A 288,358-nucleotide genomic window follows, 5' to 3' on the forward strand; every position below is an offset into this window, starting at 1 on the left:
TTTGTCTAGTTAATAAAGAGAGGCATTTTATTTTTCCCTGGTGACCACTTGTACTTTGTTCAGTAATTAAGGAAGTAAGTCAGTGCTCCTAGATTTTCACCTATTCCATAACCTCTGCAGATTTGTCCAGGATGCCAGAGGCAATTGTGTTATGTTGTTGGGTAGTTATGAAAAAGCCTGGGATGAAACCAGGGAGGGTTCTAATACTAACACCTTAAACTAGTATCAATAATTTTCTCAGTATCAAATATATCAAATATATTCTGCCTGAGAGTAATCTGCAGGTTTCTTTTCAGCACTTATGTTTTAGATTTTTCAGAAACATCTCTTCAGCCTCAATGAAATAAGTTAAAAAATGCATGTCATCCCTGTATATTTTCATGTATACATTTGCTTATAGGGGAAGCTGCACCTTTGCTGTTAAATGATGGTTTGAATCCTAGCTCTACTAGTAATTAGCTGCATGACCTTAAGCAAGTTACTTAACCTTTTTAAGCCCTTGTTTTCTCTTCTATAAATTGATACTAATGACATTACTTACCTCATGGTATTGGGGTGAGGGTTAAATGAGGCAATGCACATAAGATACTTTCTATGGTGCTTAACACACAGTAAGGGTTTAATAAGCATTTTAATTATTACCATTGTTAAAAGTGTATTTATATATAGACATACGGACTCTGCATTGCACTCTGAATTAATGATGCTGATTTTTGCGCAAAGTTCATAAATTCATTCTACTTACATTCTTCTCACTCTATCAAAACAAAACAGTTACTAGCAATCGTCGTGAAGTGTCCTTTTTTGCCTCATTTTTGCTTATGTTTGAAGTCTCCACGCTGGTGTCCTCCCTTCCTGGAAGCTTCTCCTTACTCCACTCCCTCCAGCTGGTACCCTTTATTCTGCACAGCACAGAACTCTGAACCCACCTTGGTGAAGGCTCTGTCATTATAAGGACATCGCTGGTTTCCCTGTCTTTCTCTCCAGACGGTGAACATCATGTCTCGTTAATCTCAGCATTCCTGCTGCTTTGTGCAAATGTGGTTATAGTAAGAGACCAATAAAGGTTTCTTGAACAAATGAGTGTAAAATACCACTATTTATGTTATGCAAAGACTGATCTTCTTTCAGTGTTGTTGTCCTCTTTTATATTACTTTTAGCTGTAGTTTTGTTTTTTATTCAAATAATCTTCAGAACTTGTGGCACATCCTTTAAAAATTTTATGTCAAAGTGAAAGGCTTTTACACTGAAAATGACAAAATGTTGCTGAAATTTGAAATGAAAGAAGACACAATTAAATTGGAAGACATCTTGTGTTCATGGACTGGGAGACTTAATACTGTTAAGATGTTCATACTACCCAAAGCAATCTACAGATTCAAAGCAATCCTGATCAATACCGCAATGACATTTTTGCAGAAATAGTAAAAGTCATCGTAAAATTTCTATGGAATTTCAATGTACCCTGAATAGCCAAAACAATCTTGAAAAAAAGATGAAATTGAAGGTCTCATACTTTGTGAATTCAAAACATTGCAAAGCCACAATAGTAAAGAAAGTGTGGTAGTGGCATAAAGACAAATAATCCAATGGAACGGAGTAGAGAGCCCAGAAATAAACCCTCATGTATAAGATTAAAATAATCTTCAATGAGGGTGCTGAGAGCACTCAGTGGGGAAAGCACAGTCTCTTCAACAAGTAATGTTGGAAAAACTGGATACCTACATGCCGTACATGCGAAAGAATGATGTTGAATCCTTATCTTATGCCATTTACAAAATTTCAATAAAGAATGGATTAAAAACCCAAATGTAAGCTCTAAAACTATGAAACTCCTAGAAGAAAATGTAGGAGTAATTTCACAATATTGGACTTGCGAGTAATTTCTTGACTATGACAACAAAGGCACAGGAAACAAAAGCAAAAATAAACAAATGGAATTACATTGAACTTAAAACTTTTGTGCATCAAAGGATACAATAACAGAGTAAAGAGGCAACCTACAAAATGGGGGAAATATTTGCAAATCATATATGTAATAAGGGGTTAATGTCCAGCATATATAAGAACTTCTACAACTCAATAACAACAACAACAAAACATACAATCTGATTTAAAAATGTACAAAGGACTTGAGTGGACATTTCTCCAAAGATAATATACAAATGGCCAATAAGCACATGAAAAGATGCTCGACATCACTAATCATCAGAGAAATGCAAATCAAAACTAGGCAACATAGTGAGACCCTGTCTCTACAAAAAAATTAAAGAAATTAGCTAGGTGTGGTGGTGCATGCCTGTGGTTCCAGCTACTCGGATGGCTGAGATAGGAGGATGACTTGATCCCAGGAGGTCAAGGCTGCAGTGAGCCGTGATCACACCACTGCACTCCACCCTGGGTGACAGAGCAAGACCTGTCTGTAAAACACACACACACACACACACACACACACACACACACACACACACACACATCACAAAAAACAAGCCACACCCCAGTAAGATATCACCTCACATCCACTAATTGACTACTGTAAAAAAACAGAAAATATAAAGTGTTAATGAAGATGTGGAGACATTGGAACCATTGTAGACTGTTGGTAGGATTGCAAAATAGTGCAAACATTAGGGAAAATAGTATGAAGTTTCCTCAAAAAATTAAATTACCTTATGATCCAGCAATCCCACTTCTGTGTATCTCTCTAAAGGATATAAAATCAGTATGTTAAGAGATATCTGCATTCCCGTGTTCATTGTAGCATTATTTAAAATAGCCAAGAAGTGGAAGCAACTCTTTTTTTTTCAGTTCTGTCATATATATGTATTTTTTCTTTCCAATTTTTGTTTCAGGTTTGAGGAGTACATATGCAGGTTTGTTATGAGTAAACTGCATGTCACAGGGGTTTGGGGTACAGATTATTTTGTCACTCAGGTAATAAGCATAGTACCTGATAGGTACAATCCTCACTCTCCTCCTACTCTCCACCATCAAGTAGGCTCCAGTGTCTATTGTTTCCTTCTTTGTGTCCCTGTTTAGCTCCCACTTATAAGTGAGAATATGCATTATTCTGTTTTCTGTTCGTGTGTTAATTCACTTAGGATAATGGCCTCCAGCTGCATCCATGTTGCTGCAAAGGACGTAATTTTGTGCTTTTTAATGGCTGTTTAGTATTTCATGGTGTATATGTACCACATTTTCTATATCTAGTCCATTGTTAATGGGCATTTAGGTTGGTTCCATGTTTTTGTTATTGTGCTGCAATGAACATACAAGTGCGTATGTCTTTATGGTAGAAAGATTTACATTCCTTTGGGTATGTACCCAGTAATAACATTGTTGGGTCAAATGGCAGTTTGTTTTAAGTTCTTCGAGAAATTTACAAACTGCTTTCCACAGTGACTGAACTAATTTACATTCCAACCAACAGTGTGTAAGCATTCCCTTTTATCTGCATTCTCACTAGCATCTATTATTTTTGACTTTTTAATAGTAACCATTCTGACTTGTGTGATTTGCATTTTTCTAATGACTAGTGATGTTGAGCATTTTTTCATATGCTTGCTGGCTGCATGTATGTCTTTTTTTGAGAAGTATCTGCTTGTGTTCTTTGCCCACTTTTAAATGAAGTTGTTTCTTGCTTATTAATGTATTTAAGTTTCTTATAGTTTCTGGATATTGGACCATTGTCAGATGCATGGTTTGCAAAAATTTTCTCCCATTCTGTAGGTTGTCTGTTTATTCTGTTGATAATTTCTTTTGCTGTGCAGGAGCTCTTCGATTTAATTAGATCCCATTTGTCAATGTTTGTTTTTGTTGCGATTGCTTTTGGAGTCGTCATGAAATTTTTGCTAAGACCTATGTCCAAAATGGTATTTCCTAGCTTTTTCTAGGTTTTTTTTTTTTTTATAGTTTTAGGTTTTACATTGAAGAGTTTAATGCATCTTAAATTGATTTTTGTATATGATGTAAGGAAGGGGTCCAGTTTCAATCTTTTTCATGTGACTAGCCAGTAATCCCATCATCATTTATTAAATAGGGAGTCCTTTCCTGGTTGCTTCTTTTTGTTAGCTTTGTTGAAGATCAAATGGTTGTAAATGTTCAGACTTATTTCTGGGTTCTCTATTCTGTTCCATTGATCTATGTGTCTGTTTTCGTACCAGTATCATGCTGTTTTGGTTACTGTAGCCTTTGAGTGTACTTTGAAATAGGGTAGTGTGTTGCCTCTGGCTTTGTTCTTTTTGCTTAGGATTGCTTTGGCTATTCAGGCTTTTTCTTGTTTTTGGTTCCACATGAATTTTAAAATCGTGTTTTTCTAATTCTGTGAAAAAGTCATTGGTAGTTTGATAGGAATAGCACTGAATCTGTAAATTGCTTTGGGCAGTATAGCCATTTTAACAATATTGATTCTTCCTATCCATGAGAGTGGACTGTTTTTTATTTGTTTGTGTCATCTCTCATTTTCTTCAGCAGTGTTTTGTAATTCTTGTTGTAGAGATCTTTCAACTCCCTGGTTAGCTGTATTCCTAGGTATTTTTTTGTGTAGCTATGATGAATGGGATTGTGTTCTTGATTTGGCTCTAAGCTTGGATGTTGTTGGTGTATAGAATTGCTACTAATTTTTGTACATTGATTTTGTATCCTCAAACCTTGCTTAAGTTGTTTATCAGATCCAGGAGCTTTTTGGCAGAGACTATGGGGTTATCTAGGTATAAAATCGTATTGTATACAAAGCAAGGTAATTTGCCTTCCTCTTTCTTTTAGATGTCTTTTATTTATTTCTTTTGCCTGATTGCTCTTACTAGGACTTTCAGTACTCTTTTGAATAGAAGTGGTGAAAGTGGGCATGCTTGTCTGGTTCCAGTTCTCAAGGGGGAATTCTAGCTTTTGCCCATTCAGTATGATGTTGGCTGTGAGTTTGTTATAGATGGCTCTTATTATTTTGAGGTATTTTCTTTCAATGTTTAGTTTGTTGAGGTTTTTAACATGAAAGGATGTTGAATTTTATTGAAAGCGTTTTCTGCATTTATTGATATGATCATAAATAAAAAAGATATGGTTTTTGTTTTTAGTTCTTTTTGTGTGATGAATCACATTTATTGATTCATGTATTTTGAACCAACCTTGCAACCCAGAAATAAAGTGTACTTGATCTTGGTGGATTAACTTTTTGATGTGCTGCTGGATTTGGTTTGCTAGTATTTTGTTGACGATTTTTGCATCTATGTTCTTCAGGCATATTGGCCTGATGTTTCCTATTTTTTGTCTTTGCCAAGTTTCAGTATCAGAATGACGCTGGCTTCCTACGATGAGTTAGAGAGACATGTCTCTCCTCAGTTTTTTGGAATAGTTTCAGTAGGCTTGGTACCTGCTCCTCTTTATACAACTGGTAGAATTTGGCTATGAATCCATGTGGTCCAGTGCTTTTTCTGATTGGTAGCTTTTCTTTGTTATTACTGATTCAATGTTGACACTTATTATTGGTTTTTCAGGTTTCAATTTCTTCCTGATTTAATATTGGGAGGTTGTGTGTTTCCAGGAATTTATCCATTTCTTCTAGGTTTTCTAGTTTGTGTGCATGGAAGTGTTCATAATAGTCTCTGAGGCTTTTTGTTTCTCTGTGGGGTCATTATTAAATTTCACTTTGTCATTTCTGATTGTGTCTATGTGTGTCTTTTTTTCTTTATTAGTCTAGCTAGTGGCCTATGGATCTTATATATTCTTTCAATGAACCAACTTTTGGTTTTATTGATCTTTTGTATGGTTTTTCACATCTCAATTTCATTCAGTTCAGGTCTCATTTTGGTTATTATCTTTTCTTCTGCTAGTGTTGGCGTTGGTTTGCTCTTGTTTTTCAAGTTCCTCTAGGTGTGATATTAAGTTGTTAATCTGAGATCTTTCTAACTTTGATGCGGGCTTTTAGCACTATAAACTTTCAACACTGCTTTAGCTGTGTTGTAGAATTCTGTTATGTGTTATCTTTGCTTTCACTAGTTTCAAATAATTTCTTGATTTCTGTCATAATTTCATTGTTTACCAAGTCATTCAGGAGCAGTTTGTTTAATTTCCATGTAATTGTATGGTTTTGAGAAATTTCTTAGTATTGATTTTTATTTTTATTGTGCTGTAGTCTGAGAGTGTGATTGGTATGATTTGGCTTTTTTTTTTTTGAATTTGTTGAGAATTGTTTTATGGCTGAGGGTGTGGTCTATTTTAGAGTATGTGTCATGTGCAGATGAGAAGAATGTCTATTATGTTGCTGTTGAGTGGAGTGTTCTGTAGATGTCTGTTAGTTCCTTTTGGTAAGTGTCAAGTTTAGGTCCCGAATACCTTTGTTGGTTTTCTGCCTTGATCTGTCTAATACTGTCAGTAGAGTGTTGAAGTCTCCCACTATTATTATGTGGTTATCTAAGTTTCTTCATAGGTCTCTAAGAACTTGTTTGATGAATCTGGATGCTCTTGTGTTGGGTGTATATATATTCAGGATGGCCAAGTCTTCTTGTTGAATTGAACCCTTTATCATTATGTACTCCTCTTTTTGTCTTTTTCAATCAGTTTGTTTAAAGTCTGTTTTGTCTGAAATTGGAATAGCAATTCCTGCTTTTTTGTGTTTTCCATTTGCTGGTAGGTTTTTCTCCATCCCTTTACTCTGAGCCTATGAATGTCATTGCTTGTGAGATGGGTCTTTTAAAGACAGCATACAGTAGAGTCTTGCTTCTTTATCCAACTTTCTACTCCATGCTTTTTAATGGGGTCTTTAGCCCATTTATGTTCAAGGTCAATATTGATATTTGTGAGTTTGATCCTGTCATCATGTTGTTAGCTGATTGTTATGCAGATTTGATTGTATTCTTGTTTCATAGTGTCAATTATCTACGTACTGAAGTGTGTTTTTGTCATGGCCAATAATGGTCTTTCCTTTCCATATTTAGCACTCTGTGAAGGACCTTTTGTAAGGCGGACCTGGTGTTAATGAATTCACTTAGCATTTGCTTGTCTGAAAAGAATTTTATTTCTCCATTGTTCATGAAGCTTAGTTTGGCTGTACATGAAATTCTTGGTTGGAATTTTTCTTTAAGAATGCTGAATATAGGCCCCCAGTCTCTCTTCTGGCTCGTAGGGTTTCTGCTGAAAGGTCTGCTATTAGCCTGATGAGGTTCCCTTTGTAGATGACCTGCCCCTTCTATCTAGCTGCCTTTAATTTTTTTTCTTTCACATTGACCTTGCAGAATCTGATGAGTATGCATCTTGGGAATGGTCATCTTGTATAGTATCTCACAGGGGTCCTATCAATTTCCTGAATTTGAATGTCAATCTCTCTAGCAAGGTTGGGGAAAATTTCCATGGACAATATCCTCAAATATATTTTCCAAGTTGCTTGGTCTCTCACTCTCTTTCAGGTACGCCAATGACTGGTAGATTTGATCTCTTATATGTAATCCCATATTTCTTGAAGGTTTTGTTCATTCTTCTTTGTTCTTTTTCTTATTTTTGTCTGACAGAGTTGACTTGAGAAACCAATCTTCAAGCTCTGAGATTCTTTCCTCAGCTTGATCTACTCTGCTGTTAATGCTTCAGATTTTATTATGAAATCCTTGTAGTGAGTTTTTCAGCCCTATCATATCAGTTTGCTTCTTTCTTAAAATGGCTCTTTCACCTTTAACCTTTTGAATCATTTTATTGGATTTCTTAGATTCTTTGGATTGGGTTTTAACTTTCTTCCAAATCTTGAAGATCTTCATTGCTTTCCAGATTCTCAATTCTATGTATACTATTTCAGCCTGGTTAAAAGCCATTGTTGGGGGGCTAGGGTAGTCATCTGGAAGTAAGAAAACACTCTGGCTTTTTGAGTTGCCAGAGTTCTTGTGTTAGCTCTTTCTCATCTGTGTGGGCGCAGATCTTGGAGTTGCTCTCCTTTGGATGTGTTTTTTTTGCTTTTATATCCTTTGGTGCCCTTTAAGTTTGATTGTCATATAAGCTGGGTTTAGTCTACTGGCTTCATTTCTGGATGATTTCTGGGGGCCAAGGCTTAGCTCTGCACCCCTGGGCTGCATGCCCTTGGAGGGCTGTTATTAGGACCACAACTTTATTCTCTGACCCCTTGAGGTTATGCACCTGCTGTGCTGGAGGAGCCAAGGTGTTCCTGGTGGGCTGGCAACAACACTTAAATGGGGGTTGCTGGCAAAAGTGCTTTGTTGGTGCATGTGCCACACATGTGGCAGTGAGTTCCACATGTGTGTGCATGCTCCAGTAGCAGAGGTGTGGCAGGGTCTGCACATATGTATGAGTGCCAGGGATGGTGGGGCTGCAGGGTCTGTGTGCACGTGCTGGCAATGATGATGTGGTGGTGTCTGTGTGTGTACATGTGCTGGCAATGACAGTGATTCAGTGGAGTGTGTGCGTGCTGGCAGTGGCACAATGGTGGGTGTGCATGCTGTTAGGGAGAAATGGTGGCATTCACACTTGAGCTGGTGGTAGCAATATGGCTGTGTCCATGCATGTGTATGCACCAGTAGCAGTGGTGGCACAGCAAGGTGTGAGTGTGTATGTTGGTGGTGGGGGTTGGTGATGGTGAGGTTCGTGCCTGTGTGCACTGGTGGCAATAGGGTGGTGAGGTTGTGCACACACACTAAAGCAGTGGGAGGCGGCTGTGGGTGGGTGCATGTCAGTGGGGGCCTGTCTGCTTAAGTTCTCCGATGGTTAGGCAGGGTCTGCCAGCAAAGGAGTTATGGTAGTGGCCATCAGGAAGCACCCCAGTTGGACATCTCAGGATGCATTGCAAATAGGAGTGGGCAGGCAGGGACCTTGGAAGAGGCCAGCAGATAGCGGGTGCTCAGAACAGACTGGCCCCATCTCATGGGCAAGACTTCCCTTCTCTGTTCAGGTCCAACAGTCAACAAAGGCCAAAGTCACCTAGAGGAGTGTGTTGAGACTTGGGGGTTGGGTATCCCTGGCTGTGCTCCAGTGCAGCTGTTGCTGTGTCAAACCCTGTAGACTATGCACAGGCTGGAGTATTATCCAAGAAGCAACTCTTAATGTATGAACAGATAAACAGAATGTGGTGTATATACATGCATAGAATATTATGCAGTCTTAAAATGAAGAAAATCCAATCACAGAGTAAAACTTGAGGGATATTGTGCTAAGTGAAACAAGCTAGTCACGAAAGACAAATACTGTATGATTCTACTTATATGAGATATCTAAAGTAGTTGAATTTTTAGAAACAGAAAGTAGAATGGTGGTTTCCAGGGGCAGAAGGGAGGGGAAAAAGGAAATTATTGTTTAGTGGATATAGAGTTTCAGATTCACAAAATGAAAAAGTTCTAGAGATCTGTTTCACAACAATGTAAATACACTTAACACTACTGAACTGTACATTAAAAAATGGTAAAGATGGCAAATTTTATGTTATGGTTTTTATTACCACAATAGAAAATGTATATCATATAGAATTTAGGAGAATTACATGTCATTTCATTTTCTCCCTTAAGATCCCGTGAAGTAGATATTTATCTGGGTGGGGAAGCAAACGTTTCTGAAATCGTCACATATCCAACTGTTTTAGTTAGTAAGTTGACATGCCAATTGTTAAGACTAAGATGAGCAGAGACTAGAGGAAGTGGAGTAAAAGTGAAATTGTCATTCAGGGATGGCATTGTTTACAGAATTTGAGTTGCTACTTACCAATAGCACAGATGCCAGATCTCCAAATAGGACCCATGAACAGATTTTTTTATCCCAAGGCGAGAAACTGGCTACATGCCTTCCTCAGGCAAGGTTTCATTAGTTTACACATGAACATCTAAGGCTCAGAAGGATCGTGTACTTGCTGAGGGTTGCACAAACAGCACAGAATGTGTGGTGATTCAAGCCAAGGTTTATCTGGCTCTAGTCAGGCTCTAAGCTTTCTCTGTATAACAGCTTCAGGGTTGAAGTGAAGTCATCATTTCATTTGCCAGTGGGGTCAGCGTAGCCACTCCCCCAAGGTGCCTGCTTGGCCACTGTCTGAAGAGCCCCATGCATTGCTGCAGCATCAGCAAACCTGAGCTGAAGAACACAGCCCTGGAGAGCCTCTTCTGTCTCAGGCTGGGAGATCAGCAGGAGGGCAGGAGCAAGGCTGGGTGGAGGAGCAGCAAGTGGGGAGTTTCCAGGGTTGCTGATCAAAAAAGAGGCACACATATCTGAAATAAATCAGCAAAATACAGTATTTTCTCTCTTGCCAAAATAGACAGTACACCTGGTCTTCCAGTGTGTACATATGTGTGTATTTGTGTATGTGTGTGTGTGTGTTTGTACTGTGATCTGTCTTCTTGGATGCATGTACAATAGCAGTGATTTAAAGTCTACAGACCCAGCAAAAATTCTGTAACCGAAATGCAAGAGTCTGTGTTATATGTTATTACCAAAATTTCAAGCCCTTAAATATGTGTCCTTAGACTTTTAAAAATATTCTCCTTCCAAACAACTTATAAAAGAAAACTGGAGAGAGAACAAGTATTACACAAAAGTGGGGAAATGTTTTATCTGTGCTCCCTCTGCCCAATTTTTTTTCTGGCTATAACTGAATTTGGCTGTGTCAATAAATTAGTAAATCGATTTATTTTTTATAATTTTATTATGTTATATAAATATAATTATATTTTAATATAATTTTATTAATTTTTTTCCTGCTTCTACCAAATAACTGTTGGATGAATATTTAAAGAATATTGGTTTTGAGGGGTCCCAAATGATTAGCTAGCTCTGGGAACCAAATTGTGTGACTGCTGGGGTATTGTCACAGCCAGGAAGGAAGCTTTGCCCCTGTTGTGGTTTTGGGCATTTGGGTTCTTTAAAAGTTTCTTTCCTTCTTCTTAAAGAACTCCTCTACCTAGCATAGTGGCCCCAGCCCCAAACTTGAACATAAACTTTGATTGTTTCCTCTCTGCTCACCAGCTATACCAGGTAATCCATCAACAAATCCTTTCAGATATACATCTACTTTTAAAACTTGTCTGAGTTTTATCCATATCCCTTTTCTGCTTTCCCCCTTCCATCTTTTTGCTACCTACTAATGCTTGAATTGAGTTGTGTCCCCCAACCCAATTCATATGTTGAAGCTTAACCCCCTATATAACTGTATTAAAGATAGAGCCTTTAAGGTTAAATGAGGTCATGAGGGTAGAGCCCTAATCCCATAGAACTAGTGCCCTTTTAAGAAGAAGAAGAGATGATGGAGATCTCTCTCCTTGTGAGAACACAGCAAGAAGGCAGACGTCTGCAAGCCAGGAAGAGAGCCTTCACTAGAACTCAGTCTTGCTGGCACCCTGATCTTGGACTTCCAGCCTCCAGAACTTTGGGAAAATAAATACTATAGATTGTTAAGCCACCCAATCTATAGTATTTTGTTATGGCAGCCTAAGCTGATTAATAGAACTACCTTAGCTCAAGACCTCACCTGGATTACTATATAAATTTCTTACCTTGTCTTTCTGTTTCTAATATTGTCCTGAGCTTATTCTCAATAACTAGTCAATGCATGACATACTAATTCTTCTTTTAAATATTTACTCAACAAGAAATGAAAATATATGTATATAAAAAAGGCTTGTATAAGAATGTTTACAGCAGTTTCATTCATAATAGTTCAAAACTTGAAACAATCCAAGTGTATATCAATAGGTGAATAAACAAATTATCGTATTACTATAATGAGAAATTTTAGGGTAAGTAAAAGAAAACAATTATTGATACAGCCACATTGATTAATCTCAAAAATATGCTGAGTGGATGATGCCAACCACAAAAGAGTATTTTCTATATAGTTCAATTTGTATGAAGTTATAGACCAGGCAAAACTAAGCTATAGTGTTAGAAATGAGAGTGGCAGTGTAGGAGGAGTTGTTATGAATTAGAAAGGGGCATGAGGGAAATTTTTGAAAGTGATGGGAGTGTTCTATATCTTAATTAGAGTGGTGATTACATATATGTACATTTGTTAAAACTCACAGAACTGTACACATAAAATTTATGCATGTTACTGTATTGAAATTATATGTCAATTAAAAAACTAGATACACGCAAGAGCTGCTAATGAACTAAGCATACCTTCTCTGGGTCATGGAAATTGTCACAAACTGTAGTCTTTGTACAATTTGGTTCCAAATAGAAGTATGACCAGCGAAGGTAATATTTCAGTATAATATTTCAAATGTTGGCATAATATTTGTAAAATGTAATCGATCCTATTACTACCACTTGTTTCTGCGTTCCCAGCATCCAGACCCTCTTAATATAGTTTGCAAGATCCCACTTTTTCTTTTCTTTTCTTTTTTTTTTTTTCTCAGAGATGGGGTTTCTCTCTGTTGTCCAGGCTGGAGTGCAGTGATGTGAACACTGCAGCCTCTAACTCTTGAGCTCAAGCAATCCTCCTGCCTCAGCCTCCTGAGTATCTGAGAGTATAGGTGTGTGCCACCACATCAGGCTCCACTTTTTGTTTTGGAAGATTCCCCTCAGCACTGTAAGTGATCTTCTTCATTAAGTTGTCCTGACCACTTCCAATAAAATATTGGGCAGATGACCCAAGGAAATCGGTCAATGAGTTATTATTCTCTCCTGGAAACCAGAGTCCCTGAGAAGAGTGACACACAGTTGGAGCCCAGTTATTCTGTTGGCAGTGCCCTAAAATATTTCTCGCTGAAATCCTCAGGACTCCCTGGCTCCTGCCTTTCCTGAGGCTTGGAGTATTAATGTGTCCTTTGTGTCTATGAGTTTCCTTGCATTTTTCCAAAAAATTGTTTGACTTTCTGGTTTATATAGGTGGAGTTACTTTCTGTTGTTTGTAGCCAAAACCCTAAACACTTGTCAGTGGCTTCCCATTGTCCTCACAATAAAGCCCACATCCTTTCACATAGCATTTTCAGTTGGGTTCCCTGAGAAGGAGAACCTGAGCAGGGATTAAGTGTGAGTAGTTCTTTTGGGAAGTGATCTCAGGAAGAACTGGCAGAGGAGTGGGGATGTAAGATGGGGAAGGGAAAGAAACTAATAAAGGGCTCAGAATCACTTCTGTTGACCTGTGGGTGACTGAGATTCAGTTTGGCAGGGAGTTCTGGGAGACAGTGTAAGAGACAGTAAGACCGATTTCACCTGCAAGGTAGGAAAGCTGGAGGTATTTGTTTATCCTCCAGCTCCCATTCATCACTAGTCAAGGGATGCTCCTGCTGCCTGAACTCCCTAGAGCTCTGAGCCTGCTTCTCTTAGGACTGAGAGAAAACTCTCAGGTACAGAGCCACAGATGTGGGTATTAGAATGTGATCAGCATGGACTGGAACAGTGGTGCCAAGATGATCTGGTTGGGCAATGAGGACATCTGCCAGAATAACTTATGTGGCTCCTGACCCATGTAACCTTGACTCCTCCCCTTGTAGCCTATGCTCTCACTGTATAGAATTTCTTTTTGTTGCATGAGTGCACCACACTATCTCAGCCCTCTAATCCTCATGCCTTTGAATAGGTAGAACGTCCTTCAGTCTGGGACACTCTGCCTTTTAATTATAAATCTCTATACAATGAAAATTATAAATATAATTTATACATCTCTGTACAATGGTTAGTTATTATGGAAGAGGACATATTGACGTTGTCTAATCCAAGGACTACAGATAAAAAATCATTGCATAACACCAACTAAAAACTGTGAATATTTATTTATTCTGGAGCAAATAGTTCTCTGTATCTTAGTTTGTTCTCCTCATTCTTTTGTCTTATAATGGGGTGGGAGACACCTCTTTGAGCCTCAATTTTCTTACCTGTAGTAGGCAGAGGGACACGGTAATCACCAATTCCACCATTGGGATAAGTGATAAGATTCAGAGAAAAAGGAGCAACATGCTTGGTGGTAAGGGACAGTTTCCCTGAGGATGTGACATTTAGCTAAGTTGTAAAGGAAGAAAAAGATATTAACTGGCTGTGGGGGTGGGACATGGGAGAGCAGGAAGCATCCTAGTGCCCCGCCAGTCTGAGAGAACCCACGTGTGCCTGCAGAGAGACAATGCTATGGAGAGAAAGGAGATGAGAAAGGTTGCAGGGGCTTATAGACCATGTCAAGAACTTGGGATTTTATCCCAAATCCATGGGAGATCCTGCACACACTGCCAGAGGAGCCTTCCTGAAACATAGCAAATCCTGCCATTTCTCTGCATAGGCACCTCTAGCGATTATACCCCTCAGACCAAAGTTTGAATTTCTTAACTGTGTTGTTGTATTTCTTCATGATTGGGAACTAACCTAGGTGTTTGGATGTTTCTCCCATTTCTCCCCTATGTAGCTCTTACTCCCACCAACTCGTGTATTTCCTATGCCTCAACACTACCCCATAAACGTCCTTTTTCACAGCTTTGGTTACATGATTTCCTCTTCCTGAAATGTCTTCCCATTTCTTTCTGTCCTTCTACCCCTGGTAAAGTCCTACTCATATATATATATATTTTTAATGTGAATTTTTTTATTATTATACTTTAAGTTCTGGGGTAAATGTACACAACGTGCAGGTTTGTTACATAGGTTTACATGTGCCATGTTGGTTTGTTGCACCCATCAACTTGTAATTTACATTAGGTATTTCTCTTAATGCTATCCCTCCCCCTGGCCCCACCCCCAACAGACCCTGGTGTGTGATGTTCTCCTCCCTGTGTCCATGTGTTTTTATTGTTCCACTCCCACTTATGAGTGAGGACATGAGGTGTTTGGTTTTCTGTCCTTGTGATAGTTTGCTGAGATTGATGGTTTCCAGCTTCATCCATGTCCCTGCAAAGGACATGAACTCATCCTTTATTATGGCTGCATAGTATTCCATGGTGCATATGTGCTACATTTTCTTTATCCAGTCTATTATTGATGGAATTTGGGTTGGTTCCAAGTCTTTGCTATTGTGAATAGTGCCACAATAAACATACATGTACATGTGTCTTTATAGTAGCATGATTTATAATCCTTTGGGCATATACCCAGTAATGGGATTGCTGGGTCAAATGGTATTTCTAGTTCTAGATCCTTGAGGAATCACCACACTGTCTTCCACAATGGCTGAACTAATTTCCACTCCCACCAACAGTGTAAAAACATTCCTATTTCTCCACATACTCTCTAGCATCTGTCGTTTCCTGACTTTTTAATGATCGCCATTCTAACTGGCATGAGATGGTATCTCATTGTGGTTTTGATTTGCATTTCTTTAATGACCAGTGATGATGAGCATTTTTTCATATGTCTGTTGGCTGCATAAATGTCTTCTTTTGAGAAGTGTCTGTTCATATCCTTTGCCCACTTTTTGATGGGGTTGTTTTTTTTTTTGTTTTTTTTGTAAATTTGTTTACATTCTTTGTAGATTCTGGATATTAGCCCTTTGTCAGATGGATAGATTGCAAAAACTTTCTCCCACTCTGTAGGTTGCCTGTTCACTCTAATGGTAGTTTCTTTTGCTGTGCAGATGCTCTTCAGTTTAATTAGATCCCATCTGTCTGTTTTGGCTTTTGTTGCCATTGCTTTTGGTGTTTTAGTGATGAAGTCCTTGCCCATGCCTATGTCCTGAATGGTATTACCTAGGTTTTCTTCTAGGGTTTTTTTGGTTTTAGGTCTTACATGTAAGTCTTCAAACCATCTTAATTTTTGTATAAAGTGTAAGGAAGGGATCCAGTTTCAGCTTTCTACATATGGCTAGCCAGTTTTCCCAGCACCATTTATTGAATAGGGAATCCCTTCCCCATTGCTTGTTTTTGTCAGGTTTGTCAAAGATCATATGGTTGTAGATGTGTGGTGTTATTTCTGAGGCCTCTGTTCTGTTCCATTGGTCTATATATCTGTTTTGGTACCAGTACCATGCTGTTTTGGTTACTGTAGCCTTGTAGTATAGTTTGAAGTCAGGTAGCGTGATGCCTCCAGCTTTGTTCTTTTTGCTTAGGATTGTCTTGGCTGTGTGGGCTCTTTTTTGGTTCCATATGAAATTTAAAGTAGTTTTTTCCAATTCTGTGAAGAAAAACAGTGGTAGCTTGATGGGGATGGCATTGAATTTATAAATTCCTTTGGGCAGTATGGCCATTTTCATGATATTGATTCTTCCTATCCATGAGCATGGAATGTTCTTCCACTTGTTTGTGTCCTCTTTTATTTCATTGAGCACTGGTTTGTAGTTCTCCTTGAAGAGGTCCTTCACATCCCTTGTAAGGTGGATTCCTAGGTACTTTATTCTCTTTGTAGCAATTGTGAATGGGAGTTCACTCATGATTTGGCTCTCTGTTATTGGTGTATAGGAATGCTTGTGATTTTTGCACATTGATTTTGTATCCTGAGACATTGCTGAAGTTACTTATTAGCTTAAGGAGATTCTGGGCTGCGATGATGGGGTTTTCTAAATATACAGTCATGTCATCTGCAAAGAGAGACAATTTGACTTCCTCTTTTCCTAATTGAATACCCTTTATCTCTTTCTCTTGTCTGATTGCCTTGGCCAGAACTTCCAATATTATGTTGAATAGGAGTGGTGAGAGAGGCCATCCCTGTCTTATGCTGGTTTTCAAAGGGAATGCTTCTAGTTTTTGCCCCTTCAGTATGATATTGGCTGTGGGTTTGTCATAAATAGCTTTTATTATTTTAAGATATGTTCCATCAGTACCTAGTGTATTGAGAGTTTTTAGCATGAAGGGCTGTTGAATTTTGTTGAAGGCCTTTTCTGCATCTATTGAGATAGTCATGTGGTTTTTGTTGTTGGTTCTGTTTATGTGATGAATTACATTTATTGATTTGCATATGTTGAACCAGTCTTGCATCCCAGGGATGAAGGTGACTTGATTGTGGTGGATAAGCTTTTTGATGTGCTGCTGGATTTGGTTTGCCAGTATTTTATTGAGGATTTTCGCATCGATGTTCATCAGGGATACTGGGCTAAAATTCTCTTTTTTTGTGTGTGTCTCTACCAGACTTTGGTATCAGGATGATGCTGGCCTCATAAAGTGAGTTAGGGAGGATTCCTTCTTTTTCTATTAATTGGAATAGTTTCAGAAGGAATGGTACCAGCTCCTCTCTGTGCCTCTGGTAGAATTCAGCTCTGAATCCATCTGGTCCGGGACTTTTTTTGGTTGGTAGGCTCTTAATTAATGCCTCAATTTCAGAACCAGTTATTGACCTATTCAGAGACTCAACTTCTTCCTGGCTTAGTCTTGGGAGGGTGTATGTGTCTAGGAATTTATCCATTTTTTTCTAGATTTTCTTGTTTATTTGTATACAGGTGTTCATAGTATCCTCTGATGGTAGTTTGTATTTCTGTGGGATCGGTGGTGGTATCCCCTTTACCATTTTTTATTGCGTCTATTTGATTCTTCTCTCTTTTCTTGTTTATTAGTCTTGCTAGCAGTCTATCTATTTTGTTGGTCTTTTCAAAAAACCAGCTCCTGGATTCATTGATTTTTTGAAGGGTTTTTTGTGTCTATATCTCCTTCAGTTCTGCTCTGATCTTAGTTATTTCTTGTCTTCTGCTGGCTTTTGAATTTGTTTGCTCTTGCTTCTCTTGTTCTTTTAATTGTGATGGTAGGGTGTCAATTTTAGATCTTCCCTGCTTTCTCTTTTGGGCATTTAGTGCATAAATTTCCCTTTATGCATTGTTTTAAACGTGTCCCAGAGATTCTGGTATGTTGTGTCTTTGTTCTCATTGGTTTCAAAGAACATCTTTATTTTTGCCTTCATTTCGTTATTTACCTAGTAGTCATTCAGGAGCAGGTCGTTCGGTTTCCATGTAGTTGTGCGGTTTTGAGTGAGTTTCTTAATCCTGAGTTCTAATTTGATTGCACTGTGGTCTGAGAGACAGTTAGTTGTGATTTCTGTTCTTTTACATTTGCTGAGGAGTGCTTTACTTCCAATCATGTGGTCAATTTTAGAATAAGTGCCATGTGGTGCTGAGAAGAACTTACATTCTGTTGATTTGGGGTGGAGAGTTCTGTAGATGTCTATTAGGTCTGCTTGGTCCAGAGCTGAGTTCAAGTCCCAGATATCCTTGTTAAGTTTCTGTCTTGATCTGTCTGCTATTGACAATGGGATGTTAAAGTCTCCAATTATTATCGTATGGGAGTCTAAGTCTCTTTGTAGGTCTCTAAGAACTTGCTTTATGAATCTGGGTGCTGCTGTATTGGATGCATATATAGTTAGGATAGTTAGCTCTTCTTGTTAAATTGATCCCTTTACCATTATGTAATGCCCTTCTTCATCTCTTTTGATTTTTGTCGGTTATAAGTCTATTTTATCAGAGACTAGGGTTGCAACCCCTGCTTTTTTTTTTTTTTTTGCGTTCCATTTGCTTGGTCGATCCCCCTCCATCCCTTTATTTTGAGCCTGTGTGTGTCTTTGCATGTGAGATGGGTCTCCTGAATACAGCACACTGATGGGTCTTGACTCTTTATCCAATTTGCCGGTCTGTGTCTTTTAATCGGGGCATTTAGCCCATTTACATTTAAGGTTAATATCGTTATGTGTGAATTTTATCCTGTCATTATGATGCTAGCTGGTTATTTTTCCTGTTAGTTGATGCAGTTTCTTCATAGTGTTGATGGTCTTTACAATTTGGCATGCTTTTGCAGTGGCTGATACTGGTTGCCCCTTTCCACGTTTAGGTCTTCCTTCAGGAGTTCTTGTAAGGCAGGCCTGGTGGTGACAAAATCTCTCAGCATTTGCTTGTCTGTAAAGGATTTTATTCCTCCTTCACTTATGAAGCTGAGTTTGGCTGGATATGAAATTCTAGGTTGAAAATTCTTTTCTTTAAGATTGTTGAATATTGGACCCCACTCTCTTCTGGCTTGTACGGTTTCTGCAGAGAGATCTGCTGTTAGTCTGATGGGCTTCCCTTTTTGGGTAACCTGACCTTTCTGGCTGCCCTTAACATTTTTTCCTTCATTTCAACCTTGGTGAGTCTGATGATTATGGGTCTTGGGGTTGCTATTCTTGAGGAATATCTTTGTGGTATTCTCTGTTATTTCCCAAATTTGAATGTTGGCCTGCCTTGCTAGGTTGGGGAAGTTCTCCTGGATAATATCCTGAAGAGTGTTTTCTAACTTGGTTCGATTCTCCCTGTCACTTTCTGGTACACCAATCAGACGTAGATTTGGTCTTTTCATATAGTCCCATATTTCTTGGAGGCTTTGTTCATTTCTTTTCACACTTTTTTCTCAACTCTTGTCGCTTTATTTCATTAATTTGATCTTCAATCACTGATATCCTTTCTTCCGCTTGATCAAATTGGCTATTGAAGCCTGTGTATGCTTCACAAAGTTCTCGTGCTGTTTTTCAGCTCCATCAGGTCATTTATGTTCTTCTCTATACTTGTTATTCTAGTTAGCCATTCGTCTAACTTTTTTTCAAGGTTTTTAGCTTCCTTGCAATGGGTTAGAACATGCTCCTTTAGCTCAGAGAAGTTTGTTATTACTCACCTTCTGAAGCCTACTTCTGTCAACTCATCAAACTCATTCTCCATCCAGTTTTGTTCCCTTGCTGGCGAGGAATTGTGATCCTTTGGAGGAGAAGAGGCGTTCTGGTTTTTGGAATTTTCAGCCTTTCTACTCTGGTTTCTCCCTGTCTTTGTGGTTTTATCTACCTTTGATCTTTAATATTGGTGACCTACCGATGGGGTTTTGATGTGGATGTCCTTTTTGTTGATGTTAATGCTATTCCTTTCTGTTTGTTAGTTTTCCTTCTAATACTCAGGCCCCTCAGCTGCAGGTCTGTTGGACTTTGCTGGAGGTCCACTCCAGGCCCTGTTTGCCTGGGTATCACCATCAGAGTCTGCACAACAGCAAGTATTGCTGCCTGATCATTCCTCTGGAAGCTTCGTTCCAGAGGGGCACCTGCCAGATGCCACCCATAGCTCTCCTGTATGAGGTGTCTTTCTCCCATGCTGGGAGAACCACTGCTGTCTTCAGAGCTGACAGGCAGGGATGTTTATGTCTGGAGAAGTTGTGCCCAGAGCTGCCCCTTCCCCTAAGTGCTCTGTCCCAGGGAGACGAGGGTTTCTCTATAAGTCCTTGACTTGGGCTGCTGCCTTTTTTTCAGATATGCCCTGCCCACAGATGTGGAATCTAGAGAGGCAGTTGGCCTTGCTGAGGTGCGGTGGGCTCTGCCCATTTCAAGTTTCCCAGCAGCTTTGTTTACACTGTGAGCATAAAACCACCTACTCAAGCCTCAGCAATGGTGGACACCCCTCCCCCCTCCAAGCTCCAGTGTCCCAGGTCAATCTCAGACTGCTGCACTAGCAGCAAGAATTTCAAGCCAATGGATCTTAGCTTGCTCAGCTCTGTGGGTGTGGGATGCACTGAACCAGGCACAGGAGAGAATCTCCTGGTCTGCAGGTTGTAAAGAATGTGGGAAAAATGCAGTATTGGGGCAGGAGTGTATCCTTCTTCCTGGTACAGTCTCTCATGGCTTCCCTTGGCTAGGAAAGGGAAATCCCCCAGCTCCTTGTGCTTCCCAGGTGAGGCGATGCCCCACCCTGCTTTGGCTTGCCCTCCATGGGCCGCACCAACTGTCCAACCAGTCCCATTGAGATGAACCAGGTACCTCAGTTGGAAATGCAGAAATCACCCATCTTCTGCGTCAGTCTTGCTGGGAGCTGCAGACTGGACCTGTTCCTATTTGGCCATCTTGGAAGAGTGCTTCCAAGTCCTACTCATATTTTGTGACCTAGTTTCAAGGCCACCATCTCCAAGAAGACTTCGTATATGCTCCCAAACATAAAGGGTCTGTCAGGGCTCTGAACTTGCTTACAACCTGATGCCTTTCCTAATGTGGCTGATCATGTTCTGTCTCGTTATTTCTCTTCTCTCCTGTACTTGATTTGAAAGCTCTTTGAGCACATGGGCTATGCCTCAGTTGTCTTTGTGTTTCAAAGACAAAGACAAACAAAGGCCCCAAAAATTAACCTCATCATTAGCCTCTGTTTATTCAAAGATAAACAAAAGCCAAATAAATTAAACTCATTGCTCAGCCCAAAGTATTGCATTTTAATTCTTTTGTGTGTTTTGTTTTGTTTTGTTTGAGACAGAGTCTTGCTCTGTCACCTAGGATGGAGTGCAGTGGCACAATCTCAGCTCACTGCAACCTCTGCCTCCTTGGTTCAAGCGATTCTTGTGCCTCAGCCTCCTGAATAGCTGGGATTACAGGCATATGCCACCATGCCCAGCTAATTTTTGCATTTTTAATAGAGATGGGATTTTACCATGTTGCCCAGGCTGATCTCGAACTCCTGGCCTCAAGCAATCTGCCCACCTCGGCCTCCCAAAGTGCTTGGATTAACCATGCCTGGCTGCATTTTTAGTTGCTAATATGATAGTCACTGATGTTATCCTATAAAAGTAAAATAACATCCGACAGACTATCATTTTTATTTGCAGTTAATTTATAAAATATCATTTACATAATAAAATTTTCACATATTTTTGCTGTCACACAAAATGTCACCTACAATATGTTAGAGAGCTAGCAAGTCCTTCCACAAACTAAGAAATATATTTTCTCTATGAGAAAGAGAGGGTGTTTTCAACAGTTCTTGGTGAGTTATTTAAAGAAAGCTAAAATACAAATAATCAAAGCTACATAAATTACATAAAATCTACCCTTAAGCATTTGTTTTTCTCTCTGCAGTTTATATAGTATCTAATCAGTTACCATTAGTTGGTTTTGAACTTTCATACAGGTTAATCTTTCAAATCTACTGTGCACATTCATTAGAGACTCACCTATGGTTAAAAAAATAATAATTCTCTTTTCTTGGTTTCATACATTTTTAGGAAGAGAGAGACATCAAGTAATTGCCTAGTTTGGACCACATTCTATAAGCAAGACTCTAGGTTTTCCCAGAGACTTGAGCATCCATGACATGCTGAAATATATACTGGGAAAAAGACCCTGCAGCCCCTTCATGAAGGCAAAACATTCCACATCCAATAACATTTAAGCAGCATTTAAGATTTTATTTTTAAAATTTAAAAAACTAGCTTTAAAATTCAGGCCAGAAAAATATATATTTATAATATTAAGTAGAGAAGTATGTGCAGAATTTGGTAAAATACAATACAAAAAAGTCCAAGTTTATAAAGAGACATTATCCTGAGACAGGGTATTGCAGTGTCTTTGAAGTGAGAAACAACTGTGCCCTCAATGGACAATAGTAGAGTTGCTCATAAGAAATTAAGGATCAAGAAAGAGGGCAGTTTATAGTAGAGCATGGGGAAGTGATAGAGTGGGCAGAAAAAAAACAGTATGCCCATAGTATTGGCAGCGAAGTTACCAACCTGATCCTGAAGCCTTAGGTCTCACCTATCCATCCACAATTGATACCGCCAACAGCAAACATGTGCCAAGAAGCCAGGCACAGTGCACCATTATGTTAATACTCTTATGTCCACCAACATGGACCCTCTTATTTCATTCCTACTCTGTCCCTGCCCTGTGCTCATTTATCTGTTTCTTCCATACACTGATTCATTTGGACATTAAGTGCTTAACTGCCAGACTCTGTTCTTGAATGTGGGAATACCTAGTCAATATGATGAGGTTTTGGCCCTCATAGCACTAAGAATATAGTAAGAAATGCAGAGAAACAAACATTTAGTATAGAAGCATTCAGTCCTGGGATACATAAAAGATGGGCTACAATGGAAGCCCAGATAAGGAGGACCTACTCCTGCTCTATGGTTGGTTCAGGAAAGGGTCACTGGAGCAAGAGGTCTCTAAGCTGAGAGCTAAGGTTAGAGTTAGTTAGGAAAGGACAGAAGGAAAAGAACAAACTAAGATTTTAGTTTGTCCCTTTTGACATTGAGTCCTAGTCTTTTGATTGAGTTGTTTTTCCTCTTAAGTAGAATATCATGAAAAGAAATTAATACAAGTGCAAAAAATGCTGTGTAGTGTGTAGCACAAATATTCAATATTCAATTAACGTATGGAGAAATGGTAGAAGAACAGATAGCCTGACTAAAAGAATGAAATGAAGTCAGATTAGGACATTGATGCACTTCCAGCTTCTTAGAGAGCAAGATTTCTTAAAGTCAATTAGAAAAATTGGCTAGGAAAAAAGTATTTAAATCCTGCCTAAATGACCTCAATTTCTATTCCAATAAATTACTGGTCTCTTTTGCAATTAGTCATCCAGCTTGTCAGCCATATGAACAGAGGATTTATTTTCTGTTTCAGGCATTGAGCAGATGGGCAGCCTGCCACACTAGAACCTGGCTGTGCTTCCAGGTAATATGGGGGAGGGGGCATGGGGGAAAGGAGGTAGGAACTGTGATTATCACCTCGAGAAATTTCCTTGTTGTTCAGTCAGCTCTGAGTTGATATTCCAGCTTTGTTCTGAAATTCAGTTTTAGATCTGTTGTTTGAAAATTGAGAGACTTTTTCATATTGTTATGTCTGGCTGGAGGCCAGTGGGCAGAGGGAAAACCAGAATGTGTGCAGTCTTAGTCCTAGAAAGTGGTGAGGGAGAAACATTTAGCTCATCACCTGACAGGCAGGGTCTTGAGAGGCAGCCAGGTTTAAGGACTTGGAGGTCACTGGAAGATGCTGTGGTCTGAAGCAGGAGAGGAGCTAGGGATCAGAGGTTGGGAAAAACAGAGAAACAGGAGACTGAAATGTGGCCAGAAATGGTCACAGAGCTGTGACTGATCCTGCCAGAGGATGTTGCTCTTGCCCAGGGTGATGCTCACTGGGTTGTTGCATGGATGGCCATTCTTGCCCATTAAGTCCTCTTGGTGCTTTCACTCCAGATAGTTTCTAAGTTGCCACAAACACCTCAGGTCAAGTTCCCCACCCCAAGTCCTCCAAAGGCACTGTGCTTAGAGTTCCACCAAACCAGACACTATGTGCAGTAAAGTTTCTATGGGCAATTGTATTAGTCCATTCTCATGCTGCTATAAAGAACTGCCTGAGACTGGGTAATTTATAAAGAAAAAGAAGTTTAATTGACTCACAGTTCCACATGGTTGGGGAGGCCTCACGAAAATGACAATCATGGCAAAAGGGGAAGCAAACATGTCCTTCTTCACATGGCAGCAGGAGAGAAAAGTGCAGAGCAAAGGGGGAAAAACTCCTTTTAAAATCATCAGATCTCATGAGAACTCACCCACTATCACGAGAACAGCATGGGGGAATCGCCCCCATAATCTAATCACCTCCCATGAGGTTTCTCCCACAACATGTGGGGATTATGGGAACAATTCAAGATAAGATTTGGGTAGGGGCACAGCCAAAACATATCACTCCGCCCCTGGCCCCTCCCAAATCTCACGTCCTTATATTTCAAAACATAATCAGCCCCCTAAAGTCTTAACTCATTCCAGCAAAAGTCCAAGTCCAAAGTCCCGTCTGAGATAAGGCAAGTCCCTTCTGCCTGTGAGCCTGTAAAATCAAAAGCAAGTTAGTTACTTACTAGATACAATGTGGGTACAGGCATGGGGTAAATACACTCATTCTAAATGGAATAAATTGGCCAAAACAAAAGGGCTACAGGCCCCCATGCAAGTCAAAAATCCATGGGGCAGTCATTAAACTTTAAAGTTCCAAAATGATCTCCTTTGGCTCTATGTCTTACATCCAGGTCACACTGATGCAAGAGGTGAACTCTTATGTCTTTAAACAGCTCCACTCCTGTGGCTTTGCAGATTATAGTCCCACTGCTGGCTGTTTTCACAGGTTGGCATTGAGTGTCTGTGGCTTTTCCAGGCACAGAGCGCAGGCTGTTTGTGGATCTACCATTCTGGGTTCTGGAAGACGGTGGCCCTCTTCTCACAGATCCACTAGGCATTGCCCCAGTGGGGACTCTGTGTGGGGGCTCCAACCCCACATTTCCCTTTCACTGCTGCTGTAGCAGAGGTTCTCCATAAGGCACCCCTGCAGCAAACTTCTGTCTGGACATCTAGGCGTTTCCATATATCCTCTGAAATCTAGGAGGAGGATCCCCAACCTCATTCTTGACTTCTGTTTACCCACAGGCCCAACACCACATGGAAGCTGCCATATTCTTTACTTAATACATTTATTTATTGTCTGCTTCTCTCTAATGTAAAGTTCCATTGGGGCAGGGATTTTTGTTTGCTTTTTATTTTAGTTTTTAAAATGTATTTTCAGTACCTGGTACTATGCCAGGCATTGAAAGGCATGCAATACATATTTTGATTTTAAATACATAATCTTACCTTGGGCAGGGTTCTCTGCTTTTTTTTTTTTTTTTTTGACAGAGTTTTGCTCTTGTCCATTGTACCATGTGCCTGGAAAAGCCACAGACACTCAATGCCAACCTGTGAAAGCAGCCAGGAGTGGGACTATAATCTGCAAAGCTACAGGGGTGGAGCTGTTTAAAGACATGAGAGTCCACCTCTTGCATCAGCGTGACCTGGATGTGAGACATAGAGCTAAAGGAGATCATGCAATGGCATGATTTTGGCTCACTGCAACCTCCGCCTCCTAGGTTCAAGTGATTCTCCTGCCTCAGACACCCAAGTAGCTGGGATTACCAGTGCCCACCACCACCCCTGGCTAATTTTTGTATTTTTAGTAGAGACGGGGTTTCACCATGTTGGCCAGGCTGGTCTCGAACTCCTGACCTCAGGTGATCCACCTGCCTTAGCCTCCCAAAGTGCTGGGATTACAGGTGTGAGCCACTGCACCTGGCCTGCTCTTTTTGTTTATTTATTCATTCATTTCTCCATCCATTCATTTAAATCAACAATTCATGACCTAGTCTCTCATGACTTCCTCTCATACTGCTTTCTTTCTTTATTATTCTCCAACTTTATTGGCTTCCTCTTTGTTTCCTTATAAATCCAAATTGGTTCCCTCCTGAAAGGCTTTGCACATATTTTCCCATTGCCTGGGGAGCTCTTTCTCTAGGTCATCTCATGGTGAGTCCATCATACCACTCAGATCTCAGTTCAAATGTTCTTTTTAGAGAGGTCTTCCCTGACCACCCTACATAAATTCTCCTCTGGCCCCCACCTCAATCACTCCAGTCACCCTCACATTATCCTATTTTAGTATCATTATTTTGATAACATATTATGATCTGAAATGATCATGCTCATTTATTTGTTTGTTTGTTTAATGCCTCTGTCTATCTCCTCCTGTCTTGCCCCCTGGTAGAATATAAGTTTCAGTAAAACAGAGAGACCCCAGTGATTTTGTTTCCCATTGTATACCCAATCTCTAGACCAAAACTTGGAGCATGTTTGATGCTTAACAAATATTCGTAATTGTATTATTTGTAGTTAATAACAAATATATGATGAGGATTATGCTTCTTACACTGCCTATATTGAAACCCAGTTCTGCCATTGACTATCCCTGTCACTTGAGAACAATGCTTGACTTCTCTATGCCCAAGTTACTTACCAATATACGAGAACTATAATAGTAAATGTGCCCTGTGATTGTTGTGGGGATTAGTGATAGCAATAATAACAATAGTAATAACTACCACTGAGCAGTTTCAATATGCCAAGAACTGTTTTAATCCCTTTACCTGCATTTGATTGTTTAATTCTCATCACAACCCTATGAAATGGGTGTTATTTTAATTCCCATTTTTTGGTGACTCAGTTAAGATTTGGAAAAGCAAATAACATATAGTTACTAAGAGGTGGAAAAGGGATTGAAACCCAGGCAGTTTGGCTCCAGAGCCTGTACTTTTTCACATGTGCTAGGAACATAGTAATCACTCAATAAATGTCAGCCATTATCATTATTAGCTATGCAACATTACAAGTGAATATACTATAAATCTTTTTTTTCTCAAAGATGTCAACTGTGAAACAGGCAGCTTAATATTAGATTCTACAAAAAGCAACAGGAAATTCATACTGATGTAAAAAATAATTTGAAAATACAATCTTTTCATTACATGGGGAGCTATTAAAATACATATAAATAATATATTTCATATAAAATAAATATATTTTATTGAACATTACATCTTATTGAAGATATGGCATGTGCTGCATTATACTGGCAACTGATATCTGTTAAAAACAAGCTTCCAGAACGCCAGTTTGGCTTAGGTAATTCTGTGAAAGAGGTTCTGGATTATTCCCCAACAAAAATATCTTGGCAAATTATGACATACAAGCTTTCAGACTTGCTTGTGAATAGTTAAAACTGAACTGCAAATCCTTAAATGTCAAGGGAATACTATGTTTTTTTCCTTGTACTTTGAAACTTGTATTATGGACATTTGTATACTTATCAATATTTACTATATTGCACTATTTTTAAAAAGCAGGTAATAAATATTTTCTTCATTATTTTTCTCATCATATTTATGTGAGTCTTGCATTTAGTAGGGAGTATATATATATTTTTGCCACTCATTGTTAAATTGTGCATACTTGGGTTTTCTTTTTTATATTCAGGAAAATCATTTTCCTAAAATTAAATCATGACATTGAGTGATTACAGGTGTACATGTGTCAACTATGACTTACAGCAAGTAACCCAACTCTGTTCAAAAAGATTTATTTAGATTCTCTATTTAGGCAGTGGGTTTACCGAATGAAGGAATTTAGAAAATGACAGGATTTTAGAGTTGGAAAGGACATTGGAACACTATAATCCAGGTTCTCTCTTTTATAGGTGGGTAAATGGAAAATCAGAGAATTTAAGTGACTTGTCTAAAATCTCACAGCTAGTTGGTACCAGAACTGGGACTGGGAGCCAGGTCTCCTGGCTCCTGTTCTGATGCTTTGTTGGAGGGCAGAGATTATATGCTCCAAGAATTTTGCTTTTCTGTTATAGACAGTAGAACTTAGAAAATCTAGATGAATGGATAATGTGCCCATTAAACCATCTGTTTCAAGGAATAAATGTGTTAAGCAAAATTTTCATGAGTCTTTTGATTGAATTTGCTATTAAAAATCTGTGAGTAGAGATATATATTATAGTTTTACTAGAAATAATAAATTTTCCCAATTAAAGTAATTCACATTCATTATAGAAATTAGTAGCATATAGAAAACCATGAAGGTAAAATAACAGGACCCATCATTTCAGCACTCTTAGACAACCATTGTTAACTTATGGCTATTTGGCTTCTATATTTCATGTTATATTTGTGTGTATAAATATGTGTATAAAATAATTATAAATAGTATGGATTATATTTAAACATATATATTAGTATCTATCAATACTAGGTTATATTAATATATGTAAAACATATTATGAAATGATATATAATTAACATTTGTTTAATTGGGATCATATAATATAATACATTATTTAAAAATTTACAAATGTGTTTGGGAATATTCTTTTTTTTCTTATCCTTTGAGTTTATTTAACTTTGGAATTATTTCACAGTTTGGTAGAACATAATTTGGGCATAATGATTTTTGAGGGGTAGATGTTTTAAATATGAACTCACTGACTCTTTTAAAAGTAGGGATTTATTCTATATTTCTACCTTTTCCTGAGTCACTTTTGCTGTGTAATAATTTTCAGTATATTGGCATACATTTATTCGTACTATTCTACTTTTGAAATTTTTTCCCTTAGTTTTGTCCTATTTTTTTTTTCTAATATTTTTGACCTTTTTTTTGGTCTCATTTAGCTTGTTTACTTTTGGGTCAGACATGTCAGATGAGAGTCAGTTTTATTACACGTTTCAAAGAACCAACTCTGCTGGACATAGACTTGCACTGCCCAGAGTTTTCTTTCAGGAAGACTTTGTTGCCCCAGCTGCTGAATGTACCACCTTTGGCATCTTCAGCTGTCAACCTGTTTAGGTCCCCCCTCAGCTATAGAGAACCACCTTGGCTAAGGCCACACCCTTTCTTAGGGCATATCCAATGACTGATTGAGATGGAGGTATATAGGCCAGCCATTTTAGTTTAATGTGGGAAAATTTTGATGGGTCAGTTCCTTTTCAGAACTCCGCATAGGGTCAGCTGAAGTTCTTTGGCTTATATTGCAAATCAATTTCTCTATTTGCACAGTTCTTCTTTCCCTTTCTCCCTTCCACAGGTGTTAATCACAATAGTACTTTCTAACAAATATCCTAAACATTAAACTCTGTGTCAGAATCAGCTTCTTGAATAACTCAAACTTTGGCAGGTCAAGAAAGCTGGTATTAAGATGGGATTTTGGAGTTGTATTATTTACAGCCCAGATGGCAATGAGGATCCCATCACAGGTGGTAGGAGGAGCACAGATAGCCCCTGGATAAAGGTGGTGGTCCAGTTGTCAAAACTTCCATTGGTGATGATTGGGGATATTTTGTTAGAAAGGAATGCACTAGCTGGTGTGAAGTATTAGACATTTGTCAAACATGTTGGAAATAGTAAGTAAAAGACAATGGGATTGGATAGCTATTTTTATGCTCTACTGAAGCTCTAAAAAAAGATACTGAGAGACTGAGAATGAATAAAAGGCTATTTTGAAAGCCAAATGTGAAAGCCAGAGGCCTCTTTTGCAGCCTGTAAAAAGGATCACATCTCTTGCAATGAGAGAGGAGAGAAAACTGAGCAATATGCCTATGACTTAATCAGAGTAGTTGAGCTCCAAAGAATAAACTTACAACCAAAGCAAGTCTACTATACCAATGGCAGGCCCTCAGGTGGGAATGAGCGAGACCCTGACACTTGAAATGGGAGCCTCTAGATTCATCCTCCCTTTCCCAGACCTTCATCTAGGAATCATCTGAGTGTGCCTAAGGAGGCTATTGTATGAATTAAGAGCCAGCACCTTGTCCCCTTGCCTGAGGCCAATGCAGTAGACCCTTTTCCCAGGATAACATGTGTCTCTTCAGAATCTTCCCTCACTTCTCCTGGTCACTAGGCTTATAACTAGGGTTAAGTTGCTGAATAACCCAACTGGGAATATACTAGGCCTGATAAGGGAAGAAAAAGACCATACCCTTAAGGAGCCACAAGACCTAGCCAATATGTACTAGCAGAAGCCAGGAAGGAATATATGAGACTGTGTTCTGAGGGTGCATGATGGAGGTCAGAACATAAAATTGAATAAGGAAGAGTTTATTGATTTTAGAACGCTCTCCTGAAATACAAAATTTGGGACCTTGGCAAGGACTCCTGGAGATAGTGTGAACTTGCTACTAGAATGGCTTCTGTGCATGCTCAGTGACTCAGAGTATTAGAAATCCATGGTAGACAGCAGAAAAAGGTATTAAAAGACCCAGGGAAATAATTAGATTGGAAAACTATGTTAAGACTGGATAACTTGCAAGATGATTATGTTCCAAGGCGAAGCATGGCATATGGTCCATTTACCAAGACCATCATGTATGCATTGGTGAAACGGACACCAGTAGCATTACAAATTTCACTGGTACTCTGCTCTATAGGCCAGGGGTGTTGGAATGAGAGGCTACTACAGAACAAGACTCACTGGTAGCAGTAAGAATATAGACCCCAAAACAATAGAAGTAAGATGACACTACCTTACCATCAGAAGCCAAGTGGATACGACTGTTGTAATGAGTGACTAAGTCAGAGTGGCACCCAAGGGGGACTGAGTTGCAGAGAGTTACAGAGATGTTTAATAACATTGATGTCCCTAGATGGGTATCCAATAGGGTTCAAAACCATCAGAAGAAATCAATAACAGATGGTCAGGAAGCTGAGGGCAACCACCACAATGAAATTACTATCCTTTGCCCAGTTTTCAGATCTGAGCCAAATTTCCAGAGCTGGAATCTACTGACTGAAGGAGAGGCTGGTGATAAAAAATATAATTACTCATATGACTGAGAAATAAATAGAAAACACGAACAGTTCTGTAAGTATTAAAAATTGAGTTGGTAGTTAAAAGTCTTCCAACAAATAAAATAATCTTAGAAAAATCTATAGGTGAGCACTATGAAACAATCAAGAGACAGAATCCCCTGGGAAAGGCAAGGAAGCAGATTTTCCCCTAGAGCCTCCAGAAAGAACATAGCCTTACTGATTCTCTGATTTTAGGACATCTAACTTCTAGAACTGTAAGAAGGTAAGTTTGTGTTTGTATAAGCCACTAAGTTTGTGGTAATTTGTTACAGCAACAATAGAAAACTAATACATAAGCTATTTCCAAATACATATAACAAAGGTGTCTGAAAACTTTATGAAAGGAATTAGTAAAAATGATTAAAGAATTTAAATGGAGATATGTAAGTGGAAAGCTATACCATGTTCATAGATAGAAATACTCAGTATCATAAAAATGTAACTATAAATTAGAGGCAGTTTTACTAATTGAATTATATTCCCTCAAAAGGACATGTTGAAGTTTTAACCCCCAGTATCTCAGAATGTGACCTTATTAAGAAAAAAATAGGGTCTTTACAAAGGTAATCAAATTAAAAATGAGGTTCCTTGGGATGAAACATAATTCAGTATGACTGATAAACTTATAAAAAGGGATTATTTGGACACAGAAATGAGCACGCATAAAGGGAAAATAAGGTAAGGATGGAGGCAGAGATTGGAATTATGTTGCTATAGCGAATGAATGTCTGGGACTACCAGAAGCTGGAAGAGGCAGGGAAGGATCACAATCCTACAGGTTTCAGGGGGAACGTGGATAAATTTGCTACCTTGATACAGGCTTCTAGCCTACAGAATTGTAAGGAAATAAATTTCTGTTGTTCTGAGTGTTATTTTGCTACAGAGGTCCTAGAAAGCAGACACAGAGGCAGTATCAACAAAAGGTTATGAATAGAGTTACTGGAGTGAGACCACCTGTATTTAAATTTTGGCCCTATTACTTATTAGCTATGTAATCTTAGTATTATTTCATATATAATCTGTGTAACCTCTCTCTGGGCCTTGGTTTAATTATGTAAGATTGTACATAAATATACTTAAAAGAGGGCCTGACACATAGTAAATACTATGTAAGGGCTTGCTTTTAATGCTATTCTTTCGATATTAATCTAAAATTCAGTGGAATATCAATAAAAATTCCCAGGAAAGTCTTTTACTGACATAAAATCAACAAGCTTCTAGTAACATTTTTAGAAATAGCTAGGACAATCCTGAAGAAGAACAATGGTTTCGAAGATGCAATGGGTGCTTGCCCTACTTGGTCTGAAGAATTATTGCAAAGCTTGAATATATAAGATGGTAGTATACTGGTATAAATTTAGAGCAATAGCACAGTGAAAGATAATAACATGTTTTGAAATAGACCCATACATATGGGGCACTTGATATATGACAGAGGTAGCATTGAAATCTACTGGGGAAAGATAGATTACTCCATCAATACTCGTGGGACAAATGATTTTTTAGGGGAAAAACCTGATGTCTTCTTTACATCATAAAAGTCAGTTCCGGCTGGTGCGGTCGCTCACGTCTGTAATCCCAGCATTTTGGGAGGCTAAGATGAGCGGATCACAAGGTCAGGAATTCAAGACCAGCCTGGCCAACATACAAAAATTAGCTGGGTGTGGTGGTGTGCGTCTGTAATCTCAGCTACTCAGGAGACTGAGGCAGGAAAATCGCTTGAACCCGGGAGGCGGAGGTTGCAGTGAGCTGAGATCGTGCCACTGCACTCCAGCCTGGGCGACAGAGCAAGACTCCGTCTCAAAATAAAAACCAAAACCAAAACCAAAACAAAAAAGTCAGTTCCAAGTGGATTCAAGATTTACATTTATAGAAAAAAATTTTAGAACTTTTTAGAAGCTATAGGATAATCTCTTAATAGCTCTAGCATAAGTAAAGTTATCCTGCACAACACACAAAACACAAAAAACATTCAGTAAAAGACTGATAAGTTCAAATATAAAAATTAAGATTTAAGGAATCTTATGAAAACAAGAAGGAAGTGAAACTAGAAGCTACAAATTGAGATACAAAATTTCAACACATAAAATAGTCAGGATATTAGAATCTAGATTAACAACAACAACAACAAAACTTTCCTAAAAATCAATAAATAAACACAAATAATACAATAGAAAAAAGAGCAAGAGACCTGAAGTTTAATTTCATGAGTAGGAAACAAGAATAACTCTTAAACCTATGGAAAAACATTAAACCTCACTAGTAATCAGAAAAATATTAGTGAAAACTACAACTAGAAGACATACTTGATGCCTATAAGTTAGCAATAAACAAAATATGTTGCAATAAAAATCGCCGATGAGGCTTTTAGTTACTGTGGGTGGAATATAAATTGAAAAATCTACTTGGCAAAACCCTTTGAGATGATATTGTATGGTTTAAGCTGAAAGTGGTAGGTAGACTCTAAGGCAGCTCCTAATGCATCCCTCCTCCTGGTATTTATGCCCTTGTGTGAGTTTCCATCCCTGGAGTGTGGATAGGACCTGTGACATGCTTCTAACCAATAGAATATGGCAAACGTGATGGGTCGTCACTTCTGTGAATAGATTACATAAAATCTGCCTTCCAAGTTGTTCACAGATGCTCTTTCTTGCTGGCTTTGATGATGCAAGCTGCCATGCTCATGCTGTGAGTTGCCCTATGCTAAAGACCATATGACAAGGAACTCAGAACAGACAGTCTACAAGAAAATGAGGCCTTCAGTCCAACAACCCACAAGAAATTGAATCCCATCAAAAACCACATGAGTTTGGAAGCAGATTCTTCCTCAGTGGAACAGTCCAGTGAGACACCCACTCTGGCCAATGCCTTGTCTGCAGCCTTATGAAAGACCCTGGAGGTGAGGATCCCACTTGTATACAGATTCCTGACCCAAGAAACAGTGAGATAATAAATGTGTGTTGTTTTATGTTGCTAAGTTGGTGGTAACATTGTTACATAGAAATGGATAACCAATACAACAAATTTCCTATAATTCAGCAATTCCATTCAACTAGAAACCCTCAAGAAAGTCTTACACTTCTCCAGGAGAAATATACAAAAATATACATTACAGTATTATTTGTAAAAGTACAGCTGTAAACATTTGAGTCTAAACATAGGATAATGGATACATAAATTTTGATATATGCATATTATCAAATACTAAAAAGTGTCAAAATAAATGAACTACAGTCACACACATGAACCTGGATGAAGTTCACAAATACAGTGTTGAGCAAGACAAGAAAGACACTGAAGAATACAAACAATGATTTCATATGGAGTTCAAACAGTGCAAAACTAAACAATATGTTGTTTGGGGGTGCACACTTTTGTGAAAGGCAATTGTAAACATAGAATTGAAATAATTGTTATTTTGGGGTGGGTTATTATAGGAATTAGTATTTCTGTAGAAATTTGATTGAAGAGGGGCACATAGTAGCCTTAAGAGCTATAGATAGCGTTCTATTTCTTAAACAGGATTAGTGGGTACCCTGATTTTTAAGAAAACTATTCTTTATGTCTTAACATATATTTTATATATGTTCTTTTATCTGTATAAAATATTGCACAATACAAATAGATTCAAGACTGTTCCTATTGTTAAAAAATTTATAGAGAACTATATTAGGAGGGGTCTTTTCTTTGACTTAACTACAACATAGCTCTAAATACTCAAAAAATTTATAGATTCTTGGCTGTCCTATCAGGTACTTATGGGTAGTGATTACCTTTATCTTCTAGTCTAGAGACAGGGCTTAGGAACTTAGTATCTGCTAGACTTTTAGGGGCTTTTCCAGGTTACTTTTAGTTTTTTTTTTTTTTTTTCCTGAAACAATTACTAAAAAGGAGAAATGAGAGCATACAATATATATCTAATAGGAACTTGAGGTAGAGACAACTGGAAAGAGGTCATACAGGACAGATACAGACTTGAATGGCACGAACACTAAGGTTCAGGAAAAAAAAAAACTTAATCAGGTTAAATAAGACCCAATCATTTATAATACAATTGTAGAACACCAGAGGAAAAAGAGATCTGAAAAGTAACCAGAGAGAAAAATCAGATTACTTACAAATAACTCTTGTTAGAATAAGGGCTGTTTCATGGTAGCAACAATAGAAGTTAGAAGGCAACAGAATACCTTCTCAAAGAACAGTCTCCAGATTCCTGGAGAATGAAACACTACATATTATTATGTTTAATTATAAGCCCAAGTCAAGAAGCTTCTGGTAGAAAACGCTGGAGAGAGTAAGATTCAGAGAGCACTTGATTGACATTTATGACCCGCTATTTAAGATCATAAAAGCAGCATGTTTGTTTCTTATTGCTATTAAAAAATTATCACAAATTTGTGGCTTAAAACAACAAAAATGTATTATCTAACAGCTTTGGAGGTCAGAAATCTAAAATAGGCTTTACTGGGCTAAATTCAAAGTATTGGCCCGTATTCCTTCTGGAAGCTCTACAAGACAATCTGTTTGCTTGCCCTTTTGTGCTTCTAGGGGTTGCCTGTATTCCATGAGTCGCAGCCCCTTCCTCTGTCTTCAAAGTCAGCAATGCCTGGTTGAAATTTCCTGGTGTCCTATCATTCTGATACTCCTCCAATGTGATAAAATCTCACTGTGCCTTCCTCTTATAAGAACATTTGTGATTATACTGGGCCTACCTGGATAATCCAGGATAATCTCCCATCTCAAAATCCTTAAATTAATCCCATCTGCAAAGCCCCTTTTACTATGTAAGACAACATGTTCACAGATTCTAGGGATTCAGACATTGAAATCTTTGGGGGCCATGATTCAGTCTAACACAAGCAGACAGAAACCTTTAAGATCAGTATGTCTAACCCAGCTATATTACAATGTGAGGAATGATAGATTGTCAGGGAATCAGGGTGCATTAGTTTCTTCCCTGTCACTGAAAACTATAGAAGTATAGTGACCTTGGGGAGGTCCCTTCACTTCTCTGAACCTCTGATCTTTCCTCCTTTCCTTCCTATATTAATTCAGTAAATATTTCTTGAGTCAGTCCTCTATGCTAGGTACTATTGTAGGCTTTGTAAAATGGTACTTTTTCTTATTCTAAATGAATGAGAAATAATATGTATGCTTAAAGCATTCAGTAAGGTGTCTGGCATATAGTGAAAACTTAATAAATGAAAACTGTAATTATGATTCTGAATTGAAATAGAGAATTAAGATATTTAAATTGCAACTATGTCTTTAGAAGTTGAGTCCAAGAGGGTAAACATTTGCATGGCATGCATTTTTGCATAGCACCTACTGTGTGCATTGTGCTAGGCATTGGCAATACAAAGATGAGAAAGCCCTGGTCCCTGCTTTTAAAGAGGATGCATGCACACAAGTAACTCTATACAAGGTAGAGAGTCATAATTTTGTGGTAGAAGTACAGAGGAACTGTCATAGGAGCACAGAGATGAAATCGCATAAACAGAACCCCAGACTGAGCCTGATCTGACTCCAAGAGGTAGAATTCTTCATTTTGTTTTTTATTTTGTTATAATTTCAACTTTTATTTTAGATTCGGGGTACACGTGCAGGATTGTTCCATGGGTATATTGCATGATGCTGAGATTTGCAGTACAAATTATCCTGTCATCCAAATAGGTAGCATAGTACCCAATAGGTAGTTTTTCAACCCTTGCCAGCTTTCTTCTCTCTACCCTCTAGTAGGCCCTAGTGTCTATTGTTCCCATCTTTATGCCCATGTGAACCCAATATTTAGCTCCCGCTTACAAGTGAGAACATGTGGTATTTGGCTTTCTGTTCCTGCATTAATTTACTTAGGATAGTGACCTCAAGCCACATCCATATTGTTGCAAAGGACATGATTTCATTTTTCTTATGGTTGTGTAGTATTTCATGGTGTATACATACCACATTTTCTTTATCCAGTCCACCACTGATGGGCACTTAGGGTGATTCCATGTCTTTGCTATTGTGAATAGTGCTGCAATGAACATACAAATGTATGAGTTTTTTTTGGTAGAACTGTTTATCTTCCTTTGAGTATATACTCAGTAATGGGACTGCTGGGTCAAACAATAGGTCTGTTTCAAATTCTTTGAGAAATCTCCAAACTGCCTCCCACAGTGACTAAACTAATTTGCATTCCACAAAAGGTGAAATTTTTCTCCTTATAAATGAATCCCAGTTACAGGAAAGGCCAGTCAAGCTGAGGGCTCCACATACCCTTTGTCTTTTATGCTCTTGCCACTCCCAAGCCTCACTGGGGTTGGCTTTCCCATTACCACAATGTTCGCATGTGTGGAATTACCCTCGTTTTGTGCTTTGCTTGTGCTATTCCTCTTTCTGTATATTTTTAGATACTTACATCAGGGGAGTTCCCTCTGCCGTTTGAAATTTAGATCCAGGTGACTGAAGTCCTATTTTTATATTCACTGGGAAGTTCAGTTCTCTTCCACAGGTCTTTACTCTATGGTGACTTCTGGCTCTGAACACCTTCCTCAGCTGAACTCCATATATATATATATTTTTGTTTTGAGACAGGGTCTTGCCATGTTGGCCAGAGTGGTCTTGAACTCCTGGGCTCAAGCAATCCTTTTGCTTCAGTCTCTTGAGTAGCTGGGATTACAGGCTTAAGCCACCATGGCCAGCTTCTATATTATTTTTCTCTCACTTTCCATGGTAGTTTCTCTCTCTTTTCCATGACACACCACATATGGAATTGTTTTTGTTCTTTTTCCATGGATTTTTCTCTAAACTACTAGGCGTTCGTGCTTGAAATAGATGATTATTTGCTTTCATTCATATTTTTTTCCCCACTTAACTTGTGAGTAACTCTGGGGAGGGACTAAATTTTACTTTGTATAAAACCAATGTGTTATTTATGCCTGGTCCAAAGTGACTATGAATTGACGATTGTTGAATGAATGCATTCTTGCAGTATCGATGCAGTACCTTAAAACAATTAGAAGGCATGCAGAGTTGAATGGACTTCTTTTCTCAAAACTCAGGGTTTCTCACATTTAAGCCTGCCCCAAGAAGGAAGTCTTGCCTGTTTTCTTTGTCCTTTAGGCCCATTTGTATTTATTTAATAAAATATTTGTCAGGAACTTTATATGTGTTACCTCCCACCATCCTTAAAACAACCTGATCATGTGAATATTAGTATCCCCATTTCAAAGATGTCAAAACTGAGGCTAAATAACTTGTTCAAAATCATATAGTTAGAGGATGGTAGAACAAGGATTCAAACCCAGACCTGTCTGACTTTAAAGAGCAGCCTATTCATTGCATTCCATTCTTCACTTGCCTGAGTTGTGCAGCCGAGATGTGATCACTTGGCTTTCTTTGGGGAGTAGCCTGGGGGATGACGAGGGTCAGTTATGACACTGCCAGAGGGCTGGTGCCATCACATTCAAGAGTTCATGATGACTGCTGCTGTCAAGATAATCTGTGACCACTTTGAGCAGAGGCCTGGCTGCTGACTGCCTCCTGGGTTAGCAGAATGTATTTTTTTTCCTAAAATAATCCAGTAAGCCTGGTTGCTTGAAGTAGTGCTTTGGTCTGTCTTTATAGCCTTCCTTCTGTCTGCCTTGCTTACAGCTGCCTACTCTCACTTGCCATTCAGTGATATTTTAGACATCCCACAGTGACTACCTGGAGGATATTGACAGCCTTTTCACTGGCAAATGCTCCTGACATATTGACTGTTCTGGAGGCGATCTTAACTAATGTTTCATGATACTAATGAAATTGTTCCTGCTTGAATGATTGGAATTGCATTATTGGAAGATTAATCTGGCAGGCTTGGGAAGGATAGATGGGAGTGGGGAGAGATAGCAAGTAGACAAACCAATTAGGAAAGCATTGCAACTGTCTGGGAGAGAATAGATCAGAGCCTGAACTAGAGTAGCAGCAGACACAAAATAAAAGGCAAATGCAAAGGACTCTGGGGACGTAACTGAGGTGATAGTTGGAACTGTTCCATATCTCTCAAGCATACAGAAGTCAGGGCATTGCTACTGCCTTATCTCTTTACTTTGGTGTTGAATTCGATGAGGCATAAATTCAACTTAATTTAACAACTATTTGTTGAGCACAAGCTATGTGCCAGGCAGGCTCTTAGAGGCTGTGAGACCTTCTCTCAAACATCTTAGAATGTAGTAAGTGATAAAAATAAGATGGTAAAAGATACTTCACCTGAACTGGGAGAACTGAGGGAAAACCTTATGAAGTTGTTGGTAATAGAGATGGGTTTGACAAGTGGAAATGACTTTTAACAGGCAATAATAAAGGAGGAGAGAGAAGGTATTTGGGTGGAAAGAGACTGTGTGAGGGCAAAAATGGTGTTAAATTTGCAGTACAGGTATCCACAGGAGATAAAACTGGAATCCAGGCTTTAGCCATATTTTTAAGGTGAGGAATTTTATTTCACTTAGCAAGAGGGAGTCATTGAAGAGTTTTATGCTAAGGGACAATAATATGTGCTGTATTTTAGGAAGATTAGAATCTGGCAAGCATGAGACAGCATGCTGTTAGGAAAAAACTACCAGATGGGAAGCTGTGTACTTGGGTCCTTGGTCCAGCTATTTTATTCATTAGTTGAGCAACCTTAGATAAATTATTTAGTATCTCTGAATTAGGATTTCCTCATGAACAAGAACAGATAATAATTTCTGAGTTCCACAAAGATTATTATGAACTGATATCAAATAAGAAGTGGGTGAAAGATTTAATAAGCAAGTAAGATAAATAAAATTATTTTTAAAGATGAGAGTGAACCTAGAAAAAAATGGGAGACCAGTTTAGAGCATATGGTTGCTGTTTGAGGTAATAAAGAATGGATAGGATCAACTGAATTGGCAATGAAGGAAATAGACAGAAATAATTTAAACTAATAGTAGCTAATACTTTCATAGTACTTAGTAAAAGATGTTCTTTCAAGCACTTTGCCTATATTAATTTAACAACCCTATGAGGTAGGAACTATTACTATCTCTACACTTTACAGAAAGTTTAAAAGTCTTTCCCAAGCTCATTCCACTGGAGAGGCTGTGATTTGAACCCAGGTAGGTGGCTCCAGATCTTCTACTTTTACTACTATGGTACTGACTTTCAATGTTGGATGATTTGATTAGCATGGAGCATCTGTCTTCAGTTTTGCTCTTAACACTTGTGTAGAAAAGAAAATATTGTATAATGGTTAGTCTCATGAATCTGGAATCAGGCAGTTTGGATTTATATTCAAGCTCAGCTAGTTTTCTCAGGTCTCTGACCTTTGCTTTTTTCCACCTGTAAAATGGGGATTTCTTTAGTACATGACTCCTAAGTTTGTTGCAGAGATGATTTAAGATTATCTGGTGAAGCGCTTGGTACAAAATTGCCCAGTCAATTTTAGCCACGCTTATTTTTGTTTTCTGAGCTTATTTTTCAAAGCATCACTCAATTTAAGGTTACACTCCTCTGGTTGATTTTTTTCTGTTGCCTTTGTGTGTACCAATTCTTCAGTATCCTTTGTATTTGGATTTCAATGAGAGCTGCATTGCTCAGTACAAGCACTCCACTACTTGTGAAGCACTGTTGTCTTTCATTGTGTGACTTCCGGTAGTGCACTTAACCTTTGTGGGTTTCAGGTAGCTCCTTCAGGAAATGTTGCATACTGCTCTGCAAAAAACTCATTTTGCTGGTATGGAGTCAGGGTGGCTTAATCCTGGATGAGAAAGAGTTTCAGAAGGGTTATGAAAGTGGTCAGAGACTTTGATTCCAAGAAAGAGGAAGTGACAGATGGATTGGTTTCTCTCATTTATGGTTTTAGGCCTACAGAGAAAAAGATATTGGTCTGAAGGAAAAGCCACCTCTGGATAGTGGAAAAAGACTGGAAGCACATAAACCTGAGTTTCAATCCTGCCTTTTCACTTATTGTTTGACCTTGTGACTTGACATCTCTGATCCTCAGTTCTCCCTCTTTAAAATAATAAGAATAATGATAACCTCATGAGGTTACCATGAGGATTAAATGAGCTAAAATTTAATGGGTCTGAAATGGAGTAGATACTAATGCTATGATCGATTACCATATTTAGGCTACTGAATGAGAAAGGAAAGTATGTGATGATCATTGCATTTTCTCATATTTTTCAGAATGACTCTAAATGCCACAATATTGCCCACTTAAATGAGAAACAATTTGAAAAATTTTAGAGAACCATTTCTTTTCAAATTTATTTGGGATTACTGAGGCCATTGATCTTAATTTCAATTAAAATAAAGTTACCTTGCAGAGATATAGCATACCAAGTGACCAACCTTAGCACCACTAATAGTGGGGCACTCTGACATGATGGGTCACCTTGTGTCTGGAGTTGGTTCCTGCTGGTGGGTTCATGACTCTCTCTGACTTCAAGAATGGAGCCGTGGACCTTCGCGGTAACTGTTACAGCTCTTAAAGATGGCACAGACCCATGTAGCAAGGTGTATTGTGAAGAGCAAAAAGACAAAGCTTCCACAGCAAGGAAGGGGACCCGAGTGGGTTGCCGCTGCTGGCTTGGGTGGCCAGCTTTTATTCCCTTATTGTCCCCTCCCATGTTCCATTTTTGTCCTATCAGAGTGCCCTTCTTTCAATCCACCCCGCGACTGGCTACTTTTAGAATCCTGCTGATTGGTGCCTTTTACAGAGCGCTGAGCTGTGCATTTTACAATCCTCTTGTAAGACAGGAAAGTTCCCCAAGTCCCCACTCGACCCAGGAAGTCTAGCTGGCCTCACCTCTCAACCTGATGCCATAGGAGTTCTTAGCATCACCTAGAAAGCATTCTCAATAAAAATATTTAACTTGAATTTAATCAAGCTTATATAACTCACCTCTAGTTTACAAGAAACTCAAAGGACAGAGAATTGAGAAAAATGACATGATTAGGAAACAATGTAGAATATAGAATATTCTTTAAAACAGCTGGTATGGACTTTAAAAAGTCAATGTCATGAGAAAAGAAAAGGCAGAGAAATTGTTCTAGATGTAGAGAAATCACAGAGACATGACAATTAAATATAAGGTGTGATTTTCAATTGGAAAATAAAACAAAAGAGGTATAAAATACATTTTGAAACTTGTATTAGTCCATTTTCATGCTGCTGATAAAGACATACCCGAGACTGGGCAATTTACAGAAAGAAAGAGGTTTATTAGACTTACAGTTCCACGTGGCCGGGGAGACCTCACAATCATGGCAGAAGGTGAAAGGCATGTCTCACATGGCAGTGGCAAGAAAGAGAATGAGAGCCAAGTGAAACAGGTTTTCCCTTATCAAACCATCAGATCTCGTGAGACTTATTCACTACCACGAGAACAGTATGGGGGCAACTGGCCCCATGATTCAGTTACCTCCCACTGGGTCCCTCCTGCAACACTTGGGAATTATGGGAGTGAAATTCAAGATGAGATTTGGATGGGGACACAGAGCCATACCATATCAAAGCTATTGATGAAACTTGAATATTTAAAAATTAGATGTTGGAAAAAAATACTTGACATCCCACCCCCCATCCCATCCTGCCACCAATCTCTACCTTTACCCATATATTTTGATTAGTTATTCAATTACTCTGTGATGGGGCCAGGGCATCAGTAGCTAGTAAAGATTCCACAGGTGATTTTAATGAGCACAACAGCCCTAAAAATAACTCTTGCACCTGTGCACCAGGAAACACCTAAGAAATAGCTCATAGCAGCAGTGCTTGTAATATCACAAAACAGAAACCACCCACATGTTCATCAACAATAGAATGGATCAAGTGTGCTATATTTATAAAGAAGGAAAGTGATTGCTTTAATGCCTAGGAATACTTGATGGTTAACTTTTTGTCTCCTCCCACTTGAATTCCCAGTTTTCATTTGATCCGGACTTCAGCATTAATTGTATATAATAATAAGGACATTTCTAGACATTTCTTTTGGAGATGGCCTTTACCCTTAATTTCTGCAGATTTCACCCACTGGTTATCAACTTCTTTAGAGTGAATTTTGTCCTTCTGCTCAAATAGATAATTCCCATCTTCCAGTTTGTGGTTTTTGGAGAACAGGAAACGGCTTGCTTCTTTAAAAGCCATTTGCAGTAGTCCGCCTGGAATTTAAAATTTTATGGCTTATTCCATCAGTCCATGTGATATTACCCTATCTGAATTTAGCTAACTGAGCTAATGTATAATTAGCATTTCTCTCCACTCATCCCTTTGCTCCCTAATGAGTTGGGAATTATGTTTTCACAGTGTGTACTGGGAAGGCAGACATGTCTGGGCTGACATTCTGAGCTGCTATTTCCCCTGTTTACCCTGTAAACTCCCACTTTGCTATTTTGGTTATCATTTTTTAAAAGTTTTATTATAGCTGATGGAAATATTATTGTTTAATAGACTTCTCAGGTTTGTGGTTCCTCATAAGCCCAGGTTCCAGCATTCTGACCCTCACTACCAACTTAATTAACTGTGTCTCTCCTAGTGAAAGCAACAGTGTTGTTTTATTTCTTACTGTTGAGATGTGTTAATGACTCATCAGCAGGGTATTAATGTTCATTTTCACCCAACAAGGACCAAAGATACACCTGTCACAGTTTATTAATTTTAAGGTTCCCTGGATCAGAATCATCTATGAGGGTTAGAAGCCACTTAAAAATTGTAATGCACTTACCTGGTTCATGATAATTGGATCCCATATTTATTTTGACAAAGAGAAGTATATTAGTCCATGAAGAGATGATAGTGTGTGATCAAGGTAAACACCTTTGTGAGCTTTCGAGATAATACCAGATGTCACTAATTAAAAATCTATGATTCAGGTGCATTTACCTCTATTACAGAGGGATCTGTGATAACATTTGGATTTCATTTTTAAAATATTATAGGAGATAATATTGTGGACCAAAAAAGCATCATCTATAAAAGCCAAAAGGTCTTTATTTTCCTAAAGTTTTTTTCAGAGCACAGGGCTAAAACTCTTCTGTTATTAGTAGTAAGTGTATCAGTTAGTTTTCGCTTCTAATAATAAACCACCCTAAGGTTTAGTGGTTAAAATGAAAATTCTTTTTTTAGTTCACAATTCTGTGGGCTGGCAACTTGGGCCAGGCTCAGCTGGATAATTCTTTTGCTGGTCTGAGCTGGAGCTCACTTGTGTGTCTCTGGTCAGTTAGCAGGTTGGCTGGAGGCTGGTTGGTCTAGAAGAGACCTATCATGGGATGGCTGGTCTTTGCTTCATGTGCTTTCACATGGAACAAGCACATGAAGAGGTGCTTCTTTCACATGAAGAAGTTTAGCTTTGGCTTCCTCAAGTGGAGATGGTAGCAGGAGCCCCAAGAACATCAAGACAGGGCAAGCCTTTTCAAGTCTTTGCTTGCATTGTGTTTAGTGTTGTCCTAGTGGGCAATGCAAGTTCCATGGTAAAGTTCAGAGTTGGTGTGTTTGGGGTGGGGTCGGGGGATGAGGTAGAGGGAGGGTTGGCTACCAAGGGCAGGGATACAGTGAAGTGTGAACAAACTGGAGCTACTATTGCAAATAATCCACCAGAGTGAGATAGGACAAATATTATTTGTCTAAACTGGTATAGACCAATATTTTACCAAGTGGATTCTAAGGAATTCTGATTCAGGGAATATATCTATATGTTACCAAAAGGGGAGTTCTAGAGTTAAATAATTTTGAGCAATGCTAGATTTAGCAAAGTGAAAGAGATTTATTTATTGCAGGACATCTCATAGCCATTAATATGCTCAGAGTCATGATCAATCTTCAAAAGTAGATGCATAATTTCCCAAACTTAGACTACAGAATTCTCTGTTCCCCACCTCCACTTTCCATGGGTAATCTTCAGAGATAGATGCACTTTAAAACATATTTAAAATGCTGCTGTACAACAAACAATGAGCTCCTTGACTAGCCTTTTATTTCTCAATCTTTGCTTTGACAAAGGACAAAGATTGAAAAATAACTATATTACGTTCATGTAATCACCACATTTTTTGTGCCTATTTCTCCAGGATTAAAATAGGAGACAATAAATTGTACTATCAATTTTCTTAGGAAACAGAACAAAACAAAACAATGTGGGCCTCCAATGAACAGTGTGCTTTTGTGGCTGGGCTGGTTGCATTCTCTATCATTGTCTCAGGAACCCATTTGCATGCAATTTTACTATGATTAGATTTTGAATATGGAGACTTTTCTATAATTTGAGCCTTTATTAGAATACTTTTCTCCTGATAGCAACTGCAATAAGCCAAGATTCAGGAGTAAGCGATCTCTATATTTAGCATTTGGGAAGAATTTGCAGTATGTTTTCCATCAATTGATTTGGCATGTAGATAGTTTATTCCAGTAGAGATGAAGCAGGATGAAAGATATGAACTTTGGGGTCTCCAAGTAAATCTTGGGCTAGTCACTCTTCAGCCCTATGACTTTGAACACATTTCTCAACTGCTCTAAGGTAGATAGAACAGTATCTATCTTTCAGAGTTCTGAGATTCAATAACATAATGTGAGTACATTTTTTAAAATCTTGGTTCTTCGAATATAGAGGATGCTTAATAAAGGGTAGCCTTTGCTCTTGAGGAAAGAATCCTGCTTTTGAAGGTGTGATGGCAAAAATTTGGGGCCTTATGATGGATTGGAGTTCAGCCTGAAGCTCTGATTTTGCAGGGTTATGACAGAGATACTTTCCAGCTCTCACACATGCCAAAGCTTGCTTTGACCCCAGGGCCTTTGCACTTTTAGCTTTCTGCCTGAAATAATGTTCTTCCCAAGGTTTGTGCATGGCTTCATGTCATTTAGGTCTCACTTCAAAATTGGCTCCTAGACACCCTCTAGCCACATTCACTGATGTAGCCATTCCTTTTACTAATTGCCCCTCCCCAATCTGTATCCCATTACCCAACTGCTTTACTATCCTTATAACAGCACTTTATGATATGACCTTATGCATGTATTTGTTATGTGTTTGTTTGCTCCTGTCCAACTAGAAATTAACCTCTGTGAAACCTTATGAGCACCAGGCCTAGAATGTGGTCTGCCCCATAGTAGCAGGTCTCAGTAAATATCTGTGGTTGGGTGTAGAATAAGAAATGACTGAACAGAAAGCTCATCTTGTGGATTTGGCAGTGAAGTTGTCTCAAGAAGCAGTCCCTGAGCCCCACCCTCCTTCCTGTGGCTGTGGATTTTAGTACTAGGAGCATGCACATTTCTCTGTCAGCTTAGAACCTGGAGCAGGCAGAGACATCCATGTAGAGAGGCCAGAGAGGCTGTAAGTGGACATATCTGTGAAGATTCAGGGACAGCAGAGATGAGGAGGTAAAGTGTGGCCTGATGCAGAATATCCTACACTTCCCCAAACAAGTCAAAATGTTTCATGGCTCACTGCTTTTGCTCAGGAAGCAAACCTCCTTGTCTGTGGAGCAAACACCTACTAACCTTTCATGACCCAGTTCAAGCATGACAAGCCTTTTCTGATTTCCCCTCCCATAGATAGATTTAGCTCCTCTCCTCCATGTCCTCCCTGTATTCTATGCACACTCCTGTAACCTGTAACTCTTTACCGCTCGCACTTCTCCTTTGTTTGGGATGAGCACTTTGATTTTTTTTTTTTTTTTTTTTTTTTTTTTTTGGTTCATGCTCTCAGTTCATACAGTTTAAGTGAAGCAAACCACTCTCCCTGCCTGGGGTGGCAGGCAAGATAACTGGTCCATTGGCAATACCATGTCCTTGAGCAGTGATTGGTTCAGAAAAGGATGCATACAACAAGCCTGATGAGTCAAGCCTCGTACGTTTGCTGAAACTATTAGAAAAGGGATGTTCCCTTTCCACTGGTGTTGCCAGGCTGGTGGCATATAAGTATGGAGTGGTTGGAGGTGATTTTGCCACCAAAAAACATAAAAACAAAAACCAACATGGAAAAAAGCATAATTTATGATGGAGAGAGACAGAATTCAGTTGGATATTTGAATATCTGAATCCAGAAATGCCCAAAGCAACTGAACTTTTCAATGGCATGATGGTTTCTCTTTTTTGTTCGTGTCAGCTTGGGTTGAAATTGTGCCATTTTGTAATCAGTGTCCTGAGAAGTGCAATGCTTTTTTTTTTATAGCACAGTGGGAGCACCTTGACAGCGGAGACTGTCTCTGCTCTTGTCTTTTGTCTTGACATTGCACTATGTGCTCAATATCTGTCTTCTAACCTGATTGGAGTGATTGAATGAATTCGTGAATTAAATTAGTAGGTAACTGGACACATCTTTAATGACAAATTCAGGATCTGGGGTTTTTGTCTTTCCTGGTTTTCTCACATAATTAATTCACAGTATCCTGGCTCCATGTCAGCAACTGAAAGTATTTTATTTTTTTCTTGCTTCTTTAAAATGACCATTAGCTTGTTTCACTGTCATCTGATTCTTTCTCTTTGTGCTGAGGTGCAAGGAAAACAAATTCTCTTTAATTGAGGGTTGCTGTTATGAGGATTTGCATTATTGCTTAGTTTTAACAAACAGGATATTATAGCAACTGATGATTAATGTGATGGGAAAGAGCGAACATGCTACATGAGTCATTACATTAGACTCAACATGTTTAATGATCTGTTATGCTGAGCAGGGAGCAGCAAAGAGCCTGCTGGGGAAAAGAAAAGGCAAAAAGCTTAGACACTTTTTTTCAAGCTGTCTATCTTACAAACAGAGAGCTGTCATCATTCTCCTAACTGCAAATTAGGCAACACATCTGAGAAATTATTTTTTTTCCTTTGACCAGTGAATATAGAATGTAAGTTGACCAATGCTGTACTGAAATATTATAAAGTGATACAAGGATGGTCGTGATAGTCAACTCTTGTGATGAGATAAACTCATTAATTCATTAACTTCTGCTTTCCTGCCTGGAAAATGGAAAAGTAATAGAGAACCAGTTTATAAATTCATCAAACTTGCATAATGAAAACTGGGTTTGCTAAAAGGTTCATTTTTAGGAGAAAGGCAATGTAAATCAAAGTACAAAAGTATTGAAGTCTTGGTTTAGTTTTGGCTCAGCTTCTATTTGCATGAACCACTTTTGGTAAGATAGTTAACATTTTGATCTTTAGTCATCTCACTTGCCTGAGAGGGTTTGTACTCTCTTTATCACAGAGTGGCATGAGTATTGAGAAAGAATTTGTGAAATGTAAGCAATAAAATATGTAAAGAAATTTGATTATCATGTAATAGTATTATTGATAATACTGCAGTTCACACGAGATGTCTAGAATTATGAAAGTATGTTCTCTGACATTTTCCAGAAATGTAAATGAAATTTCCCTCCACTCCCACCCTTGGCATCTCCAGTCCATTCTTTACACTGAAGCCAGAGTGATCTTCTAAAAATATATAAATCTGATTATAACACTCCCAATGCATGATGGACTCCAATGGCTTCTCATTGCTGTTATGTTTGGAACCAAGGTTCTCAACATGGAAACAAGCCTGTATACCATCTGGCACATTTTTATGTCTCTCTTTTCATCTCATAACTTTTTTTTTTCTGTCTGGGTTCTACCCACATTGTCTTCTTTCAGGATCTGAGTGCACTGTGCTTCTTATCTCAGACTTTGCATGCACTGTTCTTTCAGCCTAGAATGCTCTACCCACTCTGCTTCCCAACGTTCACCTTGAGTAGACTGAATAATGATCCTCTGTCCCCAAAGAAGCCCATGTTCTAAGCTCCAGAAGCTGTGGCTATGTGATATTACATGGTAAAAGGGGCTTTACAGAAGTGATTAAGGATCTTGACATGGAGAGGTTATCTGGATTATCCAGGAGAGCCCCACTGTAATCACAGGCACCCTTATAAGAGTAAAGAAGAAGAATCAGAATTAGTAGTAGATGTGATGATGGAAGCAAGACAATGGCGTGAATGTAGGAAAGCAGTTACCATAATATGTGGCAGGCCTGCTGGTGGAGCACGGGGGGAAGGGCACCTAAACCATTTTTGAGAGTGCAGTGAATGAAGGCTTCTTACAGAAAAAGACACAAGCAGAGCCCTGATGTTTGAGCAGGAGGAGGGGGCTGCTTGAAGAGGTGAGGACAGAGAATGTTCAAAGTAATATAGACAGCATGGGCATATATTCTTGAGGCAGGAAAACTGCAAAGAGTGGAGAATACTGGTGTGCACAAATGGTGATGGTTGAGGTTGGAGAAGAAATCAAAGGCCAAATTATTAAGAGCCTTATGAGCCAGTTTAAGGACTTAGGTAATTACAGGCCAGAGGAAGGGTTTTAAGCAGAAGGGATAAATGATAAAAATTGAGTTACAGGGATCAAAGTGGAGAAGGGGAGATAAAGTGGCTGTTTTAGTATTTGGCAAAGAGATGGCTTTGGTCTGAAAAAGTTACGGGCGATGGGGATGAAGTCAAATGGACTGATCCTAGAGATATTTAGGAGGAAGATTCAATAGGACTTAGGCTGATAGAATGGAGGAGTGATGAGAAATGAGGAGCGAAAGATTCCTCCCTGATTAATAATTTGGAAAACTGAATAAATAGGTGGTGATGCCATTCGTTGAGATAAGGGAAAGAGGAATATACTAAAGAGAAAAGTCATGTACTGAAAATGTCTGCAGCAAACAATTACTTGTTAAAAGACTATGAATTCGGTATTAATGTAGACAAGTTAACCTGGATGACAGTTGGTAGAAGGGATTATTGCTTGTGGGTATGGCCTGGAGAGGATAGATTTGAAGGATGGGACACATCTAGAAGATAATTGGGTCATACATTTAAGTTCCATAATTTATCTTCACAGTTTAGGATCAAGGAGATATAATTTCCTAGCACATATAAAATGTTTTGTATTTTAAATTAGTTTTTATTTTTTTATTTTTCCATTAGTTATTGGGGTACAGGTGGTATTTGGTTACATGAGTAAGTTCTTTAGTGGTGTTTTGTGAGATTTTGGTGCACCCATCACCCGAGCAGTATACACTGCTCCATATTTGTAGTCTTTTATCCCTCACCCCCTCCCATTCTTCCCCCTAAGTCCTCAAAGTCCATTATATCATTCTTATGCCTTTGCACCCTCACAGCTTAGCTCCCACATCACAGTGAGAACATATGATGTTTGGTTTTCCATTCCTGAGTTACTTCAGTTAGAATAATAGTTTCCAGTCTCATCCAGGTCACTGCAAACGCTGTTAATTCATTCCTCTTTATGGCTGAGTAGTATTCCATGGTGTGTATATGTTTATATGTGTATATGTGTGTATATATATACCACAGTTTTTAACCACTCGTTGATTGATGGACATTTGGGTTGGTTCCACGATTTTGCAATTGTGAATTGTGCTGCTATAAACATACATGTGCAAGTATCTTTTTTGAATAATGACTTCTTTTCCTTTGGGTAGATACCCAATAGTGGGATTGCTGGAACAAATGGTAGTTCTACCTTTAGTTCTTTAAGGACTCTCTGCACTGTTTTCCATAGTGGCTGTACTAGTTTACATTCCCACCAGCAGCGTAGAAGTTTTCCCTGTTCACCACATTCATGCCAACATGTACTGTTTTTTTATTTTTTGATTATGGAAATTCTTGCAGGAGTAAGGTGGTATTGCATTGTGGTTTTGATTTGCATTTCCCTGATCATTAGTGATGTTGAGCATTTTTTCATGTGTTTGTTGGCCATTTGTATATCTTCTTTTGAGAATTGTCTATTCATGTCCTTAGCCCACTTTTTAATGGGATTTTTTTTTTCTTACCGATTTGTTTGAGTTCATTGTAGATTCTGGATATTAGTTCTTCGTTAGATATATAGATGGTGAAGATTTTTGCACACTCTGTGCATTGTCTGTTTACTCTGCTGACTGTTCCTTTTGCTGTGCAAAAGCTCTTTAGTTTAATTAAGTCCCAGCTATTTATCTTTGTTTTTATTGCATTTGCTTTTGGGTTCTTGGTCATGAAATCCTTGCCTAAGCCAATGTCTAGAAGGGTTTTTCCAATGTTATCTTCTAGAATTTTTATGGTTTCGGGTCTTAGATTTAAGTCCTTAATCCATCTTGAGTTGATTTTTGTATCAGGTGAGAGATGAGGTCCAGTGTCATTTTCCTACATGTGGCTAGCCAATTACCCCAGCACCATTTGTTGAAAAGGGTGTCCTTTCCCCACTTTATGTTTTTGTTTGCTTTGTCAAAGATCAGTTGGCTGTAAGTATTTGGGTTTATTTCTGGGTTCTCTACTCTGCTCCATTGGTCTATGTGCCTATTTTTATATCAGTACTAGGCTGTTTTGGTGACTATGGCCTTATAGTATAGTTTGAAATCAGGTAGTGTGATGCCTCCAGATTCGTTCTTTTGGCTTAGTCTTGCTTTGGCTATGAAGGCTCTTTTTTGGTTCCAAATGAATTTTAGAATTGTTTTGTCTAACTCTGTGAAGAATGGTGGTGGTATTTTGATGGGGATTGCATTGAATTTGTAGACTGCTTTTGGCAGTATGATCATTTTCACAATACTGATTCTATTCATCCATGAGCATGGGATGTGTTTCCATTTGTTTGTGTTATCTATGACTTCTTTCACCAGTGTTTTGTAGTTTTCCTTGTCGAGGTCTTTCGACTCCTTTGTTATGTATATTCCTATGTATTTTATTTTATTTTATTTTATTTTATTTTTGCGGCCATTATGAAAGGGATTGAGTTCTTGATTTGATTCTCTGCTTGGTCACTGTTGGTGTATAGAAGAGCTACTAATTTGTGTACATTAATCTTGTATCTGGAAACTTCGCTGAATTATTTTATCAGTTCTAGGAGCTTTCTGGAGGACTTCTTAGGGTTTTCAAGGCAAATGATCATATTGTCAGCAAACAGGGACATTTTGCTCTTTACCAATTTGGAGGCCCTTTATTTCTTTCTCTTGTCTGATTGCTGTGGCTAGGACTTCTAATACTATGTTGAAGAGGAGTGGAGAGATTCTTGTCTTGTTCCTGTTCTCAGAGGGAATGCTTTCAACTTTTCACCATTCAGTATTATGTTGGCTGTGGGTTTGTCATAGGTGGCTTTTATTATGTTAAGGTATGTCCCTTGTATGACGATTTTGCTGAGGGTTTTAATCGTAAAGTGATGCTGGATTTTGTTGAATGTTTTTTCTGCATCTATTGAGATAATCATGTGATTTTTATTTTTAATTTTGTTTATGTGGTGTATCACATTTATTGACTTGTGTATGTTAAACCATCCCTGAATCCCTGGTATGAAATCCATCTGATCACGCTGGATTATCTTTTTGACATGTTGTTGGATTTGGTTAGCTAATATTTTGTTAAGAATTTAAGCATCTATATTCATCAAGGGTATCAGTCTGTAGTTTTCTTTTTTGGTTGTGTCCTTTCCTGGTTTTGGTGTTAGGGTGATGCTGGCTTCATAGAATGAATCAGGGAGGGTTCCTTCTTTCCCTATCTTGTGGATTAGTGTCAAAGGATTGGTACCAATTCTTCTTTGAATGTCTGGTAGAATTCTGCTGTGAATACATCTGGTCCTGGAATTTTTGTTGGTAATTTTTAAATTACCATTTCAATCTCACTGCTTGTTATTGCTCTGTTCATGGTATCTAATTCTTCCTGATTTAAGCTAGGAGGGTTGTATTTTTCCAGGAATTTATCCGTCTCTTCTAGGTTTTCTAGCTTGTGTGCATAAAGGTGTTCATAGTAGCCTTCAATGATCTTTTGCTTTCAGTGGTGTCAGTTGTAATATCTCCTATTTTGTTTCTTAGTGAGGTTATTTGGATCTTTCTTTTCTTCTTGGTTAATCTTGCTAATAGTCTATTAACTTTATTTATCTTTTGAAAGAACCAGCTTTTTGTTTCATTTACTTTTTTTTTCAATTTCATTTAGTTCTGCTCTTGCATTGGTTATTTCCTTTCTTCTGCTGGGTTTGGGTTTGGTTTGTTCTTGTTTCTCTAGTTCCTTGAGGACCTTAGATTGTCTGTTTGTGCTCTTTCAGACTTTTCGATGTAGTCATTTAGGGCTATGAACTTTCCTCTTAGCACCGCCTTAGCTGTATCCCAGATGTTTTCATAGGTTGTGTCATTATTGTCATTCAGTTAGAAGAATTTTTAATTTCCATCTTGATTTTATTTTTGATCCAATGCTCATTCAAGATCAGGTTATTTAATTTCCATGTATTTGCATGTTTTGAAGGTTCCTTTTGGAGTTGATTTCCAGTTTTATTACACTGTGGTCTGAGAGAGTGCTTGATTTAATTTCAATTTTCTTAAATTTATTGAGTCTCGTTTTATGGCCTATCATATGGTCTATCTCAGAGAAAGTTCCATGTGCTGTTGAATAGAATGCGTATTATGTGGCTGTTGGATGAAATGTTCTGTGTATATCTGTTAAGTCCATTTGCTCCAAGGTATAGTTTAAATCCATTGTTTTTGTTGTTGTTGTTGACTTTCTGTCTTGATGACCTGTCTAGTGCTGTCAGTGGAGTATTGAAGTCCTCTACTATTATTGTGTTGCTGTCTATCTAATTTCTTAGGTCTAGTGGTAATTGTTTTATAAATTTGGGAGCTCCAGTGTTAGGTGCATATGTGTTTATGATTGTGATATTTTCCTGTTGGACAAGGCCTTTTACCATTATATAATGTCCCTCTTTGTCTTTTTTAACCACTGTGGCTTTAAAGTTTGTTTTGTCTGATATAAGAATAGCTACCCCTGCTTGCTTTTGGTGTCCATTTGCATGAAATGCCTTTTTCCACCCCTTTACTTTATGTGAGTCCTTCTGTGTTAGATGAGTCTCCTGAAGGCAGCAGATATTCGGTTGATGAGTTCTTACCCATTCTTCAGTTCTGTATCTTTTAAGTGGAGCATTTTGGCCATTTGCATTCAATGTAAGTATTAAAATGTGAAGTACCCTTGCATTCATCATGCTCTTTGTTGCCTGTGTACCCTTTTTTTTGTTTTTGTTTTTGCTTTTTAACTTGTATTTTTGTTTTATAGGTCCTGTGTGATTTATGCTTTAAAGAAGTTCTGTTTTGATGTGTTTCCAGAATGGCAAATTCTCTCAGCATTTGTTTGTCTGAAAATGACTCTATCTTTCCTTCATATATGATGCTTAGTTTCACTGGATACAAAATTCTTGGCTGATTCTTGTTTTGTTTGAGGAGGCCAAAGATAGGGCCCCAATCTCTTCTAGCTTGCAGGGCTTCTGCTGAGAAATCTTCTGTTAATCCGATAGGTTTTCCTTTATAGGTTACCTGGTGCTTCTGTCTCATAGCTCTTTAGATTCTTTCCTTTGTCTTTACTTTGGACAACCTGATGACAGTGTGCCTAGGCAAAGATCTTTTTTGTGATGAATTTCCCAAATGGTCTTTGTGCTTCTTGTATTTGCATGTCTAGGTCTCTAGCAAGGCCAGGTAAGTTTTCCTCAGTTATTCTCCCAAGTATGTTTTCCAGGCTTTTAGAATTGTCTTCTTCCTCAGGAACACCAATTATTCTTAGGTTTGGTCATTTAACATAATCCCAGACTTCTTGGAGGCTTTGTTCATATTTTCTTATTCTTTTTTCTTTGTCTTTGTTGGATTGGGTTAATTTGAAGATGTTGTCTTCAAGCTCTGAAAGCTTCTTTCTTCTACTTGTTCATATCTATTACCGAGACTTTCTATAGCATTTCACATTTCTAAAAGTGTGTCCTAAGTTTTCTGAATTTTTGATGTTTTTTAATTTAAGGTATCTACTTTCTTGAATAATTCTCCTTTCACTTCCTGTATCATATTTTGGATTTCCTTGCATTGGGCTTTGCCTTTTTCTGGTCCCTCCCTGATTAGCTTAATAACTAACCTCCTGAATTCTTTTTCTTCTTGGTTTGGATCCATTGCTGGTGAACTAGTGTGATCTTTTGGGGGTGTTGAAGAACCTTGTCTTGTCATATTACCAGGGTTGGTTTTCTGGTTCCTTCTTATTTGGGTAGCCTCTGTCAGAGGGACGGTCTAGGGCTGATGGCTGTTGTTCAGATTTTTTTGTCTCACGGGTGTTTCCTTGATGTAGTACTCTCCCCCTTTTCCTATGGATGTGGCTTCCTGTGAGCTGAACTGCAGTGATTGTGGTCTCTCTTCTGGGTCTAGCCACCCAGTGAGTCTACCTGGCTCCGGGCTGATACTGGGGCTTGTCTGCAGAGAGTCCTGTGATGTGAACCATCTATGAGTATCTCAGCGATGGATACCAGCGCCTGTTCTAGTGGAGGTGGCAGAGGGTGCAATGGACTCCATGAGGGTCCTTAGCTTTGGTGGTTTAATGCTCTATTTTTGTGCTGGTTGGCCTCCTGCCAGGAGGTGGCACTTTCCAGAAAGCATCAGCTGTAGTAGTGTGGAGAGGGACTGGTGGTGGGTGGGACCCTAGAACTCCCAAGATTAAATGTCCTTTATCTTCCGCTACCAGGGTGGATAGGGAAGGACTATCAGGTGGGGGTGGGGCTAGGCATGTCTGAGCTCAGACTCTCCTTGGGCAGGTCTTGCTACAGCTGCTGTGGGGAATGGCGGTGAGATTCCCAGGTCACTGGAGTTGTGTACCTAGGAGGATTATGGCTGCCTCTGCTGAGTCATGCAGGTTGTCCAGGAAGTGGGGGAAAGCCGGCAATCACAGGCCTCACCCAGCTCCCACAGAAACAGAAGAGCCGGCCTCACTCCCACTGCCCTCCTCCAACATCCCCAAGTCTGTTTTCAGGTGGAGGGTCAGATGGGCTTGAAAACTTGCCTGAGGCTTTCTGCCTCCCAACTGCAAGAGAAAAGGGCTTTAGTTCTTCCCCCGCCTGTGATGTCTGCACCCCATATTTGCACGCTCCCCCGAGTTCTGGCCAGGAGGCTTCTTGACCCATTCAGATTGTTACAAAGTTCAGCTAGAAACCTTCTTCTCCCTGTGGAGTTTTAACCCTAGCTCCTCTGGCCACCCTCCCAAGAGATCCCTGTGGTGTCAGGCAGGAATGGGCTTCTTGGTGACCCAGTGAGCACTCAGGGCCTTTCTGCTGCTTTCTCTACCACTGTATTTCACTTGGCTCAGCTCTCTAACTTGACTCAGCTCCAGGTAAAGTCAGAAACTTCTCCTGCAAACGGACCTTCATCTTCTCCAGTGGGGGTGTGTGTTTGAGAGAGGAGGGTCTCCCTTTCCCAATTCCACAGTTGGGGCACTCACAGTATTTGGGGTATCTCCTGGGTCCTGTAGGAGCAGTCTGCTTCCTTCAGAAGGTCTATGGGTCCTCTCAGGATTGCTGGTTTGTTCTTGCAGTTGATCTGGAGCTAAAATTTTCAATGCCAGCCTCTGCATGTTGTTCTGTCTGGAGCCATAATCTAGTCCTGCATGTATTTTATTTTATTGTTATTATTTTTTGGAGACAGAGTCTTTCTCTATCACCCAGGCTGGAGGGCAATAGCCATCTTGGCTCAGTGCAACCTCTGCCTCCTGGGTTCAAGTGATTCTCCTGCCTTAGCCTATGGAATAGCTGGGATTACAGGCACATGCCACCATGCCCAGCTAATTTTTGTAGTTTTAGTAGAGATGGGGTTTCACTATGTTGGCCACGTTGGTCTCAAGCTCCCGACCTCAAGTGATCTGCCCACCTCAGCCTGTGAAGGTGCTGGGATAACAGGCAAGAGCCACTGTGTCCAGCCAGTTTTTTAACTGACAAATAAATATTGTATGTATTTATTGTTGTACAACATATTGTTTTGAAACATGTACACATTGTGGAATGGCTAAAATGAGCTAATTAACATATGCCTCACCTCACATACTTATCATTTTTTTGTGTGTGGTGAAAACACGTAAAATCTACTCTGTTGGCAATTTTCAAGAATACAAGACATCATTATTCTCACAAACTCTATAATATTATGTAGTTTCTACAAAACAAACATTATCTTTGGTAGTCATATTGGAAGCATAAAATTTAAAATAAACAAGGAGATGTTTCTATTCTACCCTGGGCTGCTTAGTCCATTTCTGGAGTATTATATTCAGTTTTGAATACCAAAGATTAATAATAACATGGAAAATCTTGAGGATATTTACAGGAGAGTATCAAGGACAGTGAAGCAATTTGAAGCCATTGATATGGAGGATTTTTTCAGGAAATTGACAGTGTTTGCTAAGAAGAGAGACTTTGTGTATATTTGTGGGGTATTGGGAAAGATGTGTAATATACAAAAGCTGTAATGTGAAACAATGATTAATCTTATTCTGTACTATTTCAAGGGATATAAATGGAATCAATGGAAGTAGTTAAGGAGGTCAAGAGATTGACAAGCTTCATGTGCAATACATGGGGAACAGTTTTGCAGTAAGTATTGAATAGGGTTACAGCATTCCATTCTATGGAAAGGGAGACCATTGGAATAATTGTTTTTTCCAAAGGTGGAATTAGCTGCCTCAATTTAATAGTTATGGAGGTTCATAAGGGGCGGTTCATGTTCAGTTCCCGAAGGATCATTGGGATAAATGACTTACTGTCCCTTTTGTCCCTGAAGACTACTGGTTGTGTTGAGGATGAGGGTCTGAGTAAGCAATATGCTCAGCTAGGGGTTCTAAGGATGAGGGGCAGGGAGGAGGAAATAGTCATGGCTCCCAACTCCAAGCATTCATAACTGTTGTATTGGCTTATCTTTACTAGAAACCAAAGGAGTTTGGGGTTCGGGGACTGTACTGTCCTTGAGTGTCTCTGTTTACCATCTGTAGTTTGGCTGAGTGAGCCATGATTATGCACTGAATAGGTTTGGGAAGAAGGAAAACAGAGGCTGTGTGACCTGCACTAGACTGGTCCCAGGGCCAGTCTTGATTGATCTGTTTCATCATTTTTTAAAATGCAACATCCTGGAATCTCAGTGATTCAAAGGACTGTAGAGGTCAGCTTCCCAGGCAAGTTCTGATTCAGAATCTGCTCAGAAAGACGGTGGCTTCTTAGAGACTGGAGTTCCTGAAATAACTCAGGATGACTGAAGAGTCTTGGATGAAAAAAAATAGTATTAAGTTTTGGATAAAATGGAAACATGTATATGAGTATTTTAAAGTCAGTTAGAAATTGCCCTACTACTCCTTTATGGAATATATAACACATGTATAGATACAGTCTGTATCTGCCTACTAATATAAAACATTTGCATTTTAAATGCATTTGGTTATCTGTATGAATTTTCTTTAGTTTCTGACAGCCCCCCACATAAAATTTTACCAGAAGCTAGGGATGGGATGTAGGAGATTTTCTCCTCTTCGGGCTCTGGAAACCACACATTATTGCACAAAAGACAGAATTGAGTTCATTGTCTGCTGCTGAAGGGATCAGCTATTTCCCTGTAAGAGCTGTCACGGAGACATATTTCCTCTCATACTGGAAAGTAGGGCATTTGCTTGTAAGACAGGTTGAAAACAATTTATTTGGCATTTCGATAAAGGTGGAAAATGAACCAACATTTCTCCTTCTCTCCCTCCCTCCCTTTCCTTCCTTTTTTGACAGTTTGCATGTAGGTAAAGAATATTACAACTGTAGAAAGGCTAATTAAAACCAATTATAGCTTCACTGACCTGTCACCACAATCAAATTACCAAAAGAACAACAAAGCATATTTGGAAAACAGTTTCTTCTAGAGCACATATGCCTGATTTGGTCACATTTTATTTTAGGGATCTCAGTACAATGATTACTTGGCCACAAACACCATTTTTCCATGATCTCTTATGTATTTATTTTTCTACAGTAGGTCCTACTTTTAGAAAATCTAAAAGAAAGTGAGGAAGGCATGAGGAACAAATGGGAAAGTAAGATAAGGAAGTCAAGGTTGCTTTAGATTAATTGGGATAGAAGAGATATTTTTTAGACTTTACCTTTAATTTAATTATTTTTATCCTGTGGTTTGTAGAGTCTTCAAACTCATTAGTGTGCCATAGGGAGCCCTCGTGTTCTGACTGGAACACTTTTCTCCAGCCTCATTTCTTTCTCCAGAACACAATTCATGCCAGACACACCAATATGATCTCAACACTATTTCATAAAAATTTCCAAATCAACTAAAATAGCTGTATTTCATTCCTCTTGATTGTTACATAATATTCCATAATGAGAATGTACCATAATCTATTCAACCATTCCCTTGTCAATGGATGTTTACATTGCTTTCAGTTTTTACCACCACAAACAAAATTGCAGGAAGCAACCTTTTACACATATCATCACACATTTGTGGCTCTAAGACAATTCCAGGAGTGGGGTTTCTGGGCAAAAATATGTAGATTACTAATTTTAATACATATTGTTCAGCTTATTTTCAAAAGAACTGTGACATTTCATATTTACACCAGCAATTTAATAAAGTATAATTTCCCCATATTATCATAAAATAGGTGTATTAGTCCGTTTTCACGCTGCTATAAAGATCTACCTGAGAATGAGTAATTTATAAAGGAAAGAGATTTAATTGACTCATAGTTCCACAGGGCTAAGGAGGCCTCAGGAAACTTACAATCATAGTGGAAGACAAAGGAGAAGCACCTTCTTCACAAGGTGGCTGGAGACACAGAGAGTGAAGGGGGAAGTGCCACTTTTAAACCATCAGATCTCATATAAACCCACTCACCATCATGAGAACAACATGGGGGGAACTGCCTCCATAATGCAATCACCTCCCACTAGATCCCTCCCTTGAGACATGGGGATTACAATTCAAGATGAGATTTGTGTGGGGACACAGAGCCAAACCATATCATTCTGCCCCTGGCCCTCCCAAATCTCATGTCCTTTTCACATTTCAAAACCAATCATGACTTTCTAACAGTCCCCCCAGGTTTTAACTCATTCCAGCATTAACTCAAAAGTCCAAATCCGAAGTCTCATCTAAGACAAGGCAAGTCCCTTCTACTTTTGAGCCTGTAAAATCAAAAACAAATTAGTTACCTCCAAGACACAATGGGGGTACAGGCATTGGGTAAATATTCCTGTTCCAAGTGGGAGAAATTGTCCAAAACAAAGGGGCCACAGGCCCCATTCAAGGTTTCATTTAATGAGTGCAGGGCCCTCATTAAATCTTAAAACTCCAAAATGAACCTTCTTTGACTCCATGTCTCACATCCAGGGCCTGCTGATGCAAGGGGTGGGCTCCCATGACCTTAGGCTGGTCCACTCCTGTGATTCTGCAGGGTACAGCCCCTGTGACTGCTTTTATAGACTGTTGAGTGCCTGTGGCTTTTCCAGGTGCATGGTGCAAGCTGTCAGTGGCTCTACTATTCTAAGGTCTGGAGGGTGGTGGGCCTCTTCTCACAGCTCCATTAGACAGTGTCACAGTAGGGACTTTGTGTGGGTGCTCCAACTCCACATTTCCCCTCTGCATTGCCCTACTAGAGGTTCTCCATGAGGGTTTCACCCTTGCAGTAGACTTCTGCCTGGACATCCAGGTATACCATACATTTTCTGAAATCCAGATAGAGGTTCCCAAAATCTCAACTCTTATCTCCTGTGCACCCATAGGCCCAACACCAGGTGGAAACTGCCAAAAGTTGGGGCTTACACCCTCTTAAGCCATGGCCCGAACTGTACGTTGGCCCGCTTTAGCCATGGCTGGAGCTGGAGTGGCTGAGTTGCAGAGCACCAGCTACTGAGGCTGCACACAGTAGCAGAGCCCTGGGCCTGGCCCCTGAAACCATTTTCCTCTCCTAGGCCTTCGGGCCTGTGATGGGAGGGGCTGCCTTGAAGATCTCTAAAATGCTCTGGAGACATTTTCCCCATTGTCTTGGTGATTAACATTTGGCTCCTCATTACTTATGCAAATTTCTGCAGCTGGCTTGAATTCCTCCCCCAAAAATGGGTTTTTCTTTTCTACCTCATGGTTTGGCTGCAAATTTTCTGAACTTTTATGCACTGCTTCCTTTTTAAACATAAGTTCCAATTTCCAATCATCTCTTTATGAATGCATATGACTGTATGCTTTCAGAAATATCCAGGCATGCATGTAATCTCAGCACTTTGAAAGGCAGAGGTGGGCAGACACTTGAGGTCAGGAGTTTGAGACCAGCCTGGCCAACATGGTGAAACTGTGTCTCTACTAAAAATACAAAAATTAGCTGGGCATGGTGGCAGATGTCTATAATCCCAGTTACTCAGGAGAATGAGGCAGGAGAGTCACTTGAACTTACGAGGCGGAAGTTGCAGTGAGCTAAGATTGCACCAATGCACTCCAGCCTAGTCAACAGAGTGAGACTCCATCTTAAAAAAAGAAAAAGAAAAAAAATCCAGGTCACACTTTGAATATTTTATTGGTTAGAAATTTCTTCTTCCAGATACCCTAAATCATCTCTCTCAAGTTCAAAGTTCTACAGAGCTCTAGGACAGGGGCAAAATGCCACCAGTGTCTTTGCTAAAGCATAGCAAGAGCGACCTTTGCTCCAATTCCCAATAAGTTCTTCATCTCCATATGCAACCACTTCAGCCTAGACTTCTTTGCCAATATCACTATCAGCATTTTGGTCAAAACAATTAACAAGTCTCTAGGAAGTTCCAAACTCTCCCACATCTTCTTCTGAGCCCTCCAAACTGTTCCAGCCTCTGCCCATTACTCAATTTCAAAGTTGCTTTCACATTTTCAAGTATCTTTATAGCAGTGCCTCAAACTCCTGGTTCCAATTTTCTGTATTAGTCCATTTTCACACTGCTATAAAGAATTACCCAAAACTGGGTAGCTTACAAAGAAAAGAATTTTAGTTGACTCACAGTTCCACATCGCTTAGGGGGCCTCAGGAAACTTACAATCATGGTGCAAGGCAAAGGAAAAGCAAACACCTTCAGAAGGTGGCATGAAAGAGAAGTAAAGCTCTCCTCAGCAAATGTAAAAGAACAGAAATTATAACAAACTCTCTCTCAGACCACAGTGCAATCAAACTAGAACTCAGGATTAAGAAACTCACTCAAAACCACTCAACTACATGGAAACTGAACAACCTGCTCCTGAATGACTACTGGGTACATAACGAAATGAAGGCAGAAATAAAGATGTTCTTTGAAACCAACGAGAACAAAGACACAACATACCAGAATCTCTGGGAAACATTCAAAGCCGTGTAGAGGGAAATGTATAGCACTAAATGCCCACAAGAGAAAGCAGGAAAGATCCAAACTTGACACCCTAACATCACAATTAAAAGAACTGGAAAAGCAAGAGCAAACACATTCAAAAGCTAGCAGAAGTCAAGAAATAACTAAAATCAGAGCAGAACTGAAGGAAATAGAGACACAAAAAACCCTTCAAAAAATTAATGAATCCAGGAGCTGGTTTTTTGAAAGGATCAACAAAATTGATAGACTGCTAGCAAGACTAATAAAGAAGAAAAGAGAGAAGAATCAAACAGACGCAATAAAAAATGATAAAGGGGATATCACCACCGATCCCACAGAAATACAAACTACCATCAGAGAATACTACAAACACCTCTACGCAAATAAACTAGAAAACCTAGAAGAAATGGATAAATTCATCAACACATACACCCTCCCAAGACTAAACCAGGAAGTTGAATCTCTGAATAGACCAATAACAGGCTCCGAAATTGTCGCAATAATCAATAGCTTACCAACCAAAAAGAGTCCAGGACCAGATGGATTCACAGCCAAATTCTACCAGAGGTACAAGGAGGAACTGGTACCATTCCTTCTGAAACTATTCCAATCAATAGAAAAAGAGGGAATCCTCCCTAACTCATTTTATGAGGTCAGCATCATCCTGATACCAAAGCCGGGCAGAGACACAACCAAAAAAGAGAATTTTAGACCAATATCCTTGATGAACATTGATGCAAGAATCCTCAATAAAATACTGGCAAACCGAATCCAGCAGCACATCAAAAAGCTTACCCACCATGATCAAGTGGGCTTCATCCCTGGGATGCAAGGCTGGTTCAACATATGAAAATCAATAAATGTAATCCAGCATATAAACAGAACCAAAGACAAAAACCACATGATTATCTCAATAGATGCAGAAAAGGCCTTTGACAAAATTCAACAACCCTTCATGCTAAAACCTCTCAATAAATTAGATATTGATGGGACGTATCTCAAAATAATAAGAGGTATCTATGACAAACCCACAGCCAATATCATACTGAATGGGAAAAAACTGGAAGCATTCCCTTTGAAAACTGGCACAAGACAGGGATGCCCTCTCTCACCACTCCTATTCAACATAGTGTTGGAAGTTCTGGCCAGGGCAATGAGGCAGGAGAAGGAATTCAAGGGTATTCAATTAGGAAAAGAGGAAGTCAAATTGTCCCTGTTTGCAGACGACATGATTGTATATCTAGAAAACCCCATTGTCTCAGCCCAAAATCTCCTTAAGCTGATAAGCAACTTCAGCAAAGTCTCAGGATACAAAATCAATGTGCAAAAATCACAAGCATTCTTATACACCAATAACAGACAAACAGAGAGCCAAATCATGAGTAAACTCCCATTCACAATTGCTTCAAAGAGAATAAAATACCTAGGAATCCAACTTACAAGGGACGTGAAGGACCTCTTCAAGGAGAACTACAAACCACTGCTCAATGAAATAAAAGAGGATACAAAGAAATGGAAGAACATTCCATGCTCACGGATAGGAAGAATCAATATCCTGAAAATGGCCATACTCCCCAAGGTAATTTATAGATTCAATGCCATCCCCATCAAGCTACCAATGCCTTTCTTCACAGAATTGGAAAAAACTACTTTAAAGTTCATATGGAACCAAAAAAGAGCCTGCATCACCAAGTCAATCCTAAGCCAAAAGAACAAAGCTGGAGGCATCATACTACCTGACTTCAAACTATACTACAAGGCTACAGTAACCAAAACAGCATGGTACTGGTACCAAAACAGAGATATAGATCAATGGAACAGAACAGAGCCCTCAGAAATAATGCCGCATATCTACAACTATCTGATCTTTGACAAACCTGAGAAAAACAAGCAATGGGGAAGGGATTCCCTATTTAATAAATGGTGCTGGGAAAACTGGCTAGCCATATGGAGAAAGCTGAAACTGGATCCCTTCCTTACACCTTATACAAAATTAATTCAAGATGGATTAAAGACTTAATCATTAGACCTAAAACCATAAAAACCCTAGAAGAAAACCTAGGCAGTACCATTCAGGACATAGGCATGGGGAAGGACTTCATGTCTAAAACACCAAAAGCAATGGCAACAAAAGCCAAAACTGACAAATGGGATCTAATTAAACTAAAGAGCTTCTGCACAGCAAAAGAAACTACCATCAGAGTGAACAGGCAACCTACAAAATGGGAGAAAATTTTCACAACCTACTCATCTGACAAAGGGCTAATATCCAGAATCTACAATGAACTCAAACAAATTTACAAGAAAAAATCAAACAACCCCATCAAAAAGTGGGCAAAGGGCATGAACAGACACTTCTCAAAAGAAGACATTTATGCAGCCAAAAAACACATGAAAAAATGCTCACCATCACTGGCCATCAGAGAAATGCAAATCAAAACCACAATGAGATACCATCTCACACCAGTTAGAATGGCAATCATTAAAAAGTCAGGAAACCACAGGTGCTGGAGAGGATGTGGAGAAATAGGAACACTTTTACACTGTTGGTGGGACTGTAAACTAGTTCAACCATTGTGGAAGTCAGTGTGGCGATTCCTCAGGGATCTAGAACTAGAAATACCATTTGATCCAGCCATCCCATTACTGGGTATATACCCAAAGGACTATAAATCATGCTGCTATAAAGACACATGCACACGTATGTTTACTGCGGCACTATTCACAATAGCAAAGACTTAGAACCAAGCCAAATGTCCAACAATGATAGACTGGATTAAGAAAATGTGGCACTATACACCATGGAATACTATGCAGCCATAAAAAATGATGAGTTCATGTCCTTTGTAGGGACATGGATGAAATTGGAAATCATCATTCTCACTAAACTATCGCAAGAACAAAAAACCAAACACCGCATGTTCTCACTCATAGGTGGGAATTGAACAATGAGAACACATGGACACAGGAAGGGGAACATCACACTCTGGGGACTGTTGTGGGGTGGGGGTAGTGGGGAGGGATAGCATTAGGAGATATACCTAATGGTAAATGACGAGTTAATGGGTGCAGCACACCAGCATGGCACATGTATACATATGTAACTATCCTGCACATTGTGCACATGTACCCTAAAACTTAAAGTATAATAATAAAAAAAACTAGCATTTTTTAAAAATTAAGTTTCTTTCTGACTAGTGTCTTCCCAAAAAAAGTAACTTGTGGATAAAAATAAAGTAACTGAGATAAAGTAAAAAAAAAAAAAAAGCGAAGGGAGAAGTGCCAGTTTTAAACCATATCTCATGAGAACTCACTCACTATTACAAGAACAACATGGGGAAAACCACCCCCGTGATCCAGTCACCTCCCGCCAGTTCCCTCCATCAACATGTGGGGATTAAAATTTGAGATGAGATTTGGGTGGAGACACAGAGCCAAACCATATCAATAGATATTATAGTTCTTTTCAATTTTTGTCCATTTGATGAATGTATAAGGTGAATTTAATCTCCATTTTCCTGGCTACTAGCAAATTTAAGTGTTTAAAAAAATTTGGGGGAGACATATAAATTTGCTTTTAAGTAAAATATCTGTTCAGGTCCTTTGCCTGAGTTTATGCTAAATTTTCTTTGTCAGTTTATAAGAGCTCTTTGTATACAATAGATATTATATTTGAATTACAAAATTTTTCAAACAATCATTTGTCAACTGGCTGTGATTTTATCTTTTGTCACATTTGAATTTAAAACATCTTTATATGACAAATGTTGTCTTTTTTTACTTCTTAAATATCTTCTGGCTTTCCAATCTTGGTTAAAGCTTCCCCTTGCTCCTAATTTGATTATGTAGTTTCCTGAATATATATTCTTGCAATATTTTTGTCTGTCTTCTTAGCCAGCTTTGCTAGTTTAATTTATTAAACAGGATGTATTATTTCCTGAATGAAACTACTGTGTTTGTCATATATTAAATGTTCTTATATCCTGGGATTATTCTCTATTGCTATGCCAATGTCATCCTCATTTGATTAAAGTGGCTTTATGATATGTTCTGATATCTGGTTGGGTCAATCTTCTCTCAAGGTTGATTGCATTATATTTATCTATTAATTTTAAGATACTTGTGGTTTTATATTAACTATTTTCACACAGGAGGGATGGTGTGTCTTTAAATATATTCAGATCTTGTTTTAAGTACTTCAATAATATTTCATTATTTATATGGATCCTGTGTCTTTCTTGTTAAATATGTTCCTATGAATTTTACAGTAAATGGAATATATTTAGTTTTTATTGTCACTTATTGGTGCTTACTGATTAAATAAAACTATTAAATTTATTGTTTTAAAAAGACTATTAAATATACATATATCCACTTATAACATTTAAAAAAATTAATTATAGCAGTTTTTTTTTTTTTACAAAAACTACAGTCTCTTAATTTTGCCCTTACCCTTGACTGATAGTTTGACCTCTTATAGAATTCTAGACTGAAATTATTTTCCTTCATAACCTTGAAGGCATTAGTTCTTTGTCTTCTATGTTGCTGATAAACTTGATACTGGTTGGATTCTCATTTCTTCATAGGTATGTTTTATTTTTTCTCAGAGAAAACTTATAGGGTATTTCTTTTTATCTGCAGTGTTCTGAAATTTTACATTTCTGATTTGAAGTATTTCATTTTGCCATTTACTTTGCTGGAAACTCAGTGGAACATTTCAATTTAGAAATTTTGCTTTTTTCAGCTCTATATATTTTCTTCTTTAAAGATGTATTTTGTCATTTCCTCACATTTTTTTCATGAAAGTTCTTACTTTCTCAAATTCTTTTTAGTCTAACATTGAGTGTCCTGAATTCATTTCTTTTGTCTCTATTTTTTTTTATCTTCTACTTTCTAGAAACAGGAATCTGCGCTTAGCTTCCCTGATCCAAACCCTTCATGACCACCTGCATCCCTCATGTAACATATGTAAGAATATGTTTGTTGTAACCCACTGAGACTTCGAGTTGTTTGTTACAGAGCAAAAAGTGACTAAGACGATGTGTCTATTTCTTTGTCTTTTTGCAATATATACCGATAGGTTGCCTTTTAAATTATTTGATATATATCTTTCTATTTTTCTAATTGCCCCTTTTTCATAATGATTTGTATTTTTATTTCTTTGCATTTGTATTTCTTTAATTTCTCTGAGGACAGTATTTAAGTATATCGTCTGTTTTTTTTTGAACTGTATTTCTTTGTGATCATCAATTTATAAGTACTCAAGTAGAGTTTAAAGTAAAAGGATTGAAAAAAATAGATCATGAACCACTGTAAGTGTAAGAAAGTGAGTATAGCAATATCAATAGAAGACTAAGTAGATTTCAACACAGAGCATTGCCAGAGATAAAGGGGAGATTTCTTCATGATAAGAGACTGCTTGAAGCTATGATAGAGAAAGACAGATTTTTTTTTCACTGTTGTGGGAGTAGATGAATACTGTATTTTTAAAATCTGGACTTTCACTGAGGATAGAGCCCCATTACAGGTCCTGCTTCATGCAAAGACCTAGGGTTTATTTTCAAGGGGTCATGGTCTCTTCTCTGTGTGACCACCTGTTGTGGTTTTCCTAGGTTCTGTCATTATCACTCATCAGCAGAGAAGTCTTAGCATCTGCATTTACTTACCACTCACTTACAGCATAGGGCTATTTTTTGGTTCTGGTGGATTTATCTTGCTTTCTCTTGTACTCAGAAATGCCTTCTAAGCCATATTTATCATAATTCATATAGTATCTACATAATTTTATCTAGTATCTACATAATCTAGTATCTACATACATCTAATATCTACATAATCTAGTATCTACATAATTCATCTAGTATCTACATAATTTTCAGTGGCAGGGCTTTTTAGAATATCTAGTCCAGGCTACTGCTCAAAGAGGAAGCCGTATCTTGCCTTTCAAACTCTAGCTGCATCATTTACAAGTGACCTTGGGCAAATTAATCTCTATGATCTCCAACTTCTTCACCTATAAAAGAAGACAGTAATATCTAATTCATACTTTTGTGTTGTATGCTACTATAGTATAACTGGTAGCTACTTATTTTTTCTGTGGTTTACATTATTAGTAAAAATTAGGGGTTTTTAAATGTATGTATCTTGAATAAAGTAGAATCATGAAACATTCTGCTACAGGGGTTGGCAAATGACTGCATGTAGGCTGGTCACCTGTGTTTAGAAATACTGGAACACAGTCATGCTTGTTTGTATTTATATTGTCTATCACTGTGGCTTTACAATGGCAGAGTTGAACAATTACAACAGAGACTGACACAAGTTTAAAGTGCGTAATATATGACCTTTGAGGAAAAAGATTGCCTATCCCTGTTGTGGTATATAGAAGCAATGAATTTTCAAGGCTGAGCTCAATGCTACACCACCTGAAGACTTGTAAATATTTACATTAGAACTTCAATTATACTGTGTGGCATTTAGCTTTTTGAGTAATCCACTTAGTTACTTCCCTTCCATTCCTTCATCAGCCATCAAGCTTTCCACTGTCCTAAACTCAATTTGTCCCACCAACTCCTCAAATAGAAAACTTCTCAAGCATCCTTTTTATCTATTCCTCAGATTAACCTCATCTTAGCTCATTTTCTGTTGCTATAATAGAATACCACAGACTGGACAGTTTATGAAGAAAAGAGATTTGACTCATGGTTCTAGAGACTGCAAAGTCCAAGAGCATGGCACTGGCATCTGGTGAGGGTTATCTCATGGTGGAAGTGGAAAGTGGAAGTGAGCATGGAAACAGAGAAATGGAGGCTACATTTATATTTTTATCAGGAGCCCACTCCTACAATAACTAACCCACTCCTACAATAACTAACAATAATGGTATTAATTCATTCACGAGGGTGGAGCCTTCATGACCTAACCACCTCCTAAAGGTCCTACCTCTTAATACTGTAACAATGGCAATTAAATTTCAACATAAGTTTGGGAGAAAACATTCAAACCATGACAAACCCCTCTTACTATATCCCTTATTTTTGATGTTCTCATGATTTTCAAATATTTTATTTCTTTTTCTTTATTTTACATTTTGTTTCAAACAAAAACAAAAGCACCAAAGTAAAATAGCACATTTGTGTCCAATCAGTTTCCCAGTTGTGACAATTCTTTTCTCAGCCTGCTGTCATTCTCGAATCTGTTGACTTTCTTTTCATTTTAACTGCTACTGCTCTAGTTTACACCTTGTTTCCTCATGTCTGGATGTTTTCCCTGTTCTGGCCTTATCTTCCATTCCATCGTCTTATCCCACTGTAATCTTATACACCTTAAACTCTATCTTCTTGGGGCTATTCACTGTTCTTCAAGCACCTCCTTTCCTTCCACATCTTCTTGCCTTTGTTTCTGTGATTATATCAGGAGATTTATCAGCCTCTTCATTTCTCCACCCATCAGTATTTTCCTGCTCATCATTCAAGGCTTAACTCAAACTCTCTCTCTTTCTAGAATTCTTTCACTGTCTCCCCTGGAAGAATTTCCTTCCTTTCAATAACTAGTCCTCCCCCAGTACATTAGAGTGCGGAGTCTATTCTTAGTGAATTGTATTGGTATTATTTGTTTAAATCTCTCTCTCTCTGCCACTAGATTATAATTCACCTTAGGGTAAGTGTGCAGTCTCATTCATCTTTATGCTTATTGTGGTGCCTGGTACAGGAGCCTGTTCAATAAAGGTTTGCTAAATAAAAAGGCAAGTTTAAATAGCCTCTAAAGAATTTTAATCAAATTGTGAATAATTGCTCAGAAATACTCTTTTGGGGTTGATGACACAGAAAGACAACCACAGCTTCCCACACAAACACTCAGGACTCTTGGACAAAGCTATTACCAACCCTGGATGGCAAATTTTTACATCCATAAATAATCCTGAGCAAGCTGCTCTGTGAAAATTCCCTTTTCCTTTCGGGAGTGAGTAAGCCAAAGATGTTAATTGTGAAAATTCAGAGAAAAGTTGTAATCTGTAGGATGATGGTTTGAACATCTCAAACTTTAGCTAAAAATTAGTAGTTTATTCAGACACTTTTCCTCTACTCATCTTGAACAGTATAAAAGCCTCATGATAAAGATTCAGTTAATAATTTCCCCTGAAGAGTAAATAGCATTTGGATACATACTACTTACCATTTTTATAAGAAAGGTGTCTATAAATACCATTTTACAGAAGGATAATCCAATGCCCATAAACACTGAAAAAATTAGATATTTTAGAAAGTCTGTAGGAATTAAGGTTAGACAAAACTTATTTTCTGTATTACTTATTCTGGCTGTAAAATAACCTCATGGGCTCTTGCAGGAGAGCTGGAAAACAAATGGTGGAGGCTATGGAAGTAGAAGGTCTGAGAAAACAATAATAGAATATTTATACTCCTGGCTACCAGACTCCTAGGAGCCTCAGCCACGACTCCATGCCTAGGGTAGGTTGTGGTTTTGAGTAAGCTTCCTCGGGAAGGTGAGCCTAGTCTAGGGTGGATGGTAGAACCCACCATTAAGCCTTGGGGTCTCAAAACCCAAGGATAACCTGCTGGCTGCTAGTTTGGTTTGAGCCCAGTGGAACTGATCTGAATAAAGAGTGGACTGCACCTACTAATAACTACAATAAAGTATGATTAAGTATAAAAGTAGAAACATTTATACAATGCAACAAGAAATGCAACTCCATTTTTCTCAGATGAGGAAATCAAAGCTGAGTATCTTTTCAAGGTCACCCAGTCAACAAATGGCAGAGCTAGAATTTGAACACTGTTCTGTTTTACTTATAGGTCTGTGTTTTTTTTTGTTTTTTGTTTTTTTTTTTAGACGGAATCTCGCTGTCACCCAGGCTGGAGTGCAGTGGTGCGATCTCGGCTCACTGCACGCTCTGCCCCCCAGGGTTCATGCCATTCTCCTGCCTCAGCCTCCCGCGTAGCTGGGACTACAGGTACTCGCCACCTCGACCGGCTAATTTTTTGTATTTTTAGTAGAGATGGGGTAGGTCTGTGTTTTAAGTTAGTATGTGACTCCACATTTCTGATAATATATGTATATGTATACATCTTTACACACACACACACACACACACATTATTTGCAGTATGTGGTAAAAATTTAAGTGGCTCACTACACCTGGGGGACTCCGGAATCTTTAATCTCCATCTGTGTTTAAGGAATCTGTACTATTTGGCTATTGCTATGTAACAAATTATTCTAAAACTTTGTAAAAGCAATTATTGGTTGTGCTACATTTTCTGTGGGTCAGGAATCTGGGAATGGCTTATCTGGTTGCTTCTAGCTCAAGATTTCTCGTGGGCTGTAATCAAGCCATCGACCAAGATTGTGGTCTCTGAAGGAGTATAGAATGAGAGGGGGTTCTACTTCCAACACACTCATGTGGTTATTGGCAAGCCTCAATATTTCACCACATGGCCCTCTTCACAGAGTTGCTCCATAACATGGCATGAGCTTCCCATAGGGTAAGCAATCCAAGAGCAAGCAAGAACACTCCAAGATAGAAGCCAGTCTTTCATAATCTAATCTCTGAAAGTGACATATCATTGCTTCTGCCATATTCTCTTCATTAGAAGTGAGTCACTAAGTCCAGCCCTCACTCACTTGGGGATAATTACTCGAGGACATGAATACCAGAAAGTGCACACCACTGGGGCCATCTTGGCAGTCTACCACAGGAGATGTTTCTAGTCTTTTTATCATCAGCCTTTTCTAAGACCAGTTTCCTGGGCTCATCAGTACTTGTATTTAGAGTATTGTAGAATCACTATTGCAGGCTTCAGACAGAAGTCAATGCAATGTGGCATCACATCTTATCATCCTGGGCAATCCTCACAGCTAGTGTTTCTTTCTGGTGACAGATCTGTAGGTAGTAAAGCATTCTGCTAGGATCAAGAAATCAGGTCGTTGTTATTATTATCACAATTGTCTTTGAGAAAAGCAGAGGCATAATAATATTTATCTGTTTTCACACTAAATGAGATGTTAAAAATTTTGTATCCATGTGTTCCATTGTATTGCTAAGAGCAAAATTTACATGAAGAAAATTGGTGCTGTGGCATGGCATAGGAGACTTGGGTCTCAGTCCGGATCCTAGCTGTGTGAACATAATACTTAATCTCTCTGGTTCTCAGTTTCCTTATCTGTAAAATGAGGTGGTTAAACAGGAGCAGAGTTCAACCAAAAGCCTACACAGAGCTTTAGGAAGCAAAGAGAGAGTAAAGAGATCAGCTGTAGCACAAAAGGGAGTAATGGAACTATGAGAATTGGAGCATGCACACGCTATCTCAAGAAGACTACTAAAAGTACAAAAATTAGCTGGGTGTGGTGGCATGCACCTGTAGTCCCAGCTACTAGGGAGGCTGGGGTAGGAGAATCACTTGAACCCAGGAGGCGGAGGTTGCAGTGAGCCGAGATCACATCACTGCACTCCAGCCTGGGCCACAGAGCGAGACTCCATCTCAAAAAAAAAAAAAAAAAAAAAAAAAAGACATCAGCCCATTATTGTCACAGGGAGACATGGGCACAGTGTTGCTGGTTCTTTTGACTTTTCAAAAGAAGTTGAAAATTCAGGCCTTTTGTACCTTTTTTTTATTTTAAGCTTTGTATAGGTCAAACAATATTCAGCTTGTGAGTGGTCAGTTTGAAATCCCTAGAACATATTTTTCATTTAAAGATATAAACTTAGGAATGAATGCTATAATATATAACATATTCATTGCATACATTGGGAAAACATCTTTTTAAGGTGAGGCTGTCATAGGTACATGTAATATTCTTTGTCTTCCTTTAGGTGGTTTGTTTTTCCAACATTCCAATTGGTTTAGAAAAATCTACATTTCTGCTCCAAGGAAATCAATAAAGAACCATTAATGTGAAAGACACTTCTCATTTCATTTATATTTGACCCTTAGTGCTGCTAGAAAAATAGAATAGGAACCACAAAATGAGAAATTTAAATGAATCTTGATGCTATCTGATAGGAATCTTTACCACTTTGGGTCATGGACTTAGTGAGAACATCTATCTAATACTTGTTAAAATTAAGTCATAAATTATGTTCATAAAGATTTTTATAAATAACCTCACACAGGGTCAATGTCAACAGAAGAAATTAGAAAAGCAATTGAGGAGTCCTGACGAATGAGCTCGTGGGCCCTGGAATTGACGGCGTGATTGTCAGGACCCAATTTTTATCTAATAAACACGCAAATGCCATCGTTAATATTGACACAGGGAAGTTAAATGGAGATACTCTCTATGATAAAATGTCATTTTGGAAGAATTAATATGAATATCTTGAGTTTAAATACACAGAAGAGACATAAAATGGAAAATTCAGGGCCCTGTGAGCTGTGAAAGTGATAATTGGGAGGTAGCTATTTCTACAAGGTTCTATGCATTTTCTTTCTTTCTTTTTTTCTTTTAAGTTGGTTAGATGGAAAGGATTGCTATTGCACTAATTTTAGGGAAACTATTGTCTTCATCACCAGTTTCAGGTTTCAGAGCAAGCACATCTAACCCCAAAGAAATACATTGCCATTTCTGCCTTTACATCAGCTGCAGGCCCCCTACTTCTGTGTTGCGGTTTGCCACAGTTACTACTTGAGAACTTCACTACGACAGTTACTACTGTTACTACTTAAAACCATCAATACGAGACTGAACGAAGGGGGACGAATGTAGAAATGAAAACCTAAGACAAAAGAAACTATTTTAAAGGAAGGGAACTGGGGAAGAAGAGGAGAGCTCCCTGATTCTAGTGAGCAAAGGCAGCCCCTGAGCTTCCAGAGCCCTTCTTATTTATTGGGTAGCAAGAGCAGGGAGGAGGAGGTAACGATTGGTCAGCTGCTTAATTGATCACAGGTTCTCGTTATTACTAACAGGCTTCAATTATTACGCCTAATCATAAGAAACACTTGCAACTGGGTCGTGACTGTCCTCAGCAGTCCTTCCGGGCGGCAGACGCAGTTTGTCAGTTTGCCAACATTCTGCACCCAAAAGAAACAGTTTGCTGCCCACTCATATAGCCTCCAGTGGTATACCGAGTTGATCACGACCCTCAATCCTTCCGCCTCCAACACTTCTGGTCCTGTAGGGAGGGCAGTGCACAATATAGATCCAGTGACTTATGTTTCAGGACCAAAGTTGCCTGGAATCCTGTCCAGATCACCTACTTATTGGCTCTGTGGCCTTGGGTAAGTGGCTTAACATCTTTCTGCCTTTGTTTCCTCATCTGTCAATTAGGGATAATCCTCACACATGAGATTGAAGATTAAATTAGTTGATGCATATAAAGTGCTTGTAAGACACAGCATAACTAACAAATGGTAAGTGTTCAATTAACTTTAGCTATTACCATTACTATTGCTTTTTCCTAATGCATTTGCTCACCTCAGAAGACTTCCCTTTCTTGCTGCATTTGCTGTATCTACCATGGTGCTTCCGTTTGGCTGGCTCGTGTTTTCTGGCTAGTTATCTTTCATTACTATGTGTTCTTTTTTGTGGTGTGTGTGTGTACACTTAGAATTGAATCTGCAGCAAGCAATTCCTGGTGCCAAACTTACTTGAAAGGGGTTTTCAATGGCGAAAATTTCTTACAGATAACAGGTACCTGTCATACTTAATAGATAGAAGGGCTCCTGGATGTGTTTCCAGGGAGCTGGCTTACCACAGAGCTCTGTATGTAGGCCCCAAGATTCTGATAAGAGGCCACCACCACTGATTTGGATCTTAGTATTGAAAAATTTCCAGCTTTCTCTCTGCAAGAAGGGAGTTACACTCACTTCTCTTTCTAGATTTTGCTCCTGTTTTACTGTCTTTAAAAAATGTTTCCAGAGTCGTCATCTTTCAAGTAGAATTGACCACTTTCTCTTTGGTGCTGTCACTTCATCCTACACCAACTTTAGGGACTAAAATGACATGGGACGCATGCCATTTTAGTGTAAGGTTTTGTGCCCATGTCTGATCTCCTCTACATATAATTCCCTGGAAGGCAGATATCTCCAGTGCTAAAATCAGGCCTGGCATAGAATAGGCCCTTGGAAAACACTTCATGAGTGACGATGAGGAGCAGGTAGGCTGCCAGGAAAATGGCTCTGTTGGTGAGGAAACTTGATGGAGGAACATTCATTTGTTCATCCGAACTGGATCAGATTCTGTTCAGACATCATTTTTTAAGGAAGATTTCTGTGTGACTACCAAGGAAGTAATTCCCAGGAAGGATACTGTCACCTGGACTTGGCACGGCTACCTTTAACAACATTTGAGTAGGGTTATCTATCTCAAGCATAAAATCACACACGCATACACACAATAATGCACAGATATATAGAAGAGTATTGGGATCTGGTTTTAAAGACCAAACTCATACCAACATATTCCATGGTATGCTGGACTCCTTGGCCAGGAGGTTAGTATTTCTTCTGGCCTTACTAAGGTTCTTCTTGTCTTTGGATCCCTGGGTTTTGAGTCTTAACCCATTTGGTCCCCTCTGAGTCTCATGCTGGTCCTCTGGTCTGGAAGCCTCCTTATGTCTGAACTAATATTTTCCATGTAGACAGGTCTCATCCACTTGGTCTATAGGCAATGATGTAAATTCTTCTAGGTTTTCTAATTTGATTATGCTGAGTATAGCAACTGCATTTCAATGGTCATTGCTATTTTTATAACCAATTGTTATTACATAGTTAAGTTTTAAAAGTTAAGAGATGGCCTAGAATGCCTTCTCATATCTTCTTCATGCCTTCTGAAGTGGTTGTGATTTCAGTTGAGTATAAAGAATACCTTTCAGGTTGACTGATGGCTGCAAGATTGTTTGCTATTCAGATGTCCTCTTTCCTCTCTGTTTTCTGTCTATCACCACAAATGTCTCCGGATAGCACTAGCTGAGGTCAAATCTGTCTGCTCAGGAGTCTGTTACAATATCTCAGTGAATATAACATATTTGGGCCCTTGTGAATTAACTGTTTCATTCCAGTCACATATGGTAACGTAGTTTTGGTACAGACTTGATATCTAACCAAGCAACTGTCCAGTGAAGCCTTTTACTATTTGGATAGAGGGAGAAGATTAAGAGAAGAAGGTGGAAAGGCAGTGTGATCCAATAGAAAGAGTGTGAATTAGGGTTATACGGACCTGACTTTGAATTCTAGGCCCATTTCCAAGCCATGTGATATCAGGCAAGTTATTTAACCTCTGTGAACCTTAGGTTTCTCATCAGAGATGTGGGAATAATACATAGTGCCTATTTCATATGAGTATTGTGAGTATTAAATGAGATTATACAAATTCTATGGAAGTCAATGTTAGCCTAAAAAATAAAACCCATCAATCATTGAGGCATTTGTCTGAATTAGATGATCAGATTCTTTCTACTCTGAGAGCAAGCTTGAATTTAAATAAGGAGAAAGTGCAAGTGGGAGAGAGGTCTAGAGACTGCAGTAAGATTGAAGAGCAGATGGGACTTTAGGACAGGGAGTACCACAAAGGAAAGAAAAATAATGGAGCATTGCCACTTTGTCATAGACCTGGAGCTAGGCTGTTTAACTCATATTATCTCTTCCATTTTTGAAACCTTTTGAGTTACACATTCAGACAATTGTACAAATGAGAAAATTAGAGGGTCCCACAGAGAGGGGGAAGGATTTGGGCATTATGTCAAAGGGAAATGATAAAGCTTAAATGACTGAATAGAGATTGACTCTGAAGTTCACAGGCTGAGTTGTAAACCTTTTCCAGAGAGGAAGCTGAGGGGAGTGCTGTGGTGGGATTAAGGGGTCGACCAAAACCAGCTTAATTCTCATTGTTTCAGAGACAGCAGTTCATATGGAATGACATGATAGCATTTTTTCCCCCAGGAAAAAGAGTCCATAGAAAAATTTCCACGTTTCCAAGTGTTTTAAGAGACAGATGATTTCTTGGATGATTTAAGAGACAAGGTTTTGTTGGTTTTTAGTTTTGTACTTTCCTTTTCAAACTCGACCAAAAGGAAAATGTAAGGCCAAGATGCACTCAGACACTTGGTCCTTTTAAAATATTGCTTGAGACTAGCTCCACCACCCACCAAAATGTCATTGGAATTAATGAGTCCATACTGCATGCCAGGACTGTGCTAGGCCCTGGAAACACACAGTTGAGCAAGGCAGCGTTGCCTTAGCCCCATGGAACTTTCACTCAAGATGAGAAGACAGGCCCTGAATAATTATGCAGGTAACTCTAATTACAATAATGAGAAGAGCTATGGAAGAAGAGTGAAGATTATTAAGATAATAATATCAGGAAGAATAACCTACATGGCAGTGGGGAGGGATTGTCCAAAAAGCTGCTACAAGGCTGTGACATTTTAGTAGAGCCCTGAAAGGGGAGTAGAATTTATGCAGCAGAAAGGAAGAAGCTCTCCAGGCAGGATACATACTTGTCTGGCATCTGGCATATCGATTTCTAACCTTCTTTTTAAATTTTTTTTAATACTTGCTCATGCTTTGATTTTGGTACCAATCTTACTTTACTCTGAGCATCTTCCATTTCAGATAGAAGGTAATTGTTTCAGGCTTCAATCGGTGACTATCCTTGGCCTCTCTCCCTGGCTTTGGAACTAATTCACAACTCCTTTTATATTGCCTTCTATATGCCTCTTGATTTTTGCTTTCCTCTCTCTGCCTTGTGTTTGCACATTAAAATGAAAAGAGATTTTAGAAAAATACATTTTTCATTTTAGAAAATGCTAGTTGTATTGGAGAGTGGTTCTCTGAGATGCAAATCAAATTTAAATTGCATCTCCTATTTGATGCAACTGCTTGTGAACATAAGAAAATAGCATCCATTTATTAAGGAAGCCATGTGCAAATGCAGAGCATGTTTGCAAAGGCTTATTATAGCACAACAGGCAATTGCTGCCTTGTTTATTTGGTTTGTGGCTAAGTCATTACAATGCTCCTCTTCCAGAAAATAAATATATGTAGACTGAGATGTCTTTGGCAGAATAACTACTTCCATTTTATTTAAAGATAATCCAAATTTAAAAAACCATTGTTGCAGTGGACATTGCTTATTCTGAGCTGTCCCGCATCCATGTTACCTACCCTTAGAAACATCACCCTAACATTATTTGTATGATTGTATTAAAGTAATGCTGACCGCTACAATGAATAAATGGTCAAACTAAGGCTAATAAAAAGTATTTCTTATATGATAGTCTAATATGCATGATCCCAGCAGGGTGGATTCTACTTACTCATTCAGAGAGCCCTGTTCCTTCCATCTTTCTTGGCTCTGCCCTCTTCCAAATTTTCAGAGTCCTTTAATTTTAGCTGGCAGATGGAAAAAATACAGAAAGGATCCCATGTGGGAGGTTGTCATAGGGAAGGCTTTCATGCCATTGGCCGGAACTCAGTCACATTACAACACTTAGCTGCAAGAGAAGCCTGGAAATGCATTCTAGTTATCTGTATGTGAGAAAAAGGAACTACTAGTCTGTGCTTTAGATATCTAACTCTTCCCTATGTTTCAGAAGATACTAACTCCATCCAAAATATATGAAGCATGTGACTCAATCCTTACCTAATCTGGTCAGAGACTGGCACGTGACCTAAACTAGTCCAATCAAACTACAACTCCAGACTTCTGTTTGGCAGTTGGGTGGCATGCTCATTCCTGTTGGAGATAAACAAGAAAACACACAGTTCTATGGCAGCCATCTTGATATGTGAGATGGATGACAGTAGGTGCCTCAGAGATTGAAGCCAACACCTACAAGTGGTTGGGTCCCAAAATGGAAACAGAGAAACCAAGTTCTGATTGTTTAGCTGTTTGGTCACACATTTCCTAAAGCCATATCTAGTGTTCCAGTCACATGAACCAATTAATTCCTGTTTTTTTCTCTCATTTAATTCAGTTTGAATTAAAGTTCCTCTTCTTGAAAACTTGTAGTCTTGCAGATGGTGTCATAAGTGTACAATTTCTCAAAGACATTGGAAATTTGTACTATTTATGTGACTTTATTTGGGACATGGTTTAGTTGGAGAAATGGGCTGTTTCTTAATTTAAGGCATCATAGTTATATCTGATTACGCACTCACTAGTTCAACAAAGACTTTATATGCTGTGTCTATTGTGCCTTTTTAACCCCATCTGGGGCAGTTTATATTATAAACACTGAGTTCCTCACTGTCCACTTCATTGAATTCCTCCTTATTTGCAATATTGGTCATTTCACTCTTTAAACTCATATCTCTAAATACATTGTGTTTTAAATAAAAGCTAGGTTGGAGCAAGGATCAAACTTCTCTCATGGTTGCACACATGTGGGCAAGAGCATTCAGTGCTTTTATTCAGCACTTCCCGAGGGTTACAAGTTAGTGTGATTGTACATTCAAATCTGTTTATAAATGCCCTGGTAAAACACAAAAGTTTCCTTCAGTCCCTAGGAAATTCTGAAAGTCTTCTTTGTTACCATGACATCATACATTTCAAACTTTTTTGTTTGAAGAGTGAACAACTATCCAGAGGAGGCATAGCTTATTTTATTAAGTAGGATATATATGTTTTAACAAAACAGATTTTATTATTATTATTATTATTATTATTATTTGTAGAGATGAGGTTTCTCCATGTTGCCAGGCTGGTCTCAAACTCCTGGCCTCAAGAGATCCACCTGCTTTGGTCTCCCATAGTGCTGGGATTACTGGTGTAGCCACTGTGCCTGGCAATAAAATGGATTTTAGTTTAAGCAAAGGAGAAGTTTATTTCTCATTTACAGAGATATTTGAGCTGGCATTGTGGCTCTGAAAATTCTTCAGGGAACCAAGCTCCTTCTATTTTGTTGCCTTGTAGCCACCAGGATGTCACTGTTGTTCACAGGTCCCAAGACAGCTCACCATCAAGTCTGAGTTCCAGCCAGGTGATGATGAAGATAAGAGGAGGGAGGATTAGTTGGAATAGGCTAGATTGTGCTACAGTACTAATCATCTTCAAAATACTGATGACATGTGTTGCTCATGTTCCGTGTTTGTCATGAGTCACTGGAGGTTCTGCTTCATGTTACTCTCACTGAGGGACACCAGCTGAGGAACCTTCACCATCTGGAGGCTTTCTGGGACCTGTAGTGGGAGAGGGAAAGCTGGGCAGTGTTGCCTTAGTGGTGAAATGATTTTGCCTTCTACTTGTTGGCCAGAATGGATCATATGGCCACACGTAACTTCAAAAACTCAGAAAGTACAGTCCTGCAGCAGAATGCACATGAGCAGCTCCAATGACTACCACAGAAGGCATGTCCCTTCAAAGCATGACCTGGAAATTGAACACTTAAATTATCCTCACATGCTGTGGTCAGAACCCAGCTGCATGGTTACACTTAGCCAAAAAGGAAGCTGGTAAATGTAGTCTTCATTAGTGTTACAGTGATCATGGTTTCCAGCATTTCCTTTGAATTATTTCTTAGAGTTTCCCTCTCTCGGAGCACATTACCCACCTGTTCTTGCATTTTGTCTGCTTTTTCCTTTACGGCTCTTAGCATATTCATCGTAGTTATTTTAAGTGTTCTGATAATTCCAGAATCTCTGCCCTATCTGGGTCTGGTTGTTGCTTGCTTTGTATCTTTATACTGCATATTTTTCTTACCTTTTAGTATAGCTTGTATTTATTTTGGTTGAAAACCGGACATGATGTATTGCGTAATAGGAACCGAGGTAAATCAGATTTTAGTGTGAGGTTTTATGTTTATCTGGCTGATAATTTCGCTCTGTTTATTGTTTGCTCTAGCTGTAGGTGCTTGAGGCTTCAATTTCCTTTTTGTCTCCCTGGTTGTCTTTGGGTTTCCCTAGGTACACCTTCTTAAGTAGTGTGTTAGTCTCACAATTCTAGCTGTAATCTTCTGTTACTATACTGGGAACTTGCTGGTGCAGTGCTGAAGCATGAGAAGAGGAAAGTGTTCTGTACCTCTATGATTTGCTCTCAGTCTTTTAGTGGCATGTGCCCTTGGCTGTGACCTTTAGGAGTGCTTCTTTTTTTTTTTTCTTTTGGTTTTCTTATGTAGGTGAGATCGAAAGGTTAGAGAGGGGCTGGAGCTGGATATTTTTCTTCTCCCACATAAGTTAGGCTCTGATAAAGTAGTTTTCCTTAATGGCAGGTAAAGAAGAGAAAACTCTGGGTGTATTTCAAAATAGTTACTTTTCCCTTGGGCATACTTTGACATAGTTACGTTCCCCTTCCACCTGCTAGAAGCTCAAAAAGAATTTGCTCTGATCTTCACCGTGAGAACTTGGTGAGGTTCCTGTAGATGCAACTCATAAGATCCTTCCTAAGGTCAGGACCCCAGGAGATGTTAACTCTCAGTTTAGTCCACGCTTGGCTTCCAGCAGTTTGTCAATTGCAGTTTAAATTTTCTTACCCATTTCTGGCTCCATTAGCTTTTTCTCCTGGTAAGCTGTGATTCTCTGTATTTGTCTGTCTCTCCAGTTTTTGTGTCATTGGTTTGCTTGTCACCCCAATTCTCTGATTGATCTAAGAGAAGTTGTTGATTTCAGTTCAACTTTTGTGTATGTGTGTGTGAGGACAGGAATGATGACTTCTGAGTTATTTACATGTCAAAGTGGAAATCCACTGTTAATGGTGTGTTTATCACTAAAGTAATGTCAACTGGTAAATATGGTCTCGTTCCTGGAAAAACAATATTTTAGCTAACAATCTGAGTACCATTACTATATAAGAAGATGGTGAGAATGGATACTGAGGGGCGTGGCAGTCTCTGACACACCCACACTAAGGGACTCACGGTGAGAATACTGCAGAGCTTCGGTATCTGTGAAGGACCCACGAAACACCCATGAGAGGACAAATCAGCATTTGGAGTCTACTACACACAGAGAGTCCCAATGCTGGTTTACAGCTGTGCCAGTAAAGTTAGAACTTTCTTTCTCTTCCTCGTACAGCTGCAACTCTGGAGAGCCATTGACAGTCTGAGTGGACAAGAGGAGCAGAGATGAGGCAATACAAAAGCTAACTTTGTCCTATTCTCCAGTGGGCATGTGAGAGAGGCTTTAACTCAATGATATTTGTAGTTTTAATATTATAATAGACAAAGCCTTTTATTACTGGCCTGTGACCAGAGGACAATTGAGGTACTAGAAGAGCCGTGGAAGCTGTGGCAAAGATTGCCAGGTGAATATTGACTCTCTCTTTCCTACTTTGTGACAGACTTGGATTTTCATCTAAGCACATTGTAACCTACCTAAAAAACAAAAACAAAACAAAAAACCCCCCAAAACCCAAAACCTTATTCTGCCTTCTTTGAAGCTAGATATGGCTGAGCCTCACATAGCTAAATTTCTGGACAATAAAGCTATAGGCAGATGTGTTGCGTCGTACTTCTGGTAAGTCTCTTTAAATATTCCTTTCCTTTCTTTTTTCTCCATCCTACTCCTTGAATGTGGATGTTGTAAGCTGGATCTCCTGCAGCCATTTTGGGGCGTGATGGGGTCACACTTTAGGTAGGAGAAGCAGTGGGCAGTCCTTTAGGAACATAACGTTGCAATACCAGCCTTGGACATTTCACCCAAAGGGTGGTTTTATATAAGATAGAAATAAGCTTTCATCTCATTTAGCCATTCAATTTTAGGGTTTCTGTTTATCCTAATAAAAAATTCTAACTTATATAAAACCCATTCAAGATTATATGCAGGGGAGAGAAAAATAACTCAGTGGGGGTACCACGGGGAGAGAAAAATGGTTCCATGGGGGAAGGTTTGCAGGTCTGCAGTGTTACAGAAAGAATAAACTTGATTTTTTTAGAGCTTAGCTCATTCTATAAACCAGTTACAAAATAAGAAACTCACCCCTGAACAAGGTCTTTTACACAAACCAGGAAAGAGGAGGTAAGCTGTGTTAGCTCAGGTCCTTTGAGAAACAGATATCAACACAGGATATTATATGCAAAGATTTTATTAGGAGAAACACCTGTATGAGGGAAAATAATGTGGGAACCGAATAAGGCTGGGACAATAATCAGACTGCTATGCAAGTATGACTTCATGTAGAGAGAAGGGGAGAATGTTGGATGGAAGCATCCCAGATTGTCATGAGTTGAAGAAAGCCTGGGCAAAGCCGCCAAGGAATCCTGGAGCCAAAGCCGACCCTTGGAAGAATCTTGTGTCTCCTAGAAACAAGTCTGTCTTAATATCCCAGCCACACTCAGCTACTGACTGGGGAGCAGCCTGTGGATGGCATACCTAGGCACAAATTCTGCTGAGACTTTAAGAGCTCAGCAGCTAGAACCCTTGTCAATTATACTCCCTAAACTGGGTGATCTGTGAAGTGCATTCTCATGGCCACCACAGAAAATAAGAGTAGGCATCTCCAAATGGTAGGTGCCTAGATGTACACAGTGGGCCACTATGCAAGGGGAACAGACTCATCATGGTGGGGTGGCTGGGCCAGCCTACATGTAACAGGATCAGGTTCAGCCACCAAGGTTTCCTGCAGAAGGGTGAAGAAGCATATGAGTAATGTCAACTCAAGGACCACTTCGAGCAGATGCAAAAAATGCAAAAAAAAAAAGATGTGGATGGAAACACAGACCGCAAGGACCTATGCAGAAATCAGATGCACTCAACATCAGCTGCAGTAAAATAAGGCTGGCTGCATTTTCTGTGTCACATAAGCCACTCAAACCATCACTGGATTTACCAAGATTTTAAATGTACAGTCAAGGATTCTATAATGGTAAAGGTAAGATGACGTATAAAAGTCATCGTAGAGATTTCTCAAAGAGTTGTATGTATAACAGTGATAACATGATATTAAGGGATTCAGAGATAAAATTATTTTAATAGTTATAAATTTATTTTTAGGACTTCATGGTTATCTATTTTGTTACATGGTGATTTAAAGTTTTTAATTTAAATTTAAAATTGTGTTAAAATTTCAATTAAATTTTAAAATTGTGTTAACATTTCAATTAAATTTTAAATGTAGACTTTATTTAGGATTGCACAATAATTTAGAACTTTAACCTATTACAGAGTGCATGCTACCTGATGGGTCTTGTTCTGTTAAGGAATCTAGAGAATGTGGTGTTCATGGCTTGCATACTGTTCTTACGCTTTGGTTTTGCTGGGTCAAAAGGTTTGATATTCAGACTTGTTTTCAGACAGGCTATTGGGCAGATGATCTACAGATAGCACTGATTCTCAGATTCCACCCCCACCTCCACATCCCCCATGCCCACTCCCATATCTCTTTCAATCAGGAGATGTGTATCTTCTCCAAGAATTCTGGTAGCTATGTTATTTCAACTCTGTAATTGAAAAAATGGTCGATATTACCATAAAACACTGATTCCTCTTTATTATAGCTACACACGATATTTGGCTTATTATAGATATTTATAAGTGTCTGTTAATTAAATGAATAAGTGTATGTTTCTTACTCTAATTGATATAGATTGACTTTTATGTGTATTTTCAACAATGATTATTATTCAATATCCCCCTATGGTTTGTCAGTTTCTCTGAAGGCAAGTGTATTAGTTTGTTCTTGTGTTATTATAAAGAAATACCTGGCCAGGCGCAGTGGCTCATGCTTGTAATCCCAGCAATTTGAGAGGCCAAGGTGGGCAGATCACCTGAGGTCAGGAGTTCGAGACCAGCCTGACTAATATGGTGAAATGCCGTCTCTACTAAACATACAAAAATTAGCCAGGTGTGGTGGTGCACACCTGTAATCTCTGCTACTCAGAAGGATGAGGCAGGAGAATCGCTTGAACTCAGGAGACGGAGGTTACAGTCAGCCGAGGTATTGCCACTGTACTCCAGCCTGGGTGACAGAATGAGACTCTGTGTCAAAAAAAAAGAAAAGAAAAGAAAAGAAATACCCGAATGCATAATTTATAGGAAAAGATGTTTAATTGACTCATGGTTCTGCAGTCTGTACAGGAAACACTAATGACATCTGCTTCTGGGGAGGCCTCAGGAAGCTTTTACTCATGGCAGAAAGTGAAGCAGAAGAAGGCACTTCACAGGGCAAAAGCAGGAATGAGAGAGTGGGAGGAGAGGTGCCACACACTTAAATGATTAGAACGATTGTGACAATTCACTTACTATTGGGAACACGGCATCAAGCCATGAGGGACACACCCCCATGAGCCAACTACCTCCTGCTAGGTTCCACCTCCAACACTGGGGATTACAATTCAACATGAGATTTGGTCAGGACATGCTAACTATGTCAGGAAGGGCAAGGTACAGTGTAATAAGCTCAAAGAAGTAATGCACTGCAAGGGTTAAGGAAGAAACACTAGACAAAACATCATAAATCTTGAGTTCTTCTGTTGGCTCTATCAAGAATATTTATTCTAATTAACATTTGTTGCATGCTTACAATATGCTAGGCACATTACATGCAGTATCTTATTTAGCTCTTATGGTAAAGCTATGTAGAAGGTACAACAGGAATGCCTAATAATGCTTAATATTCCACCAGGATTTAGTGTGATGTTTTCTCTTTCTTTGGCACACTGCTAGACACCATCTCTCAGCCCCCTTGTTTGAGGGAGTGGGTGTGCAACTATTCCCCTTCATGGATGAGGAACACAAGTAATGTGAGTCACCTCCAGTCAACGTGAATAAGTACTCTTGGGCCTTCTCCATACATTCTTTTCTCTGTCCCCTGACTGAAAGCAGAGATGGGGCCCTACAAAATGATGATAAAGGCCGGGCACGGTGGCTCATGCTTGTAATCCCAGCACTTTGGGAGGCTGAGGTGGGTGGATCATGAGGTCAGGAGTTGGAGACCAGCCTGGCCAACATGGTGAAACCCCGTCTCTACTAAAATACAAAAAAAATTTACCTGGGCATGGTGGTGCGTGCCTGTAATCCCAGCTACCCAGGAAGCTGAGGCAGGAGAATCGCTTGAACCTGGGAGGTAGAGGTTGCAGTGAGCTGAGATTGCACCATTGCACTCCAGTCTGGGCAATACTGTGAAACTCTGTCTCAAAAAAAAAAAAAAAAAAAAAGAGAAAAGAAAACGATGATGAAAGTTATCATTATTAGCTCCATTTTTTGGATGAGGAAAGCTTAGACTAGAAAGATCAAGTAACTTTTATAGAACAAGCAAGTGTCAAAGCCAGGATTTGATTATGTAGTTTAACTCAGCACATCTTCATAGCCACTAAGTGTACAGGCCAGCAGTGCAAACTGGAGTCACTGTGGCTTTCTAAGTCTCAATCTTTTCAGCCAAAAATGAAGATATTAAGACTGTCTTATAGGTATGTATGGGGATTAATGAGTTAACACATCAAAAAAATCTAGAAAGAACACTGCAAAATAACGCAAAATAATAAAGATGTGTTTGTGTGCATGTGCACACACGCCTGTATGCACAAGTGAGCTAGCGTGCGTTTGGAAATTTGTCACATCAAGGCTGATTTTAATAAATGGACCATGGTTGAGGCCTCAGAATCTCTTCATCACTCAGGGATTTCTGTTCAGTGACATTTGTTGGATAGGATTTGACCTGTTGTATGAATTATGCCTTCCATGTAAGGAGACTGTTTGGATACTAATTTGCTCGCTTGCTTCTCAGCAACCATGAATACAGAAAGGGTCAGACAACTCCTCAAGCAGTTTTATGGCAGCATTTGTTCCTGGGTCCTAGAGGGAGCTGTGTTCAGTCCTTCTGAGAAGAAGGAAAAGCAGCCAGGCTTAGAATGGCAGAGTGGGAGTGGGGGAGCAAATGCACAGCAGGGCAGGACCCTCCTGCGCTTCAGGTCAATGTCGTCAAGATCATCATCCAAAGCAAAATTGATTCAGATTTCTATATGGAATAAAAACATTTCAAGGTAACGTGGTATAGAGGACCAAGAGTCAGAATTGTGGGGTTTTAGCCTTCAGTTGAACTAGTCTGTGGACTCCCGTGTACTTAATTTCTCTAAGCCTCAGTTTTCTTATCTATAAAATGGAGATAACACTGACTCCAACTATCTACCTAGAATTGTTCTGAGGATAGAATGTGGCTATGCCTATGAAGACAATCTGTAAGTGCCAAAGAATTTTATGAGTGTGAATCCTTGTTGCAGCTATGACATGTTCATGACACCTAAGTGGATATGAATACAGTGATGTGGTAGGTGCAATGATAGAACTAAATTCAGAGTACTCTGGAGGAAAAGAGGAGAGGTATTTAATATATCCCAAGGGTTGGATGTGAAGGTCAGGGAAGACTTCCTGCAAGGGGTAACTTCTTGAGTTCTGAAGGGTGAGCAGGTGATACTCAGGTAAAATGACCTGGGGAAGATGGGGAAAGAAAGGCATTCTGGGTAGAGGAGTTACCATGATCAAAGTTGAGATAAGAAATAGCACCGTGTAGCGTGAAACCATAAGCAGTTTGGTATTCTTGGGGTATGACAATTTGTGTGTGTGTGTGTGTGTGTGTGTGTGTGTGTGTGTGTGTGTAGGGGTGGGTGGAAAGATAAGGAGAACATGTTAAGAAAATTTGATCCTGAATGGAAATAGAAATATTGAAGGTTTTTTTGTTGTTTTTTTGTTTTTTTTGGACAAGAGTCGCCTCACTCTGTTGCCCACGCTGGAGTGCAGTGGTGCAATAATTTTGGATTACTGCAAACTCCGCCCCACAAGCAAATCTCATGCCTCAGCCTTCCAAGTAGCTGGGATTACAGACATGCACCATCACACCGACTTAATTTTTGTTGTATTTTTAGCAGAGATGTTTTGCATTTTAGCAACATGTTTCACCATGTTGGCCAGGCTGGTTGCAAACTCCTGGCCTCAAGTTGATCTTCTCGCCCCATCCCAAACTGCTGGGATTATAGGTTTGAGCCATGAAGGGTTTTAAGTGGATGGGGGTTGGGTATGTTGTTGGGATTGTTGGAAGCTATATTAGGAGAATTACTACTGTAGTAACTTTTGTGAGAGATGCTGAGAATCTGAACTGTGGCTGTGGTAGTTGGGATTAATTTTTTTTTTAAAGAAAATCAAAAGGTATCTTGAATGGAAGATCAGTGTCCCTGGAAGAGGGAAGAGTTATTATTGGATTCTAGTTTCCAGTTTGGACAATGGGGCTGATGGTTTTGTTATCAAATGAGAGGGAAAACTCAGGAAACAATTCAGATTCACAGGAAGACAGTAAATTCAGTATTGTGTTTATTGAGTGTGAAATCAGATTGTGTGTCACCCGGGTGGGATGGCAGCAGGCATTTGGAAACCAGTTGGAGGGAACTTGTGGCTCTGTCCCATGCACCGCCAGATCTTCCTGGGCATGTGTGGGTGGACTGGATCCAGTCAGGGACAGGTTAGTAACTAAGGGAGAAATTTTCATTCTTTAGAGCAGACACTTCTCCTTGCTCTCTGTGGCAGCTGTAATCTAGATATGGTATTCTCTCAAACTTTACACACTTAATTCGAGATAGCATCCTTGTGAATAAAAAGTAAAAAATGAAATGTGAGGTTCTGTATCCCATAGCAGCAAAGAACTCTGGGCAGGGAGTTGGGAGTCTTGGGTTTAAGTTCCTACTGTAGTTCTGATGAAGTAAGTCAGTTCACCAGTTGGGTCTCTTCTTTTCTATCTTTTCAAGGATGAATTTGGAATTACTGACTTCATGTTTTCCTTTTTTTTTTTTTTTTTTGAGACAGAGTCTTGCTCTTTCGCCCAGGCTGGAGTGCAGTAGTGTGATCTCGGCTCACTGCAAGCTCCGCCTCCCGGGTTCATGCCATTCACCTGCCTCAGCCTCCCGAGTAGATGGGACTACAGGCGCCTGCCATCGTGCCCGGCTAATTTTTTGTATTTTTAGTAGAGATGGGGTTTCACCGTGTTAGCCAGGATGGTCTTGATCTCCTGACCTCGTGATCCGCCTGCCTCAGCCTCCCAAAGTGCTGGGATTACAGGTGTGAGCCACCGCGCCCGGCCATGTTTTCTTGAATACTTGACGAGAGCTTCAGGTTCTCTTCAATAATTTCAAGTCTTGAGGTTTTGTGAAAGATCTACACTGTGTTTCTGTTTCATGTACTGACTTTTAACTCTCTGAAATTAGTAAAATATTAAGCAATAATATGTCTTAAATAACAAAAAAGCAAAGGTGCAAAATCTTCTAAATTACTGTGTTCCTGGAAACTTGTCATAAATCTGTACACAGCACCCCTCTGCTACCCCGATTTCCATTAACCCAGAGCTCTCTTAACCAGCCCTGCACACACCACATAACCTTAGAGTTGGGATCTAAGTTTATGCCCTCGGTATGTTGATTGATATTCAGCAAGGTTGCCTTGAGGCAATGTGAAAATCCAAAGTCATCAAAGACGGAGGAAATTACGTCCAGCCTAGTTTCAAAGGTGGACGGTATTGCTTTCACATGATTTGAAAATCATTAATCTATGTGTGGTGTATACCAGGGCTCCCTGACCTTTTAGTGAAGAGAATTTTTTAATTTCCGTGAGACAGACTTTTTGATTAACCAGAACTTCCTTTTCACCCCATCCAAATATATTAGATAACAGGGTTTCATATTTACTTATGAGATCCATGGCTATCTTCAGCTTAATTTTATGCCCATCTGATGTTAAACATAGGGGAAGATGAATCCGATCTTTGAGGAACAGTGGGAAGGCCTCTGGATGAAAAGTCAGGAGACCCAAGGTTAAGTCATAGCTCTGTCACTAATGAACTGTGTGGCCTTGGACACACACCACTTTACTTTCCGGGCTTTAGTTTCACTCTCTGCAAAATTAGATGGTTGTGATAGATAATCTTAAGTTTCTTGCAGTTCTAAATTGGCATAAGTATCTGTTTTTCTAATGCTTCAGTTAAATGTAATTGTATTACACAATTTTGCATACAGGCTTATATCTAATCAGCATAATATTAGCTCCATTTTATAACAAAGAAAACTGAGACCTGGAAAGAATAAACATCTTGTTAATGGCAATGCCAGAGTCTGAATTCCAGTGTTTGGTTTTTCAAGTCCTTGTGTTCTTTCCTGCACACGTTCTGTGGCTCCCATGAGCACAGAGCTGGGTGGCAGACTGGGGCTTTGAGAACAAGAGGATTTGGCTGCCACTGTCTCTTGAGAGGGTGATCTATATTTCAGTGTCTTTCTCAGTTTAAGAAATGCTCTGCACTGCTTTGTTGTGGCTTTTGATTGTTGCTTTCAATCTTTCTTGGATCAAATCATGTCTCCTGGCAGTTGCGATGGTGTAATATGAAGATCAGATCTGCCTGCCTGTCTCAATAGCTGGCAATTTATCTCGGTATTTTTAGGTGCCTCAGATAAAGGTAATATAAATATAATGAAAGAATGAATTTCTTTCTGACACTTTGTGCCATTTGTATGAGAGAATGAAAATCTCCTTTAAGAATATTGTTTTTAAAGCAGCATTTCTCCAAATGTGTTCTCTGGATGTAACTTGATGTTACAAAACCATAAAAGCATTGTACTGACCAAAGAATTTAGGAAATCTTAATGTTAATTCTCAGAACCTTTAAAACAGTAATGTTCGATTTGAATTTAAAAGAGGAGAAAGCGTATGTTTTTTCCCCAACCATAGTTAACTATAGAGTCTTCCCCTAGGCTGTCTTCCTCTCCCAACACAAGAATACTATAGGGCTCCCTTTCTAATGAACTGACTGTAAGTAGTGCTTGAAAGTACTGTGTGCCAAAAGGCAGGGTAACTACCATTTATCAGCCACCAACTATGCACCGAGTATTTTTACAAATGTTATTTTATGTATCTTCTTCATTTATGAGGTGGTCTTTTGATCTATATTTGTATGTTGAAGAACTCGAGGTTCAGGTAGGTTAAGAAACAGTTTGTAGGGATATAGCCTGGAGTCAGACCTATATCTGTCAAGTCCTACTTGTTCCCTGCACTTCACTGTGTGTATTGAGGTGATGTAGCAATAGTCTAAGGACTTGAGCTAAGGGGACAATATTCTCTGGATCACTCTGACCGCACTGAGACCTGTACACAGCCAGCTCAAGACAACATGGTGGCTCATCGCTAGTGATCTTTCCGACCCATTGCTCTTTTTTTCCACCCCATTTCTTAGGATTTCTGTAATGGTTTCCTTGATCTTCTGGGAAAATACTTCTTTCTGAGGCTGTGCCTTGATTTGTAACAGTAACAGTGCATTTTCCAACATTTGATTCCTTTGGAATGGAAAATTTCCCAACAGACAGGAGAAAACCTAAGTGTGTGTCAAGTGTAATAAGTTGCTGTTGATGTCCACATCTTGGATGCATTTCCATGACATCTGAGTTATGCGGAGTGTTTTGTTTATGCTGTTCATTTTGTGACAGTCAGTGGGGGCTGTCTGGAAAGAATGAGGGCATTGGAGTCCAGCAGTGTACCATGTGAATTCTAGCTCCAGCACTTATTTACTTTGAGGCCTTGGACATGTTATTTATGTCCCTGACTCTAAGTTTTCTCACCTTCCTTGCAAGGTAGCAGGGGGATTAGATTAGATGATACATGCGTGATTGCTGGCACATGGTAGGAGTTCAATAAATGGTAATAATTATTGCTGTTACTATTGGGTCTATACATACCTGGGCCCTTCCTTTATATATCAGAATAGCTATTCTTTGCTGTCCTTGGTGAAATGGAAATCAAAGGAATCTTCTTGATTATTCACGGTGGGGAGTCAGCTGGTGGTCTGTAATCTTCTCAGGATCTCCTCTTTTGACAATGAAAAGGCAAGTTCTTAACCGGGTGATATAGAGCAGGAGGCACTCCTGACACTTTTCTTCCATGGGCTGAGCATAATTGAAGTCTTACGTAGGTTAAAGCTAAAGCTCTTTTTCTACTAAAAGATGAAAATGGGTAACCTACAATCAATTTCAAAGCCCAGGACTATGACGTTACCTAGCAAATCTCTTTCCTGTACCTTAGACATGATTTAGGATATCCCATGGAGATGTATTACATCCCTTTAACCGTTCATCTTCCTACTGCCCCCTTCTCTGTCCTCAAAGTAGTGTTTTTCTCATTCCTGCTGTCTCCAACACTGGCCTTGGAATCTTCCACTTTTCAGTATAAATAGATTATCAGCTCTGTCTATTTTTCTGTGTTTTGCAAATGCTGCCTCTGTGGGTTGCAGCTAATTATTAAAGGGATTTTCCTTTGTTCAGTCATAAGTGCAGTATAAGTGCTAAACAAGTCTTAAAAGAGAAGGTACATACTGATTTAAAAGTCAAAAAATGATCTAGAGCTAAGAGCAATAAATTATCTCAGCAAAGCTAAGATCCTGGGGTGGAGAAAGAGGGAGAAATATTCTCATCTTATTAGGGTGGAGCAAGGAGACGGAATAGAATGTTGTGGTGAAGGAAACTGTATTGTGTTTTCTCATAAGAATAGAGAATTTTTGTGATTATGAGAACAGGAAAAGAGAAGGTGGTCTCTATGAAATGCAATATAATAGAACTTCCAAAGAAATAAGGGGAAATAAAATTAATGGCAATTTGATCAAATCAGCAAACAAAAAAAGAAAATGCAGAAAAACAATGTAAAATATCAATCTAAATCTGGAGAACATGGGCAACTTCCTATGGGAAAAAATTCTGCAAAGGAAGCTTATTTTCACCATTCTCATGTTGCTAAAGAAACTTTAGTGAGGAATAATACACGTGAAAAAATTGCATCCATTTTAAGTGCACAGATTGGTGAGTTTTGACAAATGTGTACATCTGTGTAACATACAATAAAGACATATAATATTTTCATCACCCCGAATACTTCTGTGTTCCTTTCCAGCCAATGTCTACTTTACAAAAAGAATAAATCATTATGAAAAGAATAAATCAAATCATCCCACAAAATATAAGCAGAGCAGTTTGAGTCTTTCCTTCTAAAAGACAAAGATTTTTCAAATTGAGTTAATACACAAAAATGAGCTGTATGCCTATATATGTTTTAAAAGGGAGAAAGTAGCATATAAAATTAAGGTGGGTCAAAGAGATACAAAAGCAAAAGAGAAAATGCAAACAGAAAGCAGGAGAGACAGCGTCTGACATGGGGGAATCCAAGGTTACACACATTGAATAAAATAACAAGACATTATGTAAACACAACAATTTATGAGGGTTATATATATATGTATATAATATATAAATGAATTTGTTCAGCAAGCATTTATAAAACTTAATCATTTACTGAACCATAAATTAAATCTTAAAATATTAAAAAAGTAGTGCTTTTATGAGGCATATTCTCTGATGAGAATTCAATAAAATAGAAAGTAAATAATAAAAAGTCGACAAATAATCTTTTCTTTCTGGGAAATCTGAAATATTCTACTGGATAGAACCATGGAGCAAAAAGGAATTTTAGGAGAGAAATTATAAGCTACAAAAACAATGGAATAAAAAACACTGAGTACCAAATTCCGTGAGACATAGAGACGTACACAGAGAAAATTTTAGGGTCTTAAATACCTCTCTTATGTCTTCATCATTAATGAAGAAAAATTATTACTCATTTTCAGAAATCAATAAAATGACAAATCAAACAAAAAGAAACCAAGGAGAAGAAATCAATCAAGGCAAAACTCACTTACAAAAATAAAACAAATAGTAAAACAATTCAAGAGTTGATTGCTTAGAAGTCTGCTAAAAATAGATAAACCCACTGTGAGAGTGGTTAAGGAAAAAGGGAGATCAACCATTAGTAAAGAGAAAGAAAAAGATGAAAGAGAGATGAAAGAACTTGAGGAGACTATGACACACACCTCTAGTGAGAGCCATGTTGTGCTACCCAGACCCCCTTTAGGACTGGGACACTTGTTTCCTCCTTGTGGGAAGTATTGGTGGCTGATGGCTTACAACTGTGTCTCTCTCCAGGAATTGCTTTTGGTCAAGGGGATTGTCTTGTCTAAGCTACCATCCAATGTATAATATATTGTCCAATGTGTACTGGGGACAACTCATATCTCAAAATGGGTTGACAGAGAAATATAAAATTCTTATCCTCTTGTCTCATTTTGGGATGGCTCAGAAGGACCACAGCTTCCAATGGAATAGCCAAGGCCTCAGTTGCTTCACAGTTCAATTGCTTCCTCTGCTCAATCACAACTGCCATACTTTCTTACAGGCACTATTCCTGCAGGTACTCCCCAGTAGACCTCCTTCATACCAATCTCCACCTCTGAATCTGTCCCGGGGAGCCTGATGGAAGATACAGCTCAGTGACAACAACCACACGAAAGTCCAGAGAACATGGACAACTTCCTAGGGGAAAAAAATACTGGAAAGGAATGCTTATTTTCACCTTTCTCATGTTTCTAAAGAAACTTTATTGAGGAACAATACACATGAAAAAATTGCACCCATTTTAGTGCACAGATTAATGCGTTTTGACACACATGTATATCTGTGTAACATACAATCAAGATGTAGAATATTTCTATCACCCCCAAATATTTCTGTGTTCCTTTCCCACCAACCCCTACTTTCTCACCTCTGGCCTCAAGTAACCACTGATCTGCTGTTCATTTTGTGACAGTCAGTGGGGGCTGTCTGGAAAGAATGAGGGCATTGGAGTCCAGCAGTGTACCATGTGAATTCCAGCTCCAGCACTTATTTATTGTGAAACCTCAGACATGTTATTTATGTCCCTGACTCTCAGTTTTCTCACCTTCCTTGCAAGGTAGCTGGAGGATTAGATTAGATGATACATGAGTATCATCCAGATTCAGTTCTGGAGTATGTGCCAGCCACATGTGCTCTGTAGTGTCAGACTTGACTCACATAGCACAATGCTTTTGAGATTTGTCTCAATTCATCAGAGGGCTTTCTTTATCTATTTCACTTCTCTCAAGGATCTTCATCCTGCAATGCTTATTGTCTGTTTACTAGATGCAGTTGTTTCAGGTATTTTGTCTAATTATACCTCTTAAAAGCATGATGGTGAATCTGGTATCTTTTACTATTTATTTTTATGGCTGGAAATGAGAGCCCTCATCATCCTTATTGAATATTGTCTTAAAAGTTGTAGAGAATATTCTATAAAAATAAAATGAAATAAATAGTTATTGGTAATTAAATATAGGTAAAAAGAAGACAACGCTGTCCCTGTTGATGTTTAGTTTGTTTATTAAAAAAAAAATCTAGGCCTAGTGGTTCACACCTGTAATCCCAGAACTTTGGGAGGTCAACGTGGGAGGATCACTTAAGGCCAGGAGTTCTAGGCCCAGCCTGGGCAACATAGTGAGACCCCTATCCAATGTGATGGCACATGCTGATACTTCAGTTACTCAGGAGGATGAGGTTGGAGGATTGCTTGAGTCCAGGAGTTCAAGGCTGTAGTGAGCTATGATCATGCCACTACACTTCAGCCAAGGTGACAGAGTGAGACTTTGTCTCAAAACAAAAACAAAAGCAACCCCCCACAACTAAAAAAAAAATAAACCCTCTAGGGAACCTCTAGGAAGCCTCCTAACAATATTTTATATAGTAAGATAATTTAGTAATTTGCATGAATATAAGATAAAAGTATAACATTAATTGGTTTTCATTGGTCCAGTAATAAACAACTAGACATGGATATGGGAAGATATACTGCTTTTAGTAGCACCAAAATCTATAAAATATTTAAGAATAAATTTGATAAGGAAGGCCAGGACTTATGGGAAGAAAACTGAAAATCTTTTTGGTAGACTAAAAAAATGGCTAAGCACTTACTTTGTTTTAGTCACTATTCTATGAGATTTACATGTATTAACTCATTTAACCTTCCTAGAAACCCTGAAAGGATGTTATTATTATTTCCATTTCATAGATGAGAAAATTGAGATATAGAGAGGTTAAGTAGCATGCAGTCCATCCAGTGTGCAAGCCACAGAGCCAGTATTTGAAATCAGGGCTGAACAAATGGAAAGATATCCTATTTTTCAGTGAGGTTTCCTAATGGAAAAATATTTTCTAAAATGCAAATATGATCATGTCACTTTTGTACTTTAATCTCTTTGTTCACGGTCTGCTGCTTTTAGGATAAAGTCAGACCCTTAAGGGTGTCTAAAACTCTAAAATATTTCTCAAATCCATCCCTTCTGTATCACTACTATTGCTGTGCTAGCTCAGGTTCTCTTCACCTGCTTATCTACCCATTTATTCATTAAACAAATAGATCATCTTGGTAGTATTGTAGTGGGCATGTTTGAGGGGGCTAGGAGAGACAGGAGTGAGCTCAGTTGAAGAGGCTGTCATAGAACAAGCTGAACACGAGAGAGTCCTAGGAATAGACGGGAGGAGTCGTATTTGAAATATATTTGAGAGTTGTATTTGAAATATAGTTGAAATATGTGGCAGCACTTAAAGTCTAATTGGGTGTGAATGTCGAAGGACTTGTTTCACTCCCATATAACTCCCAAGATTCTAACTTAGGTGACTGGTAAATACCTTCAAGTCCTCACCTTGTTGGAGAGGATAGGTTCAATGATGGAGGCATACTCTAGAGTTCTTTAGCCAGACTAATATTAATCTATTGATAAATATTCTTTGTTTTAACATCAAAATTGCTTTTATTCCATCAAAAAGTATATTGCTTCTTTATCAGATTCAGTTCTGATACCTTCAAGATCTAAGCAGTAGAGGAGTAGAACAGTTGAGAAATTTACAGATGCAAGAAATTCATTTGATACAATGGTTAGAACCGGAAATAGAATTGCCTAGGGCTTAGTTCGTATCCCAGCTTACCACTTACCAACTCTAGTTAGCCTCTCTGTAATTTAGCCTCCCCATCAGTAAAGGGGGGATAAAGTGGATAAATCTATGGAGCGTTGTAAAGACTTTAAAGAGGTGATTTATGTAAAATACTTAGCAAAACACCTGGCACCTGGTTTAAAACTCCCCAAATGCTATCTATTATTTATAACTGATAAAAGTCTGTATTTTTTTACATTTTCCAAAATAAAGCAATAAAGCCAGGCCACAATATAAAGAGACTGTCAATGCAATTGTATATATGTTAAGTCGTTAAACATAGTGTGCAATGGATTACTATGAGTTATTTCTTACCTGTCAGAGAATTTTTATGCGTGATAAAATATACATAATATAAAATACATTATTTTACCATTTTAAGTGCACAATTTAATGGCATTAAATGTATTTACATTGTTATGCAGTCATCACCACTCTTCACCTCTGGAAGTTTTTCATCATCCCCAACTGTCAAATAATTTTAACCATTATCCTTTTCCAGAGATACTTATAAATGCATTTTGTCTTTTTGGAGATACTCTAAATATTAAAAGTTAACAAGCTCTAATTTTGATCTGCCACCCAAATGTGTTTGATGCCTTTCTTATTTTAGGATTCAAAGATATTGGCTTCTACTTCCCAGTTCCCTCCATGGTCCTGGAGACATAAAGTAATTGTGGATGTTTTATATGCTTTGGTTTGAGATTTGATCTGTAAATCAAACCTTATTTGATTTATATATTATTTCTCAGAAATATCTGGGAAGGTATTCTCCCACCTCTTCCCCAATACCTAGGTCATTTAGCCCTCAGTCTATCCATGAACACATTTTCCCAAAGCAAATGCAGTCAGCCCACCAGAAAAGAGAGGGAGCTCCAGATCCCAGGATTGTTTCCCTTTAGTTCTTTTGGAAAGATTTATTGTAAAATTTCTATGCTATTCTGTCATTTTCTATGCTATTTCTGTAACTTTCACTGTCTACTCTTTACATTCCCTACCTCAAATCTTCTTTTTCTAATTATCTCCAACATAATATTATTTCTCAAATAGTGCTTGTATTCTTCCATCACATCTACTCTTCCTCCAGTGTTTCCATGTCCCCGTAAATGGTAAAATCATTTATCTACTGCCCTGCCTGTGCCAGATGCCTGAATTTAATGGCCAAATGTTGATTCCAACTTTCTTGGCAATGATTGGTCTAGAAATTAGCAAATGACCCAATCTGGCTAACATGAAGTAGAGACTTAATTGGGCTTTTAGGGAAGTCGTTACTTCTACAAACCCTTTTGAAAGTAATCCCTTTCTTCTCCTGAGTATTGTTGCACATAAGAGCCCATCTTGTCCTCAACCATCTTGTCCTGTAACCATCTTGTCCTCAGCCTGAAGGTTAGGCCGACCCATGGATTTAGGGTCCTCTTCAGCCAACTTTCAGTCAAGCCAATGCATTTCCTTCGTGTCCGAGCTAGTCTGAGTTGTTTTCTTTGATTTGCTGTGGACGTTGTTCTAACTGATACTTCACAGCACGGGTTACATTTCTAAAAGTACTGTCAATCAATGGAGTAAATTTTAAGTATCTTGGAAATTCACTTGTGCCAATCTACATGCTATTTTTCTATGATCTTTTTTTTTCTCACAGGAGTTTGAGTTACCCTAAATCAAGATGGGTGCTATGGTGACAGTCCTGTCTGCATTAATTGGAGGAAACTATGTTTCCCATTTGATTCAGTTCTTGGACAGTTATTCTCATGGGTGCAAAAGAATGCATTATTTAACCTCTTGTTTAGAGCATTCTCATATGAGCTATTGCTTGTGCTCCTCCCTTGGCACCAGAGGACAGATTTTCTGAGTCTTGAGGCCTGCTTTCCAGGGGAATTTAATTATGCTGCATATGGCTTAGCCTTGTGAATTTTCTTCCCATATTTTTCTTCAATAATGATGTCTCTGTCCTTTCCACATTCTAACTGCCCATCAACCTGGGGAAAACGAGATGCTGGGATCATGTTTTTTACTTCTGGACTATTTCTTAATAGATAAAGTCGACTTGAACCTTAGGGACCAGATCAGAAAAATTCTGAGTCATTATCTCTTCAAATATCTTTTTTACTCCCATTCTTTCCATCCTGTTCTTCTGGAACTCCAATTAGGTATTTTTCAACTTTGTCACTTTATTCTCAATATCTTTCTATTTGTCTTCAGATTTTCAGCTCCTCTCTCTATGCTACATTCTGGTAACTCCTTCTGATCTTTCAGTTCACTATTTCTGTCTTCTGTTGTGTCTAAACTGCAGTTTAACATGCCCACTGAATTTCTATTTAAAATGACCATATTTTTCAATTCTGGCAGTTCTACTTTTCTGTCTTCTTCAAATCAGCCTGATCTCTTTAAATAATCTTTTGATCTTTTTTCATACTTTTGATAGCCTATTTTATTACTTAAAACACTTATTTCATATTCTGGTCCCATAATTCAAGTGTCTTTGTTTTTGCAGGTCTGATTCTGCCATCTGTTGCTTCTGCTGATTGTTCACACTCACAATGACTGTTTCCTCATGGTTTTCTGGTTCTAATGTCAGTTCATATTCGTTGGAACTTTGTCAATAGAAATCATCTGAATCTAGGGTTTAAGATGTGTTTGCCAGAGAAGATTTGGGTCTGTTTCTGCCTGACTTTTAGTGAGACAAAAATCCAGGTAGAATATTTTGGTTTGGAATTTTTTTTTCAAGTCACACAGGAGTGTGAGTTCTGGCCCTAAATGCCTATAAGTTTGTGGTTAGGAGTTTTCCTTTATTACCTTTCTACCTGAAGCTGTGGTTGTTCTAGGAGGTATCCTCACTCTCTGCTTATACACACGAAAAAACTGAATATGAGTTTTCTATTTCAGGGTCCAAGCCTTATGTGGAGTCTCTCTTCCAACTGCTCATGTTCTGGGTCTTCTAGTACCTTTTCCCTGTGTCTCTCATGTGGTTGTTGAATGCTCAGATTTGAGGACATCAAATGTTCCATATGGAAAAATACTTCCTATCTCAATGATTTTGCATTTTCTTGACCTTTATAGCCTTAGGAATTTTTTTGTTTTGTCTTATGATGATTCAGCTATGCATTATCAAAAGACATTTTCCATATTTATCCAGGATTTTGAGTCTCTGGTCTTGGGAGGCATTTTCTGGACATCTAGTCCTCTGTGTTTCCTAACCTAGCAGTGCTCATTTTCATATGGCATAATCTTCCTCCAGATTAATCCCATTTAAAATGTCTGTCTAGCTACAGTTTCCTGGGGCTTCTATTCAGGAGTAATCCACAGCAAGGGCCTCAGGTTCATACTGGCCAAATTGCTTAATCACTGCATTGCTGCCTGTGTGACTGGTGATCCCTCAGAGATTACTGCTGTGCTTGGTGACCATTCCTGGGACAAAACACTGCTCTTCCCTTAGCTACTCTTTTTAGGGCATGGCACAGATCTTATCCATTTCTCCACTTCTGACTGAAGGCTTGGAGATCTGGAAATAGAATACAAGTTATGTTGCCACTAGAGGTGGCACCCACAGGCCTAAACCTAACCTTAGAATTCTTTACCACGTGGGTGCTCTACCTGGACATAGTCACATGCTGGAAGCCCTTCTACCTCATCTGGTGTAGTCACGTGCTGGAGGCCCTTTCATCCTCTATCACTGAGTGTACACACCATCTTCATTCTCCAGAATTCAATCTAAAGGGAGTGACAGCAGCACCCCCTTTACAATCCCTTACTCCCACATTTCACATCTACCTATTGCCCCATTACCTGTTCCAGGATTTCTCCCTTAGAAGGATAATTGATATGGAAATAGCTATTCTGATCAGGTGACTCCCCTTCTCCTCTCTTAAGAATGTAATCTGGCCACATGGGCCCCCAAGACAATAAACGAGTCACTGCATTTTCTAAAGTCAGGTTTTGCATGTTAAGAGCTCCCCCAACTCCTGTTGTGTAAGGCACAAAACAGTATGGTCCAGGCTATGCTAGGCCAAGCAGAGCCCAGCTCCTTTCTTCAGGCTCTCTGATATGGCTTGGCTGTGTCCCCACTCAAATGTCATCTTGAATTGTAGTTCTCATAATCCCCACTTGTCATGGAAGAGACCTGGTAGGAGGTCATTGAATCATGAGGGTAGTTAACCCTTTGTTGTTCTTGTGACAGTGAGTAAGTTCTCACAAGATCTGATGATATACCATTTACCACATCATATATTATTTATATCATTATAAATGATATCATATACCATTTATATCTGATGGTATATCATTTATAAATATATGATATTTATAAGGGGCTTTTCCCTCACTTCGCTCTGCACTTCTCCTTGCTGTTGCCATGTGAAGAAGGACATGTTTGCGTCCCCTTCTGCCATGATTGTTAAGTTTCCTGAGACCTCCCCAGCCATGCTGAACTGTGAGTCAATTAAACCTCTTTCCTTTATAAATTACCCAGTCTCAGGTATGTCTTTATTAGCAGCATGAGAACAGACTAATGCACACTCCTTCAGCACAAGGTAAGAAAAGGCTGGCCCTTTATGTCCATCTGCCAGGGCCTCACTTTTGCCTCTTAGATATGGACAAGGACATGTGCATTTTCCTAAGAAAAATTAGTATAATTCTGAGAGCTAGGACTGTCTGCATCTGTGTTTAGAAGGAAAAAAAGCATTCTCTTACTATACAGGGTACCAGTGTTTAAAGTAACTGTTATGCATTTGTTATGGTTAGTTTTTTGTGTCCACTGGCTGGGCCATGGTGCATGGATATGCAGTCAAACATTATGCTGGATGTTTCTGTAAGACTGCTTTTGCATTTATATTTATATTTAATATTTATATTTTGATTTAAATTTGTATTTAAATTGGTGGACTTTGAGTAAAGCAGATTGTCTTCCGTGAGGTGGGTGGGCTTCATCCAATCAGCTGAAGGCCTGAATAGAACAAAAGACTGAGCTCCCCTGCGTAAGAGAGAAATCTGCAGCAGATGGTCTTCAGAATGAACTGCAGCATTGGCTCTTCCTGGGTTTTCAGTCAGCTGGTCTACCCTGCAGATTTTGGCCTTGCCAGTCTCTATAAGTACATCAGCCAGTTCTTTAAAATATATATCTTTCTCCTTATATATATACATCCTGTGGGTTCTGGTTCTCTGGACAACCCTAATATAGCACTTGGAAGATTTCATTTAAGGCTGGAAGCATCTGCATTCTCTCTCTCTGGGATTCCACAATTCTCTTTCTTGGCTTTTCTTTCTACCACGCTAGCCCTCTCTGCTGTCCCCATTTCCTCTATCTGCTCTCTTGATGTTGCGTCTCTTTGAAAGGAACTGTCCTGTTCTGGTTGTCTCCATCTACTCTCTCTCTCCTAAGAGATTTCAGTTAACCTATGGCTCTATGTTTAAGATGCTTCAATCTATATTTCAAACTTTAATCCATTCTCTGAGTTCCAGATGTATGTAGCCAAGTCCCTACTAGACAACTCCATCTGGATATTTCACAACTCCATCTGGATATCTCACAGACTTCTTAAACTTAGCTTTGTCAAAACAGAATTTCCCCCCTCCCAGACCAATTAAGTGGTGGTTCATTAACCACCACTTGGGCAAGTTATGTAGCCTTTCTGACCCTCAGGGTCCTGGTCCATAAAATGAAGATAATAGTAGTATGAGGATTAAAATAGCAAATACATGTAAAAACACTTAACACAGTGCTTAGTATGTATCATATGCTACACGCTATTGCTCTGTTGTATTTCATTTTTTTCCTTCAATATCCTACAGCTAGATTATAAACTCCATGAGGTCAAGGATCTTTTCTGCAGAGTCCAGAACAGTACCTTGCATATGAAAGGTGCTCATTAAATATTGGCTAAATGAATATAAAAGAGGAAATATACCCAGGTACTAAAACCTAGGATTTATCTTTGATTTTTTTCCTTTTTTTTCATGCCCTACTGAACCAATTTATCAGTGAGAACTGTTAACTCTACTTCCAAAATACATCTTAAATCTGTTTCACAAGTACTCCCTAGTCCAGAAAACCATCATCAGTTTGTTAGACTACTATGATAGTCTAACTTTTTTGTTTTGTTGTTTCCTGTTTATTATACAATCTGTAATTTGAAACATATTAGGGAAAATGGCATGGGAGAATATAGGTAGGAGGTTGAAACCGAACACTTCTTCTCACCTAAAAGGAGAAAATGATGCCCAGAGGAGTCCACATCTGGGTATTTCTCAATCTAGGCTCTAGCTGGTACCCTGCTGGCTGGGACCAGGTCATGGCCAGCACCTCTATGACATGTTCAGAGCTGAAGTTATGCTTGGTTGTGTTTCTGAGAAAAGATCTGTCTAGGGAGTGGCTTAGCTGCTCCAGGAGCTGCATCGTGATTTGCTTCTGGTCCTTACCAAGTCCTTCCCAGGTAAGCCCTGGTTGTCTGCCCAGTGGGGCCAGAGCTGAGAGTACACTCTTTTGTATGGTGAATGGGATTGTGAAGAAATCCCTCAGTGCAGGACAGCCAGCAGAGCATGTCCTGGGGGCCACAGGCAGCCAAGAGGTCTGGGGTCTGGTGCTGGGGTGGGTGCTGAGAGCTGCCTTAGATATTCTGTGGTTTTCTATCTTCACCTCTGGGCCTTTCCCTATCATCTGTTTAGAGTCAGAAGCATCTCTCAAACAGAAGATGCCACCAGCTCTGTAGAACATGTTCCTACAATTTACCTCCTCGAATGCAGCTTTAGGATAGGGAGAGAGAATACGAGAGAAGAGATGCTTTTGGATAGTCTTTCTATTCCTCCTGAAAACTTTATCCCCTTGTCTTGAAATACCTGCTGAGGAGAAAAGGGAGAGGAGAAAGTCTGCCATTTGGCACTAAATAACTTGTTGGACTGAAATGGAATGAGGATAGTGGAGTACGTTCTTCTTGGGAGAACATGACTTTAAACATTCTGCTTTAATATCTGATATCATGAAATTGTGTAGCCAGCTTGCAAATGAATGCTTTACCCAAGAGTGTGTGTGGGCAACAGTGAGTCTCAAGGGATGATGGGTTCCATCTGACAATTAGGTGTCTTTGCCACTGTGGAAGGTCGTGGAATCAGCTGCACTTGAATCAAATAAAATTAGTATTTGCTTCAAACCCATTATATGCTCACTATGGTAACAAATATCAAGAGGATGTAAGGATGCATTTTCCATTGTTACTAGAGAGACAAGAGGTATAGGCTGGGAACAACCTGAATTATGCAAAAATAATATCGTTGCATAGTCTATTAAGGTATCAAACTGTGTCTTTCTTTCTCATATCCTAAACCCATCAGAGTTGTTTTTTTTTCATACCCTAAAGGCTTTATCCTTATATGAGTCATGAGGAACAAAAGTTGAGATAAGTCTACAATTGGGTGGCTTGGTTAGGTGACCTACTGTTATAAGAAAATTTCAATGTATGTTTCAGGAGCCAGGTTTTCCTCTTTGCGAGCTAGATTAACTGTGTCACAGGCTGGGAAAGAGATGACTGGAAGGTATCCTAAAGGCTTGAGAGCTACAAGAGAAAAGCTGTGAAGCCACCAGAGTTAGGGTGCTGCGTGGAACCTGAGCCGGGCAAAAGTTGTTCTCTGGCTGCTTCCTGGTGAGGACCAGCTATCAACCATAGGGCTCAGCCTATTGTTGTTAAAGAGTCATCTGTATCCCAAGGCTCTGTCTTAGTCTTGTCCAATCCATTGAGTGGGTATGCCTTCTCTTAGATTTAGATTCTTGGTAACCCCTCCTGGATGGGCAGATGAGATGCTGGGACCCCTACAAGGTATTAGTAGTCTGAAGGTATAGCTTTGCCCCTAGTCAAGGGGGGACTTACAGAACTTTTAAAATATCTCCCCCTGAGCCAGGAAAGTGGTAGAACAGAACACAAGTGTACCTAAGTTCTCAAGGGGTGAATATTATTAGGTGGACATAAGATATAATATCCAACTTGGGTCTGTAATGGTGACGCTGACTATCCCTTGTGCAGACGCAGCCTGAGTCCCCACAGGTTGGGTAAAACAGATCTGAACAACCATCCAAGAGTCAGAAGAGAGGTTTGAGCCATGGGTCTGACAATTATAAGATCTCTGGCAATTCACTTAAATTTCTGGAATTAATTTCCTTCTATATTAAATGTGGATAGCAATTTAAAAATTAACTTATATATGGAATCTAAAACAGTTGAATTTGCAGAAGTAGAGAGTAGAATGATGCTTACTGGGGGCTGTGGGGGTGAGTGGGTGGGAGGGAATAAGGAGTTGGTAGGAGGGTACAATTTCAGAAAGAAAAGAGGGACAGGTTTTGAGATCTGTCACACAGCAATGTGACTATGGTTAATAATAATTTTTCAAAATAAGTAAATTTCAAATTTCATCACAAAAATAAGCAAGGTGATAGATGTGTTAATTAGCTTGGTTTAATCATTCTGCATAGTTTACATATATGGAAACATCACATTATACCCCATAAATGTATACAATTATGATTTATTAACTAAAAATATTAATAAAACAATTAAAAAATTAAATTGTATCTGTGAAATCACTTTGGGAACTGTACGGCACCTATAAACATAAGTTTTATTAACCATTTCTTCATGTATAAAATGAGGATCTGAATAATATCTAAACTTAAGGAGTGTAGCAAAAGTTAAATAAGGCAACAAAAATATTTTTGAAAGTACTTTGTACCTGAAAGAGCTTTTGTTATTTTTTTTAGTGCATTTGTGGATTTAGTTGATTTCTTGCTTTAGAGAACAAGGTAGCTTTGGCCTAACTTCCTCTTTCCTACTTTCTTATCACTCCACTACCTTCATACTTCTCATACCAAAATATAATAATATTTTTCCTGCTGCATACAGATAATAAGAGAGACTCTGTTTTGCTTGTAAATATAGTTAAAGGAGCTAAATCCTATCTCCTGGTGACTGAGTCTTACCTAAGCAGGAATGAGCACATCTGCACGGACATTTCCCCTTCTGCCATTATTCTATCTATAAACAAAAGCTGTCCCCTGAGTGGTGATTTGTTTAACCATCATCACCATAACCCATTTATTTCAATGAAACGCACATTGAATGCTTCAAATGCAACTTTCTACTCAAATTGTGGCAAAATTGTATCAAGCATCTCTTTAGATCAAAATATCCCACTACTTCATTTATTTTAAGTGGCAGAGGCTTCTGGCATTTGCCTTAGCCCTTTTGATGGAGATACTCCCTGGGGGAAATAGTCACACCCACTAAAACACAATGAATAAATAATGATCAAATCACTGAGGCACATCTTAAAGACTCACTATTTTTAATATCTTATAAGCATTTTGTTAAAACAAATGTAAAGCTGGGCGAGGTGGCTCATGCCTCTAATCCCAGCACTTTGGGAGGCTGAGGTAGGTGGTTCAGTTGAGATAAGGAGTTTGAGACCAGCTTGGCCAACATGGTGAAACCTTGTCTCTACTAAGAATACAAAAATTAGCTAGGCATGGTGGCGTGCACCTGGAATCCTAGCTACTCGGGAGGCTGAGGCAGGAGAATTGCTTGAATTCAGGAGGCCGAGGCTTGAATCCAGGCGCCAAGATCATGCCACTGCACTCCAGCCTGGGTGACAGACAGACTCTGTCAAAAAAAAAGAAAAAAAAGAAAAAAAAAAAAACTATAATGCATAACACAAAGTGTTACATTTTACTTTTTTAAAAAGTCTCACATATAGTTGTATTAGTCTATTTTCATTCCTGAGAGTGAGTAATTAATAAAGAAAAAGAGGTTTAATGAACTCCCAGTTCCAAATGGTTGGGGAGGCCTCACAATCATGGTGGAAAATGAACGAGGAGCAAAGGCGTGTCTTACCTGGTGGCAGGCAAGAGCGTGTGTATGGGGGAACTGGCCTTTATAAAACCATCAGATCTCATGAGACTTATTCACTAGCACAAGAATAGCATGGGAAATCCCATCCCTATGATTCAATTATCTCTCACTGGGTCCCTCCCAGGACACTTGGGGATTATGGGAGCTACAATTCAAGATAAGATTTGGGTGGGGACACAGCCAAACCATATCTTTCCCCTATGGCCCCTCCAAAATCCTATGTCCTCATATTTCAAAACACAATCATGCCCTTCCAACAGTTCCCCAAAGTCTTAACTCATTTTAGCATTAACTCAAAAGTCCATAGTTCAAAGTCTGATCTGAGACAAGGCAAGTCCCTTCCACTTACGAACCTATAAAATCAAAAGCAAGTTAGTTACTTTCTAGACAATCGAGGTACAGTCATTGGGTAAATACAGTGATTCCAAATGGGAGATATTGGTCAAAACAAAGGGGCTACAGGCCCCGTGCAAATCCAGCGAGGCAGTTAAATCTTAAAGCTCCAAAATGATCTCCTTTGACCCCATGTCTCACTTTCAGGCCACACTGATGCAAGAGTTGGGTTCCCATGGTCTTAGGCAGCTCTGCCCCTATGGCTTTGCAAGGTACAGACCCCCTCCTGGCTGCTTTCATGGGCTGGCATTGAGTGTCTTTGGCTTTTCCAGGTGCACAGTGCAAACTGTCAATGGATCTACTATTCTGGGGTCTGGAGGATGATGGCCCTCTTCTCACAGCTCCACTAGGCAGTGTCCCAGTAGGGACTCTGTGTGAGGGTTTCCACCCCATATTTCCCTTCTGCACTGCCCTAGCAGAAGTTCTCCATAAAGGCTCTGCCCCTGCAGCACACCTCTGCCTGCACATCCAGGCATTTCCATACATCCTCTGAAATCTAGGCAGAGGTTCCCAAACCTTAATTCTTGACTTCTCTGCATCTTCAGGCCTAACACCATGTGGAAACCACCAAGGTTTGGGGCTTACATCCTCTGAAGCAACAGCCTGAGCTGTACATTGGACCCTCTTAGCCACCTCTGAGACGCAGAGCACCAAGTCCTGGTACCGATTTACTGTATTAGTCTTAGTCCATTTCCATACTGCTATAAAGCCAAGACTGGGTAATTTATAAAGAAAAAGAAGTTTAATGGACTCACAGTTCCACATGGCTGGGGAGGCTGCATAATCATGGCAGAAGGCAAAGGAGGAGCAAAGGCACATCTTACATGGCAGCAGTCAAGAAAGCGTGTGCAGCAGACCTGCCCTTTATAAAACCATCAGATCTTGAGAGATTTATTCACTAACACGAGAACAGCATGGGAAAACCTGCCCGCATGATTCAATTACCCCCCACCAGGTAATTTGCATGTCCCTCCCAGGACACATGGGGATTATGGAAGCTACAATTCGAGAAGAGATTTGGGTGGGAACACAGCCAAACCATATCAATAGTTAAAATCTTAGATGTAGACTTAATATTTTTGAAGACAAAAAATATAAAATAAAAAAGTAGTTAAATATTTTTCTAGGATCTCTATCAACGCGTTTTACTTTTACATAGTGATTATCAATGTACACAATCCTTAAAGCTCTATTTTCATTCAGGGGTATATTTTCATAAAGCAAGGCTTACTTTTTTTGTTAGATGTTTCATTTCATAATTTGCATGATCGCTGGCTCTATTGAAACAGTTCATCTGGCTATAAAAGAGTCATTTTCTCCTTATTCATTGCTAATCTCCCCATATCCAAATTGTTTAAATAACTGGTTCTCCCCATTACGTGAACATCTGAATCACCCTTGGAGATTATGAAAACAAAGAGGTTATTTTGTCTTATACCAGACTTACTGAATCAGAATCCATGGAGGGTCCCTGCTTGTGATTTTGAAAAAGCTCTTCAGGAGATTTTGATGATGAAAATGATTATATTGATCGAATGATATATACTGTGCAGATACAGCTAAGATCAGCTTCAGAACAAACCATTATCTTCTTTAGCTGATGTTTAAGTGCACACACACACACACACACACACACAGAGTTTAATTGTCATGTAATTCTAACTGTGATAGACATAGTCAGCTCTAGCATACCATGTCCTGTTTTGCATATTCTCTGCTAGCCTTACAGGTTTATGCACCTCATATCTGTTGAACTAGATCATAAACTAAACAATTGGAAACTACCTTTTTGTTTCCTGTATATCGCCAGAGTACTCAAGTACTCAGCACAGGGCTAAGCACACAGTGGGGTCTACATTCATTCTTTTTCTTTTTCTTTTTTTTTCTTTGAGACAGTCTCATTCTGTCACCAGGCTGGTGCAGTGGTGCTATCATGGCTCACTGCAGCCTCAACCTCCAGGGCTCAAGGGATTCTCCCACCTCAGCCTCCTGAGTAGCTGGAATCATAGGCATGCACCACTATGCCTGGCTAATTTTTGTACTTTTTGCAGAGAGGGGTTTTCACCATAGTGCACAGGGTGGTCCTGAACTCCTGGGCTTAAGCATCTCTCCTCACCTTGGCCTCCCAAATAGCTGGGATTACAGACAGGAGCCACCGTGCCCCACCCATGTTTGTGTTTTCTTGCTCTTCAACCACCTTTTTCATGGAACCACTCTGTTGTCTTTTCCACTCCTGGCCCTCTAAATGGAGCCAACCTACCCATTCCTACTGGGAAGTAGGTGGTGAAACAGCTGCAGTCTCAGGTGTTTACTCAGGCTCAACTTAGCTTGCCCATGCAACCCTTCCTCTTTTGAGCTAATCTCCCATGATTCCTTCTCTTGGTTTCACAGTTCTTAGAGATTCATTCATTTATTAACTCATTCAGACCTTTAGACACAATTCCTTACATGTCTATGCCAGACACTGAAGATAGAATGGCAAATACCCTATCCTATCCGCCAGTGAGGATCTTGCTATCTGGTGATCATTCTGGGTAAGAGTTCTTTCTTCAGAGAAGGAAGTCAGGCAGCCAGTCCTGGATGCTGCATTAGGGTAGAAGTATCTACTTTCCAAGTTACCAAGCCCTAGCTCACATTTTGTTTCTAAAATACTTGAAATTTTTGCCATAAAATGTAACTACGTTTTTGTGCAACACGCATTGATTTATGCATTAATCTTGTTTCCCCAGCTAGGCTGTAAGCTCCTTGATGGGTCAAAAACAATGTTATTTGTATTCTCTGTAACAAACAAAGTAACATATAATGTGTGGATTTATTGATTTCTGTAAATAAGAGATGAAGTGGCTCTGAGACTTGGCTCATATTCCTGAAAGATTTGACTTGCCTTATACTGCTCTACATATCCCACCTCCCTCTCTACTTCACTACATTCCAGGAGTCATCAATTTGATCCCTGTCTGTTAGCACCTGCTACTCTTTTGACTCCTTGACTTGCTGTGCAGGCATTCAACAAATCATCAGCTTTTTCTGCTCTTATATTCTGGCAGCAGAGCCCTTTGGAGAAAAGCCACATCATGATACAGATGGGGACTCCAACACACTCCTGGTCTCCATCTTCAGCCGGGAACTCGGCTTTGCTTGGCACACACTGCATGTTTTTTTTTTTTTAATCTCTCATCAGTGTTTGCTCCTGTTCCCAGGGCAGCTCTTTCAGCTTGACACTTCTTTCCTGAGGTCCTCTTCTTACACACCTTCTCCCTCTCTCTCTGATAATAAATATCACAGAGAGAATGGAGCTTTATGAATGTACACCTCATCTTCCTAGAAAACCTCACCCTCAATCTCTCCCTTTTGTGAGGAAGGAAGTCACATCTCACCTCTTCCATTTTCTCCTGCTGAAGGCCAGTCCCTTCACCTGTACCCTTGGTCCTCTCCTCTCTTGGCTTTTACAGGCTCATGCTCCATCCATTAATAAACTTCTGGCCTGACTCATCAACCCCTCCTCTCTATTGGCTATTTCCCTTCAGCATAAATAAGATGCACTATTTTCCACCCTCAAAAATCAACATTGGTTCTCAGTATCACTTCTATATTTCTCTTTCTGCAGGATGATAGATTAGAAGTTTTAACTGAGGCAAGCAGACAGATTTGAAATGTCAGCATGAACTGTGAGACAGACCTAGAATGAGTTATGTGACTGCAACCAAGGTACAAAGATGGTACCAGTGGAAATGGGGAGGACTTCCACCAGATTTCTTCACGAATTCAATATGTGCTTTCTGTAGTTGACCTGGTGTGGGGTGGTGGTGGGGTCAATTTTAAGCATCAAAAAGAATGTAAAATATCTCATATTAATTTTTATATTGGTTACACATTTAAATGATAAATTTTAGATATCTTGGGCTAAAAAATGCATCATTAAAATTAATTTTGCTTGTTTGTTTTTTACTTTTTTAATGTGGGTACTAGAAAATGTAAAACTAACCATGTAGCTCACATTTGTGGCTTGCATTTGTTGCTTGTATTTGTGGCTTGCATTCTGTTTCTATTGAACATTACGGATCTAGAGGGTAAGAAAGGCTGAGAGAAGGGGATCTCTTGTTGTACTCATATCAGTTTCTATTTCCAGAGTTTTTAAGCATACCTATACATAAGTGTTTCAGACATAGAGCCATACAGGAGAATGATCCTGGAGCTCCTTTGACTGCTACCTAAGAGGACCACCTGGCCAGGCCAAGATAGGATTCCGAAAGGCAGAGTCAGAGTGGAGTGGACTCCTGTAAACCAGGGGTTTGTGGGGCAGCAGCCACAGGAGGAAGGAAGGAATTACCTACTTCATAGGAGTGGCCATAAGGGGGGCCCAGCAGAGGAACCACAAACACTCTAAGAGGAAGACTCCGCTTGAAAAATCTCCCAGACCCTACTAGTTTGAAGCTTGGTTACTGAAGTACCAGTCAAGAACTTTCTGGCCCCCTGAATAGCATCTAGTGAGTGGCCAAGGAGGTCAATGTGAACTGGCTGAGCATATTTCGATCTTCGCAGTTTGATTAAGGATTGTAAGGTTAAGGAAGTAGATCTGATCTCAGAGCAGTGGCTGTCTATGATTTTGCTGGCCCTGATCCCTGGTCAATTTGGCTTTGTTATGTAACAAACCACACCCAAAACACAGTAGCTTCAACTTCTGAATACCTCCACAAGACTGATTTGCTTTTCCAGCTTCCATAAATATTTAGTGAATAAGGTTGTTCCCATATCATTAGATACATAAAGCTCTTGGCACTGTATCTTTATTATTGATTGAGTTATTATCTAGCAACTATTTGCTCTTCAATCCCCTTCTCTAAGGCACAGCAGCAGTTCTCAAATATTTTGGCCTTAGGGTATCTTTTACTCTTTAAAAATTTTATATATATATATATAATATATATGTGTGTATTAATGTATTAAATACAAATCTAAATGTAATAGAAATTAAAACTGAAAAAATTTAAAAGTATGCATTCACTGAGATTCATTGAGAAATAATAATTACATGTTAACATAAATTTTTTTAGAAAAATAAAAATATTTTTCAAAATAAAAAATAATGAGAAGAATAACACTGTTTTATATTTTCAAATCTCCTTAGTGTTTAGCTTAACAGAAATCAACTGAATTCTAAGATCTCTCTCTACATTCAGTCTGTTGTGATATATTATTTTCTGCTTAAGTTTATGAAGAAAACCTGATCTCACACTGATAAGTATTTGGAAAAAAAAAAGAGAGTATTTTAAATCCTTCTTTGATACTACACCAAAATGCCACTGTATACTCATGGGAGACTGAGGGTAAGAAAATATACACTTTAATACAATTATGAGAAAAATTTTGGCCACAGGGCCCACACTTTGGAAACCATGGGAGTAGAGGATACTTTCTTGTCTCACTGATTTGGTCAGCCACACATTAGTGAATGTGTGTGAAAACAGGCCTTAAATGTATCTGCTCAATTTGGCTTGGCTCTTACACTCTTGTGAGCTCCCATGAGCAAAGGAGGTGTTGGGCACTGGCTTGATGCGAGGAGAATGTGGAAATGTGGAGAAAATCTGAATCCAACCCTCAGACTGAAGCCTGGGTCCCAGAGTTCAGCTGAGCCCAGCTGTGTTGCAGTGGACAGAAGACCTGTGAACAAGAAATAAAGGTTAATAATTTGGAGGTGGTTTGTCATGCAGCATTAGTGCAGCAATACAATCTGGTACTTAAAAAAATAAAACCAACCAACCAACCAACAAACAAACATAAAAATCACAGGGTGGAGAATAGATTGGCTTCTCTTCTTTCCATGCCCAGATGATCATGTATTTGTAAACTTTCTGGTTGCAAAGGGAAGAAATTAATCTACCACAATAATGACTGTGTTAATTCATCGAAGTCCTTTCCTTCTAGTTTGTTTTGACTTCCTTCTTCCTTTCTCCCCCTCCTCTTATCTTTCCTTTTTTCATTCTTTATGTCTTTTATCTTCTTTGACTACTGAACCTTTCAAATTTGTTGGGCACCAGGAATACAAAACAAATAGGATCAGCCTTCTGATTTGGAGGGGGAAATAGACTATAGACAAATAATGGAGCCCCATGTAAGGGGTCCTGCAGTAAGTTGCTTATAGAAGGTAGTTGTATACAGAAGGTAGAAAAAAGGGAAAGGTCGCCTCTGGCTATTCCTCCTCAGAGTCACTGAACACTGAACACAGGGCCTGCCCTGTGCTAGGAGCTGAGGTGAACAAGGAGAGTTCCAGCCCTTGCTCTCTTCCTTCCAACTTTTTGGAGCATGGTAGTTCCCTTCTGTGAATCCACCACACTCTTATTTTATTTTATTTTTTGGAGACAGAGTCTTGCTTTGTTGCCCAGGCTGGAGTGCAGTGGCAGGGTCATAGCTCACGGCAGCCTTGAAGTCCTGGGCTAAAGTGATCCTCCCACCCCAGCCTCCCAAGTAGCTGGGACTACAGGTAGTGCCACCACTCCCGACTAATTTTAAAAATATTTTTGTAGAGATGGGGTCTGGCTGTGTTGCCCAGGGTAGTCTCTAACTGCTGGTTTTAAACAGTCTTCCCACCTCGGCCTCCCAAATATTGGGATGACAGGCGTGAGCCACTGTGCCAGGCCAATCACACTCTTATCGCAGGGTTCTTCACACACTTTATTCCCTCTTCTGGAAATCTCTCTCTTCCTCTTCACATAGCTACCAACTTTGGGTCCCTTCCCTAGGAAGGACTTCTCTACATCTGGGAGTAAGTTAAATTCCTCTTCTAGTTTTATTCATAGCATTTGATCTATCTTTCACTGTAATGTTTATCATACTTGCATTACTAATTAAATGTCAATTTTTCCTGCTGGACAACTAGTCCAAACCAGCTTTCTCTGGGTTAATGCCCTGTCCCCAGCAACTAGGAACTAGCTCAGCACAGAACACATAGAAGGGACTCTCAGTAAATATTAAGTGAATTGAACTGAAGTGGCTCAGGCCTGTTATGTGTGTGAGATAATAGGCATGTGGGGAGGAGGCAGGGAAGAGAATGTACAGAAATTACATCAACAATCAGTTCACTTCCTAAGTCCTTGAAGAAAATGCCTAAACTACTACCCAAGTTGATCCCTAAAGTTGGGAGAAAAAAAGAGAAATCCGATTTGGGTCTCCAAAGAGTTGAGCAGCACTGGGCACTGCCGAGAACTCCAACAGCTGGAAAATTCCACTCCGGAGCAGCTGGCCTTACGGATGGCTCATGACGCAGGCAGTGTTTGGCGATAACATTTCCTGGAATTGATCTGCAGCGTGTGCGGCTCAGCAAGCTTGCCTTATTCACAGGAATACAAAAGCCCGTGCAGCGCAGCGCTGCTTTTGTATCGAGCTCATCCTGGAAGGCGAGGCGGGAGGCTGCGCCCAGGGAGTTCTGCGCGCTCCGTTGGCAGCTCACGCAGGTGCTGGGGGAGCGGGAGCGGGGCCCTGCCTGCCCCAGCACCTTGTCTCGATTGTTATCGCGAGGGGTCGCTGCTCTTGCCCTGTCCCCGCTATGCTGAAATCCTTCAATTCCTTCTCTTATTTGTTGGACTCAAACAATAACAATACTAAAAACTTTACGTCCTGGCAACCACTAGACTTCCTGCAGCATCTATCCGAAAAATTGGAAAGATTGTTCAGAATGAAAAGGAGTATTTTGCACATGCAACGAATCTTCCTATTTTCAATGAGTTTCCAGTCATCATGGCCACGTGGCCTTGTAGACTTCTATAGAATGTGGCATCACGCGATTGAATAGCTGCAGCCTTGCTAAGACAACAGGGCGGACAAACCTCTGTCTGTTTTTGTGTGGCAAGAACAGTTATTACACTTAAATGGCTGCAGAAAAATATCAAAAGAAAAATGGTATTTCTTCAGGAGTGAAAGTTAGTTGAAATCAAATTTCAATGCCTATTCATAAAGTTTTGTGGGAACACAATCATGCCCATTTGTTGGGGGTATTGCTTATGGTCGCTTTCATGCAGGGTTGAATATTTGGAACAGAGACAGTATGGCTGGCAAATCCTATGCTATTGATTGTCTTGCCCTTTACAGAAAAAAGTTTGCTGACCTCTGCACTAGAGGGATATGGATTTTTTAACTGGCTCAGCCTAAATTTACCAGAGACTTGTTCAAGGGCCCATCTTGTGTTTCCAATAGATTGAATTTATATTCACCCTCTGAGGAAAGATGTGTGGCTGTAGACGTCTCTGCTTGCTCCTGGGCTTTCCTTCTCCACCCTACTTTATATTATGGGGGTGTGTGTGTGATAATCACAGCCCAAAGGAAATGACTGACTGGCTGGGACCACATCACGATCCAGCAGAGAAGGTAGGGCCATGTGCAAATCAGCTGCCTATGAGTGTAGTGGGGCCATCTTTAATGGGGGCCCTTAGATATTCAAGAAAACCCAAGTTCTTTTCTCCTTCCTTAAAGGGACTCTGCTTCCTTAAAGGGACTCACACCTCTCAGAAGAATATTAAGCAAAGACCTTTGTCTACATTATCTGAGTGCACCTTCAATAGGTCTTGTTGTTGTACACTGTTCTTTATCAGCCTGTCCTTCCCTTTGCCATTGCACACCCACACACAGAATTATGACTCTTTACTTCTCTATATCTTCTAGACAGTGACTTCCTTGAGGGCAGGTTTTTTATATCTCTGTATTATCAGTACCTGGCAAAGGCAAGGCGCATGGTAGACGCACACAAAATGTCCAAAGAACCAACAAAGTCTACCATGCTTCTCACACAGAGTTACAAATTTTGGGGGGTCCAGGGTGATGTGTGATAAGAAGAACCTACATTATTAATTCACAGATTAAGCATGATGTGGCTTTCTGGGTATTGATTGTACAGGTTGAGCATCCCAAATCCAAAATGTTCGAAAACTTGAAATATTTTGAGTGCCAACATGGCGATCAAAGGAAATGCTGTTTAGGGCATTTCGAACTTGGAATATTCAGATTTGGGATGCTTAACTGGGTAAGTATAAATTGAAAATTCTGAAATCTGGGGAAAAATTGAAATCTAAAACATTTCTAGTTATAAGCATTTCGGATAAAGGATACTCAAGCTATGCTTGAAGATCTATAATAAAAATCATAATTTTTATATCTGAACAGCATGACTGGATCATAGAGTAAAAACTCAGAATGCTTAAAAATGTAGCACAGACTTCAAAGAACTTGATGTGCTTCAAAGATCATGACCATTTTGAGCTCTGCCTCAGATCCCTGGAGTGGAGAGAAGGGGGTAGGTTCAAATTCATTCTCTCCTGCAGTTGGAGGTCTTCAGGTGAAATTGTTGGAAAAGGACTAAAGTACTACATTTCTGCAAGTCCTGAACATAGCACTATTACCAGTGGGGTTTTGGCAGTTAGGTCAAGCCTCTTGGTCTATGCAGGAAGCAAGAAAGTGGAAGAGAAAGATCCTTGAAAGGACAAGGCCAACTCTAGTCTATACTCACAGATGCACCATGTGCTTTGTCAGAGAGCCTCCAAGGAGTCCTTTGAGAATCTGCTAAAAGTTATAGACTCTTCAAGAAGTTGCACTGTCTACCATGGTGTAGAAGGATGCAACTTTAACTTAATGTTTGTTATAATCTTCTTTACTGCTGAGCGGGGGAACTTAATTTCAACCAGTTTTAGGTTATTCTCTGACAGTGCGACTAAAGTCTTAGTAACATGGAGAAAGGTGAAAAGTGAGTTCATGCTTAATGAGGCATATGGTCTGAGTTGTTATCTTTGTTGGCATTGTCTTCCACTCCATGTGGTTGTCAGTGTTTTTTTCAGCAAGTCACTCCTAAGCAGTTCCTTACTCATGTCTATTCTTCTCTCTTTCTGCTAATATCCTTGTTCCTTTTTAGTTGTCTTTGTTCCTCAACTCATGCACTGGGCTACTAGAATCTGGATGGAGCAAGCTATAGTTGTTCCCCACTTCTCTGTTAGTCTTGCGGCCCATTGGGGGTCATGCAACATACATCAAACTTTTGCATACTGTTCTCCTGTGCCCATGGAATTCTCAGGTTATTAACCTCTGTCCAAGTCAAAATCTAAAAAAGGGGGTCTACTATTTTCAGAGTGAGTGGAGGTGAGGAAGAAAGGATAAAATGAACCAGGAGGTTTTCTCCTGTTTGAGCTGCCAGTGAAGGGGAGGGGAGAGGAGCAAGTGGGTGCCAGGTTATAGAACATAACTAGCAGCAGGCAACAGCCATCACCCAATCACAGCCACGTGCCTGCTGCACTGTGTAATTCTATAGCTCTTTTGGCTGTGCTTGCAGGCACGCTCTCTCTGAGTGCTATTGATTTCTTGGGGAAAGGAGATCAAAAACAAGCGTTATACTTGGTGTCGTGTGTTTTCTAGGGGAAGTAAATAGATTAGCCAAAATGGACAGACAACATCAGGGCAAAAAGAGAGGAGGCTCCCTGGAAGTGCCTGCCCTGAAATGGGATCTCTTGAAATGATCCACAGGGGAAAAAAATGATTAGGCAGGGCAAGAATTTGTCTTGTACACAGATCAAATGTCACATTTAATTCCATCTCAGCTTTGTGTCCTGGGACTCAACTCTCTCTCTATTGGGTTTCTGTTTGATAGTAGCAGCTCTGCTTTCCTGAATCTCAACCATTCTCAGCTCCCAAGCTGCTGGGACCAATCGTCACTTTGTGCTTCTGCATGTTGCTCTATGGTAGCACTGTTCAATAAAACTTTTTGTGATGATGAAAATGTGTTATGTCTCTGTTGTTGAATACAGTAGCCACTGGCCTCATGTGGCTTTTGAGCTTATGAATTGGAGCTGGTATAACTGAGGAACTGGATTTTTCATTTTATTCAATTTTAGTGAATTTAAATTTAAACAGCTACATGTGGCTGTTTGCTATCATTCTAGACAGTGCAGTTTTAGACTCTTGCAATACAGAAGTGTGAATCAGTAGCATCTGTACCACCTGGGTTTGGGAAGTTGTTAAAAATATAGTGTCTTGTGTCTCACCCCATACCTTCTTAACTAGAGTCTACATTTTAACAAGAATTCTAAGTATAAGGGTGTGCATTAAAGTTTGAGCAACAGTGCTTGAAATGACGAGGTCTCAGGAGAACACATGACATCTGTTGGGGTTACCTAGGTTATACCATGGTAACAGACAAGTCCAAAATCCTGGTGACTTAAAATAAACAAGTTTTATTTTTCACAAATGCTTCTTGTCTATCATGGCTCAGAAGGAGATCTATTCTACATCATTCTCACTCTGGGTCCCAGACTAATGGACCAATACTCTCTAGATCATTCTTTGTTGCCATGGCAGAAGGGAAAACAGGCAGTGTGGTGAAACCTGTCATTCCTACTGACATTTCATTAGCCAAATGAAGTAACATGACCACACCTAAATCTAAGGAGGCAAGGAGGTGCAATCCTACCCTATGCCCAAGAGAGGAAGAAACAGAATATTTGGAGAATTTATTTGGTGAAGAGCACTAATGACTGCCACACACAGCAAGCCTAATTAGAACTTTTTTTAAAAAAATAGCTAATTCTCAGAGCATCATCACCTCAAGTTTTAACGTACAATAGTCTTCTGATTGGTGCCTCTGCCGTCCTTTATTCCTTCACATTGCTACCATATTAATCCTCCTAAGGCATAGCTCAGAGGATGCCATTTTTCTGTTCAAACCCTCCCATGATACCTCACTGCCCACCAAGTTAAGTAACCTCCTTTTAGCATGATGTAGTAGAAAGAATGCTACTAATTTATCTGTGCAACCTAGGACTATGTTGCTTAAATTATCTGAATCTCAGTTTTCTTATTATTTAAGTTGGAGATAAAAATATCTTCCTTCAAGGGCTGGTCTGAGTCTTAAATGAAATAATGTCCATTAGAGTCCCTAGGGTAGCAGACATTTAGTAACTGAGAGCAGTACCATTCTCTTGAGCTCCTAGAGCATACTGTGCATATCAATACCATAATATTTACCAAAGTCATATTGAAATGACATACCACATGTCTGTTTGTCCTAGTAGACTTGAATTCCTTAAGGATAGAGTTTATGCCTTTGACTTTGTCACTACTGTATTTAGCACAAGGCCCTGCAACATTTAGCTTATTAAATGTTTTAAACTTTACATCATTAGTCAAGCATGTAGAGCTCTCCCTAGCAAGATGGCCTTAAGTATGTATACTGCGTGATAACCAAGCTGGACCATTTGCTGCCCCTTGAATGAACAACACATTTCTCACATCTCTGCCTTTGCTCATGATGTGTCTTTTACACTTTTTTCCTTCCTCTACCTAAGACTTTCAAATGGTTACTTATCACTTAAGCTCATCTAAAATGGCACCTCTGCAACTAACATTTTCTGATTTCTGCACCTGAAAACAACATCTCCATTATGTGAACATCCATAGTGTTCAGAAGAGACTTCACACTGAAGGTGATGACTTGGGATTTCTCTGGGAAAGTGATGATCAGGGATTTCTATTGGGAAGACAAGGTTGAAGACAAAAGACAGGGAGGACATTTCAGAGTGACCAAGGCGGGCTTACACATCTACAGAGAGCTAAAGTGTGGGGGATGTGGGGAAAGAAGGCAGGAATGAGAGGGACAGGCAGGGCCTTAAGGAGACTGGCCTTATAGGCCATGGTGAGGACCTTGACCTTTAATCTGAGCAATGGAGTTGGCAGTAAGCAGGGACATGATATGACTACTTTTGTGACTTAGAAGAACCAGTTTATTGAGAATGAAGGTCTGATATGAAAAGACATACTTAATCATCGAGCTCTAATTGTCTATGTTGAGCCAATTCGTGTTCTCTCTGTTTTCTGATCACATTTTGGCCTGCCCAATTCCTCTTCTTTATTTATGCCACTTATTTGTTCTAATTATCTACCTATCATTTGAAGACATTTGCATTTTCAACTCCTTTCCTAGGCCTGCATTCCAAGCAAGTATTATCTCCTGATAGCTCAAATGTCTGTCAATTAAGGATTGCATTTTGCTCTTTACTACAAAGACATTTCTCTGAATAGTGACTTCAGTAAAATAGAAGCTTATTTCTCTCCAATATATGCTTGGAGGTAGGTTTAATGATTTTACCATTTTATCAGGGACTAAGGTTTCTATCTTTGGCCTACAGCATTTATTCTCAAGATTATCTGGTACAAAATGGCTCCTAGCTTCCTTTGGCCTACAGCATTTATTCTCAAGATTATCTGGTACAAAATGGCTCCTAGCTTCCTACCATCACATCTTCATTCCAAGCTGTAGGATGGAGGAAGAAAATAATGCATGCTTTCTATGAGTTCTAGATAATGCATTTACTTATAATCATTGGCAAATAGTTACAGTGCTGCAATGGAGGTGGGAAATATATATTTTTATTCTAAGTGACAGTGTGCCCAGCTAAAATTTAAGATTTCGATTTGTTTTATTTTGTTTTAAATAGCAAGAAAGAATAAGAAACTGGCAGCCTCTACTATGAGACTTATGAGAGTAGAAAACTAACAGCCTCTGCTGTAGTATATGACTCCAGACTTCATTTTGATGCTTTTTTAAAGAAACTTTATGATTCCATTAGTGCATTTTGTCAAGAGTTCCATCCTACCAAGTCCTATCACTATGTAGTTCTTGTATTTAATGTGAATTTCAATTTATGTATTATTTACATTGTGTGCCTTGATAGATGCTCATCTGATTGTCCAAATTTGACAATTCTTGGTCAGATTCCATCCTTCTTAATCTTTTAATACTCCAGCTCAATGAGAGGGAGAAGAACCAGAAACTACTGGGCAAGCTGAATGCAGAACCTCAAACATACTTCAACAGGCATGCTTTAGTTGATGCCCATCTAGATGAGGAAAACATTCCTTTCTTTGCACAAATTTATTGTCCCTTAAGTGCCCTTGTTTGGGTTGTTTGCTGTCAACCCTACACCTTCTTCCTAGGGTTTTCTCTGCATTGTGGAAAAAGAATCAAAAACAGGATTTATCCATGTCCCCTTTCCTATACTGCTCCAGTTGCAAAAGAAATAATGCTTGTAAATGTGAAGGGCTACCCCAGTCAAGGGTCATACTCTCAAATACCTGCAGGGGTTAACCCAGTGACATAAATAAATGAAATAGACCAGGATGAATGGGAATTGTGTGTCCAACGTAAATGGGAATCCTCAACTTACTGTATTTGTTAATGTTTGGGAGTGAAATCAGATGTCTCTATTTTTGAAGAATACTTAAAAAATAGATTTTTGGGGGATGGGAGGGAATGTCAGGATTTTAAAGTGATGACAGAACTAGTTTAACTCTTAAAAGACCAAGCAAAACACATTTGCTCATTTGTGGGTCTCCTTGAATGACCTTTGAGTTACACAGATACCAATTCTCATTATTTGTAATGAAAGTTGAAAGCTATTGTTTTTAGCTTTCCTGCGAGCTTGCTATCTCCTTGCTTTTGCTAACATGCCTTTCCCCTTGACCAGTGTCTGGCCTATCTTAGTCCCCTATCTAATGGTAAATATTTGACTTCAGTAGAGCTCATCATGTTCTTTCTAGGACTCTGTATGTGGACCACGGGGAAAGTAGGCTATCCTTACTCACTTGTATTGCTCAGTGGGTCTGGTGTAGGCCTGAAGATGACAAGATGCTGGAACTGCATCTATAATGGCAGAGAATGAGGCCAAAAAGCAAAGGCAAGCAGAAGTAAAGGAGATTGGGAGAGTCCAGGCAGCACTCAGCCCACCCACAGTCTTAAAACTCTTCTTGGAATCCTGTGAGTTAATAAAATATTCTCCTGAGCCCTAGGAGCCAGTCAATTCCCTTTTAGTTTGCTCATGCTAATTTGAGCTGGCTTTGTTTCAATAGCACCCAACCAAAAAGACTACAACTATAAGTAGTAATAACAGTATTAGTAGAACTAAAACTTGATTATCCATCAATTCCTTTAGAAAGAAGGCAAAAAGGCTGGGCGCGGTGGCTCATGCCTGTAATCTCAGAATTTTGGGGGTCTGAGGTGGGCGGATCATGAGGTCAGGAGTTCCAGACCAGCCTGACCAACATGGTGAAACACTGTCTCTACTAAAAATACAAAATATATTAGCCATGCATGGTGGTGCTTGCCTGTAATCCCAGCTACTCAGGAGGCTGAAGCAGGAGAATTGCTTGAACCCAGGAGGTGGAGGTTACAGTGAGCTGAGATTGCACTAGTGCCCTCCAGCCTGGGCAAGAGAGTGAGACTCTATCAAAAAAAAAAAAAAAGAAAGAAAGAAAAAAGAAAAAGAAAAAGAAAGAAACAAGGCAAAAGAAGTAAATTTTTGTATTCCAAAGAATTTTCCTTGTACTACAATTTTTTTCAAAGGGTTTAAGAACTGTAGTAAGAGAGTTGGTATTTGGACTAGTGGAATGATAAGTATAAAATGAGACTTTTTATCTTATTAGGCACTGGTCCCTCATATGATCTCTCCAGTCCATCATCTCTTCATGACTCTTGTTAGAAAATTTTCCATTGTGTGAACAGTTCCATAGATTTTTATTCTCCCATAAGAGAAACCAAGAGAACAGGTCTGGAAGAAAAGATTCAGTAGGTGCTGCATTATGTGTCTGGGATAAGTACCAATTTGATGAGAAAATGAAAAATAATTTCTCAAACAGCACTTTCTGAGATGTCATGTGTGATGTATACAACTAAATAGGTATATTTGTCTTTTGCTAAATATAACTTAATAGCTCTTAAAACTAAGCTATGAAGGGAGAATGAGAAGATGTAGAATAATATGTGGGATTCATATTTGAGAGAATATAAAGGCAAAACATAATAAAAAGTGGAAATGCCTCTCACTTAGTATAATAGGAGATTATCTAGGCCTGGGAGGTTTAGAGAAATGATACAGTGGTAAGAAAAACTATACATTAACTTCATGACACTTCATAGGGAAGTCGTGATTTCTGAACATGTGCAGTTACTTTTACTATAAATACTATCAGAGTGATCAGAGATTTGATAGAGGAAAACATCTTCCCCAGACATAAGCGAGCATCTCCCTGGGAGCACAGTTTCCAAATGGTCTTCAATGATGGCTGCACTCTCCTTAGACATTCTTTAGAATGTCTCAAGTGCCTTCTCCATTCAAGCCCGTGACTTCTTGAAGTCTTTAGACGTCACTGGATTTGGAAACTTGGGTGTCAAAACAGAGCTGAACCAGTACATTCTGTGGGTGCTTGGGTTAAAACTAAACCTCTCAAGATACAGCACCCTAATTAGGATTGTTTTTGTGAAATTGGTCACATTAATCTCTGTCTCAGTTAATTATGCAATAACATTTACATGCCTGGAGGCCAATTTACAATTCTTGCTCAGACTTCCCTGAAAATGTGCCACTATGCTCTGAAAACAGTGCCAAGACATTAATTGTAAATCAATTATTTTTGAATGGGGGGGCTGTTATAATTCCTAGTCTGGTTTTCCCACACATTAGAATATAAGAAGTAGTCCCTGCCATTCTACCCATCCCATGATACTAGACAAAATTTTGTATTAAAATTTCAAATTTTACCTGACTTCCCTCCTGAAAAAGTTCCTGTATCTTCTCCAGTCTTCAGATTATGGAAGTCTACTGGCAATGTGTTGGATTAGATATAATCTTGAGACATATTCTAAACTCTTCCCCTGGTCCAAGAATAACTATGCTTAAATAATCCCAAAAGGTTGTTGGTTATGTTATTAATTTTTTCTAAAAGGAGAAGTTCCACAAGTTTTATGATAATATATTTTAATTTATCATAACCTTGAGATTCAGAGGATCACTGAGTCTGGGAGGAGAAGAATTTTTAGCTCATTTATTCAAGACTTCAACCTGAGGCAGAAATCTCTTCTTCCATGTCTTTTATGCTTTCATCTAGTTGGGAAATACTTATTTAGTGTTTAGGATGAGTGGGGGATTGTGCCAAGTTTTGCCAGAGACCCTAAGGTAAGATAAGCTCTGATAATTAGGGATTATAGTCTCATAGCAATTATGCTTCACATTTGTAAGTATATTAGCAGATAAACAGGGATGGATAGCATAGTAGAACTAGAAATAGATGGAATGCTAAAGGAGTTTCAGGGTGGGAGAGATTTATTTTGGCTGATAAAATTAAAAAGTATAGAAGAAGTGGCTTTTCAGCTGAGGCTCAAAGAAGTGGAGTAAGGTTTGAACTTACAGGGATGGGAGAGAAGAAAATTCCACATGGAGGGATCATGTGTGAAAATAAAGAAGTTAGGTGTGGTTGCATCATCAAACATGATTAGAAGGGTAACTTGTTGGAATCATGGTTAGAAGGTTACATATAGAGAGGTGGTTTTCTACCAGGTCATTGAGTCATTTGAAAGGCAGCCAAAATATGTTGTATGCTAGTCTGCAGGAGCAGAGGAGCCTCTGCCTATTTTCAAGCAAGGAAATGGCATGACCAAATTGTATTAGAGGAAGATGGCTGGGGTCCAGGGAGGGTACTAAATGTCAGGTGGATTGGTGAGCAAGGAGACTAGAGTCAGGGAACAAGCTAGAGTCTATTACATGGTTCAGGTAAGGGGTAATTAGAGATGAAACTAGAAAAGTAGCTAGAGTAACCGTAAGAAGGGGATAGGTGTTCAACATGTGGGATTTAATGACTGAGTAATTGTGGAGGGCAAGGGAAAGCAAGAGACAGAAGTTACCTTAGCAGTTTTTATCCAAGTACATGGGAAAGTGGTTATGCTGAGGAGGAATAAAAAGTTTGGTGGAGGTAATGGTGGAAGTTGATATAGTATGCATGAGAATCTGGAAGCATATCAAGGTGAAGATGTCCAGGAAACAATGGAAGATATGAGAATGAAATTAGGTAAAAGTATCAGCGGTATAAGCAAAGACTTCAAAATCACTCATGTAGAAGTGGCATTCAAAGCCATAAAAGGACAAGAGATCACCCAAGAAGTGTAGAGTATAGAAAGGAAGAAAAGAGGGACAAAGCCAGATTTGGTTGAAGGAACTCATACATTTAGGAGGAAGTGGGAGCTCCAAGAAGAGTGACTATGACATAGACAAGGAACAGTTACAGAGGAAGGAAGATAATCAGGAATATAATATATAGGGTAATGAAACACAAGTGAGGTGAGAGCTTCATGAACCAGGGCTTGTGCTCAGTCTGAATTGTCCCAGGAAGATCAACAAAGCTAAAGTTGGGGAGAAATCCAGTAACTGTTAGATAAAGTAGCTATATGGTCATTTCAGAGAACCCTTTTTGGAAAGTGTTATTGCTATAAATCTGATTGTAAGGTCTTAAGGAAATAGTCGAGATATCTGTTCAAGATGGGGCAATGAGCTCATGCTTTTTTCCCCCAGGGATATAATAATAGATTTCTAAAAAGTAAGAAAAGACTTAGTGAGAGGTTCTAAACACAAGGCCAGTAAAAACACACAATGTTGATGACAGTTGTAGCTCAAGCTTCTGGACTTTCTATTCTAAAGCAGGAGGTGGATCTGGGACCTTGGTTTCTGAAAATATGCTTCTTGTGTGGGAGAGAGCAGTGCTATGGCCACCGATGAAGGTTTCACAGTCTCCACCACTTGCCAAAGGAGACAGGAATAAAAAAATGTCTCATAATGTAGGATTGGCAATTGGCTTAAAAAATCTGTGGGCTGTGAGGTAGGGAAGAGTTTAGGAAGTGGAGGTGGGAGCAGAGGTTCAGGATGGACAGACACAGAAAGCCTTATGACTAAGAACTGGGTTCCAACTGCCATCTGGGTTTGTACCGCAATGACAAACATAGACAAGAAGTATATGAGTGTAAGCAGCTACAAAACCACATACACACATGGCAGTAAAACAAACACATTTTAAAACATCTATTCACTCCAAATAAGTGTGTAAACAGAATTTTAAAACAGATGGAAAAAATGCTGAAAAGGACAAATGATCAAAATTTTAAAATCAGAACACAAATTTACTCCCAATGAAATTATTTTGTAAACTAGTCTGACAAAGACTTTTGGATAGTGTATTTAAGACATTCCAAGTAAAAAAAAGAAACAGAATATACACCATCTATTAAAAATGAACGAATGAGCTAAAGAAATACATGCAAAAAAACCTACCATATGATTGATTTTATAAAGTTTAAAATCAAGCAACTCTCATGTGGTTTTAGAAGTCAAAATAAGGATAGTGGATATTTTATAGAATGAGAAAGAGCATGAGTGTGAGTTGGCATAAGGAGGCGTTTGAGGCAATTTTGGGATGGTAATGATATTTTATTTGTGGATTAGGTTGTTATAATTTATTGACTTATATATACTTATGATTTATGCTCTTTTCTGAATGTATGTTATAATACAAAAAATATTTTAAAATGGGAAAAGAGCCAGGTGCGGTTGCACATCCCTGTAATCCCAGCACTGTGGGAGGCCAAGGCAGGTGGATTGCTTGAATCCAGTAGTTTGAGACCAGCCTGGGAAACACAGTGAGTCCTCATCTTTATAAAAAATTGTTGTTGATAAAAAATTTTTAAAAAAGAAAAGAAATAGTGTAAGAACTAATGAAAAGAAATAATGAAAAAACTAGGCAGAAACTAGAAAGAACAAGTGGCTTCATAAGTAAATCTTAGGAATTAAAAGTATAGTCATTAAACTGACTAAAAAGTAGAAAATTATGTGGGGTTTTATGAGTTCCATAAATAACACCCCTCTCTACACCACTGTGTTTGAAACAAATTTTGAGATGGATTCAGAAGCCAAATAGACTGAGATTAAGAGTGAATTTCATTAGGTGGAAGAAGGCCACAAATTATATTATTCCCTTTGTATGAAATGATCAGAATGGACAAATCTACAGAGACAGAAATAGTTTAGTGGTTTCCAGGGGGCTAGGGGTGAGGTGTGATTGCTAATGGATAGGAGGTTTGATTTGGGGGGTACTGAAAATGTTCGAGAAGTAGATAGTGAAGATGGTTGCACTATTTTTTGGATATGCCACAATGAACAAATTAATTGTGTACTTTAAAGGGGTGAATATTGTGGTTTACGAGTTATATCTCAATTTTAAAAAGAGTAAAAAAGGAGTTTTGCCACTGATACAAAAACCGTTGGAGGACAATGCCAAACTCACGACAAACGAGTTTGCTGATGTTCCCTGCCTGCCCTATCTCTAGCTTATCCCTACCCAAGAAAAAATTTAGGGTGATAGACACATTTAGAATTGCTGCCTCACACCAGTTCAGAATGTGGATAGAGAGATTGAATCCCTAGCACTTACAGTCTTTTTAGTGGATTAGCCCCATCCAAAGAATGTAATATAAAGTTCAGGTCATCATCCACCTATCGGGTCAGAGGAGTAAGTAAGGGGTGGAGCAAAAAGAAAGTATGTGTTTATCCACTGATCTGTTGATGAACACTTGGGTTGATTCCATATCTTTGCTATTGTGAATAGTGCTGCAATAAACATGGGGGTGCAGGTTTCCCTTCGATATACTAATTTCCTTTCCTTTGGATAAATACTCAGTGTGTTACATATACAGAATGGAATACTATCCATCAATAATAAAGAATGAAATTATGTCATTTGTAACATGTATAGAATTGGAAGTCATTATGTTAAGTGAAATAAGCCCGGCACAGAAAGACAACTATTATTACATGTTCTCAGTCATATGTGGGAGCTAAAAAAATTTGATCTCATGAAGAAAGTAGAATGATAGTTACCAATAGATGGAAAGGTTGTTTATGTATAGGGATGGTGTATTAGGCCGTTCTTGTGTTGCTATAATGGAATCTATGAAACAGGGTAATTTATGAAGAAAAGAAATTTAATTGGCTCACAGTTCTGTAGGCTGTACAAATGTGGCACTGGCATCTGCTCAGCTTCTAGGGAGGCATCAAGGAACTTTTTTTTTTACTCATGGCAGAAGGTGAAGGAGTAGGCACATCACATGGTAAGAGCAAGAGCCAGAGAGATAGGGGGAGGTGCCACACACTTTTAAACAATCAGGTCTCAGAAGATCTCACTATTATGAGAACAGCACCAAGCCATGAGGGTTTTGCTGCCATAACCCAAACCTCTCCCACCAGGCCCCACCTCCAACTTTGGAGAGTACATTTTAACATGAGATTTGGGTGGGACAAATATCCAAACTATATCTTCCTACTCCTGGTCCCTCAAATCTCATGTTCTTCTCACATTCCAAAATACAATAATCTATTCTCAATAGTCCTCCAAAAGTCTTAACTCATTTCAGCATCACTCAAAAGTCCAAAGTCCAAAGTCTCATCTGGAAATGAATTTCTTCCACCTATGAGCCTATAAAATCAAAACAGCTTATTTACTTCCAAGATACAATGGGGTACAGGCTTTGGGTGAACATTCCCATTCCAAAAGGGAGAAACTGGCCAAAAGAAAGGGGCTACAGTTCCCATGCAAGTCAGGAACCCAGCAGAGCAGTCATTACATCTTAAAACACCAAAATCAGCTTTGACTCCATGTCCCACATCCAGGGCACAGCCCTGAGAGGCAGGAACTCCCAAGGCCTTTGGCAGCTCCACCTCTATGTCTCTTCAGGGTGCAGCCCCCATAGCTGCTCTCATGGATTGGAGTTGAATGCCTGCAACTTTTCCAGATGCAGGGAGCAAACTGCCAGTGGAGCTACCATTCTGAGGTCTGGAGGATGGTGGCTTTCTTCGCACAGCTCCACTAGGCAGTACCCCAGTGGGAACTCTGTGTGGCCTGCAAACCATATTTTCCCTTCACAATGCCGTAATAGAAGTTCTTGTGAGGGCTCTGCCCCTGCAACATGCTTCTTCCTGGACACCCAGGATTTCTCATATAGCCTCTGAAATCTTGGCAGACACTGCCAAGTCTCTATCACTCTTGCACTCTATGCACCCACAGGCTTAACATCACACGAAAGCCACCAATGCCTGCACCCTCCAGAGCAGTGGCTTGAGCTATACCTGGGCCCCTTTTAACTGAGGCTGGAGCTGGAGTAACAGGGATGCTGAGTGATATGGTTTTTGTCCTGTGCCCCAACCCAAGTCTCATGTTGAATTGTGATTCCTAATACTGGAGGCGGAGCCTGGTGGGAGGTGATTGGATCATGGAGGTGGTTTCTAATGGTTTAGCACCATCCCCCTAGTGCTGTCTCATGATAGAGTTCTCATGAGATCTGGTTGTTTGAAAGTGTGTAGCTCCCCTCAACCCTTGCTTTGCACTCTCTCTCTCTCTCTCTCTCTCTGTCTTTTTCTCTCTCTCCTTCTGGTCATGGGAAGACATGTTTGCTTCTCCTTTGCCTTCTGCCATGACTGTAAGTTTCCTGAGGCCTCCCCAGCCATGCCTTCAGTACAGCCTACAAAATTGTAAGTCAATTAAGACTCTTTTATTCATAAATACCCAATCTCAGGTAGTTCTTTATAGCAGGATGAAAATGGATTAAAACAGAAAATTGGTACTAGGAGTGGGGCATTGCTATAAAGATACCTGAAAATGTGGAAGCAACTTTGGAACTGGGTAATGGGCAGAGATTGGAAGAGTTTGGAGAGCTCAGAAGAAGACAGAAAGATGAAGGAAAGTTTAATTGTTGTGTCCAAAATGCTGATAGTAATATGGACTGTGAAGTCCAGGCTGAAGGTCTCAGAGGAAGATGAGAAACTTATTGGGAACTGGAGTAAAGGTCACTCTTGTTATGCTTTAGCAAAAAGACTAGTGGCATTGTGCCTCTGCTCTAGAAATCTGTGAATCTTTGAATTTGAAGGAGATGATTTAGGGTATCTGGCAGAAGACATCCTAAGCAGCAAATCATTCAAGTTGTAGCCTGGCTTCTTCTAAAAGCCTATGCTCATCAGCATAAACAAAAAAGTTATCTGAAACTGGAACTTATATTTAAAAGGGAAACAGAGCATAGAAGTTTGGAAAATTTGCATACCCAACCATTTGGTAGAAAAGAAAAACCCACTTTCTGGGAAGGAATTCAAGCTGGCTGCAGAAATTTGCATAGGTAAAGAGGAGCTGAATGTTAATAGCCAAGACAATGAGGAAAATGCCTCCAAGGCATTTTGGAGAACTTTGTGGCAGCTCATCCCATCACAGGCCTGGAGGCCTAGCATGGAAAAATGGTATCATGCACCAGGCTCATGACATACTGGGGATTACATTTAAGCATGAGATTTGGGCAGGATAAATATCCAAATTATATCAGTTGGGATGAATAAAGGTTGATTAGTGGGTACAAATATACAGTTAGGTAGAAGAGATAAGTTCTAGTGTTTGATAGCATATTAGAATGACTATAGTTAACAATAATACATCATATATTTCAAAATAGCTAGAATATTTGAAATCTTTCCAACACAAACAAATGCTTGAGGTTATGGATATACTAAATACTCTGTTTTGATCATTACACACTGTATGCATGTATCACAATACACATGTACCCCATAAATATGTACAAATATTATGTGACAATAAAAGAACAACAATAACAAAAAAGAAAGGATGTTATTTTTTAGCAGACATCCTTTCATGTAGATATCTGAGGAGGTGGGGACAAATGTTACTTCCTAACAAAGTTATCTCTAGACCGGGTACCATGTGAAAATTAATGAATTAAAGATAGTATTGAGAAATTCACTTTGTGTGAAATACTGTTTTATTATTGTGAGGAAACTGCAAAATATCACAAAGAAAGGAAAATATTAAAGCTATGACAAAGAAAATACAGACTACCTATAAGAAAACAGCAACTGGACTCACAATAGACTTTTCAATTAGCAAAAGCAGAAACCAGAAAACTATTAAGTACAATTGCAAAATGTCAGTCAAGATTAATCACACAGCCAAATTATTATCCAGTAATGAGGTCAAATAAATATGCTTTTAGAGATATAAAAGTACAAGAGTTTACTACACAGAGATTGTCAATATAAGAATTTTTAAAATATGTTATAGAAAGTAGAAAAGTAAGTACAGTTGGAAGCTCTGGGACACAAGGTACAATGGAAGACATTGAAAGTAATAGACTGTTCCCTAAGGAAGTGATGCTGGAGTTGACAGCTGAAGGATGAGTAGAAGTTAGCTCGGTGGTCCCTGTCCCGTCTCCCTCTCCCTCTCCCGTCTCCCTCTCCCTCTCCCGTCTCCCTCTCCCTCTCCCGTCTCCCTCTCCCTCTCCCGTCTCCCTCTCCCTCTCCCGTCTCCCTCTCCCTCTCCCGTCTCCCTCTCCCTCTCCCGTCTCCCTCTCCCTCTCCCGTCTCCCTCTCCCTCTCCCGTCTCCCTCTCCCTCTCCCTCTCCCTCTCCCTCTCCCTCTCCCGTCTCCCTCTCCCTCTCCTTTCCACGGTCTCCCTTTCATGCCGGGCCAAAGGTGGACTGTACTGCTGCCATCTCGGCTCGCTGCAGCCTCCCTGCCTGATTCTCCTGCCTCAGCCTGCCGAGTGCCTGCGATTGCAGGCGCGTGCCGCCACGCCTGACTGGTTTTCGTGTTTTTTTGATGGGGACGGGGTTTCGCTGTGTTGGCCAGACTGGTCTCCAGCTCCTAGCCGCGAGTGATCCGCCAGCCTCGGCCTCCCGAAGTGCCGGGATTGCAGACGGAGTCTCATTCACTCAGTGCTCAATGGTGCCCATGCTGGAGTGCAGTGGCGTGATCTCGGCTCGCTACGGCCTCCACCTCCCAGCCGTTTGCCTTGGTCCCCCAAAGTGCCGAGATTGCAGCCTCTGCTCGGCCGCCACCCCGTCTGGGAAGTGAGGAGCGTCTCTGCCTGGCTGCCCATTGTCTGGGATGTGAGGAGCCCCTCTGCCTGGCTGCCCAGTCTGGAAAGTGAGGAGCATCTCTGCCCGGCCGCCATCCCACCTGGGAAGTGAGGAGCGCCTCGTCCCGGCCGCCATCCTATCTAGGAAGTGAGGAGTGTCTCTGCCCGGCAGCCCATCGTCTGAGATGTGGGGAGCGCCTCCGCCCCGCCGCCCCGTCTGGGATGTGAGGAGCGCCTCGGCCCGGCCACGACCCCGTCTGGGAGGTGAGGAGCGTCTCTGCCCGGCCGCCCCGTCTGAGAAGTGAGGAGACCCTCCGCCTGGCAACCGCCCTGTCTGAGAAGTGAGGAGCCCCTCCGCCTGGCTGCCACCCCGTCTGGGAAGTGAGGAGCGTCTCCGCCCGGCAGCCACCCCGTCCGGGAGGGAGGTGGGGGTCAGCCCCCCGCCCGGCCAGCCGCCCCATCCGGGAGGGAGGTGGGGGGCTCAGCCCCCCGCCCGGCCAGCCGCCCCGTCCGGGAGGTGAGGGGCGCCTCTGCCCGGCCGCCCCTACTGGGAAGTGAGGAGCCCCTCTGCCCAGCCAGGAGCCCCTCTGCCCAGCCAGCCGCCCCGTCCGGGAGGGAGGTGGGGGGGTCAGCCCCCCGCCCGGCCAGCCGCTCCATCCGGGAGGGAGGTGGGGGGGGTCAGCCCCCCGCCCGGCCAGCCGTCCCGTCCGGGAGGGAGGTGGGGGGCTCAGCCCCCCGCCCGGCCAGCCGCCCCATCCAGGAGGGAGGTGGGGGGCTCAGCCCCCCGCCCGGCCAGCCACCCCGTCCGGGAGGTGAGGGGTGCCTCTGCCCGGCCGCCCCTACTGGGAAGTGAGGAGCCCCTCTGCCCGGCCAGCCGCCCCGTCCGGGAGGGAGGTGGGGGGCTCAGCCCCCCACCCGGCCAGCCGCTCCGTCCAGGAGGGAGGTGGGGGGGGTCAGCGCCCCCTCCCGGCCAGCCGCCCCGTCCGGGAGGGAGGTGGGGGGGTCAGCCCCCCGCCCAGCCAGCCGCCCCGTCCGGGAGGGAGGTGGGACGCTCAGCCCCCAACCCGGCCAGCCGCCCCGTCCGGGAAGGAGGTGGGGGGGTCAGCCCCACGCCCGGCCAGCCGCTTCGTCCGGGAGGGAGGTGGGGGGGTCAGCCCCCCACCCGGCCAGCCGCCCCGTCCGGGAGGGAGATGGGGGGGTCAGCCCCCCGCCTGGCCAGCCACCGGGTCTGGGAGCTGAGGGGCGCCTCTGCCCGGCCGCCCCTACTGGGAAGTGAGGAGCCCCTCTGCCCAGCCAGGAGCCCCTCTGCCCAGCCAGCCGCCCCGTCCGGGAGGGAGGTGGGGGGGTCAGCCCCCCACCCGGCCAGCCGTCCCGTCTGGGAAGGAGGTGGAGGGGTCAGTCCCCCGCCCGGCCAGCCGTTCCGTCCGGGAGGGAGGTGGGGGTGGTCAGCCCCCCCGCCCGGCCAGCCGCCCCGTCCGGGAGGGAGGTGGGGGGCTCAGCCCCCCGCCCAGCCAGCTGCCCCATCCGGGAGGGAGGTGGGGGGCTCAGCCCCCCGCCTGGCCAGCCACCCCGTCCGGGAGGTGAGGGGCGCCTCTGCCTGGCCACCCCTACTGGGAAGTGAGGAGCCCCTCTGCCCGGCCAGCCGCCCCGTCCGGGAGGGAGGTGGGGGACTCAGCCCCACGCCCGGCCAGCCGCCCCGTCCGGGAGGGAGGTGGGGGACTCAGCCCCACGCCCGGCCAGCCGCCCCGTCCGGGAGGGAGATGGGGGGGTCAGCCCCCTGCCTGGCCAGCCACCCGGTCCGGGAGCTGAGGGGCGCCTCTGCCCTGCCGCCCCTACTGGGAAGTGAGGAGCCCCTCTGCCCGGCCACCACCCCGTCTGGGAGGTGTACCCAACAGCTCATTGAGAATGGGCCATGATGACGATGGCGGTTTTCTGGAGTAGAAAGGGGGGCAAGGTGGGGAAAAGATTGAGAAATCGGATGGTTGCCGTGTCTGTGTAGAAATAAGTAGACATGGGAGACTTTTCATTTTGTTCTGTACTAAGAAAAATTCTTCTGCCTTGGGATCCTGTTGATCTATGATCTTACCCCCAACCCTGTGCTCTCTGAAACATGTGCTGTGTCCACTCAGGGTTAAATGGATTAAGGGCGGTGCAAGATGTGCTTTGTTAAACAGATGCTTGAAGGCAGCGTGCTCGTTAAGAGTCATCACCACTCCCTAATCTCAAGTACCCAGGGACACAAACACTCTGCCTAGGAAAACCAGAGACCTTTGTTCACTTGTTTGTCTGCTGACCTTCCCTCCACTAGTGTCCTATGATCCTGCCAAATCCCCCTCTGTGAGAAACACCCAAGAATGATCAATAAAAATAAAATAAAATTAAAAAAAAAAGAAAAAGTTAAAAAAAAAAAGTAATAGACTGTTGACAATTTTCATTGAATTGACATAAAATAAATAAAATAAAGAACCCAATATTGTTGATAGCTACAATGGAAAGCACCAAAATTAATAAACTGTGTTGAAAAATTTCACTGAGTTGACATAAAATAAATAAAATAAAATACCCAACATTGTTGTGTTTTTCTTACAGGTAAAACTAAGTGGGAAAGGTATTTGATAACATGCTAAAATCCTTGTGTCTGGGAAAGACAGATAAAATATTGTGATCTTTAGATCATTCAAAAATGTGTAGTTAATTCTATATACTAAAAAGTTAACTAAAAGTATAGAAGTAAAATCCACGGGTAGAACACAAGGGTCATGCAAAAATGTTTATTCACCTAATAGAGGCAAGGTAAGAAAAGGAAAAAATATATATAAAGAAGTTAAGAAAACGGTTGGTAAACTCCAAATACAAGTAAGATGCAGAAATAATTCCAAATATATCAGGTATTATGGTATGCGTAAGTAGACTAAGCCTTCAAAATACAGAGATTACTAGATGGATACAAAACCTAAATCCAGCCATATGCTGCTGATGAAGGACATCACAAAACAAATCACACAGAGAGGTTAAAAACAAAAAAGAATGGAAAATATGCTAAGTAATTTAGCAATATTAATATCATACAAAATAGATTTAAAGTATTAATAGAAAAAGAAAAGAACTGTGCAAAAAACAATCCTCTAAGAAGTAAGAATCACAATCCAGTTGTATATAATGGCATATCCCTGAAAAATGAAAAGTAAAAATAAACAAAATTTTAAGGAGAGATGGGAAAATCAACAATTTTAACTGGAGATTTAACACGTAGCTATCAGATATTTACAGAATAAGCTGAAGAGATGTTTGTAATAATAGAGAAGATTTAAGAGATGTTTGTAATAATAGAGAAGATTTAAGCAACACAATGTAAAAAGCTAACTCTAATGGAAAGCATAGGACTCAGTCAAACAAATAGAGAATATTAAATGCCATTCAAGTACACGTGGATTATTTACACAATGATCACATTGGGACAGAAGGGAAGTCACAATAAATTTTAAAGGTCAGTATAATAAATACTGTGTTCTTTAACCAAAAGACAACTAAACTAGAAATCAATAATAAGATATTTAAAAAACAGTCCCCATAGTTTTAGAAAAATAAAATTATACCTTAAATACTTAATGAGCTAAAGAGTAAAAGCCAATAAGAATTACAAAATATTGGAAAGATGTCCAAACAATAATTCTCTCAGTTCATTTTATTTTTAAAGTAATTAAAAATTTTTAAAATTTATTCTTAAAACATCCCAGGATACATGTGTAGAACATGGAGCTTTGTTACACAGGTATACGTGTACCATGGTGGTTTGCTGCACCTATTGACCCATCCTCTAAGATCCCTCCCCTCACCCCCCACTCCCCAACAGGCCCTGGTGTGTGTTGTTCTCCTCTCTATGTGTGTGTTCTCATTGTTCAACTCCCACTTATGAGTGAGAACATGAGGTATTTGGTTTCTGTTCCTGTATTAGTTTGCTGAGTATGATGGCTTCCAGCTTCATCCTTATCCCTGCAAAGGACATGATCTAATTCCTTTTTATGGTTGCATAGTATTCCATGGTGTATATGTACCACATTTTTTTTTATCCAGTCTATCATTGATGGGCATTTGGGTTGGTTCCATGTCTTTGCTATTGTAAATAGTGATGCAATAAACATACATGTGCATGTGTCTTTAATGATTCTATAATCCTTCGTGTATATACCCAGTAATGGGATTGCTGGGTCAAATGCTATTTCTGGTTCTAGATCCTTCAGGAATTGTCATACTGTCTTCCACAATGGTTGAACTAATTTACACTACCACCAACAGTGTAAAAGCATTCCTGTTTCTCCACAGCCTCGCCAGCTTCTATTGTTTTCTGACTTTTTAGTAATCATTGTTCTGGCTGGCCTGAGATGATATCTCATTGTGGTTTTGATTTGCATTTCTCTGATGATCAGTGATGTTGAGCTTTTTTTCATACGTTTGTTGACGCATAAATGTCTTCTTTTGAGAAGTATCTGTTCATATCCTTTGCCCACTTTTTGATGGAGTTTTTTTTTTCTTGTAAATTAGTTTAAGTTCCTTGGAAATTCTGGATATTAGACCTTGGTCAGATGGGTAGATTGCAAAAATTTTCTCCCATTCCGTAAGTCGCCTATTCATTCAGAGGATAGTTTCTTTTGCTGTGCAGAAGCTCTTTAGTTTAATTAGATCCCGTGTGTCAGTTTTGACTCTTGTTGCTTTTGGCATTTTTGTCATAAAGTCTTTTCCCATGCCTGTGTCCTGAATAGTATTGCCTAGGTTTTCTAATAGGGTTTTTATGGTTTTGAATTTTACATTTATGTCTTTGATCCATCCTGAGTTAATTTTTGTACAAGGTGTAAGGGAGGGATCCAGTTTCAGTTTTCTGCATATGGCTAGCCAGTTTTCCCAACACCATTTACTGAATAGGAGATCCTTTCCCCATTGCTTGTTTTTGTCAGGTTTGTCAAAGATCAGATGGTTGTAGATGTGTGGTGTTATTTCTGAGGCCTGTGTTCTGTTCCATTTTTCTATATATCTGTTTTGGTACCAGTACCATGCTGTTTTGGTTACTGTAGCCTTGTAGTATAGTTTGAAGTCAGGTGGTGTGATGCCTCCAGCTTTGCTCTTTTTGCTTAGGATTGTCTTGGCTATATTGGTTCTCCTTTGATTCCATGTGAAATTTAGAATAGTTTTTTTTCTAATTCTGTGAAGAATGTCAATAGTAGTTTGATGGGAATAGCATTGAATTTATACATTACTTTGGGGGGTATGGCCATTTTCATGATATTGATTCTTCCTGTCCATGAGGCTGGAATGTTTTTCCATTTGTTTCCTCCCTTATTTCCTTGAGCAGTGGTTTGTAGTTCTCCTTGAAGACATCCTTCACATCCCTTGTAAGTCGTGTTTCTAGGTATTCTATTATATTTGTAGCAACTGTGAATGGGAGTTCATTCATGATTTGGCTCTCTGCTTGTCTGTTGTTGGTGTAAAGGAATGCTTGTCATTTTTGCACATTGATTTTGTATCCCAAGACTTTGCTGAAGTTGCTTATCAGTTTAAAGAGTTTTTGGTCTAAGATCATGGGGTTTTCTAAATATAAAATCATGTCATCTGCAAACAGAGACAGTTTGAATTCCTCTCTTCCTATTTGAATATGCTTTATTTCTTTCTCTTGCCTTATTGCCCTGGCCAGAACCTCCAATTCTGTGTTGAATAGGAGTGGTGAGAGGGCATCCTTGTCTTGTACTGGTTTTCAAAGGGAATGCTTTCAGCTTTTGTCCATTCAATATAATATTGGCTGTGGGTTTATCATAAGTAACTCTTATTATTTTGAGATATGTTCCATCAATGCCTTTTTTATTGAGAGTTTTTAACATGAAGGGATGCTGAGATTTTTCAAAGTCCTTTCATGCATCTATTGAGATAATCATGCGGTTTTTGTCATAGGTTCTGTTTATGTGACTGATTATGTTTATTGATTTTCATATGTTGAACCAGACTTGCATCCCGGGTATGAAGCCAACTTGATCATGTTGGATAAATATTTTGATGTGCTGCTGGATTTGTTTTGCCAGTATTTTATTGAGGATTTTTGCATCGACGTTCATCAGGGATATTGGTCTGAAGTTATCTTTTTTTGTTGTTTCTCTTCTCTGTTTTGGTATCAGGATGATGCTGGCTTCATAAATGAGATAGGGAGGAGTCCCTCCTTTGGAATTGTTTGGAATAGCTTCAGAAGGAATGGTACCAGCTCCTCTTTGTATTTCTAACAGAATTCAGCCGTGAATCCGTGTGGTCCTGGGCTTTTTTTGGTTGGTATGCTATTAATTACTGCCTCAATTTTAGAAGTTGTTATTGGTCTATTCAGGGATTTGACATCTTCCTGGTTTAGTCTTGAGAGGGTGCGTGTGTGTCCAAAAATGTAGCCATTTCTTCTAGATTTTCTAGTTTATTTGCATAGAGGTGTTTATAGTGTTCTCTGATAGTAGTTTGTATTTCTGTGGGGTCAGTGGTGATATCTTCTTTATCATTTTTTATCGTGTCTATATGATTCTTCTCTCTTCCCTTCTTTATTAGTCTAGCTAGGGACCTATCTATTTTGTTAATTTTTTTCAAAAAACCAGCTCCTGGATTCATTGATTTTCTGGAGGGTTTTTTTGTGTCCCTGTCTCCTTCAGTTCTTCTCTGATCTTAGTTATTTCTTGTCTTCTGATAGCTTTTGGATTGGTGTGTTCTTGCCTCTCTAACATTTCTAATTGTGATGTTGGGGTGTCAGTTTGAGATGTTTCAAGCTTTCTCATGTGGGCTTTTAGTGCTATAAGTTTTCCTGTTAACACTGTTTTAGCTGTGTCCCAGAGATTCTGCTATATTGTCTCTTTGTTCTCACTGGTTTCAAATAACTTATTTGTTTCTGCCTTAATTTTGTTATTTACCAAATAGTCATTCAGGAGCAGGTTGTTCAGTTTCCATGTAATCGTGTGGTTTTGAGTGAGATTCTTAATCCTGAGTTCTAATTTGATTGCACCGTGGTCTGAGAGACTGTTATGATTTCAGTTCTTTTGCATTTGCTGAGGAGTGTTTTACTTCCAATTACGTGGTCAATTTTAGAATAAGTGCCATGTGGTGCTGAGAATAATGTATATTCTGTTAATTTGAGGTAGAGTGTTCTGTAGACATCTACTATGTCCGCTTGATCCAGAGCTGAGTTCAAGTCCTGAATATCCTTTTAATTTTCTGTCTCATAGATCTGTCTTATACTGAAAGTGGGGTGTTAAAATCTCCCACTATTATTGTGTGGGAGTCTAAGTCTCTTTGTATGTCTCTAAGAACTTGTTTTATGAATCTGGGTGCTTCTGTATGTGACACATATATATTTAGAATAGTTAGCTCTTCTTGTTGAATTGTTCCCTTTATCATTATGTAATGACCTTCTTTGTCTCTCTTTTTTTAAATCTTTGTTGGTTTAAAGCCTGTTTTGTCAGAGTCTAAGATTGCAAATCCTGCTTTTTTTTTCCATTTGTTTGGTAAATTTTCCTCCATCCCTTTATTTTGAGCCTATGAGTGTCTTTGCACGTGAGATGGGTCTCCTGAATACAACACACCAATGGGTCTTGACTCTATCCAATTTGCCAGTCTGTGTCTTTTAATTGGGGCATTTAGCACATTTACATTTAAGGGTAGTATTGTTATGTGTGGATTTGATCCTGTCATCATGCTGCTATTTGGTTATTTTGCACACTAGTTGATACGGTTTCTTCATAATGTCATTGGTCTTTATATTTTGGTGTGTTTTTGCAGTGGCTGGTAACAGCTTTTCCTTTCTATAATTAGTGCTTCTTTCAGGAACTCTTGCCTGGCAGGCCTAGTAATAACAAAATGCCTCATCATTTGCTTGTCTGGAAAGAATTTTATTTCTCCTTAACTTATGAAGCCTAGTTTGGCTAGATATGAAATTCTAGATTGAAAATTATTTTCTTTAAGAATATCAAATATTGGCCCCCAATCTCTTCTGGCTTGTAGTGTCTGCTGAGAGGTCCACTGTTAGTCTGATGGGCTTTCCTTTGTAGGTGACCTGGCCTTTCTCTCTGGCTGCCCTTAGCAGTTTTTCCTCCATTTCAATCTGGGAGAATCTGATGATTATTTGTCTTGGGGTTGATCTTCTCATGGAGTATCTTAATGGTGTTCTCTGTATTTTCTGAATTTGCACGTTGGCCTGTCTTACTACATTGGGGAAGTTCTCCTGGATAATATCCTGAAGTGTGTTTTCTGGCTCGTTTCCATTCTCCCCATCTTTTTCTGGTATTCCAATAAATTGTAGTTTCAGTTTTTTTTATGAAGTCCCATATTTCTTGGAGGCTTTGTTCATTCCTTTTAATTATTTTTTCTCTAATCTTGTCTGCATGCTTTATTTCGGCAAGGTGGTCTTCAAACTCTGATATCTTTTTTTCTGCTTGGTCGATTCAGCTATTGATACTTGTGTATGCTTCATGAAGTCCCCATGCTGTGTTTTTCAGCTCCATCAGGTCTTTTATGTTCCTCTCTAAACTGGCTATTCTACTTAGCAATTCCTCTAACCTTTTGTCAAGGTTCTTAGCTTCTTTGTGTTGGGTTAGGACATGATCCTTTAGCTCAGCATAGTTTTTCATTACCCATCTTCTGAAGCCTACTTCTGACGTTGCGATCATTTGGAGGTGAAGAGGCACTCTGGTCTTTTGGGTTTTCAACATTTTTTCATTGATTCTTTCTCATCTTTGTGCATTTGTCTAGTTTTGGTCTTTGAGGCTGCTTACCCTTGGATGGGGTTTTTCTGGGGGCTTTTTGTTGTTCTTGATGCTGTTGTTGTTGCTTTCTGCTTGTTTGTTTTTCTTTCAATGGTCAGGTCCCTCTTGTGTAGGGCTGCTGAAGTTTTCTGGGGGTTCACTTCAGGCCCTATTCATCTGATTCACTCGCATGCCTGGAGATGTCACTTAAGAAGCCCGGATAACAGCATAGACAGGTGCCTGCTCCTTCTTCTGTGATCTCTGACCTCGAGGGGCACCAACCTGATGCCAATAGGATTGCTCCTGTATAGGATGTCTGACAACACCTGTTGGAGGGTCTCACCCAGTTGGCTGGCACGGGGAACAGGACCCATTTAACAAAGCACTGAGTCCGTTGGTGGAGGGGATGTGCCTTGATGGGGGGAAACCCACTCATCTGGGCTGCCTGGATTCCTCAGAACTACCAGGAGGAAAGTCTAAGTCTGCTGGTCGGCAAAGACTGTGGCCGCCCCCTCCCCTAGGGGCTCAGGCCCAGGGAGAGCCAGGTTCTGTCTCTGAGCCTCTGGCTGGAGTTACTGGAGTTCCTGCAGGGAAGCCCCATCCAGTGAGGAAGGATGGGTCAGGGTCAGGCCTAAAGAGGCCCTCTGGCTGCTGACTGCCACAGCCGGTGTGTTGGGCTGTAGGGACAAATCTTGACACCAAACCGTCCAGCTCCCTGGCTCCAGCAGGGGAAAAGCACAGCCTGGAGCCATAGAGATGGATGCCGCCCTTCCCCTGCCCAGGGAGCTTAGCGTGTTAGGCACTTGAGAGTCCCAGTACTGGCTGCTGCCCCCTCCCCCAAGGAGCTCAAATGGCTTAGACAGCAGGCAGCTGCAGTGGAGGAGCTGGTTGTCCCTCCCCATGGGAGTTTGGTAGGCTTAAACAGATTCCAGCTGAGAGGCTAAGAGTCTGCACATTCCCCGGCTAGGCCCCAGTGGCATGGGTTTGCCAGTGAGATCGTCCAATCCATGGATTGCACAGTTCTGTGGAAAAAACATGGTTTCCCTAGCTGGGTAGCATGCTTACTCACCACCACTCACTCTCAGGTGGGCCGCCGCACCACACTGTTCTTCCTTCTCTCCATAGGTCACACCAGTCTCCTAGTCAGTTCCGATGAGAGAACCTGGATACCTTGGTTGCCTGTAAAGGATTCACATGTTTATTATGGTTTTCTTCAATGGGAGCCTCTGAACGCTGCTGTTTCTAGTTGGCCATCTTGGCCCTGCTCCCCACATTTTTTATTTATTTTTATTTTTTGAAACAGAGTTTTACTCTGTTGTTCAGTCTAGGGTTCGGTGGCATGATCTCAGCTCACTGAAACATCTGCTTCCTGGGCTCAAGCGATTCTCCTGCCTCAATCTCTCAAGTAGCTAGGACCGCGGCCGTGCACCACCACACCCAGCTAATTTTTGTTTATTTTGTAGAGATGGTGTTTCACCGTGTTGCCCAGGCTGGTCTTGAATACCGGGGCTCAAGCAATCCACCCATCTTGGCCTCCCAGAGTGCTGGGATTACAGACTTGAGCCACTGCACCAGGCCTAAACTCATTTCTTAGTAAATAAATGATTAAACATAAATGAATTATTTGAACCAAAAGCTAAAAAAAAAAAAAAAGGTGAACTTAATGTAGGTACAAGAAAATAATGCAATAAAAAACAAACAAAAAATTTAAACATAAAATAAAGGAACTATAGAAAGAGCGAGGAAAATCCAAATACCATTCTTTGACAAAAACTAATAAAGTAGATAAACCCCTAACAAGACTGAAGAACAAAAAGGTATAAAAGAATAAACAAGGGTATGTAATTATGTATAAAATAGGAATTTAAAAACAACAGAAATCATATAAGCATATTTTTGCTACAAAAGTAAATTTCAACACTTAAACAATTTTCTAGAAAAATATATTTAAAACACCAATCTGAGTCAAGAAGATGTGGAAAACATAAATCAAAAGATAGTTATCCAAAACTGAGACCAATAATTAAAATTCTTCCCCTCTTCCCCTATTTACCCAAGTTCCCATTACCCCCACCACACAAGGATCACAGCCACCTGTCTTTTGGCCCAGATTGTTTTAACAAGGACATTATACCAGTCATTTGAAGAACAGACTATCTCCATCTTAAAAAAAAAAAACAACCATTTCAAAGAATTAAGGTTGAGAGCTCTTCAACTCATTTTGTGACAATATTGTAATTCTGATATTCAAACTAGACCAAGAAAGTAAAATAAAATAAAATTATAGATCAGTTTCACTTAAGAGTACAAATGCAGAGAATCTAGATAAATTATAAACAAATGGAAAGGGCCACATATATACTTTTATGTATATAAACATCAAGTGATTATTCCAGTAATGTATCTATATGGGAAAATTAAATAATGTAATTCATCATATTAACAGATTAAAAGGAAATACCATATGATCATCTCAACTGATGGATACACAGTCACAGTTATATATTAAATTATACTATTTATTTAAATATTATATTTAAAATATTATAAATCAAATCATAACTATTACAATATTATCATAATACATTAAAGACAGCCAACTGAAAATCAATGGAAATGTCCCTAAATTGTTTATTTCCATTAAAAATGTATAACAAATATTATGCTTAATGGTAACACTTTACAATCATTCTTACTAATATCAGAAAAAAATAAGGCAAATTTTAGTTGTTCCTGTTATCATTATATTAGAAGTTATATCTGATGCAATAAGCCAAAAATAAGAGAGAGATTTGAAGGGAGCAGAACAAATATTCTTAATCACAGAAAACATGATTGTCTCTAAAGTAAATCCAAAAGAATCTATAAACTATTAGAGATACTAGAATTTAACAAAGTTGTCAGATAGATAGGGGAGCAATGTGCAAACATTAACACCATCCTAAACACCAGAAAACACAAAGTAAAATATGTAATAATATGTAATATGTAACATATTGTAATGTACCAAGGGGTACATTTAACAAAAGATATTTAATATCTTTATGGAGAAGATTGCAAATATTTTTGAAGGTCACAAAAACAGGAAGAAATTGGGAGATATACAGTCACTCCCTGATACCTGCAGGGGAATGGTTACTGGACCTGCCTTGAATACCAAAATCAACAGTCCCTCTAGTAAAACTGTGTAGTATTTGCAAATAATCTATACGCATTCTCCTGTAAAATGATCTCTAGATTACTTATAATTTAATACAATATAAATGCAATGTAAATAGTTATACTGTACTTCTTAAAATTTTCATTTTTTGTTGTTGTGTTGTTATATTTTTCCAAATATTTCCAATCTGCATTTGGTTGAATCTGCAGCTGGGGTAGCCATGGATAGGAAGGGCTAACTATATTATGTTCATGGCTAGAAAAATTACGTCAAGTTATCAGTGCTCCATAAGTTATTCTAAACATTCAATGAAATTCTACTTAAAATTATAATTTTTCATGGAATTTGATAAGCTTCTCCTAAAACCCATATGGAAAAAGAAAGGGACAAGCATTGTTAAAACAAAATTTTAGAAAAAGAAGATGGCAGATTGTTTTCTTTTTCTATTTTTTTTTTTTTTTTTTTTTTTTTTTTGAGACGGAGTCTCGCTGTCTCCTAGGCTGGAGTGCAGTGGCGCAATCTCGGCTCACTGCAAGCTCCGCCTCCCGGGTTCAAGCCATTCTCCTGCCTCAGCCTCCTGAGTAGCTGGGACTACAGGCGCCCGCCACCATGCCTGGCTAATTTTTTGTATTTTTAGTAGAGACGGGGTTTCACCATGTTAGCCAGGATGGTCTCGATGTCCTGACCTCAAGATGCGCCCGCCTCGGCCTCCCAAAGTGCTGGGATTACAGGCGTGAACCACTGCGCCCGGCCAGCAGATTGTTTTATAGACATCAAGAATGACTATAAAACCATAATAAATAAGAAATAAAGCATTGGTTAAGAGATAGACAAATGAATCAATAGAACAAAAGAGGTCTATGCATTTGTGGAAAGTTGATATGTGGCACAAGTGGCATTAAAAAGTGGTGGCATAAATTTATTTGAAAAAAAAAAAACTATCGGAAAAAATAATCACAGTCAAATCCCTACCACACACCATACGTAAGATGATTAAAGAAAAAATGTGATGAGCAAAATGTTTAAATGTTTAGAAGAAAACATAAATCATTCTATTACAAAGATATATGCACATGTATGTTCATTGCAGCACTATTCACAACAGCAAAGAAATGGAACCAACCCAAATGCACATCAATGATAAACTGGATAAAGAAAATATGGTACATATACTCCATGGAATACTATGCAGCCATAAAAAGGAATGAGATCACGTGCTTTGCAGGTACATGGATGGAGCTGGAAGACATCATCCTCAGAAAACTAATGCAGGAACAGAAAACTGAACACTGCATATTCTCACTTATAAGTGAGAACTAAACAATGAGAACACATGGACACAGGGAGGGGAACAACACACACTGGGGCCTGTTGGGGGTGAATGGGAGGAGGGGGAGCATTAGGATAAATAGCTAATGCATGCTGGGCTGAATACCTTGGTGATGGGTTGATAGGTGCAGCAAACCATAATGGCACACATTTACCTATGTAACAAACCTACACATCCTACATATGTACCCCAGAACTTAAAATAAAAAAAATTTAAAAAAGAAGAAAATTTAGGAGCAAATCTTTATAACTTTGGGTTAGGAGAATATTTCATAGAAAAACAAAAAAACGGCCAGGCGTGGCGTCTTACGCCTGTAATCCCAGCACATTGGGAGGCCGAGGTGGGTGGATCAACTCAAGGTCAGGAGTTCGAGACCAGCCTGGCCAATATAGTGAAACCCTGTCTCTACTAAAAAAATACAAAAATTAGCTGAGCATGCTGGCGGGCACCTGAAATCCCAGCTACTCAGGTGGCTGAGGCAGGAGAATTGCTTGAAGCTGGGAGGCGGAGGTTGCGGTGAGCTAAGATGGTGCCACTGCACTCCAGCCTGGGCAACAAGAGCAAAACTCCATCTCAAAAATAAATAAATAAATAAATAAATAATAAATAAATAAAAAATAGAAAGAAAGGAAAACAAAAAAGCACAAAGTATAAAGGAAAAGGTGAGTAAATTTGAGTATATTAAAGTGGAAAAATTTTAATCTAAGCTAGCATAAATTTAAAAGACAAGCCACAGACTAGGTGAAGATATTTAAGACATATATGTTACAAAGGTTTAACCTCCAGAATTTATAAAGAACTCCTACATACCTGTAAGAAAAGACAAACACTTCAATAGGATAATGGATAAAGAAAATAAATAGTCGTCCACAGAACAGGAAATGTGGCCAAGAGACTTAAGAAAAAGAGGTCAAGCTCACTAGCAATCAGGGAAATGCAAAATAAAACAGTAATGAAATACTCTTTCAGAGTTATCAGATTTGGAGGAAAAAAAAACCATAACTCCAAAATGCAGGAGTTGGTGTGGAGGCTTGGTTTAACTCCCATAATATTGTTAAGGATATCTATTTATTTGGAAAGCTATGTAGCAGTGTTTGGTGTATTTGAAACATGCCTTATCTTTGTCCAGGTTCCCTAGAGACTGATTCTGAAATGAGAATCTGTGCTTTATTAAGTGATCTCAGGGGAGGCTAGTAAAAGTGCAAGAAAGCAGGACAGGGAAGGGGACTAAGACAACTAACAGTGAAATCTCAGGCAAAGTCCTGTAGAGTTGTCTTCACCCTGATCCCAGATGGGAGCTCTGCAGTGAAAATTACTCCTCAAAATTGTTCAGAATAGAAGCAGGGGAGTTGATCTTTCTTTCCTTCCACCTGCCCCCCAGTTACCGGTCAAGAGCAGATGAGATGGATGAGCAAATGCTTCATATTTCAGGGTCTGCCTACAGGCAGAGAAAAGATTCAGATGCTCTGTATAAGATTTCACTTCTAACATCTGGGATTGAGGGATAACATAATAAATGGTGAAAAAGACTTGGGTAAAACATGAACAGTGTTAACAGTGTAATACATGTCTACACCACAGTCCAGCAATTCAACTTTCAGGTATATACACAATAAATCCTTGCTCATTGTACACCATACGGTTTTCTATAATGGCTGTACCAATTTACATTTTCATCAACAGTGTGCAAAGATTCCCTTTTCTTCTAAACCTTGGAATGCTTGTTATTTCTTGTCCTTCCAATAGTAGCCATTCTAACAGGTGTGAGGTGATATCTTGTAATGGTTTTGATTTGCATTTCTCTGATGATTAGTGTTGTTGAGCACTGTTTCATATACATGTTGGCCATTTGTATGTCTTCTTTGGAACAATGTCTATTCAGGTTCTTTGCACACTTTTAATTGTTATTGATTGATTGCTATTTAGTTGTGTGAGTTTCTTACATATTTTGGATATTAACCCCTTATAAAGTATATGGCTTGCAAATATTTTCACCTATTCTATGGGTTGTCTTTTCATTTTGTTGATTGTTTCCTTTGCTGTGCAGAAGCTTTTTAGTTTGTTGTGCAGAAGCTTTTTAGTTTGTTGTAATCCCATTTGTCTATTTTTGCTTTAATCGCCTGTGCTTTTGGGTTCATATCCAAAAAGTCATTGCCAAAATTAAATGTTAACTTTTTTTCCCTATGTTTTCTCCCATGAGTTTTATGGTTTCAGATCTTACATTTAAGTCTTTAATCCATTTTAATTAATTTTTGTGTATGGTATAAGAAAAACATCCAACTTCACTCCTTTGTACGTGGATATTCAGTTTTCCCTACTAAATTCTTTATTGTAACTCTTATTTCCCCATTGTGTATTCTTGATGTCTTTGTCAAAGATTGGTTGATCAGATATGCATGGGTTTATTTCTGAGCTCTCTATTCTGTACCATTGGTTTATGCGTCTGTTTTTATGTCAGTACTCTATTGCTTACATTACCATAATTGTAATATAGTTTGAAATCAGGGTATGCGATGTCTCTAACATTGTTTTAGTTCTCAAAATTGCTTAGACTATCTTAGTTCTTTTTTGGTTTCATATGAATTTTAGGATTGCTTTTTCTATTAATGTGTAAAATGCCGTTGGAATTTTGATAGTGATTTCATTGAATCTGTAGATTGTTTTGAGTAGTATGGATATTTTAACAGTATTAATTCCAATCCATGAACATGGGCATTTATTCTCCCAATTCATAAACATGGCAAAGCTTTCCATTTATTTGCATCATCAGTTTCTTTCATGAGTGTTTTGTAATTTTCAATGTACAGATCTTTTACCTCCTCGGTATTTTATTCTTTTTGATGCTATTGTAAATGGGGTTATTTTTAAAATTTCTTTTATGGATAGTTCACTGTTAGTATATAGAAATGCAACTGATTTTTGTATGTTTATTTTGTATTCTGTAACTTTTCTGAATTTATTAGGGTTTTTTCCCTATATTCAGTCAATGTAGATGTTTATTAGTTTTAATAGATTTTTTGGCAGAGTCTTTAGGGTTTTCTATACATAAAATCATGTGATCTACAGAGATAATTTACTTCTTCCTTTCCAATTTGGTTGCCTTTTATTTCTTTCTCTTGCTTAATTGCTCTGGCTAGGAATTTCAGTACTACGTTGAATAGAAGTGGCGAGAGTGGGCAGCATCTGTCTTTTTCCTGATCTTAAAGGAAAGCTTTCATCTTTTCACCACTGAGTATGATATTCCCTGTGGGCTTGTCATATATGGCCTTTATAATGTTGAGATACATTTTTTCTATACCTAATTTGTTGAGGTTTTATCATGAAAGGATATTGAATTTTGTCAAACACTTTACCTGCATCAATTGAGCTGATCATATGATTTTTGTTCTTCGTTGGGTTAATATGGTATATCACATTAATTGATTTGATTTGTGCATGTTGAAACATCCTTGTATCCCAGGCAAAAGTCTCAATTAATAATGGTGTATGATTATTTTCATGTGATTTTTAAATTTCATTTGCTTGCAGTTTTTTTGAGGATTTTTGCATCTATGTCCATTAGGAATAGTTGCCTGTGATTTTCTGTTCTTATCCTTACCTGGCTTTGATATAATCATTCTGGCCTCATAAAATGTGTTTAGAAGTGTTCTCTTCACTTTGATTTTTTTTGGAAGAGGTTGAAAAAGATTGGCATTAATTCTTCTTCAAATGTTTGGGAGAATTTATCCATGAAGCCATCTGATTCTACCTTTGTTTACAGTTGGGAGGTTTTTGATTACTGATTTAATATTTTTGTTATCGACCTGTTCAGATTTTCTATTTCTTTATGACTTATTCTTAGTAAATTATGTGTCTAGGGATTTATCAATTTCTTCGAGGTTATCTAATTTGTTAGTATATAATTTTTCATAGTTATCTCTTATGATCCTTTATATTTCTGTGGTATCAGTTGTAATGCCTCCTTTTTCATTTATAATTGCATTTATTTTTTATTTTTAAATTTTGTGGGTACATAGTAGGTGTATATATTTATGGGGTACATGAGGTGTTTTGATATAGACATGCAATGTAAAATAAGCACATCAGACTTCTGAGAAATGTCTATTCAAATCTTTTACTCATTTTTTTATTGGATTATGTATTTTTTCCTATAGAATTGTTTGAGCTCCTTATATATTCTGGTTATTAATCCTTTGTCAGATTGGTAGTTTGCAAATATTTTCTCCCATTATATGGGTTTTCTCCTCATTTTGTTGATTGTATCCTTTGCTATGTAGTAGCTTTTTAACTTCATGTGATTTGTCCATGGTTGCTTTAGTTGCTTGTGCATGTAGGGTATTGCTCAAGAAACTTATGGCCAGATCGATGTCCTGGAGATTTTCCCCAATGTTTTTTTCATAGTAGTTTTTGAGGTCTTAGATATAAGCCCTTTAATCAATTTTGATTTGATTTTTGTATATGGCAAGAGATGGTGGCCTAGTTTCATTTTTCTGCATATGGATACCTAGTTTTCTGGGCACCATTTATGGGGAAGACTGTCTTTTCCCAGGGTATGTTCTCGGCACCTTCAACAAAAGTGATTTTTCTACAGGTGCGTGCATTTGTTTCTGAGTTTTTAAAATGCTGTTCTATTGGTCTATGTGTCTGTTTTTATGCCAGCAACATGCCATTTGGGTTACTGTAGCTCTGTAGTATAATTTGAAGTCAAGTGATGTTATTCTTCCAGTTTTGTACTTTCTGCTTAAAATAGCTCTAGGTATTCTATGCCTTTTGTGGTTCCATATAAATTTTAGGATTGTTTTTTTCTCCTTTGTGAATAATGCAATTGGTATTTTGATAGGAATTGCATTGAATCTGTGGATTGCTATGGGTAGTATGAACATTTTAACAATATTGATGCTTCCAATCTGTGAACGTGGAATATTTTTCCATTTTTTGTTGTCCTCTTCAATTTCTTTCATTGGTATTTTATAGTTGTCATAGAGATCTTTCACTTCCTTGATTAATTCCTAGGTATTTAATTTTATATGTAGCTATTGTAAATAGTATTCGTTTTGTATTTCTTTTTCATGTTTTTCACTGTTGGCATATAGAAATGCAATTGGTTTTTGTATGTTAATTTTGGTATCCTACAACTTTACAGAATTTGTCAATTCTAATGGTTTTCTTGTGGAGTCTTTAGGTTTTTCCAAATATAAGATGATATCATCTGAAAAAGAGGATAATTTGACTTCTTTCTTTCTAATTTGGATGCCCTTTATATCTTTCTCTTGTCAGATTGCTCTAGCTAGGACTTTCAGTACTATGTTGAATAACAGTGGTGACAGTGGGCATCCCTGTCATGTTCCAGATCTTAGAAAAAAGGCTTTCAGTTTTTCCTCCTTTAGTATGATACCAGCTATGTGTTTGTTGTATATGGCTTGTATTATGTTGAGATACGTTCCTTCTATGTCCAGTTTTTTGAGGGTTTTTAATCATGAAGTGATGTTGAATTTTATTAAATACTTTTTCAGCATCAATTGAAATAATCATATAGTTTTTGTTTTTCATTCTCTTGACATGCTATATCACATTAATTGATTTGCATACATTGAACCACCCTTGCATCCCAGGGATAAATCCCACTTGATCACGATGAACGATTTTTCTAATGTATTGTTGAATTTGGTTTGCTAGTATTTTGTTGAAGATTTTTGCATCCATATTCATTGGAGATATTGGCCTGTAGTTTTTTTTTTTAATGTGTGTTTGGTTTTGGTATCAGGCTGATACTGGCCTCAGAGAATGAGTTTGAAAGTATTCCCTCCTCCTCTATTTTTCAGATTAGTTTGATAAAGATTGGTAGTTTTTCTTTAAATGCTTTGGTAGAATGCAGCAGTGAAGCCATAAGGTCCCAGACTACTCTTTACTGGGAGACTTTTTATTATGGCTTCAATCCTTTTACATGTTATTAGTCTAATCGGGTTTTGGATTTCTTCCTGCTTCAATCTTAGTAGGTTGTATGTGTCTAGGAGTTTGTCCACTTCTAGATTTTTCCAATTCATTGGCATATAGTTTTTCACAGTAGCTACTAATGATCTTTTGAATTTCTGTAGTCTCAGTTGTAATGTGTCTTTTTTTATTTCTGATTTTATTTATTTGTATCTTCTCTCTTCTTTTTTTAGCCTGGAATTTTTGAGCTCCAGGATTTTCACTTGATTCTTTTTTAATAATTTTAATCTCTTTGTTAAATTTATCTAATATAATTCTGGATTCCTTGTCTGTGTTACTTGAATTTCTTTGAGTTTCTTCAACGTGGCTATTTTGAATTCTCTGTCTGAAAGGTTACATTTCTCCAGGATTGGTCCCTGGTACCTTATCTATTTCATTTAGTAAGGTCATGTTTTCTTGGATGGTGTTGACACTGGTAGATGTTCTTCAGTGTCTAGGCATTGAAGTGTTCAGTATTTATTGTTTCTGATTTAGGGAGCACCCTGAGACCAGTAACACTGTGGTCCTTACAGACTTGTGGAGGTACCACCTTCATGGTCTTGGACATGATCCAGGAGAATACTCTGGATTACCAGGCAGAGACTCTTGTTCTCTTCCCTTACTTTTTCTCAAGCAAATAGTCCCTCTATGCTCTGAGACACCTAAAGCTGGGGGTTAAGTGACACAACAACCCCTGTGGCTGCCACCACTATGAATGTGTTGGGTCAGACCTGAAGCTAGTATGGCACTGGGTTTCACCCAAGGCCTACTGTAGCCACTCTCTGGCTACTGCCTATGTATACTCAAGACCCCAGGGCTCCACAATCAGCAGTTGGAAAATCTAGCCATGCTTGTGTCCTTTTCTTCAGGGCAGCAAGGTCCCGGGGGCCCCAGGTGGGTCCAGAGTGCCATCTGAGAGTTAGGGACTAGTGTCAAAACCCTAGTCCTACCTGGTGTTCTATTGTATTGCAGCTGAGCTGGCACTCAAACCACAAGAATCAGTCTCCCCACTCTTCCCTCTCCTTTCCAAAAGCAAAGAAGCTTCACTCCATAGCCGCCACCACCTCAGGCCATGAAGAGTACTACCAGACTAGCACTGATATTCTCTTAAGGCCCAAGGTCTCTGAAATCAGCTTGTGGTGAATGTTGCTTGGTCTGGAACTCAATCTTCAGGGAAATGGGCCCCCCTCCAGCCCAGGGCAGGTCCAGAAATGCCATCCAAGTTTCAAATCCTGGAATAAGGGGGTCCCGAGAGCCCTCTTGTTATTCTACCCACCTGTTGCTGTGCTGGTACCTAAGGTGCAAGATAAAAGTATGTACCCTTTACTTTTCCTTCTCCTTTTCTCAAGCAGAAGGAGTGTTGCCCCATTGACACCACAGCTGATAAAGTGCTGAGTCTCACCTGAAGCCAGCAAGTCTCAGAAGCTCACTCAAAGCCCCCTACATAGTACCTGGGTATCACTGAAAGAGCTCTTCAGTTAACAGGTAATGAATGCTGCCAGAACTGGATTCTTTCCTTCAAGGCAGCAGGTTCCCTTCTGGCCCAGAGTGTGTCTGGAAATATTGTCTGTGAGCTAGAGCCTGGGACTGGGGCCTAATAACTTTGACTGGTGACCTATTGTGCTGTGGCTGAGCTTGTATCCCAGATGCAAGACAAAGTCCTCCCCACTTTTCCCTCTCCTCTCCTTAAGTGGAGGGAAGGGGTCTCTTTTGGAGCCACGAGATTAGCTGTGCATCCTGGGGTTAGGGGAGATGTGATGCCAGTACTCCCTTGGCTTCCCCAGCTGGTGTCTCAGTATGTCATGTGCCCCTCCTCCAGTCCACTGTCTCTGGGCCTAGTTCAGCACTAGGACTAGCCTAAGACTTGAAGTCCTTATGGCCTAGACTGCCTTTCAAGTTTAGTTAGCAACTGAACACACTTTGGCCCTTGGTGGCAAGGTTTGCAAGGAACTCAAGTTTGGACCACTGGGATCAGTAAATCACCTCTGGTTAGGACTGGTTTAAGTGCTCCCTCCGTGAGTGAGCGTCAGTTGAGTTTGATCTGGTTTTCCTTTCTGCTCTAATGAACAGCACTGAGTTAAATGCCTCACAGTTGCTGTGTCCTCCTTCCCCCGGTGCCTAGAGAGGCTCTTTGCACCATGCCACCACTGCTGGAGTGTGAGAGAGGGGTGGTGTTGGCGATTCCAGACTGTTTTTTCTATCTCTTTATTGCTTCTTTCAGTGATATGCAGTTAAAACCAGGTACTCTAAGTGCTTACTTGATTTTTGTTTTTTATGAAGGTGTTCTTTCTGCGTAGATAGTTGTTAAGTTGGTGTTCTTAAAAGGGGGACAATCAGTGGAGCCTTCTATTCCACCATCTTGCTCCACCTCCTAATTCTATAGTTGCATTTATTTAAGTCCACTCTTATTTTCTTGGTTGTCTAGCTGTTTCTCAATTTTGTTTATCTTTATAAAAGACCAACTCTCATTTTTATTGATACTTTCTATCATATTTCTAGTCTCTATTTCATTTATTTCTGCTCAATTTTTTTTATTGTTTTCTTGTTTCCACTACTTTTGGACTTAGTTTTTTCTTCTTTTTCTAGTTCCTTAAGATGTGAAGTTATATTGTTTATTTTGGATCTTTCTTTTTCTCTTAATGTAGGCATTTATTGCTATAAACTTCTTCATTAGTGCTGCTTTTGCTGCATCCTAAAAGTTTTGATATGTTGTGTTCCTAATTTCATTTGTCTCCAGATACTGTCTTATTTCTCTTTTGATTTCTTCTTTGCCACATTGGTGTTCGGGAGTGGGTTTTTAAATTTTCACATATTTGTGAATTTTCCAAGATTTATCCTGTTATCAATTTCTAGTTTTATACCAATTGAGATCAGAAAAATTAACTGAGATGATTTCAATCTTAAATTTGTTAAGACTTGTTTTGTGTCCAAACATATGACCTACCCTGGAGAATGTTACATGTGCCCTTGAGAAGAAGAATATGTATTCCACTGCTGTGGACAAAATGTTTTATGTATGCCTGTCAGATACATTTGGTCTATATTGTTATTTATGTCAGCTGTTTCTTTATTAATTTTCTGTTTGGATGATCTGTTGAAAGTGGGTTATTGAAGTTTGCTACTATTATTGTTTTGCTGTCTGTTCCCTTCAGTTCTGTTAATGTAGTTGTCCCTTGATATCTATGGGGGATTGGGTTCTAGAGCCCTTGCAGACACCAAAATTTATGATACTAAAAATTTATGATATATAATTACTTTATATAAAATAGTGCAATATTTGCATACAATCTGTGCACATCCAACTGTATACTTTAAATATTCTCTAGATTACTTTTACTACCTAATACAATACAAGTACTATGTAAATTGTTGTTAGACTGTCTTGTTTAGAAAATCTTTAAAGGAAAAAATATTTTTTTGGACACTACCTTTTATACTTGTGGGTTCCACATCCTTGGATTCAACCAATCATGGGTTGTTGATCCGCAGTTTGTTGAATTCACAGATGTGGAACCCATGGATATAGGTGGTTAATTATACCTGCTTTACATATTTAGATTTTCTGATGTTGGGTGCATATATATTTATAATTGTTATATCTTCTTGGTGAATTGACCCCTTTATCATCATCTAAAGACTTTATCTTGTCTCTTATGACTAATTTTGTTTGAAAGACTATATATATAGCCACCTCTGTTCTCTTTTGTTACTATTTTCCTGGAATATCTTTTCCCATCTCTTCACTTTCAGCCTACGTGTATAACTAATGTAAAATTATTCTCCTATGTACAGCATATTGTCGGATATTGTCTTTTCCTCTTACCCATTCAGCTTCTCTGAGTCTTTTGATTGGAGCAATAAATGCATTTACATTTATTGTAATTATTGATAGGTAGAGACTTACTTCTGCCATGTTGTTAGTTGTCTTTTGACTATTTGGTAGTTTTTTTTTTTTTTTTGTCCTTTTCTTCTTCTCTTGTTGCCTTCCTTTGTAATTTGATATTTTTTTGTAATGGTATGCTTTGATTTTTTTTTATTATTTTGCATCTACTAGAGAATTTTTTTTGTGATTGCCATGGGGCTTAAATAAAATGTGTTATAATTTTCTATTTTAAACTGATATCTCAATCATATGCAAAAATCTTATACTTTTGTTCCCCACCCCTATTTTTTGCTATTGATGTTATACTCTATATTTTTTAGATTGTGTATGCATTAACAAATTATTGTAGCTATGGTTATTTTTTAATATGTTTGTCTTTTACTTTTATACTGGAGTTAAAATGATTTACCATCACCATTATAGTATGATAACATTCTGAATTTGACTATGTATTTTCTTTGAGCATTATGAATACAACATTCTCCTCTCTCTTGGCTTGTGAGGTTTCTGTTAACAGTCTTCTGGTGATAGCTACCTTATAGATATTTCCTAAGATATGAGGGAAGTTTCTTTTCTCTTGTTCCTTTCAAAGTCCTCTTTCTTTGGCATTGACAGTTTGATCTCAGTGTGTCAGAGTATTCTTTTTTTCATGGGTTCTGCTTTGAATCTTTTGAACTTATAAATCTGAGTGTCCATATTCCTTCAAGATTGGGGTTTTCAGCCAGTATTTCTTTAAATAAACTTTTTCTTCATTGTCGCTCTTATTCTGGGACTTCTATAATTAATCTATTCATGTGCTTGATGGCTCCCTTTATGCTTTATTCAGTTTTTTAAAATTCCTTTTTAGTTTTGTTCCTACAATTGGCTAACTTCAAATAATCTGCTTTCAAGTTTGCCAATTCTATTTTCTGCATGATTAAGTGTGCTGTTAAATCTATTGAAATTTTTAGTTCTGTCATTGTATTCTTTAGCTCCTGGATTTCTAATTGGGTTTTTAAAAATTATTTCTAGTTCTTTATTAAACTTTGATTTTTTTCATGCATTGTTTTCCTATTTTTGTTTAGTTGCGTTTTTCTCACATCTCATTTAACTCTTTTAAAATGATTGTTTTGAATTCTTTTTCAGGCATTTTATCAATCTCTCTTTCCTTTGGTGTCCATTATTGGAACTTTATTAGTTTCTTTTGGTGGTGTCATGTTTGTCTGGTTCTTTTTCACTCACATAGCCTTGAGTTGGTGTCTGTGTTTTTGAAGGAGCAAACATCTCTTCCAGTCTTAAAGACTGCTGTTGACTGGTAAAGGCTTTCCCCTCTCGAATCCCCAGGAACATGAGATTCCCTCTGGGATTGTAGTCAAGTGGGGTTGGAGCTGGGCCATATGACTGCTGCTGGGTTCACAAGTGGCAGGCTTGTTACCACAAGTGGGCACAGAACCTGCCTGGTCCCTGTACGGACTGGGTTGACTCCAGGACCTTGGTCATTAGGGCTGGTGCTAACATAATGCTCTACTTCAGGATTTGCAGATGGTGGGTCAACTATCAGGTATGTGGTCTGTTGTGGTTTCCTCTGGGTTCCTAGGAGCTCTGGTTGTGTCACTGCGTGTGTCCTTGGGCAGGCTGTACTGAACCTAGACTGTGGCTAAGAGGGATTGGAACTGAGTCACAGGGCTGCTTCAGGGTCCACAGCTGAAACTAAGGTCTACAGGTCTGCTTCTGGGGGCATGGACTTTCATATATCCCTCAGTGAGCAGAATTGTTCTCAGACTGCAATGGAGAGGGTCTGGAGCCAAGTTTCAGGGCTGTTTTCTCCTCCATATCTGAGACTGAGATTGGCAAACCTGCTACTAAAGGCACAAGTGGGCATAACTCCTCCTAGGTCCTTTAGCAGACAGTTCTAAAAGCAGGATCAAGGCCAAATGGGTCTGTGGCATAGTCCACAGGAGGATGGGGTCATTTCTGTATCTAGAGCTGGGACCACAATTAATGAGCCTCCCATCTGAGTACAGTTCTGCCTTCTCAGAACAGCCCTATTAGTTCTTAGGCTCCACTGGGTTTTCGCAGTCTCCAACATGAATCCCAAAGCTCGCACAGAGGCACTTTGTTGCTCGGTAGCTGCCAAATTATTGTTGCTGGTGAGAATATAAGTGGAGGTCTCCTATTTCACCATTTTTCTCACAGGATATATTTAAATAATGCACTCAATTCTGGTTAGACCTCAACTAGTTAGTATTTGGCTTGGAGTGACCCAAAATAGACACACAAAGCTGTTATTCCCTGAAATGGCCTTTGTTTCCAATGCTTCTCATTTTGTGGTTGTACTTAGTGCAATTCTAATGTTTAAAGCTAAATAGTTGCTGTTTCAACGGAGCTGTCAAATGCAAGCCAACTACTTCATCTTGTCTTCAAGTGAGCAAAAGCCATCTTTTTCAACACTGGAGAAGAATCTGGCTCTGCTGGACTTAATTAAATATGTAAACCAAAATAGCAGTTTTTAAGAGAATTTTTAAAAGATCGACATGACTTTTGTCTTATAGTCTGAATAAAGTCTAACCATTCAGTGTGTCCCACTAGTATTATTTTCCCTATTCCTAAAATGCTGAAACCAACATCCATAAAGGATAATCCGCTTTCTCAAGGTCACACAGGAGATAAGGGCTGAGTTGGGTTGAGCTAGAAATTAAATTCGCATCCCTCTCTTCAAAACTCTGCTCTTACATGCTTCCTCTTGGTGATTTTAGAACAAAGGTTGGCAGGTATCTTCTGAGTGACAGAGAGAAGAGAAACAATGCATAGGTTTTCTTGGAGTCTAATTGCAGCAAGTTGATGAAATGACTTAACAATATTAGATTCAAAGCCATTGCTGGATTCATTGCATGTAAACTCTAAACTTTAATTTCTGCAAAATGATCGCTTTCCTCAGATATTACTATTTTGTTGATAAAATAGCTTCCTAAGGCATGTTTTTTTTTTTCCTTTAGGGAAGATAGTGAATTTCCTAGAAATAAAATAGTCCTACCACTTGAAATGGCCCAGTGACTTAGAATAGCAGTGCTTATTTCTGCAATTTGTCTTTCTCTTGTGTTCACTATGGTCATCTGGGTTTAATATCCTGGGTGGTGGGAAATGAAAGGCAGCATGTATTTTTCCTTGAGATTTTCAAATTTGAATTTCCTGCTGTGAGCTCTCTTGCTGCTCAATTGAAATTAGAGCAGGATGAACTTCTTGAACTGTCACCAACTTGGCCACAAGCTGACTCCAAGACCTCCTGCAAGGAAAGTTCCCTGAGGGGACATCATGAAATGTCTCTGCAGGAGAGATTAAATGGTTTAATAATGTTCTATTAAACCCACAGCTTTCAAACAAAACCCAGCCTTTCAATAACACTTATCACCCCAAAGCTCCTATTTAAGTGATTTTTATCTCAGATAAGGATTTTACCACCAGGAAAGAAGGTACATGCTACATTATCACTTTTTAGCCTTTTTGGGGTGAGGTATGTTAAGCTTTTGCCAAATTCTCATAAAACATGTTAGAATGGTAGCTTATGTAGACAAGAGGAGAAATGAGTGTTTTATGAATAAACAGGAGTAAAGATAATGAAATACAATAGAAGGACAAATCGAGCACCAATGATAGCAATATATCATAAACTGAGAAGTTTGCTTCAATTCTCTGCGTACAAATTTTTAAAAGAAACAAACAAGCAGAACAAAACAAGGAAACAAGCTAGATCCCACCAGAACAGAACATATCCATGTTGTTTTCAATCCCATTAAACAGAGTTTCAAAGATAAGTGTGTAACCCCATCAGGGGAATCAGCAGAGAGACTCCAAGTCCAGTGTGTTTTCTTGTTTCAAAGCCTTTTGGATGATCCTTGCTCCTACTTTCTTAGAACTGTTGGATTTCAGTTTTCTTTAAAATATTTTTCATGCTCTTATTGTAATTAGATAATTTTTCAAAAATATTTAATTTTAAAACAGCTTTAGATGTACAGAATAATTGTAAACATAGTACATTTCCATATACCCTACCCAGGATCCTCTATTATTAGAAGCTTACGTTGGTATGGTATATTTGTTACAATTAATAAATGAATACTGATGCATTATTCTTAACTAAAGACTAGAATTTATTCAGATTTCCTTATGATTTGCCTAATGTCTTTTTCTATTTTAGGATTCCATCTAAGATGTCACATTACATTTACCTGTCATGTGTGATTAGGCTCCTCTTGGCTTTGAGAATTTCTCAGCCTTTTCTTGTTTTTGATGACTGTGATAGTTTTGAAGGGTGCTGGTTAGGTATTTTGTTGAATGTTCCTCAATTTGAACTTGCCTGATGTTTTTCTCATTGTTAGACCGGGGTTGTGTGTTTTGAGAAAGAATACCACAGTGGTAAAGGGACATTTTTATCATATCGTATCAAGAGTACTTACTATAAATGTGACTATTTTTGATGTTAACTTTTATCACCTGGTTGAGTATTTTTTGTCAGGTTTCTTCATTGTAAAGTAACTTTTCTTCCTTCTGTTTTTCATATTGTGTTCTTTGAAAATATATCAACACATGGAGCCTACACTGAAGGAATGGGGAACTGTTTTGTTTCCTGAAGGAGAGAGTATCTACATAAATTATTCAGAATTCCACATGGGAGATTTTGTCTTCTCCAAATCTATTTAGTCATTCAAAAATTTATTTGTATTTGTATTGATTCATCAATATTTAATTAATTAATTAATTAATTTTTTTGAGATGGAGTCTCACTCTCTCACCCAGGCTGGAGTGCAATGGCGCTATCTTGGCTCACTGCAACCTCTGTTTCCTGGGTTCAAGCGATTCTCCTGCCTCAGCCTCCTGAGTAGCTGGGATTACAGGTGCGCACCACCATACCCAGCTAATTTTTGTATTTTTAGTAGAGACGGGGTTTCATGCTGTTGGTCAGGCTGGTCTCGAACTCCTGACCTCATGATCTGCCCACCTCGGCCTCCCAAAGCGGTGGGATTACAGGTATGAGCCACTGCGTCTGGCCTATCAATATTTATTTTATACTTTGAGCTATATCTTAGTTTGCTTTGTACTGCTATTGTAGAATGCCCAAGACTGGGTAATTTATGATTAACAGAAATTTATTGACTCACAATTCTGGAGGCTGGGAAGTCCAATATCAAGGTGCTAGCATCTGGCGAGGGCCTTCTCACTGTGTCATCACATGGTAGAACAGCAAGAGAGGGCAAGAGAGAGGGGGAAAAAGGGATGCAAACACCCTTTCATAACAACATCAATCCTATCCACGAGGGTGGTGCCCTCATTGGTTAATCGCCTTTTAAAGATCCCATTTTTTAATACTGTTACAATGGCAACACAATTTCATCATGACTTGGAAATGACAAACATTGAAGCCATAGCAGATTTCATCTATTACTTAATTTATTTTGTTATACAAACTTTTCCAGTTTTGGCCATTAGGAACTCTTTCAAGTGACTTTTGTGGACTTTTGACATATTCTCATAATTAACTAATTAAAATTTGAGCATTTCCTTACTTTCTGGCACTACAGGATGCTCCAGTCTCATTTTCTGTATTTCCTTTCCCAGTCCTAGAATCAGGCATTTCTACAAAAAGAAGTGCTGAAGAATGATACTAACCCCAAGATCTAGGTACTAGGCTTGTTCATTGCTACTGGGGTGTTGTCACTTTAGGCCCTATCAGCTGACAGACTAAGGATATATTCATACATAAGAACCAGTCTATACTCTTATATCTATAAATATTTCTATGTGGAACTATTTGTGTTAAGCTAAACAGAGTTGTTACCGATGTCTCCAGCCCTAAAATATAAGCACACAGATTACTCTAGACTGTCTCTTGCTAATTTGTAACCTCTAACTCCAACAGTTTGAAGTGGCTCCCACTATCTTCCATCCATCTACCTAATTGTTTAATTTCTGTTTATATTTATAATTGTATAAGAATTATAAGTCGATACCTCTGTGGTAAACAACTTTATTCATTAGACTACAATACCTAGACATAATTTCTTTTGCCTTTGCTCTTACAGACTTCACACATTTCTAAAGTTATTTAGATTACCACCTTTATTCTTTCATGTCCTTCAGCGAAGTTGTTTTGTACACTTGTAGTACTGTCATAATGTTTTCCTAAATTCCAGATTCCATTCTTGGATTCCAAAATATTTAGTTAAAAATTACAATTATTGATGTTCACTGTGTTTTGAAATTCAATGGATTTTTGACACAAGAGTATAATGTATCCGTCATCACAGTGTCATTCAGAATAGTTCCACTGCCCTAAAAAAGATCCCATCTTTCATGCTTCACCTACACAACCCTTACCTTTCCCATCTTCTCTCTGAAATCTGACCTTTTTACCACCTCTATAGCTTTGCTTTTTCCAGCATGTCATAGAATTGGAATCATACAGTATGTAGTCTTTCCCCATTGGCTTTTTTTTACTTAGCATTATACATATAAGGTTCATCCTTGTCTTCTTGTGACTTGAAAGCTCATTTCTTTCTATCACTGAATAATATTCCATTGTATAGGTCTACCATAGTTTGTTTATTTATTCACCTTTAAAAGACATCTTGTGCAAATTTTTGGGCAGACATAGTCTTTCAACTTATTTGGGTAAATATTTAGAAGCATGATTGCTGGATGGATGGTGATATGGTTTGGCTGTGTCCCCACCCAAATCTCATCTTGAACTGTGGCTCCTGCGATTCCCATGTGTCATGGGAGGGACCCAGTGGGAGGTAATTGAATCATGGTGGCAGGTCTTTCCTGTGCTGTTCTCATGATAGCGAATAAGTCTCATGAAATCTGATGGTTTTATAAAGGGGAGCTTCCCGGCACAAGTTCTCTTCTCTTGTCTGCCACCATATGAGATTTGCCCTTCACATGATTGTGAGGTCTCCCCAGCCATGTGGAACTGTGAGTCCATTAAACCTCTTTTGTAAATGGCCCGGTCTCCAGTATATCTTTACCAGCAGTGTGAAACGGTCTAATACAGATGATAAGACTTTGTAGAAAACTCAGTTTTGCAAGAAACTGCTAAACTGTCTTCCAAAGTGGCTGCACTATTTTTCATTCCCATCAACAACGAATGAAAGTTCCTGTTGTTCTACATCCTAATCAGTAATTAGCATTGTCAGTTCTATGAACTTTTGCCATTCTAATATGCATATAATAGTATCTCATTATTGTTTAATTAACAATTCTTGATGACATATAATTTGGAGCATCTTTTCATAAGCTTACTTGCCATTTGTTTATCTTTCATGAGATGTTTGTTAAGGTCTGTGACCCATTATTTAATCAGGTTGTTTACTTAATGTTGAGTTTTAAGTGTGCTTTGTATATTTTGGATAGATGTCCTTTATCAGATATGAGTTTTCCAATTTTTCCCCCAATTTGTTGCTTATCTTTTTATTCTCTTACAGTGTATTTTGCATATCAGAAATGTTAAATTTTAATTAAGTCCAATTTCTTTTTCTTTCATGAATTGTGATTTTGATGTTGTGTCTATAACATAATCACTAAACCTAAGTTCACCTAGATTTTCCTCTGGAAATTTTATAATTCTAATTTTACATTTAGGTTTATAATCTATTTTGAGTTAAATTTTCTGAAACATGTAAGGTCTGTGTCTAGTACTTTCTTTTTGCATATGAATGTCCAACTTTTCAAGCACCATTTGTTGAAAAGACTATCCTATACTTTTTTATTTTTTTGTTTTTATTTTTTTACCAAATTGCCTGTGTTCCTTTGTTAAAGATCAGTTGATTATATTTGTTTATGTTCTTTCCCAGGTTCTTTTCCAATGATATATGTATCTATTATTTTCCAATATATGTATCTATTATTTTCCAATGATATATGTATTTATCCTTTTACTCATGTCACATTGTCTTGATTATTATAGTCTTATATTGAGTCTTGAAGTAGAGTAATAGGAATCCTCCAACTCTGTTCTTCTTTAGTATTGTGTTGGCTATTCCAGATTTTTTTCCCTTTCTCTATAAACTTTAGAATAAGCTTGTCAATATTTTTAAAAAGAGCTTTTTGGATTTTTGATGGGATTATTATGAATCAATAGATCAAATTGGGAAGAAATAACATTTCAAATGCATTTATTCTTCCAATGCACAAGCATGGATTATCTCTCCATTTATTTAGATATTCTCATATTTCTTTGATCATTGTTTTATAGATATCTGCATAAAATTTCTGTCCATATTTGGTTAGATTTGCATGCAAGTATTTCAATATTTTTATTATTTATTTTCTTCTTTTTTCTTTAGGCTTTAATTGCTCTTTTTTATCTAGTTTCCTAAGGTAGAAATTTATGGCATTGATTTTAAATCATTCTTCTTTTCTAATATACATGTTTAATGTTATAATGATTCCTTCCAGTACTGTTCTAGTTGTTTCTGATAAATTTTGATTTGTTATATTTTTATTTTTATTCAGTTGAAAATGTTTTCTAATTTCACTGTGATTTATTCTTTGACCTTTGGGTTATTTAGAAGCATGTTGTTTAATTTCTAAATATTTGGGGATTTTTCAGCTTTCTTTCTATTGTAGGTTTCAATTTTAATTTTTCTGTTGTCTAAAAACATATTTTATTTCTGGTATGACTTCCATTTTTTTTGAAGATGTTAAGGTGTAGTTTTGGACTAGGTTGTGGTCTTCTGGTGAATATTATATATGGGAACAATATCCATTTTGTTGTCGTTGGATGAAACATTCTATAAATGTAAATGCCAATTAGATCAAGTTGATTGATAGTGCCATTCTAACTAATTTCTTGCTGACTTTCTGCCTGCTTGATCTATCAACTACTACAAGAGAGATGTTGAAATTTCTAACCATAATATTAGATTTGTCTCTTTCTCTTTTCATTTCTATCAATTTTTACCTCTTTTGTTTTGACACTTTGCTGTTAGGTGCAAACACTTTTAGAAATGTAATGTTGTTTTCAGATAATTGATTTCTTTATCATTATGTAAGGCCTCTCTTTGTCTCTGATAATATTCCTTGTTTTGATGTCTACTTTGTCTGAAGTTAATGTAGCTACTCAAGCTTTCTTCTGATTTTTGTTAGCATAGTGTGACTTTCTCTCTCTTTTTCTTAATCTATCTGAGTCTTTTTATTTAAAATGGTTTCCTCGTACATCTCTTAGAGTGGATATTGTTTTTTAAAACCATTTTGGCAATCTGTCTTTTAATTAATATATTTAAACCCTTTATTTAAAAGTTTGATGGATTAGGTGGATTTTTATATTCCATGTTTGGTTGTTCTTGTTTCTAAGTGTTCCTTGAACACCATTTCCATTTCCCCCACCATTTCTGTTTCATCTTGTTTTAACTGAGTATTTTATATAATTTGGTTGTATCTTCTTTCTCAGCAATTGATTATGCTTTTTTAAGAAATTATTGTAATGGTTACCCTAGAGTTTCCAATTTACATTTTAAGATAATCTAGAAGGTTTTATCTCCAAGGTGCTGAATTAGAGGCTTTCAGCATGCCTCAGCCACTTGGAAATAGCAAGATAGTGCACAAGGATAAACTCTGTGAGCTTTAATTCAAGAAAGAAAACAGGAATCCACTGGAGTCATGAGGGTACCCTAGATTCCAGGGAGAAGAATGTGGGCAAACAGGCTCCATGATGGAGTCTCGATGATAAAAAGATCCTGATACAGGGAGGCCCTCTCTCCCTTATGCCTGGGTAGACCTCCAGGCATTCAGACCATGCACACTTCTGTTTCAGCAGCCTGAGCCATCCCACCGTTCCTGGACATAGCTCATGGTCCAGTGAGACCCTCTCCACCCCCAGGCAGATTCCCAGGCATTTGGAGCACCAGCTCACCTAGATCAGCAGACTGAGCTGCCCTATCCTTCCTGTGCAGAGATCCTGATGCAGGAGGGCCCATTCTACTCTATGCCCAGGCATCTGGATGACCCACTTTCTTGAATTAGGAGTTTAGGCCACCCCCATCCCCACGTAGAGAACTTCGGGCCAAGGAGGTTTCCCAGTCTCATGCCAGATAAAGAAATAAAAAGAACAAATTCTACCTGCATGAAACAATTACAAGACTTAGAAGTGCCAAAATCTTCAGATGAGAATAAAACAGCACAACAATTCTGGCACAAAGTTGGTTTTCCAGCTCCATGCTTAGGCACACCTCTGGGTGCTTGGTGGCCATCCACTGGATTCTCCTTCAGCACTAGTGCTTGTGTCTGCCATCAGGGGACTGGTACTCAGACCTGCCTGATCCTGTCTTGCTCATTGTGGCTCCCACTCTCCAAGGCTAAGCAGGGAGTTTGGACCATTGTACACTCTATGAATCAGCACATTGTCTGAAGCAACAGAGAACTTCTCCCAGAAAACAAGGATCATATATATATATATATATATATATATATATATACACACACACACACACACACACACACACACACACACATACATATACATATACATACATGGCTGCAGCCTGCTCTTACCCATAAGTGCCATCTACTGGCTTGTAGGTTAAACTGCACAGCCCAATATATAATAAAACTGTCCGACAGAAGTGCATAGGGCTAGAGAAGAAAAGCCAAAAGAGCATACCTAGCATTCTCTACAGTCACACTCCCTAGAGAGATGAGAAAAGGTAAAAAGAAAGAAGAACAAAAAAAATAATATTATGGGGAAAGAAACAAAAATTCTACCTGCATGAAAACAATATAAAAATTAGATGTGCCAGTGTCTCCACATGAGAAGGAACCAGCACGAGAGTTCTGGCACCATGAAAAATCTGAATGTAGTTACAGCAACAAAGGATCACATTAGCTATCCAGCAATGGTCCCTAAACATAATGGAAACCCAGAAGTGACAGATAAATAAAGCAAAGAATGGATTTCAAGGAAGCTCAATGAGATCCAAGACAAGGTTGAAAATCAAGAAAAGGAAACCTTTAAAACAATCCAGGAAATGAAGGAAGTGATGAACATCTTAGAAAGAAATCAATCATAGTTTCTAAAACTGAAAAACTCACTTGAGGAATTTCAAAATACATTTGAAAGCTTTATCCATAGACTGGACCAAGCAGAAGAAAGAATTTCAGAGCTCGAAGACCAGTCTTTTGAACATACTGAGTCAGACAAAAATAGAGAAAAAAGAATTTGAAAAAGAAAACAAAATCTTCGAGAAATATGGGATTATGTAAAGTGACCAAACCTACAGGATATTGGTGGCATTCCTGAGAGATATAAAGTAAACAATATGAAAAACATATTTGAGGAACTAATAAAAAACAAACATTAATCTTCTAGAGAGGTAGATATCCAGATACGAGAAATCCAGACAACACCAGAGAGACACCGTACAGGACAAACACCACCAGAACAGACTCTCCAAGGTCATTGCTAAAGAAACATATCTTAAAGGCAGCTAGAGAAGAAGGTCAGATCACATAACAATGGAAAGTACATCAGGCTAACAGAAGAATTCTCAGCAGAAACCTTACAAGCCAGGAGAGGCTAGGGGCCTATTTTCAGCATTCATAAAGAAAAGAAATTCTAAGAATTTCGTATCCCACCAAACTAAGCTTCATAAATGGAGGAGAAATAAAATATTTTCCAGGAAAGCAAGCACTAAGGAAATTCTTTACCACTAGACCAGCCTTACAAGAGATCCTTGAAGGAGTTCCAAACATGGAAATGAAAGAACTATACTTGCTACCACAAAAACATACTTAAGCACTACATAGCCCACAGACCTTATAAAGCAACCACATAATAGAAACTGCAAAGCAAACAGCTATCAACTTCATGATATGATTAAAACCCCACATATCAATATTAATTTTGAATGTAAATGGCCTAAACACCTCACTTAAAAGGTACAGAGTTGCAAGTTGGATAAAAAACAAGTTATCCATCTGCTGTCTTTAAAAGACCCATCTCACATGTATCAGCATGTAACCACATCCATAGGCTCAAAGCAAAGGATCAGAGAAAGATCTAACAAGAAAATAGAGAAGAATAAAGAGCAGGGGTCACTATTCTCATGTCAAATAAAACAGATTTTAAACAAACAACATTAAAAAAAGAGCAAAGAAGGGCATTGCATAATGATAAAAGGTTCAATTCAAAAGGAAGACTTAACTATCCTACATGTATATATATATATACACACACTTATATATATATATATATATACACATAAAAAATTGAGGAGGAGGGCATCCTACCTAACTCATTCTATGAAGCTGGTTTCGGCATATGCTCTGTGTTCTGTTCTGCATATGCTCTATGTATATATGCGTATATATATACACATATATAGGTGTGTATATATATACGTATATACACATATATAGGTGTATATATATGTATATATGTATATCTGTATGTGTATGTATGTGTATATATGTGTGTGTATATATATACTGTATGTATACACACATATATGTATATACACATATATGTATATATGTATATACACATATATGTATATATGTGTATATGTGTGTATATGTATATGTGTGTATATATGTGCATATATATGTATATGTTTATATATGTATATATGTATATATGTGTATATACGTATATATACACACATACGTATATATGTGTATATACGTATATATACACACATACGTATATATGTGTATATATGTGTATATATACATATATGTGTATATATACACATATACGTATATACACCTATATATGTATATATAGGTGTATATATGTATATATGTATGTGTATATATGTGCATATATATGTGTATATATGTATATATGTATATACGTGTATACACATATATACACTTATACATATATACGTATATACGTGTATATATACGTATATACGTATGTATATATATACATATATATGTGTGTATATATGTGTGTATATATGTATATACGTATATATACACATATACGTATATATACACATATATACACATATATACGTATATATATACACATATATACGTGTATATATACACGTATATATGTGTATATATATACGTATATATGTGTATATATGTGTGTATATACACACATATATATATACACACACATATATGTACATATATATATGTATACACACACCCAATGTTGGAGCAACCAGATTCGTAAAACAAGTAATCTATCTACAAAAGACTTAGACAACCACAGAATAATAGTCAGGGACTACAGCACACCACTGACACATTAGATCATTCAGGCAGAAAAGTAGCAAGTAAATTCTTGACTTAAATTTGACACTTGACTAGTTGGATCTCACAGGCATCTACAGAACCCTCCACCCATCAACCACAGATCATACTTTCTTTGCATCTGCATATGGAACATACTTCAAGATCATCACATGGTTTGCCAGAAAGCAAGTTTCAATAAATTAAAAAAAAATTGAAATCATACCAACCATACTCTTAAACCACAGTGAAATAAAAACAGAAATTAATACCAAGAAGATTTCTCAAAAACACACAATTACATGGAAATTAAACAACTTGCTTCTCAATGACTTTGGGTAAACAATGAAATTAAAGAAGGCATCAACAAATTCTTTGAAATAAAAGGCGACAGCGACAAAACATACCAAAGTCTCTTAGCTGCAGCAAAAGCAGTGTTAAGAGGAAAGTTTGTGTCAGTAAATGCCTACCTAAAAAACTTAGAAAGATCTTGAATTAATGATATAACATCATACCTAGAGAAACTAAAAAATAATGAGCCAACCGCAAAGCTGGTAGAAGGAAAGAAATAGCTAAAATTAGAGCAAAGCTGAACAGAATTGAGACCCCCAAACTGAATACAAAGGATCAAAGAAACCAAAACCTGCTTTTTTGAAAGGATAAACAAGATCAATAGACTGCTAGCTAGAGTAACAATGAAAAAAAGAGAGAAGATCCAATTAGAAATGACAAACGTGACATTACAACTGATCCCACAGAAATATAAAAATAATCCTAGAGACTATTATGAACATCTCTGTGCACACAAACTAGAAAATCTAAAAGAAATAGATAAATTCCTAGAAACACATAATCTCCCAAGATTGAATTAGAAAGAAATCAAAACCCGCAAGAGACCAATAATGAGTTCTGAAATGGAAACAGTAATAAAAAACCTAACAACAACAACAACAAAAAGCCACAGACCTGACGAATTCACAGCTGGATTCCACCTAACATACAAAGAAGAGCTGGTACCAATTCTACTGAAACTAATCTAAAAAATTGAGGAGGGCATCCTACCTAACTCATTCTATGAAGCTGGTTTCTGCATACCCTCTGTGTTCTGTTCATTTCTCTTCTGTGGATTCTAGGAGAGTATCGTTTGTCCCCTGCCTGCCATTTGGGCTAAAGTCCAGCTCCTGATGTATGTTAAGTATGTATGTTAAGGAGCTGCAGTCTCATAATCCTAGAAGACATAGTAGTCTTGGACACTGCTAGTAGTTCCAGGACTCCCTGTCTATGAATCAGAATATGAGAATGTCCATAAAGTTCTTGTGCAATTTGAATTTGTAATAAATTTTCTTCCACATATGATATACACAAACTGCAAAATGTGACAGAGGATTTACTCAGATTTGAAATACTGAAATGTTAACATTCAATAAGTCTACCATAATCTTACATACCTTTAGATACAGCTGTTATCATTCAATAAGTCTACCATAATCTTACATACCTTTAGATATAACTGTTATCATCCTGATACCAAAACTTGGCAAAGGCACAGTTAAAATAGAAAATTACAAGCCAATATCCCTGAGGAACATAGATGCAAAAAATCCTCAACAAAGTAGTAGCAAACTGCATCTGACAGCACATGATTAACTATGGTTAATTCACCATAGTAAAGTAGGCTTGATTTCTTGGATGCAAGGTTGGTTCAACATATGCAAATCAATAAATGTGATTCACTATGTAAAGAGAATTAAAAACAAAAACCACAAGACTATCTCAACAGATGTGGAAAAAGCTTTCAATAAAATCCAACATCGCTTCAAGGTAAAACCCTCAAGAAACTAGGCATTGAGGAAACATACCTCAAAATGATAAGAGCCATCTATGGCACACCGACAGCGAACATCGTGCTGTATGGGCAAGACTGGAAGCCTTTCCCTTGAGAACTGGAATAAAACAGGGATGCCCACTTTCACCAATCCTACTCAACATAGCACTGGAAAGACTAGCCAGAGAAATCAGGCAAGAGGAAGAAATAAAAGGCATCCAAATAGAAAAAGAATTCAAACTACCTCTGTTTTTGGACAATAAGATTCTGTACCTAGAAACCTTAAAGATTATGCCAAAAGGCTCCTTGAACTGATAAATGACTGCAGTAATGTTTCAGGATGCAAAATCAATGTACACAATTCAGCAACATTTCTATACATGAATAATGTTCAAGAGTAGAGCGAAGTAAAAAATGCAATCCCATTTACAATAGCCATACCCCACTAAAAATACCTAGGAATACATCTAACAAAGGAGGTAAAAACTTTATACAAGGAGGGCTATAAAACACTGCGAAGGAAATCATAGATGAGAAAAACAAATGGATAAAATATTCCATGCCCATGGATTGGAAAAATCAATATCATTAAAATTGCCGTACTGCCCAGAGCAATCTACAGATTCAACACTGTTCCTGTCAAACTACCAACATCATTTCTCTCACAGAACTAGAAAAAAAATTCTAAAATTCATATGGAACCCCAAAAGAGCCTGAATAGTCAAAGCAATCCTAGGCAAAAAGAGCATAGCTGAAGGCATCACGTTACCCATCTTCAAACTATATAATTAAGCTACAGTAATCAAAACAGCATGATACTGGTACAAAAACAGACATATAAACCAATGAAACAGAACAAAGAACCCAGAAATAAAGCTACAAACTTACAGCCATCTGATCTTCAACAAAGTCAACAAAAATAAGCAATGGAAAAAGGATTCATTATTCAATAAATAGTGCTGAGATAACTAGCTAGCCATATGCATAAGAATGAAACTGGACCACTACATTTCGCCATATACAAAAATTAACTCAATGTGGATTAAAGGTTTAAATGTAAGACCTCAAATGATAAGAATTCTGGAAGAAAACCTAGGAAATACTCATATGAATGTCGGCATTGGGAAAGAATTTATGACTAAGTCCTCAAAAGCAATTGCAAAAAAAAAAATTGAAAAGGGGGACCTAATGAAACTAAAGTTTCTACACAGAAAAAGGACTATGAACAGAGTAAAAAGACAATCTACAGAATGAGAGAAAATATTTGTAAACTATGCATCCAAGAAAGGTCTAATATTCAGAATTCATAAGGAACTTAATTCAACAAGCAAAAAGCAAATACCCCCATTAAAAAATGGGCAAAAGATATGAACAGACACTCCTTAAAAGTAGACATATGAGCAGTCAATAAACATGTGAAAATCATCATCACCAATCATCAGAGAAATGCAAATCAAAACCACAATAAGATAGCATCTAACACCCGTCAGAATGGCTATCATTAAAAAGTCAGAAAACAATAGACACTTGTGAGGTTGCAGAGAAAAGGAAATGCTTACACACTATTGGTGGGAAAGTAAATTAGTTCAGCCACTGTGGGAAGAAGTTTAGAGATTTCTCAATGAATTTAAAACAGAACTACCATTTAACTCAGCAATCCCATTACTGGGTATATATCCAAAAGAAAATAAATTATTCTACCAAAATATACATACACTCATGCTCCTTGTAGCACTATTCACAATAGAAAATGACATGGAACCAACCTAGTTTCTCATCAGTGGTGAACAGGATAAAAAAATGTGGTACATATGCCCCATGAAATACTACACAGCTATCTAAAAGAGCAAAATCACGTCCATTGCAGTAACATGGATGGAGCTGGAGGCTACTATTCTAAGCAAATTAACACAGGAGCAGAAAACAAAATACTGCATGTTCTCATTTGTGAGAGCTAAACTTTGGATACTCATGGACATAAAGAAGATAGAAATAGACACTGTGGACTACCTGAAGGGCAAGAGTGGGAGCAGTATATATATATCCTGCTTGTTCTCTGAGCTCCTGGATCTGATTTGATATCTGTCATTAATTTTGGAAAGTTTTTGGCCATTATTACATTAAATATTTTTCTGCTCCATTCTCTCTTCTGGTATTTCAGTTTTGGATATGTTATATCTTTTGAAACTTTCCCACAGTTCTTAGATGTTCCTTTTTTTGTTTTTTTAAATTTTTTGTTCTCTATGTATTTTAGCATAAGAAGTTTCTGTTGATGTGTCTTCAAGTTCACTTATTTGTTTCCTTGGCTGTGTCCAGTCCATTATTGAGCTCATCAAAGACATTCTTCATTTCTGTTACAGTTTTTGATTTTTTCCTCTCTAATAACTTCAACCTTTCTAATCATTTCTGTGCTTTTAGCAACAATTTTTTTTTAAATAATCATGATTTTAAACATAAGGAATCTGAGAAATCCTCATGTACAAAGGCTTCTCTTCAGTGATGAGGAAAGTGAGTTGCTCAAGGTCACAGAGAAAAGCAAAGACAAGACGAGGCCCCAGTCTCCCATTCCTCTCTTCATGAACTTTCCCCCTATGTCACAATCATACAAATATGGTACTTTATATTACATAGCTCAGTTATTAATTTTTGGTATACATTTGTTTCTAACTTTTAGAAACTGTTTTGGACTGAATTGTCCATATATTTGGACACATTTATATGTTGAATTTAAATTTATATATTGAAATCTTACTTCCAAATGTGACCATATTTACAGAAAGGGCCTTAAAGGAAGTAACAAAGGTTAAATGAGGTCACAAGAAGGGTCCCTAATTTAATATGACTGATTCCTTTACAAGAATAAGATGAAATATCAGGGATGTATGTGCACAGATCAAGGCCATGTGAGGACACAGACATAAGATGGTCATCTGCAAGCCAAGGAGAGAGACCTCAGGAGAAACCAAATCTGCAGACAACCTGACCTTGGACTTACAGCTTTCAGAACTGTGAGAAATAAATTTCTGTTGTATAAACCACCCAGTCTGTGGTATTTCTTTGTGTCAACTACTATGCCTTGAATATGTCCCCCAGAAGGCATGTGTTGGAAACTTGGCCTCCAATGCAGGACTGTTGAGAGGTAGGACCTTTGAGAAGTGATTGGATCATGAGGGTTCTGTTCTTATGAGAAGATCAATCCATTGATTGACTAATGGATTAATGGGCTATTGAGGGAGTGTGTTTGTTATCATGAAAGTGGGTCTGTTGTAAAAAACAATTGGCTAGCCTTTTGTGAGCCCCCTTGGCATGTGATGCCCTGTGCCATCTCAGGACCCTGCAGAGTCCCTACTGGCAAGAATGCCCTCACCATATGAGACTCCCAGACCTTTGACTTTCCAGCCTTCAGAACTGAATGAAATAAATTTCTTTTCTTTATAAATTACCCAGTCTCAGATATTCAGTTATAGAAACGGAAAATGGACTAAGACAACAACCCTAGCAAACTAATACAAAAACCATTTTCTTAATCACATTCTTAAAAATGAAAATTTGATTAAAGAAAAAACATTACCATAAACTCATCGCCATAGAATAATATTTTTCTTTTTGCAATTCCCTTCTAGTACTTCCTATGTATACACGTTTTACACTGTTCACTTGCTTGCTTCTAAAACAACTGATTTGTGCTGGACTCTAATATTTTCAAGCACCCCCTTAAAATATTTTTCTGCCTCTGCCTATTCTATTTTGTTGGTTTCTGCTTATGCTTTGTGTTCTGTTCATTTCTCTTCTGTGGATTCTAGGAGAGTATCATTGTTGTCCCCTGCCTGCTATTTGGGCTGAAGTCCAGCTCCTGATGTATGTTAAGTAGCTGCAGTCTCATAGTCCTAGAAGGCATAGTAGTCTTGGATACTGCTAGTAGTTCCAGGACTCCCTGTCTATGAATCAGAATATGAGAATGTCCATAAAGTTCTTGTGCAATTTGAATTTGTAATAAATTTTCTTCCACATATGATATACACAAACTGCAAAATGTGACAGAGAGAGGATTTACTCGGATTTGAAATACTGAAATGTTAACATTCAATAAGTCTACCATAATCTTACATACTTTTAGATATAGCTGTTATTATGGATAGGGTGTATTCCCTGGAAAGTAGAATAAAGATATTAAAACAAACCATTAATATTAATAGTTTATTTAAATCTTGAATAATTACCGTTTTGTTGTATTTTGCAAATTGCTTTATGTATTACACAGACATGATTTATTTATGATTCAAACTGAGCAAAAACTTTCTGTATGCCTCATATTTCTAGGATGTGCGTGCACACACACAGACACCTGCAGACAACAGTAATTCTCAAACTTGGGTATGCATCAAAATTACCTACATAGTTTGTTAGAGCACAGATGGCTGGGTCCCACCCAAGAGTTTCTGATTTAATTGACCTGGGTGGGACCCAAGAATTTGCCTTTCTAACAAGCTCCCAGATAATGCTTATGTTGCTAGTAGGGAGAATCACTGATTTATAAAAATCCATTGGAAAAAAACGCACTGGGGTGACGGGAAAAATCAAGAATTCTTTCTCCTTCCTTCCCTTCTTCCTCTCCCATACCGACTCTTCGTTCTTCTCCGTTTCTGTTTTTCTTCTCTCCCTCTCTCTCCCCTATGTTTTTTTGTTTGTTTGTTTTGTTTTCTTACTTTAAGTTCTGGGATATATGTGCAGAATATGCAGGTTTATTACATAGGTTTACACGTGCCATGGTGGTTTGCTGCACCCATCAACTCATCACCTACATTAGATATTTCTCCTAATGCTATCCCTCCCCTATCCCCCACCCCTGATAGGCCCAGGTGTGTAATGTTTCCCTCCCTGTGTCCATGTGTTCCCATTGTTCAACTCCCACTTATGAATGAGAACATGCAGTATTTGGTTTTCTGTTCTTGTGTTAGTTTGCTGAGAATGATGATTTCCAGCTTCATCCATGTCCCTGCAAAGGACATGAACTCATTCTTTTTATGGCTGCATAGTATTCCATGGTGTATATGTGCCACATTTGTTTATCCAGTCTATCATTGATGGGCATTTGGGTTGGTTCCAAATCTTTGCTATTGTGAATAGTGCTGCAATAAACATACATGTGCATGTGTCTTTATAGTAGAATGATTTATAATCCTTTGGGTATATACCCAGTAATGGGATTGCTGGGTCAAATGGGATCTCTGGTTTCAGATCCTTGAGGAATCACCACACTGTCTTCCACAATGTTTGAACTAATTTACAATTGCAACCTTCACCAGGTGGAAATAATTTGGCGTGGCGATTATCGCCAATTTTTGGTGGTTCTTGCTAACAAGAAAGAACAATATGCTTGATTGTCATCCCTCAACCTGCCTTTTGCCAGGGTCTCTGCCTGTTTCTTTGTCTTCAGTCTGTTTCTCTGATCCTTTCCCTACACAGCTTCCAGTTGCTGTCTGGAAACAGGTCATTTCTTAAAACTCCTAGCGACTTCCACTGGTACTCACAGTGGAGCAGGAATTCAGACTCAGCTTTGGCTAGCTTTGAGGCAAGCTGCCCTTTTAACTACTACAGTATCCCGTCTTCCTCACATGTGTGAACAGAATGGATAGCGAAAACATAAACCCCCTCTTCTTAGGAAATAATTTCAACCTTATTCCTCATCTTGCTCTTAAGTACTGACCAGTAAAGATATTGTTTGGTTGAAGTCCATAAATATTTAATACACCTCTGTGATGGACCCAGCACTGTGTGGGTTGAGTTTTCTTTCCTACTCCCTGAACATGTCTTTGGGTTTGAATAATGGTGTGATCAAACAAAATATCAAAAATCCCAAACCAAATAAACAAAAGCCCCCAAAGGAAAAAGCAAAGCACAACAGCCAAAGAGCTAAGTTGAAGAAATGGACAAATATGGGACAATCATTCATAGATGGGACAATCATTCATAGGTGGGGGCTTTTTGCCCCCAAAGCAAAAAGCAAAGCACAAGAGGGCAAAGGGCTAAGTAGAAGAAATGGACAAAGATGGGACAATTATTCATAGATGGGATAATCATTCCCTGAGATACAAGGAGTAAAAATGCTGTATTTTTTTAATGATTTCATTCATCATGTCTCTTAAAACCCAGGTACACCTACCCAAGGAGAAACTTAGGAAAACTAGAAATCATATCATCATAGAAGTAACCCAAGTTCTAGGACCAGCTCTTCCAAAAATTGTCTGTGTGTCTTTGACCATTCAGTTTATTTCTCTGAGCCTCCATTTCCATAAAATGAAGGACTACGTCCAGGTAATTTCTAGAGTTTCTTCCAGTGCCAGTATCCCAGGGTTGCAACATTCTGTGGACAAACATACAAAACAGTCTTTAATTATAAGTTTGCGAAGTCATCTAGGGGGTCAGTTCAATATTCTCCTGGAGTCTTAAACCTTTATTAATTATTTGTTTCCCAAGGCCAGTTCTGTTAGTGGGAGGGGGAAGAGAAGCAGAGAAACCCCTTGGACCATAAGCCTTCCACTTCTGGTTTCTTACCACAAAATATTCCCCAGGACATGGGAGCCAGATGGCAACACTTTTGAAGATGCACTAAGGATTTGAATTCTGGTTCATATTAAATATCACATGTAAATTATTAATCTGTAGCAGATGTTAATGTATATTATTACACTGTATTAAATATTAATGTTGCAAAGACCATTCTGTGGACCACATGGAGATGTAGGGAAACCACCACTGATCCTCCATTTTTAAATGCCAGATTTAGAATCCAGGTAGCTTAGTTGAAAGTCTTTAAAAGGAATATTTCTTACTAGCATTATATACAAAAATATAAGCCGTGTTCCAAAATAAATGATAATAACAGCATTTAGTACATTTTATTATGGGCCAAGTACTCTTCTAAGTGGTTTACACATACTGATAAATTTAATCTTCCTAACAACTCTATGAGGAAAGCATTACTACTTATAATTGTTAGGAAACAAACAACCTTCTTTGAGCACCAACTATGTACCAGAGATTGTTCTAGGCAATGGAGATAAGGAAACAAGATAAAACATTGTCGTGATTTTTATGGAATCTACTTTCTGTTGAAATGTAACAGACAATATGTTTTAGACAATATGCCCCAAACAAATAAATTCACAAAATAATTTGAGAGAGAGATAAGGGCCATAAAGTAGATTCAAAGGTTATGTGAATGAGGACTGGAAAGGGGTTGTTACAGAGTGGCCAACCTGAGGAATCTTCTTGGAGGAAGAGTCACTGGACTAAGTCTTCTAGGTCAATTCACATAACAGCAATTTCCTAAAAACAACTTGACAAATATCAATTGTTTAAATGACCAAAGTATTGATACATCAATTTGTCAAAAACTTGTTTTAATCAACTGTCTATAGTTTTATAGTATTTCGTGTTTCTCCAAGATCACCTAATGTGCAATATGTTTTTAGAATGACAATTTTCTGAATATTGTGACTCTTAGCTGTTATGCATGCCACCAATGTCATGAATATTATAAATAGTTGGGTGGGTTTCTGGTTTCCAAAGCATTTTCTATCCAGTCTACAGCTTCCTCCCTCTTCTTTCAGTTTACATCTTTGCATTATTCAATTTTTCTATTTTGCTTCAGCTTATCTATGGACGGTTTGAAATAATTTGTGGAGATGCAAGCTAGGCAGCTCCGGTGTAAAATGAATATAAATTAAGCAGAATAGATACACTGCCTAGAAGTAGCTGCTGTCACTCCATCTTTTCTTCAAGTCAGTTCAACCCCTCTTCTCCCAGGCAGGCTGCAACCAGGAGAATGACCTTGTTAGTTTTTCTTGAATAGTACCATCTTTAATCTCTCTCTCTCTCTCCTCTTTCTGGGGACCTTTTCCTTGCATCCACTTCCACCTATCTTAGAAACCAGTCAAGCCCCTATTCCAGGTATCCTAAATTTTTATCTCTCTTTATTTGATAACTACTCAAGATCGAGGGCTGTGTGTTTGTTGCTTCAACACTCATTCCAATCCACATGGAAGTTGCTTTCCTTTATTATAGAGACTGGAAGGCTAAAACTGACATTGCTCTAACTGCTTTGTAGCTAGGGTACAGATACATGATCTAGGATCTGCCTATCAGAAGACTTTGGAGGTGAAGATAAACAAAGGAGTAGTATGCCATGGAGATACTGACATTTCTAGCAAGAGTAGTGGGGATGGTGTCTAAGGCAGCCATGGTGGTATTGCTAGCATCTGGTACAGGGTGTTACACATGCGGTACTAGCAATGATGGTTCCTCTAGGATGGTTCCATGGTAGACTTGAATGTATCTTCTGGGTGCATTTTTTACCTAGCTCAATCTATCCTGGATTGTGTACCATAAATGTGGTAATTTGGGCTTCACAGAGATTCTATAAGTCATACGTATATTTTACTAAATTAATTTATGCTTAGGCTAACTGGAAGACCCAGCTATTTGGGACGCCAAGGTGGGAGAATTGCTTGAGCCTGGGAGATCAAGGCTGCAGTGAGCCATGTTTGTGCCCCTGCACTCCAGCCTGGGATACAGAGTGAGACCCTGTCTCCAAACAAACAAACAGATAAATAAATATTGTCTAGCATTTTTATTAGTGTCATGAGGGAGGAATTTTGTCTAGGACAGCACTGGAGAAGTTGATATCTTCAGTCTAGGAAAAAGGAACAGGGATAGGAAATGACATCTCCCAGAATCAGGTGTGTAAAAGAGCACAACGTGTTTAGGGAGACAAAAGGGGTTCTGTGTGTCTGGATTTCAGTTAGGTAGAGTGGGGACCAATGAAGGGGTACAGCTAGGATAAATGTGGGACTAGAGAGTAAGGTGGGGGCTGGGTCACAAAAAAATTATAAGCCCCCTTTATAATGAGGCAGCCTTGGTCTCACCTCCCTCATTCCAGCTGAGGTAAAAGGACTTGCCTTCCTCCTTCTCTAACTTACTTAGACACCTTCAATTTTCTGTCACGTGCATAATACCCTGTTAGGTACCTGGGGGTAGGATACTGATCTAGTGATCTAATTCTTTTCTCCAAAACACTGATGAGATTGTGCTAAATGTGTGCTAAGCTTATGACAGAGACAGAATTATTTTAAAAACTCTTTGGAAAATGAAATTCTGGTTCACTTGACCCAAGGGATTGGGTCACTTGAGTTCCGTGTGTATATACACTCAGTAAAACATGTCAGTATACTTTGTTCAAAAACAAAACTGAATCTTTCTCATGCTGGAGCCTGAAGAACCAATATTCTACTCAATAATGCACTGATTTTTGATGTAATAGTTCTAAAATTTCTTCTCTGCTTCCACTTCCTTTTCCTTTGTTTTTTTCTGTCTTTCTTCTTCCATTTTTGTCTTTTCATTAAATCCATGTTGTCTAATGAGGTTTGGAATTGAAATATCGATGTTTAACCCAGAATTATCCCCGTTGGTTTCTGGAAATAGTCTTTATTTCAGCTGATTTACAAGGAACTGTTGACTTCATGGGTTTGTTCAAAACTGACACTTGCTTTGCCTGCCAACTCCTTGCAACTGCTCAAGCACTGTTAGCATAAAGAATGATTATTTTATGTAAAATAATCAGAATATCTTTAACAGTCATAGGTCAATGACAGGAAAAATGGTAATTTTGGGGAATGGGGCTGGGGCAATCCAGCAATGATTTTTATTTTATTTTGTTTTAAAAAAAGTGTTAAAACTGAAAACATATTTTGCCAACCACCTCCTCCCTTGCCTTTTTGAAAGTCCATATGTTCTTTAGGGAAAAATTGAATTCAGCTTCATTTGAGTCTTTGCAAAATTTTAAAAGTGTTATTTGATGTGCAAGATTTCTAGGTCTTCAGAAATCAGACCTAAAGTCAATTGTTTGGATGAAGTTCAAACTGCATTTTCTCAACACTTTGAAAAAAAAATTTGAGTAAGATTCAAAAGTTCAATCTTTTTCTACTGCTAGTTGGCAGCAGATTGACACACTGGGAGAGTGTATTTACACATTGCTTATTTTCTGGTAGATGTTAGGAGGTCATAAATTTTGTTCAAAACCATTTTTATTCAGTATTTAATAAACAAGTTTTGCTTTGAACCAGCAGTGGCATGTTGTAGCTTTTGTGATTCCTCTTTCTCACGGGTGGAGTGGGTTCATTTTCTTAGTGGGAAAATACATTGCTCTATGTATGTTAAGCAACTTTGAGAGAAAATAGCCAATTGAAGGTTGTCAAGTAGAAATGAGCCTCGGAAAATCTATTTATACTTGTTTTGAATTCGGCAAGAACCTGATTATCTCAGTGGTTGAGTCCAAATTAGGATCCAGTTGAACAGGATAAGGCAAGTTTGCTGAACAGGAGGATGGGGGACGTTGGAATCTAATCCTTTCCCTTTTCACTATCTTACTCTGTGACCCTCATGAAGGCATTTCTTTTTTCCTCCTTGGGCCAGAGTTCTCTCATTTGAAACAGAAGAAAATAGACCATAGCAGTGTTTTCAAGCTGAGTTCTTCAGAGCCCTGTGGTTCCAAAAATTGCTGTCTCCAGAGTTCCCCAGCTTTTATAGGTTTTATATGTAAAAGGTTTGCACACACAAAAAAACTTAGATTAAAACGATTTGGTGACTACAAAGAAAGATAGAACAACCTTTAATAAACTGTACTGTTTTAGATTTAAAAAATTTTTTTAAACTTATATAATTACTAATTCTCATCATGGGTTTTAAATGACCTAAAGGAAATAATACCTGGACTTGAGCTTTGGAAATAGAAGTTTGATTTTACTTGTTGACACTGATCTGTTGCATCCCAGGGATACTGGCCTTAAGTTGCTCCTCTGCTGTTTAAAACATACTGCTGGGTTTTAAAAGTGGCCTATACAATAAGCATCTTGGTAAAATCAGGTGGCAATATCTCCTACAGCTGAAAATGTGAATAACTTAGGACTAGTAATTCCACACTTAGATAAATGCCCAACAGAAATGCATATATATGTACATCAAAAGATACACACAAGAATGTTTATAGCAGCATTATTTGTAATAACTCTCAATTGGATAATACCTACATTGCCACCAATAGTAGAATGAATAAATAAATTTGTGTTGCATTCTCACCGTGGAAAATTATTCAGCAATGAGGATGTTGGATCTGCAACTACCCACAGCAAAGAGAAAAGAATACATCCTTATGAATTTAGAAAATGCAAAAACAGGAAAAACTAGTCTGTATTATTGGAAGTCACGATTATGGATACTGCTGTGGGAGGAGATGAAAAAGTGGGAAAGGTTAATGAATGGGGGCTTCTGGGATGCACATAACGTACTGTTTCTCAACCTGGTGCTGGCAACATGTGTGGTCAGTGTTTGGAAATATATTAAGCTGTACAAATGTGATGTGCACCTTTCTGTATGCAGATTATATTTATTAAAATTTAAAAAATTCCTCTAGATTGTCTACTAAAGTCTGCTTCCCAAAATTAGCTAATTCAAAAGAAAATATTGTTATCAGTCTTGGTAGTACTTTATTTTTATATCATGGGCAAAAGGGCATGAGTTAAATATTAAGGTATTAAATTGAAATAATATTGGGCTAAAGGTGTTTACCTAATCATGTAAATGATTACCTGCCACCTTTGGTCACAGTGTTTCAGCCAGTTGTAAGCTTGGAAGGTGCTGGTTGATACTCTTACATCACTTGATATATTTTCCTTTCTTCTTATTGACTGTTTAGAACTCAACTCCTAGAGTTTTCTGTTTCTCCTCATGAAGGATAAACTGCTACAGAAATTTCCCTCATGCCATAACCAGATGTAACTGAGAAAAGTATATGAACTAATAATTGCCAGGCATTGGACAATAGGCAATACAAGACTGTGATGCATAGGAGAAGGGAAATAGACATGGTAAGCCCTATGATTGTCTCAGTTTACTCTTTAAAAGGAAAAATTGAAACAGGATCAGTGGCCTTACTGAGTTGAGGAGACAAAGGTTGTTGTTCAGAGTTAAAGAGGTAGCTAGAATTTGAGGGGCAGAGTACTGGAGAGGAGGGAGGGAGGGTAGGGTGTAGAGAGAAAGAGAGAGAGAACCCGAGACCTACAAAGTGGCTCCTCTAGTTTGACTGAGTACTAATATCTGCATGTGTGGGAGGAAAATGCCTGAGACAAAAAAAAAAAAATGAACCACTGGAAACTGATTGGCTGAAAAATTTCTGAAAGTCATACGGGGATGAGAGTAATTTGTATTTCCACAAGTCATAACTTATTATTCTAGGGCATGTGGTAGAGTCTTCAGAAAGGTCATACCTTAATAGTGTAGTTAAGTTAGCCCCAGAATAAAGGCTGGTCTGGACCTGACATAACAAAACTTAAAGGCAAGCATTGTATGATTAAATTTCCTCTTCAAGTTACTTAGGTTGGGTGATGTGGTAGGTTGAATAAAGGCTCCCAAATTTATCCATATCCTGATCTTTGGAAACTGAATATTACTTTATGTTAAAGAAGAGACTTTGAAGATGTGATTATGTAAAGGAATGTGAGATAGGAAAATTATTCTGGATTATTTGGGTGATGCCTAAGAGGAATATTTTACTGTAGAAGAGGAGAAGGCAACATACTGATGAAGTAGAGATTGTACTGATGTGGCCAAAAGCCAAGGAATTCTGGCAGCCATCAGAGGCTAGAAGAGGTAAGGAATGAACTCTCATCTGGTTTCTCCAGAAGGAACCAGGCTTGCTGACATCTTGACTTTAGCCTTGTAAGACTTATTTTGTACTTTGACCTCCAGGACCATGAAAGAATAACATTTTATTGTTTTAGCCATAAAATTTGTGGTGATTTGATACAGCACCAATAGAAAACTAATACAAAGACCAAAAGAAAATTCAGCAGTGTTTAAAGGAATAGTAATTAAAAAAAAAAACCCAGAACTCAACGTTGTAAGTCACAATGTCTAGCATCCAATTAAAAATTACTAGGTATAAAGAAACATAAATATATGACCAATAGCCAGGAAAAAGTAAATCAATCAATAGAACATATCCCCCAAATCAGGGGATGATGAAATTAGTAGACAACAGCCATTATAAATCTTCTAAATATGTTCAATAATATAAAATTTTTGAAAGCTTGAATATGGTGAGGAGTAAAAGAGAGAAAATAGACACAAATGGAACTTTTAGAGATCAAAAATATATCTATAATGAAATACTCACTACATGGGACAAACAGCAGATTAGATATTACAGAAGAAAATATCAGTGAATTTGAAGACATGAAAATAGAAACTACCTAAATTGAAGCAGAATGAGAAAAATAGGGAAAAAAGCTGTCCCACAGTGAGCTGTGGAAAAATATCAGGTGAATTAACGTACATGTAATTGGAGTCTCAGAAGAAAAGGAGGTCAGAAAAAATATTTGCAGAAATAGCAAAATGTTTTCCAAATTTGATTAAAACTATAAACCCATAGATCCAAGAAGCTCAAAAAACCCCAAGCAGAAAAAATATACTAAGAACCACACCAAGTTATATCAAAATGAAACTGCAGAAAATCATCAAGAAAGAGAAGAATCTTAAAGGCAGATAAGAAAAGATGACATATTACACCCAGAAGGACAAAGATAGGAATGACAGAACACTTCTTGTCAGAAATCATGCAGTGCTGAAAGAAAAAACTGTCAACTAGAATTCTATGCTTAGTGATAGCATCTTGAAAAATGAAGGCAAAATAATGACTATTTTCTGAACCTCAAAACCTGAGAAATAATTTATCACCAGCAGATCTGCACTATAAGAAATGTTAAAGAAATTCCTCAGGCAGAAGAAAAATGAATACAAATTGAAGTCTGTATCTACAGGAAGGAATAAAGAGTGCCAGAAATGGCAAATATGTGGGTAAATAGAAAATATCTTTTTTTGTTCTAGAATCTTTTAAAAAGATAATTAGCTATTTAAGAGAAACAAACAACCAACCAACCAAATTCCAACTTGAGCTACTTGGACATACACTATGAACACATTTCTGCAAAAGAAGGTGTTCCGGCTACCTTGGTTGAGAAGATGGATCCAGCTTGGTAAGTACTGTGTAGAGCTGCTGTGTGAATTGCATGTGAGGAAATTAGCTCCTGTGCTTCCCAGATCCTCTGGATATTGGTGCCACACAATGGAGCCATCAGTGCCCAGAATATCTGGGCCAGGCTTCTCACTAAAAAGCTACTATCTATTACTGTTCAGTCTTGTTTCTGGACAAACAGTGTCCAGGGGGCATGGCTGGGACCCTATCTGTGGCAGGCATGGAGATAGTCATCAGGTTGAGAGAGAATAATGAGAAGTGATGCCCCAGTGGAGACCAGGCCTTTGTAGCTTGTCTAAAATGAAGTCACCAAAAGCCACACATGGCCAAGGCAGAGAGGAGCTGATAAGAGAAAAGGTTCAAAATACTTGTTAAATATTGAGAGGGCTTGGAATTACTTCTGTTTGGAAGAGTAGGTAGCTATGGTGACTTTTTATTTGGTTTCTGTGGTTGCAACTTGGTGTCAGGAGAATTTAAAAGTATACCTTCTATTCTACAAAAAGTAAATGAATGTATGGTGATGGAAAGAAAATCAGTGGTTGCCTGGGGATGGTAGTAGGTGGGCAGGGAAGGATCAGAGCAAGTCACTTCAAAGAGGTATGAGAAAACTAATTTTGGGGGAATAGACATGTTCATTATTATCCTGATTGTGGTGATCATTTCACAGATGTATACTGATATCAATACTTATCAAGTTGTATACTTTAAACATATGCAGTTTGTTGTTATTAATTATATCCCAATAAAGCTGTTTGCTTTCTTATTCAATTTACTTAAGTAATTAATATTCTATCCAGAGTTGGCTGTTTATGCTTTCATTTCACCTTCATGCAGGGTCCACTGTTCTGGAATTACACTTGGTATCATACTGAAAGTTGCAAGCATTCCAGATGGTGTAACTGACATGAGAGACAAATCAGTCATTCAATTTAGGGATGCCAGTGAGTTCCAAAAGGTGAGGGGAAGTTTGTTTTTCATTGCTTACATGTGGAAAGGCAGCATCTCAAGTCCAATTTTCTGGTCAGGTCTCTATCCAGAACTCTTTGGGTACTCACATCCTCATGTTCTCAGCATCCAGCTGGCCAGATCTCACCTCCCAGTCTCTACTCTTCATTGACCTAGAATGCTATATGCAAATCACATGCAAATGAAGAACATTTACACATTTAATTATTTTCCAGTTGAAGATGGAGCTGTTTAATTTTTGTTTGTTTGTTTTTTGTTTTTTGTTTGAGGCCGGATCTGTCTCTGTTGCACAGGCTGGAGGGTAGTGGTGCAATCTTGGCTCACTGTAACCTCTGTCTCCCAGGCTCAAGCTATCCTCCCACTTCAGCCTCCCTAGTATCTGGGACTACAGGCATGCACCACCATGTCAGGCTAATATATATTTATATATATATTTTTGTATTTTTTTGTAGAGATGGGGTTTTGCCATGTTTCACAGGCTGATTTCGAACTCCTGAGCTCAATCAGTCCGCCCGCCTCTGCTTCCCAAAGTGCTGGGGTTACAGGCATAAGCCAACATGCCTAGTCCTGTTTAATTTTTGACAAGATATTGCAATAATATAAAATTTCCGAGTTGAACTTAAAATTCATTTGCCAGAATAATATCTTATTATTCAAGCATTCATTCTAACAAGGATAGGGTTTTTTTTTTCTTTTTAATCCATATTGCTTAGTCCCTGCAGAATGTGAAACATTGAAAAAAGGTGGGGGCTTTTAAATCAGATAGGCTAAATTCAAATCTTTCACGGGCAAAATCTGTAATGGGGCATAAACTATTGAAATTTTCTTCCCTGTAGTTTCCTTAAGTGTGAAATTAGATAATGATAGCTTTCTTGTAGGTGTTTTTGTTTGTTTTTGTTGAAGATTAGAGATAATATGTGTAAAGTGTCCAGCACAATGTCTGAATGGACGCAATAAACAATAGTGGACTGTTTGTAAACACAAGCACATTTCATGGCTTTTTGAAAATTAATTTTTAAAGGTAAAATTAGACTAGGAAATTTGATTCCTGTTTTTCCTCCTGCCCCCAACTCATTCCTAAATTCATACCTATTACAATTTCCTTAATTCTTTGTTGCTTGATGAGTGAAACATTAATTTTAGCTTTCCTGAAGTTAGATTTTTCAGAGGGCGAATTCTTCCTCTGTTCTCCTCCTCCACTCCAAAGGTCTCATTTTCTTTTCCTTTGTTTCCAAGCTAAGACAAAAATCTTGGCTATGGGAAGTATTTATTGGGTGCCATTTAGACAAATATAAGAATGTGATTGAATACTCTCCATGACTGTCGGTTGAAACTAAACACAGAGTTGCCATGGATACTGGTTGCTTGGCCTCTGCTCCAACACATTAGAGCCTTTTTAGTTCAACAATGTGAAAACCACAGATGTTGCCATGCATTGTATTCATAATCAGCTTGGATCTCTTAGCAGAAGAATATCTTGGGTTTGTTTTAACAGACAGGATCCACATTCTCAGATGGAAAACAAAATGCCCTGAGCCCTGCATGGTGTCTCCAGGTATAGGTGGCAACTTCTGCAGGCAGTTTTCATCTCTCCCTCTGCTTCATTTAACCTAGATATTCTTGTTTTGATATTTATTTGGAAGAAGAATCTCTATTGCACATTTTATAAGACACTACTAGGGCATCTGCTAGAACAATTATACATAGCTTTGGGTACAGAATTTAAAAGAAAGCATGTTCAAAGAAGAAAGACTGCAAGAAAATCCCAGGTTCCGTTTGAGAGCTGGAGTGGAGTCACAGCAGAGAGATCCCAGGTTGACACAGAAAGTTCTGTCTTTGCCACTCATTAGCTGTGTGTCCTTGGGCAAATTAAATAGCGTAAGCCATCGTTTCTTCATTCTACTGGCTCTTCTACTGGTAAGGACCCTTGCAATTACATTGAGCCCACCTGGATAATACAAGGTAATCTCTCTAAGGCCAGTTGATTAGCAAGTTTAATTCCATCTATAATGGTAATTCCTCTTTTCCATGTAACATACTCACATCTTCTGGGGATCTAAAGATGTATATGGACATCTCTGGGAGGGAAGAATTACTCTACAGTGCAAAGATGCAAAAGAAGTTTTGCTTTTTCTTGCTGCCCACAAATGCCTATATCTCGTTCATTAGTTCCTTTCCCACTGTTAGCAAAAGGGGCAATTCTAATGACCTATTTTAGATTTTCTCAGTCTCTTTTGATAAATGTTCAGTTGAATCCCACCCAGGGCTTCTTTTCTTCCTTCAGAGATTGATTCCTTTCTTTTCTTACTCTTGTTTGATATCTGAGCATTTAAAAGCTTGAGTGACTTCATGATGGCATGGGCATGAGAACGGTTGTATGCCTCTCAGGCAGACAGTGCTGAAGGATGTTGAAGAGCCCTTTCTTCCACCCTTTCTCTGTGCAAACACTCAACCCTGCTATATTTATTCTGCCCAGGCTGCCTAGCCTTACTGCAACTGTGAAGCGTTCTTCTCTCTTCTAATGCATACAATGTGTTAAAATAAATTCATACTATTAAGCATCAACCTGTAAAATATGCTTCCAGAAATAATATGGTCTTATCAGGAAGACATTGAACCTAGAAATATTTTTTGCAAGAAATATTTTCCTTGCTCACTGCCATCCAGTTAGAGCTTGATGCCTAGAGTCCACAATTATAATCTTTTTTCTTTAAGCCTTCTCTAAAACACTGGATATTTCATGGGTAAAACAATGATAAGATTTTTTGCCTTGTTGCTGCAGTAGAAAATTATGGAAAACTGGACAGTATTTACAGGAAAAATTGCTTATTCTCCTAAATAAATATTTGAGGTTATTATAAAGAGAAGGGATATCTAATTCTTTCATTGAACTTAAGTGATCACAAACCTACTGGAAATAATATAACCCAAACATCTCTTTCCACACATTTTTGGTTGCCAAGAACAATTATAAGTAAGGGAGTTGCCTCAGTAGTATTGTGGAGCAATCTTATTTGATTTTTATTCCCTGTTTAGCTGCTTCACTGTGAACAAGGCATCATTTATTGTTAGCTATAGGCATAACTCACTGTTGGAGGAGAGGTGAACATGAATATATTTGTAAGCCAGCCCTGGGTAAAATATGTGGTGAACAAAGCTTTCTGATTAGTGGCTCAGGTTCTTCTCTGGTCCCCACCTAGTGAAGAGACAATGGTAACATTTGAAGAAGAAAATGTTATTGTTGATTTCAGCACTGGGACAAAGAGGCAGTGATGGTGGTGGAGGTAGAGAGGGGAGGATGAAAACTAACCTTTCCTGAAGCATAATAGTATGATGTGTTAGGCTCTCTCACAAGTAGGCTTAGTTTATCCTCCCTACAACTCGGTGACGGTAGTAGTGCTATTATGGACATGGTGATAGTGACTGGCTGATTCTCTTTTTTATACACCCAACATTCAATCCCTCGCAAGTTCTTATGATTTCTGTGCATTTCTAAATACACCCCTATAGTCAAAGTCACTATCAACTCTCACCTGGACCCCTGTGACAACTCTTCTAACAGCTCTCTCTGTCCCTCTGCTTCTATTCTTTACCCTTTCAATTTATTTACACATATTTAGAGACATTAGTTATATCATATCATGCCTTTAATTAAATTCCCCCAATGTCTTTTTAGAGAACTAAGAATAAAATATAACTCATCAGTCAGGAGAAGTTAAGTTCTTTAAAAACGTTTATCTTTCTCTTATGCTGCACATCAATTGTGGGTCTACTTGGGGGCTCTGATCATCATTGACACTCAGGGACCTCAACTGATGGAGGCTCCATTTTGGCCTGGACTGCTGTGATCACTGAGGCAAAGCAAATAGATGAGGTGAATTCCATGCTGGCTATTTAAAAGCTTCTGCCTGGAAGTGACTCATTTCTTTGGTATCTCAACTTTGATTGGTCGAAGCAAGTAACATGACCTCACTTGCATTCAGCTGGGTACAGACAGCTATCATGTCACATTTCACTGAAAGAGAGAACTAAAAAATTGTGGACAGTCTCAATGACCACCACAGATATCCATTATCATAATTGACAAGGTTTTGTTTTGCTTTGGTGCTCTCCATTTTTTGGATTTCAGCTCCTTTCATCATCCTTGCGATTATGGGTTGAGGTATTTTCACTAGCTGTTCCCTCTGCCTGGAATGCTCTTTCCTGCAGTTCTTGGCTTGACTAGCCAGACACAAAAGGCTATGTATTGTAGGAGTCCACCCATGTGAAATGTCCTGAAAAGGCAAATTTGTAGAAACAGAAAATACATGAATAGTTGCCAGGAATTGAGGTTAGGAGAGAATATGGAATGACTGCTAATGGGCACAAGGTTTCATTTTGGTATAATGACAAGGTTTTGGGATTAGACAGTGGTGATGGTTGCACAATTCATGAAAATACTAAAAACCACGGAATTGTACATTTTTTAAGGGTGAGTTTTTTTTAAGGTCCAGTGAATACTTTTATTGTATGCTTGGGAATTACAATGATCAAATCAAACAATGTGAAATTGTGTGCTCCTTTTGGTCTTTTCATTAAAAGGACTTGAAAAAATAATGATGCATCAGCACTTGTGTTATATATAATACAAATATTAAAAGTCCATTCAATGATTTTGTAAATTAAAGCCAGAAGATGCTTACTTTACATTTTTAATAACCCCCACACATCTAATACCTCAAACCAAAACTAATTTGCAACAATGAAAATGGAATGTTTTCCTATCTAAACATGAAGAGTAATAATCATGCTATATTGGCATCCAGGTGAGATCTTTCCCTTATAAGGTGTCTGAAATAAGTACTTTTTTTTCTTTTCTTTTTTTTTTTTTTAAGACAGAGGTTTGCTCTTGTTGCCCATGCTGCTCACTGCAACCTCCGCCCCCCAGGTTCAAGTGATTCTCCTGCCTCAGCCTCCTGAGTAGCTGGGATTCCAGGCGCCTGCTACCATGCCCAGCTAATTTTTTGTATTTTCGGTAGAGATGGGGTTTTTCCAAGTTGGGCAGGCTGGTCTCAAACTCCTGACCTCAGGTGATCCACCTGCCTCAGCGTCCCAAAGTGCTGGGATTACAGGGGTGAGCCACCATGCCCAGCCATAAGTACTTTTTATTATGAAACTGTTGGCAGTGTTTGAATGAGTCTGGTGGGTTTCTATGTTCATGATTTTTACTTTTCCAAATTGTCATGAGGTCCCCTTCTGCTTGTCTCTAACCTCAGCCCCTATCAAGTATCCCTTCCTGCTCTGTGCTCCTGCGACCCTAGACTGTCAGTCCCTTTGATCTCCCAGCAGGTCTCTTGGGCAAGGCTTTTCAGAAGACTTTGCCTCCAGGCCCCTCATGACATGCAACTTCTTGTCTTTCAAAATCTAGTCCCCATGTCACCTCCTCAGTGAGGTCTTCGAAACTATACACAGTAATTGTTGTCCTCCCCTACCTCTGCTTCCTTGTCTCATTTTTTTTTTCTTTCTTTCTTTATACCACGTATCACCATCTGCAGTGATCTTGCTCATTAGTTCATGGACTGATTTTCCATCTGCTCTCAACAGAATGTTTGAGAAGGCCAGAAGTTTTGCCTTTCTTACTCCTGTATCTCTGGAAGCTTGAACTCCATCCAGCACTTCAGAGGTCTCGATAGATGTCTGTGGATAAAGTTATTGAATAAGTACACTTAACAGCATACACTTTGTAAAATAGTTAGATAGACATGGGTTCAATCTCCAACTCTACCACTTATTAAGATGAGACCCTCACCTTCAGCCAATAACTTTACTTCTCTGTGACGCTTTCCTATATTTAAAAAGGGCATGAGAACAGTGCTATTGTGCAATTTAAAAGCAACAGTGACTATAAAGTAGTTGGTAGTGCACCTATCAAATAGTGAGCCTTCAATAAATGTTATCTATATGGCAAATCATATTATTAGTTTTACATCATTTCCTTATAACTCTTAGCTCTGACTAATGGGACAACTTGCTCAGCTTTGCAAACAGCCTAGATCATATATAATGTATAATTTTGCCACATGTCTATTTGGAGCTTAGAAATGTAATTAGAAAGTTACCTTTTTAATATTCCCTCAAGTTAGAAACAGTTTTGCTTTAGTTCAAGTAGAGTTATTCAATTTGATTTCTATTTTGATTAAATCAAAAACATATTAAGAATGCTAGATATACATGCTTACTAATTGGCTTCATCAAAGGTTTTTTTTAAACACCTAAAATTTTTCAGCTTGAAATAACTCTAAGTTCAGACCCATGCCAAGATAGTGATAAATACCTTTTAACATATGGATGTCTAGTTGTACATATTTTTAATACTCAAAACATTCCTTGGAAGGAATTATGAGATGTGAGATATTTTGAAGGAAATAGAAATTAAGATTAGCACTTGTATTAATCATTTCCCTCTAAATAAATAATAGATAGGTGGTAATATATGCCCAAAGAAGAGCCAAGTCATTGTGAATCAATGGAAGAAAATGGAAGAGAGGAAAAGTGACACCTGAGTACTCAGGGGATATGTCTGGATAGAAACATTCAAGTACAGCATTACAAAGACCTAGAAGATGCTCAGAGAAGAATAGACAGGGAATCAGAGGACTTGAATCTAGCTCAATTTGGCCACTAGCTGGCTTGTGATCTTGAGCAGCTCTAAATAACCTCACTGCCATAGTTTTTCTATATATTAAGTAGGTTTAATTCCATCTACTTTGTCTTCTTCACAGGGTTGTGATGATAAAGTAAAATAACAATTGAAGAATTTGGGAAAAGAAAGTCCACTCTATGGACACAAAATGCGTCTACTACATGTTGTAATATGTATTTGGAATAAAAGTAACATTTATTGATTCAGTGTTGATTTATGCTAATTGAATCTCTATACAATCCTGAGAGAGGTATCCCCTTTTATGGATGGCAAAACTGAGGCTGAGGAAGGAAAAGCAATTGTAGCAGCTACTAAAAGGCTGAGTCAGGATTCAAGCCTTTAGGCCTGATATGGTTTGGCTGTGTCCACACCCAAATCTCATCTTGAATTGTAGCTCTCATAATCCCCACATGTCATGGGAGGGACCCTGTGGGAGGTCATTGAATCATGGGGATGGATTTTCCCGTGCTGTTCTCATGATAGTGAATAAGCCTCACAAGATCTGATGGTTTTATAAAGGGCAGTTCCCCTGCACATGCTCTCTTGCCTGCCACCATGTAAAACGTGCCTTGCTCCTCCTTTGCCTTCTGCCATGATTGTGAGCCCTCCCTAGCCATGTGGAACTGTACGTCCATTAAACCTCTTTTTCTTTATAATTTACCCAGTCTCAGGTATTTCTTCATAACAGTATGAATGGACTAATAATACAAGGACTAATAATACAAGGTCTGTCTGATCTTAAGATCCATGCAACTTTCCAAGACATCAGTCTCATAAAATAAAACAGTGATGGAGTGGAGCTGTTACCATCTGTATCAGAGTGCCAGTCCTTCCTGTGTGGGCACCACTGCTGTATTCTGAGGGAGTATTTTAAGGAAAATGTACATCTCATTATGAATTTATTTTTCACACATATTAAAAAATTAGAATCAATAATTTAAAACTTTTTTTTTTTTACAGCTTAATAAAATCACCTTATAGTTTTCTTATGGCTCATACCGAGAATGAGCATATCTACCAAGGGCAGATATTATTTCACTCCATTTATTTCTAAACCCTTTCTAATGCTGCCTAGAATTTGCCAATCTTTTGGGGCTTTGTTGATTATTGGATTTTTTTGTTTTTACATGAAGACGTATATATCCTCAATTTCTCATGTGTTGTTTTTGTATCTGTTCCTTGATCTTCCTTCCCTAAGTTACTTCATGAATCTGAGTTTTGGTTCTGCTTTGTACTTGGGTAAAGAATGCGGTAGTGAGTGACAGTACCCCTCAGGCAAGGAAGTCCTACTTCACCTTGCAGTGAGTGAATGTTAAGAATGCATTTACAAGGTCACACAAAAATGTGAATTTGGGAAATTCTAGAAAGCAGACATGGGGAAACATATTCTTAGCAGAACACTAAGGGAAAGGAGAGATGCTGGAGATGTACCCAGCCAAAGGGGCCTCACAATGGGAGATAACACTTAACATTCAGAGATTACAAACCTATTGGGCCAATAATAGAATTTATTACCTCTTTCCTAATCATAATGAATGCAAAAATAAATATGAATCAGCAAGGTAGTATGTGTGCAAAGGCCAGTGAGAAGTGGGCTAGGAAGTATAAGGTTTAGAGATATAATAGAAAACATCCTGTATTTAGAATCGAAAGGCTGGGTTTAAGTCTTTGTTGTAGCCTGTGATCCTGCCTGTGATTTTGGAGAAACTTAATTTCTCCAAGTTCTCCTTTGTAAAATGGGGATAATAATAACTCTCCTTTATTTAATATTTACTAAATGCCAGGTACTCACAGAGTTCCTGCACAGGTATGTGCAGAGTTCTCACAATAACCCTATGAATTCAGTATTATTATCTCCATTTTACAGATGGAGAAACTGAGGCTCAGAGAGGTGAAGTAACTTACTTCAAGGTAATCAGTTAATAGCTAGCTGAGCAAAGATCCTAGTCCAGCTTTTATTTTGAAACTTTATACTTTACTGTTCTATCCTGCCCAGAGAGTTGAAGGAAAACAATATTTATAATTGTGTATGAAAAGTTTTCAGACATGAAATTCGAACTATTATTATTCACTCCATTGTCCAGTCTCATATGAATAAAAATGGTTAAGATATTAGGAAATAAAACACACAGCCAGTAATTTCCATTGTTGTTTTTAATGTCATCAGTTTACCAGGGAAGATAAAATCTCTAGGGTGGGGACTGATCTTTTTCTGATCGACATCATCTTTGGGTTAAGTCATTGGTGCTTGGAAAAATAGAAATCATAAATATTCATGGCGTAGGGAGCATCAGCATTTCCGGGGCAGCCAAGTTCACACAGCACAGCAGTAGCTTCCTGATGGAAGGATGGGATCCAACTTCTGCTCCAGTGGATGGTGAAGCCACCAGAGTGTGCAAGGCATGGACAGTAGCATTGTTACCCACGTACCTCCTCTACACCCTCCTGTGTGAGGTGTAGACCAGCAGAGGAGACACCAGGCCTTGTATTCACAGAGGAAAAGGGAGACTGATTTTATTTCTCATCACTCTCTTCTCCTGTCATGTTGATTCACAAGGTTCTTTTCTGATTTGCTATTTCTTTCAGCCCTGAGTCCAAAGCTTAAAGCAATTTACATGCAAGTAAGCCAGCTGGATAGGACAGACCTGGCATCACGTACTAGATGCACAATTCTTGAAAATGCATGAATGTTACCTGAGCCCTGGTTTTCTCATCTGCACTATGGGCATGATAACATCTTCCCAAGTGCTTGGGAGGATTTGGTGAAACAAAATGTGAAAAGGGTCTGGCATGTAGGCCACACCCAATAGTCACCAGCGACAGCTGCCATTTTTGGCTGCTTGGCATCTATCTTTCTATTTTGGGAAACATCCCACCTGCCCCATCTCCATTCTTAAAAACTAGAGTAAAAACCATACATCCTTCCACTACCCGTTAGCAAGAGTTTGCACAGATAACCTAGGCTGAGCCAATCTGATGCTTCCATTCAGGACTACGAATTGGAAACAAGTTCCGCAAAGACCAGGAGAGTTTGGGAGACATCCAAAGTGGGATGGTGGTGTCTGTAATGGGTGAATAGACAATTCTTGCTAACAAAATGGTCATCGTCATTTGTGTTCTTGGCCCTGCGCAGGCCCCTCCTTTCCTGCCACTTTTGAAGTCTGTTTTTTTTTTTCTTTTTTTAAAAAAAAGCCTGTTAAGGATTCTGTGTTCCCTTGCTAAACTTCTAATACCTATTTTTCCTTTGAAGATAGCCAATTGCTTTCTGTTACTTGCAGCCAAGAATACTGATAAACACACTCTACCCTCAGTAGTGTTAATATACATACCAAATGCACCTCAACTAATGGGGATATTTAATGAATCAAAATTGCCTTTTCTCCACCCTGTAGTCTGTTTTATTTTGGAAAAATTTTGACCAATGACATAAATATTTTATTCCACTGTTTTATTTAATTATAACTATTCTTTTTTTTTTTTTTTTTTTTGAGACAGAGTCTCCCTCTGTCACCAGGCTGGAGTGCAGTGGCGCGATCTCTGCTTACTGCAACCTCCATCTCCCAGGTTGAAGTGATTCTCCTGCCTCAGCCTCCCAAGTAGCTGGGACTACAGGTGAGTGCCACCACACCCAGCTAACTTTAAATGAGCTACCAACAGGAAAATCTTGGTTTGAGTATCCATTCAGTTGCATTTCTCTTCTCTTGACAGTAATAACTGTGAGCATTTGCATTTTGCTAGGTATTTTCCAGTATGTTTGGAAATACACTGCTAAGGCTGATACTTAATTCTATGAGATGAGTATTCTCCTGATTATCCCAATTTTAGAGATGCGGTTCCTGAGCTCCGGTGACTGGCACAGGGTCATGCAGTTTGTGGTGGAGCCAGGACTCAAGCCCAGGTTTCCTGATGACAAGCCCCAACTCTTCTAGTAATATTATATTTTTAATGACAGCTATGAGACTTTGCAAAACTAAGACCATAGCCTGAAATTTAATTTAATCAGGGGTGCTCATTCTGCTCAGCAAGCTGGTTCATAGCCAAGGAAAACCATCTACCCAGGAGTGTGTGTCTAAGGCATTGTGGAGATTGTGCTCAGATAACCTACGATTGGAGTGTGGATGCCGTCCTTGTCCTACACTGCATGCCTCTTGTCAGTGTAGACAAAATGAATTAGACTGGTGAAATGCTTGCTAAAACTAATACTTGACTGATGGCTGCCTCTCCCCTCCCCCAACCGTTAACCCTGCCTAAGGGAATTTGCTCATGGAGCTACAAATTAGTGACTGGCAGGCTGGGGAATAAAATGGAGACATCCACAGAACTGGGCATCACTAGGTAATTTTTCTCATCATGACATGACTTGTGACAGGTGCAGGGTGGATGTGTTTTTATCTCAGTAATTTCCTGGTGACATTCTGCTCTGCAGAGGGAAAATGCCTGAAGTACACACTGCTGTGGCATGCATACAGGGTTGCTGAACCAGGTTAACTGTTTCCTAAGATTTCTGTATGGGGGTAACTGCTGTTTGAGTTGATCTGGGAAGAAATCCCTAGCGATGCTCTCGTTAATTCCAGCTAATCATTCTTCAACAGGAGTACCGAAGGCAGGTTTGTTCCCTTGGTGGGACTTAGATCTTTAAATGCTTGTGACTTCAAGTACTAATGAGCTAAAGGAAAGCTGCCCTACACAGTTTAACCTACTGCTTCTTAAATGACAATCCTCGGGGTCTTTCCTTCACATTCAATCTCTGATAAGCTATTTTATAATTTCCTGATGACAGTTAAATTGAGTCTCCTCATTGGCACAGTTACCCAATTTGCTTCTGACAATTCTGCCTTAAGAAACTTTTGATGAGGACATTGCAAGGTGGCACCTCCAGCAATCCCCATGGTGGGACATCATGAAAATGAAATAGCTGGTTTTTAAAACAAAAAGGAAAGAAATAGGGGAAATCATTTTTTTTTAAAGCTTGTCTCTAAATGCAGGGATGGTTTCCCAGAATTCTATATGGTTAATGAAAAGTCAGACAGCAGATGACATTTACCCTGCTAAATGTTGATGATTAAGAAGGAAAAGGTTATATCCTGCTTTTTTTTTTTTTTTTTTCCACTTCTGGAGCTTCTGCACAAGGGGGTCAACTGGAATGTCTGCATAAAAGGAATTGCCTGTTTGCGAACAACCGCAGACCAACTCCAGTATTGTTACAATTGCTGTTGATGATGGTAATTACTTTGTGTCCCCCCCTGGGGATTCAGCCTCCCAGTCCCTGATAGCCAGCTCCCTCCTGGACACATGCCAGCAGCCCGTAATTAAAGTGTTTTCTGAAGGGAGCATCTCTGTGTACTACCCATTGTGAATGATGTCCTTGGAGTCTGGCTGTAGTAATTGAAAAGAAATGAGACCTTTCCAGTTTGTCCCTCTTTCTGCAGCCCCTGCCCCGCCCCTTTCCCAAGACAAAAACGCTGTGAAATGCCACACAAGAAGGAAGGATTCATTTTTGTGAATTTGAAAGCTGAAGCACAATACACTCCCATCCCCCACCCCGAGGAGCTGATGTTTCAAGTGTAACCTTCCTATTACAATTATTCTTGCATGATTAAATAGAGACTGTCCTCCTATTATGCTCTTTGTTGATAGATTAAATGTTCCAATGAGACATTAGACTGTGTTGTAATGAAGCATTTCTGGAGAGTCAAATTGTAAATTAGGTACGTCTTTGAGGATTACCTTCAATGAAATTTGATTATGTGACTGTTAATTCTAAATAAACATTATCAACATTTTCATATATATAATCTCATTCGATCTTGATAATAATTTTATAGGGTAGTTAGCACTGGAATTGTAAATCCAGTATTTTAATTCTGAGAAAACTTCAACTCAGAGAAGTTAAATAGCTTTCTCTAAATCCTCCAGTTAGTAAATGGAAGTGAACCATGAATCCAGATTTCTTGATTTCCAAAGTGGGGTTCTTTTCATGGCATCATAAGATAATTTATAAAGACAATGTACAGAATGTATATTTTGATTTTCACAAAATTCTGCAAATGTATCTCCAAATGCTAAGGCAATAATATTGAAAAATTATAATGGTTTTCAGAAGAGAGAGGTTTGATTGAGTCGTGCTGTCTTCTACCAGTTGGCCCAAATGCACAGAGTGAGAACAATTATATTACCAAACTCCATTCTCAACAATGTAATTCATATACAAAACTTGGAAGGAAATTAAAGAGGCTTGTTGGCTTCTGTTCCACAACAAACATGGGAAAAGAGATCTGTGTTTGCTTAATGGAAACCTTAATTCAAATTTCTAATTGGGTATAATGAACAAAGGAGAATGTCCCAAATGCTTGAAAACTGTAAACAGTACAGTGTTCTCTTAATGATCAAATACTGATTATCTTAGTGAATCTAAATGACATGGGTCTGAGTGCTGCCCGGGAATGCATAATTCCTTTTTTTGTGTTTCCAGTAAACTCTGAGCTGTCTTGGTCAGGGAGCCTAGGGGTGGGGCACAGCCGGGTGGGTTCTTGCTAGCAGGCTGATAGAGTTGCCCGCCATGAGGACAACCACTTTTCAAAGATTTGTAATAAAGAAAAACCTGAAATACGACTTTGATTTAAGGATGTTGACTTTTAAAACTTATATAGAGAAAAAATGATAGTTTATGTTTAATGGTCTTCGGAGACTAAGCCACGAATTTTACAGATGCTGAAGATTATTTTTGGAACCTATATGAGGGGTTGACCTTAGAGTTTATATTGATTTCTTTTAACTTCTTCAGCAGTTGCAAATGTTTGTCTAGCTTGATTTTGGGAAAAAAATTAATGCTGTTTGAAATCATATCAGGTTTGGTGAATTAAATAAGGGAGTGGTTGAGGGGGCCAAGCCCACTTGGGGTCAAGATGAAGCATAACAATGTATGAAGAATCATTTTCTTGTGTGCTTTGTTTACTACTCCTGAGGGAAATTCTAGAGGAGACATTGGAAGTACTTTTGGTGGTGGAAGCATCATTGAAATAATGCCATTCAGTAGATTTTTTTAAAATAGTTTTTTTCGGCCAGGCATGGTGGCCCACACCTGTAATCCCAGCACTTTGGGAGGCCGAGACGGGCGGGTCATCTGAGGTCAGGAGTTTGAGACCAGCCTCGCCAACATGATGAAACCCTGTCTCTACTTAAAATACAAAAAATTAGCTGGGTGTGGTGGTACGCACCTGTAATCCCAGATACTCAGTAGGCTGAGGCAGGAGAATCGCTTGAACCTAGGAAGTGGAGGTTGCAGTGAGCCGAGATCACGCTATTGCACTCCTGACTGGGGGACAAAAGCGAGACTTCGTCTCAAAAAAAATAGTTTTTTTTCTCATTATAAAATTTATATATATACTCATACATATATATATGCATATATATCTAATATCTGTCTATCTATCTATCTATCTATCTCTCTATCTATCTATCTACATATGTTCGTTTTTGGGTAGAAAATTTAGAAAGTGTAGGTATGTGGAAAGAAGAAAACAATCACCAGGATTGTCAAGTAGCCACTACTCACCTAGTCTGTTCTCATTGTTTTCACAGATATACATATACATGTTAGAGAGGAAGTAGAATATCGTGTTTATGAGTTTAGGTGGAAGAGTTCAAATCCCAGCTTCACAACTTCCTAGCTTTGTGATTCTAGCCAAATTACTTAAACTCTCTAAACTTCCCTTTTCTCATCTATAAAATGGAGTTAAGAGTTGTACTAAACTTGCTGGGTTGTTGATCATTAATTTTTATGTATTTATTCATGCATTCAGCAAATGTTTATCAAGCACCCATTCTGTACCTGGCTCTGTTTTAATCCTAGGACCAAAACAGGAATAAAAACAGTAGGAGTCCTGAACTCAGTGGATGTACTAGAAAGGGGATGTGGACAAAAACCTTATAAATAAATTGAAACATGTTATTACAGTGCTTGCACCAATCCTTGATTACCGCTGGCAATGCCAGTAAGGCCAGAAAGTGCCTGCACGTGCAGTGGCTTGCATTACAGGAGAAGAATCATGAGTTTAGGGAATTCTAATCTTTCATAATGGACAGGAAACCCGCCTGACCTTTGTTCTAGACAGAGACATTATTATCTTTATTATATAGGACAGCAAATACACCCACCTTTTATTATCTTCTGAGTAGTAAAATATCCTTGTATTTAAGTATAAATACATCCTTGAAAAGTAGTCCACAAAAAAAGGAAGATAGTGCCTCTGCTTGCAAGATGTGCAGAAATACAAGAGACTCATAGAAAATTGTCCCAAAACAAGTGTTTGAAATGAAAAGTTTTCGGCCCCATCTAGACCTATGGGGACTGAAACTCTGTGGGTGTGAAACTCTCAGCAATTTGTGTTTTATCAGGCATTGAAGTGATTTTAATGCAGCTAAAGTTGGAGGTCCACTGCCTGGGGAATGGACTAAGGTCTCACTAAGGAAGTTGGGTAGAAGTGGATGGCAGCTCAGTAGGGCTCTCTCCTGGTGCAGTGTCAGCAGTAGACAGACCAGCATGTACCTGGGTTCCTGATCACGGTAATGTCACAAGGCACAGAGGGTGTGGGTAGGACTTAGAGAGACAATATCAATTTATAAACATGAACTAACCTAGAAATCAAGATACCAGGTTTTAGCCATAACCTTAGCCTTGTGAACTTGAAAAAATAATCCCATTTTAAAGACTTACAATATTTTTTAAAAAGTTTGAACAGTCATCTAGTCCTGGGATACCAAATAGGGATTTTTCTCTTTGACAACTCCAATCCCCTGATATGCAGGCTTTTGAGGGATTTGCAGGTGTCTGCCATGGATGAGGGAGGGATGTGACTATACTCTTACAGTTAACATATTTAATCCATCCAAATGCCTTATTTTTCTTTAGGACAAGAAAGGACAAGCTGTCTATCATTTGTTAGTTGTTAGTTTTCTGTTCTCCATCTTTTTATCAGGGACCACTTCAGGACCAGCTTTCTTTCATAAGTCTAATTTCTGTTATAACTTTGAACTGTTTGGGTGAGCTATCATTAAAAAAGTATAGGACATTTGTATTTTTAGGCTATGATTTTGTATTATAATTCAGTCCAGATCAACAAATTTTGAGGCAAAAGTCTTTGTCAGGTTACTTTCTCTGAAGTCTTGCTTGTTCCCAAACCAAATGGATTTCTTAGTGCATTTGCAATCAGCAATAACTAGAGAGAAGAAAAATACGCATTTTGAAATAGTTTCCTGAATATCAGTTCAAAGGTTTCAGCAAGTTGGATATATTATTAATTGTCACATAAAGTCTTAAAACAGCTTTGGAACTCTTAGAATCTTATCTATTTTTACATTTTTAAATTAAACATTTTTAGTCAGCCAAGCACATCGGACAAAGTACAATTTTGATTCAAATTGAAGAAATTTCTTTAAGGTGAATCTTTAATTTTAAGTGGGGCTAACACTTCAAGTGAAATTAAACATTAGTAGATAATGATTTTGATCTGTTTCCAAGAAAAAATAATTTATAGCAACAGATTTGTTATGGTACTAATTAGTTATTGCACCAGTAATTGCAATATTCAGAAAGATGAGAAAAAAATACCAAATAGTAGTACAAGTAGTGCAGAGAACAAGAGAGAGGAGTAGATAGGAGAGAGGAAGAAGTATGGAGAGAAAAATGAAAGAGAGAGAGAGAGAGAGAGAATATTTGAAAAGCAGTTGTCAGCCTCTTCTGCCTTGACTCCACCCTTGCTAAAACTGTGTAATTTCCAAGGGGCGAGAAGCTACTTTTCAGTTTTAAGCTAATGCTTTCCCAGAAAATGTTTTCTTTGCTCCCTAAATTATTGATTGGGCTATTAAGGGTCTAAAATGAAACTTTAACTCATTGTTTTAATCTTCCCAGAGTGACCTCCTAGAACATACTGACTGAGTTGCTACACTGCCTAATTGAGAAAAGTCTGAAAGCAGAAAGTAAACGCCCATAGACAGCAGTGGCCTGACCACTCAGCACCTCCTTTTGCACGCCTTACCAGAAAAGATACTACAGAATAATTCCCAACCTCCCTATGCCCATGAGGCGTAGGGAGGTTGGGAATTATTCTGTAGTATCTTTTCTGGTAAGGGGTACAGAGTCCTTGCCATTACAACTTTAGCAGGGTTGGAAATTGTCACTGGCCTCTGCTTAGGGGTCAAGAGCACCTACTTCAACTCATCGTCACATCTACTCACTAAGAAACTGGTGTCCTAGAGGCAGAGGGTACTGAGTTATGAACCTGTCAGCCATGGAAAAGTTCTGAAAGTATGGGAGGTGGGTGATTTCTGTAGCTGTAAAAAAGACAGTCTTTGATACCAGACTCTAAAATTTCAGATTTAAATCTTTTATTTCCCTCTTAATGGCAGTAGTCTTGGAAAAGGTAATTAATGTATCTGCTTCTCAATGTTATTGTTTGTAAAACGGAGAGGATGATAAAACAGCAGAGCCAGTATGTGGAGAAGAAGATACAATGTAAATAAAGTGCTTAGTTACTTGCCTGGTAAGCACTTCAACTGATTTAAATGTCATCATTTAAAAAATTATTTACATTGTCATCATTGTCAGGGACAGGACTGTAAGATCCAGCTATTAGTTCACCATATCAGGAGCAAGTCAAAGGATTTGGGAACAAGGATGTGTAGAGGGAGATAAATTAACCAAGTCTTGGGGAAAAGATAGGCAGAGTATAGAGACCAGAACATTAAGCTGACATTTAATTATCACCAATACCAGTACGTATCATTTATTGCTAATTTGTCAGGTGCTACTCTCTTCTATTTTGCTATTGTTTCCAATCCTCATGTCTACTGTATAAAAAAGAAGTATCATTTTCCTGTTTTAACTGGTAAGATAAAAGTGCTCAGAACATTTATGTATCAGTTGAGGACCCAAATTCTCATTCTAAGGACTGTGACTTTCCAGTGCACCCACACTTCAGGTGAATGCTGTCTGGGTCACTAGAAATATCTGTGGGTTTGGGTGTCTTTTCTACTTTTTTCCTTCTGTATTTGTAATTATTAGGATTTTTAGCCTCAGAGAAAAATTCAGAGGCGTGCTCCTCACCCATAATCTTCTTATCTTTTTCCTCTCATTTCCCTTTCATTTCCTGGCTCTGGTTTTATTTTGCAGTGTTGGTGGATCTTACGGTACCTCTGATTTTATTGTGAAGAAAAAATATTGAAGTGTGTTAGTTAGATATTGAGTGTAGCAAGTCAACCTCAAACAACCATTTCCTGTTGTTCATAGTCTGTGGGTTGGCTGGGGATTGGTTTGTCTAGGCTGGACTTGGCTGCCGGTGGCTCTGCTCCATGTCTCTTATGCTAGAACCATCAGGCCAGCCTAGAGCAAGGGAAAGCACACAGGACTTCTTTAGGCCTAAATTCAGCACAGGCACACCTCACTTTCATCTCATTTTGTTGGTTAAAGCAAATCACATGGCTGGGTCAAAAGTAAATGAGCAAAGAGTGCCCTCACTTATACTGAAGGGCACTACAAAAGTACAGTACGTGGCAAAAGATATGGAAATAGGGAGGGGTGGGGAATTAGAGCCATAGATGCAATTTATCACAAAGATATGTCAACCAAGACATCATTTTGAGACTTACTGTTGCCTGGTGGTTTCTCTTTCTCTATGTGACACTCACTTGCGGGTTAGCTCTCTTTTGAGTCCTGACAATCATGGGAAGCAGATGTCTCCCTTGGGCATGGTTGACACTGAGTGTTGCTTTTTCCAGTATCTCACTCTGCACTGTCTCCTGGTGAAACTATAAGCCTTAGGGAAGAAACAGTATCTTCAAACTCTTACATCATAAAGTAGGACATATTTGTGAAGTAACTGATTTTTTTCTTTGACTCTCCAAACAATTCCCTTAAAGCACTCTATTTCCTGCAGTAAGTTTAGGGAGAATAAGTTTATCAGTGGGCATATTCATACCATAACCTGGTATTCTTATATTTTAACTGGTATTATAACTCTGTAATCCTTTCCTTGGTATTATTGTTCTTACTGAAACTTGGCAAGACACAATGTCTTTTGTTAATGGAAGAATCTTAGGCAAGGAATATTCTCATTGGGTAATAGCAGGGCTCTGAAATTGAAATTGGGTAATAGCGGGGCTCTGAAATTGAAATTACCTCCTGTCCTTGAGCATGAGTCTTGATCATTACACAGAGCGGGTGCTCATACCTGATGACACTGATTGACTTAATGAATAAAAGTCACTCTTATTTTTGCTCTGCAAGATTCTATCTTTCCAAGGCAGGAATCTGAAACAACTTTGTGTTGGGTATAACCGTAGGCAATTTCTCTCAAGTTGCTTGCAATCAAATATTGACAGGTTTATGTGAATTGAGATTCTAAGATCAAGTTTCCAAGGCCAAAAAATCACAGACATTGAAGGTAGAGGGAGGAGAATGAACTTTTACAGAATACCCACTATGTGCTATGTACAATGTATTGGGCTCTCTAGGAATACTTTCTTATAAATTTACATTACATCAAAAGAGATGGATAGCATCATTTTAATTTTAAGAGAAAGAAATTGAGGCTAAGTAACTGTCCATGGGCACGTAGCTCATGAGTTTAAGGTTTAGGCTTAGGTCTTTCAGATTCCAAAGTGTGTATTTTTTCCTAGGCCAAGCTGCCTACAAAAATGAGATGGTGATATTGTCCAAAGTTGGCTAAATTGAGTAGATCTTTGACTCTTTTCATTGTCTTTATGGCTTGTAGCACTACCTTTATAATCTCTCTTATAAATCACCTCATGTGAAACCTGCTTTTCACAGTCAATAAATAACTGGGTGGTTTTAGACTTGGGTTCTTTGTTAATTATTATGGTTATGTTTAAATCCAAATAAAGCTTCATGATAAGATAAAGAGGCCAACTGAATGTGGGTTGACCATTAAAGCTGGAAGCATTGATTTCTGATATAATTATGGGGGAAATAAATTCTTATCAGAAACTGAGTTAGCAATTGACAGTGTTGTCCCTGTACTAACCCTGTAGCCTTTCTTCTCGAGGAAGCTGACCCTCTGGGAGCATGTTAGACCCATTCACAGAGATTTTATTTCAGAGTTGATCATTGCCTTTTCCATTTCAGAGCCTCATCCAACAGTTTACTAAATGGTATCCCCACCATGGCCTCAAAGAGCTCTGTCTCCTTCTGTGAGCCTTCTTCTCTTTCCCAGGAAATTGCTTCAGTCCTGGTGGAATACTGCAAACTGTAAAAGCTCCTCAACTTCCTGTGTTCTAAAAGGTATTCACTAACAATCCAAAATTAAGGGGCGGCACAGTGGAATGGTAGAAAAACACGGAGCAAGGCAGACCTGGGTTTGAATTTTGGGTCCTCTGCTTAGTAGCTGTGTGGACATGGGTTAGTTAGTTAACCTCTCTGGTAATCAGTTTCCAGATTTGGATAGCTCTCTAGAAAAGGGGGTGACAAAGTCTACCTCAGAGGTTTGTTGTGGATATTGAATGAGGTAAAGTATGTAGAAAATCTTCAGTGCAATAATACAATTATAATCTATTGATGTAGGCCTGCCATGAATGACTACAGGCTGCACACTGCTTGACTCTAGGGGGTGACATTCACAATGTGCTCAGTGCTATGCCATGAATAATCTTTATAACCATAGTCATCCTACTGACAAATTTACCCTACTGCCCAGTGCAAAGAAAGCATATATATAAAAAAGCAGTCATTATCATTATTATTATCCCTCCAGTGAGATTTTCATACTGGTTACTCACCCTTGTTTTTTCTTTTTAAGTTATTTACTCTGTTAGGCAATCTACCTAACTAGAGTTCATTTTCATCCAAACTGAACAGTTTCTGCAATAGCCTACGACCATTTTGGACACAGCAACCTATAGGCAAGTTCTCATCCGGACTCCTGGATATTTTCCCCAATTCTGGACCTAGAAATTAGCCTTTTCATTTGCTTAGGAAATGGAATCAAAGGTCATGGATGAAACGCATGAACAGGGTTTAGGAGACGGGGAACCTGCTCTTGGGGATGAGGATGAAAGCTGCAGACTATCAAACTTGAACTTGAAAATTGTGGTGATCTTCTTGAACATCTGTTTCCTAATCACAGAAGCACAAAAACGTATTTAAAATTATGGCAAAAAGACTTCAAGGATCAATAGAACTTCTCACTAGAGAATTTGGCACTTCTTTGGAGAATATCCGTGATAGCTACAATCTATAATTTAATTGTCAAGCATTAATATGAATTTATGAATGCTGAACTTTAGGTGCAACCAAATCCCATTTTTAACTGCAAGAGAATCATTTTGTGGACCTTAAATTGCATTGATTTTAAATAACTTGGAACCACACCTGCATTTTTAATGTGCTGCTTTGCTCTCACTGTATAAGGTGATTCTTACGCAAACTGGTAGATGCGCTGTTTGCTCCATCCCTTTAGAAGTACATCAGGGGAAAGAAAAGGGAAGAGAAAACTAGGAAATTACACCCATTCAGAAATCATGAAGAGGCTGGGCTTTTGTCCTTCATATGTGATTTTTTTTTGAAACATGATTTTTGAAATGATTTAAAACGTAAGTTGTTGTAGGTTTGAATTATACAGCTCAAGTGAAGGGGTGTAGGATGTATGTGGAGGGTAAGGGATGAAGGTTGGAAAAATTACTGTTTGTGAGGTCCAAGCTATTCATGTATTTGTTTAATTCTCATAACACTTCTGTAAAACTAGGGTTATTGTTTCCATTTAACAAGGAGAAAAGCCAGGCTCTAAGAAGAAAATTAATCTGCCGAAAGTCATAGCTTTGTTCTCTTCAGAATAAAACCTTTACTTAAAAGGTAAAGCTATAATGTTATTTTCTTTACTGAAGATATCATGAATGGTACATTTCTAAAAGGTATGTCCCATATCTACTTACCCCAAGCAAATCCTCTTTCCTTTGACCCAAAGCCAGCAGACATTTTTGGGAAATAGTAAATATTTTAGGCTTCATGAGCCATATCGTGTCTGTAGCAACTACTCAACCTGCTGAGGTAGAGCAAAACCAGCCATTGACCACATGTAAATAAATGAGGATGGCTGCGTTTCAGCAAAACTTTACTTATAAAAGCAAATGGAATACAAAAGTGGGGAGTCAGTGAAATTTGGTCTGCAAGCCTGGTTTGCCAACCCCTGCTTGAGTCCATACATCCTCAGAACAAAAACGAACAAAAAATCCAAAAAAGTGCTAAATGAAGGTGGAGTTTGGAGGTGAAAACATTTTCTGTAAAGGGTATCATAAGCTTTATATTGTTTTCATCATATATTGAGGGGAAAATCCATTACTGTATATATACTGTATGACGGTATCAGTTGTATAACTGTGTAGGTCCTTGGAATAAAACAAAACTCTACTTTAAATATATGCATGCCCAGTGTTTCAAGTATTACACATAGTTAACCACAGAAGACTGAGTGAGAGCATGCTCTGATTCATGCAAAAACTGTTACAGTTCCGCTGTAGTTGAGTGGCTGGTTCCTTTTCTTCTTATCATCAACTCAATTTTAATGCAATCTTTAAATTCCCTGACACCAACAGATTATCATATTGTTGGAACAATTTCAATATCCTAGAGCTGGATAGATAACATTTACTTAAAAGGTAAAACTATAATGTTATTTTCTTTACTGAAGGTATTATAAATAGTACATTTCTAAAAGGACAATTTCTTTGCCATTTATTTATTTATTTTTACATGCTATACAGAGGCAGAGAGACTGGGAGACCTCAAATAAGATGCTAACTAAAAAAAGTAAAAGAATTTTTTTTTTTGTTTAGAAAAATCAATGTAAGTATTTGGAAAATGTGGAAAACACTGCACAGCTTCTAAACTCTCATTAAACTCCATAGAAAATCACCAACTAGCTCTTCTATGTAAGGTATGAGACATCTGATAGTTGGAAATTGCCTAGTGCAATAACTAAACCAAATAGTGTAACTGAGGAATACTAAAGGCCAGAAGCCAATTTACAGTGGAGTTCACGTCCAACAGCTTAATATTCTGGTTGAGAAATCCTATTGCAGTGGTTCAGGCTAGAGATAATGAAAGTTCAAATTGAAGCAGTAACTGTTAACAGTGGCAAGAAAGGGATGAATATGAGAGATTTTTGGATATAGAATTGGCAAAAAGTGGTATACTAGTTAAAGGTCATTGTAGATGATGATAATAATGACTTTTTGTGTGTGGAAGATAACAGAAACTGACTGGTGGAATTAAGCAGGAAAGATTTATCAGAAGGATTCTAGGGTAGCTCATTTAATTAAATAAATGACTGAATATTCAAATCTTGGAAATGCAGAAATCAGGGGCTCTCTAGGGAACTCAGCAGTGAGCCTCCACATATCTTTTTTCTAGAGTATTGCCATTAGGGTTATTGACTTCAAATCTATGGTTAGTTACTTTTATTAATGGTCTCAATTAAAGACTTCATTGTATCTATGCCCTTTGCTCTGTAACTCTGTAGCCCCCTCTCATGCTGAGTCTGAAATTGGCCATGGAACAGTAGTGAATATGGTGTCAGCAAAAACTTGAATAACACTTGCAGAAATAGTTTGGCTCTGTGTCCCCACTCAAATCTCATCTCGAATTGTAATCACATGTTGAGAGAGGGATCTGGTGGGAGGTGACCGGATCATGGGGGTGGTTTTTCCCCATGCTGTTCTCACGGTAGTGAGTGAGTTCTCATGAGATATGATGGTTTAAAAGTGTTTGGCAGTTCTCCTCGTTCTCTCTATTTCTCCTGCTGCCATGTAAGATGTACCTTGCTTCCTATTTACCTTCTGCCATGATTGTGAGGTTCTTGAAGCCTCCCCAGCCTACAGATCAACTAAACCTCTTTTCTTTTTAAGTTACCCAGTCTTAGGTAGCTCTTTATAACAGTATGAGAATGGACTAATACACTTTCAGATTTCCACTTTCTTGGTTGCTCCCTGTCTTTGCCATGAGAATATACCTGGGCTAGCCTAATGGATGATGTGGCAAACAAGATATTGGCTCAAGATGGATGATGTGGCACAAGATGTGGAGCTATGACATCCTAGATTTCTGAGCTGAACCCCCAGCTATGAGAGAAAACCCATCTGAAAACTGCATATCCAACCCCGCAGCTGACTGCAGGCACATGAGTGAGCCCCACCAGACCTAGTTCAGATCAGCAGAACTGTCCAACTACCCACAGGCTCATGAGAAAAAACAAATTGTTGCTTTAAGTAAATTTTGTGGGTCTTCTGTGTCTCTGAATTCAAATCTCAATTTCTTGAATAACAGAATTTGTTTGATTCAGCTTGGTTCTTGTGTCATAACTCTGGATACTTTAGCTGTGACCAGAGGGCAGTTGGCATGGCTAAAAGGAGAGAAATTTGTGAGCTGGAAAAACATCCCACCTAGTAATTTATTACATATGAGAAGGGTTGAGATAAAATGGAGAGTCAAAAACTCCTGGAATATTTGTAATTACTCCCAAAGATTCACCAAACTCATGAGAAGAAAGGGAAATTGAGGATCAGCATTGGGGAAATTGCTTGTTCATAAGGAGCCAAAAATGACTGGTCCAGACCCATGAAGAATTTGAATGGAGATCATAGAAAGGACACTTTTTTTTTTTTTTTTTACTTCTGCATCTTCAGTGCCTAGCAAAGTATGGTACACACTCTCCTTCCTAAAGAAGGAGAAGGGCATCCAAAGAATTGTTCAAAATAAATATCAGCTGTTGCTATTGAAACAAGAGGGGCCAAATGTTGCTGGTTATGAATATATCAATACATGGTAATGAGATACCTACATTGTATTAAACATTATTAAAAGTAAGAATCTGTGCCAGAAACAAAAACATTTATATTATCATATAATACACTAACATTTTTTTAGGCAACCAGCCGATGAACCACCTCCATGTGGTGTTTATCTCACTGTGCTTACATCTTGCTTGCCATAATCATAGAATTTTAGACCTGGAGGGCACATAAACCCTCTGGCTAGAGAGGTTATGGCACAATCCCAGATATACTCAATCAGCACCTAATTACTGAGCTCAAGCCATGTACCTTCCACAAACAGAAGGTGCAAGTAAGCAGTTCCAGGAGTCAGGTACTTATTATGACTGGTTAGTTAGTGATTAATGTGATCTTAATCACATTAGTCAACTTCTTCATTTTCATTTCTCATATTTCACCACAGTCTTCTTGCATATCTGGGCTCAGTCTCTGTACTCTCACTGCAAGCCCGAGAGGAATGCATTGAGAGGATGAAATGAGGAAGCACTTTTTCCTATGTGAGGTCTTGAGGTTAGTTGCATTTAAACTCTCATTCTCCCTTCTTTCCCTCCCCTATTACTTCTCTGTCTCTCTCTTTTCCCTCCCTACCTCCCTCCTTCCTTCCCTCCTCTCATCTCTTCTTTCTTCCTTTTCTTTCCTCCCTCCTTTCCTTTCTTTGCTTGTCTTTCTTTCTTTCTTTTTCTTTCTTTCTTTCTTCCTTCCTTCCCTCCTTCCTTCCTTTTTTCCTTCCTCCCTCCCTCTCTTTCTTTCTTTTCTTCTCTCTCTTTCTATTCTTTCTTTCTTTTTCTTCTCTTTCTCTCTATGCTTTCTTTCTTGCTTGCTTTCTTCTTTCTCTTTCTTTCTTTCTTTCTTTCTTTCTTTCTTTCTTTCTTTCTTTCTTTTCTCTCTCTCTCTCTCTTTCTTTCTTTCCTGATTAAACCCTGGGTTCAACACATGGTATGTATCACATGTTCTCACTTACAAGTGGTAGCTAAACATTGGGTACACATGGATAAAACCATGGAAATAATAGACACTGGGGACTCCAAAAGGGGGGCTGGTGGGAAGGGAATGAGGGTTGAAAAATTACCTATTGGGTACAATGTTCACTATCTAGGTGATGGGTATCTTAGAAGCCCAAACCTCAGCATTATGCAATTTAATCCATGTAACAAACTTGCACATGTACACTGAATTTAAAATAAAATAAAATGAAAGTCATGTAATACTAAAGATACCTTTCCAGACCCTGATCCCCGACGTTGGCCAAAATCTAGCATATATGGTTAAAAAAAAAAAGACATTTTACTCAGATCTGAGACAGAAACAGTTATGGAAAATTGTGGTTCCTATATTGTTCTAGTTGTTGACATAAAATATCTCCTTTAATCCATGCAGCAACTTTACAAAATAGTTATTATTATCCTGATTAGTAGATAACAGAAATAAGGCTCAGACAAGTAGGTAATTTCCTCAAGGTCACGTAGCTGAGATGTGGCACAACTGGGATTTGAGTGCTTGTTCTGCGAGTTATGACTACAAAACTTGTGCTCATTTTTCTGCACACGGCAACAGATCCATCACCCCTTAGCCAAATTCCCACTCATAAAATAAGACATAGTTTCTGTGTTATTTAGCTCTTGCTATAATAGAGCTGCATAATAAGCAACCCCAAAACTCATTGGCTCATAGCAGTAAACATTTATTTTTCTCACACATTGGATCTGTAAGTTGGATGGTATTTGGCTTATTTCAGCTGGACCTGGATGGATTCAAGTAGGTTTGGCTCTGCCATGCAGGTTGGATGCAGGTCTATTCCAAATGTCTTCTCAATTTCCTTCTACCACTATCCTAGGCATCTTCTCATAGTGAATGATAGGAGTGCAAGAGAGCCAGCCAAGCCATGGGAACCCTCTAAAGCCACTGCCCACAATAAAATGTTCATTAACATTTTATTGGCCAAAGCAAGTCACATGGCCAGCTGAACTCACAGAGGCAGGAAAATGTAGTCCACCCATTTGGGGAAGAACTATAAAGTTATATGGCAACATGTTCAGATGTATACTTCTGTAACAGAGAGGCAGTGAAAAGTTGGGAGCAGTAATTCAGTCTATCATAGTCCCAGACCCTCAAGATGGCCAAGTAAGCATGTGAGTTGGGGATCTACTGGCTTTGTAACTTCCTGTCCATGAATCATTTTACCTAACATGCATCTTTTCTGAGCCTTCATCTGTGCTGGAATAGTCACCATAATCCCTGTTCAGTATTCCTCACAAACTTATTGTATGGGGCTGGGTGTGGTGGCTCGCACCTGTAATCCAGCACTTTGGGAGGCCGAGGTGGACGGATCACGAGGTCAGGAGATCGAGACCATCCTGGCCAACATGGTGAAACCTCGTCTCTACTGAAAAAAAAAAAAAAATTAGCCAGGCATGGTAGTGTGCGCCTGTAGTCTCAGCTATTCAGAAGGCTGATGCAGGAGAACTGCTTGAACGCGGGAGGCGGAGGCTGCAGTGAGCCGAGATTGCGCCACTGCACTCCAGCCTGGGAGACAGAGTAAGACTCAGTCTCAAGAAAACAAAACAAAAACAAACAAACAAAAACCAAACTTATGTATAGCTCTGAGAGATCAAATTGAACTTCTTTATAAACTTTACTTCAGACTGAAAGTTACATTGTCATGTATTATTTTTATCAATATTATTACCATTATCATTATTAAGGGTAAAAATACCATTAATTAGGATATTTTTGAAGTTTTGTTGGGTGCCACCTGGTAGTCTACAGTTGGAGAACCCAGTGGTCTTGTGGCATTAATGCTTGTAGATTGTGTGATAGCATCGATGGTTTGGTTTTGGGTATTATTAAGTTATTTGTTTATGATATTTAATAAAAGCAGGCACTGTCTCGTCTGCAGCTCATCAGAGGTGGTACCAGCTTTCCATTTCTTAGGGTGTGGTTTTCATTTGGGGCAGCCCCAAGTGGGAATGAGGGCGGTTGTTGGTTCGTGGGCTTCGTCTATTTCACCTAAGTGGTCCGCAGTCTGCGGGAGCTTGAGAGCCCTACTTCCCGTGAGTGCACTGACTCCCAGGCTGAAAGCATTCACACAATTTCTATTGCTTCATAATGGGCTGAATTCTCTCTCCATCAGACAAACACAAATAGTACTTGAGGTGAGCCAGAAAGCACAATAGGTAACCTCTGCCAGAGCCAACTAGCTGCAAGTGTGGATGAAAAAATATCTCCCCGAAGAAAGAAACCACAACAATGAAAGGGGGAAGAGGGAGGCAGAAATTGCTATTATAAACTGAAAATAAAATTTATAAGATAAACCTAAACATATTTTTACAAGATTTGCATATTTTTTCAGTTCACCTCAAATCTATGAAATTCAATTCTCTGCAACTCAATCCAGTCAATATTTGTTGAGACTAGTATCAGAAACACAGGGATGAGTTTTAACTCCAAAATGAATAATATATGAACTCTGTCCTTAAGAAACTCTAGGCCGGGTGCGGTAGCTCATGCTTGTAATCCCAGCACTTTGGGAGGCCGAGGCGGGTGGATCATGAGGTCAGGAGTTCGAGAACAGCCTGGCCGACATAGTGAAACCCCGTCTCTACTAAAAATACAAAAATTATCTGGACTTGGTGGCAGGTGCCTGTACTCCCAGCTACTCAGGAGGCTGAGGCAGGAGAATTGCTTGAACCCGGGAGGCGGAAGTTGCAGTGAGCCGAGATCTAGCCACTGCACTCCAACCTGGGCGACAGAGCTAAACTCCGTCTCAAAAAAAAAAAAAGAGAAACTCCAGCCAGTGGTGAGCACCACCCACCCTCACATCCCAGCCAAACATACATGAAAAGTCAGCAGGTAGGAGTGAGGCAGACTGTTGTTCAGTTCCTGGAACAAAGTCTTGACCTCACTGAATCTGTTTCCTCATCTTTAAAACAGGGACAATATTGTGCATCTCACAGACTTCATCTGATGTCATTAATTTATTTTAAAAATATTAACTAAGCCCGTTTTGAGTCAGGAGATGTGGCAGCCTTTCAGAATCCCACAGACTTACACAGGAGGCTACAGTATGGCAGTGATTGGGAAGAAGGCAAAGCAGCTGTGGGGAGGCCAGTAGTAAGTCTACTGCGATCTTCTGGGAGAGGGGTGTTACTGGCACCCTGTGTAGTAGGAGTAGGGGGTCGAGAAAAAGACAGTCTAGAAACAATCTTAGGAGGTCACCAATGTCAAGGCCATTACTGATCTACAAGTTGTTGCCAAATTCACTGGTGAATTCCTTGTCCTCCTGTTGCTCTACATTCGACACAGCTGATTATATTGATTATGTCCTTCTTGAAGCATTTATTTCCCTGTGTTTCTGGGATACCACCATTTCTTGGAGTCCCCCTAATGCACTGGCCACTTCTTTGTCTGCTTTGCTGCATCTCTCTAATATTCAAGACTTAGCAATTATTTTCTTTTCTTTGAGTCACTCCCTACCAAATTATTATTTCCATTCTAACTTCCTCCTGATTTGTATACCCAGTTGCGAACTCCACTCAGATATTTAAATCAAAAATGAAGTTGTTAATTCTACTCCTTGTCGTCTAGGTCCTAACGCTCCATTTTTTCCAGTTAGAGCAAAAACACTTGGAATCAACCTCGACCCCTTTTTTTCCTTATAATTCACATTCAGTCCCTCACACACCTTGGAAGCTTATTTTAGGCTGATTGCCTTCATGACTTCAAGTAATGATGTCCCTGTGTCCACATTCTTTGCAATGTGGCTTTTCAGTTCCTCCCATTAACTGTGGAGTCTATTTCCCCACCTTTGAATAGGGGTTAATTTTGTGACTCACTCTGCCAAGAGAGCGAAAGACTTCATATTTAAATGAACAATATCCAGCAGCACCCAGCCCAGAAAAAGAAACAATAACTTTCATAACCATTGGCCACAAATGGTCAGGACTTGATTAATAACTGACAACTTTCCTAATTTTTGCCCCTGCTTCCAAATTAGAACCAACTAGATAAAACTAAATATGCACCCCCAACCAATCACATAAGATGCCCCGCTCCCAGTTAACTCACCTATAGTTGCTCTGTGCAACAACCTACAATTGCAGCTCACCTGAGGCCTTCTCTTTTTTTCCACTAGAAAGCTTCCCACACCTCTGCCTGTCTTTGAATCTGTCATATGCAAGTGACAGTGGCTGACTTCCTTGCTCTATCAAGCTCTGAATAAAAAGCCTTTGCTTTTTCTCATTTGGGTGGTCTTCCTTTATTCCCAGAAGACCACAGTAGTAACAATGTGCCCATTCTATGTTTGTGTCTCAAGAAGCCTCTTTGACAGTTAGCAATTCTGCTCTTCTCTCTTGCTTTTCTGCTATCACCATGAGAACAAGCCAGGCCAATATCCTGGGAGTTCAAGGGCCTGCTGGAGTTCAAAAGACTGTATGGAACAGGGTCAGATGTACTTTTGTAATAGAGTACACTTTGCAGTAGAGCCGCCTGAAAGTAAGAAGCCAAAATAAGGAAGCAGAGAAACTTAGAAGGTTAATTCTGGGGTTATTTGGGTGATAGGAAGATATGCAAAGTATTTAGCTTTCCAGTTAACAACTTGAGTTGGCTGGGGTTAGCGATAACTTGGGTTTCTCTTTTGGTGACTACAAGAAGTAGAGGAGGCAGGATCACTCCAGGAGTCTAGGCTGTGATGCTGCTTGCAGGAGCTACTGCTAAAGCCCCGAGCCAATCAGCTTCTATTTCATGTTGATCTTTCGAGGGTGAAAACCTACTGGAGAAGAGCATGAGCAAAGCCATTGTATTTGCTGGGGCATTTTAAATATAGCTGAGATAGGAAATATTGTGTTTTACAGAGCCGTGAATGAATTCTTTGTGTGTTTATAAATGCTTAACAAGCACAGTCATGCATGGATTAACAACGGGGATACAATGAGAAATGGATCCTTAGATAATTTTGTTGATGTGTGAATATCAGAGTGTACTTACACAAACCTAGGAAGTATAGCCTACTACACACCTAGGCTACGTGGTGTGGCCTATTGCTTCTGTGTCCGGAATTGGTGGGTTCTTGGTCTCACTGACTTCAAGAATGAAGCTGTGGACCCTCGCGGTGAGTGATACAGTTCTTAAAGGCGGCGTGTCCGGAGTTTGTTTCTTCTGATGTTTGGATGTGTTCGGAGTTTCTTCCTTCTGGTGGGGTTCGTGGTCTCGCCCGCTCAGGAGTGAAGCTGCGGACCTTCGCGGTGAGTGTTACAGCTCTTAAGGCGGCGGGTCTGGAGTTGTTCGTTCCTTCCGGTGGGTTCGTCGTCTCGCTGGCTTTAGGAGTGAAGCTGCAGACCTTCGCGGTGAGTGTTACAGCTCATAAAGGCAGTGTGGACCCAAAGAGTGAGCAGCAGCAACATTTATTGCAAAGAGCGAAAGAACAAACCTTCCACGGTGTGGAAGTGGACCCAAGCGGGTTGTCACTGCTGGCTCTGGCAGCCTGCTTTTATTCTCTTATCTGGCCCCACCCACATCCTGCTGATTGGTAGAGCCCAGTGGTCTGTTTTGACAGGGCGCTGATTGCTGCGTTTACAATCCCTGAGCTAGACACAAAGGTTCTCCACGTCCCCACTAGATTAGCTAGATACACAGTGTGGACACAAAGGTTCTCCAAGTCCCCACCAGAGTAGCTAGATACAGAGTGTCATTGGTGCATTCACAAACCCTGAGCTAGAAACAGGGTGCTGATTGGTGTGTTTACAAACCTTGAGCTAGATACAGAGTGTTGATTGGTATATTTACAATCCCTGAGCTAGACATAAAAGTTCTCCACGTCCCCACCAGACTCAGGAGCCCAGCTGGCTTCACCCAGTGGATCCCGCACCGGGGCTGCAGGTGGAGCTGCCTGCCAGTCTCCCGTCGTGCGCCCGCACTCCTCAGCCTTTGGGTGGTCGATGGGACTGGGCGCCGGCGGAGCAGGGGGCGGGGCTCATCCGGGAGGTTCCGGTCGCACAGGAGCCCACGGATGGGGTGGGAGGCTCAGGCATGGCGGGCTGCAGGTCCCGAGCCCTGCCCCGCGGGAAGGCAGCTAAGGCCCGGCGAGAAATCGAGCGCAGCGCCGGTGGGCTGGCACTGCTGGGGGACCCAGTACACCCTCCGCAGCCGCTGGCCCGGGTGCTAAGCCCCTCATTGCACGGGGTCGGCAGGGCCGGCCGGCTGCTCCGAGTGCGGGGCCCGCCAAGCCCACGCCCACCCGGAACTCCAGCTGGCCCGTAAGCGCCGCGCGCAGCCACGGTTCCAGCTCGCGCCTCTCCCTCCACACCTCCATGCAAGCTGAGGGAGCTGGCTCCGGCCTTGGCCAGCCCAGAAAGGGGCTCCCACAGGGCAGCGGTGGGCTGAAGGCCTCCTCAAGTGCCGCCAAAGTGGGAGCCCAGGCAGAGGAGGCGCCGAGAGAGAGCGAGGCTGTGAGGACTGCCAGCAGGCTGTCACCTCTCACTTCTGGGCTACAAACATGGAGAGCATGTACTGAGGACTGGAGGCAACTGTAATGCAACGGTAAGAGTTTTGTAGCTAAACCTATCTAAACATAGAAAAGATACAGTAAAAATATGGTATAAAAGATTTAAAAATGGTATACTTGCATAGGGGACATATCATAAATGGACTAAAAGTTGCCCTGGGTGAGTGAGTGCGTGAACGGTGAGTGAATGTGAAGTCCGAGGACATTACTGTACACTACAATAGATTTTATACATTGTAAACTTAGACTACACGAAATTTATAAAGAAATTTTCTTTCTTCAATCATAATGAACCTTAGCTTATCATAACTTTCTTACTTTATAAACCTTTTAATTTTTAGAACATTTTGACTCTGGTAATAATAACACAAATGCATTGTATAGCTGTAAAAATATTTTCTTTCTTTATATTCTTATTCTAGAAACTTTTCTATCCAAAATTTTATTTATTTTACTTTTTGTTAAAGGCTAAAACACAAATACATTAGTGTAGGCCTACACAGGATCAGGATCACCAATATCACTGTCTTCTACCTCCACATCTTGTCCAAATGGAAGGTCTTCAGGGGCAATAACATCACGGAGCTGTCATCTCCTGTGATCAAAATGCCTTCTTCTGGAAGACCTCCTGAAGGAGCTACTTGAGGCTGTTTTACAGTTAACATTTTTGTTGTTATAAACAGAGAATTACACTATAAAATAATGAACAAAAGTCACTGCAGTAGGTTTGTTTATACCAGCCTTCCTACAAACATGTGAATTATGCACTGTGTTGTGACTTGTAACAGCTATGCTGTTACTAGGTGATAGAAACTTTTCAGCTTCATTATAATCTTATGGGACCACTGTCAAATATGCAGTTGGCAGAAATACCCTTATGTGGAACATGACTGTTCTGAAAAGGACTGTTATGAAAAGGAAAAACAAATGTACTTTTAGCCTCGGAAGCCTACTAGGTATGATGAGCATAACAAGATCCCTGAGTTGAGATTTCTGTTGTAGAAAGCTGCTTCAAATAAGCCTTCGTGAGAACTTAAAGGTTTGCGACTATGACTAGCAAAAAGCCACAATTTGCATTGCCCAGACCACAGCTTATATCTTACTGAAAACATAAACATGAAACTAAATATGAACCATGTGGCCTAGATTTTTAGCTATCAATATTTTTCTTTCTTTTTCCCCTACTTTGTACAAAGAATACTTTGATTTCTTCCATCACATTTCTTTTTCTTTGCAACTTGCATCAAACACAGGCACCATGCACATGTACTTTGTTTGGGATCCAGTGTTCCTCTCTTTACAAGTCAATCCCTGAGGATAGATAGGGAGCAGCCAGTTGCTGAGCGCGAGAGCTTTCTTTTTCCCTATGAAGTTCACTAAGAAGTACCCAAGGGGCTGTCTGCAGTTCATTATTACCTGATAGGGCCTGAGCGGTGACCTTTCACTTCTGACCTGTGGATCTAACTCTAGCATTGTTTTTAGTGAGCATGCTCACTAAAAACTTGGGGATCATCTGTATCAATGGATATCCTCAGAAGTTTTTATTTTCTCTTTCTGTCAAACAAGCAAGTGATAATCTTGATGTCTTGTGAAAGTCTTTGTACCAGTGTTTATCATTAAAATAGCTATGTCTAAAATCCTGTGGGCTTACCTAGAAAATAACTAAGTGTAGCCAAACACATATCAGGCATTCCAGGTTCAAATCCTAGCTAGGTGAGTTGGGGCAAGTTGTTCACTGGGCTACAGTTTCTTTGGCTACAAAGAGACGTGGTTGCCAAAGTCTGTCCATCTCTAATGTTGGATAACATCAACTATGTGCAAATTGTAAATTTAGAATTCTGCAAAAATCCTAAATTGCGTATTTTGAGTGCTTATTATATGGTTAAGGGATTTTAAGACAGTCATTTAACAAACATCAATTGCCCTCATCCCATGCACCGGGCACACTTATAGGTGCTAGAATAGGACATGGAGCAAGACAGACATGATTCGTACAATCCCTGGACAAATGTGCTGGTGGTAAAACTGGCCTGAGGTCCCACCATGATTAAGTAATAAAGCCAGTTTTGAACTCAGGTCTGTAGGATTACAACATGCTTGTTCTTATTCCCTAAGCTTTATTGTCTCCTGACATTGAAAGACCAAGGCTTTATGTCCCTGGCTTTGTCTTACAGGGGCACAAATGTGGTGGTGATGGCTAGGAGGGCCTTTTCATTCTTGAAGTTTAGCCCAATAGGAATTCAATATATTCATTGAAAAAGCATCTATTGACTGTCACCATAATTCTGGGAATATGGGAAATTGTAGCATGACACCGTATTTCTATTTATACCTTCCTCATATCAGTGCAGAGTTAATATTGAGCCCTATTTTCCCAACATTTATGCTACTTCCCCTGTACTTTACCTCTGTAATAGGTCTGCTATCAAGATAAGTGAGGACATTACGAATTCTCCTGAAAGAATGGACTCTATAAAATTAAATATTTCTTCTACTTAGTGTCACATCAGTGTGTTCTTCAGCAAAGACGTCACACTCAGAATAAAAACCAACAACAAAAACAACAAGTGAACAGAACTTAGCATTATAATTTACTAGCCTTTTGGATTTGGCTCACACAACTTATCCGATTCCCTATCACAGAATTTTGTCTGTATGTACCTAAAATAAGACATAATCTGTTAAGTGCCTAGCATAGTGTCTGAAGCTATTAAAGGTATTCAGTAAATATTCGTTCCCTTCTTTCTCTAGAAGGGAAGGGCACGCTGTATTGGCAGCCTGCCCTCAGCCACCTGGAGGCTTACCACAAAAAGAGCTGAGCTGAGGCCTTCAGCCTTAGGCAACAGCTAGGTAAGTTAAAGATAGTTTCACTTCAGGATGTGATTTCTATACATTTATTCACATTTTTATACCATACCCATTTTATAGATGGAGAAAATGAAGGAACAAAGAAACTTAGTTTACCTGGCATCATCCTGGTTAGGGCTAGAAAAATTAAGCCCTACAGTAATGAATTGGATGAAAGGTGTTTGTAGCCATCTCTGCTGTTCTCTTCATCATACGCAGATATGTACCAAAGGGAAAATGTGTTTATCGTGAGCTTTCCATCCCTTTCTCTGATGTCACTGTAGAATATAGCCAGCAGGATGTGGATAGTTCCTCAGAATGTGGTACTAACAGGGCAGGGACAACTATCTCTTTCTTTGATCAGAGGTCAAAGGGCTGGTGTGCTATCTATGATCTGGATACCAAAGAAACGACCAAGGTAAATGCACTATGTAGAGGCTAAGGAACTTTTGATTCCTCTCCACACTATTGGCAAGAATGGCTTACATTGTGAAAATAGGACATTTGCTGAAAAGTGGCTTGATACATCCCAAATTAAGACACAGTAGAGCTGGAGTGAGAACATTTGTTTCTCCATTAATGATCCTAGATTATCTTAAAACCAAAATATTATATGTTTAACAAATTTCAGTGTACCAGACACTTGCCTTTAAATTACTTCCTTTATTCATCTGAACAGTCTTGTCAAGTAAGACAGGCGTTAGCACATTTTACTGATGAGAAAACAGAGTCTTTGAAGCTCAGTTAACTTGCCCCAAGTTGGTCAGTTGGTTAAGAAGTGAGCTAAGTATTATGAACCTTCTCTTAGCCATGAGTTACCTAATTTCAGATGACTTAAGCAACATGTCCGTGAAGCTTCTCCTTAGGATCACAAGTCCAGTGCCTTTGCAGCAGTGGACGAGGGTTAAACTCTCAAGGGTTTCCAAAATTAACCTGTGGCCACATGTTGAAGTCTGGTGGGATGAGCTGAGTCAGTGCTCCATCGGCTTTACTCTGCGCCCCTTGTTCCTTAAGGCCAAGAGAGGATGTCCCCTCCAGTCTGTGCCTTTCGGTGTCCGAGTCTGGTGGCTTCCTTGCAGTTGCCATGACAACTGTGGTTACATAATCACTCCCTTCACCCTCAGGCACCCGTTAACTTCTGACCTTCCCTGAGGATTTGCTCCATGGATAACCTGCTGTCCAGACAGCCTGTTTATGGGAGGACAACCCCACATTGTTTGTGTCATGAACTGCCAGCCATTTTCCATCTTCCCCCACTTCTCATCTGTCATTTGGGCTTGTGTCAAAAGGAGGGTCAATTAACTTCCTACAGAGATGTTAACATGGCAGACACAAATTGATTTACTTGCTTTAGCTTGGCCAGTTTTTGCCATGAGTATCCCAGGTAGAAGGGATAGTCGCGCCTGGAGACTAGATGTCAATTGATTGCTCTTTTATTTTGGAAGAAATACAACGTAAATAGTAGATGTGGGCAGATGGAAATTTGTCTGATAGATTGGTGCCATCCAAAGCCTGAAGGGATTGCTTCCTCCTTAAGGTATTTCTGCTTTACAGCATCAACCTCCACTTCTCCATGCCATCATATTTCTTGGTCAGAGAGCACCTGCTCTATCTTGGTTACTGTTATCCTTGCTATTTATCTAATGGCTCCATCCAGAAACAAATTGTCATCCTCATCAACCTTCTTTAATAAACTATCCTTTTATCAACCTCCTCACAATCTAAATGGCCATTACATAATGTTGATTCTACCTCTGAAATAGTCTCTCTTCTATACCTTCTGCTACCTCCTTTTCCACTTAGCCACACTTCAGGCTACCATCCTCTACTATCCTCTCCAGTGATCATTGCCATCACCTTCTACCAGGCCCTGAAGTCTGAACTTCTCCAATCAATTCGCCAGCCTAGTCTTGATTGGAGGGCAGGGTTAATCATATTACTTCTCTGCCTAAAAGCCTCAATGAATCTGCTGCCTACAGAATGAAGTCCCAAGCAGGCCAGATGTGATGGCTCATGCCCATAATCCGAGCACTTTGGGAGGCAAAGCGGAGTAGATGGCTTGAGCCCAGGAGTTCAAGACTGGCCTGGACAACAAAGTGATATCCTGTCTGTATAAAAAACAAACAAACAGCATGAAGTCCCAACATTTATGCATTTCTTATAAGGCTCTTTATTGTGGGGAAAGGACTCCCTATTCAGCAAATGGTATTGGGATAACTGGCTAGCCATTTGCAGAAGAACAAAACTGGGCTCCTACTTTCACCACATGCAAAAATTAACTCAAGGTGGATTAAAGATTTAAATGCAAGACTTCAAATTATAAGAATCCTAGAAGAAAACCTACGAAACATTATTCTGGACCTTGGCCTTGGGAAAGAATTTACGATTTAGTCCTTAAAACCAATTACAACAAAAACAGAATATGACAAATAGGGCCTAATTAAACTAAAGAGCTTTGCACAGAGAGAAAATAAACTATCAACAAAGTAAACAGACAACCTACAGAATGAGCACAAATATTTGTAAACTAGGCATTGGAAAAGGGTGTTCAGAATCTATAAGGAGCTTAAATAACTGAACAAGCAAAAAATAAATAAGCCTATTAAAAATGGACAAAAGACACGAACAGACACTTCTCAAAAGAAAACATAACGTGCGGCCAATGAGCATATGAAAAATTGCTCCACATCACTAATCATCAGAGAAATGCCAATCAGAACCACAATGAGATACCATCTCACATCAGTCAGAGCGGCTATCATTAAAAAGTCAAAAAACAACAGATGCTGGTGAGGCTGTGGAGAAAAAGAATCACTTATATACTGTTTGTAGGACTGTAAATTAGTTCAGCCACTGTGGGAAACAGTTTGGAGGTGTCTCAAAGAACTTAATGCAAACTACCATTTGACACAGCAAACCCATTACTGAATATATACCCGTAAGAAAATAACTAGTTCTACCAAAAAGACACATGCACTAGTATATTCGTTGCAGCACTATTCATAATAGTAAAGACATGGATTTAACCTACATACTCATCAGTGGTGGATTGGATAGAGAAAATGTGGTACACATACACCATGGAATACTGCTCAGTTACAAAAAAATAAAAATGAAATCATGTCCTTTGTAGCAACATGGATGCAGCTGGAGGCCATTATCTGAAGCAATTTAATGCAGGAACAGAAAACCAAATACTGCATGTTCTGTTTTAACTGGAAGCTAACCAATGAGCACTAATGGACATGAAGATGACAACAATGGACACTGGAGACTACTTAGGGCAGCGGGGGCAAGGGTTGAAATAATAACTGTTGGACACAATGCTCAGTATTTGGGTGATGAGATCAATTGTACCCTAAACCTTAGCATCATGCAATATACTCAGGTAACAAACCTGCCCATATACTCCCCTGAATCTAAAATGAAAGTTGAAATTATTAAAGAAAAATAAAGCTGTCCATTATATAAGCTCTGTGTACCTATGCAATCTTTTTCATAGTCATTCTGTTCTTTGAAGCAATGCCAAAGTCTTGCTTTTCCAGAAATATGCTATAATATTTTGTATAATTATATCGTTGCACATGTTCCCTTTGTCTGAAATAATGTTTTCTTTTTTTGTCCCTTGGAAAACTCTTATTCATCCCTCAAGATCCAATTCAAATATCACACCTTTAGACCAGTCTTTTATCCCTAATTTGAATTTAATAGCATCATTTTCCTTATACTCTGCCTCTATTATAGCAAGTGTCCCACTGAATTACATTTAGTTACTTAAAGGATTGTTCTGCTACTAGCTTTGAATCTTTAGGAAGAGGAATCATGTCTTATATATTATTATATACCTATCACTTTGCAAGGTGGTGATGCATAATAAATTCTCAGTAAATGTTTTAGAATTATATGAAGTGATTACCTCCCAAATCTCATTGCCAACAAGGAGTTAGTGAGAGCTTTTTTAAATGCAAAGAAATTACTCACTCCTCCTATGATGCTTTATATCTTTGATTCTTTGCACACGTTTCCTCTGCTTGTGACCATGCCACTTGTCCCTTGAAGAAGTCCTATGTACTCTTCTTAGCTCAAATATCATTGCCACCTTGAAGCCTTTCTTTACTTTCCTAGGTAAAATTAATCATTCTTTCCTTGGATTTCTCCCTGTACAATCTGTATACTTATTTCATTCTTTTATTGTAGTTAGCTCAATGTTTTTCTAAACAATCCTTTAAAAATCATGAAGCGTAAATTAGTTCAATCATTGTGGAAGACAGTGTGGTGATTCCTCAGGGATCTAGAACCAGAAATAGCATTAGGATTATAAATCATTCTACTATAAAGATACATGCAAACGTATGTTTATTGCAGCACTGTTCACAATAGCAAATACTTGGAACCAACCCAAATGCCCAACAATGATAGATTGGATAAAGAAAATGTGGCACATATACATCATGGAATACTATGCAGCCATGAAAAGGATGAGTTGATCTTCTTTGCAGGGACATGGATGAAGCTGGAAACCATCATTCTCAGCAAACTAACACAGGAACAGAAAACCAAACACTGCATGTTCTTACTCATAAGTGGGAGTTGAACAATGAGAACACATGGACACAAGGAGGGGGAACATCACACACTGGAGCCTGTTGGTGAGTGGGAGGCTAGGGGAGGGATAGCATTAGGAATAGCATCTACCTAATGTACATGATAGGTTGATGGGCGCCGCAGACCACCATGTCACTTTACTTATGAAACAAACCTGCATGTTCTGCACATGTATCCCAGAGCTTAAAGTATAATAATAAAAATAAATAAAATAGAATAAAAATCATTATTAAGCAAATAAATGTCCATTTCCTTCATTCTACCAGAATTAGTTGTAGCTTCTTTTGTAGGTTCATAGCATGTATTTCTAATCCTTCCATATAACTTGTCTTAGAGTATAATAGTTATTTGCTTATGTATCTATAACATGTTAAGCTCCTTGAGGGAAGATTTGTGCTTTATTCATCTTACTTTTCTTATTGCCTACGAGGACACCTGGCACATAGGTGCTAAGCAATTATATGTTAAATTGAATTGAAATGAACAAATGAACAAAATGAACAAATGAACAAAACTATAAGATGTTTGAGAATAGTGATTTTACCTTCCTCCTTGATTTTACCAAAGTAGCCATAGGAGGAAGATTAAAAAAAAAAAAAAAAGAATAGCTTTTGGTTGTGCCTATTTGACAACTGGAAACATTTCTGAAATAAAACAAGAGCCTGTATTATTGTTGACTTGTCACTAGAATGTCCCTAAAGTTTAAAAATAAAGTTCTCTCTATTATGGCTCCTGTGCTGGAGCTACATGTACTCTGCAGTGGGAACTTATAGACAGAACTTGTTTATGCGTTTCTAGTAAAGTGAGTTAATGGCTATGAAAAAACAATGTTGAGTTCAAATATTCCAAACTTCTGCTCCAGATCAAATACTCCAGAGATTCTCTTAGGATATAAAATGAGTCTTCTATTAAAATGTTCAGTTGTCTCTTAAGATGGCTCAATTAGAATTAACCTATGTTTCTTTTTACTGCAGGTAGCCCATCTACCTGAGGTAGTTGGTTCTTTTTTTTTTGAGACAGAGTCTTGCTCTGTCACCCAGGCTGGAGTGCAGTGGTGCGATCTCAGCTCACTGCAACCTCCGTCTCAGGTTCAAGTGATTCTCCTGCCTCAGCCTCCCGAGTAGCTGGGACTACAGGCACACACCACTATGCCCAGCTAATTTTTGCATTTTTATTAAAGTTGGGGTTTCACCATTTTGGCCAGGCTGGTCTTGAACCCACCATCAAGAACCAACATAATTTAAGGTCAAGATGTAACATATAATTGCCACAGAGGCAGCAAAGTGTAGTATTTAAGAAGATGGGCCCTGGAAGTAGAGGTTCTATGTTCAAATCTCAGGGATGTTGCTTTCTAACAGAGTATGCATTCCAAGTCTCTTAACAACTTTTCCTCATCTGCAAAAATGGGCCTACCTTAGTGGGTTGTCCATAAAATATACATGAGTTACTGTTTGATAATTTCTTAGAACAGTGCCTTGTACATAGTAAGAAATGCTATGTAACTATTTATGAAATCAGTACCTTCCCTTGAGTCTTTTGGGGCATAGTTTTCTGCCTGAAATGTTCTTATTCATGCTTTTTTTCTACTTAGGGGTTTATTTTTAGTTGCATTTTATTTCAACCTTGAAGACTTTGATGATCAATCCTGCCTCAGTCACATTTCCTAAATTTGAATTATAGCCCAAACACATGGTAAATTCCTTGACACTCTTTACTCCATTACTGTCTATTGGGTGTCAAACAGTGACTCAAGGGACAACTATCAGGGGCTTAGCCATGTGTCAAGCCAAACCCATGGAATTTTCTAATTAAAAATCTTATGTGCAGAGATATTCTGCAGGCAGATGGTCTAAGAACAAGGAAGAACTTAAAAAATTCCTCAAGAGAGGCACAAATCAATTACTATGTATGTAGATGTGTGCTTAATCCCCCTAGGTAGTGGGAACTCTCTAAGACCACAGGGAATTCTCATTACTTTGGACAACAAAAATTCTAAACGTTTTAAATTTAAATCTTTAAAAATTTTACTAGTAAAATTAAAAATTTAAAGATTAAAAAAATGTTAAAATATTTGTTCAGTAGTCCTATGTGGACTTTGTCTAAGGCAGTGAAGAGCTAAAGTAATCCTGACTCTCAGAGGATTGTGAGAAGGTCCCAGTGCCCTAGAGTGGAAAGTAGAGGCATTGTTTGAATGTAGGGGAGAGATTTGATTAGATTGTGGGTGTGTGTTGTCTACTTGGACTGTTGGAGTCGACCTGCACAGGGTGGATGAAATTCCCTGTTAGTTTTATGTTTACAGTTTATATGCCTTCAATTTGCAATGTCCAATAGAGTAAACTAGTCACATGTGATTTCTGAGCACTTGAAATGTGGTCATTCTGAGTTGAGATGTGTTGTAAGTATAAAAGACACATTGGATTTCAAAGACTTAGTATGAAAGAAGATAGAATATCTTATTAATCTTTTTATGTAGATTACATGTTAAAATGATAATATTGCAGATGCATTAAGGTAAATAAAATATATTTTAAACATTAATTTTACTTGTTTCTTTTTATCTTTTCTAAAGTGGCTACTAAAACATTTAAAATTATACGTGTGGCCCACATTATATTTCCCTTGGACAACTTTCCCTTAAAGTATGATTTTGAAAGGCTATAAAAACTTATTGAGTACATATGATGTGCTAGGCCTTGTGCAAGTTGTTTGCAATTAAAAGATAAATAAGATGAATCTCACAGTTTGAGACAGAAACAGATGTATAAGCACCTATCTATGATGCAGGGTAATGAGTGTGCACTTGGGTGGCAGTATTGTGTGGAAAAAAGGTATGAGGTTGGGTCATATGGGGCTGAATTTGAATTCTAATTCTTCTACCTGCTGGTGGTATAAAGGGGACATTCATTTGCCTCTCCGATTTTCAGTCTTTTTATCTGTATAATGGTAATGATTATGTCAGCTTCTTTTATTTGTGGTTAGTATTTGCATAGCCCTTAACAGGTGTTCAATAAATGAATTAGTGTCATTTGATTATATGATCAAAGTTCTTTGGTGCTGTGGGAGAAGAGAAAATGAAGTGCCTAATGACGAATGTTGAGAAAGTTGAATAGGTGAGGCCTACAGAAAAATGTCATTCAACTGGAGCGTTAAATGATCATTAAGAATTTAGAGAATGGATGGCAAAATCAAGGACAATAATAAAAAGGAAACTTACATGCTCATTTATTTCTCACTGTTCTAAGTATTGTACCTGTGATAGCTCATTTGAACCTTTCAGAAGTGCTACGTGGTAGGCAGTTTAATTAAGTTCCTAGTTTGCAGGTGAGAAGAATGGGCACAAAGAAGTAACTTCTCCAAGGTCACACAGCTAAGAAGAAGCACAATGGAGGTTGGATCTAGGCGCTTAGGCTCCAGAGTCCATGCTCCTAGGCACTCTACTCTGCTACCTGAAGAGGAACCATCCAGAGCAGGGCAGTGGGAGAACCTAGCAGACTGTCCATCATGCTTGAAATACATGAGGAGGGTACCATGGTAGCATATATGAGGGAAGGAGCTTGATGAGTGAGGATGGCAATTGCCTAGAGGTGAGACTGAAGAGGGTAGTGAGGGTTTACTAGTGAGGGACTTTGGTTGCCATACTAAGGAATATGGACTTTATTCTGTAAACTGTGAAGAGCCATGGAGGATTTCCAAATCGGGTAGTGGAGTGAACAGGATTTTATTTTAGAAAGAGAATTCTAGTAGCAGGATGGAGATTAGAAAGGAGCAGATAGAGGACAGAAGCAAGGAGACTGCTTAGAAGAATACTAGAGTATTGAAGTAGTCCAGATGAGACATATTGATGGCTTGAGTTAGGGCAGCAGCAACAGGCATGGATCCAAGAGGTAGAGTCCATAGGACTTGCTTGTGGGAATCTATAAGGAAAGATGATGATGCTTGTTATTATTTGGTTTTTCTCCATTGTCTGTGCTTCTTTTTATTGGCATATGTTCCCTAGTTAGTCCAGATTGAGTTTTTCTTTTCTTTTTTTTTTCTGTTTTTCTCTCTCAAATTGTCTTTACACTGTTGTTTATATTCTGGACATTATAGCACATGATAATTGTTATGCTTCAGGTTACAGCTCCATGAAAAATACAGTGTGATTATTGTTCATCTGTATTTTTTTTCTTAATGCTTAATGGTATATTTTTACTGGGCACAAATAATCGCCTAATTGCTATGTGGTTATTGAAGTCACATACAATGCTCTGTTAAAGATTACCCTAATTATGAGGCAAGGTTATTAGATTCTTCGTTTGCCTAGTTTTAGGCCTGTAGAATTTTCAAAAAGCAAAAGGTTGAATAGGCATTGTTATCTTAATACTGTCCCATTCAGCACCCCTCTCATTTGGCTGTTGGGGCAACCTATGTACACAAATGGGTTGACTCCAGTCACACTCCCTGCTTTGATGAGACCAGGCAGCATGAGCCCTGAGCATGCTGGGGAAACCATTGTTGTCTAAAATGAGGACTGTCTGATAGGATATAATACTCTTGTGCTTTTGTTTCTAGTTAGATTTTCTAACCATGAATATATTTTTCCTCTTGGGTTAGCTATTTGTATGTTCTTGTTCAAATGTATACCTTATAGATATTTTTAAAAATAATTTTATTTAATTAGATTTTTGATAATGTTTCTGGCATCCAAAATGATAGGAGCAGTTGGACCTTCCATTTGTTTAGTAAAAATTTAAATGTAATTGCATTAGTGGAAAATGTAACTGTCCAGAAGAATGAATTTGAAAATAGGCAAAGAATTACAACACATTTTTTTTGTTTTTTTTGAGATGGAGTTTCGTTCTTGTTGCCGAGGCTGGAGTGCAATGGCATGGTCTTGGCTCACTGCAATCTCTGCCTCCTGGGTTCAAGTGATTCTCCCGCCTCAGCCTCCCAAGTAGCTGGGATTACAGGTGCCCACCACCACACCCGGCTAATTTTTTTTTTTTGTATTTTTAGTAGAGACGGGGTTTCACTATGTTGGCCAAGCTGGTCTCGAACTCCTGACTTCAGGTAATCTGCCTGCCTCAGCCTCCCAAAGTGCTGGGATTACAGGCGTGGACCACTGGGCCCAGCCACAACACGCTTTCTATGGATGGAATAAGCTATATCCTGAACTAGTGTTAAATTGTGCTTGTTACCCATGCCCATTCACTTACAAGGTCATTATCACACAGAAGGCATCCATTGTAAAGTTGCAGATCACACACTGCTGCAAGAAGAAGGAAATAGTTGGGCTATCAGATTAAGAATCCCAAAAGACCTTGACAAGCTGAGGCAATGGATTCAAGCTAAAATATCATCTTAAGATGGTTTTATTTGGTTCCAAGAAATCAATCACACAAGTATACATTTGGAGATAAGAGCCTGGGATGCCATATATAAAGGAAAGATACAAATCCAAACCATAGAGTTATAGAAGAGGTGGCTACTTTAGTATTTTAGGAAAGTGGTGGGTAAGGGAAGAGAAAAGCAGGGATGGCAGTTCAAGAGATGCATATTCTTTCGCTTTCCATGAAAGCATAGAGCTGTAGCTATATGCTGAGAAGAGGGAGAGGATAGATAGTGTGAGATTGCAGATGCCAGAACAAGGAGATCTGATTATCTTGAGGGCGGGGAGTGAGGCCCAGTGGGGAAGAATGAAGGTAGTATTAAGGGCATAGTTGGAAAGATTAGCCTGGGAAGAAATGAAGGTTGTGTGTCTTCCTAGACAAGAGGGGTGGAGGTAAGCCTACAGAAAAACATGGCCACTTTAAAGTTACAAGCATCGTGATGAGAAGGAGAGAAGAGATGGAAATAATGAAACTGGGAAGCTTCACCCTTCTCAGAAATGGTAGATGAAGTCAACTGCTAGGTGTGAAAAGGTGACATCCTCAGAGATGGAGAACTGTGAGACAAGGAACTGCAGATGTGGTCAATGCCAATGCAGAATGGGTCACTCAAAGCTTAAAGAAGTGAGGGCTTGGTGTGATATCATACCCTTGGTGTGATATATTGTGTTGTATCTTGTCACTTTCTTGATTTAAATGCTATGACGGCCACTCACTGCTTTTGGGGATAAAGATCAAAATTCTTAGCTGTTTTGCAGTCCCTCCATAATCTGGGCTGTCCTCCTTAGTGGCCTCGCCTTGTTCCAGTCGTCAGTCACTGTGTTAAATATCCTTTGTTAGTGTTGCCAGCCCACCCTGTGCTTTAAGCTCAAAGGCTCAGCCTGCAATACAGTCTCCCAGCTCTTGGCCTACTTAGCAACTGCTTCTTCTTCAGAATGCAGAGGAAATCTGACTTTCTCAAGAATGCTTCCCTAATCTATCTGACTAGTTTTGTTCCCCACCCCTTGCATAGCACCCCTCTCTTCCTTTATATTTTGTCCTAAATGTAATTAAGTAAATCATTGTAAAGATAAATCAAGAGAAGGTAGGAAGAGAAATAAGAATAAGTCATGTGAGTTCAGGATTGGTAGTATAATTTGTAGGTCCCAGTGCAAAATAAAAATGTGAGTGTCTTGCTCAAAAATTATTAAGAAATTCAAGACAATGACAGCAGAGCATGAAACCAAGCACAGGGACATCTGATCATGAAGCTTTGTGTGACCGCCTGGGTCATCTACCCACGAAGCAGCCCTGTGTGAGCTTCTCCTGCTGCAGACAGGGACTATGAATTCTCTGGATTTAACCCATGAATTGGCTGATTGACTCAATGGGAGTTTAAGAGTTAAGGCACTCTGCAATGCTACTGAGGACAGTGTTGAAATGATGAACCACTGTGCTTAGAACAGAATAGGTTACAACAAGAAAGTAGAATGAGGCTGAGACTGGCTGAGTAGGAAACAGCAGAATGTCAATGCAGTAGAATTTTGGAGTGAAGGACGCAATAGAATAGAATGTCCATGCATTATTTATTAGTGCATCAAATTGGCATTTAATTTGTTGGTTCCTACTTTGTGTTGGAAGGAGAAGTCATTGACTTTTTCAGAGTATGACATAAAGGAAGACCTTGAGAAATTTTAGAGAGAGTCAGGTATGGAGTTGGAAGCTCAGTGATATGGTTTGGCTGTGTCCCCACTCAAATCTCATCTTGAATTGTAACTCCCATATGGGAGGAACCTGGTGGGAGGTGATTGAATTATGGGGGATGGGTCTTTACTGTGTTGTTCTCACGATAGTGAATGAGTCCCTGAGATCTGATGGTTTCAAAAAGGGGAGTTTCCTTGCACAAGCTCTCTTCTCTTGTCTGCCGCCATCTGAGACGTGCCTTTCACCTTCTGCCATGATTGTGCAGCCTCCCCAGCCACATGGAACTGTAAGTCCAATAAACCTCTTTTTTTTTTTTTTTGTAAATTGCCTAATCTCAGGTATGTCTTTATCAGCAGTGTAAGAAGGGACTAATACACTCGGGTTTACTATTTATCAGCTCTGTGACTTTGATAAGTTATTAACTTCTCTGTGTTTTGGATTTATTTTTTGTGGGGATGTAAAATTGGGATGATGTTAACATGTCATATGGTTGTTTCAAAGACCAAATGAGTGAACTGGGTTTATAGTAAATTCTTATAATTTTGTACTTGTACACAATTAATTTTCTCTTCAATGCCATTTTCTTTAAGTAAGTTAGTTGAATTCAGTCACAGTTTTACCATGTATTATAAATAGCTAAAATTCATGATTAGACTTAGGTGGATGCAAAGAATGTATTCGTGTGCTTTATGAAACTTGTAATGGCAACTTTTGAGCAAAAGGAGCAAAATGTATAAACAAACTCATCTTCATTATAGTAAGTGCCAAACACATCTGGAACACATCAGCAAATTAGTGTTTAACATATTTCAGTGAACTCCAGCATTTTATATCTGTATTTCTACAGTCAGAGGGCTTTCTCTTGGGTACCTCGAGGTAATTACCAAGTGCTAGAAATTGTGGGAAACAAAGGTTAATGATCTATGGTTCTGTCTTCAGTTTTAGTAATTCATACGAGTAAGTATCTTTTATTTATTGAGCATAAAGTTTGTAGGTTTTTTTTTACTTTACAATTAGGATGCCATTTATTTTAGGTTGCTCTGCTCTGGAGAATATTCTGATAAATTTCATAATCACTATGCCTAGCATTTTCATTGTACAAAGGGTCATCAACAAAGTCATCTATATCATTACTAATGGCTTCCCAATTTATATCACTAGCTTGCCTGAGTTCCAGGTATGTATCTATGATTGTCCACTAAACATCTTTACCTGCATATCCCTCAACACTTCAAACTCTACTTGTCCCAAGTAAAATTCTCTCTCTTTTCTACAAACCCAGTTGCTTCTCTTAAACAACTAGTTTTTTGGCTCGTTCCTAATAGAACGATTGCCTGGTGTTGTAGAATCCACCTTCTTTATAATTCTTGAATCCATACCCATCTTTTTATTGCTTTTGCTATTGACCTAGTTCAGATTCTCATCATCTTTGACCCTAGCATGTCAATCACCTCTCACTTTTTAGCCTCCCTTTCTTTGAATCCACTCTACTCACAGGTTAGTCAGAACATTTTTTTTCTGAACTACAAATCTGATCATGCTTTCAATTATATTCTTGTTGTTCCCTAGATAAATTCCAGATATTCTACCATGTAATGTAAAAATTTGCACAGTCTATTCCTAACACTTTTCCCCACCCATATCTTCTGACAATTCACTGCTCTTAGAGACAAACACTGCATATCCCTAGAGTACAGCAAAAGGCACCCTACCCTAGTGGAGAGAGCCAGGAAAGTCTTCTTGGAGATGACATTTGTGTCATGTCCAAGAAAGGATTCAAAGAAAAATTCTAGGCAAAATGGGAGGACCTCTGTTATGAGATGTATATAACAAATTATAATTGCTTATTTACACAGGCAAATAACATTAATACTAGGAAGCCTCATTTTTCTAATAGGTCCTAACTTTCACAAATACTCATTTTTGTTGCTTTTTCTCTCTGTCAGCCTGTCTACATTTGATTTCCCTTGGAGATTCTCTCTAGTCTAATGGAATTCTCTTTATGGGACACAGGTCTTTGGTGGAAAAGCCTACACTAAGTTACCTATTAATTCAACACATAGTTGCTGAGTATTTAAAAATGCCAAACACTGTGCTACTTGTTGAGAATATAATGGAGAACAAAACTGACCACTTTCCCTGCCATCATGGAACTTACATTCTATTTGGGGAGGCTATCAGTGAAAAGGTAAACTGAAAAAAAATTATAATAAAGTACAAAGGAATAATCCAGGGCCCAAGAAGATGGATAGGATGTAATAAACTTTACTTAACGTGGTAGACACTGGAGGCTTCTCTGAAGGTGACATTGAGGCTGAGATCTGAAGAATGAGAATAGTATGTGGGGAACAGCATTCTAACTGGAAGGGTTAATGCATATAAAAATCTGGGGAAGGGACGGCATGATGATGAAGGTGGGGTGGAAGAGGGAGATGCAGTGGGGAAGTGCTGGTGGCATAATCTTCCATTTCAGAAGCTCTCTCTGGCTGCTGCATTCAGCACAGCTGAGTGGAGGGCAAGCACAGCCACAGGGAAGTCTGTTATTATCTGGTTGTAATTGTCAAGACCAGAACTGATAGCAGACAGGACTAGTCAGCCATTAATAAAACACTCAGCACCCACTGCGCACAGATCTTTTGCTAGGATTGAAATATGATAAGACATCATCACAACACATAAAGAACAAATCCTTTAGTGGAAGAGAAACATTCAAAAACATCTCTTAAAGGATTGACACATAGTTTATTAGCAGCATGAAAAATGAGCCAAGGCAACTCAGGGAAGGGAGTGATCATCCCTGGTGTAGCTGTAGCCAGGAGGCTTTACAGAGGAGACAGTAATTAGCTGGATCATGGTCTCCAAAGTTGAGAAAAGTGGACAGGTGGCCAAGAGTATAAGGAATATTCCCTGCTGTTGTTCTTTGTGGTGGGTGGTTGGGATTGAGGGTAAGTTCTCAGATCTTGGGTCTGGGCTGAAGAACTAGAAACAGAGCAAAAGTGTGCAAAATGCAGCCAGTTGTGTGTCTTTCACAGTATAGTTCTTAGCAGCTTCAAAAGTAACCTTTTTTTGGCCTGTGTTCTGATCTTCTTTTCCATTCCCCTTATTCGGTGTAGTCATTGGCAAAGAGACTATTCCTAATGAAGTCGAGCTGACTTCATAACCCCTGATGATCTGCGTGCTGTTCTATGGCTGACGTTTCCACTTTGATTGGATGGATGAGACACAAAACAAAGAGTTGACTACTTCTGGTGATTAAAAGCTCCCTTGATGATTTTTAAAAGGGATTGTTCAAAGCTTTTAGTATGTCTGAGTAGCGAATTACACTTTACTTCCCTAAAACTACTCCAGCAATTGTGCATGGACATAGCAGACTTTCTTTTCTGCTGCACAACACTACAGAGAATAGTTTTTTTAAGAGTAGCAGCCTTTTAGTAGGAGATTAAGTGATTTGTGCATATATAATTTATAAAGCACTTGAAGCTTTTTGTATAAGAGCACGTTGGAAAGGTAAAATTATTATTATTTATGTTGTTATTAGCTTATTTTATCCTGTTCTCATATGAGATATTAGTTTTTGAACTAATAATTCAAAGCAGAACTGTTGATCACAAAGAGAAGAAGAAATAGATTGGACAAACATAAAAATTACGGCTGATCTGTCAAAATAGATAAGATTGAGTAGTGTATGACATTTGTTTTTCTTTATAATATTATATTCCTTATATATTGTAAGGAATATAATACATGATTATATTACTTGAATTATGTGTGTGTGTATATATATAATTTGTTTTTCCTTGAATTTATACACACACACACACATATATACACAGAGAGAGAGAGAGAGAGAAAGAGAGAAAGTCTCACTCTGTCATCCAGGCTGGAGTGCAGTGATGTGATCATAGCTCACTGCAACTTTGAACTCCTGGGCTCAAGGGATCCTCCTGCCTCAGCCCCTCAAGTAGTTGGGACTATAGGCATGTGCCACCATGCCTGGCTATTTAAAAAAAAATTTTTTTTAGAGATGGGGTTTCACTATGTTCCTCAGGCTGGTCTCAAACTCCTAGCCTCCAGTGATCCTCCTGCCTTGGCCTCCCAAAGTGTTGGGGTTACAAATGTGAGCCACCATATCTGGGCAGAAATTATTTCTTGATTATTGTTGGGCAGACATTTTTTTCTTAGGTTCCTTTATAAATCAGACCCTGAGAGCAGTGATTTACTGGTGTGTGTGTGCAAACACACACACACACAAATTACTTAAAACTACAAATTATTTGAAACATCTATTTTACTTTGGCCTCCATGCAGCTGATAAACAAAGAACAAAATGACATAATTATGATTGTAGTGTCTTTAATTTAAGGTGCAGAAAAAATGAGCTTTTACTTGTCTGCCTTCCATCAAAGAGCTTGCCCTGGATACTGGTACCTTGTGGGTTTTCAACATTTGTTATGCCCAAGGGTTAAGAATGGGAATGGAGGCATGATATAAAGTTTGATTAATGCTTTGATCCCTTTAGGCTAAAAAAAAAAAATCAGAGGTTAAATTAATCTTTTTTTCTATTATTCCGGTACATTAATTAAATTATTCTAAGATCCTTTAGATTATATACTTTGACTATATTTATACTAGTTAGGATTAAATTTGACTGCATACAACAGAAAAACACCAAAAACCAGGAGCTTAGATGAAAATTCTTTCTCAATTTAAAAGAATTGGATGTAGGTAGGGCCAGGTTAGGGGCTCCCCAGTTATTGGGGACCCAGGCTCCTTCTTTTTTTTTGGGGGGGGGATGGACTTTTGCTCTTGTTGCCCAGGTTGGAGTGCAATGGCGCAGTCTCGGCTCACTGCAACCTCCACCTCCCAGGTTCAAGCAATTCTCCTGCCTCAGCCTTCTAAGTAGATGGGATTACAGGTGCCTGTCACCATCCCTGGCTAATTTTTTGTATTTTTAGTAGAGACAGGGTTTCACCATGTTGGCCAGGCTGGTCTCGAACTCCTGTCCTCAGGCAATCTGCCGGCCTCGGCCTCCCAAGGTGCTAAGATTACAGGCATGAGCCACCATGCCTAGCCCCAGGCTCCTTCTGTCTTGTTGCTCTGCTATCTGGAGCAGGTTGCGTCTTGGTCCAAAATGACTGCTAGGGTTCCAGCCAACATATTAACACTCCTTTGCAGGAAGGAGCAAGGGAAGAAGAAAGGTATATATTCCACTTTTGAGGAGACTTCTTAGAAATCTCACTAACCCCTTCTGTTTATGTTTCATTGACAAGAGATTAGTCATACAACATGTAGCCAGCTGAAAGGAAGACTGGGAAAAATAATTTTTGTGACAATGCATCCAGCTAAAAAAATTTACCTTTCTGTGACTGAGGAAGATAGGGAGAATGAGTACCAGAAGTCATTTGCAACTTCTGCCATAGTATTTACTTCAGGTTGATTTGAAATACTTCTTTCAGAAGGTGGAGAAGTTGATTTGCTTTAAATTCAGTTGGTTTTACTGAGTGTAATGGTGTGGCGTGGTGTGGTCGAATGAGTTCTGGGGTACTGGATTCTAATTCCAACTTAACGTGATGCTCGGCTTTGGTGTCCTCATCTCTAAATAGGGAGTTTGTATTATAGGTCCTCTAGGATTCCTTTCAATTCTTATTTCCTAATCTGGTTTCTGAAATTTTACAGCAAAGCTGTCCATATACACTCATATATAATTATATGGTATATCATTAAAACACTTGTTTCTATAGAAATAAAAGGTATACATAACAGCCATATTAGTGGAGAGCTACTTGTTTAATATTTTTCCATTTTCACCCTCCTTGCTCTAAATGAAAAGAATGGTATCTTGCATGCGAATTAAATGCTGAGAGACTGAATATGGGGCATAATTGTCCTCGTTCAAATTAGAAGTAAACTTTTCATCCTAAAGAACAGGTCCCTCTCCCGTTTTTCTTGGTTGCATTACTGTTGTGTTTTGCTCATCAGCTTCTGTAGGAACCCGTGACCTGGAAGAATTGGAATTTGTGTTCTTAAGTATGTGATGCAACAGAGTCCATTGCACTTTGGAATGCCTGGACATATTAATGCTGGTGTTCCTGGGAAATAGTGATATGGGTATTGCATTTTCTCTGTCTCCTATTTCCCATGGTTTCAACTGGTTGTAGTTCTTTGCCTTGGGACAGCTGTTATGGAGCACTTGGTAAACTCTTCCTAGGACTTGCTTTGTGCTGCTTGTTGACTGCTCCACAGGCCACACAAGATGCCGTCTTTCAGGGCACTGAGTTGTGAGCCCTTTATAAACCATCCTAGTATGTTTTATCAGATGGAATGATTCTGAAGACACTTGCATGAAAATTACTAGAAAAAGGCAAAACAAAGCAATAACAACAAAAGAATATTGGTTGCTTTTCCTTCCTAACTGTTGTAATTTTTAATCCTAAGGGGAAGAAAAGCAATTATAAAATGGCATTATCCTTCTTAAGTCCTACATGGAATACAGCAAAGTTACAAACAAACAAATAAACTGAATAAATACTGCCTTTTTATGTTGTTGAAGCTAAAAGGTTATTGACAGGTTAGGTGTTTTAGGTTGAACCATATGAAATTGCTGCTTTTCAGGTCAAAAAAGGTCAAATATAGATAATTTTTAATGGTTCAACCTAATATAGAAGTTTTTAGTCTGGTTACAAAATAGAAATCTTTGGTTTTAAAGCTTATATCATTTGGAGTTTCTCCTCAGCCATATGTTTTACTTGGAAAAACATTTGGCTATTAGACGATATTTTAAAATTCAAACAAATATATATATATATCTGTATATATATACAGATATATATATACAGATATATACATATATATATATTAAAGCAATGTAATTTTGAATAAATCCACTTCTTCCAAGGTAAAAAATTAAAAAGTTTAAGTTATATTTTTTTAAAAAAAAGACGACATAGATTTAAAATAAGTATGCCAATAAGACTTTCCTGGTCCTTGACTTTTGAATCATAAGTAAACACAGTGAAATGGAGTGGAAACAAAGCCTTTGCAAAATGAAATCTATGAAGAACTTTACTGTGAAAAATGACACCCTCTAATAGCCCCCACAGCTCTCCAAAGGCAAAAATATACTCCACAAATTATTTTAATGAGTTGAGGGACATACGTTTCCATCAGGAATGATTTAACATCCACATGGGCAATTTAGGAGGCAACGAGATTCCTTACCCTGTCCTGGCTTGGAGCTGACTCCCTCTAGCACCACTATCCATGGTCTAAACGTCCCCAGGCAATTCTTTAGCGTGGGTCTGTTCTCTCCAGGGTCAAGGAGGATGAGTCTCCATACAAAAAACAAAAACAAAAACAAAAACAAAAAGACAGGCAGGGTGGGGATAGACTTAATTGTGGAGTTCACTGTGACTTGTTATTTTTGGACACTCCGGGGAATATGGCTGTGTCTGTTTTGGATGGCCCTAATTTCTTTTGGCTGTGGAAATACTGAAACCACCAGCTAGCTACCTGCTGTCTCCAGAAGGCTGAAACCTTGAAAGGTAAATGCTAAGTGCCCCAGGTAGCCAAAGCATGACCTGTCTGGTTACTAAGGAACAATTTGCCCAGCTGGTTACTAAGTAAGACAGGGAGGAGGAAAGACAGGAAGAAAAACCAGTACAAGATATAGAATCCCCATCCCACCTTCAACCTGGATTCATTGTGCTTTCAAATTTTAGACTCGATTATCAACCTGAGAAGAGAAGCAATCCTCTAAAATCTAGGAATCCTGTGGATGTAAATAAAAAGTCCTGAATGGCATTTTAGTTTCTTTCTCTGAATTGATATGCAAATTCCTAATTTACTTAAAGCACACTGTCGTGCATTATAATAAAGCCTAATACATGCTTCTATGTAATTATGCGTAATAACCAGTGATCAGAGGGAGGAGGGAAGGCGAGAAGGGAATTGTGTTTCCAGCTGGCCCTCTACACCTGCAAATAACAGACAACTCCTTTCAGTGTAGAGGAAACAAGATAATGACAGTATGATATTAAATACAAACATTAATTCTTGGGAACAAAACATAAAGAAGAGGTCTTTCAATTAAGATGTGTGATAGTGAGCAACTTAAATTACATTCCACATCATCTTAAGGAGAAATAAGACCAAGCAGAATGAAAACCTTAATTTGCTATTTACTGCTATACTCTGATGATATTAATCTTATTATTTATTTAAAGAAATATTTGTCTGGACCACTTAAACCCTGTGGTAGGATCCACTTTTCATACTCATTTGGTTTGGTTTAAGAACTAAATTGCAATAACATGGTCTCTCACTCTGAAAGGACAAATCAGACCCTAGAAGGAAAATCTCAGGGCCCCAGGGGTGCCTCAATTCTAAGGAAACAAAAACAATATAAGGAAATGCTTTGTGAGCAGGAAAGTGTAATCCTAATATAGGAACTGTGGTCCCGGCTACTGTTACTGCAAGTTTTGTTATGAGAGGTGTCTTCCTGAAAAGTCATCTGCAGAAAGAATTTCTTGACATTTAAACTTACATCTCCGTGTGCAAGGTAGTTTAATATAGTCATTAGGACTTTTGAAGTTTTTCTGACCTGATTTTGCTTCCTAGTTTCATTAATTATTAGCTGTGTGATCTTGGACAAGTACATTTCTTAAAGCTTATTTTCAAGAAGACTTTTCAGCACAGGCCACAAAATTTCTGTTGTGTGCCCATTATGTTCCTAATGTGATTATGTCACCATCCCTACCAAGATTAACTGTAGCTTATCAGTGCACTCCACCAAGGGAGTGGACACCTTGTTGTATGAATAAAGTGATAAACTCTTGGTGTGGGTACATTTTTTTTTTTTTTTTGAGACGGAGTCTCACTCTGTCGCCCAGGCTGGAGTGCAGTGGTGCCATCTCAGTTCACTGCAGTCTCTGCCTCCAGGGTTCACACCATTCTCCTGCCTCAGCCTCCCTAGTAGCTGGGACTACAGGCGCCTGCCACCATGCCTGGCTAAGTTTTTGTACTTTTAGTAGAGACGGGGTTTCACCGTGTTAGCCAGGATGGTCTCGATTACCTGACCTTGTGATCTGCCCGCCTCGGCCTCCCAAAGTGCTGGGATTACAGGCGTGAGTCACCGTGCCCGGCCAAGTACATTTCTTAAAGCTTATTTTCAAGAAGACTTTTCAGCACAGGCCACAAAATTTCTGTTGGGTGCCCATTATGTTCCTAATATGATTATGTCACCATCCCTACCAAAAGGATCTCAACATTTCAAGTAGAAGATTTGGGATGTAAATAGACACTTTTAATTTAATGTGGTGAGTGTTAGGACAGTAGCAGGTATTGATGGGAGCCCTCAGTTCATCTTGGAAGACCAGAGAAGGCTGGTAGAGGGAGATGCATAAAGAGACATGAAGAGGGAGCAAAGTGGGTTAGGTAAATAATTGGGAAGAGTTTTCCATACTTGGAGAAATACATAAACTAAAGTATGGATTTCAAACATTGAAGCAATCACAGTGAGGAGGCTGTTCATAAAGGTGGTTGGAAAATTAGGTGGAGATGTTTCCTTAGTCCACACCAGGGATGGCCAACTTTGTTTTTCTTTTTTGCAAATGGTCAAGTAGTAAGTATCTGTAGTACTGAAAGGCATATGCTCTCTATCTCACCTACTCAGCTCTGATGTAGTGTGAAACCTGCCATATGTAAATATGCCATATAACAGGTGATTTGTAAACAAATGACAAGTGTTCACTTTCTAGTGGCATTAATTATTAGCTATGTGGTCTTGGGCAAGTTACCTAAGCTTCTGAAAGCGTCAGTTTCTTCATCTATAAAGTGGGAATAAAAACAACTACAACTATAGCCAACTGAGAGCATATTCATGAAAATGAAAGAAAATAACATGCCTACTCTATACCAGGCCTACTTCCTGGGGTCTGTAGAAGGTTTTGGCCTGGATTTGGCCTGTGGGCCATAGTTTGTCAATTGCTGCATACCTTATATCATCAGCATGATAAACCCACCAAATTCATTAAGTTACTACACATAAACTATAAAATGTCCTTTGATCTCATCTTAAAATTTTATCTTACGGCTTCTATTTTCCTTCTATTTTAGTAATTTCCTGCATCAAAATGTAACACAGAATGAAGAATAAGATAGATGGAGCCCCCTTGGGCTTTCATTGCATTTATACTTATAGCTATGAATGGGATTGTCTACTTTACTTGAGGAAAAACAGATGACTATTTAGATCACTAAATCTGTAGTCAGTACTTGGCTCTTAGAGATGAATGGTATTAAACTAACATTTGTTGAATGAAGACTTTATGGTAGGCATATGCTAGATACTTTTATACACGTTATCTTATTTCTTAAGGTCTCGAACATAAATTACTACCACTGTTGTTTTATTCCTACATTTTTTCTTTTTTAATTTTGCAGACTACATTTTATTTCTTTATATTCTATTCAAAACCCATTTATTGACTTCTGCTTTCAAGCAAGATGAAGTAAAGATAAAAAATTTACTCTCTCAACCAATTAAAACATTTGACAAAATGTACAAATTTGACAAAAATATACAAATCAGCTATTTTCAGATATTGGAGAGAGGGCAGTTCATGACAATGATACTTGAGAGAGAAGAAATAAACAATGTGAACTCTAAAATAGCCCAAGCTTACTGAGGAGAGATTAATGACTAGAGCATAGAAGGAGGAAACCAAGGAGAAGCTCGAATTGAAGAGACAAAGTGCAGAGTTCAGAGATAAAATGGAGGCTAATCACAAGGAAGATTTATGGGTAGGAGAGGACTGAACAGAGAAAGAGATAGCTGAAGAGGTCTGCAGAAGGTCCCCTGCCCAAGTGTTCATGTGAGTACTACTCCATACCTGCATGTGAGAAAACTACCCAAAACTAGAACTACTTGAAAGGAGTAGAAGGACCAATCCTGGAGGTCACACAAGGCCAGGAATAGTTTGACCATCAGCGAGAGTGGAAACAGCTCAGCACTGTGCTCAGTTGTAAGAAAGATTTCACGACTGTAGTGGGGCAAAGTTTGCCCTAGATTAAAGGCTGGACTAGCGCTGCTAAGATTTCAAGCAAGGCTTGAAAGGATCAAATAAATTCAGTATAAGTTAGCTGTGTCTCAGAACAAACCTCAAGAATTTAAAAAAGAAAAGAATGCCTATTATTTAATTCAAAATGCACATATTCTGACATCCAATGAAAAATTACATGGCATCTAAAGGAGTAGGAAATACCATAATGAGGAAAAAGATCAGTAAATCAAAACTTAACCAAAAATTATATGAATGATTAGTAAACAAGACCATTAAAACAGCTTATAAGTATGTTAAAGAGACACATGGAATACATTAAAAAGACCCAAATCAAACATCTAGAGATGATAACATAATCGCTGAGGTGAAAAATACACTGGGTAAAATTAATAGAACACTAGAAACAGCAAAGTAAATGTTTAGTGAACTTAAATCCACAGTAATAGAAACTATCCAAAATAAAATACAAAGAGGAAAAAAACTGAATAAAAATTAACAGAGTGTCAGTGACCTGAGGAAAAATTTCAAGCAGACTAATATGCATAAATGTGAGTCCCCAAAGGAGAGAGGAGAAGGATATAGGAAAGAGAAGAAAACATGTATTTTTGGAAGCTTGAAATGTTTATAAATGTGATGAAAAATACAAATTCACAGATCTAAGAATCTTAATGAACCTCAAGCAAAGCCACACCAACACAGGCTACAATCAAATTAAAACTGATGATAAAGAGAAAAGTCTTAAAGCAGCCCTAGAAAAAAAGACAGTACAAACAGAAGAACGGCAATAAGAGTGACAGCAGACTTCACAATGGAAACGACAGATATGAAGGCAGTGGAATAACATCTTTAAGTACTGAGATAAAACAATTGTCTTAGAATTCTTGCCAAGTGAAAGTATTTTTCAAAAGAGAAGGAAAAGAAAGACTTTTTCAGGTGTACAATAAATGAAAGAAGTCATCATTAGCGGTTCTGTATTGCAATAGTATTACAATAAATATTAAAAATCTTTCATACAGAGAATAATATCAATGGTGTTCTGGATTTATACAATATAATGAAGTGCAGCAGAAATGGTAAATATATGGGTAAATATAAAATATTTTCTTTTTATATTTAAAATTACTCTAAAATATAATTGGCCACTTGAGGAAAGATCATTACAATATATCATATGTTTTATACCAACTGTGAAGGTAATGTATAACATGTTCACAAAATCAAAAAAGCTGAAGGGAAATGGAAGTATAGTATCATAATGTAATAATACCATATGTAAAATGGCATAATATTATTTGAAGGTACATTGTGATAAGGTAAATTTGTATAATGAAAACACTAAACTAACCACTATAATGTGAACTCATATACCAAAGAGAAAAAAAATGGAATTATTAAAAAAAACATGATCACAGTTTGTAGAAAAACAGAAAAGGGGAACAAAGAATAGATGAGATAAATAGAAAACAAATACAACCATTGTATATTTAAATACAACAAAATCAATAATCACATTAAATTTAAATAAACTAAACATGCCAAATAAAAGGCAGATATTTCAGATTACTTAAAAAACAAGACCCAACTATATACTGCCTATAAGATATGCACTTTAAATATAAAGACAAAAATAGACTAAAATGGGAAACAGTGGAAGCAAGTGTATTATGTTGGTGCAAAAGTGATTGTGGCTTTTCCCATTACTTTCAAAGCAAAAACTACAATTGCGTTTGCACCAAACTAATATCATGGCAAACTAATTTAAAAAAAAGCTGGAGTGCTGATATTCACATTAGATTAAGAGGATTTCAAAGCAAATAAAATGACCAGGGATAAAGAGCATAGTTTTATTTATACACATAAGGCGATCAATTCATCAAGAGAACATATGTATGTTAAACATATTGTACCAATCAACAGAGCTTCAAAATACATGAAGCAAAAACTGATAGAACTATAAGAAATAATGAGATTTACAAATATATTGGGAAATTTCAGTATCCCTCTCTCAATAGTTGAGAGATGTCTGAAACTCAGTAAGCATATAGAAAAGTTTATCAATACTATTAACAAAATAAGAATTTTATTTATAAAATATTACACCCAACAAGAGCAGAATATATGTTAATTTCAAATATAGATGGAACAGTTATCAAGATATAATTATATTGTGGGCTATAAACCAAATCTCAAAATTTGAAAATATTCAAGACGTAAAAAGCATGACCACGTGGAATTTAGAAATCAATAATATAAACATATTTAGAAAATCCTCACGTATTTTAAAACTAAATAACATTCTTTAAATAACCCACAAACAAAAGTTTAAAGTATTTTAAACTGAATGGAAATAAGCCTCTCCAAATTTCAAAATTTGTGAAATACAGATAAAGCAATACCTACATGGACATTTATAGCACTAAACACCTATTTTAGAAAAGAATTTAAATCAATGATCTAAGCTTCCACATTAAGGCACCACAAAATTAAGAGCAAATTAAACACCATATAAGTAGAAGAAAAGAAATGACAAGGCTAAGAGCTGAAATTAATGAAATAGAATTAAAAATAGAGAAAAATCAGTGAAGCCAAAAAGTGGTTCTTTGAGATCAATAACACTGATAAACTGTAGCTAAACTGATCAGGAGAAAAGTATAGAAGACACAAATCACCAATATCATAAATGAGAGAGGCATATCACTATAGATACTATGAACATTAAATAAATATTTAGGGATTATATCAACTTCATTTCAACCAATTCAACAACTTAAGTAAAATGACCTAATTCCTTGAAAGACACAAACTTCCAAAGGTCATTCAAAAAGAATTAAAAACCTGAAATCTCTATATCTAGTAAACAATCAGTATTTGCTGTTTAAACCTTTCCAGAAACAAAACTCAGGCTCACATGGCTTCACAGGTAAATTTGACTAAATATTTAAGTAAGACATAATAAAAAGTCTATATAAAGTCTAGAAGTCTATATAATAAAAGAGAATGTTATAAAAAGTAAAAGTCTATATAAAAAGTCCAGAAAAATTTAGAGGAAGGGACACTTCCCATTCTATGAGGCTGTCATTACCATGATACAAAATCCAGGCAAAGATAAAGAAAAGAAAACCAATCTCTCTTATAAACACAGATACATGCAAAAATTCTTAACACAACAAACCTGACAATATATAGAAAGAATAACATATCATGACCAAGGGAAGTTCATCCCAGGGATGTAATAATACCGATTCAATATTCCAAAATCAATCCGTATAATTTACATTAATAGATAAAGAACAAAAATATCCATAGGATAGTCTAAGAGAAACTCAGGAAACTATTAATAGAAGGAAACTAACTTCCTTAACCTGACTTAGAACAACTACAAAAAGCCTACAGGTAATAATATATTTAATGTAGAAAGACTGAATGCTTATTCCCTATTGTATTAATCTGTTCTTATGCTGCTGATAAAGACATACCTGAGGCTGCATAATTTATAAAGGAAAGAGGTTTAATTGACTCACAGTTCCACATGGCTGGGGAGGCCTCACAATTATGGCAGAAGGCAAAGGAGAGGCAAAGTCACGTCTTACATGGCAGCAGGCAAGAGGGCATGTGCAGAGAAACTCCCTTTTATCCAACCATCAGAACTCAAGAGGCGTATTCACTATCACAAGAACAACATGGGAAAAACCCACCCCCATGGTTCAATCACCTCCCACCAGGTCCCTTCCAGGACACATGGGGATTGTTATAATTCAAGGTGAGATTTGGGTGGGGACACAGAGCCAAACCATATCACCTATGATCAAGAATAATCAAAGATTTATGTTCTCACTACTTCTATTCCATGTGGTACTGGAGGTCTTAGTCAGTATAATAAATCAAGAAAAAGAAATACAATGCATAGAGCTTGGACAAAAAGATTAAGACAGTCACTACTTGCAGATGATGTGATTTGAACACACACTGTTCTATAGACTAAATGTTTGTGTCCCCGCAAAATTCGTATGATAAATCCTAATGTTGAATGTGATGGTATTTGGAGGTGGAGCCTTTGTGAGGTGATTAGGTTGTGAGGTAGAGCCCTCATGAATGGGATTAGTGCCCTTCTAAGAGATCCCTTAGGCTTCTATGTCCCTTCTGCCATGTGAAGTGACAGTAAGAAGATGGTCATCTATGAACCAGGAAGCAGGACCTTACCAAACATTGCATCTGTCAACTCCTTGATCTTGGGCTTCCCAGCCTCCAGAAGTGTGAGAAATAAATTTCGGTTTACAACTCACCCAGTCTATAGTATTTTGTTATAGCAACCTGAACAGACTAAGACTGCTACAAAAGACATGTGGATATAAAATAATTGTATAAAAAACTTCTCAACATCAGTCATTAGGAAAATGCAAATTAAAACTACAAGATACCACTATACAGCTATTAGAATGTATATAATTTCAAAAAAAAAAGTGAAATGCCAAGTGCTGGTGAGAATTCATTGTTGGTAGGATTGCAAAAAGGTACAGCTACTTTAGAAAACAGTTTGAAATTTTCTTACAAAGTTAAACTTACACATATTATACAATATACAATCCAGTGATCTCATTCTTAGTTATTTACCCAAGTGGAATGAAAACCTATGTTCATACAAAAATCTCTTTATTTGGAATTAATCCAAATGTTTCTCAGCAGGATGATGGATAAACACAGGTACATGCAAAAATTCCCGTCAAATGAAATACTACCCAGCAATAAAATGAGGGAACTGCACACAACGACATGGATAAATCTCAAATGTATTATGCTCAGTGAAATAGGTCAAGCTCAACAGGCTACGCGTTGTACGATTCCATTGATGTTTTTAAAAAAGCAAAAACATAGGGGCAGATCAGTCTTTGCCAGGAAAGGTGGTTGCAGGGATTGATTGCAAAGGGAATGATTACAAATGGGGAAATTTTTTGGCGTGATGAACCTGTTCTATATCTTGCTTGTGCAGGTGGCTACATGGTTGTATAGGTTGGTGAAAACTTGCAGAAGTATAATACAGAAAGCATAAGTTTTGCTGTGTATAAATTGCACCTTAATTTTTTTTAAGTTGAAAATGACTCAGCCCCAAAATGGGGGTTGTACAAATTATTAGGGCAATTTCCTCTTTATTAAGAGATGGAAACAAAGACTAATTAAAATAAATGTATTTCACAAGTGGGGTTATGATGATGACACAGAAAATGGGTATCCAACCCTCCCGAGAAAAGTATCCATGGGTACCCTGAAGGGCTTCCTGGAGAAAAAGAAGGTAACTAGCAAGACTTGCATTATTAGAAATCTGTCCATATCTTCCAGTTCTTCAAAATGCTATGACTTATTCTTTACCATTAGCCTAAGGGGAAATAAACCTTACCCTACTATTTCACATGCAAAGGAAATGGACTTCCTCCCTGTCCTTTTCTGAAGGTTTCTCTTTCTCTTCCATCCAGTCTGTTTCAGTATTTTCATAAAGGAAGCTGCCAGAAACAGCCAAAGGGTCTGAAGGATCATGAAACAGTATGTTGAAATTGGTAAAGACTGATCTTGACATATTCCTCTGACAACCTTTTGATTAATTTTCTGCTTCATTAAAACCCTTAATTAAATTAACACGGGGTGTAGCCATATCCTTGACATATTTTGTGTATTAGCAAACAAATCCTTAGATTTCAAAGCCTGTGGCAGTGGAAAGAAGAAAAGGGCTCCTGAAGCTGGGTCAGTAGTTCACGGGAGATGGTGGTAATGAAGAGGAAGAGGATGAGGTTGGAGCTTGTTCAAAAGCCCTGTGGGATTTGAACAGTGATGCTCAATGATAACACAGAGGAGGAGGCCTTGTGTGGATTGGCCTCACCTTGGTCAGACTCCAGCCTCCCACTATCGCCTGTCCTCCTCTCCCTACCCCTACCCCTAATCTGTTCCACCTCAGACAAGACATCACAACTCAAAATGGTTAAACTCCTGAACAGATCATTCACCGCACCATGATCAATACTTGATTTGTCCCTTTAACACTTACAGATATAGCTTTGTAGGCGTGCTTTTCATGAGTGATGAAAAATGAGGTGTCAGTACTCATATCTTGAAAAATTCTAAAAACGATAAATTGATCATTTTTAAAGTTCCTCTTTCACCTCTCCCCATATGTTGGATTTAGCAGCACATATGCTACTGTTGGCATGATGTCTGTGCCTGCATTGTGCAGAACTTAAAACATGGGGAGGGGGAGGTAATAAAAATCAAAGGTCTATAATGGTATAAAAATTATGAACACATATAATTCATAAATGTATTCCTTCAAGTCAAATTATTTTAAGTGAAGTTACTGTCATTCCTAGTTCATAGAAAAAATTAATTTCCACCAGGTTGTTTTCTAATATAACAGATTGACAAAGACGGGTTGCAGGTTGCTCATGCATCTCGTGTATTAGTGTATGAATGGAACTTACACCCTTTCTACAATTAAATCACTGACTTGTGCCAGATGCAGGCTTATAGATGTTTTAATAAACAACACAAGTTTACCACTTTTCTTCATTTGTTAGCATAAAAATACAAACTTATGCTTATTTCTTGGAGGAGGGTCTTATGGGTTAGTTTACAAATTTCTGTGTAAACTTATCTGTTACAAATGAGTTTGGTTGATAGTCATACATTCAGCACAGGAGAATTTAGTGCCTACTAATGTGTCAAGCCATGCCTGGAAATATAGCGATGAAAACCACAGTTTCTGTTCTCAAAGATGCCATAGGTCAATATACCAGGAGTAGTGACCGAGATTAGCACAGCGGATATAGGCGTATATAGAAAAGCAAATTCAGTAAGATTAGGGAGGTGGTCAATAAAGTCTTCTAGGAGTCACCATTGCTGATGTTAAGGTTTGGTAGATGAAAAAATGTTGTTTAATGGCCCTGGTGAAGGGTTGGGAAAGCATCAGGGAAGAAAAGCCTCACTAAAAGACATAGCTGTATGTGCCAATCACAAACATGCAAAGCAGTAAGTATGGTGGGGGTGGGGAGGCAGTACACCTAACAAAACAGTGTGGTCGAAGGCCTGGAGAATGGTTCAAGATGAGGCTTGAGAGGAAAGCATGAAACAGTTCATGAAAGGAAACAAAGAAATATAAGCGTGTCCCAGGAACTGTGAGGAGCTACTGGAATATTTTAAGGATGGATAGGATCCGGTTGGATTTCTCCTGCCATAGAGTTATCACTGGCAGCAATGTAGAAGGGTGAGATGGATTTTGGAATGAGAATTTAGTGGCAGGAGGCAGTGGAACAAGGTAGGAGGAGGTGAAAAAAATTCAAGTTGGAAACAATTAGAACTTGAACTTGGAGGAAAAGAGAAGAGGGCAGTGCATGATAAATGCTGTTGCATTTCATTGAATGAACAAAAGAAGAGCTACTGTTGGCACTAGTCAAGGATACAGACCTCATGGGAAGGCTTTTAAAAAACTGTATCTCCTAAAGATAAAATATAATACTATCTCCATGGTTACAGCATATAGCCTTGTATTGGGTGATCCATATTGCTGCACACATTGTTTTACCTGGAATACTTCATTTTTACACAGACTAGAGTTGTTTAGTAGGAGAGATAGCAGCAGCAGCTCCAGAGGGACGTAAAGAAAGAGAGTTTGGCTCCTGTGGGCGGTGGGGGGATGTTAGGTGTCATACTAAGTGCAGGGCACTCTGCATTAACTCTTTTCATCCTGACAACAATCCCTTGAAATAGTGCTCTGGTAAATACCACATAATATTGAGAAGACTTGGAGACAGAGAGATTAAGTGACTGGACTGAGATCACACAGCTGGTGAGGGGAAGGATCAGAATTCCATCTCAAATCCTCATCTCCTCTTCTTTACATCTTTATCTCAAGAAACTTCACTGTCTTTTTCTAATGTTCTTCTGTTGGTCTCCTGATTTCACCATTCTGTATTTACAGCCTGAATAATAAGAGGTATATAATCTTCAAGAAGATCTTTTGAGAATCAGCATGGCAGGGTGGTAATGAGCAAGGCCCCTGGCGTGCAAATGCTTGAGTTCATATTCTGCCTCCATCATTTACTAGCTGTGTATCTTCAGGCTCTATTCTTCGGTTGACCTATATCTAAAACAGAAATAAGATAATCTCCAATTTAGGGTTTTAGGAGGATTAAGTGAGTTTATAGACGTGAAGCACATATAAAAATGCCTGATGCATAGTAGGCACTTACTAAATATTAGCTATTGTTTATTGCACCTAATGAAATAAATGGTTTCTGTGTTGATATCAAGAAAGACAACTCCATCTTAACAAAGGTGCCTCAAAGGCGACGAAGCCCCGCATCGTGCCGTAAGAAGACCAGAACCTCAGAGTCAGTGTTGCACGGCTATTCCATCCAGAAACTGTGCTGCTTTACGCACACAAAAAACTGTCTCTTTAAACCTAGATTGCCTTATCCTTAAAGTGACATCTCAGTATATCTTCAGCAGAAAATATAAAGTTTAAAAAATAAATAATATAGTCATAGACATTTCAGAGCCACAAGAGATTCCAGATATGCCCAGATGCAATGATGTTTTCTTTTCTTTTCTTTTCTTTTTTTTTTTTTTTGAGACAGAGTTTTGCTGTTGTTGTCCAGGCTAGAGTGCAATGGCATGATCTGGGCTCACTGCAACCTCCACCTCCCAGGTTCAAGCAATTCTTCTGCCTCAGCCTCCCAAGTAGCTGGGATTACTGGCACCCACAACCACGCCCAGATAATTTTTGTGTTTTCAGTAGAGATGGGGTTTCACCATGTTGGCCAGGCTGGTCTCGAACTCCTGACCTCAGGTGATCCACCCGCCTCAGCCTCCCAAAGTGCTGGGATTACAGGTGTGAGCCACCGCGCCCGGCCTTGCAATGATGTTTTCATTAGGGTTCAGGGAAGAAATTTTTTAAATGATTTGAGAGGTTTTACAAAGCTCTGAGATTTTTTTTCCTCCTTCTTTTTGGGTTTTCTTTACCTTCCCAAAAGGATTGCTCTCATAATGTGGTAAGATTGCTCTTTGTTTCTGATAAGGGTATGTTGTAGATCACAGGTATGCAAGATTGGAATAGAGGTTTAAAAAAACACCCTTTTAGCCCCATATCTTCGTTTTGCAGATGAGAAAAAAGACCCAGAAAATTTAAATATACTGCACAAGGTCACACAGCAGATAAGCGACAGAATTGGGGCTAGTTCTTTTAAACCTGCCTAGTGGTTTACTGCATCATTTTGCTTCTCTTTTAAGGATCAATCCTTCTAAAATTTTAAAGTGTTTTAAAGAGGTAAGGTCTTTACTTGATGCTGGGCTTCATCGCCTTTGAGGCACCTTTGTCAGGATGTAGTTGTCTTTCTTGATAACACAGAAACCATTTATTTCATTAGGTGCAATAAACAATAGCTAATATTTAGTAAGTGTCTACTATGCATCAGGCATTGTTATATGTGCTTCACATCAATAAACTTTAAAGAGGTGTAGATACATCATTCTTTGACTGAGACATTTAACTGGGGATGAAAGATTACAGCCAAATTAAAACCCTTAGAAGATCCAAATTCTACACAGATTGTACTGCCACCTCTTCCTCATACATAATTCACAAAAATATCAATATCAAACCATAAGGTAAATGTAAAGAAGTCCAACAAAGTTATGATTTCCAGTTATGATGTCCTCACTGCCTTATTTGAAATATCCATTTCAAATCTTCACAGAATTCTTTTAAAATATCAGGATGCCCCACATAGGCTGTTGCTCCAAGTATGTTCATGTCTTGAGATCAGGTTTGTCATAAAAATGAGGCAAAGATGGCCAATGTGTATTGGCCCCCAGTTTGTCCATTTCTTCACTGCAGGCTGAAACCTGTTAGCTCAAAAGCCACTGGCTCCAAACTCAAACTTTTATACATCTGATTGTTTAGAAATATAGCCCAAACAAGCACATATTTAATCACGTAGAACCTGCCTGTTTTATATACCCTATAAAACCTCACCTGGTAGGTGTTCCTACTGATAATATAAAGCCTAGCGGTTATATGGTCCCAAGCCACTGCTGCCCTTCAGAGCACTCTGACCTGGGAATTCCCTGCTGTGCTGCTGAGCCATGCTTGTTAAGGCCCCCAGTATGATTGATCCTCTTCTCCCTTGGGAGTTACCTTGCCTTCGTTCTGAATGATGGCCACCTGCCCTTAAGCCTCTGAGCAGTCTCCTGTTGTGAGAGGCCTCCCCTCTCATGCAACCCTGTCCAATTACTGTCTTAAAGGAGAAAGACACACTCTTACCTGAACCCAGGACACAGCCAGATGTTGTATATGAATTAATCCTGCCTATATTAACTTGTTTCAATATCTTTTCCTAAGATATTGGATATGCCACACACAAAAAATATTCAGGTCAAAGAAATTCTGACCCATAAATTAAACTTCACTACATATTACTTCAAGAGACTTCTTCCTTAGCCAAATTTCTGAGTAACTCATAAAGAGCCCCATTCATAGGTTCATTCTCAGAGTGGCAATGGCATCAAAAAACTATGATTCAGCAACAAAGGGAGACATTTCAAAGAAACCATTTCCTAATTGCACATTGCAATCCCTATAAAGAGGCTAGGAGTATCTACCTATTGTTTTATTTTTCTTTCCTCTATGTCTCCTCATAGATACCCCACTGCCCTTGCCCCTCCTGATCTCCTAGGCTTCCCTGAGAACTCCTGCCCAGCCTTAGCTTATATGCTCAACCCTTGCCCTGCACATGTCCATTCCCACCTGATCATGGCAGTATATAGTTATTCTCTGCAAGAATGATTTTCCTCAGAAAGTGGAGATAGGAAGAACTATAGCAGAGAGAGGCAGAAGCCCCTTGAGTTGTCTTGGGAGGGAAACCTTGGCCACGCTCACCTGTTAATGATGTTCGTTCCATTCCACAGTAGCCTTCTTTCTCCTTAGATTCACAGCAAGATGTGTCCAGTGATAGGTGTTGTTTTTAATCTCAATCTTCTTTGTGTTGCTCCTTCAGTGCCTGACAGCAGGTTCAGTTTCTGGGGAGCTTTCAATAGTTGTTCTTAACCACTTGAGGGAAAAAAAAGCTCTTGAAGATATCCGTAGATTCTATAACTGTTTGCTCTTGGTTTTGAAAATGATATTTTCCAATTAGTCTTTGCCAAGCTTGTTCCCCTTATCCTGAGGGGAAAGTCAGCAGGGAGCAAAATGTAGACCATGAGAAGTGACACACTTGACATTGCAAACAGTGTGAAGGTCTAGCTTTATTAGTCTGCAGCATTGCAAGAGATATTGGCTCCAGTCTTTGGTAAAGCTTTTAATAGGAAGAAACTTCTTAAAATTGAAAATCAGTTTCCTTGACTAAAAATAGTCTGATAGAAATTATTCTCATTTACAATCAGGTTACATTGCTCAAGGTCAGCCATCCAGAGAACTGAACAGAGAAGCAAAAAGTTCAGGGAAACTTCTACTTCAAGTTCTGCATTTGAGAAAATCCATTTATCACTCTGAAAAAACTATACCCACATGTTTCCAACTTTGAGATACATTTAAATATAGTTTCATGCTGGATTTATGACCTGATCTCTCTAAGTTTACCTGTCTTTGCAAAGTAGATTTGTTTTTGAAAGTTTGCATCTAACACAAATTTGTATAAAACAGACTCATTATTAAGCAATTGTTATTAAATTCTTTAAAATGGAAATACACAGATTGTTACATAATACAGAGATTATGTGTAGGGCTTGGAATAATTTATCATTTAAAGCGATAGTGTGATCAAGTCATTGATAATGTGACATAACCTTCTCTATTATAAATAAATATTTACTCTGCTTAGGAAAACACAACTCAAGTAAATGCTGAGTCTGAAGATTCCTGCCCCCAAGCAGCCAGGTCATCTTGGTGAGGTTATGACTGTTTATTCTAATAATATTTGCAGGGCAGGTCCTATAATAAACCATTCCCTTGCAACTCTCTAAAACTTTGATCAGAATAAACTACAGCAGGTTCTCAAATAACAATTTCATTCAGCATCTTTCCAATAATGCTGATGAGCAAAAAAAAAAAAAAAAAAAAAAAAAAAAAGATTCCCAGCTAGGACCGTTCTCTGTGGGGAGTTTGTACATTTTCCCCATGTCTGTGTGGGTTTTCTATGGATACCCTTGTTCTTCCCACATCCCAAAGCTGTGCACATTAGGTTCACTGGTATGTCTAAATGTGTTCCTGGTCTGAGTGAGTGTGGGTGTGTGTGAGTGCACCCTGAGATGGGATGGTGTCCTACCCAGGACTGCTTCCTGCCTTGCACCTTGAGCTGTTGGACCAGACTCTGGCCCCCTGTGACCCTGAACTGGAAGAATTTGGTAAATAATTATCTAAGTCATTTTTATTAATCTTTCTTATATGCATATGCACCTCACATTTATTTCAGTGTTTAATATTAGAAGTGTTTGGGTTTTTCTTTAGTAGTTTGGTGACGTGTTTGTGACAAGAAATGTGAGGTAGGAAATTAATGCTTGTTTATACCAATTAGCCTATGGTAAAATTAGTTTTGAGATAACATTGTTTCATTTAGTCACAGTTTCCAAGAACCTATCTACAAAGTGAAGACTTACTATACAAGGAATATTCTTCGATAAAATCATTGAAAAGGGTCATTGGGATAGGAGGATGATAGAAAAATGGAAAGAATCAGGCAGATGTATTTTTAAAGTTCATGCCGTATACTAGCTATATGGACTCAGACTTGGTTAATTTATTTAATATCCAAACCTCAGTTTCATTATCTCCAAAGTGGAGTTAAGGATGCTTTTCCTGATAGGATTATTGTGAGCTTTAAATGAGTTAAGGTATGCAAAATGTCTGGCACGGGGCTAGACATTGCTTCTCCTTTCCTTGCCACTATATGAAATCTCACTTACACGAGAGTTGCCTCCTTTCCTATTTTTCAACAAGACATGAGTCTACCTTCTTCATCTCTGCCTTTCTTTCATCATTCTTCCCAGCTAGAGTACTGTTTCACTTCCACACTGTTTCAAATATTTGAGGTTCAGCTTATACCCTATCTTCTCACTAAATGCAACTCTTTGCTGTTTATCACAACACATAGGGTTCTCTCTCTTAAAACAATAACAGATAAACCCAACTGCTGTTCTTTGAGTGCCTACTATGTTGAAGATGCCCCACATATATTATCTCCAAAGAAATTCTATCAAATCTGTATTATTTGTACATAGACATATTTTAAAACATGTAGCTCAGGGAGGTCACCCATTTGCCCCAGGTCACACAGCTAGTAAGCAGCACACTAGGGATTCAAATCCAAGCCTGCTTGACTTCAAAGATCGAGATCTCTCTTGACCACAAAATTGGCAAATTGAATAAAAGCAACTTGCATTTTTAAACATTCTCAAGATGGAAGAGAAACCTAATACTTGTGGGGGCCATTGTATAAAAGATATGGGAATAGTAATGCAAGCCACTGAATCACCTGATTGGAGCTCAGGGCAGTTATAAATCAATGCCTATGGGACCCATTCAGTATTTTGTAAATGCAGAGATTCTTTGTCTTGTGGAGAAGGATGTTTTGTTTGTTTGTTTTAAGGAGGTGGTAACCTTTTAAGAACAGGTTAAAGAGACAAGCCACCAAAGACTCCAATATCCTTAACAATTTTTTTTCTAATTTGTTCAATGAATACGTTCTTTTGGTCCCACTGTACCTAAACAGGATTCTGAGACTTTAAATCATGATTTTATCAGACACAGTAATCTAGAACTTTGGACTGAGAAGGGATCTGATAAATCATCTGATTCAATATTTTCATTTTGTCCTTTAAGATATTGAGATTCAGAGAGATTAAGGGACTTGCCCTCACTTATACATGCAGTTAATGATACGTATTTTGGCTCAAGTGGCCAATTATTTGTCTTCTCTAGTACTTCCTCCACTTGATGGGATGATAGAATACTTGAGGATGGAGATGGCACTATAGGCTTTGTTTTATCTCACATTCTGTACTCATGGTAGTTATGTAATATGGAGTACTAGAACAGAATTCAAGAAGGGTGATAGTGAGTGCTTCAGGTCTTCTTTTTTGATAAAAAGCAAGACAAGAAAAATAAATTGCTGAACACAGAAGTTTGCTGACTCTGCAAAAGCATGTCAGATATGATTACGTTTTGGCCTAGTGATTAACTAAATAGAGCATGTGCCATGGTGTTATTGTAAGAGACCAACAGCTGTTATTAAAGGAAGCTATCTTGACTAGATCATGTTCTTACCTTAGTAAATGTCTTGTATATTTTCTCTCTGTTTTTTGACATCAGAATGATTCCAGAGCTTCCACCATCTCTGTTGTTCATACAGTGAGAATTTTGTGGTCTCTCATCTGATATCTAAAAATCCTTCACTCTTTGTTCCTAGCCCACATTCTACCCAGCTGCTGATGCCTCACTCTGCCCTATGGCATCTCCTGTTGCTTTGTTTCTGACTTGAGTTTGATAACTGCCTACAGCCCTGCTTCAGAGGCCAGCCAACAGGGGATGCCCAGGGTCCCAGGCTGAGCAGGTGAGAGGGCGGAAATTAGAAGGGAGATATCTCTTCTATTAAATCATAGATGTAAATCACAAATAAATTCCCAGAGATTTTAGCTAGGAAGAGCCCAGAAAGCAGACTTAGCAGAAATAAATTATTGATACCCATAAGTATTGTTGGTGACATGTTTGTAGGATTGATAAGACAGCCCTGGCCCACAAGGAACTGAGCATAGAGTGAGCGAAACTCTTAGTGTGCAGAGGCTGGGTAGAGGCTCAGCAATCCCACTTCTGTTCCATGGACACTCAGCAAAACTATACTTTTCAGCTCTCTTTACATTGTTAGGTTGGGGCCATGTGGCTCAATATGGCCCTTCAAATGTTGGCAGAAGGGATTTCTAGAACTGGCCCTAAAACATAGCTCTCTCTTTCCAGTTCATGTGACTGATCATGTAATGATGTGATCATATAATCATGTTATGATGAACTCATGTGATAAGAGGTATCTGGATCGTTGAGCTATTGCATGGAAGTGAGCTGCTGAGGATAGCCTCCCAATGTTTATTGGATTGTGACTTGAATGAAAAGCAAAACTTTGTTGTCTTGAGCCATTTAAATTTGGGTATATTTGTACTGTAGAATAAGATATTTTATACTATACACGACTACAAGACAATGGAATTGCTTCCCAGTGAAATTTTTTCAAATATTATGCTGTCACCAAGGACAACAACTCTGTTATCCTGGGGAATTATGGGATGCTTCCTATAAAAAGAGATGTGTAAGGTGAGTCTTAAGATAATTCATCCTTTTCTGTTTTCACCTTTCTCTTTCTGGATTTTTTCTTTATATATCAAAGCTCCTTTAATTGAAATAGAAAGTGGAATGTTAAAACTAGGAAACAGTTCCAGGTGAATTTATGTCTTTGGCCCTCTTTCAGCAATGAGTTAGAGAAGTTTAAAAGTTCACTTTCATGTAGAAGAGAATTAGATGATAATTATTGCATGGAAACACAAGTTGTAAAGAAAGGGCATCAGATAAAGCACCTGTAAAATTATACCTACTCTTTGGAGTTGGAGTAAAGTTAGGATGGGCTCAGAAACCTGCACCTTAGAGGCTTTTAAATTTGCTGAGTCTTATGTATTTTCCTTAAGGATGTTTACACACAAGAGAAGCCTTAAGTGCACTGGCAGTTGGCACCATTTGGTAAGAGTAGACCTCTTGTTACAGCTGTTGGATGGTGTAAGATGACTCTAGTTTGAATTATTTTTTTTTAATATAATGAACACTAATGATCCAAGAACTATCCAAAGCACTTCATGAATATAAACCTCCTTAATATTCATCAATACCTTATGAGATACTTAATTGTCTTCATTTTAAAGACGAGAAAACTGAAGCATAGAGAGTTTAAGATTATACATTTCCCAAGATTGCACATCTAAAAAGTGTTGGAACCAGGATTTGAACCCAGGGTGTCTGGCTCCAGATCCCAAGCATGTCACTGCTTTGCCATGCTGTGATGCTTTTGCTAATTAATAAAGACACCATCCAACAACTATGATTTATTGTTTACTATGTGTCAGGCATTGTTCTAAATTTACACGTACTGTTTTTTCAATGCTCTAAACCACCTTACGAATAGGTACTATTATTAGTCTTATTGTAAAGATGAGACAGGGAATAAGAGAGAAATGACCAGGAGGCGTTTGGAAACAAGAAGAGACAGAAGCTGTGCCAAAACTCAGGCAGACTTGGGTGCAGAGCTTTGTAGTTTACTATTGAAGCAGATATCCTCTTAGTAGTTGAGATGCAGGATTTTTCCGGTCATAGATAAAAGAAAATTCCCTTGAAACCAAGAACCACGAGTCCTGTGCCCTTGCCTGTTTCTCCTTCCAGGTCACTTAGGAATGAGGACAAGTCTTGGCTATTTTCTTGGCCTGGAATATTTTTCTCTCCTTCTTCATTTATTGATGCTCTTGATAATTCCTAAACTATAATTAAAAGTCCAGCTCAAAAGCTACCTTTTTTCAGAAAAAAAATCTTCACTCTCCTAAATTATAAAAGAATGAATTTCCTTTTTGTCATGTTTCATTGGAAATCTAACAATGAAAAATTACCAGTAATTTATTCCAATGGGTGCTTCATTAAAGCAAACTTTTACATATTAATATACCTACGATATCTTTGGCTTTTTTTGTCTTATTTTCTGAGTTTTAGCTTTAGCTGGAAGAGATACTTTTACATAGTTGCATTGGTGGTAAAAATCTAATAATATGTGTAAAAGAGAGAACTCTGGGTCTGTCATGATGATTTTTAACCTAGAGATAGGAGGAAAATATTAGAAGTATTATGCATTTAAAGTTGTTTAATATTAGGTTATTTCAGATGCCACATTCGCTATGTTGCAGTACTGTAAATAGTTTTTCTTTAAAAATTAGCTAATTGTGTATGTCAGTATTTATAATTTTAATACATTTTCTTTCTTAGAATTTAAAAAGGATTTGTGAAAAATACGTATCTTTGTCACATATAATAATTGCCAAAAATAAATTAAAAGCCAACAACAGAACAAATAAAAGCAATTTAGAGCATAGCTTACTTTTGAAGACAACTTATAGAAACATTGATGGACCCATTTATTCTTATTACGACACTGGATAATTCATTCAACCTTTTGTCTTCTGTAAAATAGAGGAAATAATATCTATTCTGCAAAAATGAGATGAAATTATTTATATGGAAATATTAAGGACAGAGGATGACATAGAGTAGAAGCTTTATTCAACTTTCTTCCCCCCTTCTTCCCTTGCTTCCATTCTCCATTTTTCTTCTTTTACTCCTCTCTATGTCCACTTCTTTAGGTCACACTGCAGAGCAGAGAGAAGAAAAATGGAGGAGGAGAAAGTGAAATGAGTCTTGTTTTGATAAGACTGGAATTATTTTGGGAAATGGACTTCTTAGATGGTGCTGCCCCTTAGCTACTTCAGAAATGAAAGAAGGGATGACTAGACTTATAGAGAATGTATTACAGTGCTCAGGATCCTGTGCACTGGTGGATTTAGTCTCAGCTTGAACTCCCAATAAGAAGTAACTCTCCCTAGCAAAGAAGGTTTAAAGCCTCTTTACTCTAATCATGGCAGGCATACTATTACTGGTAATGCCAGAAAGGACACAGATCAAAACACTATAGGTGGCTAAGGTAGAGTACTGTTTCCTAAAGCCATTTTTGATAATACATAATGCTGGTAATCATATGAAGGAGTACATGTTAAAGGAAAATCCTTCCTTGGAAATAATGAAATACAGACTCAGAACCCAAAGATTACTTTGAGCAACAGCATGACCAAAATCACAGACTTCCTGCAACCGGTAATAAGTAAAGCAAAGTGTAGGCATTCCAGCAAATGGCAGTGTGGAGATCTAGCCTGGACTAGAATTACTCCCATAACCACTATATTATGTCTTCTATTGCTGTGTAACAAGTTACCACAAACTCAGTGACTTAAAACAACATACATTTATTGTCTTGAAGTTTCCATGGCATGAGAAGTCTTGGCATAGCTTAGCTGAGTCTTCTGCTCAGGTCCTACGAGGCTGCAATCAAGGTGTCACACAGGCTGCATTATCATCCGAAGGCTCGCATGGGGAAAAATCTACTTCCTAACTCATTCAGGTTGCTGGTAAAATTCATTTTTCTTGTCAGTTATGAATGAAGGTCCAGTTTTTGCTGGTTGTAGGTTGAAGGCCTCCCTCAGGTCCTGGAAGACACCCATAGGTCCTCGCCTAGTTGGGCTTCCTCAGCATAGCTGCTTACTTCGTTAAGCTAGCAAGGAGAATCTATCACCTGAAGGAAGACCCAGTCCCTTTTCTAAGGGCTCCCACCTGTTTAAGTCAGACCTACTCAGGATAATTACCCTTTTGATTAATTCAAAATAAACTTGAATTACATCTACTAATTTCCCCACCTTTGCCATATAAGATAACCTAATTAAAGGAGTGACATCCTTTGCCATATTCCCTTGGTTAGATGCAAATTACAGCTCCCGCTCATACTCAAGGGGAAGGGATTTTACAGGGTATAAATATTAGCAGAGCAGGAAACATGGGGGCTTCCATAGGATCTGTTAATAACAGCCAAATTGGTTGAGGTTATTGCTGGTTAAGAGTAATCAGAGATAGGTGTAAGAATTCCTATATACTCTTCACATTTGAATAATTTAATTCAATTAACTGTATAACATATGCAATTTCACTCAAGAAACTGTATCTGGTAAACATGTAGCATATTAATTGGTAATTGTTCTTTACCAATTTACCAATTGCTCATTACCAATCAACTTTTTCTCACCTTTCTGTAGAGACAAGTTAATGAAATCCATGAAGGATCTGTATGTATTCATTTATTCATTCATTTGACAAATATTTATTGACCACCAACTATAAGCCAGACACTGTTTAGGTGCTAGAAGTATGGTAGCAAACAAAAAGGATTGAAAATAATCCCTGCCCTCATCACTGTTACATGCTAGAAGAGCAGAGAGGCAATGAATAAAATGAATTAGTAAATATGTTTGGTAGTGGTACGTGCTACGGAAAGGAAAGGAAGGCATGGGTTGTGATTATAGAGAGTTTGGGCAGGGATGGTGTTTTTAAGAAGATCACACGTAAGTAAAGACCTGAAGAAGTGAGAGAATAAATCTCATGGGGATTTGGGGAATGAGCACTCCAGGCACAGAGAAGAGCAAGCGCAAGGCCCTGACATTGAAATGCGCCTGAGGGGTCCGAGGGATTATAAGGAGGTCGGAGTTTCTGCAGCTGAGTGAGCCAGGGGACCATGTAGGAGATGGAGTGAGAGAGGAAATGGGAGCTGGGTGTAGCAGGTCTCTGTAGGTCTTTGAAAGGAATTTGGTGTTTACTCTGAGATGGGAGCCATTGGAGCATTTTGGGCAGAGGGGTGACATGATCTGATGTGTTCTAACAGTGTCACTCTGGCTGCTGTGTTGAGAATAGGCATTCAAGGGTGAGACAGGGAGACCAGTAAGTGAACAATTATGATAATTTAGGTGAGGGATATACACATATATATGTGCGTGTATATATATTGGGGAATGAGCAGAATGTTGCAATCTGGAATATGCATGTTATGACCGATGCTGGGCATATTCAAAGAGATTGAGGTAAGAGGAAGCTTTTAAAAGCAAACAGAGAAGTTTGCATAAGTTGTTTTGAATGAAAGAGAACATTGGTTACAGGGGCTTTATTGCAGGAGTTGACGTTAGTTCATTAGTGGAGACAGTGTGTCAGACAAGTGTTCTTGTACAAATGGTTAGCTGTCCTTGTGTGACTCATGGAGCAAGCTGTGGTTGGAAAAAAATCTTATCAGGTAAATTGTGAATGAGAGCCCTGCCTTCATAACCTCCCAGCCCCATTTAGTTTGGTTTTAACATAAGTGACTCCATTTTGGTACTGACAGTTTTCACAAGGCTAAAATGCACTTTTTTTCTGAATCCTCTAGCTGAGAATTGGTCTTTTGTCTTACTCAGGTTCTTAACAGAATCTCATTCTTTGCAGTAGTGATAGTAAGATCCTTTCTTCTGGCTGGCTGTCAGTTCAGGGTAGTTCCCTGCCTTCAGAGGCCATTGTATTCCTTGGGTTATGGCTCCTTCTTCCATTTTTAAACCAGAAATGGCAGGTCGAGTTCTTCTCATATCACATCTGTCTGACCCCCTGTGAACTATTCTCCACTTTTAAGGACTCGTTATTAGATTGGATCCACCCAAATAATTCAGGATAATCTTGCCTTTTAATTTTTAGCTGGTTAGCAACATTCATTCTCTCTGAAACTGAACAGAAAGAATTATGTGAAAAAATTGCTGTGTAACATACAAATTCACAAATTTGAGTAGTGAAACATGAATATCTTAAGGGACCATTTTTCTTCCTTACACCACATGCGCAGACATGTACACACACACACACACACACACACAAAACTGGCTCACATTCATTTTTTGCCTCTTTCCACTTAATTATTCAAATTATGAAAAAGGAAAATGAAACCCAGTTGGTCTCTTCTGCTCTCACACACTTCTGACACCAAATGTTTGGGATATTATTTTTTCCACACCAAGCAATTTTTCAATTATTTGCAGATTCCAACTAGGTGTCCTACAATTCAATTCAGTTCTGAAACTGTCTTCCTGGAGCTAGCCTCAGATCCCCACAAGTTAAGGGCTTGGTCTAACAAGACTGCCCCAATTTTAGATGCCAGTTGCCAGTCTGAGCTCCACTTCTGACCGACCAGCTATAAATTGGGGGTTCCCAAGACCCCCTCCTTGAGTTTGATCGTTTTCTATAGTGGATCACGAACGTCAGGGAAACATTTACTTATGTTTAGCAGTTTATTATAAAGGATACAACTCAGGAACAGTCAGATGGAAGAGACATAAAGGACAATGTGTGGGGGCAGTGGTGCAGAGCTGCCATGCTCTCTCTGGGCACACCACTCTTCCAACACCTTGATGTGCTCAACCCAGAAGCTCTCTGAACTTTTGGGTTTTTATAGAGGCCTCATCACGTAGGCATGAATGATTGAATCATTGGCCTTATGGTGATTAAGCCAAACTATAGTCCCTCTCCCCTCCCAGGAGGTCTCTACCCCTGAATGGTGTGCTGAATGTCCCATCCCATTCTATTTTTTTAAGGTTATTTTCAACTGACCACTAATTATATAAGGAATTACATCGACTTGTAAAAAAAAAAATCTGGTCTATCTTTTCTCTATAGTACCGTCGTTTTGAGGTTGTAAGAATAAATTACTCGTTTAATGCTACTTCAAAAGGGATTTAAAAAATAAACATTCCAAATGTGCTTCTAGGCTCATGCTATCAACTATTTTTCCAAGATTATAGTGATTAAGATTTTGCTTTTCAAACTATTTTATGCCTATCGGTGCATGTTTACTTTGACCACATCGTTTATCTTCTCAGAACTCTAAATCAACTTTGAATTTCATGCTATCTACTGGCTCTGAGTTGAAATGCTTATTCAGTTGCTTAAAGGAAAGAAAACATTTCTTTGAGCTGCTTCAACCCGTAATAGTCTTTAGACAATAGCCATTGTATAAAAAAATCTGTACATCGCGCTTGATATTCATGATTACTCAGTATAATAATCAGCAATGTCTTGGGGATGGTAACAATGTGCTATGTGTTTTATACAAACTTTTTCCTTGAATTCTTACAACATACCTATGGGAGTATGTGCTGCTGTCAATTCTGTTATATAAATCAGAAAATAAAAAATCACAGGGGGCCGAAGTCATTTGTTCAGTCATGTAGCTGTGAAGTATCAGCAAAGAAACTTTAGCTCACTGACAAGAATGCCTCTGCCCTGAGCCATTTGGCCATAAATGCCTCATGAAATTTATTCCTTTTTAAAGTGGCTATTTTACCATTAATATGGGGGCATATGTGGATCAAATATTACTATTGCTTTATTGACAGGAAATTGAGTACCATAGTTGCCCTAGTCAGATATCTAATATTCATAATTGTATAACTATCCTTTCATTTCCTTGTTCTATGAAAGCTGTATTATGGCAGGTAACCAATTTCCATAAATTGTTATAGTCTATACATTTTGTTTCAGCTAATAGAGGTTTTTTTTTTAACCCACTGGACAAATCTTTAGATTGTCTCCTATTGCTGATTAGAAAAAAAGGATTTTCTGGTTTTTCCTCAAAATTAGGGATAACTCTGGGGAATATTTAGGACAATATGTAAATAAATTTCATATCTAAGACAGACCTTTGTATAAGCAAATCAATAATCTTTGCCACATTCCAGTGTGTTCTGTTAGCATTCATAGAACACATTCACGTGAAGCCAATCGCAAAGCTGAAGGTATCAAAGAAAGTGATAAGAATAAAAAACGAGTTCATTTAATTTACCAAGATTCTTCAGGTAGACCCTTCTAATTTTCATTTATTTTGCAGGTCTTTTCAGCTCCCCAAAAAGCTACATTAATCACCTAGGATATTTATATACCAATCCCCAGTTTCCAGAAATAGGTGCCAAGATTGCATCATACGTGCAAAAGAAGAGTATTTGGGAGGCTCTTAGGTAATTGATCTGTTTGAGAGTCTCCACCCTGAGTTTCAGTCTAGTGTCTAGGATCTCACCTCCATTCCCAGGGAAACTCTACTTACTTACTGGCAAAGACATGCCTTAGTCCAGAGGAATAAGAAAAAAAGGTGTCACAGAAAAATCATGAGACATCTAAAGAGAACAAGCTGTAGGAATAAAAGGCACAAGTAGAACACATATAAGAGGATGCAAAATTGATGGAACACATACAGCAAGGCTTTAAATTAAACATATTCTATGTTATCACAGAGATAAGATAGACAATTGGAAACAGTAGATCAGATAGTTATAAATAAACAACTGGAGGTATTAGAACGAAATAATAATGTTGAACTAAATTGCTGCATGGATATGCTGACTCACAGGATTGATATAGCTGAAGAACGAACAAGTGAGCTGGAAGATCACATTGAGGAACTCTCCTGAAAGACATCAGAAAATGACAAACAACTCGAAAGAATAAAAGATTGAGAGATAGAGAGGATAGAAGTGCCAACAGCTAAATAAAAAGGAATTTCAGAAGAGAACGAAGAGTAAACAGAGGAGAGAAAGTAGTAGAAGTAATGAACAAGACATGCAGCCTTAGGCAGAAAAGAATCATAGAATGCTGGTAGAACTGATAAGAAGAAAACTACATCTAGACCCATGACAATGATATTTGAGGACATGAAAACCCACAAATGTTTCTAAAAGCTCCAGAGAGGAAAAACCAGACCCCTAGTAAATAAGTGATGATAATCTTTTCAATAATAACACTTGCTGCAAGAAGACAGTAAAAATATATTTTCAAATTGTTGATGGAAAATGACTTTGAACTATATTCATTAAAGCTATTATTTAAAATTACCAGCTGGGCATGCCTTTAATAGCAGCACGTTGTCCGAGACCAGCAATTTAGGAGCCATCTGGGCAACACAGTAAGACCCTATCACTACAAAAAAAAATTTTTTTTAATTAGCCAGGTAGAGTGGCATGTGCCCATAGTCTTCACTACTTGGAAGGCTGAGATGGGAAGACTGCTTGAGCTCAGGAGGCTGAGGCTACAGTGAACTATGATTGCATCACTTCACCTAGCCTGGGCAACACAGTGAGACCCTGTCTCTAAGAAATAAAATAAAATAAAATAAAAATTGTTATTGAGTATAGAAGGTCTTATAAAGCAGACTAAATAAAAGTCTTAATAAATTCCCCAAATTAATATCATTCATGACATAAAATATGTCTGTAATTTAAGAAAAATGGAAACTAATAATAAAACTTAAACACTAACATAGCTAAATAACTAAAAATATACTAAATAAACAATAAAAAGAAAAAATAATAAGGGAAACTAAAATAGGCTAAATAGCAATGAAAGCACTACGTGTCAATACCTGGGGAGGCAGATTAGGAAGAAATTAATGGACTTAGAACATTTAGCAAATAATAAGAACTACTGAAATAAATTAGCTAAGTGTTCAACTTAAGAAATAAAGAACAACAGAATAAATCGTAAGAAACAAGAGGGAAATTAATAAAAGTGAAGGCAGAATTGAATAAAATGAGATTATATAAAGAAAATTAGAGAGGGTAACAATTTCAAAAAACCCCTGTTCTTTTAAAAGACAAATAAACCACTGGTGGGATTTAATAAGAAAAAATTGACAAGATATTTAAATAAAATATGGAGTGAAAATTGAAAATAAATACACATAGAATACAGATTTAAGAATCATTAAAATATTATGAAAAGAATACTTAAATAATTTTGAAAACATTGATGTAGAAGACAAATTTCCCCTCAAATAACAAAATGAACAAAAGCAGATGGAAATTAAAATAGATTAATAACCACCAAAGTGATTAAAATGGATTCTTAAAATGTCCCTTGGCCTCCAACACTGAATAGTTTTACAGATGGATTCGATCAAATTGTCAAGAATCAGATAATTTTTCTTATGTACATTATTATACTAAAATATAAAAAATAAAAGGGAAATGTGAGAAATTAGGTTTATGGGCCAATTCCATTTAAGAACATAGATGTAAATATACAAAAATTAACTAAGTAAATACAGCAATGCATTAGAATTGCATTATGATATAATAGCATTGATTATAAAAATGCAGGATGATTCGACACTGAACAAAATCTATCATCTTGATGGTGTAGAAAAAAAATTGATAAATGTCAACAAAATGGTAGACAACGTCACACCTGTAATCTCAGCACTTGGGAGGCCAAGGCAGGCGGGTCACCTGAGGTCGGGAGTTTGAGACCAGCCTGGCCAACACGGTGAAACCCCGTCTCTACACAAAGACAAAAATTAGCCGGGCATGATGGCGGGTGCCTGTAATCCCACTACTTGGGAGGCTAAAGTGGGAGAATTGCCTGAATCCAGGAGGGCGGAGGTTGCAGTGAGCCAAGATCGTGCCATTGCACTCCAACCTCCATCACAAAAAACAAACAAACAAACAAAAAACAAAAAAAAACCTCATATGAAAAACATTTTTAGTGAAAATGTTTTAGCCACATTACATTTAATGTAAGAAAAAAGACAATAATTTTCAGTCTTCCTGTTACTAGTCAACTGATTTTTAGAGGTAGGGTAATCGACTCAGGTTTGCTAGAGACTTTTCTGAGTTTAGCTCTGAAAATCTTGTGTCTGGGGAAACTCCTCAGTCCCAGGCAAACTGGATGATTAGAATGGCACAGTTAGAGTTTTAAAGCTAAAGTCCCATGTCCCAGAACCCTTTTCAGCCTCAGGCAAACTACACAGCAACTACAGATCCTGACTAGAGCTATATAGAATAAGAAGACACATAAAGTATAAAAATGGGAAAAAAGAGGTAAATGTTTTAAATTATTTATTGAGAGATAACAAACTTACAAAATGTAAGAAAGTCATTAAACTGCTAAGATCAATAATATAATGGCAACGAAAATACTGGATCAACAATCAGCAAAACAGATTAATAGGATTTCTTAATAACCAACTAGGAAATGTAGACTGAATATCATTTATAAAAGCAATAAAAATTGTGGGGTATCTAGGGGTTGTCTAACAAAGTCTACTAAAAACTTTATGGAGACAATGTTAAAGTTACTTGAAAGGATCTAAAAGAAAAATCTAAAAATGAAATATACCTCATTCCTGAGAAAATAATTTTGCATTGTAAACATAAATTTTCTCTATATTAATAAATCCAAAGCAATTCTAACCAAAATTCCAGCATAATTGGGGGGGGAGGAGTGACTTGGAAAATTACTTTAAAACTGTATATGGAAGAATCAACTTCCTCAAATGGATAAAACAATTTTGAAAAATTAGAATAAAATAGAGGGAGCCAGTCTCACATACTAATAAATAATCCAAAATATATATAGTAACAAAACAATGAAGTATTGCTGCAGCAACAGGCAAATAGACAAAAGAAACAGAATAGACAGCTCAGAAACAAACTCATGTTTAAACAAATTGGTAATTAATAAAAATGCAAATATGTGAAGATAGTTGGCTACTCTACTTTAAAAACATTAGGTTGGATACTTATCGTCTATTATATTAAAATTATTTACAATTACTAAATATGAAAAACAAAATAAATATGATATAAAATAAAAGAAAATACCTAACAATTTAAGAAAATTTAGGACAATGTGACCTCAGGATAGGGAAGGATATTTAAAACAAGATCCTCAAGTTCAAACATAAAGACAAAAAAATGACAAATGTGATTACATCTACTTTTCAATTTTTTTCTTCAGTAAATTATACATAGACAAAATTTAGTGGAGATAGGTGACTAGCAGAAGATATTTGCAATGTCTATAAAATTTTAAAGGCATCAATATTTAGTGTATACATGAATTGCCTGGAAATCAGCAAGATAAATGCAAGACATTCAACAGAAGAGTAAACGATAGGATTAAACTATTGCAGAACGGTGGATGCTGATTTAATAAGAATGTGAAGAGATCTTGAAAGGTATTTAGAGAATGCAAGTTAAAATCAAGAAACACTCTCCTGCACCCAAAGATTTATTAAACATTAGAAAGTCAGGTAGTATCAGCTCTAGCAAAATGTGGGAGAAATGGGTATCCTGAGGTTGGTGGGAGTGCAAATTGATGTAGTCATTTGAAAGGACCAGCCAGTAGTGCTCGGTGGAAATCAGTACGCGGATAATCTCTTCATCTGTATACAGAAAACCTCTCACACAGGTCTGTAAGGATAAATGTGCAAAAATGGTTATTGCAGTAGTCACTTTTGGTAGCAGAGTTGGAAGCAATCCTTCAATTGGTCATCCTAGCAAAATGGATATATAACATGTGGCATATGCATACAATAGAAAACTAGGCAGCTTCAAAAATAATTATATATGTAAATGTACAGTTGTTCTTCACTATTTATGGATTCCATATTTGTAAATTTGTCTACTTGCTAAAATTTATTAGTATTCCCCAAATCAATACTCTTGGCACTTTCATAGTCATTATGGACATGACATTTGCTGAGAAGGGAAAGCTTTGAGTTGTTCAATGTGGATATTCCCAGCTGAGGTCGAACGTGGCCACATTCTTTGTGTTTTGTCTCTCATAAGATAAACAAGTGTCCTTTTCGTGGCCTATTCAGTGCCACATTTATTGCATTTCTGTTCTTTATGTTGATTTTGCTGTTTATTTTTTAAAATTTTTTATTATGCTTTAAGTTTAGGGTACATGTGCACAATGTGCAGGTTTGTTACATACGTATACATGTACCATGTTGGTGTGCTGCACACATTAACTCGTCATTTAGCATTAGGTATAAATCCTAATGCTATCCCTCCCCCCTTCCCCCACCCCACAACAGTCCCCAGTGTATGATGTTCCCCTACCTGTGTCCATGTGTTCTCATTGTTCAGTTCCCACCTATGAGTGAGAACATGCGGTGTTTGGTTTTTTGTCCTTGCGATAGTTTGCTGAGAATGATGGTTTCCAGCTTCATCCATGTCCCTACAAAGGACATGAACTCATCATTTTCTATGGCTGCATAGTATTCCATGGTGTATATGTGCCACATTTTCTTAATCCAGTCTATCATTGTTGGACATTTGGGTTGGTTCCAAGTCTTTGCTATCGTGAATAGTGCTACAATAAACATAACGTGTGCATGTGTCTTTATAGCAGCATGATTTATAATCCTTTGGTATTGCTGGGTCAAATGGTATTTCTAGTTCTAGATCCCTGAGGAATCACCACACTGACTTCCACAACGGTTGAACTAGTTTACAGTCCCACCAACAGTGTAAAAGTGTTCCTATTTCTCCACATCCTCTCCAGCACCTGTTGTTTCCTGATTTTTTAATGATCGCCATTCTAACTGGTGTGAAATGGTATCTCATTGTGGTTTTGATTTGCATTTCTTTTTGCTGTTTAAAGCTGCCCTGAAGCATAATGCTGTCTGGCATTCCTAAGTAGAAGAAGGCTGTGATGTGCCTTATAGAAAAAAATAAGTGTGTTAGATATGTGTGGTTCAGACTTGCCGTTGACTGTGAGTTCAATGTTGATGAATCAACAATATATATTAAAATGTCTTTAAACAGAAATATACATAATACAAGGTTATGTATTGATCAATTGATAAAAATATTGTGACCAGAGACTTACAGGAACCTAACCCTGTACTTCCTCTAAAAGTAATGAGTAAGTATTTACTAATTCAGTATCCACGGTGGCTTTTTAGAACATAAAAACTGCAAATAAGGATTGACTATATATGTAAGTATATATATATATGTGCATATGCATATGTATGTGTGTATATACATGCCTCTAAATATGTTTGAAAAAAATGTACATATGTGTACATATATATATAATGCTGAAATTTCCTCTTTATAGATTTACATAGAGAATGATCTAAAATAACATAGTGTTGAGGAAGATTGTTGAAATAATATAATTTACAGTCAGTATGATGTACCATTTGAGTAAAATTATAACAACCCCCAACAAAAATAATGTGTTACAAGCATATGCACATATCTAAATAAGTTTATAAAGTTGGATTGGAATATATTATGTATTATAATGAGAGCTGGAGAATGGAAGAAATGGGAATGGGGATGGAGAAAGAGAAAAATTATAAATAATTTTTCTCTTTCCCTTGCAAAGCAAAATAAATGACAATGTGCTATAAACCGAGCTGTGTTATTGGCCTAATTGTGAGTTTAAAATAAAAGTCTTCTGGCTTATAAGCACAGTCCATAATGTTTTATTTTACCTTTTTTTGAGAGAGTCTCACTCCATCATCCAGGCTGGTGTGCAGTGGCTCAATCTCAATTCACTGCAACTTCTGTCTCCCAGCTTCAAGTGATTCTCATGCCTCAGCCTCCCAAGTAACTGGAATTACAGGTGCAGGCCACCATGCCTGGCTAAATTTTGTATTTTTAGTAAAGACAAGGTTCGCCATGTTGGCCAGTCTGGTCTCCAACTCCTGACCTCAAGTGATCCTCCCATCTCAGCTTCCCAAAGTGCTGGGATTACAGGCGTGAGCCACAGTGCCCAGTCTATTTTTATTTTTTAAATAAGAATTAAAAAACTGACTTTTTGCCTTTCTCTCCATTCCTGTGAATTTAGGGGCCAATACAGGTGGCCATAAAAAATTAGGAAAAAACCTGCCCTTTTTCAATACTTGATGGCATGAAAACCAAAGTTAATAATAATGTATTAATATTGGTTCATTAATTATGACAAATGTAATGTATTAATATAAAATATTTATAATGTGAGATCTGGTTGTGTGGGTATATGGGAACTCTGCACTCTTTTCACAATTCAGTACATCTAAAACAAAACATTTATTAAAAGGTAAAGTTAAATACTGGTTTCTCACCACCATCCTGAGATTTTTTATTTGCCAGCTTGTGTTCACTGAGTATGAATCCTGATGTCTTTATCCAGAAGCTACTTTTAAAAAGCCTTTCCCTTTTTAGTAGGCTGTTGGGTGTTTAAATTAACCTTAGAATATCAGGAGCTTAATAGCTTCCTTGAAACTTTTGATAAGCTATTTGTGGAAGAGAGGTCAGAATTAGGGTCTATGGATAAGAGTTAAAGGAAGGCCGACTTCGAGTTATGGAGGAAAAAATATATACTAGTGATTTAAATGGGATGCAGATGAAATGGCTTGCCTGAAGTTGGCTTCTCATATCTGGAACATTTTAAACAGAGACCTCTTTTTAGGTCTATTATACATGGGAGAATAGGTAAAATGCTAAATAACAAGGTTAGAATAGTCTTTATTGATAGCCCCTTCTTACTGTCACCTTCTGGGTCTTTTCTGAGTTGACAATCTGATTCTGCAACCCAGGTTCTCTTGATTTGCTTATTTGTGCATCCAATAAATATTTGTGAATCACCTACCATATGGCTAACATTTTACCAAGCCCTGGGTATTTGACATTGAACACAAAGAAATGACGTTCTTTCCAAGTCCACTGAGCAAGGTTTACTTCCGTGGAACAGGTCAGAAATGGTTCATTAAATCCTTTGTCAGTCAGTTCAAAGGCCACTATTATTCTCTTTAGAGAGGAATCACCCAGAAGGAATGAAATCCTGATGAGGATTTACTGACAATAAAGGCTATCAAGACACTTTAAAGACATACTTTTTTTTTTTTCAGGGAGCAGGTGGAATGTGGTTGTTTGGCAGTATCTTCCTTCCCCTGACCTATGTCATCATTCTCCCCAAGATAGACATAAGAAACCAAAAACTGCTGTGCTGAAGACAAAGATGTGTGTAATTTAAAGAGAAGTGGGCCATTTAAAATTACTATCTTCCTTATGCCTATCAAGTATCATGTAATTTAGGAAAAATCATTTCTTTTAGTTCTGTTTTGGGGCTAATAATTCTCCTTTGCAAATAACCACAGATGTTCTCAAATGAAGCTGTTGTGTGCATTCCAAATGAATTTACGAATTTAAAGAGTTTTGCTCAGATATTCATTCTGTTGTATTTAGGGGTCAAAAAGAAGTCAACCTGTCTCAGGAAGGAAGCCAACATTTTATCTAATGCATACCATGTAAACTTTATATTTATTATTTCATTCATTACCTATAAATCCTTGGAGGCTCAGAGAGTTTAAATAATTTACTCATTTACTTTAACTGAATTATTAAATGTGGGAACCAGGTAACCAAACTCAGTTGAAAACCCCGGAGTTCTTTCCTCGCAATTGGACTTCTGACTCTTTTTACAAGGTCCTCCTTGACCATCTGAGATTGATTCATTTATTTTGTCTAAAGATATTTCTTGGCACATACACTATGTTCCTAGCATAATGGCAGATGATGGAAACACATTCCTGAAAAAAAATAGACACGGTTCTTGTAGATGTGAGACTTAGAGCCTGGTGAGAAAGTCAAACAGTAATCAAGTAAATACACATTTAATAAAACTAAATAATAATGGATCAAGAGATAAATCCTGTAATCTTAGCACTTTGGGAGGCTGAAGTGGGAGAATTGCTTAAGGCCAGAAGTTCGAAACCAGCTTGGGCAGCATCATGACACCCCATATCTACAAAAAATTAAAAAATTAGCCAGCCATGGTGGCTCATGCATGTAATCCTAGCTACTCAAGAAGCTGAGGTGGGAGGATCGCTTAAGCCTGGGAGTTCGAGTCTGCAGTGAGCCACGATTACACCATTGCACTCTAGCCTGAGTGACAGTGTAAGACTGTGTCAGAGAGAGAGAGAGAGAGAAAAGCTATAGGAAAAATCAACAGATGCCATGACAGAAATCAATGAGGGTAGAGAGAAGGTTTCATTTAAACAAATTAATTCATGAAAGCCCCTTTGCAGCAATGGTATTTGAAGATAAGCAAATGTCAGTTGGCAAAGGCTGGGGAGTGGAGTATTATAAAAATGTTTGAAGGTACAAGTGTGTTTCCATTTAATTCTGTAATCCATTTTGAGTTAAATTTTGTGTAAGATGTAAGGCTTAGGTTGGAGTTCATTGTTTTGGCCTATGCATGTCCAGTTTCTTCAGTGTCATTTGTTGAAAAGGCTGTTTCCTCCCCTGAATTGCTTTTGTAACATTATAAAGTCAACTGCACTGATCTCTGGATTCTGGATTCTGTTGTATTGATCTATGTATCTGTTCCTCCATCAATATCACACAATCTGGATTAGTGTGGCTAACTAATGTCTTGATACTGAGCAGACTAATTTTTCCTACTTTATTCTTTTTCAAAATTATTTTAGATATTCTAGTTCTAGTTCTGGTAATGACAGATGCTTATAAAACCATCAAATCTCATCAGACTCAGTCGTTATCATGAGAACAGCATGGGGGAAACCACCCCCATGATCCAATTACCTCTACCTTGTCCTGCCCTTGACTCATGGGGATTATGGGGATTACAAGTCAAGGTGAGATTTGGGTGGGGACACAGCCAAACCATGTAATTCTGCCCCTCTCAAATCTCATGTCTTCACATTTCAAAACACAATCATGCCCTTCCAACAGTCCCCCAAAGTCTTAACTTGTTCTAGCATTAACCCAAAAGTCCAAGTCCAAAGTCTCATCTGAGACAAGGCAAGTCCCTTCTGCCTGTGAGCCTGCAAAGTCAAAAACAAGTTAGTTACTTCCTAGATACAATGGGAGTACAGGCATTGGGTAAATATACCCATTCCAAATGGGATAAATTGGCCAAAACAAAGGGGTTACAGGCCCCATGCAAGTCTGAAATCCAAAAGCATAGTCATTATACCTTAAAGTTCCCAAATGATCTCCTTTGATTCCATGTCTCACATCCAGGTCATACTGATGCAAGAGGCAGACTCCCACAGCCTTTGGCAGCTCCACCCCTGTGGCTTTGCAGGGTACAGCCCACATCCCAGCTGCTTTCATGGGCTGTGGCTTTTCCAGCTGCATGATGCAAGCTGTTGGTGGATCTACCATTCTGGGGTCTGGAGGATGGTGGCCCTCTTCTCACAGCTCCACTAGGCAGTGCCCCAGTGGGGACTCTGTGTGGGGGCTCCAACCCCACATTTCCCTTCTGAACTGCCCTACCAGATGTTCTCCATGAGGGCTCCACCCCTGCAACAAACTCCTGAACATCCAGGTGTTTCCATACATCCTCTGAAATCTAGGCAGAGGTTCCCAAACCTCAATTCTTGACTCCTGTGCACCCATGGGCTTAACACCATATGGAAGCCACCTAGGCTTGGGGCTTGCACCCTCTGAAGCAATGACCGGAGCTGTACCTTGGCCACTTTTAGCCACAGTGGGAGCTGAAGCAGCTGGGGCAAAGGGCATCATGTCCCCAGGCTTCACAGAGCAAGATGCCCTTGGCCCAGCCCACAAAACCATTTTTCCCTCTTAGGCCTCCAAGCCTGTGATGAGAGGGGCTGCTGTGAAGGTCTCTGACATACCCTGGGCACATTTTCCCCATTGTCTTGGTGATTAATATTTGGCTCCCAGTTGCTTATGCAAATTTCTGCAGCAGGCTTGAATTTTTTCCTAGAAAATGGGCTTTTATATTCTATCACATCATCAGGCTGCCAATTTTCGAAACTTTCATGCTCTGCTTCCTTTTGAACGCTTTGCCACTTAGATATTTTTTCTGCCAGATACCCTAAATCATTTTTCTCAAGTTCAAAGTTCCACAGATCTCTGTGGCAGGGGAAGACATCAATTCTCCCCAAAGTGATCTATAAATGTAATGCAATCCCAACAGGATTTATTTTTTGTAGAAATCAACAAGCTGATTCTAAGATTCATGTGTAAATGCAACAAATCTAGAATAGCCACAACAGCTTTGAAAAGGGAAAACGAGGTTGGAAGTTTAACAGCACCCAATTTTAAGACTTATGAAGTTACAATAAAAAATTATTGGCATCAAAATAGATGATCAGATAATTGAATAGAGGACAGAATCTAAAATTTACCCATAGACATATATAGACCACAATTTTTTGACATATTTTCAAAGGCAGTTCAGTGCTGGAAGAATAGTCATTTCAACAAATGGTGCTGGAAAAATTGAATATTCATATGCAAACAAACAAAACCCAAAACTTTGATTCACACATCACAACATATCCTAAAATTAACTCAAAATACATCAAATACCTAAATTTGAAAACTAGAACTACAAAGTTTCTAGAGGAAAACTGATAATTTCCCTATAGTACTTATCACTATCAAAAATTACCTTATGATTTGTATACTAAGCTTTATTTTAGATTTTTACTTCTTACTGACTGACTCCTCCCTAGTATAATGTATGCTCCAGGTACACAGATACAACAAAACATATCAAATAGAAAATATTTAGTAAATATTTTTGACTAGTGAATAGAACAAGGACCAAAAGGAGCTGTTTCCTCAGAAGCAGTGGAGTGGTCAGATGTAGCAAACTGAAAAACTACTGATGGGTGCTAAAAAAATAAAAATAAAAATAAGTCATTTTAGGCAACATATGCATTTAAAATTACTTGATTAAAACTTAATGGCTTAAAAAAATAACTTTACTTTTACACCATATCTCCAATCTCTATACCTTTACTTAAATATACAGGGCAACTAAGGTATAGGGGTAAAGAATGAGTTATTCAAGATCACAGAAATATGCCATTCATTTATTTATTTAACAAGCATTTAATACAAACACTATTTACAAAGGACTGAAATGTATATAGGCAAAGATAAGCAAAATATAGTGTTGTTCTTCTGTCTAAATTCTAATTTATAATTTTATTGGAGGAGGTGAATGCATACAAAATCGGGGTGGAGGGACAATGAATGAAGTGGGAGGAGTGGAGGAATTCCGTGTGTGGGTTAAATATGGCAATAACCCAACTTTTGGAATGAGAAAAGCAGGCCATTGTATATTTAATTCCAATCACAATGGTGTCACTGTGGCAGTCACCCCAGGTTGAGGTTAGCTAAGCCTACAGTCTGCTCTTATAACTGTTCTTAGTAGTCCAGTTGGCTGTAAAAGCAAAATACTATGGGGCAATTAATTTCAAGACTAGCACTCAATCCCAGGTTTCTGACAATCCTACACCTTTAAAAGTATGCGTTCTTGTTGCAATTAACAGTACCCAAGTCATTAGTTAGCAGGCAACTCTAATTTTGATAAGAACATGAGAAACCCTTGAAAATATCCTCGAGCATTTCAAACAAAATCTTCAAAATGTTGATCAGTTAAAGTCATGGGAAAATACCTTTGTGCGTAGCAAAATAATAGAGAGAAACTTCCTCTGGAGGAATATTAATAACCAGGTTCTAACTATATTGATGATATATTTATAGATCCATCTCTGCTAAGGAGTTGCTGAGCTAAACTATTTTATTGTTCAGATTACAAGCTGTTTCATTCTAGATTGGAACAAAAAAAGTTTTAAGCACCATTGCAAGAGAGTCAAGATATAGTTTTAGAGAGTTTGTTCAACAGGAGATTAATTCGGTCGACCAAACCCGTTTTCTCAACCTTCAAATATTTTGCTGTCTGTTTATTCATTTGTATAGCTATACTTGGTTATGAGTACTAAAACAGTTCAATTTTTAATTGTTGTAAGAGCCAGTTTTTCTGAGTCCAAATCCCATGCTCTGCCTACTTTGTTACATTGTTTCATCCCATTAGTGAGTAGGAGTTCTGCCCACTTTTCACATTCCATCTTTTTGGAGCTACAGAAGGCAAAAAGAATTTTGTCAGAGTACAACTCCTCCCCAGATCAGCTTATTTGTGGTGTTACGTGTTGTGGCCAAAAGGCTGCTTTCCTACAACAATCAATGAGAAGGTGTTAAAAAGTCAACCTTATGAATAATTGCATTTTGTGTGTGTGCCAGTGGGGCTTGTGGCATTTCTGTGCAGTGTCTGTTAGTGACCTTACTTCCATTTCCTGAAAATTTATCTTGTCTACAGTATTTTAATCTTTTTAGCGTGAATAGAAAAAAAATCTTTATAGCAAAACATACTTTTACACTAGGGACTGATTTGATTTCATGTTTCTGTGAAGGTTTTTTTTTGTTTTTTTTTTTAACCTCTATTGAAGGGAGACTTTGTGAGCTTCCTCTTCCTAGTTGGTATTTTCAGGCTATTTTACAATCTATGGTTAGCATGTAGAGTGGGTGATCTAGAGAATATATTTTTAAAAATATTTTTTGAAGTTAATGCTTCTATAAGTTTATAAGATTTATAACAGAAAACATTAACAGAGACTTAATTAAGAGGTAACACTGAAAGCTTTAAGGCAAATGAAAACAAGATATGTGTACTGATTTCCACACAATGAGTGATTTGAAATCTGCCTGGTTAACATCTGTGGAATTTGGGTCCCAGCTCTAACATTTACCAGTCATGTGACCTTGAGCAAATCTCTTCTCCCCTCTGAGCCTAGAGAAGAAATGAGATAGAAGTACTTGCCATACCAAACTCAGAAGGTAGCTAAGAGATTCAGATGAGATAATAAATGTGAAAATGCTAAGTTAACTATGCATTGCTTTGAAAATACCAAAGGGTAAGATTAATACAAAATTTAAATATAAATATATCAGATGTATCAAGATGGGATCTAAATAGAATAATTAAGCATACTAATAATAATGATAACTCCATCAGCATAATAATATTGGGGCTGATGTTATGGAAGTGATGATAAAATTTCTCCCTTTTCTCTTGCTATTGTTTCTTGTCAAATGAATACTTTAAAAAGTGATATTTTCTTTTGTATATAGATAGCTTTGTTCACCTCCAGACCCAAAACTTTGTTCCTAAAGATGTGGCAGGGTGAGGACAAGCACAATTCTGAAACTCAAGCAGAGGTAGAAAGAGCCAGGAGCAGGTGACAGGAGACAGGATAATGGACCTGGGCTCCAGTGTTTTCATTAGAACCAAACAAACATAAATGATGTATTCCAAATGATTTTAAACATTAACAGAACAGACAGGTGTTTCAATGAAATAAGCAACAGAGCAGGTAAGCTAATTATTAGCTTGGGAAAGACTTTTAATATTTTGAGCCATACCAACCTCCAACAGGTGATTTATAAGCAACTTGACTGCCCCTGAAAAAATTACAAGAATAATTTTTATAAAATGACCATTATGGTTTTCAAAGAAGTTTCACATGTTTATTTACTTACTTTTCACAACAACCCTGTAAGGTAGGCAAGAGGAATAGCAACTGGACATAGACTTGCCTGACATTAGATAGAAGATAGATATCCTATGGTCTTTCTATGGAAGGAACACATACAGGATTCTTGATACAAGAAAGACATAAGGACAGCATGTGGCTGAACATATTTTCTTGCTCTGCCTTTATTTTCAAAGAAATGGAAGTTCTAAGTTATAAAAATAACAACAGGAACAATAATGAGATTCCACAAATACCATAAATTAACAACTCAGGGAGAAAGATTTATTACCAAATCTGTTGACATAGTCTCAATTATAAATAGATTTGCTAAAGTTTCAGTGGCAGATATTTGCTTCCTACAAGCAAATCCCCCAACTATCTTTCCTACTTATTCTGGATCCAGCTTAATCCAATGATTTAAAAATACTTATTGAGCATCTACTCTATGTGAGGGATTATGCTAACTTTTACGAATTCTCCATCAGTTCTATCCAATAGAACTTTGCTTTTTTAACTTTTATTTTAGGTTTGGGGTTACATATCAAGGTTTGTTATATAGGTAAACAGGTGTCACAGGGGTTTGTTGTACATTTTATTTCATCACACAGGTATCAAGCCCAGTATCCAATAGTTACCTTTTGTGCTTCTCCCTCTCCTCTCACCCTCCCCCATCAAGTTGACCCCAGTGTCTATTATTTCCTTCTTTGTGTTGATAAGTTCTTATCATTTAGCTCCCACTTATAAGTGAGAACATGCAGTATTTGATTTTCTGTTCTGGCATTAATTTGCTAAGGATAATAGCCTGCAGCTCCATTCATGTTCCTGCAACAGATATGATCTCATTATTTTTATGGCTGCATAGTATTCCATGGTGGATTTATACCACATTTTCTTTATCCAGTTGGTCATTGATGGGCATTTAGGTTGATTCCATGTCTTAGCTATTGTGAGTAGTGCTGCAATATATTAGTCTGTTCTCATGCTGCTAAAAAAGACATACCCAAGACTGGGTAATTTATAAAGAAAAAGAAATTTAATTAACTCACATTTCCATATGGCTGGGGAGGCCACATAATCATGGCAGAAGGCAAAGGAGGGGCAAAATCATGTCTTAAATGGCGACAGGTAAGAGAGAGTGTGCAGGAGAACTCCCTCTTATAAAACCATCAGTTCTCGTGAGACCTATTGACTATCACGAGAACAGCACAGGAAAAACCCTCCTCAATAATACAATTACTTTTCACCGGGTGCCTCCCATGACATGTGGAGATTGTGGGAGCTGGAATTCAAGATGAGATTTTGGTGGGGACACAGCCAAACCATATCATGCAATGAACATATGTTTGTATGTGTCTTTATGATAGAATTTTATATATTCCTCTGGGTATATTCCCAGTAATGGAGTTGCTGGGTCAAGTGGTTGTTCTGCTTTTAGCTCTTTGAAGAATCACCATACTGCTTTCCACAATAGTTGATCAAATTTACACTCCCATCAACAGTGTATAAGCATTCCCTTTTCTCTGCAACCTCTCTAGTGTCTGTAATTTTTTGACGTTTTAATAAAAGCCATTCTGACTGGTATGAGATGATATCTCACTGTGGTTTTGATTTGCATTTCTCTAATTATTAGTGATATTGAGCTTTTTTTTTTCATTTGCTTGTTGGCTGCATGTATGTCTTCTTTTGAGAAGTATCCATTCATGTCCTTTGCCCACTTTTAAATGGGGTTGTTGTTCTCTTGTAAATTTGCTTAAGTTCCTTGTAGACTCCGGATATCAGACCTTTGTTGGATGCATATTTTGCAAAAATTTTCTCCCATTTTGTAGGTTGTCTGCTCACTCTGTTGATAGTTATTTTCTTTAGGTCCCACTTGTCAATTTTTGCTTTTGTTGTGTTTGCTTTTGGTGTCTTTGTCATGAAATCTTTGCCCATTCCTATGTCCAGTATGGTATTGCTTAGGTTGTCTTCTAGGGTTTTTATAGTTGTGGATTTACATTTAAGTCTTTAATTCATCTTGAGTTGATTGTTGTGTATGGTGTAAGGAAGAGGTCGAGCTTCAATCTTCTGCATATGGCTAGCCAGTTATCCCAGCATCATTTGTTCAATAGGGAGTCTTTTCCTCATTGCTTGTTTTTGTCAGCTTTTTCAAAGATCAGATGGTCATAGGTATGCAGTCTTATTTCTGGGATCCTTCTTCTGTTTCATTGGTCTATGTGCTTGTTTTTGTACCAGTACCATGCTGTTTTGGTTACTGTAGCCTTGTAGTGTAGTTTGAAGTCAGGTATTGTGATGTCTCAGCTTTGTTCTTTTTGCTTAGGGATGCCTTGGTTATTCGGGCCCTTTTGTGATTCCATATAAATTATAAAATATATTTTTCTAGTTCTGGGAAGAATGTCCTTGATAGTTTGATAGGAATAGCATTGAAACTGTAAATTACTTTGGGCAGTATGGCCATTTTAATGATATTGATTCTATCCATGAGCATGGGATGTTTTTCCATTTGTTTGTGTCTTCCCTGATTTCTTTAAGCAGTGTAATTCTCATTGTAGAGCTCTTTCATCCCCCCAGTTAGTTGTATACCTAGGGATTTTATTTTTTTTGTGGTAATTGTGAATGGGATTGCTTTTCTGATTTAGCTCTCAGTTTGGTTATTGTTTGTGTATAGAAATGCTAGTGATTTTTTATATTTATTTTGTATCCTGAAACTTTGCTGAAGTTGTTTATCAGCTGGAGGAGCTTGTGGACCAAGACCATGGGATTTTCTAGATATAGAATTATGTCATCTGCAAACAGAGATAGTTTGACTTCCTCTCTTCCTATTTGGATGCCCTTCATTTCTTGACCCAATGAGAGGAGACTAGTTCATCTCCCATAGATCCTATACATGTCGCACCCCCCTTCACATGCACACACACAAACTACTCATCACTAGACAGAAAACCCTCGGCTTGAGTCCGCAGCACACACCCTCCATCCTGGGCTGATTGCACTGAGCAATTGCTTACCTGCATCTCTCTGAGGTAGAGTCCCCAGGGCACAAGCAAATGACCCTCAGCAACAACCACTACTAAGATCTCTTCTTCTCCTGCCTGTAAGTTGGGGAAGGAGCATAAACACTGAGATCACTCCAGAGATGCAGTGGGCAGCCCAAGAGTGCATCTCACAATTTACAGCCAGAACTTAAGGAGAAGAGGAACCCACACTTTCAGAGCATTGAGAGGGAAAATGACTGTAACTGTGAGGAAACATAGGGCAACCACACAACCAAGCAAGAGTCTACCAACTGACCAATAACCTAAGTGCCACCTGCTGGATCACACCCCAAAGCGTCAACACCAAAAATAACTCACTGACCTATCCCCCTCTGAAACCAGAGACAAGAAGTCAGCTTCAAATAAAGACCCTACACAAAGCCTCGGCCCAGTGAAAACAAGTCTACTGACTTTATTACATCTATACCACAGTTAAAAGAACACCCACACAGAGAGATGAGAGGGAACCAATGGAATAACTCCAGTAACTCAAATGGTCAGTGTCGTACATCCTCCAAATGGCCACATCAGCTCTCCAACAAGAGTTCTTAACCAGACCAAACTGGCTGCAATGGCAGAAATAGAATTCAGAATACAGATAGGAACAAACACCATCGAGATTCGAGAAGATGGCAAAACCCAATCCAAGGAAAATAAGAATTACAATAAAGTGATACAGGAGCTAAAGGATGAAATAGTCCATATAAAAAAGGAAACATAATGGCTCTGACAGAGCGGAATAATCCAATACAAGAATTTCACAATGCAATCACAAGTATTAACAGCAGAATAAACCAAGCTGAGGAAAGAATCTCAGAACCTGAAGACTGGTTCTCTGAAATAAAAGAAACAAAAATAAAGAAAAAATAAGAATAAGGATTGAACAAAACCTCTGAGAAGTATGGGACTATGTGAAGAGGACAAATCTACAAGTCATTGGCATCCATTAAAGGGATGAGGAGAAAGCAAACGACTTGGAAAGTATATTTCAGGATATCATCCATGAAAACCTTGCCAACCTTGCTAGAGAGGCCAACGGTCAAATTTAGGAAATGTAAAGAACTCCTGAAAGATGGTACACAAGAAGATCATCCCCAAACACATAATCATCAGATTTTCCAAGGTCAAAGTGAAAGGAAGAATGTTAAAGGCAGGTAGAGAAAAAACTCAGGTCACCTTCAAAGTGAACACCTTCAGGCTAACAGCAGACATCTCAGCTGAAACCCTACAAGCCAGAAGAGATTGGGGGCCTATCAGAGAAATGCAAATCAAAACCGCAATGAGATACCATCTCACACCAGTTAGAATGGCGATCATTAAAAAGTCAGGAAACAACAGGTGCTGGAGAGGATGTGGAGAAATAGGAACACTTTTACACTGTTGGTAGGACTGTAAACTAGTTCAACCATTGTGGAAGTCAGTGTGGTGATTCCTCAGGGATCTAGAACTAGAAATACCATTTGACCCAGCCATCCCATTACTGGGTATATACCCAAAGGATTATAAATCATGCTGCTATAAAGACACATGCACATGTTATGTTTATTGTGGCACTATTCACAATAGCAAAGACTTGGAACCAAGCCAAATGTCCAACAATGATAGACTGGATTAAGAAAATATGGGACATATACACCATGGAATACTATGCAGCCATAAAAAATGATGAGTTCATGTCCTTTGTAGGGACATGGATGAAATTGGAAACCATCATTCTCAGCAAACTATCGCAAGGACAAAAACCAAACACCTCATGTTCTCACTCATAGGTGGGAATTGAACAGTGAGAACACATGGACACAGGAAGGGGAACATCATACACTGGGGACTGTTGTGGGGTGGGGGGAGGGGGAGGGGGAGGGATAGCATTAGGAGATATACGTAATGTTAAATGACGAGTTAATGGGTGCAGCACACCAACATGGCACATGTATACATATGTAACAAACCTGCACATTGTGCACATGTACCCTAAAACTTAAAGTATAATAATAATAATAATAATAATAAAGAAAAAAAAAGAACATTACATGATGGTAAAGGCATCAATGCTACAAAAAGAGCTAGCTATCCTAAATATATATGCACTCAAAACAGGAGCACCCAGATTCATAAAACAAGCTCTTAGAGACCTAAAAAGAGACTTAGACTCCCACAGAATGATAGTGGGAGACTTTAATAACCCATTGTCAATAGTATCAACAGATCAACAAGACAGAAAGTCAACAAGGATATTCAGGACTTGAACTCAGCTCTCAACCAAGCAGACTTAATAGACATCTACAGAACTCTCCACCCCAAATCAACAGAATATACATTCTTCTCAGGACCTCATCGCACTTATTCTAAAATTGACCACTCCTCAGCAAATGCGAAAGAACTGAAATCATAAGAAACAGTCTCTTAGTGCTATCACATTAGAACTCAGGATTAAGAAACTCACCCAAAACTACATGGAAACTAAATAACCTGCTCCTGAATGACTACTGGGTAAATCACAAAATTAAGGCAGAAATAAAGAAGTTATTTGAAACCAATGAGAACAAATAGAAATGTACCAGAATCTCTGGGACACAGCTAAAGCAGTGTTTAGAGGAAAATTTATAGCACTAAATGCCCACAAGAAAAAGCAGGAGAGATCTAAACAACACCTTTACATCACAATGAAAAGAACTAGAGAAGCAAGGGCAAATAAATCCAAAAGCTAGCAGAAGACAAGAAAGAACTAAGATCAGAGCAGAAGTGAAGGAGATAGAGACACAGATAACCCTTTAAAAAATCAATGAATCCAGGAGCTGGTTTTTTAAAGATTAACACAGTAGATAGACTGCTAGCCAGACTAATAAAGAAGAAAAGAGAGAAGAATCAAATAGACACACAAAAAAATGATAAAGGGGATATTGCCACTGATCCCACAGAAATACAAACTACTGTTAGAAATTACTAAAAACACCTTTATGCAAATAAACTGGAAAATCTAGAATAAATGGATAAATTCCTGGACACATACACCCTCCCAAGACTAAGCCAGGAAGAAGTCGAATCCCTGAATAGACCAATAACAAATTCTGAAATTGAGGCAGTAATTAATAGCCTACCAACCAAAAAAAGCCCACTACCAGATGAATTCACAGCCAAATTATACCAGAAGTACAAAGAGGAGTTGGTACCATTCTGTCTGAAACTATTTCAAATAATGGAAAAAGAAGGACTCCTCGCTAACTCATTTTATGAGGCTAGCATCATCCTGATACTAAAACCCAGCAGAGACACACACACAAACAAAATTTCAGGCTAGTATCCGTGATGAACATTGATCTGAAAATCCTCAATAAAATACTGGCAAACCAAAGCCAGCCAGCAGCACATCAAAAATCTTATCCACCATGATTAAATAGGCTTCATATCTGGGATGCAAAGTTGGTTCAACATATGCAAATCAATAAATGCAATCCATCACATAAACAGAACCAATGACATAACCACATGATTATCTCAATAGATGCATAAAATGCCTTTGATAAAATTCAACATCCCTTCATGCTAAAAACTCTCAATAAGCTAGGTATTGGTGAAACATATCTCAAAATAATAAGAGCTATTTATGACAAGCTCACAGTCAATATCATACTGAATGGGCAAAAGCTGGAAGCATTCCCTTTGAAAACCAGCACAAGACGAAGACGCCCTCTCTCACCACTCCTATTCAACTTACTATTGGAAGGTCTGGCCAGGGCAATCAGGCAAAAGAAAGAAATAAAGCATGTTCAAATAGAAATAGAGGAAGTAAAATTGTCTTTGTTTGCAGATGACACAATGGTACATTTAGAAAACCCCATCATCTCAGCCCCAAAACTCCTTAAGCTGATAAGCAACCTCAGCAAAGTCTCAGGATACAAAATCAATGTGCAAAAATCACAAGCATTCCTATACACCAATAATAGACAAACAGACAAACAGAGAGCCGAATCATGAGTGAACTCCCATTCACAATTGCTCCAAAGAGAATTAAATACCTAGGAATACAACTTACAAGGGATGTGAAGGACCTCTTTGAGTAGAACTACAAACCACTGCTCAAAGAAATCAGGGAGAAAGCAAACAATTGAAAAAACATTCCCTGCTCATGGATAGGAAGAATCAATATCGTGAAAATGGTTATACTGCCCAAAGTAATTTATAGATTCAATGCTATTCCCATCAAGCTACCACTGACTTTCTTCACAGAATTAGAAAAAAACCACTTTAAATTTCATATGGAACCAAAAAAGGGTCTGTATATACAAGACGATCCTAAGCAAAAAGAACAAAGCTGGAAGCGTCATGCTGTCTGACTCCAAACTATACTACAAGGCTACAGTAACCAAAACAGCATGGTATTGGTACCAAAACAGATATATAGACAAATGAAACAGAACAGAGGCCTCAGAAATAATGCCACACATCTACAACCATCTGATCTTTGACAAACCTGACAAAAACAAACAATGGGGAAAGGATTCCTATTTAATAAATGGTGCTGGGAAAAGTGGCTAACTGTATGCAGAAAACAGAAGCTGGACCCCTTCCCTACACCTTATACAAAAATCAACTCAAGATGGATTAAAGACTTAAATGTAAAACCTCAAACCATAACAATCCTAGAAGAAAACCTAGGCAGTACCGTTCAGGACATAGGCATGGGCAAAGACTTCATGACTAAAACACCAAAAGTAATTGCAACAAAAGCCAAAATTGACAAATGGGATCTAATTAAATGGAAGAGCTTCTATATAGCAAAAGAAACTATCATCAGAGTGAACAGTTACCCTACAGAATGGGAGAAAATTTTTGCAATCTATCCATCTGACAAAGGTCTATGTAGGTCCAGAATCTATAAAGAACTTAAACAAATTTACAAGAAAGAAAAAAACAACCCCATCAAAAAGTGGGCAAAGGATATGAACAGACACTTCTCAAAAGAACACATTTATTGGCCAAGAAACATGAAAAAAAGCTCACTATCACTGGTCATTAGAGAAACGCAAATCAAAACCACAGTGTGATACCATCTCATACCAGTTAGAATGGGGATCATTAAAAAATCAGAAAACAACAGATGCTGGAGAGGATGTGGAGAGATAGGAAGGCTTTTTCACTGTTGGTGGGAGCGTAAATTAGTTAAATCATTATGCAAGACAGTGTGGTGATTCCTCAAGGATCTAGGACGAGAAATACCATTTGACCCAGCAATCCCATTACTGGGTATATGCCCAAAGGATTATAAATCATTCTACTATAAAGGCACATGCACATGTATGTTTATTGCAGCACTATTTACAATAGCAAAGACTTGGAACCAACCCAAATGCCCTTCAATGATAGGCTGGATAAAAGAAATGTGGCACATAAACACCATGGAATACTATGCAGCCATAAAAAAGAATGAGTTCATGTGCTTTGCAGGGACATGGATGAAGCTGGAAACCATCATTCGCAGCAAACTAACACAGGAACAGAAACCCAGGCACTGCATATTGTCACTCATAAGTGGGAGTTGAACAATGAGAACACGTGGACACAGGGAGGGGAACATCACACACTGAGGTCTGTGGGAGTTGGGGGGCAAGTGGAGGGAGAGCATTAGGACAAATACCGAATGCACATGGGGCTTAAAACCTAGATGACGGGTTGACAGGTGCAGCAAACCACCATGGCACATATAAATCTGTGTAACAAACCTGCCCGTTCTGCACAGCTATCCCAGAACGTAAAGGAAAAAAACAGATGTTATTTATCTGAATACATTGAATACATTCTTTCCCCTACTTAGAGATGTGGGCGTATAATGCTCAAATCTCCATCAAAAGAGGAAGAATGAGTTTTACACAATAAATGTAGAGAGAATGTAATAATTAGGTTTTGGTGGAAAAAGCCGGATGGAAATATGGAGTCATGTAAGACTGGGTTTCTGTCATGCAACTAGCTGCACAACTGGGGCATTATGGGTTACTGAACCACTTTGAGATCCTGGTTTATGACTTCGCCGATATATTTAGGTTTAAATGTTACTTCAGGTTACTTCTATATATATTTGCTTAACAGTTTTCAAT

The sequence above is a fragment of the Pan troglodytes genome, chromosome 3 (genome assembly GCF_028858775.2).
Source record: "Pan troglodytes isolate AG18354 chromosome 3, NHGRI_mPanTro3-v2.0_pri, whole genome shotgun sequence".
In the NCBI taxonomy this organism is placed as follows: Eukaryota; Metazoa; Chordata; class Mammalia; order Primates; family Hominidae; genus Pan; species Pan troglodytes.